The sequence below is a fragment of the Herpailurus yagouaroundi genome, unplaced genomic scaffold, assembly GCF_014898765.1.
Source record: "Herpailurus yagouaroundi ecotype Mexico unplaced genomic scaffold, PumYag 162, whole genome shotgun sequence".
NCBI lineage: Eukaryota > Metazoa > Chordata > Mammalia > Carnivora > Felidae > Herpailurus > Herpailurus yagouaroundi.
This window is the reverse complement of record NW_024412403.1, coordinates 47204099-47456217: the sequence shown is the minus strand read 5'-3', so window position 1 is coordinate 47456217 and position 252119 is coordinate 47204099. Positions and strand designations below refer to the sequence as shown.

Genomic DNA, 252119 nt, shown 5'->3' with positions numbered 1-252119 from the left:
AGAGAGAGAGAGAGAGAGGAGCAGCACAGCCCATCTAGCCAAGAGAGAGCATTTGAAAGTTCCTGTGGGCTCTGAGCAGAATGTAGGGTTTTAGATTAAAATGCTCTATAGAGAAAGCAAGATAATGTGCCTAACCAGGGTTTTGCAGTCTAGAGAAGAAGGTGCGTATCAGAAAGATGCAGGGTGGCTAGTCTACCACAAAAGTTTGGATTAAAACTTAGCTGTGTCTGCAGATTGTAAAGGCAGGGGCAGAGCACAAACTGGGATGGTGCCTACAGAGCCTTCATTTGCCAATAGGTAAGCGCACTTAATCACTCACGCCAAGTACCAAAGCAAAAGAGTTTCCTCTGGAGCGAAAGGCTAGGAAGGGATTGATCAAGACCTAAAGGCAGACACCTCCCTCCCCAGTGATGCCTTGAGGCAGTTGTATTATACACTCTCCCAATTACACTTCTTGCGTACCTGAGTTTTTCTGAACTATTGTGATTCTGTAAAAGTTTTCACTGCATAATTAAAGACCTCCCCCCCACACACACACTCCCTAAGTTTCCTAATACCACCTCTTTTTGTATGATAGTGTTCCTACATCCTCTAACCACCTTAAAGAGTTCAAGGGCACACCTACAATTGTATTGGAGTGAAAAGCACATATTATTTAACCACTTTAGATGAGGTAAAGTGCACAAAGACATTATGGTGTCCAGTTATACTGAAATGGCTTTAAACATTAAACAGTTCATATAAGCAATCCCTATGATTCTTCTCCTGTTAATGTAGTATAAACCACTGGCTCTCACACTTTGGTGGTCACTGTATCCATTCAGATACAATTGGTTAAAAGTAACAGAAAACCTTGTTCAAACTGGTTTAAATAATAACGTTTGTTAGTTACAGGAGAAAGTTCAGATGTAGGTCAGGCTTCAGGACATTGTTGAACCAGTGGCTCAAAGAATGTTATGAGGACTCTAGTTTTATTCATCTCTCTGTTCTTCCATCCACAGTGTCAGATTCATCCTGCCATGGTTGTAGGCTGGGTTCCGGGCTGGGCCATGTGCTTCTTCAGACATGTGCGTTTAGAGCAAGAGCAGGTTTTCTCTCAAGAGTCAGAGAAGAAGCTGAGCGACGGCTACATCAGGTTTATCTTTCTGTTCTTTCTAATTTCAGTTATTGCAAAGGGGTGTGGATTATCCTTAGATCAAGCACACCTCCCCAGAGAAGATACTAATTCCCAAACACTCGACTGCTGCTCCACAATGGGGGGAGCCACAGAATGAACTTTGGGGACTTGACGTCCACCGCCACTCCTGTTCCATCCAAAGAAAGCAATGGAGTCTGTTCTCAGAAAACACAAATATATGCCAAATTTTCCACGCAATTTCAGGGGGCTCACAGGGCGTCCTGAAGTACACTTACAGCTCCTCTAGGAGTTTATGGACCTCAGGGCTATGAACTTCTCATCTAAACACTGATCCATAGGGTGCAGTCATTTTAACAGTAGTCCTTCTTTTTATTATTCTGGGGCCAGAAATTGCCACAGTTCTCCCTTTGATCTCCAGAGAAGCAAGGGGATTGTGTACATGTCTGGACTGTCTTTGGTCTTAACTTCATATGGAATCAACTCCTCCAGGAGTGCCAGCTTCGTTCTTTCTCCTTCCTTCTTTTATGCTTTTTATGCTCTCCTTCCAACTCTCCACACACTCCTCAGACACCCATCTAGTGTTCAGGTCACACCGGCTCTTCTTTGTCTTTGCCTTAGCCTCTTCCTTAAAAATGATCTCCTTGGGGCGCATGGGTGGCTCAGTCAATTAAGCATCTGGCTCTTGATTTTGTCTCAGGTCATGATCTCATGGTGTGTGAGATCACAGTTCATGAGAGAGGTTAGTTAGCAAGGGGCAGAGTTCGATTTGAACCCAGATTTTCATTTGACTCTAAGGTCATATGCTTTTTCTGCAGCCCCACTACTTCCCTAGACTTTCTATGCTCCCCTATGGCTTTCCCAATCCCAGTTCTGGGCATGACATAAAAGACACCAACTCCCCAAAGTTCTTATCAAAGACATCTTCACATTTGAAATATTTCAGATCTCACGTTCATATTAAGTCACGAAAATACTTTGGATCTTGATCCAAAGCCAGTCCCTTCAATTCACAATTGCTATATGAGAGGGAGAACTTCATCCTGGTTTCATACTTGGTCCTCGCAAAAAAGGGAGAATGTTTTTCACCAATCACATTTTAATTTATTTTTTTTCTAATGCTTCTTGAAAGGTCTTCACTTGACCTGGTAATCTGAAATACTTGGCTTGTAAATTTTTTAAGAAAAAGACACAATCATTTTCTACCTTTTTTTATTTATTTATTTTTAAATTTTTTTAACGTTTATTTGTTATTGAGAGACAGAGAGGGACAGAGCGTGAGCAGGGGAGGGGCAGAGAGAGAGGGAGACACAGAATCCGAAGCAGGCTCCAGGCTCTGAGCTGTCAGCACAGAGCCCGATGCGGGGCTCAGGCTCACAAACCGCGAGATCATGACCCGAGCCGAAGTCGGTCACCCAACCAACTGAGCCACTCAGGCACCCCTACCCTTTTTTAGTCATAATGCTCTTTGACACTCTTCTTTAGTTTTCTAATCTGACTCATGGAGACCAGTTGCCTTCTCCACATTCCAGTCAGAGGAGGTGGCTCACAGACAGAAACAATCTTTCTGTAATGCTGTGATTATGAAGAAAGAGCTTTCCTTTCAAAGCTATTTGTTTAAGGCAATTATAATCACAATGAGGTTCTATGAAGCTGATAACAAAATCAAATACCTTTCTCTCCTTGAGCCAGAAGAAATATCTTACTATTTATGACATGTATATGAATAATGTCTAGAAAACTGAATGTAACACACAGGTATATAGGGATGAAACAGAAAACTGAAGCTTGGGAATGTTCGCAGGATTGGGACTGGACTCTGATAGAATGACAAGGTAAGAGAAAAAGCGACATTGTAGACAGATAGGGAAAAGGTTGGGGTATTATTATAAGTATTTAGCAATTCATATGGCACAGTTGTTATCATAGCAGATACCAACCTTAGACCTGGTACAGGATCGAGGCCTCCAGCCACTCCAAGGGTTAGCAGTTTAGATGCCAGAAAGTAGGGAGGTCTGGAGGGTACTGGGAGAAGTGACATGAAGGAGACGGTGCATTCAGGGACACTAGACAATGGCTACTTACTTACTGAATGTAAATATTCCAAACATAGCTTCTACCCTTAAAGGTGTGAGCCTGTTGCCTATCAGCTTACAGAAAGAGAAAAAGAGCAGGGCAGGTGATCAGACACCCCATGGTGCCCAGCACAGTCCAAGTTTATACCTGTTATTCCAGGTTCATTATCAATATCATCCTTGTATTAGGATGATCCTATGATATATCTTAAAGTGTCCCTGATTGAACAATCTATGATATAGATACTCTAATGAAAGGACACAAAGACAAAATGCCGTTCTCTCTAAAGCGAAAAGTCACAAGCAGGGGAAGACCTTGGTATCTGGAAGGAGGAAAAAAAAATAGTAACAAAGAAAAAACGTCTCCACTAATCATCCAACAAAGACTGTAGGTACATGGATATTAGTTTTCAGGGTAACATAGGGAGTCAAAGACACAGTCATAGACAGCCCAGGATAACACAGTGTTCAAAAGATCCGATTGCCAATGCTCCAGGAAAAGTAAGAGCTGGAGGAAAGGCAGAAAACACAGGGAAACTTGGCAAGGAAACCCCTTCAGCCACAATAAGGAAAACAAAGACCTAATTTTTGATGTATACACTTTTTATTAATTAAATTTCTTTTCTTCAACCATTTGAATGATTTGTTCAGGTTCTACGCAAACAATTCCATAGTATTAATTATTTGGCAACCTTAAAGAAGGGTAATCTCTCCGTCCTACCTTCAAGAAAGAATGCCATAGACTGCATGTTAAAAATAAGGGAGATAAAGTGATGATCAAAGATTCATTAGGGATTCTCCCACACTCCAGAGCAATTTACAAAGTGCACACTCTTATCTGTTCACAGGCTGTATCACTTCCTTTGTATAATTTCCTCTTGCTTGACAAGGAGTGCAATTAAAGAGCATCACACATTACACAGTGGGCAAGGATACTCAAGGTGATTGCATTTATTATAATCCTGATATCATTAAAATAGGCATCTTTCAAGTCATCATGGAAAATAAAGATGTATTAGTATATTCCAAGCTCTCTCACAGACCGTGGGTACAAATAAGGAATTCATTTGCATTAATACCCTCAGATTGTAGTATCTTCAAGTCCCACTTTCATTGCCGGAACGAAATGGAGAAATAAAATTTTTCTCTGACAAGAGTGTCAAAGGTGGCTAAATTAAAATGTAAATGAGGGATCTCAGTGATCTAAATGATATTTTGACAGTTTTCAGGAGCTGACAAAAATTAGCATAGCTTATACGGTAGGTAGTAACTCTTTAGATCATACTTTGCAGGTTCCTACCTTCATGCCTTTGTCTGTACCGTTTTCTTCTTTGATAGTGTCCTAACCTCTCAACCTGATGAGATCCTGTCCATCTCAAAGGACTTCTCTATGAAGCTTTCCAGATCCCTTCAACAAAATGCAATGTTTCTATTACATCTACATCTATTTCACAGTACACGCTGGACTGCACTTTGTATCATATATATTTGTGGTGCTTATCCAGTCATCTCTAACAAGCACTAATAGACCCTATTAGTGCTGATTATGGAGCCATTCCTAACTCATGTTTATATCTTGCTATAGTATTATGGACAATATCTTAGACACATTAGAAATTACTTAATATTTATTTAATCAGATTAGGGAATAGCAGGCTCATATAACTCAGCATTGACGAAAGGGACTTTTATACCAATTTGTAACAAAGTCTTTTTCGTTACCAATTCCTCTTAGAAAATGTTCAGTGCATTTATATCATATTTTGTTTCCTCAGGATTGTGGCACCTCCCTCCTACCACACATCAGTTATGTCAGCTAGAACTACATTCTGCTCTAAATAACAGAAACCTAAATATGAAGACTTAAGTAAATAAACGTTTATTTTTTCTTTTTGTCCTGTGACATGAGCCTTAGGACAGAAGCTAGTGGTAAGACCTGGAAATCAAAGGGTGATACCTGGAATCTAAACAATAAGAGAATTTTTCTGAGTCCAAAAGAGTCACAGTTCTTTCATCTATACATTATTCATTCATCAAACCTTTACTGTAAACTTACTATGGTGCTATCTATTGGAAAGAGACACTAAAATCATGTAAAATAGTCCATGCTCTCTAGCAGCAAAAAATTCGGTATAAGAGTGTATATAGGATGACCTTCACAGTTAAGGTAAGCTTGGATCTTAAGATCCCCATGATCTTAAAGCAATGGCCTATGGAGCCCTTCACAACAAGATTTAAAAAAGAAATCCAGCTCCTGGAGCAGATTCTCTAAAACCTTAAGCATATGCTAAGAGAATCCAACTGTGTAAAGAGATATTTGTGATTTCCAGCTAACTCTTCACAGTTTATAGCATGCCATTTGCTCACACTGTGGAGAAGTATGAGTGGACTTCATGCAATTGTAGGTAGCAAACCATGCATAAAGCACGAAGGAGGAAGGGAGGTGGGACAAAGTAGAGACACAAATATGACTTTTGACACAGTAACTGTCTCTTTTAGAGTTACGGTATTGAAAGGTTATTCTAAGATCTATGGATGGTTGAAACGAAAAGAGGACCTAGTTAATTTTGTTACAAAATTCTTGCATTCTTCGTTAAAAAACTTCATGTTTTTTATGTTGCCAAACTGGCTCAGTAGAAATTAGCTTACCATTTCTCAGGTTAGCTGGGCACCAGGTCAATACATGCTCTTGTCCAGTTGGTTAAGTAGCTGTTAGAATGCACACAGGGCCAGGAATATGGGATGAAAGTAACCATTGACCAAGCCTGCCATACTGTGACCCACAGCAGGCCCAAGACAAAATTGAAGCAGCATAGATAGTAATGGCAAGGCAGAATGTTCCAGAACCTCAGTAAAATCTCAGAACATTTCATTTAATTATTAGATACCACTGTGACCCAGTCTTTGGAACTGTGATATACAGGCGGTGAAAAACCACTAGAGCCCTTGAGTTCAGTATGTAGGCATGTACTTATGCAGCCCCCAACTCCATTTTTAGCTCTGGTTCTTTTTTTTTTTTTTTTTTTTAATATAATTTATTGTCAAGTTGGCTAACATACAGTGTGTAAAGTGTGCTCTTGGTTTTTGGGGTAGATTCCCATGGTTCATCATTTACATATAACACCTACTGCCTGTCCCAACAAGTGCCTCCTCAATGCCCATCACCCATTTTCCCTTTGCCCCCACCACCTTCCACCCTCAGTTTGTTTTATGTATTTAAGAGTCTCTTATGGCTTGCCTCCCTCCCTCTCTGTTTGTAACTATTTTTTCTCCCTTCCCTTCTCCCGTGGTCTTCTGTTAAGTTTCTCAAGATCCACATATGAGTGAAAACATAAGATATCTGTCCTTCTCTGACTGACTTATTTCACTCAGCATAATACCTTCCAGTTCCAATCACATTGCTGCAAATGGCATGATTTCATTCTTTCTCATTGCCAAGTAGTATTCCATTGTATATATAAACCACATCTTCTTTATCCATTCGTCAGTTGATGAACATTTAGGTTCTTTCCATAATTTGGCTATCATCGAAAGTGCTGCTATAAACATTGGGGTACATGTGCTCCTATGCATCAGCACTCCTGTAGCCTTTGGATAAATTCCTAGTAGTGCTATTGCTAGGTCATAGGATAGTTCTATTTTTAATTTTTTGAGGAACCACATTGTTTTCCAGAGCAGCTGCACCAGTTTGCATTCCCACCAACAGTGTGTGAGGGTTCCAGTTTCTCCATATCCTTGCCAGCATCTGTAGCTTCCTGATTTGTTCATTTTAGCCACACTGACCGGTGTGAGGTGGTATCTCAGTGTGGCTTTGAATTTTATTTCCCTGATGATGAGTGATGTTGAGCATCTTTTCATGTGTCTGTTGGCCATCTGGATGTCTTTCTTTGGAAAAGTGTCTATTCATGTCTTCTGCCCATCTCTTCACTGGATTATTTGTCTTCAGGTGTTGAGTTTGGTAAGTTCTTTATAGATTTTGGATACTAACCCCTTATCTGATATGTCATTTGCAAATATCTTTTCCCATTGCACCAGTTGCCTTTTGGTTTTGTTGATTGTTTCTTTTGCAGTGCAGAAGATTTTTATCTTGGTAAGATCCCAATAGTTCATTTTTGCTTTAAATTCCATTGTCTTTGGAGATGTGTCAAGCAAGAAATTGCTGCGGCTGAGGTCAAAGAGGTTTTTTTCCTGCTTTCTCCTCTAGGGTTTAGATGATTTCCTGCCTCACATTTAGGTCTTTCATCCATTTTGAGTTTATTTTTGTGTATGGTGTAAGAAAGTGGGCTAGTTTCATTCTTCTGCATGTTGCTGTCCAGTTCTCCCAGCACCATTTGCTAAAGAGACTGTCTTTTTTTCCACTGGATACTCTTTCCTGCTTTGTCAAAGATTAGTTGGTCATACATTTCTGGGTCCAATTCTGGGTTCTCTATTCTATTCCATCAGTCTATGTGTCTGTGTTTGTGCCAATACCATACTCTCTTGATTATTACAGCTTTGTAGTAGAGGCTAAAGTCTGGGATTGTGGTGCTTCCCACTTTGGTTTTCTTCTTCAATATTACTTTGGCTATTTGGGGTCTTTTGTGGTTCCATACAAATCTTAGGATTGTTCTAGCTTTGAGAAGAATGCCGGTGCAATTTTGATTGGGATTGCATTGAATGTGTAGATTGCTTTGGGTAGTATTGACATTTTAACAATATTTATTCTTCCAATCCATGTAGCTCTGGCTCTTAAATTCCAGTCCCCTGCCTGATGTTTCCTTGATCTAGAGAACTCTAGCCTTGTCCTTATTGATACATACCTTCTTAACTCTTCTAATGTCATTTTAACATCATTTTCAGAGTGGGAGGAAAGAGTAAACATTCGTGGTCAATCCACCATTTTTAACTGGAAATCAATCTCTCAGATTCTCCAAGGCTTCACGGGACTACATTAGGCAAAGATAAGGCATTCTCTGAACACTGAACTCAACCCTGTAAAACTCTAGAATCTAAGCTTGCACATATTTCAAAATATTCAGGATTTGAATTTTTTGATGAAATTTCAGAAAACACAAGAGATAAAGTGACCTTTTAGTAGCAGTTTCCAAAATAGCCATTTGTAGCAAATAACAATTTTGTGACCAACAAAATAATGTGCTTTTATTAGGTACTTTGTTGCCTGCTGGTAGAAGGCTTTGGAAGGAATCTAGGTCACTGAGTGATAGAAGGAAAATTCCCAGAATAACTATAGAGGCAGTGTGGTCAAGTGGAAAAAACATGAGCACTCACTCTTATTAGGCAGGCCTGGAGTCTCACTCCAGCTGAGGCCTCGCCTCATCACTGAATCAGTGTGCCCATATGTTAATAATTATACTTACCTCACTGAAATGCCACAAGACATCAATAATATGACATGTGTAAAATGCCAAGCAGAGGTAGAGGCTCACTAAACGTGAATCCCCTTCCCTTCCTCTTCTGATCACACTCCCTGAGCATGGGAGGTGGCCAGCTCTGAGGACACGATTCTTCAGCTGTGACAGCAGAGTACCTCATCCTGGTCACAAACAGCTTTCTGAGGAATCCTGGTGACAGGAAATTGTGTACAACTAATTCCTACAATGAGAAATTGTACCCACTGTGACAGGCGACCTGCTTGATCAAGACAGAGGGGCACGTTAAGCAAGCACCACATCTGACCTGTTGCTGAGATTTAGACACTGTCTGCATCTGGGCTTGCTGCCCATTGCTCTTTGTGGCTGTGAATCAACATTGTGACAGAGAGGGCACTGGGTCAACTACATTCCATTAATAGTTCAAAGTGTTTCATTTAGACTCTTACAGCAAAGGAGAAGGAATATGGAAGATATACAGCTTAGGATGCATGCAAGCTTGGCAGAAATAGACACATAAGGATTTTTAAATGTAACTCTGAAAAAGCCAAAGACCCTAATGAACTCACACAGCCTAGTTGTCAGAATTAAATCTTCTAACCCAGTGGTTCTCAATATTTTTCTTACCATTACTGAAAGGAGGCCCTGGGTTTCCGAAAGGGGCTCTCAGAAATTGGAAAGCGCCATCAGGTTGAGTGTGTTGGTGCTCACCATCTCAGCAGAGTAGCTCATTTTATTCCACAGCCCATAAAATTATGGCATAATTTTTACGCATCCTGCTTTTAAATCAATTTGGAAACCTAATGGGGAAAAATTAATGGTCTTTGGGTAGGGTGTAGAATTCTGAGTTTCGTTGCATTTTTTTAAAGCACATTTTTACATTCTCAAAATATTTCAGATTCTCTTCTCCTAAACACAGTTTTCATATTGTCCTGTCTTACACAGGTTTCTTATCATTTATTAGTTACATCAAGTCCATAAAAGCTGCTTTTAAAGAAAAATATTTAGGGGCGCCTGGGTGGCTCAGTTGGTTAAGCGGCCGACTTCGGCTCAGGTCATTATCTCGCGGTCCGTGAGTTCGAGCCCCGTGTCGGGCTCTGTGCTGACAGCTCAGAGCCTGGAGCCTATTTCAGATTCTGTGTCTCCCTCTCTCTGACCCTCCCCTGTTCATGCTCTGTCTCTCCCTGTCTCAAAAATAAATAAAATGTTAAAAAAAAAAGAAAAATATTTAAAGGCTACTCACTTTACTTTTCATGAATGTTAACTACCTCTTGTTTTCATTTAGTTTGGGAAAATAAAGGTGAGGGGTATTTCATATGATAGAATGGAATAAGACACACAGTTATGAAAATGATTGCAGGACCAGGAAAAAATAGGTAAAGAGAAACAAATTCTCTACATGCCAAATATATAGACATAAATGTTGAGAAACAACTTTCAAAAGAGAATGTGTGATTACAGATGGGATTTGAGTGTAATATTTTAACATATCTTCAAACATGGCTCATTTGTTTCATTTTGTTTTCCATTAGGGCACAGATGGTGTTTAAAAATTTATTCTGGGCCATGTATAACTATAATTTCTTTAAATGGATGGCTGCCATAAGTATGCATGAATGACTGTATGAGTTTGGAAATAATTTCAATTTAATTATACACATTGTTGCAGTTATTATTAAAATAAAATCCGGGTGCTGATTCAGCATGGCTTTCTGGTGGGGACATTATTTTGTAGGTGATTTGATTAACGCTAAGCGTATGGGACTGTCTAATGGTATCTAGAGTGGATATATTTCAGTTGTGATAATGAGGTACTTTCTCAACATTTGGAAGTATGAGAATAATAGCAAATGACAAAAAGACTAAGGTGAATCCTGAATTACCTTCTGTCTGGTTATTGATTTGGGGGAAATAAAACCACTTTTATTGTTTCAAATCAAACAGCTAAACAAATAGTTAAACTTTGTCATTAGATGGAGCTGTTACAATCTCAGGGTCTTCCAAATGAGTCTTAAGTAAATAAGAAATCCGTGAAATTTTGTTACCACATATATTTGTGACTCAATAATTTAGGTCTTTTACCAAGGCCTGCCCTCCCCCTCCACTTCATTGAAGTCAGTAGTGTTAAATATGTTGATTACATGCACCAAAAATGAATGCACATTCTTCAGATCTACAAATGGGAACTAAGCATTGATTTAAAGGGATAACCAGTAAATGATGCCAGATATGTGGTAAGAAAATAGTCTCATTTGTTCAAAACTCTATGAGTACAAGGCATATACAGTCCTTCAAGATTTTTTTAAAAAAATTAGCTAGGCCAGAGAAATTACATTCTCCTTTGTTCCCCTCCCAGGAGTCCTCTTGGTCTGCAATGAATCGTTTAGAAAAATCTCTGACATTTTCACTTTTGTGCAATATGTTAACTATGAACAAATGATAGTACAAATCAGTAATGCAAAGTATTACTTACATTGGAATTAAAACCTGATTGTTGATGCAGAATCTCATGGAAATTAAGGTTAATCTGAACAACATTTTATCCCCTTTTAGACCACAACCTGCCATTTTAAAATCATGGTTAATAGAATGCCCAAAATAAAAAGATCTGCTTAAATGAAAATATATATTCTGCATCTCATTTGTATCCTATTGTGTTAAAAGGCAGGCTAACAGCTAGTCTGTGAGTGTGATATAAGGAAGATGATATACTTCTTTGTTTCAAAAACCTTAGGTATTCCTTTCAAACACTGCATTTCCAAAGCCTTGCTATTATTTAAAATATTAGTCCCTATTTTATTGACTTATTAAATTTGAAGGATCTAAATTAAAATTTAATTAAAGGATTCGAAGAAATAATTGAAAGAAGTGACCTGTGTATTTTTAAAAAATTCCAATTGCTATTTCTATTCTCTTGGTTCTTAAAAAATAAAAAGTAGAATTATACTATTATTTGCTTGTCCTAGTGTAATAAATATGAGCTGTCTGGATGATTTCAAATTCTCTAGCTTGCTATGGTCACCTCATCCTTTTATATTTAAACAACATTGTTCAAGGGAGGTGGCTGGGAGGGGAGTTGGATTAAATAGATGATGGGATTTAAGGGGTGCACTTGTGATGAGTACCGAGTGACGGGTGACGTATGGAAGCACTGAATCACTATAGTGTACACCTGAAACTAAAATTTTACTTTATGTCAACGAACTGGAATTTATTTATTTATTTATTTACTTATTAAATTTTTTTTATAATTTGTTTTTAATGTTTATTTATTTCTGAGACAGAGACAGAGCATGAGTGGGGGAGGGGGGGGAGAGAGAGAGAGAGAGAGAGAATCAGAAGCAGGCTCCAGGCTCTGAGCTGTCAGCACAGAGCCTGACACGGGGCTCGAACTCACAAACCATGAGATCGTGACCTGAGCCGAAGTCGGTCGCTCAACTGACTGAGCCACCCAGGCGCCCCTGGAATTTAAATAAAAACTTAAGAGCAAACCACAAATTGTTCAAATATCCTGACTTAGGGATGGAACCTCTTTGTCAAGAGGATGGTGACCAGTGCGGAGGTTTAAGCTTCTCAAAACCTCTGGTTCTAGGAATCTCCTGCTATTTCTCGTTTTATCTTTGCTTTCATTTCACCTCCTGAGGACACTGCCCTTTTCCATGAAGAATCAATAAGTTGCACACCAACCTGTCACCTCTGTACTTCTAAGACCCATTTCCCAGAGTTTCATCCAATCAAGACTTAAACTGTAGTAAATTTAAGAGAGTTTGGGAGAAAGGCTGGGGGGGGGGTGTTACAACAGCACATAAAGCAAACAACTAAACACCTTTATTGGATATCTCTATCTTTGAAAGCATCTTTGCGTTCTCAGCACTGGGGAATTTTTACTATTTTTCACTTCTGAGCTCCAGCTTCTAGCCACATCATGGTCAGCTTCATGTCCTCTGCTTCCCCCATCTCCTTCCTGATAAGGTTACCCTCCCTGCTCCAAGGTCCTATTTGCTTCTTTCACCGAATGGAACTGGGGCTCTTCATGTAGCCTTAGTTCATAAAGGCATTGCTGGGCTGGGGGTTAGGGGCATGAGGGTCATCTTCCAAACTAAGCACACCCTTTAAGGTGCACACCTGGTCAGCACAGGCAATGCTCTCCTAGAGAAGAATTCTGCAGATATCAGCTTGTGTTTCCTCTCCCTCCTGCATTGGGTAGCTATTTAGGAAATGAGGACTTAGAATTTGTCTCGGAGATGAAAGCAAGCAGTGTGTAATGAGAATTTGGAAGAACCGTCAAACTTTAAACCTATTCTCAGAGCCATAAATAAGGCAACTGAGGCCTAAAGAGGTTAGGAGCCTTGCTGGAGATCATACAGCACTTTCAAGCGGAAGTTGGACACAAGAGTCTGGTCCAGAGCTGTTTCCATGATCTCATGAAACAACTCAATTTCTCAGAAGCCAAACAACATCTCAGCTCTGTGTATTTAATTTGCGACTGTGTTGCCAGCAAGGTCCCACAGGAAAGAACACTGGCGTAGAGAAGAGGAAGCAGGCATCTACTATATACCTAAATCACATTATCTCAGTTACTCTGCTCTGTTCCCTATTCATTTCTCAGTTTTCTGTTAACCATTCACGAATAATTTATTCTTTTGTTTCCAGGCATGATGTTGATGTTATGGAGAGCATTCTTACTAAAATCTTTGGCAGCTTCCATCAGAGATAAAACACCAAGCTGAAGCCTTCTTGTTTTGATCCACAAGAGAATGAATGAGTTAAATTTTTATGTTCCTAGAAAAACCAAAGGGGTGTTGGTGGGTGGGGGTGAGGAATAGAAGGAGAAAAAAAAGAGGTGGTCGTACAGGAGAAAAAGGCAAATGGAAAACAAGGAAAGTCAGTCATGTTGCTGAAATATGCCAAGAAAAAAAATTTAACCATTATCCACTAGGAGAAATTAAATATTTTCTATACTAAATCATGTCCCTACACTTCTGTCTTAAATTTGCTATACTACCTATATAGTTTACAAATGTTAAGAAAATATGAATAGCAAACCTGAGAGCTAGATTTGGATGAAATTACTAACTGAAAGAAGTAACAAGATAAAGAAAAAAAAAATGTATCCAAACCACTTTTGTTGACAAAAAGGAAGAAAGTCTCAGCAGAATTCAGACGTTTAGCAACAATGTTGGTTGCAAACATTTGTCCAAACAGTCAACAGGACAAAGAAAATGCTCCTGTGAGAAGAGTAACCAGATCTGAGGGCTCTGGTCTTTGAAGTTTAAAATATTTCCCCAGAACTGCCACATTCATCTTTCTCTACTATCCCACTGGAAGATCACAAAAGTAAATTCTTGTTTGTTCCCTCTTTCTGATATCCTGCCAAAAATACACACTCACTGATAAAGCCCACCAGTGATTCATTACATACCATCATCCCAAGTTTTCCAGTATAAATGCCATATTAAATGTCTCTTCTGTTTTATTAATGCTTAACAGACATTTAATAGCAATGATGGTGCCAATGATTCTTACTGTGTCATACCATTAAAACCCAGATGTTTCTGTATGAACAGAAGCAAAAAGGCACCGGCCTCCAGGTTCTTGCCCTCTATTCTCATTTCCTTAGCAGTGGCTGAGCTGGGATTCATTTGGAAGCAGAAAGAGCAGACTGTAACCATTCTTTCCATATTTTCATTTACTCTGCAGATCAATTCAATTTTCTCTATTCTTCCACTCATTAATGATTAAGAGAAGAAGGAAAGAAAGATAAAAAAGAGCAAAAGAGAGAAGACAAAAGGGGGAACGAGGTCTGGTGAATTAAAATTTAGGTTAAGAATCTCTATATATTTTTAAATTTCTTAACATGCAGAAATCAAACATAACTACATCCAAACAATACACATTTTAATTTCCTGGTATTTGATATGTAACTATTCTGTGTGGCCCTAGTCTTACCCAGAGCCTTCATCCAAAGCATTAATTCATTTACTAGGCAATGCACGGAGTTGACCATGGCTGCTACAAGTCCTAGCACGTGTCAGTGAAGGACTGTGCAATGTGCAATGAAGACACTACTCAGTTTGTGTTTTCTCTGTTGGACTTGTCACAAGGGAGGCTCTAAAACCCATATCTGTTTGAGACTGTAGGAAGGGCATGGGACCTGGGCTTGCCTTGTGGAAGCACTTTTGAGCTTCAGGAGGCCCCATAACAGAGGTTATATTATGATGACGGCCTCCTCTAGATCTGTTCACTTTGGGTCCTGGTTAGAATCGCCCTTTCTGGGGGCATCTGGTGGTTCAGTCGGTTAAGCATTGGACTTCGTTCGGCTCAGGTTATGATCTCACTGTTTGTGAGTTGGAGCCCGCATCAGGCTCAGTGCTGACAGCTCAGAGCCTGGAGCCTGCTCCAGATTCTATGTCTCCCTTTCTCTCTGCCCCTCACCCCCTAGTCTCTCTCTCAAAAAAAAATAAATAAATAAACATTAAAGGAAAAAAAAGAATCCCCATTTCTGACCTGACCCAGCTATCTGAGCCATGTGGGTAAAGTAGTCCTGGACAAGTTTTGCTCCTACTGCCTCGGCAGATGTTAACCCTCAATCACACCAAGTCCCAGAGGTGAGGAAGATGACAAAGTTGGCTAAAGCAGCATGAAGGGAGTGAGAAAGATAATACAAACTATAATTGCACTATATCCAGTCATCGTTCTAGAAATGAATCCCTGTTATGTTACATTGGCGTGAGGTCCCACAAGGAGATTTTTGTCATTACAGAGCAATATTCTTTCATTGTTTTTGCAACTCAGTAGAGTGACAATGCTCAGAAGTGGGATAAATAGGGACAGAAATAGCATCAACCATCTTCCACATCCGTGCTATACCTGTAATCCCCCTGCACTACAGCAGTACGATCTCCAGAGACGTTCTCTAGCCAGAGTTCCATACTCTATAGTTCCAAAGCAAAACCCAAGAAGCTGAAGCATAGAAATATGGAATTGTCTTATAGTATCAGTCACCAAGAGCTTTTTGATTTCACCTCCTTAAATATGACTCCAGTTTGCCCCTTTCTCCTTCATCTCTTTCCTCCTACTGACCTTATTCAGAATCTCTTCGCCACCTATTCTCCACTATTAATAGCCCTTTAAAATACCAGACAGTCAGTAAAACAGGGATGAAAAAATGTAAGTGCTCCTACTTCTTACTTTAGGCATTTATAGTTGGCATCTTTTCATGCTGTATCAACAAGGAGTAGAGAGGTCAATAGCCCAGGTTTGCCTGTTCTGGCAAGGCTTCTATAATGTTGACAGTTCACAGGTGAATCCTCTGCCTCCGGGCAGTTCTATGTCATCAGGAGAATGCCAGCCTGAGACTCACAATACCTTGCTCTGTCACCATCTCTGTGGCCTTAAAGTCACCATTCAGTGCTCTCTGAAAGGAGTTGTCCAACAAACGAGAGTTTTCTCAGAGAATGATTACTAGAAGTCTTAGTACGTGACTGACTGCTTGCCACATTAGCACATCATGTTTGGTATGTCCAATACTGAACTCATGATCTTGTCTCCTACCTTTACATCCAACCAAAACAGTTCCCCTTATCATATTCCCTTGCTGTGTGAAAGGCAATGCTTTCTACCTAGAAGCCTGAGCATCTTCCTTGACTCTTCCTTTACCCCACATGTAATCAGTCCCTACATTCATATATATCTGTCATGTCAGTCTCCCCTCTCCAAGCCCACTGACACTGCAGATCAAATTCACTGTCACTCCCTGTAACTGTACAAATCACCAGACTAGTCTCCAGATGGGCTCTTCCTGGCTTCTAGTCTTGCTCTCACTCCAATCTATTCCTCACCTTCCTGTCTGGTGGAGCTTTCTAAAATAAAAATTGGATAATGTAACTCTTTCTTAGAACCCTTTAGCTGTTTATCAGTGTTATAAAAATAAAATCCTGACTCCTTAGCCTGTCTTAGATCTTGCCCCTGTCAACTTTTCCGGATTGGTCTTCAGTTCCTCCTATTAAATCAGCAATAGTTAACCCCACTCAGCTCCCTTAACATGATTCATCATGATGTCTGTGAGTCAGCCTACTTTGCCTTTGGCTTCAGATCACCTTCCCCAGTTTGTCTTTTTGTTCAAGATGCAGCTGGAGTTTCATACTCACCATAAAGGGGTCTTTGAACTCCTTCTACTGTGGTATTGTGACACTAGTCTATAATTCCAAAATGGTGCTGACAGCAATGAATTTGTTCACTTCCCCCACAGAATGTAGGCTCCTCTGAACTTTTTATGTCCACTGTCTACATTAGTCCTAAAGCATCTTAGGGTCCAACAGACATCCAATAAATGCTTATTGAATAAATTTGGTAGAAGGGTTTAACGCATGAGGGATCTATAGGGGAACTGAACAAGATGATCTCCAGAGTCCTTTCCAACTCTTAGCTTTTCACTTGAAGATATCAGTCGCTTCCAAGATTTTGAATATCACATCCACTTGTGACTTTTACCTATGACTCGAAGGCACTCCTCAACCTGAGTTTTAGACCCAAATGTCCCCCTGCCTGTTATATAACTTCAAATACTAGCTGCTGAGTATCTCAAATTCACTATGTCCAAAATCAACTCACCTGCCTACACAACCTGATCCACCTTTCCAGTTTTCTGTATTTGTTAATGACACCATCCTCCTCTTAGGAGCCCATGTTAATGACATCCAGGATGGCACCTTTCTCCTAAAAGCAATCAACTGCCTAGTCCTGTGGATTCGTCTTTCCAAAAGACCAGTTCTTTTTGTCACTGCATTTACTTACAGTCTCCATCAAATTGCTTGTGACGCTAATTGGCATTTGTTGCATTCTGACTTTCATGATGTGTTTCCATCTCTGTACCAACACTAGATCCTAGAAGATTTCTGTATTATGGCTGCAAATCCCACAAGTCTTTGCGTAGGGTTTGAAAGTAGATAGCAGGTGGTCAACGACTCTTGGTAGAATGGCTGAATGAATGTTAGGATGTTAGGTTTAAACTGCTTTGGGGGCATGGATCTTGTTATACGCTTTTTTTTTGTCCCGCCCCCAATATAGTAAATATAGTAAAAGGCATAGGAAACAAGAAATACATATTTTTTTTAATATCCAACACTGCACCTTTTAAGTCTGAGTTGTTGCAACAACTGGCTGTAATTAAAAAATCAAAACAAAGCAAAACAAAACAAAAACACGCTCTGCTTTCTTAGACTCAGCTCTCAGCTAAAACCATCCAGGATCCTGGTTTCCCACCCCTTCCAGTGGCCTGATGCGCGGCAGGGGAGGAGCAATGAACAAGCTGGGCTTGAGGAGCCAGGAGAGCGAGATGGGGGAAGTCCCGGAAGTCATTGACCAGTGCGAGCAGCCGCCCCAGCGAGATCAGCTTGGGCTGCTGTCCCAACAATAACAGGCGCCCGGGCCGGGCAGGGCTGCCGGGGGCCCGAGCTTGGGGGCGGAACCCCGATTGGGGGAAGCGGGGTGGGACGCTTTCCTAAGGCTGCAGGGGATTGGAGGAGAGAGAAGAGGGGCGGTTGAGTTCAAGGAGTGGGCCGGGGACCTAACGGGCCGACTGAGGAGAGAGCGTGTTGATTGGGTGGCTCGGAGGGAGACGGACCGGAGCCAACTGCAGATTGGCCTTGGCGGGCCGAGGAGGCGTGGTCAGTGCGCGCCAGAGGGAGCGCGAGGGAGCGGGCGGCCCGCCTGCCAGCTAGCTAGCCGGAGCCCCGGGCGTGTGCCGCGAGTCGGGGTTGGGTTGAGGGACGCGGCGCGGGAGGCGCGTCCTCCGGCTCTGCCGCAGCGGCCCTCCGCGGCTCGAGTACCCCGCTTCCTTCCCTCTCTTCCCCAGCGCTCTGGTCTGGGGTCTCCGGGTAGGGAGCGGAGGGAAGGAACTAGAGAAGAGGAGGCGAAAGCGGAGCAAGGGGCAGAGACGGTCCCGGCGCGGGGCGTAGCGCGCGGTGCCTCTGGCTCTCCCGCCGCAGCCGCCGCCTCCTTTCCCAGGGCTCCCGCACTATGCAGGCGGACAGCCGGCCGCCGAGATGGGGAGCCGGGCGGCGGTGAGAGCCGGGCGCAGCCCTCCCCGTCTCCGAGTCCGGGCCGCGGCCGCCGCCCCCGCCCGGGCCGCGCTCCCCTTCTCCCGCCCTCGCCCTCCCCGCCCCAACTCCTCCTCCTCCTCCTCCTCCTCCCCCATGCCTCTGTTCCTCCTGCTCTTACTTATCCTGCTCCTGTTGCTCGAGGACACCGGAGCCCAGCAAGGTGAGTGGTTCCCGGGGAGCGCGCGGCGCGCGGAGCCCCAGGGGCGGCGGGGTCGCAGGGGAACCTCCGGGATGCCGGGTCTCTAGACGCGCGGGGGAGGTACAGTGCGCTTGGGTGCGTGACCAGACCAGGCCCTCTCCGGGATGAGTTGCAAAGGTGGGCTCTGCCCCTTGTCCCCCAAGTTGGCGCGTCTTTACTTTTTGACCAGGCCTTTGGTGCTGCTGAAAAGAGAGAAGTGAGACTCTGCTGTGAAGGCCTCCTTTTCGGTATTGGATTCTTCTTGGAAAAATATTTGGGAGGAAAAAAGTTTTGGAGATGTGACCCCTAAAGTTAAGCTAAAATGATGGACAGAGTAGGAAGACAAGATAATTAAATAGCATCTTAAACCAGTTAAAGGCAAGTGGCGCTAATTATCTTTTGTGAAAGTGCTCAGGTTCAAAAGCGAAGGATACTGATTCTGGTTAGCTTTGAGTTTTGGATTCAGTACAAGTCCTTTACGATCCCTTCCTATTATTCCTGCTGGTGGTCTAGATTGCCTGGGTCAGACACTCATTCTGACCCAAGGCAACGTGCTATGAGCATTCCGAGTTAAAAGGGTAAGCCCTTCCAGAAAGTGACAGAACTTTTTTTCCGTCTACCGTCCTTGAAATACCTGTTTCAGAATTGAGCAAAACTGTTTATTGAATAATCATCATAATGGAAAGAGAATGCAGGGCTGATTCCTCCTCCGCCCTTTAGTACTATTTTCAGGCAGCGAACTGCAATTTTTCAATCAGTTTGGCATCAGTTATTGAACACATTTTCCCATTGTATTTCCTTTTTTATTGCAGTGAAAAGAATATGGATTGGATTGTTATTTATTGCTGGGAAGATTTTTTTTTTAAGTTGATCTCCATGTTTAAGTCCAGCTTAAATGTTCTCATATGGTTCTCAGTAAAGTGTGGAATCATGGCCACAGCCTGTCGTTATGAAAATGCCGAAGCTTGGGGCGCCTGGGTGGCGCAGTCGGTTAAGCGTCCGACTTCAGCCAGGTCACGATCTCGCGGTCCGGGAGTTCGAGCCCCGCGTCAGGCTCTGGGCTGATGGCTCAGAGCCTGGAGCCTGTTTCCGATTCTGTGTCTCCCTCTCTGCCCCTCCCCCGTTCATGCTCTGTCTCTCTCTGTCCCAAAAATAAATAAACGTTGAAAAAAAAGAAAATGCCGAAACTTTGACAGGCATGTGGAAATAGAATCTCACTATGAAGAAAAATGTATTTGGTAAAGTGACCTCTTTTAGTTCTAGGCACGTTTCTACGCCGTGTAACTTAAAATTTAGATGCTTAGCATTCAGGTTTTTAGTTAGTTCATCTTAAATAAATTCTTGAATCAGCATTTAATAAAATAAAGTGTGATATCTCCTCCTTCCCACCCCCCTATTGAAGTTTTAGAGCCTGTGCATGTATTTTCCTTCTAGTAGGAGAGAGAAAAAACGAGAAGGCTTGCATAGTGCTACAACTAGTTGGGACTTACTTTGTGGCAGGCATAGTACTCAGTGGTGTATGTGTATTAAGTCATTTAATCCTCACCACAACCATCTGAGATAGGGATGCTTATCCCATTTCAAACATAAGGGAACGGAGACACAAATAAAAGGTACCTTGATACAGAAAGGAATGTAACTGTATAAGCAGAATGCTCAGTTTTGCTTATTTCTAGATCTGAAGTGTTCATATCATGTTTTTAAAAATCATCTTTGAGCAGTATAGAATCAGTTCTGTGTCTCCTCACCAAATGAGACAGTTTCCTTAGTTTTTGGAATTTCTCGAAACTGGCCTAATTAACACACAACATTAACTTATTTGCTTTCAAGGTTTAATTTCAGGGTTTGTATTTTCTTAAGTTTATTTATTTGAGAGAGAGAGAGAGGCAGCAAGCAGGGGAGGGGCAGAGAGAGAAGGAGAAAGAGAATCCCGAGCAAGATCTGCGCTCCCAGTGCAGGGCCAAGACACGGGGCTAGAATTCACGAATCCTGAGATCGTGACTTGAGTGAGCTGAGGTCAAGAGTCTGACGCTTAACCAACTGAGCCACCCAGGTGCCCCCATTCAACTTCGGTTTTTTGCACGGCGTTTTAACAAACACATGGTTCTCTTTCACAGCGATGTCTTATATAAGCAGTGTAGATTAGCACAAATAGAAAGGATGGTGTTAATTTAAAAGACCTGATTTCTAGTTCTGCTAAGTTGATAGGGTAAATTTTGTGAGGTCACTTAATTTCTTTGTACCACAGTTTTCTACATCTGTGATAAGAGAATAACCTATTCCATAGCCTAAAAAAAATGAAATGATAGTACATAGGAATTTTGCAAAGGGAAAAGTATAATATAGCTATAAGTGATTATCATTATTAATTGAGTGTATTAAGTTGATAAATAAGAACCAGTTAGGTATACATCACTGGAAACAGGAATTGTGTGAGATTTCAGTTCCCCTAATTCTTAAAAATTATATTTTTTATCCAAAGGACCCTGATGCAGTCGGTGGTAGAATTGCTTTTAAACCAGTCTTAACTAATCTAACAGACAAGCTTTGGGATCCAACTGGTATTCCCTCACATAACCTGAAAAGAAATCTAATTTAAAAATGAAGAAAGTGTTTTAAAACTCCATTCGAATTTGTAATGATGGGAATGTCTATATTTTGTAGTGTTAAGTGACAAACTGGAGTTTTTACTCTATAAGTCTTTGGAAGAAGACTGAAAAGAAATAAAATAGTAGTTGTCTTCTGGGTATTTCTTTATGCTTTTCCATATTTTCTGCAATTAACATATAGTCAAAATATAAGCTGTGAAAAAAATGTTTTATGATATTTCAGTTTTTTTCCGCCCTTTGGCCAGTCTAGGTAGAAATGCATTTAATGTATATGTTGAGGTAGAACTGTGCTTCAAATTTTTTTTTAAATCTTCCAGATATCATTTGAAGTAGCAGAAGGTATTACTCTCATTACAGTTACAGTCGACCCTTGAGCTACACAGGTCAAACTGTGCGCCGATTTTTTTTTTAATAAGTGTGTTAGAAAATTTTTTGGAGATTCACAAACATTTGAAAAAACTCAGGAACTTAATAGCCCAAAAATATTTAAAAATTAAGAAAAAGTTATGTATTGTTATAAAAATATAGCATATAACACCAGTAGCATACAGAATATGTGTCAATCATCTGTTTATGTTATATGGAAGGCTGGTAGGGCTTCTGGTCAACAGTAAGCTACTAGTAATGTTTTGGGGAGTCAAAAGTTATAGGCGGATTTTTGACTATGCACGGGGAGGTCAGCGTGTTTAACCTCTGCGTTTTTCAAGGGTGAGCTGTAATGTCATGTAATACTCAGCATATATTCTGCTGGCAGTGATTTTTCTTTTCATTTGGCTCAGAATAAAATTTATCAGTGGTCTGAAAATCCATCAGCCCTTCACAGCAGAGATGTCTTTTAACCAGTCTTATTTCATTAATATACTTATACATAGATTGTATTTATTCACATCTAATTGTACTATGATGGGTTTTTTGTTGTTGAAAGTCTATTTTACTGTAACACGTCTTTCTAAAAAACTTAAATTGGTTAAATTTATTATTTGCGTATTTGATTGCATATTTACTGTAATAAGTATATTTAATAGGAAGTTGAGAGTCTATGAATGACTCTGTGTCCCTGATTTACTTTATGACTAGCAATTTGTGTCCCCTCATCTCAGGATTTCAGCTTCCTCATTTGTGTCCTTGAGGACTTGCCTCCCTTCTTGGGTTAGATGTTTATTTGAATGTGGTAAAATATCAGGACATTAATTTAAAAAAAATTTTTTTTAATGTTTGTTTTTGAGAGAGAGAGGCAGAGAGAGACACACACACACAGAGTTCGAGCAGGGGAGGGTCAGAGAGAAAGGGAGACACAGAATCTGAAGCCGGCTCCAGGCAGTGAGCTGTCAGCACAGTGCCCAGAGTGGGGCTCAAACTCACTAACTGTGAGATAATGACTTGAGCCGAAGTCAGACAACTAAGCCACCCATTATTCACACTGTGTATTAAATATTTGTTCTGACAGAGATTTTTAAGATTTCTTCTTATTGTCTTCTCATTGTCTTCTTATATCTACTAAATTGTCATTCAAAAATATGAATTGGGAACCCATTTCTGGAGTGAATCTGCTGCCCCATGTACGTTATTCGACGTTAGTGTCTGGGCATCTGCGTGCCCTTCATGTTACTCTTCTTGTCTAATCCCCACAGTTAGCTGTCAGAGCCCGGGCTTCTCAGTCTCATGGTACTAGAGCCCTCTCTTGGACCTTACTGCGTACTTGCTCAGGGCCTAGCATGTCCCAGCCAACCTCTTTCTGGGAGCTAGACCTCTTTGCTCCCTCGGTGAGAGAAGTCCTTCAGCTAGAGCCAGAGCCATGTCTACTTAGAAAACAGTCGTGCCCGTCTTGTCAGTAACAGCCTAAATCAGTGTCAGCAAGTTGGGTCTCTCCTTTGCCGGGTCTTTCAAACTCTGATTTCAGTGCTGACTGCTGGCCATCTCCAACATTACCAAAGAGTCGCACTAATTTTGGTTCTCACAGTTGCCTGCCTCCTTTTTCTTTGGCAGCTGCAATTCCTGGAGAACAATAGTTTCAGTAATCTGGTGTCAGAGGAAAGTAATGAGAAATGAAGGCTGGAAAGGTCAGTGGGAACAAAATTGTGGAGGACTTTGCACTGAGGGGCAGACTGAGGTATTAGCAAGACATCAGACTTAGGTTCCTCTGCCTTCATCCGGTACATTTGTCCATCTCTAGGTTCACTTCCTCAATGCGGCCTCCCAGGTCTTTCATTCTGTCATGCCCTTCCTCTTGTCCTTGACAGATCCCCAACCTGGCTCACATGCCAGTCCCCACTGCCTTTCTCTGGTTCTGGATAGCCCAGGGTCACTGGAGAAAGTCATGTGTCCCACTGTGACTAGTCCTACCACCAGCGAGGACTACTGATCAAATCTCCCATGGGGCTTACTGCTCAGCAGGAGCACAGTGGTCCCTCCACTTTGTAGAGCTCAACTCCTACACAGCATACCTGCCTCACCTTTCCTTCTTCCCGAAACCATCTCTTCCACTTACCCGAGCACTGCTTTATCAGGGAATGTAAGTTGTGTTTAAGTAGAATTTAAACTTGAATGGGCTTCTTACTCTGTACCTGGAAACATGCTCAAAACCCCGCTGGCTTGTACACATCTTTCCTCTTTGCTGTTTGCTTGCCCGGTACCTTGCATCTGGTTTTTTCAGGGACAAACTTACTAACCGATTGACTCTGTCTGTACATTTTCTGAGTAGCTGGTGCACAACAAATATTAGTTAAATGCTGATTTCCTTGCAGTCTAGTCTCTGCTCTACTGAAAGTATCATTTAAACTGTCAGATTTTTTTCTTTTTGGTTTTGGCTTGTGTTTACTGTGAACAGCCTGAGCGCTTTCTTGGTCTGTCTTCACCGTTTTGTGCTTTGGTGGACTTTGAAAGTATAGAGAAGAGACTTTGGAGTCAGACACCTGGATTTAAATATTAGGCATATCGACCATGGCATCTACTTAATGCTCTTATGTGTTTAAATACATAATTCACCTCACTTTCTAGAATGTTTGAGGGCTGGGATCAAATCTGTTTGGGAAGTCAGTAAATTTTTATTCAGTGAGTGAATAATATGAGCAGAGGTGCTTAATATATAAGTAGATGACAGGTTTGAGGATTAGGGGAAGGGTTGGAGACTTCGTGGTAACTGAGGGAAGTAGGGAGATACCCCTGGTAGAATACCCAGAATGGGGGAGGAACTGAACAGCATCAGTGGTTGGCAGTAAGAAGCCCAGGAACATGCTAGAGAAGTTGCAGTTGGTTCAAAAAACTGAGCCAGGGAAGGAGAATTTTAAGGAGGGAGGGAAGATACAAAGGAAGGAAGGAAGATGGGAGGGAAGGAAGGGCCAGCGATGCCAGATAATATGGAAAGGTCACACATGATAAGGATGGAAAAGTATCCATTTGACGTGGTTTGGAGTGGGGTTCGGAGCCAACGGCCAAGGGAGAATTCTTGGGACGTTTTCAGTGCAAAAAGGTGTTTTTATTACAGCACGGGACAGTACCCGTGAGCAGAAAGAGCTGCGCTGGGGTTGTGTGAAGAGTGGCTGATTATATAAGATTTTCTATGCTGTGGAGGGGAGGATGACATTAGGTCCCCAGGAGGTTGAGTCTGTAGGTTTCTGGAGATTGCTTTTTTCTTGTAAATCATTAAGACAGTTGCAAACTGATGGGAGACTCCTGCATCACTGTGCTATCAGATAACCGTTGTTTCTCCCCTTTCTTTGTTCTTGGGCAGCCAGGAGTGCCCGGGGAAGGTCACATCTGGGAGGTGGAAGGGGTTGTGTGTATGTGCTTGTGCTTTGCCCTCAGCTTGCCTTTTGCTCCCTCATCACGTTAACTTTTGGCAGCTTGGAAACTGGCTGCATTAGTGAATAGTTTCATTGGTGAGTAGGCCTGCATTTCCTAGGGCTGCCGTAACAAATTACCACAAATTTAGATAGCTTAAAGCAACAGAACTTTATTGGCTTAGTGTTTTGGAGGCTAGAATTCTGAAATTGGGGTGTCAGCACAGCTATATACTCTGTTGAAGATTCTGGGGGAGGGTCTTTCCTTGCCTCCCTAGCTTCTGGAGTTTTAATCTTCGGAGTTCCTTTGCATCATTCCAATCTCTGCCTCTGTAATGTAGTATTCTTCCTGTGTCTGTAACCATGTCCACATTTTTCTCTTTATCTAAGGACACCTGTCATTGAATGAGGGTCCACCTTAACCAGTATGACCTCATTTTAACTTGATGACATCTGTTAAGACCCTGTTTCCAAATAAGGTTATATTCATTGGTACCAAAAATTAGGACTTAAACTTTTCTTTTTGGAAGCTGAATTGCAGTGCATTGGAACTTAGAACAGGAAGCAAAGAAGTAAGACGTCAACTATGGAGACTAGAAGAAACTTCTTTGTAAAAGAAAGGAAAAGTGAGTGAGAAGGTGGTAGAGGTCAGGGTACACTGGGTGGAAAGAGTTTTTTGTGGGTTTTGTTGTTGTTGCCGTTATTGTTAGTGTCTTATGATTTGTTAAATTGCAAAACCTAGCTCCCACTGACCAGCTGTTTTACAGGTTAGAATTTGCAAAAGAGGCAAAATCATGCCATGCAAATATAAAATGAACACGTGTCAAAGATTTTATTCAGTTCATTCATTAATGAGGGAATCAGTAAGGTGTTAAAACCTGTCCTAAGAGTATTTGAGAAACCAGGTGTTACAGGATGTGATTGCCAGATTAGATGTGATTGCTAAATTGCTAAATCTGGGTAATGGGCCAATAGGGTCATAAACTAACCTTTGGGATTATCTTTTCAGCTGCACAGAAATGATTTGCATCTCTACCAGATAAGAAACTATGTACATTAACATGTAATGAAAACTGGGACCTTTAAGCAGTGATAAATATAGCAAATCCAAATAACTATTTTGCCCTATATTCCTTGGGCAGCTTTTAGCTTCTGTGACATTTAGAAGATATGCTGTTGACCATTTTTTTTTAACCAATGTCTAAGTTTAAGATAATTTTTCTGACATACTTAGTAGAATCTATGGAGATGGGGGGAGCCTGAGAACCTTTAATTTAATTAGCCCTGAGGTGATTTTAATGTTGATTTTGAGAACCACTGAATAAGAGAATACTGAGTGGCTGTGAGTGCCCTTCTGAGATTGGAACTCATCACTCTAATGACACCTATCCCCCTGGAGTGTGTGTGTGTGTGTGTGTGTTTTCACACAAAGTGCTCAGCTCTTTGGCAGAAAGAGGTTATGTGAACCAGGGTTGAGGGTTTGACAGGTAGATACTCAAGGAGGACACAATGGCTAGGAATTGAGAGTACCAGGAAGGGGTAGTTAACATACTGGACATGAAGCCTAGGCTGTGTAGGGAAAGACATGAGGCCAGGACAAGATTAATAGACTGGGAGAAAAGAGAGAAGTCAAGTTCACGGAAAGTATGTGGGTATAAGAAGACTGACTAGTTGAGACTTTAAAGTGTTTGAGTTTTCACAGGTGGGTGAGAGTATCTCTAATAATGGCAAAAACAAAGCCCGGCTTGTGATTCGGAGAGTTACTGAAGAGAAGTAGAGGTCATCCCTGAGAAGTTCAGTGAGAGTTACTTTCTCTTGGGTTTATACTTTTCACAAGAACACTACACTTGAAACTTTAAAGCTGCTGTACATTTCCTAAAGTAATGGACAGTTGCTCTGTTATTTTAGCTAGATTGTAGCCAAATGCCCTGTATCTACGTATGACGGGCAAAAGCCTTTCCGGTCTTTTATGACTGGAATGGTACCCTCAAACAAAAGAGTGTTTATTGATATAATATTGAGCGCATTATTATAGGTTAGGCCCTCAGCACTAGGTGTTTTCATACTATGTCTCATTTAATTTGTGCCCTTTGTGTTTGAATTGTTTGTATCCCCATTTTAGGGAGCTGAGATTTAGCAGCAATAAATAACCTTCTGAAAGTTACAGTGAGTGCTGGATAGGGCATTTAAAATCATGCCAGGACTCCAGAGCTCATTTGCCTAACCATTATGTTCTAAGTAGGATGTGTGCTTAGTGGGGGTTAAAGAGGATTTATACTTCTCACGTTCCTTCATGTAATTCAATTTTGTAAATTATCACACATGCAGAGAATAGTTTGGACTTAAAAAAGAATGAAGCTGGGAGCTATTTCTTTTTCTAAAAATTGTCACAGTGACCTTCTTTAGGCTCTCCGAGCATATCCATCTTATGTAGTATTTTTAAAAAATGAGTGGAATTGAAGTAGTACCTTGAATTATTTATTTGAGATATGTAGTGATGCAATTTTAAAAATCTTATAGTAATAGGACTCATAGAGTACTTCAGTCCAAAAATTCACAATGCTAAATATTACACTAAAAATCTTCATCGTATCCAAATGAAATAGGATGTTTTAGTTAACTCTTGCAAGTTACTCCTTTGAATGCTTTTCTACTCTAAATGCCTCTTTTTCCAGCTTATAAGATCTCACAGATGCATTAGAAGATGTGACAGAAATGACACACTTATTTAGAGCAAGTGTAGTCAGACTCACCTGTTCATAATGATTAAAAAAGAAAAAATCCTTGAAAGCTTGCTGGAAAAGTCTGAACCTTTCCCAGTTCATGATGGTCATCATGAAAGTTACATTGCTCTACATTTGTGGCATTATTTGTGCAAGCATCCTGCATTTGTGTTTGGTGTTGAAGAAGGTATTTTTAGAAGTCATGCAGTGTTTGTGTTAATACGATTCAGTCATTAGTATGATTTATATTCTGTATTAGTGTGACTAAAATATGGGGGTGGCTGCAAGGTCACATGTAATCAGTATCATGAGCATGTATGCAAAAAAACCACATTTGATTTGAAGTTTAGAGAAGCCTGAAATAAGCATATCTTCTTTATTGTATTAATACGTTATTATTTAAATATGTTTAATGTTCTTTCTGTTTTCTCTAGGGATACGTAGTTTAAAAAAATACTCAGTTATTTTCCTGGAACAATACCAAAACTTGTATCTGGCTTAACACATCTGACCTTAGACTCTTCAGAGGAAGTGAACACATGTTCTATGAGTAATTCCCTAGATAAATCTGCAGCCAAACAAAGGAGCAGTGAGATCAAATTCCAGTGTCTCTTCTTCACTGAAATAAAATTGAAATTCAAAAATTACATTGACAGGCTTCTATCCTGGATGGTCAGTTATACTTTCGTGGAGACCATCTAGAGGAGGAGGGGGAGGAGGAGAAGCTGGCAGCGATGGTGGTGGTGATGGAGTTGAGAAGGAGAAAGATTTGGTGATGTTGGAGTTAATGGGTGATAGTGTATGGATTGGTCCTAGGAAAACCATGTGAAAGTTTTTTTTTCCCCATAGTAGTTATGCTGTCTTTGTCAATTCTGCCTCGTGAAAATGAATAACAAGAGGCAGTGTAGCTTGGTCACAGATCATTATTCTTTCCAACATACAAAGCTAAGCAGAAAATTAGGAGACTTACTCCTGACCCTATTCGCACCCTTTTTTAAACCCTAATTTTAAGAGCTCCTGACCCAGAAAAAAAGTTATTCCAGGGATGTAGGCTAATAAAAAGGACGTTTTCTCTCCTTTAACCTCCATTGACTTATAAAAATTGGGAAGTGGGACTGTAAAACTCTTTAGTGTAACTACTGACCACAGCAGGGAGAGTATGCCCTAGGTTGTACCCTTAGTGGACAGAACAGCATTATCCTTTGGGCCAAAGGAAACCCAGCCAAGAACTCACTCAGATCTTCTGTCTGAGTTGTCCTAGCCTTTGCTCCAAGTCAGTCTTCTCAACCCCAGTACTCCTGACATGTAACATCAACCCTTTATTCTGGGAGCTGTCCTGTGCACACTGTAGGATCTTTAGCAGCATTCTTGACTTCTACCCCCAGATGCCAGTAGGATCCCACCCCCTCAGTTGTGGCAACCAAAAATATCTCCAGACATTGCCAAATGGGAGGTAAAATTGCTCCCGTGGGAGCCTCCCCCTCACCCCCCATTTGAGCACCACTGCTCTGAGTGTATTAGGTGATTAGTTGATAAATAATATTTTCCAGATTTTAGTTTTACTTTTAAATACTTTGTTATTTTAAGTATTGTGCAGAATAGGATTTGCTTTTAAGAACTGTGAAAATGAACGGCAAGCACATTTTCTAATTTGGGGGTAAAAGTGAGGACAGGGTCTTTCTTTGAGAATTCAACATTATGACCTTTGGATGCCTAGTACAGTGGTTTTCTGAGTGCTGGTGGGGACCAGAGTAGGTCAGGATTGTATATGTATGGGTGTAGGCATACAATGTAAAATGTATTTCTTATTTGGGAATAACTGAGAAAAACATTTGAGAACTGCTGGCCTAGTGATAATGTATAAGCCCAGCTTCCCCTTTCAAACTGGAATATTCTCAACGTATACTTCATAGCAATAAGTGTTTATCCAGACCAGCTAAGCTATTTATCTTGTCAGGTAAATTTATCAAAGTCTTGGGCATATGAAACATTCAAACTCGTTCACTGTAGTAGTAGATTTGAGACTCTCTTAACTTTGGTTTCTGGTGCATATCATCTTTTTGCTGGAGGAGGAAGCTCTGAACTCCATCACATATTTTAGAACATTCTTGGCACGTTACTTGTGGACTGTTCATGCCCTCCCCCTACACAAGATACTGAAAAAAGACCTCTCCATTTTAATTGTTTTCTTCATCAGCATGCATGTAAAAGTCCTGTTTTTCATCAGTTATATTTATTTTGTTGACTTGTAGAAATTGTGCTTTATAGAGGAAAGGGCAAGAAACATTTTGTGTATTACTTATTGAGAATCAAACATAAATATGAGCATAAAGACATAAAAATTACTAACACTGCTTGTACTTTTGTAAAATTCATCTTAAAATGGCAACCTTAAGTTAAATAATAGCCTATGGGGAATTCGTTAGTTGGGACAATCTGCCATTACTAAGTCATGAATTCAGCTGTTAATAGGAAATTCTTGGCTTCCTGAAATCCATCAACACTTCCAGACACTTAAAAAGCTGCTTTAGTTCTATTCACTAAAGAAAATACATTTATATTTTGAGTTATTTCATTTGTTCAGCGGCTGCTTTTCAAAGATTTAAGCATTCCAGAAAGCACATTTTCATCTTTTCAGTATTAAGAAAACATTTCAAACTAGTTTCATAACGTTAGAAACTTTGTCTTAGGGGATAGTGTTTTTTTTTTCTCTAAGGAAAAATGTTAATGATTATTCAAAAGTTATTTATATTACAATTCATTTATTTTTACAGAGACAGTTTTTATATCCCTGTGTTTCTAATTTGGATGATACTCAGAGATATTCAAGGTATTTTCTTGATGGTTTCAGGGAAAATTTGTGGGTTTTTTTTCTTCTAAGTTGTCTAACATTTACATTTTATATTTGCAAAATATCAGTGAATATATCACAAAAACTCACATGTTTATTTCATGGTGCCTTTATATATCATTGAGTGGCTATGCCTAGTTTTTGTGTGTAGAATGAAAGCAGGTGTAGAGAGAGCTGAAGTTTTAACATTGCTCAAAAGCTGAGCTTTATGTGAGATATTCGTTTAGGAAGCCAGATTGCTAGTATCGGCCTTTAAAATAGGCTAGGGGCGCCTGGGTGGCTCAGTCAGTTAAGTATCCAGAGCTTGGCTCAGGTCATAATCTCAAGGTTCATGAGTTTGAGTTCCGTGTCGGACTCTGCTGTTAGCATGGAGCCCACTTTGGATCCTTTGTCAAATGCCTCCTCTGTGTATGCACTGTCTTTCTCTGTCTCTCAAAATTAAACATTTAAAAGTAGGCTAACAATACTAGGACGGATTTGAGAATTGCTTGATCAGGAAAGGATATAAAGTATTGTCATCATAAGCTTATACAGAGTGTTCTTTTATTAAAGTTAGTTTTGAGGGGTGCCTGGGTAGCTCAGTCGGTTAAGTGTCCCAACTCTTGATATTGGCTCAGGTCATGATCTCAGTTTTGTGATTTCAAGCCTCACATCTGGCTCTGCTCTGACCCTACGGAGTCTGCTTGGGATTCCCTCTCTCCCTCTGCCCCACCCCTGCTCACACTCTCTCTGTCTTCCTCAAATAAACTTAAAAAAAAAAAAAAAAAAAAAAACTTTTCAAAAAATTTAGTTTTGAGACTGGTTTGAAATTACTTTTTCATTGGTTCATGTACAATTTCCTTATACATCCAATTAATAAACATTTATTTTGCAACTACTTGCTAGATACTGTATTAACTTCTTACAGGCCTTTAAAGCTTTTATTCTAGCAAATGATATCAGCACTGCATTGTTCTTAAAAATAATAAATCAACATAATAGAAAATTCTGTTACAGCCATCTATATCTATATTGACTTTAAAACTCAGCACTGGGGCGCCTGGGTGGCTCAGTTGGCTAAGCGTCCGACTTCAGCTCAGGTCATGATCTCAGTTTGTGAGTTCAAGCCCCGCATCAGGCTCTGTGCTGACAGGTCAGAGCCTGGGGCCTGCTTCAGATTCTGTCTCTCTCTCTCTCTCTCTCTCTCTCTCAATCTCTCTCTCTCTCTCGCTCCCTCCCCTGATCATTCTCTCTCTCAAAAATAAACATTTAAAAAATAAATAAAACTGGGCACTGTCACTTTTAGTATAGTTTTTTTGTGTAAGTACTGAATTATTCCAAAGGTGATTATAGGTGGCTATTTTTGAACGAAAAAATACTATCGTTTTAGTACAGTGTACCCATCTTCCTTTTAGAGATTTAAAAGAGATTCATCATTGAATCCCATCATTAAGGAATGCTGACTGGTACAAGTGGAGCAGCACCTGAAACTTCTTACCACTGCATGCCTCTTCTAGGTGCCCAAATACCACTTTTTATGAGAAAGGGAAGGGTGCAAATAATAGTACTATGTTAAGTTACCTGAGTCTCCGTATCCAGTTGCAGAACGAATTGCTGGAGCAAATCCTGCTGCTACCAAGATAGGAAGGTTATTTTTCCTAATGTTTCATGATGTACAAATGCCATTTTTTCCTCCTCATTTGGTAGGAAAAAGTGAGGTTTTAGGAGGGGGAGTACTCCAAAGTCCAATTTCAGTAGAATGTAAAATTAAATTTCATTAAATATTGCTTTAATGCCTTCAAGGATGAATGCCTTGTAATACTGTGATCAGTAATCTGCATAACCTTTAGTCTTCTCACAGATTTTAGAAAGGTTTATATTTATAAATAAATGGATGAAGCTGATCACATACTTTTATTTTTATAGTTTATGTTGTCTTTGAACAGTTACTATGAATTAATACTCTTTTAAAGATGGGAATTGTGATATGTGTATAAATCTATTGTTAAGCTAATAAATCTGTTTATTCAGATTGGAAAGTTCTTTGAATAAGGATAATCATTGATCATTTTGATCTTACCTGGCTTCTCTCTTGGCTCCTGTGAGTAGATATATTAAGAACTCTATCATCCCTTTTATCTTGTGTAAGGAAAGTATTGGTGGCATAAAATATCTGTCATACATATTTTTAAATTTTCACAAAAAATCCTGATTATTTATAGTATAAGTTAAAGATGTAATAATAATTTATCGTTCTTTTAACTCTTTTTTTTTTTTAAAGGTGATGGATGTGGACATACTGTACTAGGCCCTGAAAGTGGGACCCTCATGTCCATAAACTACCCACAGACCTATCCCAACAGCACCGTTTGTGAATGGGAGATCCGTGTAAAGATGGGAGAGAGAGTGCGCATCAAATTTGGTGACTTTGACATTGAAGATTCTGATTCTTGTCATTTTAATTACTTGAGAATTTATAATGGCATTGGAGTTAGCAGAACTGAAATAGGTAGGAATTTTTCTTGTAAATGTACATCACTGCCCTGAGTTTTAAAGCTAAAGCAATGTTTGATACTTGACATTGAATAACTAGGTTGTATAGGATGATATGTAAGAAATTATTTGTGTGGACCATGTGTGGAAATCTCAATTTGAACCTTTTGGGAAGAGAAGATTCTTGTCTGTTTATTTACTCTCCAAGTAAGCTTGTTGGTACTTTTGCAACAGGATGTACTTTTGCAAGCAGGATGTACTGCTTCCAAGAAGGAGGACATTAATTATCTCATTTTTTTGTTTTGTTTTTTTCCTGATCACTTTATTTGCAACTAAAGAATACAGGTATAATTCACGCATAATTCACACTTAGGAGGCAGTATATTATGGTGATTAAAGCATGGGTTTTGGATCCAAACTGCCTGGTATTAAACCCTCTCTCTGCTGTTAGCGTATGTGTGACTTTGGGTGAGTTACCTGACCTGTTTTTTCATTTGTAAAATAGAGAATGAATTAGTAACATGTAAAGTGCTAAGAAGAGTACCTAACACATAATATATGCTTAGTAAATATTAGCTACTATAGTTGTTATACTTAGCTAAGATCAGTGGTTTTCAATTATGCCTGCATATTAGAGTCACATGGAAAGACTTTAAATAATACTGTATACCTGGTCCCCATCCTGGACCAGTTGAATCAGAATTCATTGGGTGGGACCCACGCCCCTGTATTTTAAAAGCTTCCCAGGAGAATCTACTCTGTCGTTAAGGTAAGAACCTTTGGCTTTTAGAGATCAGTCCCTTTGTTTCAGGAAAGGCAGAAAAAATCTAAGACTCTTTGGGTGAGCTAACATCATAAAGAAATCTTGAATTCTTTCTGAGTTAATTTGGAAACATTGATTGGTACAAATGTATAAAATGTCTTTTAGAAGTATAATTGGAACCCAGTATCTTTAAGTGTGATGTTCATCCTCTCGCCTCTTCCCCATCTCTGGTCTAATCCTTCATGTCTTCTCTATTTTTTGGCCTCTTACCTGAGAGGCCTGGGAGCAAGGCCTGGTGCTTTTTTTTTTTTTTTTTTTTTTTTTTTTTTTTTTTTTTTTTGGGGGGGGTTTTTTTTTTTTTTTTTTTTTTTTTTCCGTTTTTTTTTTTTTTTTTTTAAGTTTACTTACTTATTTTAAGAGAGAGCATGCGAGCAGAGGGAGGAGCAGAGAGAGAAAGAATCCCAAGTAATTAATCTCCACACTGACAGTGCAGAGTCTGATGCAGGACTCGAATTCAAAACTGTGAGATTATGACCTGAGCCAAAACCTAGACTCAGATGCTTAACTGAGTCACCTAGGTGCCCCTTCTTTATTTTTTCTAAGTATTATCTGTTTCGGATTTTATCTTTAAGTAATTCAGTTTTAGTAAGTTGTTTGCCTGGTAAATTACCCAGTTCACCTGAGTCTTCAAATTCATTTGCAATGATGTCTGCAAAATAGAATCCTATGGCTTTTTTTCTAATGGTTATTTCAGTGGTTTTGTCAATGGTTATTTTCTTCATGACATTTTTTGTTTGTTTGTTTTCTTTATTTGTACTCTTTTTTTTTTCCATGTCAGCTAGTGGTTTGCCTATTTTGTTTCTTCAAAAAATGGAATTTGATTTATTAACTGTATTTAGATCTGTTCTTTTTTCTCTCCCTTATTAATCTTTGTTTCTAGTTCCGTTATTTCATTTTCTTCATTATACTCTTTGAGTTTATTTTGCCATTTATTTCTGAGCTTTTAGAAAAGAATTTTAATTCATTTACATTCTTTCATTTTTATTGATAAGTATGTCTAAAGCTGTGGGGTTTAATTTGATATGCCACAGATTGATTTATAGTGTTATCAATACTTTTTTGGAATTCTGTAATTTGTTTTGTATTTCCCTTTTACCCACTAACTGTTTACTATTGGGTAAATAATACATAAGTAGATTTATTTCCTGTTGGAAGTACCTTTCTTTGCTGCTGTTAATAATTTTTATTTTTACTGCATTGTGGTCATAAATATTTCTGAGTGTGGTTGGAAGGGATATCACTATTTCATGGAGCTTGTTAATATTTTCTGCATAACCTAATATATACAACCTTTATTATGAATGTCCTGTGTATGCTTGAGAAGGTTTATTTGCTAATATCAAGATGCAAAGTTTGATATACATTCAGAAGATTTGTCTTATTTATTGTTTAGATTTTCTTTTTTTTTTTTTTTTAACTTTTTTTAATGTTTATTTATTTTTGAGAGAGAGACATAGCACAAACAGGGGAGGGGCAGAGAGAGAGGGAGACACAGAATCTGAAGGAGGCTTCAGGCTCTGAGCTGTCATCTCAGAGCCTGACGCAGGGCTCAAACTCACAAACCATGAAATCATGACCTGAGCTGAAGTCGGACACTTAACCAACTAAGCCACCCACGCGCCCTTCTGTTTAGATTTTCTACACATATCTTTATTTTTACCTACTTGATTGGTATGTCTCTTTTTTCCTGTTTTTCCTTGGGATTTTGCTTTTACGGGAGTTGCAGTGTTGCATAAATATTCTTGATTATAATATCTTTATTTGAAATTGTGACCTCCAGCATTAGACGTTTCCTTTGTCATGTCTAATAATACTTTTAGTTTGAATTCTTTGTCTCTCAATATCTGCATATCCTCCTTCTTGTCTCTTACTGTTTTCATTTGCCTGGTATACCTGCTTTGCTATTTTTAGCCTTTCTATATCATTTTGTTTTGTATGTGTTTCTTGTATGTAGCACATTTTTCACAGTTTATTTTGTGAAGTAAATTGAAAAAAAAATTTTTTTGATAGTTAAGCCCATTTGCACGTATTTATAAAATTAGAATGTTTTATCTCAAGTTTATCGTATTTTAAGCTATAATTATATGTATTTGTTGTGCTTATTTCTTTTGTTTTGTTTTTTTTTTTTTTTTTGGTTTGAGAGAGAGAGTGAAAGTGGGGGAGCGAAACAGGAGGGGGGAGAGAGAGAGAGAGAGAGAGAGAGAGAGAGAGAGAGAATATGAGTCTTAGGCAGGCTCCATGCTTAGCTCAGAGCCTGACATGGGGCTTGATCCCATGACCCTGGGATCATGACCTGAGCTGAAATTAAGAGTCAGACACTTCAACTGACTGAGTCACCCAGGCACACCTTGTTCGTATTTCTTTACATTGTTTTCTTTCCTTTTTATTTTAAAACTGCTTTTGGAGTTTAATAAGTTTTGTAATTTTGTTCTAAGTGTTATCTTTCAATTTATACTATTTTTTAAAACAATTTTTTTAATGTTTATTTATTTTTGAGACAGAGAGAGACAGAGCATGAATGGGGGTGGGTCAGAGAGAGGGACACACAGAATCTGAAGCAGGCTCCAGGCTCTGAGCTGTCAGCACAGAGCCCGACATGGGGCTCGAGCTCACAGACTGTGAGATCATGATCTGAGCTGAAGTCGGGTGCTTAACCGGCTGAGCCACCCAGGCGCCGCGGATTTGTCTTTTTTTGATGGTGTTCTTTAACTCCTACCAATTGTCTGTGCTACCTGCTACATAACATTCAATGAACTATTCTACCTCCTCTTTTCCTCTCTTCTTTCCCCTACTTTTACTCTGTTAGAACATAAATTCATAACATGCAGCCTACATTATATAACCTCTTATTCTTCAACCCCTCTCTAACTTTTCTGGATCTGTTTTGTTTTAATTTTTTAAGGTTTATTTATTTATTTTGAGAGAGAGTGCAAGTTGGGGAGGGGCAGGGAGAGGTTGAGAGGGAGAGAGACAGAATCGCAAGCAGGCTCCACACCGTCAATATGGAGCCCAATGTGGGGCTCAAAGTCATGAACTTCAAGATCATGACCTGACCTCAAATCAGACATTTACCTAACTGAGCAACCCAGGCGCTTCTCTACTTCTGTATTTAAAAATAACAAATGGGGACGCCTGGGTGGCTCAGTCAGGTGAGCGTCCGGCTTCGGCTCAGGGCATGATCTCACAGTCTGTGAGCTCGAGCCCCGTGTCAGGCTCTGTGCTGACAGCTCAGAGCCTGGAGCCTGCTTCGAATTCTGTGTCCCCCTCTCTCTGCCCCTCCCCTGCTCATGCTCTGTCTCTGTCTCAGAAATAAATAAACATTAAAAAAAATTTTTTTAAATAAGCAAATAAAAAAAATAAAAATAACAAATGTTCATTTTCAGCCTTTTGCGCAAGTTCTCCCAGTCATACTGTGAATGGGTAAAATTCATCTTAGACTAGATTGATTCTTGAAGCAGAACTTATGGGTGCAGAATTTCTTGCATGTTTAAAATTGCTTTTTAGGGGCATCTGGGTGGCTCAGTTAAGCCTCCAGCTTTGGCTCAGGTCATGGTCTCATGATTCGTGGGTTCAAGCTCCATGTCACGCTCTGTGCTGACAGCTCAGAGTCTGGAGCCTGCTTCGGATTCTGTGTCTCCGTCTCTCTCTGCCCCTCCCCTGCTCGTGCTCTGTCTCTCTCTCTCAAAAATAAACCTTTAAAAAAACTGCTTATTTTTAAATTTGTATTACATGAAGACTTGAGGATCAATTTGATTTTATGTAAATATGTCCTTGATTCACATGTTCTTTCTTTGAGTTTATTGATTTATTTTTAAATACTCTTCTGGGGGCGCCTGGGTGGCGCAGTCAGTTAAGCGTCCGACTTCAGCCAGGTCACGATCTCGCGGTCCGGGAGTTCGAGCCCCACGTCGGGCTCTGGGCTGATGGCTCAGAGCCTGGAGCCTGTTTCCGATTCTGTGTCTCCCTCTCTCTCTGCCCCTCCCCCATTCATGCTCTGTCTCTCTCTGTCCCAAAAATAAATAAACGTTGAAAAAAAATTAAAAAAAAAAAATAAAAAATAAATAAATAAATAAATAAATAAATACTCTTCTGGAGTGCCTCAGTAGCTCAGACAAGTGTCCAACTCTTGATTTTGGCTCAAGTCATGATCTGGGATTGAGCCCTGCGTTGGGCTCCCTATGGACAGCACAGAGCCTGCTCTCTGTCAAAAATAAATAAGTAAACATTTTAAAAAATTAAAAAAATAAATACTCTTCCATTATCGCCAGACTTTTTGTATTGATTTTTGAGAAGTTTATTTACCTTTAAAGTCTTAATAGTGTTACAAGGATATGTGTTGAAGGTGATCATTGTGGGCTGGTTTTCATTGATATCCAGTGACCTGTTTCAATATATAGATACAGATCTTTCACTTCGGGAAAGTTTTGTGGGATGATACTTTTAATATTCTGTTCCATTGTCTTGTGGATCTTTTTTTGATTTTAAGTATAAGAAAATTAGATCTTCCTTGCCCTTTCAGCCACATTCTCACCAGTCCTTTTAGTTTTTTTATTTCCTTTTCAGTCTATTTTTATTCTTTTTTTCAATATTCATTATCATGTTTTCATTAGAATCCATTATTCCTTGTGCACTTTGTACATAAATATGGTCTTTATTTTTTATGTAATTTTGTCATTTCTTTGTTTTGTGAGACCAGCTCTTAGTTCTTTAAGATTTTGTCCATCTCTGTTTTTAGTTTTTGATTTTGTGTTTCAAGTGTTTTTATCATATCTCCAATTGTTTGAGGACGTAACATTAAGTTTGGAATGTTCAGTTTCCTTCTGCTTTACCACTGTTTTTTTAGTGGGAGGAGGTTTCCATAAACTGAATTGTTGGGATTCTCGTATTTTGTTTGTATACTGTATATTTTTTTAAGTAGATAAAGGCTGCAGCTAGGTATTTGTGTGGACAAGGGTGGTAGTTTGCAGTGCTTTGTTTACTTTATAGTTTGTGATAGGTTCATGATAGCCCTCTTCTGCCAGTGTAGTAGGTACTTTCTTTTTCTAGAAAAGAGGTTGAGGTGGAGGAGGAGTTGTGTTCTGTTCTTTCTTTCTTTCTTTCTTTCTTTCTTTCTTTCATCTTGCAGGATTCTAAATTTTGCCCTCTTGCTTTGCTTTTTCTCTCCTTTACAATGTATGTTCCAAAGAATTCCTCTCTATTGCTTTTAACCTACTTCTCCCCTGAAGTGTTTCCTTTCCAAAATTGCACTACTGAGGATTTCTGCGCTCTTAACTTCCTTCCCTGAAGTCAGTATTCTCATTTACCAGTGGATTGTTTTTCCCAGTATTTTCTGGCTCTGCATGGGATACCTTGATCATCTTTGGCTTCCCCAATGGGTCTTTCCTTGACTTCTACCACTTAGGTTATTCTTAGACTCCCTGAAATCTGTTGCTATGCTTTACTGGTCTGTGACCCTTTGAGTTTCTTCCTCCTTCTTTTAAAGTTGTCTTTGTACCCCTCCCCCGTTCATGCTCTGTCTCTCTCTCTGTCCCAAAAATAAATAAAAAACGTTGAAAAAAAAATTTAAAAAAAAAATAAATAAATAAAGTTGTCTTTGTAAAAAATAATTATTTTATGTCAAAATAAAGTGATAAGTACTCTTTCATTTGAAAGCAGTAAAAGTATTACAATATAGTCATCATTGCTAACATTTTCCATTTAGAGCAGTTTTCCATAAGCAGGAATTGAAGAAATGGTGAGTAATCTTAACGAGTGTAGGTATCTTGAATGATACATGTAAGAGCCACACAGTTTTATGTGAGATAAAGTCCTAGCCTATGAAAACAAGTCGTCAGAAAGGCAAAAGGCATCTCATATCTGTTCATCATGAAAATACATGGATTCCTGTGGATAGTTTTCATGAGAAGGCTCAGTGGAAATTTAAATTTAAGCTGGATTTGTCCCTAATGCCGAGGTGTATCATATGAGGTTGTTTGTAGCATTGCAAAGTACAGAAGCCATACACAATTCAAAATACTGTAGTGAATCTTTGTGCCCTGGAATGGTCAAGCTAGCTTAGTGACCTAGAAGAGAAAAAAAAAATACACTTTGTCTGTATAAATGATGTTATCACTTCAAAATGTTTCCTCTAATGTTTGAGGCATGTCAGTGAAGAATTGACAACTGTCTCATTTTTTGGCAGGATTCAACTGGATAAAACTTAAGCTACTGTGCAGTCCTACCCACAAATTCCTATTTGTGGGCCTTTACAGGAAATACTATAAAAAGCCTTTGACATCTCCTAAGTGGTGACAATTTTATTTTTCTATAAAAGCTTTGAAAGAAATTTCATGGTATGCTATGTATGTCTCACCTGTGATGCTTTGACGACACATCTGGTTTTTACTGAAGTCTGTACGTTGTTGTGACTCATCATTTTTATATTAATTATACTTAGTATGAGAAATTCTGCCAGCTATCAAGAAAGAAACTATCAACTTAATAAAAGCCAAAGCATTGAGTCACTACATTTATAGGAGCTTTTATTAATAAAATAGAAACAGATTAATGATTTTCTCTTCTGTCCAGAGGTTTGATTGCTTTCCAGAAGATAAGTCTTACCCTCAAAGTGTAAGTTTCCTAAGAGAAAGAAAACCTACTAAGAAAAATTTGATGGGGAAGATTGGTATTCCTTTGTAAATATTTTGGTCCACATGAATGCTATTAAATTTTCCATCGAGGCCCTTTGGTTACCATCATAGATAGTTATAAAAAGTTATGTGCTCCTCCCATTCTTTAAGAGGTTATTATTAGAGGCACCTGTACTTAAAGAAATGCAAATTTTTAAAACTCAATATATTCCCTCCTTGAATTTTTAATTAGTAAAAAATATATAAAAATTTTATGTTCACATGGATATAGTGAAATTGGTACTTTTTTTAATGTTGCAATCTCTTAGTAGTTATAGCTCACTCGGCTAGCCGTCTTGAAATACATATTAAGAATCCTTCTTAAGGAAATATTTCAAAAACTAAAGAAGATGTCTATTCCAACATTTTTCACTATATAGAAATTGGAAGCAATCTAAATTTCTAACAATTAGGAGATTAAGTTATATCGACCATATAACCAGTTCTCCTCTATCACGGATTGTTTGCTATGAGCATTTTCTTACCCATCTTTTGGTGAATGTGAGTGTCCAGTTCGACATCTAGAAGAGGAGTTGCTGGTTCACTAGATATGCATGTGTTCATCTTTAGTAGATATTGCCGAATGCATTTGTGGTTGTGGTGGTTTAGACACATCAGTTGTGTATGAGAATTCCAGTTCTTATCTCTCCTTTTGCCATTTTAACCATTCTTGTGTGTGTGTGTGCTGATACCACATTGTAGCTTTGCTTTACATGTCCCTGATGGCTAATCATATTATTCTCTTTTCATGTGTTTATTAGCCATTTGACTATCTTTTCTGAAAAGTGTTGAAATATTTTATGCATTTTTTTTTCTTTTGGGTGATCATTTTCTTATTTGTAGTAGTTCTTTCTATATACTGGCATGAGTTCTTTGGGGTATGTGTATTAATTTTTTTTTAATGTTTATCCATTTACTTTTTTTTTTAAAACTTTTTAATGTTTTATTTATTTTTGAGAGAGAGACAGAGAGACAGAGCATGAGCAGGGGAGGGGCAAAGAGAGAGGGAGGCACAGAATCCGAAGCAGGCTCCAGGCTCCAAGCTGTCAGCACAGAGCCTGACGCAGGGCTCGAACTCACAAATGTGAGAGATCATGACCTGAGCCGAAGTCGGTTGCTCAACTGACTGAGCCACCCAGGCACCCCATATCCATTTACTTTTGAGGGAGAGAGAGAAAGGGAGACAGAGAATCCCAGGCAGGCTCTTCACTGCCAGCTCAGAGTCCAACATGAAGCCCAAACCAACAAACTAAAAACCATGACCCACGCCAAAACCAAGAGTCAGACACCCAACTGACTGAGCCACTGAGGCACCCCGTATGTACAAAATATATATTCTTCTGGGGTGCTTCGGTGGCTCAGTTGATTAAGCATCTCACTCTGGATTTCAGCTCAGATCGTGATCTCACAGTTCATAAGATCAAACCCATGTGGGGCTCTGTGCTGACAGTGCAGAGACAACTTGGGATTCTCTCTCTCCCTCTCTCTGCTCCTCCCCCACTCATGTTCTCCTTCTCTCTCTCTCTCTCTCAGAAATAAGTAAACTTTAAAATGTGTGTGTGTATGTATATATATATATGTGTGTGTATATATGTACACATATGTGTGTATATATACACATATATGTTCCCTTTTTCTATGGCCTTTCTTTTTATCTCCCTATTGATATCTTTTGGTAGACTTTAATTTTAACCATTTTAATGTTCAGTTATTAATTTTTTAAGTTTATGGTTACCATTTTTTGTGTTCTCTTTTAAAATCCTTGCCCCTCATAGCTCATGAAGTTGTTCCCAACATTTTCCTCTAAAAAAAGCTTTATTGTTTTCCTTTCTACACATATTATCTTCAATCGGTCCATAATTGATTTTTGTATAATTGATTTTTGTACATGGCATGGGAAGTAGGAGTAAAAGTGTCAAGGTACATTTTCCCATGTGGACTTTATTTTTATCTTATTTAAAAAACTTTTTTTAAAGTTTTGAGAGAGAGTTAAAGAGTTTTGAGAGAGAGTTAAAATTTTGAGAGAGAGTGCAGGGGAGGGGTGGAGAGAATCCCAGGCAGGCTCCACACTGTCAGTGCAGGGCTTGAACTTGAACCGTGAGATCATGACCTGAGCCAAGATCAAGAGTCAGACACTTAACTGGCTGAGCCAACCAGGAGCCCCTGGACTTTATTTTTAAATGTACAAATACTGGGTCTGTCATTTATTCATGAAAAAATAACACTAAAATTACCATCTTCTCCTGAAATCAAAATCCACAATGATTTTTTTTGAAATACAAAAAATACCCTCTTATTTTATATCTTTTTTTAGAGAGGGCAGGAGAGAAGGGGGAGAGGGAGAGAGAGAGAGACAAAATCTCAAGCAGGCTCCACACTCAGCATGGAGCCCAACAACATGGGGCTTGATCTCATGAGTGCGAGATCATGACCTGAGCCAAAATCAAGAGTCAGGACACTTAACTGACTGAGCCAGTCAGGTGCTCTGAAAAATACACTTTTATTTTATTATTTTTTAAAATTAATTTATTTACAGAGAGAGAGAGAGAGAGAATGAGCATGAATGGGGAGGGGCAGAGAGAGAGGATCCCAAGCTGGCTCTTTTCTGGTCAGTGGAGCCCAATGCAGGGCTCGAACTCACAAACCATGAGATCATGACCTAAGCTGAAATCAAGAGTCAGATACTTAACAGACTGAACCACCCAGGTGCCCCATCTGAAAAATATACTTTTAAGGTAGTCACCACTGTCTTTTAGAAGTAAAGGCAAATCCATTATTGGTGTTACTGCTATTGCTTTTAAAAATGGTAAATATTTGTTACTTGTTCTTTTAAATATATGCTAAAAAAATATACTCAATATTGTTTAAAAGGAAATTAGATCTGTACCTTCCCATGATTGTCTTCTCCATGTAAGTCTTTGTTGAAACAGTTAAAGGTAATGCTAAGTCCAGCCAAAAGCAACTTATTGTTAGTCACCATATAATCGAAATCATTATGGGAAGACAGTCATTCAAAAGAAGAACATGACTCAAAGCAATCTACACATTTAATGCAATTCTATCAAAATACTGCTGACATTTTTCACAGAGCTAGAACAAACAATTCTAAAATGTATATGGAACCACAAAAGACGCCAAAACAATCCTGAAAAAGAAAAGCAAAGCTGGAGGCATCCTGATTCTGGACTTGAAACTGGATTACAAGCTGTAGTCATTAAGACACTATGGGACTGACACAAAAACAGACACTGTATCAGTGGAACAGAATAGAAAACCCAGAAATGGATCCACAACTATATGGTCAACTCATCTTCAATAAGGTAGGAAAGAATACCGCATGGAAAGAAGACTGTCTCTTCAACAAATGGTGCTGAGAAAACTGGACATCTTCTGCAACATGCAGAACAATGAAATTGGACCACTTTCTTACACCATATACAAAAATTCAAAATGGACGAAAGACCTAAATTTGAGACAGGGAAAACTATCAAAATCCTAGAGGAGAGCACAGGCAGCAACCTGTTTGACCTAGGCTAGAGTAACTTGTTACTAGACACATCTCCCGAGGCAAGGGAAACAAAAGCAAAAGTGAACTATTGGGACCTCAAGATAAAAAGCTTCTGCATAGAGAAGGAAACAATCAAAACTAAAAGGCAACTGATGGAATGGGAAATGATATTTGCAAATGACATATAAGATAAAGGGTTAGTATTCAAAATCTATACAGAACTTATCAAACTCACCACCCTAAAAACAACTGATCTAGTTAAGGGTGAGAAGACATGAATAGACATTTTTCTAAAGAAGACATCCAGATGGCCAACAGGTGAAAAGATGTTCAATGTCACTCATCATTAGGGAAATACAAATCGACCACGATGAGATACCACCTCGTACCTGTCAGAATGGCTAAAATTAACATAAGAACAGATGTTGGCGAGAATGTGGAGAAAGGGGAACCTTTTGTACTTTTGGTGGGAATGCAAACTGGTGCAGCCACTCTTGAACACAGTATGGAAGTTCCTCAAAAAGTTAAAAATAGAACTACTGTATGACCCAGCAATTGCACTACTAGGTATTTACCCAAAGGATACAAAAATACAAGTTCAAAAGGGTACATGCACCCCAGTGTTCATAGTGGCATTATCAGCAATAGCCACACTGGGGAAAGAACCAAAGGGTCCATCGACTGATGAATGGATAAAAAAGATGTGCTATTGTATATACAACGAGTTATTATTCAGCCATCAAAAAGAATAAAATCTTGCCATTTGCAACAGCATGGATGGAGCTAGGAGCTAGAGCTAAGCAAAATAAGAGATAAATATATGGTTACATTCATATATGGAACTTAAAACAGATGAATATATAAGGCGGGAGAGAAAAAAGGGAAACAAACCATAAGAGGCTCTCAAAGATGGAGATCAGTGGCACCTGGGTGACTCAATTGTGCGTCCAGCTTCATCTCAGGTCATGATCTCAGTGTTCATGAGTTCAAACCCTGCATCGGGCTCACTGGGCTCACTGCTGTCAGCACGGCCTCCTCTGGATCCTCTGTCCCGTCCCCCCGCCACACACACACATGCACACGAGCACGCGCGTGTTCTCTCTCTCTCTCTCTCTCTCTCTCTCTCTCTCTCAAAAACATTTAAACAGAACAGAGGGTTGATGGAGGGAGGTGGGTGGGGGATGGGCTAAATGGGTGATGGTTATTGAGAAGGGCACTTGCTATAATGAGCACTGGGTGTTGTATGTAAGTGATGAGTCACTGAATTCTGTTCCTGAAACCAATATTGCACTGTATGTTAACTAACTAGAAATTAAATAAAAAATTTAAAAAGGTGGGGGAAGAAAAGTATGTGAAATCACTCTGTCAGATGGCTAATTTTATACCTCCATCTCACTCTGGCCCACCAAGCACAAGGCAGTGATCCTTATTGGTGGACGTTACTTACTGATAGCATCTTTTCTAAACATTTTCTGGGTATTAAAATGCCCTCTTATGCATTTTAGGGGCTTCAGCTGTGCATTTGCCCTGTTCTGCTACACTAAGCTTTCCAAGGGCAACAGTGTGCACAGTCTACTTTCATCGCTAAATTCCTAGTGCATACCTCTCTCAGTGCCTGGATATTCGGAGGCTCAGTTCATTGATGAATTACTTTGAAAGTTCCAAATTTGGAATTGTTTTTGTGATTAGAAGTGCTTCTGGACATAAGCACTAAAATCACATGCCTAAATCAGTTTGTAAATTAGGAGTGATATTCTCTAAGCAAACTCCATTTCCATCTATTCCATCTATTGGAGGTGGACAGATTTGATGTGCTTTTGCTCTAACAAGTAACTCCCACCCTCTACCTTCTCTTTCTAAGTTGCAAGTTTGTAAGGAGAGTGTTGTTCTGTGACAGACTTCTTGGGTAAGTTAAATGATCTTCCATTTAGTCGAGAACATAAATCGGATTTCTTAAGTTTATGGCAGTAATAATAGCACCTCTAATCTATTTCACATCAGAGGGATTGCTTCCCTCTTTTGAATATAGAATATTTTCATTTAACAACTTCCAGAGTTTATTGCTGTTCACTATCTACCAAAAGTATAGTTAATACAGACTTTGAAAGACATCTGATAACCTTAAGACCTCTAAGCTCTATGCAAGAGGATGCAAACTCATTGCAAACAGAGGGTGGGGTGAGTGTAGTAACAGCATTGCACTGATAAATGCTAACTGAGCTTCGGGATTGAGGACTTTATGGAGTGGTGGGGACTGTAACAAACCAATGTATCACTTTCTCTCTTTAAAGGGGACAGCCATTACTTAGGTACAGTCATGTGGAGGACTGGCCCGGGTGTCTTTTATTTATTTTATTTTTATTTATTTTTATTTTTTGAGAGAAGCCAGAAATTCAGAATTTATGTGAAGTTTAAAGATTTTTTAAATTGTTTTTAATGTTTATTATTTATTTTTGAGAGAGAGAGCATGAGTGGGGAGGGGCAGAGAGAGAGGGAGACACAATCTGAAGCACACTCCAGGCTCTGAGCTGTCAGCGCAAGCCCGATTCAGGGCTTGAATGCACAAACTGTGAGGTCATGACCTGAGCCAAAGTCGGATGCTTAACCGACTGAGCCAGCCAGGTGCCCCGAAGTTTAAAGATTTTTAAATCTTGGCAGCTAATCATTATTGAAATAGTGTAAACCCCAAATTGTATAGGCCAAGAGGACCTGAGTCATGGGTAGATTCCAACCTCTGCACTTTATTTCTCTTGGATTTGATCATCCAAAGGCAAGGTATCCTTACTATACAAGCATCCCTCAGAGGTATGGTGGGTTCAGTTTCATATCCCGGCAGTAAAGCGGGCATTGGAATAAAGCAAGTCAAATGAATTTTTTGGTTTCCCCATGCATATAAAAGTTACATTTACACTATACTATAGTAAGCGTGCAGTAGCACAAGATATGTGCTATACATAACTTACATATACATAACTTAAAAATACTTGATTGTTGAGGCATCTAGGTGGCTCAGTTGCTTAAGCGTCCAACTTTTGACTTCAGCTCAGGTCATTATCACATGGTTGTGAGATCAAGCTCCGTGTCAGGTCAGCATGGAACGCAGAGCCTGCTTAGAATTCTCTTACCTCTCTCTCTCTCTAAAAATAAATAAATTTAAAAAATACTTTCTCAAAAAAAAAAATACTTGATTGCTAAAAATTGCTAACCATCACCTGCACTTTCAGTCTTTTCAGTCAATCTTTTTGTTGGTGGAGGATCTGGGGTCAGTGTTGATGGCTGTTGACTGATCAGAGTGGTGGTTGCTGAAGGCTGGGGTGACTGTGGCAGTTTCTTTAAGACCGCAACAAACTTTGCAGCATCGGTTGACTCTTCCTTTCAGAAAAGATTACTCTATAGCATGTGATGCTGTTTGATAGCATTTTACCTGCAGTAGAACTCATTTCAAAGTTGGGGTCCATCTTCTCAAACCCTGCCACTGCCTTGTCAACTAAGTTTATATACTGTTCTAAATCCTTTGTTGTCATTTCAGCCATCTTTATGGCATCTTCACCAGGAGTGGTTTCCATCTCCAGCAACCACTCTCTGCTCATCCATAAGAAGCAGCTACTCATACATTCAAATTTTATCATGAGATTGCAGCATTTCAGTTGCATCTTCAGGTTCCAGTTCTAATTCTCTTGCTATTTCCACCACATCTGCAGCTACTTCCTTCATGGAAGTCTTGAACCCTTCACAGTCATCCATGAGGGTTGGAATCAACTTCTTCCAAACCCATTAAGGTTGATAATTTAACCATATCCCATGAATCATGAATGTTGTTAATGGTATCTGGAATGCTATATCTTTTCCAGGAGGTTTTCAGTTTACTTTGCCCAGATCTGTCAGAGGAATCGCTATCCATGGCACCTGTAGCCTAATGAAATGTATTTCTTAAATAATAAGACTTGAAAATCAAAATCACTTCTTCATCCATGGGCTGCAGAAGCAATATTATGTTAGCAGGCATGAAAACAACATTAATTTCATTGTATATCTCCATCAGGGCTGTTGAATGACCAGGTACATTGTCAACGAGCAGTCATATTTTGAAAGCAGCCTTTTTTTCTGATCAGTAGGTCTTAACAGTGGTCTTAAAATACTTAGCAAACCATGTTTCATACAGATGTGCTATCATCTAAGCTTTGTTGCTCCATTTCTAGAGCACAGGCAGAATAGATTAAGCATAATTCTTAAGGGTTCTAGGATTTTTGAAATGATAAATGGACATCGGCTTCAACTTAAAGTCCCCAGCTGCCATAGCCCCTAATAGGAGAGTCAGCGTGTTCTTTGAAGCTTTGAAGCCCGGTATTGACTTCTCTCTAGCTATGAAAGTCCTAGATGGCATCTTCTTCCAATTGGGGACTGTTTGTCTACACCAAAAATGTGTTGTTCAGTGTAGCCACCTTCATGAATTATCTTAGCTAGATCTTCTGGATGATTTGCTGCAGCTTTTTCAGCATTTGCTGCTTCACCTTTCACTTTTATGTACTAGAGATTGGTTTCTTAAATCTTACAAATCCATTGCTGCTAGCTTCCAGCTTTTCTTCTGCAGCATTGTCACCTCTCTCAGCCTTCACAGATTTAGGGCCTTGCTCTGGATTAGGCTCTGCTTAAGGGGATGCTGTGTCTGGCTTGATCTTTTCTTTTAAATTTTTTTTTTTCAACGTTTATTTATTTTGGGGACAGAGAGAGACAGAGCATGAACGGGGCAGGGGCAGAGAGAGAGGGAGACACAGAATCGGAAACAGGCTCCAGGCTCTGAGCCATCAGCCCAGAGCCCGACGCGGGGCTCGAACTCACGGACCGCGAGATCGTGACCTGGCTGAAGTCGGACGCTTAACCGACTGCGCCACCCAGGCGCCCCATGGCTTGATCTTTTCTTAAGAAGACTAAAACTTTCTTCACATCAGTAGTAGGACTGTTCCATTTTCTTATTCATGTGTTCACTGGAGGAGCACTTTTAATTTCATTCAAGAATTTTTCCTTTGCTTTCACAGTTTGGCTATTTGGCACAAGAGGCCTAGTTTTCAGGCTGTTTCAGCTCTTGACATGCATTTCTTACTAAGCTCAATGATTTCTAGCTTTTGATTTAAAGTGAGAGATGTGCGACTTTTTCACCTGAATGTTTAGGGGCCACTGAAGGGTTATTAATTGGACTAATTTCAATAGTGTTGGGTCTCACGGTAAAGGGAGGCCTAAGAAGAGGAAGAGAGATGGGAATGACTGGTTGGAGGAGCAGTCAGAACACACACATTGATTAAGTCTGTCAGTCCTACGGGTTTCATGGCACCCCAAAACAGTCATGACAGTAACATCAAATCACAGGTCGCAGAGTACCCTAACAACTCTAACGATAATGAAAAAGCCTGAAATATTGTAAGAATTACTAAGATGTGACACAGAGACACAAAGTGAGCAAATGTTTGTTGGAAAAATAGTGCCGACAGACTTGCTAGGTGCAGGATTGTCACATACCTTCAGCCTGTAAGAAAAAAGGCACAATCTGCAAAGCACAATAAGGCAAAGTGCAATAAAATGAAGTATGCTTGTACACCAAAGTAGATTTCTGGTTGGATTCGTTTTGTGTTGTTTTGTAATGTTACCACAAACCTAGCAGCTTAAAATAGCATAATTGATTATCTCAGTTTCTGTAGATCAGAAGTCTGGGTTTGGCATGACTGGCTTCCCTGTTCAGGATCTTGCCTGGTTGAAATCAAGGTAATCATCTAGGGATGTGGTTCCTTTCTGAAGCTGGAGGTTCTCTTCAAGCTCTTTGCTTGTTGGCAGAATTCACTTGTAATTGTAAAACTGGGGTCTTATTTTCTTGCTCCCTATTGCCCAGGGACTGTTTTCAGTTCCAAAGACCACCTGCAGTGTTCAGCACATAGATGTTCTTTTTCTTTTAGGCCAGCAGGCATTTCTCTCTAATTTCCAGTTAATAGACTAACCAGAGGAAACACTTTGCTTTTAAAGGGCCTGGTTAGGTCAGGCAAACCCAGGAAAATCTCCCTCTTACCATATATGTAATATACAGATAGTTAAAAAAAATTTTTAAGGCAGGAATCTGGTTAAGAGAATACTCTAGAAGCATAGGAATGTCACATACCAGAGGAATTTTTTTTAAGTTTATTTATTTTGACAGAGAGAGAGAAGGGGGCAGGGGGAGAGAGAGTCCCAAGCAGGCCCCACACTGTCAGCACAGAGCCTGGTGTGGGGCTTGATATCACGAACCTGCGCTGAAATTGAGTCAGATGCTTAACTGACTGAGCCACCGAGGTGCCCCAGTAATCGTTTTAAATATGGAAATAAGTTATACTTAACAACTCTATGTGCCATTATCTAAAGTATGGAAAAATTGGAAACCTGAGTTTCCATGGTAGAGGAAATAGTTACATTTACTACTGCTTATGCACTTAGAATTGGTTCTTGCCCCACCACATTTTCCTGAGGCCCTTAAGTCCATTTCCTTTGGAGCATACTTGGGAGTCCTTAGCCACTTTCTCCGCTGAGGCTTCCTTGTATCATACTGAGACTCAAGTTTCCTATGCATCCAAACTGTCTCCACACAGATGACCAACTTACATCTTGCATGTCTTCCCCTTGAGTTACATCCCTTCCTTCTCCCAAAAGGCAAGACCACAGTAGGTTCAACTAACATCCATCATCTCATATACCCCCTACCCCCACTCACCCCCTGTCTCTGGTGCCCATAAACCCGATATTATTTTCTGTGCATTTGGTGAGTTTTTTTAGATTACACATATAAGTGAGATCATAAAGTATTTGTCTTTCTCTGACTTAATTCACTTAGCATAATGCCTTTAAGGTCTGTCAGTGTTATTGCAAATGGTAAGGTGCCCGCATGTTTTATGGCTGAATGATATTTGTTGTATAATATTTTGTTGTATGTATATGTATCCATCCATCCATCCATCCATGGACACTTAAGTGGTTTCCGTATCTTGGGTATTGTAAATAATGCTGCTGTGAATGTCGGAGTACAGATATCTTTTTCAGTCAGTTTTTGCTTGCTTTGGATATATTACCAAAAGTAGAATTGCCAGATCTTATGGTGGTTGTATTTTTTTATTTTTTTGAGAATCCTCTGTTCTGTTTTCTGTAGTGACTACTCATTTACAGTCCCACAGTGCACAGGGTTCTCTGTTTTCTCCACATCCACACCAGCATTTGGTATCTCTTACCTTTTTGATGATGGCCATTCTAAGACGAGATGATATTTTATTGTGGTTTTCATTTGTAATTCCCTAATGACTAGTGATGTTGGCATCTTTTCATGTACTTGTTGGCCTTTCATGTATCTTCATTGGAGAAATGTCTGTTTAGGTCCTTTGCCCATTTTTTTATTGGGTTATTTTATTTATTTTGTTTTTTGCTTTGAGTTGTATAAGTTCTTTATATATTTTCAGTACTAACCCCTCACAAATACATGGTTTGCAAATATTTTTATTTCCCTTCCATAGCTTGTGTTTGTACTTTATTGATGGTTTCTTTTGCTGTATAGCTTTATTTTATTTTTTGAATTTACATCCAGATTTGTTAGTGTATAGTGCAAGAGTGATTTCAGAAGTAGATTCCTTACTGCCCCTTACCCATTTAGCCCATTCCCCCTCCCACTACCCCTTCCATAACCCTCTGTTTGTTCTCTGTATTCATGAGTCTCTTACGTTTTGTCCTTCTCCATGTTTTTATATTATTTTTGCTTCCCTTCCCTTATGTTCATCTGTTCTGTGTCTTAAAGTCTTCATATGAGTGAGGTCATATGATATTTGTCTTTCCCTGACTAATTTCGCTTAGCATAATACCCTCTAGTTCCATCCATGTAGTTGCAAATGGAAGGTTTCATTCTTTTTGATTGCTGAGTAATACTCCAGTGTGTGTGTGTGTGTGTGTGTGTGTGTGTGTGTGTACACACACATACACACCGTATCTTCTTTATCCGTTCATCCATTGATGGACGTTTGGGCTCTTTCCATAATTTGGCTATTGTTGATAGTGCTGCTATAAACATTGGGGTGCATGTGCCCCTTTGAAATAGCATACCTGTATCCCTTGGATAAATACCTAGTAGTGCAATTGTTGGGTCGTAGGGTAGTTCTATTTTTAGTTTTTTTAAGGAACCTCCATACTGTTTTCCAGAGTGGCTGCACCAGTTTGCATCCCCACCAGCAGTGCAAAAGAGATCCTCTTTCTCCACATCCTTTCCAACATCTGTTGTCTGAATTGTTAATGTTAGCCATTCTGACAGATGTAAGGTGGTATCACATTGTGGTTTTGATTTGTATTTCCCTGATGATGAGTGATGTTGAGCATTTTTTCATTGGTCAGTTGGCACTCTGGATGTCTTCATTGAAGAATTGTCTATTTCATGTCTTTTGTCCATTTCTTCACTGCATTATTTTGTTTTTGGGTGTCGAGTTTGATAAGTTCTTTATAGATTTTGGATACTAACCCTTTATCTGATATGTCATTTGCAAATATCTTCTTCCATTCCATTGCTTGCCTTTTAGTTTTGCTGATTATTTCCTTTGCTGTGAAGAAGCTTTTTATTTTTATGAGGTCCCAATAGTTCATTTTTGCTTTTGTTTCCCTTGCCTCTGGAGACGTGTTGAGTAAGAAGTTGCTGCAGCCAAGATCAAAGAGGTTTTTATCTGCTTTCTCTTCGAAGATTTTGATGGCTTCCTGTCTTATGTTTAGGTGTTTCATCCATTTTGAGTTTAGTTTTGTGTATGGTGTAAGAAAGTGGTCCAGGTTCATTTTTCTGCATGTCGCTGTCCAGTTTTCCCAGCACCACTTGCTGAAGAGACTGTCTTTATTCCATTGGCTATTCTTTCCTGCTTTGTCAAAGATTAGTTTGCCATATGTTTGTGGGTCCATTTCTGGGTTCTCTATTCTGTTCCACTGATCTGAGTGTCTGTTTTTGTGCCATTGCTGTATAGCTTTTTAGTTTGATATAGTCCTTCTTATTTATCTTTTATTGTGATGCTGTGCTTTAGTTGTCATATTCAAAAAATCATTACGAAGACCCATGTCAAGGAACTTTATTCCTATGTTTTCTTCTAGAGATTTCATGATTTCAGGTTTTACATTTAAGTCTTTAATCCATTTTGAGTTAATATTTGTGAGTGGTATGAGATAGGAGTCCAATTTCATTCCTTTACGTGCAAATATCCAATTATCCCAGCTTGCTAGGATTTTGATTGGGATCAGATTGAATCTTATAAAGTTGGCAAGAACTGACATCTTGACAAAATTTAGTCTCCCTATCCATGAATGGGAAACATCTCTCCATTTATTTCACTCTTGGAGTTTTGTAGTTTTCTTCATATAGATCTTACACATATTTTATTAGATTTATACCTAACTATTTCATTTTGGAGGCTGCTCATGTAAGATGTAAATTTTGCGTTTTTATTTCCAAATTCCCCTTGTTTATTGTTGATATATAAGAAAGCAATTGACTTTTGTCTATTAATCTTGTTATTCTACAACCTTGTATAATCGCTTATTAGTTACAAGAGTTTTTTGTTCACTTCTTTTTGATTTACTACATAGATAATCATATCATCTGTGAACAAACACAATTTTATTTCTTCCTTTACAGTCTGTGTACTTTTTTCCCCCTTGTCTTACTGTGTTAACTAATACTTCCAGTATGATGTTTGACAGGAGTGGTGAGAGGGGACATTCTTGCCTTGTTTCTGATCTTACTGGAAAAGCTTTGAATTTCTCACTGTCAAGTATGATGTTAGCTTAGGTTTTTTGTAAGTATTCTTTAAAAAAATTTTTCTTTAACATTTATTTATTTTTGAGAGACAGAGATCTAGAGGGACAGAGACAGAGAGAGAGGGAAACACAGAACCTGAAGCAGGCTCCAGGCTCTGAGCTGTCAGCACAGAGCCGATGCGGGCTCTAACCTACAAACTTCGAGGTCATGACCTGAGCTGAAGTCAGACGCTTAACCGACTGAGCCACCCAGGTGCCCCTGTAAATATTCCTTACTAACCTAAGGAAGTTCCCCTCTATTCCTAGTTCACTGAGAGTTTATATCATTAGTGGATGTTGGATTTTGTCAAATGCTTTTTCTGCATCTGCTGATTTGATCATGATACTTTTGCATGCTGATGTGATAGATTGCATTAATTGATTTTAAAATGTTGAACCTACCTTGCATACCTGAGATAAATCACACTTGATCATGGTGTATAATTCTTTTTAATACATTGTTGGATTTGATTTTTTAAATATTTTGTTAAGGATTTTTATGTGTATCCTGTGATAAATAACCTGGATGGCCTATTCCATGACCTGTAGTTTTCTTTTCATGTAATGGGTTTGATTTTGGTTTTATGGTAGTGCTAGCTTCATAGAATAAGTTAGAAAGTATTCCCTCTGCTTCTTTCCTTGGAAAGATATTATAGAGAATTGGTATAGTTTTTTTTTTTTAAATGTTTGGTAACATGTATCAGTGAACACATTTGTGCCTGGTGCTTTGTCTTTTGAAAGTTTATTAATTATTGATTGAATTTCTTAAATAGATATAGGCCTATTCAGGTTATCAGTTTCTTCTTGCTAGTGTTTTGGCAAATTGTGTTTCAAGGAACCAGTTCATTTGATCTAGGTTATCAAATTTGTGGACATAGATTTTTTCATGCTATTCTTTTATTATCTTTTCATGACCATGGTGTCATTAGTGGCATTTGCACTTTTATTTCTAATATTAGTGATTTGCGTCCTCTCTTTTTCTTAATTAGCCTTATTAGAGCCTTACTGACTTTTGTTTCAGAGAACCAGCTTTTGGCTTTTTAATTTTCTCTATTAATTTACTGTTTTCAATTTCACTGGTTTCTGCTCTAATTCTTAAATCTTTTCTTTTTCTCACTTTGAAATTAATTTGTTTCTCTAGTTTCTTGAGGGTAATGATTTTTTAAACATTTTCATTTGCCTGGAGCATGAAATCTTTTTTTTTTTTTTTAAGTTTAATTATTTAGAGAGCACAAGCGGTGGGGGGTGGGGGAGGGGAGCAGAGAAAGGGAGAGACAGAATCCCAAGCAAGCTCTGAACTGTCAGTGCAGAGGCCAATGTGGGGCTTGAACTTATGAAACGTGAGATCCTGACCTGAGCCAAAACCAAAAGTCAGATGCTTAACTGAGTGAGCCACCCAGGTGCCCCAAGGAGCATGAGTTTTTCTAAACTATAAACCAGTGTTTTTAGGTTTTATGGTTATTAACATACTTAATTAACTTTTGTATTTAGAATTTTCTGTATATATCCATATAATGTTGTTTGAAATACTTCTCTTATTTATCCAGGAGAAACTTTTAGAGATGTTGGCTGAATTTGAAAGCCATTTGCAGGACCTATAATTGGTAGCAGTTAAATGATTTATGTTAATTTAGGAGTGTCTTTGAATGGCCAAACTAAGAAGATGAAATTAAAGAATTAACTAGTATATTGCCCAGATTAGGAATGAATTTTTTCTTTCTTTCCCAGAGTATTTTGCTAAGTGCTTGCATTACTTGTGTGATGGGTAAATCACATTCTTTAGGTGGGAATAAGAGGTGAAGGCAGGTGTTTATCTAGTATATCTTGAACTCACTTGAGCACCTACAAAGTCCTTTTCTTCCTTTTTTTTTAAACTGAGATTATCTGTTCTTTAGTACCTACTACCTTTTGAGTTTTGCAGAAGAGTAGTTTTTTTTAAAGTTTAGTTTCTACCACATTTTGAATTCATTCACATTTCAGAGGACAAGGTAACCCCAATGATGAAGCAGGAGGTAAAGCTGCAGTGCTAACAGGAAATACTTGTACTATTCTGTCCACATGATCATGTTTTAGTATACATGACAAAATTTTTATAAAGACACCTCTGCATGGCATCATAATATTCTTAATTTTTTTTTTTAACATTCATTTTTGAAAGAGAGAGAGCATGAATGGGGGGAGGGCAGAGAGAGACACACAGAAACAGAAACAGGCTCCAGGCTCTCAGCTGTCAGCACAGAGCCCAACGCGGGGCTCGAACTCACAGACTGAGAGATCATGACCTGAGCCGAAGTCGGCCGCTTAACTGAATGAGCCACCCAGGCACCCCCATAATATTCTTTAAGTATGATCTTTTTCATTTTTACCTAAGAGTATCTGAAAAGTTATTATTTGTACTGAGGGCCTTGATCAGCCTTGTAATAAAATCACACATATATAGATTCTTAAGTGGCAAAGAACAGTTAGTGCTGATGAGCCCAGATGAAACTTGATCACATTTTCAAGTGTTAACTGACTGGTGTAGAGATCCTAGGTATGCAATTTCTCTTGCCTCTACCTGTTCCCGTTTGGCCTTAAGATTTAATGTGGGGGCAGCCGGGTGGCTCAGTTAGTTGAGCGTCCTACTCTTGATTTCAATTTAGGTCATGATCTCAGGGTCTTGGGATCAAGCCCCAAGTCAGGCTCCACACTGAGCATGGAGCCTCCTTGAGATTCTCCCTTTCCCGCTCCCGTTCCCTCTCCCTCTATCGTTTCCTCTGCCCCTCTCCCCTGCTTGCATGTGTTCTCTCTCTCAAATAAAAAATAAATTAAAAAAAAATGAAAAGATGTAATGTGATGGACACCAGCTCTGCACACATTTGGCCTTGCTAACAAATTTTATAGGTTCTGATATTTTTAACATTTGAGATAAGATGTGGAATAACATTTGTACTTTACTGCTTATAATATTAGATCATTATTTGAAGATCTTTAGTATTTAAAAATAATATAGTATTTAATATTCTATTTACTAGTCTATTTTTGAGTTATTTAGTATTGAAGTTTGAAGATCTAATCATCTTTTTTGTATATGCAGATAATAACTTGTAGAACTTGTTGAGTGTCATTTTGCTTGAATGTTAAAAATATTGATAGCTTTTGGGCGCCTCGGTGGCTCAGTTGGTTGAGCGTTGGACTTCGGCTCAGGTCATGATCTCGTGGTTCTTGTGTTGGAGTCCCACATCAGGCTCCCTGCTGTCAGCACTGAAACAGCAGAGACTGCTTTGGATCCTGTGTCCTCCTCTCTCTCTGCCCCTCTCCACTTGTGCTCTCTCTCAAAAATAAACATTAAAAAAATATTGCTAGCTTTATTTAAGTTGCATGCCATATTTAGGAATAGAAAGGTTTTTTTTCTCCCCCACAGTAGGTGTTTTTAAAGAAATAAAGGATGAGCAAAGACTATATAAATAGATGCAGGTATAGATATAGATATTGAACACCCTATTACCTAAGGCCAAGTGTGTGTGTTAATGCACATGCACATTGAAGTTTGGTCTTTTGTAATGCTAAATAAATCAAGAAGTTAGAGAGTGAATGTTCTTGGCTTTCAAATTCAGGTGTTTTTTTTAACTTTGTAAATGTAGTATATTCCTTGTTATTTTTAGAGTAGTTCTTTTGGTTGTTGTTTCTTTGTTGGCACCTTTTTCGTAAAAGTTCTGTACAATGACCAGAGAGTCATACGGCCACTTTAAAACCAGTTGTGATAAGGTTGTGGATGTGGTTCACTGTAAGACATAATAGCAACTTTTCTGTGCCTCAAGGGGAGGAAATTTGTTGGAATGGCTTTTCTTTGTCATTTTCTGTCAGGCTAATCTGACTGCAGAACAGAAAAATTGAATTTACCTTTCCAAGTTGAGGGGTAAAAATAATGTAAAACACAGTGATACATAGAATAAAATATGATTTCTGTCTCTGATATGTTACTCTGTTCAGATGTGGGCCTGAAATTATTCTTAGGTACAACTACTCTGTTCATCCTAAAAGTTTTTACAGAATTATCACATGTATAAGCTTATTTTATAAAAATAATTCAGAAGTTGTAAAGCTTTGGAGAATTATGTCTTGAAAGAAAAGTTATATGTATAAAAGCTGTAGACAGTGTTAGATGTTTTAGAATTTGGGGTTTTCGTTTTAACTGACAACTGTCAGTCTGGCTTTAGGGTTAAATTGTTCTCATTTTCTGGAAAAAAAATGAAATGTAGTACTTTTGTAGTACAAGTGTAGTACTTTTTCATTGACAGGGAAAAACAGTTGTAAAGAAGAACTCATTTTAAAAAATACGGCTGAATTTCACAATTCTACTTGTATGTGATCTTTTGGAAAGTTAAAAATGGCTTTAGAGTGAAGTGGAAGGAGTAGGCTGTGCCTCTGCAGTTAATCTCAAAATGAAGGTGGTATAGATTTACATAATTCAATTAAGGGTGAAAGCAGTATTGCGAGATATTTAGGTGGCTTACGTCAGAAGACAAGCTGAAGCATTTACTAACTTAGTTAAGGAGTGAGGCTGTTGCTGGGATGCGGAAGGAAAAAGCGAAAGGGTGTTACTGCTGTGGGTGGGAAGGAGAGAGCAGCGACTGCCCCAGATCCCTCACAGGGGAGAAGATCGTGCTGTATTAAATGTTCCTCTCTGCAGCCCCTGGGAAGGTGTCAGCACCAGTAGTGGAGAGTAGTGTGCAGAAGAATAAGGTACGGGACAAGGCGGAGGACCCAGGCTCCGGACTGATTTCACCTCTGACGGACGAGTAGTGTTATTTTGAGCAATCCACTGATGTATTAGAGTTCAAGTTTTTTCAGCTGCTATGTGGCCGCTTGGAATAAATCTTTGAAAGCCTCTTTCTGCTGTGTCTGATTTTGTGTACTTTTTTTTTTTTTGTATGAAACACCTGTTGGTTTCTGACAATACAAATTGTTTCATTGTGTGTATTTCTTCTGAAAAACTTCATTACTGAGCTATAATTTACATACCATAAAATTCACCTATTTTAAATGCATGGTTTGATGAATTTTAGTAAATTTATATAGTGTGCAACATCACTGAAGTCTAGATTTAGAAATTTCTGTCACACCAAAAAGTTCCCTTGTGCCCATTTGTAGTCCATTTCTACGTTACTCCCAGTCCCAGGTAGCCACTGATCTGCTACCTCTAATTTTTTTTTTTTTGTCTTTTCTAGAAATATAAATAGCTTTTGTATAGCATAATGGTTTTGAGGTTCATTAATGTTTTTGTGTGCATCATTAGTTTGTTCCTATCTTGGTGAGTTGTAGTTCTTTGTATGGATATATACCACATTTTTAATCCATTTATTAGTTGATGGACAATTAAGTTATTTGGGGCAAATATGAGAAATACTGCTGTGACCAATTTGCATAGTCTTTCTGTGGACATATGGTTGCTTTCCTCTTGGGTGGATAATAGAAGTGTACTTGCTGGATTATATATGTACATATGCTTATTTAACATCTTCAGAAACTGCCAAATTGTTGTCCAAAAATGGCTCTGCCATTTTACAGTTCTGCCATCAGCGTTTGAAGGTTCCAGTTTCTCCACATCCTCACCGATGTTTGGTATTGTCAGTCTTTTTGATTATTATTAGTCAGTCTTTTATTCCAATGGGGTGCCGTGGTCTGTCATTGTAGCTTTAATATTCATTTCTCTGATGACTAGCTCTCTTGACCATCTTATGTGCCTATTTGCCATGTAGTAGGTCGTCTTTATAGATTGGCTTTATAAATCTTTTGCCCATTTTACAAGATTAAATTGAGTTGTAAGAATTGTTTACACATTTCAGATAATAGTTCTTGATCAGATTAATGTTCTGTAAACATTTTCTCCCAGTATGTATTTTGCCTTTAAATTTTCTTAATGGTATCTTTTCAAAAGGAAACATTTTAAATTTTGATGAAGTGCAAATTACTCATTTTTTCCTTTAATGGATTTCCCTTTTGGGGTTGGATCTAAGAAATCTTGGCCTAACCCGAAGTCACAAAGATTTCTCTTGTGTTTTCTTGTAAGTTTTATAAGTACAGCTCTTAGAATTAGGTCTGTGATCCATTTTGACTTGAAGTGAAGTTCTAAGTTCATTTGTTTTTGCATTTTGATATCCACCTGGTTTAATACACTTGTTGAAAGCATTGTCCTTTATCTACTGAGTTACCTTCACACCTTTGTCAGGAACCAGTTGACCACATATGTGGGCTTATTTCTGAACTCTTTTCTGTTCCATTGAAATACATAGAGATATACATATAGGTGTAGATATAGATACAAATAAAGATTTAGATATAGAAAGAGATTTGCTATTAGTGTATCACACTGTTTCGATTACTACAGTATTATAGTTTACTGTAGTATTATATAAGTTTAAAGTCGGGTTATATTAGTCTTCCAACTTTTTCACTACGTTCTGCCTGGTCTATGTCCTTTGCATTTCCATATGCATTTTAGCCTTACTAATTTTTGAAAAAGGAAAATTCTATGGGAATGCAGGCTGGTTCAGCCACTCTGGAAAACAGTATGGAGGTTCCTTAAAAAACTAAAAATAGAACGACCCAGCAATTGCACTACTAAGCATTTATCCACGGGATACAGGTGTGCTGTTTTGAAGGGACATAGGCACCCCCATATTTATAGCAGCAGTATCAACAATAGCCAAATTATGGAAAGAGCCCAAAGAGTCCATCGATGGATGAATGGATAAAGAAGATGTGGTATACATATACAATGGAGTATTAATAGGCAATCAAAAAGAATGAAATCTTGCCATTTGCAACTATGTGGATGGAACTGGAGGGTATTATGCTAAACGAAAGTCAGAGAAAGACAAATATCATATGACTTCACTCATATGAGGACTTTAAGAGACAAAACATATGAACATAAGGGAAGGGAAACAAAAATAATATAAAAACAGGGAGGGGGACAAAACAGAAGAGACTCATAAATATGAAGAACAAACAGAGGGTTACAGGAGGGGTTGTGTGTGGGGGGAATGGGCCAAATGGGTAAGCACTAAGGAATCTACTCCTGAAGTCATTGTTGCACTATATGCTAACCAATTTGGATGTAAATTAAAAAATAATAAAATTAAAAAAAATCTTTGCTTAATAAAACACATCAAAAAAAAAAAAAAAGGAAAAGGAAAACTCTAGTTTTGGTAGAGATTGATTGACTCAGTAGATCAGTGTTGGGAGAACTGACACCTTAACAACATTGAGTCTTCCAGTCCATGAACTTGGTCTGTCTCCCAGTTCGTTTAGCTTTCCTTTAAATTTTATCAGTGTTTTCTATTTTTTAGTGTAATGATTTTGAATTTTTAACAAAAAAAATGATCCTTAAGTATTTTAGTCTTTAGATGCTATTACAAAGTTTTTAAAATTTCATTTCAGATTATTTGTGACCAGTATGTGGAAATATAATTGATTTTTGTATCCTATGATATTGTTAAACTTTCTTACAAGTTCTGGTGGGCTTTTCTTGTTGATTCCTTGGAATATGTTACTCACAAAATCATGTGTAGTCCTTGAAAATGGTGTTTGTGGAAGCACACATTACTCTCGTTCTAGAATGATGTTGCCACAGCCCCAAATATGTTTGGAATGTTATTCTTTATTCAGAATCTTTTAGGTTAGCAAGCACATAAGAAAATGCATTTTTATTAGTTGTTGGTGTATATCTTGCTCTAATTTTTTTCTTAAACTTTTATTAATCTGTACTGAGGATATGTTATTTTCATGTGTCTATTAGGTATTAAAGGATAAAAGTTGGCATTTAATTTTTTTTAATGTTTTTATTTTCATGAGAAAGAAACAACATCACTACCTGAGATGAAGTCAGACATATAACTGTCTGAGCCACCCAGGCACCCCTAAAAGTTGGCATTTAGATATAAATACTTGAAGTTCAAGGGAAAAGCTCTGGGAAGAGGTGTAAATGTGAATTATCAGAGCATAGTTAAAGCTGTAGGACTGGGCATGATCACCTCAAGGGATTGACTAGAACTTCAGTAATCTTGGAAGAGAAATTTAGGGAGTCTGAAAAAGTTTAAGGGTGCTCTAAGCCCAGGAATCTAGGGGCACTCTGGGGAGTATGTTAAGAATATTACTGGGGCGCCTGGGTGGCGCAGTCGGTTAAGCGGCCGACTTCAGCCAGGTCACGATCTCGCGGTCCGTGAGTTCGAGCCCCGCGTCAGGCTCTGGGCTGATGGCTCAGAGCCTGGAGCCTGTTTCCGATTCTGTGTCTCCCTCTCTCTCTGCCCCTGCCCCGTTCATGCTCTGTCTCTCTCTGTCCCCAAAATAAATAAACGTTGAAAAAAAAATTTAAAAAAGAATATTACTGATTGGGGCACCTGGGTGGCTCAGTCGGTTGAGCGTCTGACTTCAGCTCAGGTCATGATCTCACAGTCTGTGAGTTCGAGCCCCGCATGGGCTTTGTGCTCATGGCTCAGAGCTTGGAGCCTGCTTCCGATTCTGTGTCTCCCTCTCTCTCTGCCCCTTCCCTGCTCATGCTCTGTCTCTCTCTGTCTCAAAAATAAATAAAAACATTAAGAAAAAAAATTAAAAAAAAAAAGAATATTACTGATTGACTGTTAATGTGTTTATGAGCCACCTGCCTGCATGAAGTGCTTTAAGTTAATTTTAATTCCTCACTACTATTTTTTTAATGATTTTTATTATTTTGAGAGAGAGAGACAGTGTGAGTTGGGGAGGGGCAGACAGAGAAGGAGACACAGAATCCGAAGCAGGCTCCAGGCTCTGAGCTGTCAGCACACAGCCCTATGTGGGGCTCGAACTCAGGGACCATGAAATCATGACCTGAACTGAAGTCAGAAGTTGGGCGCTTACCCAACTGAGCTACCCTGGTGCCCCTCTTCACTACTATTTTAAAGAGTAATGTCTTTCACAAGAAATTGAATCTTTGTAAGATCACTGATGCCTGTACCATTTTTTTCTTTTGAATTATTTAGTTATTTGACATATTTTCATTTTTTCTTTCTTCAGAGTGATGTGATTTTAAATCACTAAACATCCTAGTCATTTTCTATTTAATGTCCGGTTTGGTATATTATATTGATGTTCTTACCTATGTTGTAAATATTATCGACTTTTATATATGAGTCATACCAAATCTCTTTTTTTCCTTATTCCTAGGCAAATACTGTGGTCTCGGGTTGCAGATGAACCATTCAATTGAGTCAAAAAGCAATGAAATTACAGTGCTGTTCATGAGTGGAATCCATGTTTCTGGACGAGGATTTTTGGCCTCATATTCAGTTATAGATAAACAAGGTAATTTTCAACTTTATACCATGACTTCCATATTTTACAATTTCTGAAAACAAAAATGAAATATTTCTTTTAGTACTTGTTATCTGAGATTAGAATAGAGTAGAAAGACTGAACTTAAAAACAGATTAATTTTACAAATAAAATTAGATTAGTTTCAGAATTCTAAAGTTTAAAGTATACTAACATTTATGTTAATTCTGTATACTTCCCTTTCCATAGTAGAGGAAATACTGATTTTTCACATTTATAGGATTAGAACACAAATGACCTAGCTTTTGAAAAATCTGTCAGTTATTGAAATGCGTGATATAAATTTAAAGCTTTGTTATCTACAGTTTACCATTTCATAGTACTGTATTAAAGACTACATTACCATTCTTCTCAAAAGCATAGATTCTCATACCACCAGGAGTATGCTGGGGCGTGCTGTCTGAGATGCTATAAGATAAACCTGAGATATTTTTCTGGATGGTTAATGTTTATAATCTAAAGGGGGAAAAATTAAAACCAAGACTGTTAGATGGAATAGAATGCAAAGTATACTTGAATTTCTAAGGTAAAATCCAAGACTTGAACAAAATCTCCCATGAGTTTTGGCTTCTGTGGCATGTATTTGTTTCCTCTGCTATTAGGGTCACTGTGGTAAGAAAGTTCTAAGAACTGCTACCAATGCAAAGATATGTCGAACAAATCAACCATTTAAATTTAAAAAATAGATGATTATTTTGATATTCAACAATGATTTAACTAAGTTGATAATTAAAAGTTTTTAAAAAGCTGTTACTTCAGGGTTCCTGAGTGGCTCGGTCCGTTGAGCATCTGACTTTGGCTCAGGTCGTGATCTCACAGTTTGTGGGTAGGAGTCCTGCGTCAGGCTCTCTGCCATCAGCACAGAGCCTGCTTTGGATCCTCTGTCTCTTTCCCTCTCTCTCCCTCTCTCTCCCTCTCCCTCTCCTTCTCTCTCTCCCTCTCCCTCTCTCCTTCTCTCCCTCCCTCCCTCTCTCCCTACCCCTCCCTCTCTCCCTACCCCTCCCTCTCTCTCCCCCTCCCCCTCTCTCTCCTCCCTCTCTCTCTCCCCGCTCCCTCTCTCTCCCCTTCCCTCTCTCTCCCTCCCCCATCTCTCTCTCTCTTTCTCTCTCTCTCTCAAAAATGATAAACATTAAAAAAAAAAAACAGCTGTTACCTAATATTGTGTAAATGGGAAAATCGAGAAGCTCCTAGGTGTGAGGGTGTTGGGCAATGAGAATGACTGAGGGCAGTGCAAGCTGTTCCCTTCTCAGCTCTGGTGGGTTTGAGATAAACACTACAGGTCTCATTAAAAGTGTCATTTGGAATGTGAGAGAGAAGGCCTCTTTGGGAAGAAAGGTCTACTTTTTCCCCATTTCTAAGCTATGGCAGAAGGTGGGAAAGCTAATAAAACTCTTCTGACAGAGTGAGAAAGAAAACTCATTTGGATGGAATAATGAAAAGAAAAAAACCGGAAACATCACGCTAAACGAACCAGACAGAAGTAAGACAGAACCAGAGCAAGTAAGGCAGTGTGTCGTTGTAGGAGGAGCACGCCTGCCAGTGTCACGTGCCGACTAGGGGATTTCTGACCAGTCATTTCACATCTTTAGCCTCCATGGCTTGGTTATGAGTACTCAATCTAGTAATTTACGTGTAAGTAAATTACGTGTAAGTAAATTACGTCTGTAAGCACATGGCATAGTAGGGCGCAAAACACATGTTCCCCCTTTCACCACCGTACCCACACACACATACTCATTTCCTCCACCATCAAAAGAGTGAGCTAGAAAACACAGAGATGATGGTCCATTTCCATCCTTCCAATTATACTTCTTGAAAGTCTTGAGTTGATAGGTAAGAGGATAGAAAATACTCAATTCATTTGCTCCTTAACTCTCCTTGAGTTTCCTCCTCTCAATATCAGCTTAAATCGTTTTTCTTATATTTTCCCCTCTCTCTGTTATTTATTGACTTGAAGGTTTCTTGAAAATACATATCCCTCTCTATAAAAAAAAATGTTTTTTAATTGGGTATTTACATTACGGAGCTTTTTGTTCTACAGACACCTAAATGCTCTGTGTTAAAGTTTAAGAATTGAAAGTGCTTTCACATAACAGACTCTCTATGTTGTAGACTTACATATGTTTATGGAATTTCAAATGGTTACATCACTATTTTAGGTGAATCTCAGCTTCCAAAGTTTTTGAAATATCTCCCATAATCAGGAACTTCTTTATAGTAACACTTTCCCGAGGCATAATCATGGGAAATCCTCATTTCACAGCTCTCTCCTGAGTTGTTGCTTCTGTTTCTCCATTTCCTTGCATCTTCCATGAAGCATTTGTTTGATTTGAAGTTAGAAGTGAACTGGCTAACTCCAAGAGAACCCTGGTTGAATTTCTCACCATTTCTTCTTGGGTGGCCTTTCAGACACAGTTTTAATGACTCGTTCATTTGAACACTGATTCGCTTTGATTGAGAGCCTCGGTTTGTTTCCATCCAGGAAACTTGCTGCCACACTAAATTCTGTGAATATTTTCAAGGAACATCACTGCACGTCCCCAGCTTAGCATCCTAGCTAGAAATTTAGACTATTTGGGATTGAAAAGATCATGAAAAATTTTTCTTCAACAGCTTCATTTGTTAAGCTCTCACAAACACTTGTTGATGTTATACTATGTGTTGTTGATAGAGCCATAATTTTGTGTGAATTTTCTTTATGCAAGAGCACATTGCGAAATTATATTCCCTTCAGTGCCTTATGTCCTGCAGTATGCCTGGCACTGGGAAAACAGCAGTAAATAAGACATAGTTATACTTCCATGGCGTTTACAATACAGGTTGGGAAAAGGTATTAAACACGTGGTAATTCGGGGCACCTTGGTAGCTCAGTCAGTTAAGCATCCGACGTTGGCTCAGGTCATGATCTTGCTGTTTGTGGGTTTCAGCCCTGCATCAGGCTCTGGGCTGACAGCTTGGAGCCTGCTTCAGATCCCGTGTCTCCCTCTTTCTCTGTCCCTCCCCCACTCACACTCTGTCTCTGTCTCTCTCTCTCTCAAAACTAAACACTAAAAAAAATTTAAACACATGGTAACTCAATTGCAGTTATGATAAGTATGATGAAGGAAACATTCCGACAACAGGAGGCCAGAAATGGGGCGCCTGGATGGCTCAGTTGGTTGAGCGTCCGACTTCAGCTCAGGTCATGATCTCATGGTTCATGTGTTGGAGCCCTGCATCGGGCTCTGTGTTGACAGCTCGCTCAGAGCCTGGAACCTGCTTCGGATTCTGTCTCCTTCTGTCTCTGCCCCTCATGCACTGTCTCACTCTGTCTCTCAAAAATAAATTAAAAAAAAAAAAAAAAAAAAAGAGGCCAGAAGGGTTGGAGGAGTGGAATTGGTAAAAAGACAAACTCTTCTGAGGAAGTCACTTTTAAGTGGGAACCCAAGGATTAATTGGGAGGTTCTAGACAGAAGAACATTCTAGGGAGGAGAACAGCAAATGCAAAGGCCCTGTGGAAGGAGCTTCAGAGAAGCCAGAAAAGAATCTGGCGCAGCTAACGTGGAGTTGACTGAGTGGTGAGTAGGCTCTTATTCAGGGCCTTAGAGAAAATGTCACGATTGGAGCTTTTTCCTAAGAGGACATGAAAGCTGTTAGAGCAGGGTAGTAGCGATATGACTGGATTTGTGTTTTTGTTTGTTTTTATGACCTTCCCTGCTCTGTGAATGAGTTGAAGACAGGGAAGAATAATAGTAGGGAGTCCAGTTAAGAGGCTATTGGAGGACACTGGGTCAGAAATGACTGAATTAAGAGTTCTTGTTATAAATGTGACTCTACAGTTAAGCCAGATTCTAATTCTTCTTAAAGACTTGAGAATCAGACCTGTGTTCTCCAAGGAAACATTTCAAAGAATTAAGGTTCTTCCTACATGAGTTTAAGTGGTAGTAAGAGGCTTTGGACATAAAGAAGCCCTCTTGTATGAATCTTGAACTGCTGCAATGCTGGGGTTGTATCTAGGACACTGTACCTTTGTCCTCCTCACTTTTGTGTCCAGTTAAGGTTTCATTACTCTGTTATTTTTAATGGTTTTTGATCAGTAGTTTCCAATCTTTTCCATTGCCGGTTATCTCTTCTCTTTCTTACCTGTAAACCTCGTTTTTGAAAGATTGTAAACACCAGTGAAAAGTTTTTGTGTGTCCCCGCTGGGTAGCAAGGAAAGGCAAAAATATTAACACGTGCAGTAATTATTAGAGGACGGGTGTTTCTACTCTGAGTTGGTGTAATTCCATCAAATTCCAACTAGACTTTCTGCAATTGAAGAAGTATGTAGACCCTAGAGCCATCTTAGACATGCTAGCAACCGCTGGTGAGAAGGTCCATAGAGGGAAACTCCTGAGTTACAGCTGGTCCTACTGCGAGACGCAAAACCAGCTGCTCAGAGGTCCAGAGTCAGTAAGTCAGATCTTTTTATCCATTATCGTAATAAGTGATACCGACATTTTTATTCTAAAACGTAAAATTAAAAATAGCATTTACCGGAGAAGGAGGGAAGATGGCGGTGTAGGAGGATGCTGGGCTCACCGCGCGTCCTGCTGATCACTTAGATTCCACCTACACCTGCCTAAATAACCCAGAAAACCACCAGAGGATTAGCAGAACGGAGTCGCCAGAGCCAAGCGCAGACGAGAGGCCCAGGGAAGAGGGTAGGAAGGGCGGCGAGGCGGTGCGCGCTCCACGGACTGGCGGGAGGGAGCCGGGGCGGAGGGGCGGCTCGCCGGCCAAGCAGAGCCCCCAAGTCTGGCTTGCAAAAAGCGGAGGGGCCTGACGGACTGTGTTCCCACAGCAAGCGCGACTTAGCAGCTGGGAGGTCATAAGTTAACAGCTCTGCTCAAAAAGCGGGAAGGCTGGAGGACAAAGGGAAGGAGAGCTGCTGAGCCCCCGGACGACAGAGCTCAGTTTGGTGGGGAACAAAGGGGCTCGCCAGCGCCATCTTCCCCGCCCATCCCCCAGCCAAAATCCCAAAGAGAACCAGTTCCTGCCAGAGAACTTGCTCGCTCCGCGCAAACACCCAACTCTGCGCTTCTGCGGAGCCAAACCTCCGGCAGCGGATCTGACTCCCTCCTGCTGCCACAGGGCCCCTCCTGAAGTGGATCACCTAAGGAGAAGCAAGCTAAGCCTGCCCCTCCTGCCCCTGTGCACCTTGCCTACCCACCCCAGCTAAGACGCCAGATCCCCAGCATCACAAGCCTGGCAGTGTGCAAGTAGCCCAGACAAGCCACCCCACCCCACAGTGAATCCCGCCCCTAGGAGAGGGGAAGAGAAGGCACGCACCAGTCTGACTGTGGCCCCAGCGGTGGGCTGGGGCAGACATCAGGTCTGACTGCGGCTCCGCCCACCAACTCCAGTTATACACCACAGCACAGGGGAAGTGCCCTGCAGGTCCTCACCACGCCAGGGACTATCCAAAATGACCAAGCGGAAGAATTCCCCTCAGAAGAATCTCCAGGAAATAACAACAGCTAATGAGCTGATCAAAAAGGACTTAAATAATATAACAGAAAGTGAATTTAGAATAATAGTCATAAAATTAATCGCTGGGCTTGAAAACAGTATAGCTGACAGCAGAGAATCTCTTGCTACAGAGATCAAGGGACTAAGGAACAGTCACGAGGAGCTGAAAAACGCTTTAAATGAAATGCCTAACAAAATGGAAACCACCACAGCTCGGATTGAAGAGGCAGAGGAGAGAATAGGTGAACTAGAAGATAAAGTTATGGAAAAAGAGGAAGCTGAGAAAAAGATAAAAAAATCCAGGAGTATGAGGGGAAAATTAGAGAACTAAGTGATACACTAAAAAGAAATAATATACGCATAATTGGTATCCCAGAGGAGGAAGAGAGAGGGAAAGGTGCTGAAGGGGTACTTGAAGAAATCATAGCTGAGAACTTCCCTGAAGTGGGGAAGGAAAAAGGCATTGAAATCCAAGAGGCACAGAGAACTCCCTTCAGACGTAACTTGAATCGATCTTCTGCACGACATATCATAGTGAAACTGGCAAAATACAAGGATAAAGAGAAAATTGTGAAAGCAGCAAGGGGTAAACGTGCCCTCACATATAAAGGGAGACCTATAAGACTCGTGACTGATCTCTCTTTTGAAACTTGGCAGGCCAGAAAGAGTTGGCACGAGATTTTCAGTGTGCTAGACCGAAAAAATATGCAGCCGAGAATCCTTTATCCAGCAAGCCTGTCATTTAGAATAGAAGGAGAGATAAAGGTCTTCCCAAACAAACAAAAACTGAAGGAATTTGTCACCACTAAACCAGCCCTACAAGAGATCCTAAGGGGGACCCTGTGAGACAAAGTGCCAGAGACATCGCTACAAGCATAAAACATACAGACATCACAATGACTCTAAACCCATATCTTTCTATAATCACACTGAATGTAAATGGATTAAATGCACCAACCAAAAGACATAGGGTATCAGAATGGATAAAAAAACAAGACCCATCTATTTGCTGTCTACAAGAGACTCATTTTAGACCTGAGGACACCTTTAGATTGAGAGTGAGGGGATGGAGAACTATTTATCATGCTACTGGAAGCCAAAAGAAAGCTGGAGTAGCCATACTTCTATCAGACAAACTAGACTTTAAATTAAAGGCTGTAACAAGAGATGAAGAAGGACATTATATAATAGTGACAGGGTCTATCCATCAGGAAGAGCTAACAATTATAAATGTCTATGCGCCGAATACCGGAGCGCCCAAATATATAAAACAATTACTCATAAACACAAGCAACCTTATTGATAAGAATGTGGTAATTGCAGGGGACTTTAACACCCCACTTACAGAAATGGATAGATCATCTAGACACACGGTCAATAAAGAAACAAGGGCCCTGAATGAGACATTGGATCAGATGGACTTGACAGATATATTTAGAACTCTGCATCCCAAAGCAACAGAATATACTTTCTTCTCGAGTACACATGGAACATTCTCCAAGATAGATCATATACTGGGTCACAAAACAGCCCTGCATAAGTTTACAAGAATTGAAATCATACCATGCATACTTTCAGACCACAATGCTATGAAGCTTGAAATCAACCACAGAAAAAAGTCTGGAAAACCTCCAAAAGCATGGAGGTTAAAGAACACCCTACTAACGAATGAGTGGGTCAACCAGGCAATTCGAGAAGAAATTAAAAAATATATGGAAACAAACGAAAATGAAAATACAACAATCCAAACGCTTTGGGACGCAGCGAAGGCAGTCCTGAGAGGAAAATACATTGCAATCCAGGCCTATCTCAAGAAACAAGAAAAATCCCAAATACAAAATCTAACAGCACACCTAAAGGAAATAGAAGCAGAACAGCAAAGGCAGCCTAAACCCAGCAGAAGAAGAGAAATAATAAAGATCAGAGCAGAAATAAACAATATAGAATCTCAAAAAACTGTAGAGCAGATCAACGAAACCAAGAGTTGGTTTTTTGAAAAAATAAACAAAATTGACAAACCTCTAGCCAGGCTTCTCAAAAAGAAACGGGAGATGACCCAAATAGATAAAATCATGAATGAAAATGGAATTATTACAACCAATCCCTCAGAGATACAAACAATTATCAGGGAATACTATGAAAAATTATATGCCAAGAAATGGGACAACCTGGAAGAAATGGACAAATTCCTGAACACCCACACTCTTCCAAAACTCAATCAGGAGGAAATAGAAAGCTTGAACAGACCCATCACCAGCGAAGAAATTGAATCGGTTATCAAATATCTCCCAACAAATAAGAGTCCAGGACCAGATGGCTTCCCAGGAGAGTTCTACCAGACGTTTAAAGCAGAGATAATACCTATCCTTCTCAAGCTATTCCAGGAAATAGAAAGGGAAGAAAAACTTCCAGAATTATTCTATGAAGCCAGTATTACTTTGATTCCTAAACCAGACAGAGACCCAGTAAAAAAAGAGAACTACAGGCCAATATCCCTGATGAATATGGATGCCAAAGTTCTCAATAAGATACTAGCAAATCGAATTCAACGGCATATAAAAAGAATTATTCACCATGATCAAGTGGGATTCATTCCTGGGATGCAGGGCTGGTTCAACATTCGCAAATCAATCAACGTGATACATCACATTAACAAAAAAAAGAAAAACCATATGATCCTGTCAATCGATGCAGAAAAGGCCTTTGACAAAATCCAGCACCCTTTCTTAATAAAAACCCTTGAGAAAGTTGGGATAGAAGGAACATACTTAAAGATCATAAAAGCCATTTATGAAAAGCCCACAGCTAACATCATCCTCAACGGGGAAAAACTGAGAGCTTTTTCCCTGAGATCAGGAACACGACAGGGATGCCCGCTCTCACCGCTGTTGTTTAACATAGTGCTGGAAGTTCTAGCATCAGCAATCAGACAACAAAAGGAAATCAAAGGCATCAAAATTGGCAAAGATGAAGTCAAGCTTTCGCTTTTTGCAGATGACATGATATTATACATGGAAAATCCGACAGACTCCACCAAAAGTCTGCTAGAACTGATACACGAATTCAGCAAAGTTGCAGGATACAAAATCAATGTACAGAAATCAGTTGCATTCTTATACACTAACAATGAAGCAACAGAAAGACAAATAAGGAAACTGATCCCATTCACAATTGCACCAAGAAGCATAAAATACCTAGGAATAAATCTAACCAAAGATGTAAAGGATCTGTATGCTGAAAACTATAGAAAGCTTATGAAGGTAATTGAAGAAGATTTAAAGAAATGGAAAGACATTCCCTGCTCATGGATTGGAAGAATAAATGTTGTCAAAATGTCAATACTACCCAAAGCTATCTACACATTCAATGCAATCCCAATCAAAATTGCACCAGCATTCTTCTCGAAACTAGAACAAGCAATCCTAAAATTCATATGGAACCACAAAAGGCCCCGAATAGCCAAAGTAATTTTGAAGAAGAAGACCAAAGCAGGAAGCATCACAATCCCAGACTTTAGCCTCTACTACAAAGCTGTCATCATCAAGACAGCATGGTATTGGCACAAAAACAGACACATAGACCAATGGAATAGAATAGAAACCCCAGAACTAGACCCACAAACGTATGGCCAACTCATCTTTGACAAAGCAGGAAAGAACATCCAATGGAAAAAAGACAGTCTCTTTAACAAATGGTGCTGGGAGAACCTGACAGCAACATGCAGAAGGTTGAAACTAGACCACTTTCTCACACCATTCACAAAAATAAACTCAAAATGGATAAAGGACCTGAATGTGAGACAGGAAACCATCAAAACCCTAGAGGAGAAAGCAGGAAAAGACCTCTCTGACCTCAGCCGTAGCAATCTCTTACTCGACACATCCCCAAAGGCAAGGGAATTAAAAGCAAAAGTGAATTACTGGGACCTTATGAAGATAAAAAGCTTCTGCACAGCAAAGGAAACAACCAACAAAACTAAAAGGCAACCAACGGAATGGGAAAAGATATTTGCAAATGACATATCGGACAAAGGGCTAGTCTCCAAAATCTATAAAGAGCTCACCAAACTCCACACCCGAAAAGCAAATAACCCAGTGAAGAAATGGGCAGAAAACATGAATAGACACTTCTCTAAAGAAGACATCCGGATGGCCAACAGGCACATGAAAAGATGTTCAGCGTCGCTCCTTATCAGGGAAATACAAATCAAAACCACACTCAGGTATCACCTCACGCCAGTCAGAGTGGCCAAAATGAACAAATCAGGAGACTCTAGATGCTGGAGAGGATGTGGAGAAACGGGAACCCTCTTGCACTGTTGGTGGGAATGCAAATTGGTGCAGCCACTCTGGAAAGCAGTGTGGAGGTTCCTCAGAAAATTAAAAATAGACCTACCCTATGACCCAGCAATAGCACTGCTAGGAATTTATCCATGGGACACAGGAATACTGATGCATAGGGGCACTTGTACCCCAATGTTCATAGCAGCACTCTCAACAATAGCCAAATTATGGAAAGAGCCTAAATGTCCATCAACTGATGAATGGATAAAGAAATTGTGGTTTATATACACTATGGAATACTACGTGGCAATGAGAAAAAATGAAATATGGCCTTTTGTAGCAACGTGGATGGAACTGGAGAGTGTGATGCTAAGTGAAATAAGCCATACAGAGAAAGACAGATACCATATGGTTTCACTCTTATGTGGATCCTGAGAAACTTAACAGGAACCCATGGGGGAGGGGAAGGAAAAAAAAAAAAAAAGAGGTTAGAGTGGGAGAGAGCCAAAGCATAAGAGACTGTTGAGAACTGAGAGCAAACTGAGGGTTGATGGGGGGTGGGAGGGAGGAGAGGGTGGGTGATGGGTATTGAGGAGGGCACCTTTTGGGATGAGCACTGGGTGTTGTATGGAAACCAGTTTGACAATAAATTTCATATATAAATAAAAAAAAATAGCATTTACCTCTGGACTTGAAAATAAAATAAATTTTATAGGTGAGTGATCCAAATTCCTGGTGTTTGAATCTGTTCAACATTAGCCAGCTTCCAGGACAAACTCAACATTTCTGGGATGACTCTGGGCCATAATTTTTTTTTTAAGTTATTTAAGTTGTAGGACAGTGAGCTCAGAAAATACATCTGCATTTGCATGGAAGACTTCAGGTCCTTTAAGGCAGTCTGTGTTTGTTATGTGTCATCAGTGAGAGGAGCAGGCATGTGTGTCTGTGAGTGCACGCTCAGCGGGGAATTGATAGATTCTCCTTCTGTAGAATGTGAATGCATCACTTAAAAACTAATGTTAAACCTGTTTGTTTTAGATTTCACCAGTCCAGAATTTTGTGGTGGTCATATTAAAGTTTGTACTTTTTTTGTTGGGAAAAACAGTAAATAGCTTAAAATTTCATGCGAAATAAAACGAACCAATGTAGTTATTAATGTACTTTCTAGTTGGAATTCATAAACACTTGTTTATTTATTGCTTGCTGACCCCTTACCATCTGATAACAGTCTGCTTACAAGTTACCAACAGATGGGCCTAGGAAATATTCCCATTTGACAGGATCATTGTTGCTACATGTTAGATTATTCCTTGAATTAACACCAATAGTTTAAAAGTTTTCTGATTGCTACCTTCTTTAACCACCTTTTTTTTCTTTGCAAATATTTTCCATTTTTTTCTGTCTTACATTAGGTTATATCAACTTGTAAATGAAATGGGGCAGAATAGAGGACTACTTTGTAACAGAGTGCAGATTTCTGTAACGGGTTGTTTTGTGTTTTCTTGTTTTGCTTTGTATGTTTTTGTTTTGTTTTTTTTCATGGGATGCTTTTGGTTTTAAAAATAGAGCATGGGTTGCTTAAGATTGTTTGCTACCTTAATTGTACAGTAATTTTTATATAAACTTTTGTATTTTGAGTACTAAGCTAGTTTTCTGTTTTTGGTGTTTCTGATATGTCCCTAATTTTTGTTATTGTCATATCTGGCAAACATTTTAAAACTTTTAAACTATTAAGTAAGATTTTATTAAAGAAGTCTCAGTTTATATGCATATTTTAGATGTATCTTTATGTACACACAAATGTATATGTGTTGTGTTTGTGTACATTACGCAATGTATATGCATGCAGAAAAATATCTGTATTTTGGTGTCAATTTGTAGAAGAAAGGTGCTGACCAGTAAATTTAACAATTTTGCAGAGAAAGAGCATTTAAAAACAATCTAGGAGATTGTTAACCCAAAGAGGTGATTCCATTTATGGGATAGAATTTATTCCAAGTTGACAGATAACCTGAAGAGCCTTAATGATTTTAGTGTTTTGTATGTGTTTCATTTTTTTAGTGAGTTAGTAATGCTTTGAAGGGAATAAGTACGTGTTTGTGTGGTGTCTTCCATTACCCAATGACATAATTTTTCACTGCTGCTCTTACTGATGGTATTTATTAGTGCCCTAGATACCGTGTAGTTCACAGAAGAATTTTAATGTTATATAATCTTTTAATCTTAATATCTTGTGTATATTAATAATGTAATATTTTATATCTTAATGCCGTATATTTTATATTTATATATTTTTAATATTCTTGTATTTGTTTTTTAATATACATGTATAAGAATTTAGGTATGAAGAGGGTTTGATTCACCACGTGTAGGTACACCTTATAGCCTAAGTTGTTAATTACTTAACTCAGTCATGCCTGCTTCGTCCCTAAGGAAGCATGGACTATTTTCACCTAAGCTCCTACTGTAGACTCAGCTTCCATAGATGGCAGTGTAATATTTCTAAGAGAAACATAAGATTTCATCTCTACTCTTAGTACATAAAAGAAGATGTAAAATACCTCATTTAATATCTGCCACTGAGTAAATGTTATTTGATTCTGAATCACAGTAAATTCTGTTCTATTACATATGTAAGTTTTCCTTCACTAAATTGCAGATGGTACAGATTAATGCCAGGTTCCTATCACAGAAACAAAGACTTAGGCCCAAGGTCACATAGTAATATTGGCGGGAGAACTTAGCAACAAGAAGAGTCTTGTCCTGCATCCTGTAGCACTTGAACAAAGTACCTACACACCTACAGTGCAAGATTACTGACAAAGTGTGAATTAGAAGGCATGACTTCGTGTTCCTTCAGGCTCTGGGAAATTTGTTAAAGAACATTAGAGCAAATAAAGGAGAGGAATATACGTCGTCGTCTTCATATATTTTCTTCTTTCTGTCAAATAGAGTAACTTAGTTATGATACATTATGCTTTCTTGAGTTAGAATGAATATAGGTACTCAAGCTACCTTTCCTTCACTGGACAAAAATTATACCCTGCAGTTAATATAGTTGGTGTTCTGTTGTTAGTCACAGTGCTAACACTGCTGAGAGTGTTTTCAATTCATTCAGTAACACAAAACCGAGTATTAATTGGGGGAAAATCTAAATCTGTGTCATAATTTTGCATTCACAGAAATGGCCAGTGCCGTGAATGGAAAATATTCCTAAGATAGTAACCAGTATGCTATTTTTTAATTGATTTTTGAACTTCTAAAATATTTCATATTTCTATGGTGTTATGTATGGGTTAACATTAGATTCATGTTTAAATAAATTTTTCATGGGGCAATTATAAGGTACCCCAGCCTGTGTAGTTTTTATGTACTGGAAAAATGTTTAATTGTACTTAAATTAAAAGCGAACTTGTGCATAGGTTATCAGTTATGGCTGACAGTAACATTGCTAAGTTGGGAGCTATCTTAGAAAGTCTGATGTTGGTGTTTTCATTAAGAAAACTGAAATCTGTCATCCTGTTGTTGACCGTTGGCTTGCCTTTGTTCTTGCATTTTCTCCTGTTCTTCCTCACAATTACATGATTCTGCCTTCAAAACCCTACCTGAGGCCTTTGTCTTCTAGAGAGCCTTCCAGGGTTAAGGAAGGTGGCAGATATTAGGGGAATTCTGTTTCTAGGAATCATGATGACACTCACTCTGGGTTGGACTGTACTGCTCAGACTAGCATCTACACTGCAGATGCCAGGTCTCCCTTGGGCTGCATAAGGAAAAGAGAATAGAATGCCAGTCAGCTTCCGCAGAACCGCTGAGGGTATTCTGCACACCACTGCTGCCACTCTCTATGGCCCAGAACCTATAACTTCTGTTTAGTGTTTTGTTAATAATATGTATATTATAAATACTCTCTTGTATGTATTTAATATAGGATTTTTTTTAATCCCATGCAGAAGCTCCTAGTTAAGAACGGAGCAAATTATATACTGTCTCGCACTTTGAAAGTGGATCTAGCATGACAGTTGAGTTCGCGATGAGTACTTTATCATTATTAAAATCACTGCCTAAGCACTTTACATATAGTAAGTTCAGCTTTCACTTTGCTCAGGCCAGAAACCTTAGAGTTGTCTTTGACTCTCTCAAACTTTATATCCTTTGGCCACTTCTCAGAATATATTTGAACAAATATCAGCATCGGACTACATCTCAACACCTCCACTCCTGCCACTCCAATTCAAGTTACCTCAATTATGGCAGGAGATTTTTTGCTGACCTTTGTTTCTTCCCCATCTCCCCTTCAACCTACTCTCAGCCCAGTGGTGAGCATGAGAATGAAAGTCTCCTCTCTCTTTGTTCAACGTCCTTACCTCCAAGACCCTATAGGATTTGGCTTCTCTTTCCTCGTCTGACTTCATCGCTTACTTTTCTTCCCAGTGTTCACTCTGGCAGCCACCATGCTGAGCGTGCTCCCTCCTCAGGGCCTTTGTGATTCCTCTGCCTATTCTCCGTTACCCACGTACCTCATGCCTCACTCCCTCACCTCGTGCCACCTTCTCAGTAAGGTCTTTCCTGACCATGCTACTTAAAATTGGAACCCCTTAACTTTTCGTAACTGCCTTCCTTTCTTTATTTTTCTAACGCACTTATCACCTAATAATAGTATGTCCATTTCATACTCATGTCTATTTTCTCTTATCACCCCACAAAAGGTACATACACTCCCTATATGCAGAGATTTTTGTCTGAGTGTTCTTTGCTTTATTTCTAGTACCTAGAACAACACCTGGTCATCATACATACTTACCTAAGTATTTGTTGAGTGAACAAATGAATAAATAAGTAAACTGCCAGTCCTGACTGTTTTACTACGCTTTATTTCATCCCTCAATGCAGATGTGCTCTATATAAAGGAAAACTGTTACTGCTTCTATAATAGCATCTTTTTCTTCACTTTAAAATTTTTTTATTATCATTTTATTATGCCATATGATTCACCTACTCACTACACTTGACTGATTTTCAGTATATTCAGAGTTGTGTAGCCACCACTATAGTCCATTTTAGAACATTTTTATCACCCCAAAAGAAACCCCATAGTCAGTAGTGGTGATCTCCCATTAACCCTCTCCCTCTCCAGTCCTCAGTAACCACGAATCTGATTTTTTCTCTGTAGATTTACCTATTTTGGACATTTCATATAAATGGAGTCAGACAGTATGGTCTTTTTTGACTTGCATCTTCACTTAGTGTATTTGAGTTCATGTTGTAGCATATATGAGTACTTTATTCCCTTTGATGGCTGAATAATATTTCATTGTGTAGATATATCCCATTTTGTTTCTCCATTCATTAGTTGATGACCATTTGTGAAGTGTTTGTATGGACATATTTTCAGTTTTCTTGTGTATATACTAATAGTGGAATTGCTGGATCATATGGAATCTCTTTTTAAGAAACTGCTAAACTGTTTTCTAAAGCAGCTACACCATTTAAAAATCCCTCAGGAAGTGCATGAGGGTTCTAGTTTCTCCAAGTCCTATTTGTCCTTCTGATTCTAGACATCCCAGTGGGTATAAAGCGGTATCTCATTGTGACTTTGATTTGCATTTTCCTGATGGTTAATGATGTTGAATATCTTCATGTGCTTATTGGCCATTCGTATGTCTTTTTCGGAGTAATGTCTTTTCAGATCCTTTGCTCATTTTTAAATTGGGTTGATTGTCTTTTTTAAAATCAAGTTGAAATAATTCTTTATTTATTCTGGATACTAGGTCCTTATCAGATTATATGATTTTCATATATTTTCCCCCGTTGTGTGGATTATCTTTGTCTTTCATGATAGCATTCTTTGAAGTACAGAAGTTTTTAATTTTGATAGAATTCAATTAACATATTTTTGTGTGACTATAATGCTTTTGGTATCTTATCTAAGAAAACATTGCTTAATCCAAGATCAAGATTTATACCTCTGGTTTCTTCTAAGAGTTTTATAGTGCTAGCTCTTAAATTTAGATCCCCTTTAATTTTTGTATGGGATCTGAGGTAGGGGTCCAGTTTCATTCTTATGCATGTGGGTATCCTCTTTTCACAGCACCGTTTGTTAAAAAGACCTTTCTTCCTCCCCACTGAGTTGTTTTGGCATCCTTGTCAAAATCAGCTGACTTTAAATTTAGAACTTATTTCTGGATTCTTCTGTTCCATTTATATAATTTCTTATACATTGCTATCAGAAGTCTCTTAGGCAGATGGTTTCTTTTGAGTTCTATTTATCTTGCCTCAGCTGTGTTCTTATTAGCTAGAAGGTTTGTAGTAATAGTGGTTTTCTGAAAGATTGTTTACTTGGGAAAAGCTTTCAGGAAAGACATTTTAAAGCTTCTTAATTGCCTGCTCCATGTTTTCTTTCTTTGCCTTTGTGGAGTTGTAAAGCTCAATATTTGTAGTCATGATTTCCTTTCTCTGTCTTTAGTCTTCTTGGCTCTCCTCATAGCTGTCCATTTTGAATTCCTATTTTCCTCCTAGGGACCTCTTTTGAGCCTCCATGGAATTTGAAAGCAAGGTCAAGTGAGCTGCATACATATGCATGGCATAATCTGGAATTTCAGTTCTGCACGGACTTATAATAAAACCCTGTTCTGATCAAGTATATCCATAGTTGACCATCATTCTGGCATGTGGCCTGAAGGTAATGAGGCCAGCTGGCAGTCTTCTGTGGCTTGAATGCCATCTTGGACCACACAGGTACCTTTGCATCCCAGGCTGTTAATTTTAGAAGTTGAACCTCTAATCTTAGAAGCTAGAAACTCTTTTGGTAGAGCAGAAAAGCAGAAAATCAGTTCTCATTGATACAGTGTGGAGTAATTAGGAATAATCAGGGTATAGGCAATTCAGTGTGTCTGCTTTTCCCAGTCATTCAGCCAGGTCTTAGTGAACCCCTATCCAGGCATGTATTCTCTTAAACTCCTAAAACACAGATTTAATTATCATTCAAGTGTCTATGGTGTGTAGATATGAATCCATGTAATCACTCTCAAAATAATCACTTTTCTGTTGAACAGTTACTAGCTCTAGGTCTTTCAGATTTCGTTTGGGTGATAATTTCTTCAGAATTGTAAGCTAGAATAATCAGTGATGCTATGCTTGCTGTGGTGCCCATTAATTTAACAAACATTTGTATCCGTCAGCATGCTAGGATGCATGTGGGGTGTTCTCTCATCAGTGTATTGTCACCCTCAGCTCAGTTGTTTGGCCAAGAATTTATATGTAAATCACTTACTTTTGTGATTGCCTTAAGGCCTAGGTTTTCCTCTATACAGGCTATCCAAGAATGGACTTAGCCAAACATGCCAACAGTCACAGACTTTTATTCATCCCTTTATTCATTAATGTTGATTGAAAGCTTCCTGTTAGGCCATATGCTGTGATTGCTGACAATAGATACAAAGATGAGGACTAAAAGCCTTTTCTGTCCATAGACTAGGCATAGTAAAATGATGTTGCTTATAGCTCCGTGATTATGTCAATGGATTGTTCTTACATAACACGTAGTACTTTGACAACATGTAATAGTCACCTGTTCATTAAAACAAACAAAAAGCCTTAGGTGCCTACCATGTGCTAAAGGTGTTTGACTTGTGAAAGTGAGGAACAGCTTCTGTGAGGATGCAGCAGTTAAGCCAGCAAGGCTAAAGGACAGTAGAAAATCATTCTCGGTCAAGAGAGCAATATGTGCCCAAGGAACCAAAGAGGGCGAATGTGGCAAGAAACCTGTGCACAGGTACAAAACAAGACTTAGGCGGGACGAGGCACCTCAAGACCTGTGGGCCATGTTGACAGCTCTGCCCTCTGTGCTAAGAGCAGAAGGAAGCCATTGACATCTTTGAACCTAAAGCCACGTTTTACCTAGTCTGTGAGCTAAGTCTTAACGAAACAAGTTACCTCTTGCTCGGATTTGGTTTCTAGATAGAAATGTTAAATTTTTGAAGTTTCGTCTTATTTAGGTTAGGGCTTCTTCAGCTTTAGTGTGCTTAAGAATTCCCTGGAGGATTTGTTAAAGCAGATTTTTGAGTATCCACATCCAGAGATTCTGTAAGTCTGGAAGGTATCCAAGAGTTTGCCTTGCTGTTAAGTTCCCAGAAGATGCTGGTGCTGCTGGCCCTGGCCATGGACTAGATTTTAGTTACTTAGAGCAACAAAATTAATTCACCTCTCTTTTGTCACTGTTTTCCTTGTGTGTACCTAGCAAAGGATCGTTTTTTAAGCTATACAATAATGAAAAAGTTTTTATTTTTTCAGGAGCTATATTTTGTAGAAGTCATTTTATGTCTGTAAATTACACTCATCTGTGTAACTTCTATATATATGATACAGGACTCAATGAGGTGATGTGGTAGCAAACAGTATTGGAGAGGCAGAGCTCTAGAAATCAAGATACTTTATATCAAGGAAATCATGATCAACAAAAATTTGTAAAAAGTTATTAGTACTACCTTGACAGCTGTTGAGATTTAAAATTTAGAACAATATGATTTGGGATTTGGAAACAGTTGGTGTTCAGTAAAAGTATGTATTATTGAATCTGTTTTTTGTTTTTGTTTTTCTAGATCTAATTACTTGTTTAGACACTGCATCCAGTTTTTTGGAACCTGAGTTCAGGTATGACTATATTTGTAACCTTTTTTCCCTTCACTGTTATTCTTCATCTACTTCATCATTATTCTTTATACACTAAAGATAATGCACATTAATGTATGTGTCACACACATGACACATAATCATTGCTCTAAGATGTCAGCAAATTAGAGCTTATTTAAAGCCATTGAGTAGCCATGTTTAAATTTTGCTTTAATTGTAGCATTTGGATTTTCTCTACAATGAAAGTATAATTTAATATACTTTAAAAGTAGAACTAGTTGCTTTTCAAAGCCTGGCAAAACTGCTAATGAAGCTAGAGGCGTTACTTATCTTTTCTCAAAAAGGAGAAGAGAATGATTTCGGCTGGGACTGAATTCTTCAGTGTTCTTGCCCAGGCAGCATTTCTACTACTGTTTCGCTGCTTTCTTTGTCTCTTGTCTCGGCTGGGACTAACCTTTGCTGGCTTCTATTCCACCACTCACGTTGCTGCCAAATTACATCCTAAAATACATGTCTGATCATTCCCCTACTTTAAAATCTTCATGAGTTCCTTCTTAGGGCAGATGTCATCCAAATTCCTTAGCCTGGTTTCGGGATCCTTCACAAGTAGCTCTTGGGCCAATTTTCCAATGTCATCTTACGTACTTATATTGAAACGGCTCTGGATTCTTTACACTGCTCTGAGCTGTCTGAACTTTTGCCTAGAATCGCTTTACTCTCTGCCTGGCAAATTTATTCCCATCTTGTAAGAGCTGTGTCACTAACCTCCCCCCAGCTTGCTGCCACTTCCCAAAGAACTCCCCAAAGAACAAGCTTTATTTTGTCTTCCAGAATAGTTCTGTGAGGGATGGGTACTCTATTCAGCACTCAGGGAGGATCCCGATCAGCAGAGGTGGCTCTGTCATCAGTGTGTGGCACCCAGCCCTGCCTGAGGGTCTTGTAGCCTCTCCTCTCCGCTCCGTCATCACCACCCAAATGCAAATTGCCGTTCTCTCTTGCCTGGACTATGGCACTACCAGCCTAACGATGTCTCAGCCTCCACTCGTAGTTCCTTACAGTCTCTTTCTTCTCAGGAGTCAGAATAATCCTTTTTGGAAATATGAATCAGATTGTGTGTATAAGCTGTCAAAATCCTTAATTGACTTCCCATTTTTACTTAGAAATATATTCCAGACTCTTCACCATAGCTCCCAAGGCTTCTGCATGATCTGGCCCCTGCCTACCTCTCCAGCTTCTCTCAAACTAATGTTACCCTTTTAGTTTTACAGTGCTCACTGTACTCTACCTCAATGGTCGTCCTCCATTGATGACACACACACAGGCCCCCTTGCTTCATGGCCTGCTGTTCCTGTCCATGAGGGTGCATTGCCCTCCCTTTGATGAGGCTTCACTTCCTCAGAGCCTTGTTTCCTGACTGAGGCAGTGCAGAGCCTAGTGTAAAAACTTAGACCCGGGAGCCCATCTGGCAGTTCCCAGTTGCGGGACCTGGGCACACTGTTTCTCAGTTTCTTCATCTGTAAAATGAGGAAAATAATGATATCTACCATTAGGGTTCTTGTGTGGGTTACCTGAGGTACTCAGAAGGCTGCTCGGCACATAGTAAATTTACTGCATGTTTGTATTACTTTTTACTTCTATTAACTTTGCTTTCTCCTACTTATTTCAGGGAGCACCTTTTCTTCGTAGCAAAATCATAATCTAATTAATTACTCATTTAGGTATCAGTTTAACGTCCTTCCCCCGACTTCTGGAGCATAGACATAGTGAAAACGGGGGCATATTTATTTGGCTGATGTTTGTAAACCCAGTACCTAGCACAGACCAGCACTTAACAGACAACAAAATAGACATTCGGATAAATGTGTTGAGTGGGTAGATGGGTGGGTGAATGAGTAAATAAATGAATAAATGCCAAACATTTTTAAGTCAACTTAAATTTGATCCGTAGAAGGTTGGTAAAATAAATTGTGGTTCATTCACAAAATAGAATAGCTTGTAGCTATTAAATTCATATTAAATATGAATAGATCATATAGCAAAAATGTCTACCATTCATTATGAACTAAAAAAAAAAGGGCTTTTTAGAAGTGGTGCTTCTCTTAGGGCAGTGAGATTATACTTTTTAAATGAGCTGAAAAATGAATATGTGGTTTTTGTTCTTTTCCCCCAGAAAGTACACTGTATATACCCTTGAACTTGTTTTCATTTCACAGTAAGTACTGCCCAGCTGGTTGTTTGCTTCCTTTTGCTGAGATCTCTGGAACAATCCCTCATGGATACAGAGATGTAAGTCGCAGTAACATAGACTTATGTTAACGTTGTGATTTAACTTTATTTTTTTTAAACTCCAGAGTAGGTTGATGTGTACCGATTGTATATCTTTAATCTTAATTTATTTTCAAGGGATTATTATTATTATTATTTTTTTTTTTGTATTATGTAATGTTTCATTCTTGTGCTACAAGTCTGTTCTTTGTTATCCCATCACTAATCCTATATTTACTGAGAATACTGCCCGGGTCAACTCCTTTCTTGAGGAAAGGAGTGTCTTGTGTATAAATTACCCAAAGAAAATTAAATACTAATCTTTTATTTCTCCTTTCTTCAAGTCCTCACCATTGTGCATGGCTGGTGTGCACGCAGGAGTAGTGTCAAACATTTTGGGTGGCCAAATCAGTGTTGTAATTAGTAAAGGTATCCCGTATTATGAGAGTTCTTTGGCTAACAACGTCACATCTGTGGTGTAAGTATATGTGTTATTGACGATAAGCGGGTTGGGCAGGGGTGGGATAGTGACTAGTTAGACCTGAACAACATCACTGTTAATGGTGTTCATGGAATCACAACGGTGGGGTGAGCACTCCCATCTTTGTGTGCTGATTGTCTGAATATCCTGAAGAATATAGGCCAGGTCTCACTACCTTGGCATGTTCTCAATCAGAAAGGTAGTCATTTAGGAGGATGATTTGTTCTTCCTGAGTGCTTAAACAGTCTCGAGAGTAAGGGTCTAAAAGTCTGTGGCCAAGTTTTTATTTCATTTTAAAGATCAGGAGGCATAAGTGCTCTGTTTCTTACAGCCTGTGTGACCTAGGATGGATTGAGATAACTGAAATACTTTTGAGTATAAATTAAATTTTGACATAAATCAGAAGTAGTAGTGTTATGAATCCTCCTCTAATCCAAAGAGAATATTTTAAGAATGTATTTTTATGGTCACTACAGTGATCAGTTTTATGAAACTGAATAGGCATCACAAGCAAGAAAAGTTGAAACATTAAATAGAAATGTAATACTTGGGATCTGTTTTTGTAAATCTTGCCTCTTAGATGGGCTTAGTCCTGTAGGTAATACTAAGCCTAATGGAAAGCAGGCCAGTTTCTCTTCAGAGGTCCTAGGGCAGTTTTCATTCAGAAGATGAGAGCATAATCTGTGTCCGTGATGGTATAATACAGGAGCCAGCAGACTTCTTCTGCAAAGGACCAGCTCGCACATATATTGGGCTTTATGTGCCACATGTCCCTGGTCACTTACTCTTTTTCGGTTCATTTAAAGCTTCTTAACCATGCAGAAACCATTTTTGGCTCCCTGGCCATACAAAATAGGCCCTGTATGAAATATCATTTGCCCATCCCTGGTATAGACATAGCTACCTTTCCATCTTTTGGTTTCTTCTAGATGATTTTACGCAGACTCTTTCATTCCTTTCCCCTCTTCTACCTTTAGAAAGAATTTTTTTCATCAGTTCTCTTCCTTTCATACCTTAAGAAAAAAATAAGGGTGGGTCACATCCATTTGGAATAATGGTTTGAATGTTGTGCTGAAGTCAGGAGCATACACTGATGATTTTATCCCCCCAGGTTCTTTAGAGTCCTTGGTAAACTAGTGATGTGTTCCCCTCCTCCTCCATTCTTCCCACTGCGCTTAACTTGCCTGTTACTTTGAAATCCAGATGCGGTGCTGGGTTGCAGCTTTAACTTGTTCTGAGCTGTGCTTATTCCTGTAACAAGTGCGAGCTCTCTTATTTGTAGCCAGCTTTTTTTCTGTTTACCCCAGGAAACTTGAGCCTCATTCTCTGAGAGTTACAATGTAATGTACTTGCAACAAAAGCAAATGACACATAAAAGTTTGAGGAATCCGTTCATTTCCATGAAAGATAAATAAAATAAGTACATATTAAAGGTTACATGGGCATACTTGCACATTTCATGTGTGATACAGGCACTAGATACTTGTAGAGAAAGTTGTTTATGCTGAGTTCAGAAGTTGTTATTCTGATTTCCGAAGTTGTTTTGAAATCAGACTTTTTTTTGGGGGGGGGGGGAGGCTGAGAACAGTATCAGTTGTTTAATGGCCATAGAATATCCTTAGTTCTTTATATAGTAAAATAAAAACAAAAGAAAAAGTTTTACTAAGACAAATATGGGGAAGTCAATATATGAGTGTCACCAAGAAAAACCTTTCTCTCTTTCAGGGGACACTTATCTACAAGTCTTTTTACATTTAAGACAAGTGGTAAGCCTTTCATGGACTTTGTAACTTACTATAATTGTGTAATTGTTAATATTTTTTAAACACTGTCATGCAGTATGCTAATTGCTGTTGTTTTGCACTTTTTCATATGTCACACTAATACAATAGATGGAATAACTGAAGGTTTTATATTATTGGGAAGTTCCTTAGGAAAGGTGATTTTTTCACTATGTCTGAAGAAGTAATTAATTCAACAGAATATATTTATGAGCATCTTTGATTTTTCAGGCACTGTTCTGGTGCTAGTGAAACAAAAGTGAGCAGAATAGACAAAATCCTCCTTTCCTGGTGCTTAAATACTGGTATTGAGAGATTGACAGGAAACAGTGGATAAATTATAAATAAATAATAAATTATAAATAAATTATAAATAACTCTTTATAATATTATAGAAAATGTAGAAAAGTAAGTCAAGAAAAGAGGATAGGCAGTGCAGGAGGGACTGGTCTGGAGTTTTAAGTGGAGTCAGGGAAGGCCTCGTGGAGAAAGTGACACCTGAGCAAACACCTGAAGGCAGTAGGGAGTGAGTCATCCACTGGTCTGAAGACAGTGTCCCAGGAAGAGGATAATGCATTGCTGCTAAACTAATGGCTATTGCTTGTGAATAAATATGTCTGTCCATTTCCTGACAAGACACAAAGACATAGAACCAAGAACAACGCCTACTTTTGAAATTTCTGTATTACAGTGTTATTAGCATAGTATATATTAATTACATGTACAACAGAAAGTTTCCAATGAGCACATTTATACAGATTTTGAATTTATTTCTGGAAACCACATTACTGTCTCTGTCGTTTCAGGCTGTTACGGCACACTGGGGATGGAATCCGGGGTGATTGCCGATGCGCAGATAACAGCATCGTCTGTGCTGGAGTGGACTGACCACACAGGGCGGGAGAACAGCTGGAAACCCGAGAAAGCCAGGCTGAAGCAACCCGGACCTCCTTGGGCTGCTTTTGCCGCTGATGAGTATCAGTGGTTACAAATAGATCTGAATAAAGAAAAGAAGATAACAGGTTGGGAGACATACTTTTCTAGAATGATTCCTGGTTCTGATTTTATTCAGAAACCTGATAACATCGAAGATTTTCATAGAAAATTAGGTCACTGCAAATGTAATTGTATGGTGTTAAATATTACTGTAGGTGGTTTTATGAAACATGGCAGAGGAGAGGGGTTGGTATTTGATTTTTATTAACTTTGCTTTTTCATTGTAATAAGATTCTTTTAAGGTACTGTTTCAGTTAAGTGATCTTGACATCTCTTATAGTCGTTAAAAGAAATTTATGTTCAAGGAGTTCATTTTAAGTGCTATAAATAATACTCTTCATGTGCTGAATACAAATTTATTTGGAGCAGTTCATCAGATGGTTAGAATAATTGATTAGAATTGGGTTAAGTAATTTTTGTTAAAGATTTATGTCAATTTGGTTCTGAAAAAAAAGAATCGTTTTAATCTGTACCTTCCCAGGGGGTCGTTGTTACTTGGTAGGTAAGATATATTTTACAGTGATGTGAACACAAGCTGTCAAAACAGAGTAGTCCTTTCCTTATGTACACCCATAATTCATGTGTCTCTACAAGGGAACAGAGCCAAAGATTTATTTACTATTATAATGAAACCTGGCCCTTAGAGACGGTAATGTGCTACTGGCAAAAATGTCTGGACGGTGCACTTTAGGTATTTGGGCTTCAATGCTGAACAAGGATCAGACCGTGCACCCTAATGAAAGCCACTCTGCGTTCCTTAGGCATCGTAACCACTGGCTCCACCATGGTGGAACACAATTACTATGTGTCAGCCTACAGAATTCTATACAGCGATGATGGACAGAGATGGACGGTGTACAGAGAGCCTGGCGTGGAGCAGGATAAGGTAAAATGATTATCAAGGTTTTATTTTGAAAATGGGCCTTTACCAAAAATCAAGGAAGCTCTCCTGTGTGATGTTAACATTGGTTATCATTTGGCCTTTGCTTTCTTCTGGTTATTTTACCTTGTGTTGGTTTTTAGCTTTCTTTACTCTTCTAACTGTGGTTAGGAAATTCTTAGTGGTTCCAGGTCCTTTTTAATTATTTTAAGGGTAAGTACTTTCCTGATGTTTTTCACTACATTTTTAACTCAATTGTTTAGATACTTTATGAAGAAGTTCTAAAAAGGAGGACTGCCTGGCTGGCTCAGTGGTAGAGCATGTGACTCTTGGTCTCAGGATCATGAATTCAAACCCCACGTTGGGCGTAGAATCTACATGAATGAGTGAATTTGGGCGTAGAGCCTACATGAATGACTTTGAGTAAGTAGTGGTAACTTACAAAAAAAAAAAAAAAAAAAAAAGAAATCCTAAAAATGAACTTGTAATTTCTTAAGATTTTCTTATTAATCCAAAGAATGATGGAGAGCCTAATTTTGTTCCCAGATTTCTTTTCTGTAGGCCAGGGGGGACAAAAGACAAAAGCTAAAGGCAAAAGTACATTATAGTGTAGGATATAGATTTGAAAGTTTATTTCAAGATTACCTCCCCAAATTTTGTCTTAGGAAACTTCTATTTTTTTTTCCTACCTGAAGAATTTTCTTAATTTCTGTGGTAATTATGAAATTGTTGTTTCAGTTAGTAGACTGTGATAATGCAGAAATGGTCCAGAGCAGATGATAAGGGATGGGGGGGAGTAGGCAGAAGTATGTCTGGCTCGTGATCCACCACAAAGATCTTATAACTGGGCGAATCCTTGTGCTCAAGGAGGGTAGATTTCTTATCACCTAGAATTGAAATTGTAAGCACAATTTTTTTTAGTGAAACTTCCCTGAGTTTAATTTCAATTATATGATGCTGTCTGTTCTCTATCATATGTATGATTTGCTAATATATCTTCAGTTACCACTTTTCTTATCTCTCTAGTCAGAAAACTCCAGGGGCTTCCTATAATCTGTCATATGTATCTAAACTCTTTCGTTGTTATTCAAGGTCGTCTTCCCTCTTTTCTGTTTGATATCACATGACCTTCATCTTTGGTGAGGCTCTACCCATTGAGTATATAACAGTATTGTCTTTAGACTTATCTTCTGCTTAACCCCAAACTTGGCTACTTTTTACTCTGAGCACATCTGTACTTATTTGTAGAATATTTGTTATACTTGTGGAATATAGTTAATTTTTTGAAATTATAAGAATTATCCATGCTCCTATTATAAAAACATCTAGCACTATTGAATTACATTTCTGAAAAAGACTTTCTTTTTTGCTTCATTTTTGAAAGATAATTTCATTAAATATAGAAACCTAGGTTGATGTAGTTTTTCCCTCCATTGTTTTCTGGTATGCGTTGTTTCTGGTGAGAATTCCTTTGTTCCTCAATAGGTAATGCGGCTTTTTATTCCTTAGCTGCTTTTAAGATTTTCTTTTTATCATCTGTTTTAGGCAGTTTGATTATGATGTCCCTTTGTGTAGTTGTCTTCGTGTTTCTTCTGCTTGGGCTTTTTCGAGCTTCTTGGATCTGTTGGTTATAATTTGCATCAAATTTGGAAAATTGTGGGCCATTTTTTCTCAAATATGTTGCTTCTCTAATTCTAACTACATGAATATTATGACTCTTGCAGATGTCTCACAATTCACTGGTGCTCTACACATTTTTTTTTTTTTTAATCTCCTTGTTCTAGTTAGGAAAATTCTATTGTTTTACCTTCAAGTTCACTAATCTGTTCTGTAACATCTAATCTATTAATCCTGTCCAGTGTATTTTTATCTTCTGTGTTTTATTTTTACCTCAAAATTTTCAGTTTTGGGCTTTTAAAAATTTCTTTCAAGTCTCTCCTGAACATTCTCATGCTTTTTTCCACCTGTAAAACATATGGAGTATATAATAACTCTTTTAATGCCCTTATCTGCTAATTCTGTCTACTAATGTGTCACATGTGGGTCTTTTTCTTTTTTAAGTTTATTTATTTTGAGAGAGAGGGGAGAGCGGGAGCAAGCAGGGAGGATGCAAGGGAGAGGGAGGGAGAACCCCAAGCAGGCTTCACGCTGTCCGCGCAGAGTCTGACATGGACTTGATCCCACAAACTGTGAGATCAAAATCAAAAGTTGGACCCTTAACTGTGCCACCTAGGTGCTCCCATGTGGGTCTTTTTGTGTTGATGGGTATTATGTAAAATATTTACATGCCTGGTAATTTTTGATTGGTTGCCAGACATTGTGAACTTTTACATTGTTTGGTGCTAGTGTTTTTTATTACTCAAATATTTTTAGCTTTATCCTGGTATGCAGTTAGGTTACTTGGGAATTGTTTGGTCTTTTTAAGGTTTACATCTTAGCTTTGTTAGGCAGGACCTGAGCAGCTTTTAGTTCAGATTTTTTTTCTACTACAGAGACAATAGTGTTCCAAGTACTCAACCCAAAGTCCCATGTATAAATGAGTTTTCTTCACACTGTCTGTTGGTAACATGTGCTGTTCCCAACCCTGAAAAGGACTCCTTTTCAGTGGTTCTTTTCCCATCCATAGATAGTTTCCTTACATGGAACTGAAGAGTTCAGGAGAAACTCCCTACAGATCCTAGAAGTCTCTCTTTCTCTGCAGTTCTTTTCTCTCCTATACCCTGTCTTGCGAATTCTAGCTGGCTTGGCCTCTCCATCTCTGAGCTTTGTGTTCTCAATTCACTGAGACACGAAGGCTCTCTCCAGACAGTATTGGGGCAATAGAAGGGTTCACCTCCTGTGTTTCTCTTCTCTCAGGGAATATTGCCCTGTACTGCCTTTGGTCCCACGTTTAAAAACCATTGTTTTATATATTGTATCTAATTTTTTCAGATGTTCAGGTCAAAGAATAAATTTAGTCTCTATTAGTGTCCTGGATAGAAGTAGAAGTCTTTACATTGAATTATATAAAATACCAATCTCTTGGCTCACTTACATTAGCCCATCTGCTCCCTCATCTACCTCCAACTCCAGAGTAATTGGTATATTCTGTTTTCACACCCTTTCTAAATAAGCATGCACACATGCATGATGAGCACATACAGACTGAGACAGCTTTTGGTTTTCTTTTCAGTAGATGGGAATGTACCTAAAGAACAATAGAATGTTGTCCTTCCTTTCAAAGCCCAGAGCCCCCTGATGAAAGCTTCAGCTCTGAAATGCTGCCAACCCAGTGGTGAGGGTTGAACGAGTCACTGTCCCTTGGCATGGTATCTGCATCAGAGCAAATGACTTCTCAGAGGGGAAGAACCAAGCCTCAGGCTAGGAGTGCTCCTGGCCCCTGAAATAAACCAGGAGACACACAGGCCACTGGCATAGAAATCCTGATTGGCCGCTGTGTGGGTGGCTCTTCCGGAAATCTGGTGTTAGAAGCTCAGATTCATGGCTCTGAAGTGAATCTCTGCACATAGGAGGTGCTCATAGTACTAACTTGAAGCCCTTGACCAAGTCCTGGTGAATCACACCTACTCAGAGAATAATAACATCCCCAGCTCTTCTTTAAGCATTGGTTTGTATTACTCTGTCCGTATGTATGACATTGTGTCTTATTGTGGTTTTTCAGAGCTTAAAGAAATGATAAAAAGTAGAAGATACTGGCTCATTTTCTGTTTATCATCTAATCACCAAATGAATTTTCAAAATAAATGTTTAACCAGCAAAAAAAAAAAAAAAAAAGATGGGAATGTATATACAACTTGATAACATGTTGCTTTTGAATAGCTGCCATATTTGTGTGTGGTAATATCCAGTAAAATTTAAGTTTCTTGAGAGTAGGGACTTTGACTTCCATTTCCATTTTTATCCTCATGACACCTTACAGACCTCTTTACACACAGGGTCTTATAATAAATGGTCAAAGATCAGAGCAAGTCTTTTTTACTTAGTTTATATAAAATCTTTATCCTTTAAGGTTTTCTGTAAAAATGAAACTCCAGTGTGGAGTAAGATCTCAGGGTTAGTTTTTATGTCTAAACTATTGTTCCTGTTCCACTAATACAGTAGACAACAAATAATTGCTTTTATTTTATTTCTGAGGAAATAAAGAAGAGAACTGCAGAGAGAGAGAGACTTCTAGGATCTGTCGAGAGTTTCCCCTTAAATCTTCAGTTGCATGTAAAGAAACTATCTGTGGTGGAGACCGTTACAACTTCAGCCCTTGTAGAAAATGAAGGCTATTAACACATCTTAGAAGTTTACAGTCTAATGCTATGTGAACCAGCCAAAATAAAACAGCCATAATATCCAGACATGACTTGATGGAAGAGCTAAACATTTATCTGCTGCAACATGAACTGATAAGATAGAAAGTACTTTGGTTTTAGGCAGATACCGATTTAGTAATAGTCTTTAGAAACTAGCCAGGTGAGTTAGCCTGAAGGAGCAAGGATTTTTTGCTTAGTGGAGCCCTGTAATTAAGTCAGAAGACAGAGACTCAAGTCACTGCTCGTATCATTGACTGGTTATGCAGTCCATTTACATTCTGTGAGCTTCAGCTTTCTGAGTTCTGCCTGTTACATCGGGCTGTCATGAAGAACATTTGAGTTAATTAAATGACAATGCTTTGTAAATAAGAGCTCTTGCAGTGTTCCATACTAGCATTATTTCCTTGAAATGGTTGAGGGAATGGGATAGTCCGTTGAAATAGTATTTTTATCTAAAGACTATTCATATGATACCTATAATACATTTGTTGCTGTTTACCTAAGATCATTATATTCGGCAGGGAGCAGTGTTTCAGAATCACTTTTCTGGTTCAGAATGCAACACAAGATGAAAATGGTTAATGTGGGAAGTGTCTTTATGTAGTTTATCCAGTAGGTGGAGGTATATAACTTATGTATTCCTTAGTGTGTGTTCACTTTCTCTCTTCTGAAAGAAAAATTATGAAAAGTACACAGTAAAGCATTTCCTCTAAGATAGTGTATGTTCACTTATGCTTTACTTTGAAAAGAAAATTAATATATTTAAATAGTTGGTAATTACACTAGAATTACTGATTTATTAATGGAATTAAACTGACTCATTGAAATTAAAGCCCTCTTCCCAAATTGCCAAGTTAACATTTTTGTTATGTTTGAATCATCTTAAAATCATTTTCGTATTCAATGTTTTTTTAAGTTTTTGATGAAGAATGTGCAGTTTCTTAGTAGTTTGTCCAAATTATGATTCATTTATCTGGTGAGAAATTAATTCTTACTGTCATACCTTACAGATCTCATTTAAGGCCCAGAGCAAAAAAAAAATAAAAACATGTTTCAGTGGAACAATTTAGCCCTGACCTCTGCTGATGTAAAGTACCATTTTTTTTTGTTGTTTTTTAAAGATATTTCAAGGAAACAAAGATTATCACCAGGATGTGCGTAATAACTTTTTGCCACCAATTATTGCACGTTTTATTAGAGTGAATCCTACCCAATGGCAGCAGAAAATTGCCATGAAAATGGAACTTCTTGGATGTCAGTTTATTCCTAAAGGTAAAGTGATAGTATGTTTTAAGATAGGTTATTTTTACTGGATTCATTTAAAATGGCTTTGCTGTTCTCAGAGAAAATAAGAAATGACAATGTGAGTGTTTAGCTTTTAATTATAATATCTTCTTAAAGAAATTTTACAAAGAAATAATTATTCTATTAAAAACTTAGTTATCAGAATGGTTTCAAAGGCTACAGGTGGAAGAAGAGAGAATATCATCGATGAGATAATATCATGCGATTTTTTTCAGGCATAGTCTCAGTCTTAATTTTTAATCAGGACTCATGTAGCATAATATACTGTATCACAAACACTGATGATTATAACAGTAAGCTTAGTCCAAGTGCCTTTTCCTCTGAATAAATTAGAAGCGGAAATAACTTCCCTGCTATTACATAATATTTTAATACTTTGTTTCCTATTGTATCTCCAAAACCTACCAGAATGCCCCCACGCAGTGGGCCCTCAAATGTTTCTTAAGTGACTTGAATGAGTAGTGTGTCAGACTGTGATGATAATTCTGTAGCTTTAAACATTATTCACCGCCTCCGTTTTCTCCTCGCTGAGGAAATTATTTTAAGAGAATTATCTCAAAAAGTGAGAAATCCTAGTAAGTTTGTACATTTAATGCATAGTATATTTATCCTTCTGACATATTGCTCTCCGAGATTTAAAATCGCTGAGCAGAAATAACTACCCTAGGGAACGTTGAAGACATTTAAATGACTGTTTTTAACTATGACTTTCATAAGCAAAATATCTCAACTTTTCTAAACCGTTTTTCAAGGTCGTCCTCCAAAACTTACTCAAACTCCACCTCCTCGAAACAGCAATGACCTCAGAAACACCACAACCCCTCCAAAAATAGCCAAAGGTATGCCTGCTTCTTGTGTGAGAATGCGGTGGTCCCTGGATTGTGGTATAATTTTCCAAAAACATATTAAAAGCATGTAAAAGAACTTTGTTTTAATCAAGCTGTTGTAGACAAAAGAATAAAGAGTATTTGAAACTTTTTTCAAGGTCGAGCCCCCAAATTTACTCAGCCACTACAGCCTCGTAGTAGCAATGAGTTTCCTGCACAGACGGAGCAAACAACTGCCACTCCTGATATCCGAAACACCACCGTGACTCCGAACGTAACCAAAGGTACCAGGCCCCCACATTAGCACCCGTTACGTGGTCGCGTTTTATTTTGCTGTAATTTCAATTTTCAGAAACACGTCCGGCTTTCAGAAACACCCTCAGCTTCTTTTCCTCTTAACTGTGTTTTTTAAGAAGAGCCAAAAATGTTTACTCCTTACCTTAGAGAAGAGACTGATTGCATCGCTCTGATTTCTCTTCTCCAGTGCCATGTAGAATTGTTCTTTAAATATTTAGAGATGGCTGCTATATTCTGGGTCTTCTCTTGTGATTTTTTTCCCCACCACAGCCAAACACAAGTAGTCTCTATTTATAAAAATAACTAACGGGGCGCCTGGGTGGCTCAGTCGGTTAAGCGGCCGACTTCGGCTCAGGTCATGATCTCACGGTCCGTGAGTTCGAGCCCCACGTCGGGCTCTGTGCTGACAGCTCAGAGCCTGGAGCCCGTTTCAGATTCTGTGTCTCCCTCTCTCTGACCCTCCCCCATTCATGCTCTCTCTCTGTCTCAAAAATAAATAAACATTAAAAAAAAAAATAACTAAAACCATTGCAGGAAACAAACGTTTTTTCTTATATATATTAAGAAAATATATATAATTTTCGTTATATATTAATTTGTTGGAGAGAAAATTTGGTGGCAAAAAGGGAAGGGGGGGTGAAAAATAAGTTTTGGTGAAAACTAACACTTTTTAAAAAGTACTGTGAGTTAACATGTTCATTAAAAAACTTTGGTCTCTGTTTTAAAAATGTTTACCATCAGTTTTTTCTGGTTATAAATATAAATGTAGTAGGATTTACTTTCAGGTTTTATGAATGATAAACAAGGTAGTAACACGTATGAAACATAGTACTTTGATTTTACTAGTTGTTGAAAAACAAAATTTCAGTTGGACTCAGAAAAAACCATCAGTGTCAGGAATTAATTTCGGTGTTGGCAGATAAAGCATTTTCAGGACCATGCAGAGACGAGGAAGTAATTCATTCCAACTAACTTGTGCCACACAGAACTTTATTCATTCTCTGAAAATTTGCCCGATGCAGATAACTTTCTCCCAGCTTTCCACGTGTCACTTTCTTTCACTTCTTCTAAAGTATTTTCTAAACAGACCATTTTCTTTCTCATGCTGCTGGAGAGAAGCAAGACTTCTTAGAGATGAGATCTCAGTGTCCCACAAAGCTTCTCACCAGTCTGCAGAAGAAATCTGTTTGGGCAGAATTCCAGGCCACATGCCTGGATGGAAGAACAGCCATTTAAAGTATTGCTCGTCTTAAAATCTGATTATAGAATCTTAAAATCTCAAGACTAAAAGTATCCTTAAAGCATTTTCTTCCAGAGCTAGGATTCTTCAAAAGAATAAAAGAATGTAGAGGTCTTTCCAGTTAAAGATTCCTTGTCTCCTTTTCTGTGGGGTGGTACTGTGTAGATGTTTTATTATTTTGGGAACCTAAGCAGATTTTTTAAACCTCTGATTAAATCGACCTGTATCCACCTGTATCCACCTGATGGTTCTCTCTCCAGTTATACATTTTTAGGGATAAAGCACATTTATTTTTCTGAATTCTTAGTGCTTTCTAGCCTGAGTGATGATGCCTGTTTTATGCACTTCTTTTCCATTTTTACATCCAGGCTGAGAGTGATGCTGGAGAAAATCATATCATGGTCAGATTTGTGCCCCTGTGTCTTCGTGAATCCTCCCTCCGGGGGGCCCTCAGCACCAGCCCATGGTCATTTTGTTTCTCTGGTTAGCTCTTTCTGTTCTCAACAGTCGCTTTTCCATATTTTTCAAACCCTTGACCCAGAGATTCTTTAGTTACTCTCAGTTACCTCTTCAACTTTACGAAGAAAGTAGAAGCAATTAGAAGGACACTCCCAATCTGTGGAGCCTGCAAACTCACCTGTACCCTCTTTCCGCTGCGTTGAAGAACGGAGTTCCTAGTCCTGCCCAGGGCTGATCCACCTCTGCCCGTGTTCCTATCCACCCAGCCATCAGAGGCCTCAGGTTATGCGTTATCCTCTCCTGCTCCTGTATCAGCAGCCTCTTTTTCTCTTTTGGCTATATTTATAAGGGTACAATAGATACTGTGGGTCAGGCCCAACACAGTGTCTGGTGCTTAGCCCCCAGCAGGCATCAGCAGTTGCCGGGACAGGGTTGCCAGATTAGGGAAGAAACTGATGGCTCAAATGACCTGAGGTGGACCATTTTCTGTATCTGGGTCCAGACTTCCTTATCTGTGGAGGGAGATAAGGGGATTAAATGATCTCCTGGTCCCTGCAGGCTCAAGCATTGTCACTTTCTGCCCTGTTGATGCACATTGGCTTTTTTTATACTTAACACTACGCTGTTGCTTTCCCCTGTCTATAAATATTTTCCCCATCATGTTGCAATATCATTTCCAATTGCTGGATAATATTTTACTATGAGGACACCGTGATGTATTTATTCCCTTTCATTGTTGAGCATTTGGATTATTTCCAGTTTTTCATTCTTTTGCAGATACAGAAACAGACCATCTTAAAAATGCATCTTTGAATGTTGTCTTAATTTTTTTTCTAAGAATAAATTCTAGACATGGAATTGCTAAGTAATTGATTTTTATACGTATTGCCCCAAAATGATACAGAAAGTATCAATTAAAGTCCTATAAAAATAACTGTTTCCTAATAACTTTTCCTAGCAATTGTTATAAATGTTTGCCAATTCGATAAACAGAAATGGCATCTCATTCTTGCTTTAACTTCTGTTTCTCTGATTACTAGTAATGCTAACATGTTGAATGGCCACTTGTGTTTTTTCATTGTATTGCTCAATCATCTCTGATTTTTCTATTGTTTGTTTTTGACTTGGATGTTCTGTAATATATAAATGATAGTAATCCTTTACCACATATTCAGAAAGATATTTTCTGAGTTTTTTATTTGCCTTTCAGTTTGTCTTGGTGATTTAAAAAGTCACAATGAAAAATTTTAAGCGTGTACAAAGGTGAAGCAAATAGTGTGAGAGACTTCCACGTGTCTGTGAAGGCTTCTGCCATTACCAACACTTGCCCGGCCTCATTTCATAAATATTGTGAACGGTAGCTTTTGAGACACAAAAGCTTTGAGGGATGACCTGGGGAACCTTCCCGCTTTCCCTTCCCGAGTCTGCCTTTGTGTTTGCAGATGTCGCCTTGGCTGCGGTCCTGGTGCCGGTGCTCGTCATGGTGCTCAGCACCCTTATCCTCACGGTGGTGTGTGCCTGGCATTGGAGGAGCAGGTCAGTACGTAGCTAGCTCCCCTGACGGGGCCTTGGAGGGTTGTTTCCAAATGTGAAGTATACACTAAATCTAGAAGATAAACTACCATTCACCTTTTTGAGAAGGAAAGGTAAGGTAGTTATTAAAGTAAAAATACATTTGTTTCTCCTTTTCATAAAACAAGAGTATGTTCAATTGCACAGTCATTTACTGCGCATCTTTATTATAGCAAAATCTGCTTTACATGCTGGAATATACACATGAGTAAGAACAGCCTGACACACAGTAGGTGCTTAGTAATATCTCCTGAAAGAAAGAGACACCGTTCCTGTGTCCTGGGTGTTAGGCAGGGCTAACTCACAGAATAAAGAACTGGCACATGCCTTGAGGAGTTATTATGAAGGGCTGGAGACACAGGTGTGAGAACCGTGAGAGCTACCTGAAGTCTTCTCTGCGGGGAAGAGTGAGCCTCAAGTTTGTTTTGCCGTAAAGAGACCGCTGGATGTGCCCAGATGGAGGAAGGTAGGGAACAGGCCAGACTGTGTGCTTGAGCGAAGGCACAGAGTTGTGGAGTCCAGGCGGGATAGCCAGTCCTCACGTGCAGGCTTGGCACGGGAGAGCACCGAGGAGGAACTGTGGAGGTGCGGCCTGGGCCTGGATTGGGGACGGGAGCTTCGGGGAGACAAATTCAGGTCTCAGTCTGTGGATGAGGATGTCATCGAGGAGGGTGAAGCACATAGGTGAGATTATCAGATGATGCGCGACTGGCTGCCACAGAAGGAGGAGGGACTCGGGATGATCCGAGGTTTCAGGCTTGTGCACTTAGACGAGTAGGGATGTCATGAGTGGAGAGGACAGGAGGGACAGGTTTGGTGGAGCAAGAGAATGACTTCATTTGTTCGTTAAGCAAATATTTGAGCTCTTGCCGTGTGCTAAGTATTGACCGCTGGGAGTTGAGTGGTGAGCCCCAGAGTTTACAGGACGGAGAAGATAACGATGCAGAAACGGTCAGCGATAGTACTGACCACACAGTGTATGCCATGGGAGGAAGTTGAAGAAGCAGGTGGTCCTGGACTCATGGTTTTAAGAAGGCTGTCTGAGCAGAGACCCAACAAGTTATGAGGGAATCAGGGAAAGGAAGAGCAAGGGCTTTAGGAAAGTCCAGGGAAGAAAGTTCACAGTGCTCTTAGGGAACTGGACAGAAGCAACAGTAACAGTGAGAACAGCAGCAACAGCTAGTTTTTATAGAAAATTAAAGCTGGTTTTAGGCATTATTTTAAGTGCTTTATGTGTTTTAACTCCTTAATCCTCAAAACGACCAATGAAGCAGGTACTGTTATAAATCCCATTTTACAGAAGAAGAAAGTGAGACAGAGCATGAATAACTTGTCCGAGGTCACCCCGTGCATATGCAGCAGAGCGGAGTTTGGGCCCTGACAGCACAGAGCCCACACGCTGAACCACCTCTGCCCCTGGACGTATTATCAGGCAGTCAATTCCCGTCCCCAAGGGTTAAAGCACAGAGGGTAAGGATTGGGAGTCAGGTTTTTGGGGAGGCGGCAGTCAAGTCCTGAGATCAGCGGGCACATAAGGACCCTATGGATGTTCAGATTCTCAAGAGACAGATGCTTGTTCAGGACCAAAGGTGTGAGCTACAGAACTGAAGTTATTTCTAAGAATGTGGTTGAAATTGCTAATGACTGACTTCATGAGGAGTAAGAGATGCATGAAGGGGATGTGGAAAATAGCCAGGAGGAGAATAATAATAAACTCAGCTGCAACCTACTGAACCCTTAACTCATGGTAAGCACCCCTGTTCTAAGCACTTAACATGTAATAAATAACCTGAGGCTTTGCCACTTTAGATTATTATAAAATCTTTTCTAGCACAACCTTTGCCTAGTAATCAGACTTAATTTGTTGTCTTAGCTATATAAGGTATCTGACTTCCATTTAGAAAAGATTATTGGTTTCCTTTTACTTTTTAGTCTTAGGATAATTACAGGATTTTCAAGAAGAAAACTAATTATTAAGCCAGCCCTTTATTGTTTACTTTGCACTTCAGTTTTTAATTAACAGCTGTAGTGCCTACCACCTTTTCCACAAATTTTACATTATATTTTTAAAAAATGACATGTTTTAAATAATAGCCAGACTTTAAAGTGAGAAAGATTTTAACATCTCTAATACAAATAAAGTCTTATCCTGAAGAAGAATGTTTTCAAGTAAGAAAAGCACACAGCTTGGGCTCTTTGAGAAAGCCACATTTGTGTCTTGAGCAAATCACATAACTGTCTTGTCCTCATACACTAGAATAATTTCTGCATTTTCTTTAGCTTGCAGCGTGTTAATTTTAATTAGATTTACATTCTTGAATCAGAACACTTCCTTTTAAGGCTCTTTGTAGATAGTAATTTTTTTTTTTAAACATTTATTCATTTTTGAGAGAGCAAGACAGAGCATGAGCAGGGAAGGGGCAGAGGGAGAGGGAGACAAGAATCCAAAGCAGGCTCCAGGCTCTGAGCTGTCAGCACAGAGCCGGATGCGGGGCTTGAACTCACGAGCCACAAGATCGTGACCTGAGCCAAAGTCGGGACGCTCAACCAACTGAGCCACCCAGGCACCCCTGTAGATAGTAATTCTTAACGGGGAGGAGGGAGATTTCTCCTGGGGAAGATATGTCTGAATTCTGAAGGGTGGACTAGGGAGAATCTTCATTGCACGTATGGCTTTTGCCCCCCAGGCATGGAGCATCCTGTTCTGCCTCTGGCACTTATCACTGTTTAAGATAGCACTGACATAAACTGGGATGCTTATATAAGACACTAAAAACTTCTTGGGAACAAAGGACCACCGAAGGAAAACAGATAGTTGGAAAAAATAACAATGCAGAAGCAAATGTGGGGATGTTTCTTTCTATGAACTTTGTGAATCAGTTGATTTATAAAGTTTGTATTGGAAACCAAAATACACCTAACGTAATTTTCCCATAACAACCCACATCATCCCGAAGTCTTTAGTTTGACTCTTATCATCTGCGGACTCAGCTTTTCCATTTCATTCACCCCTTGAGTGGGAAATACCTTGGGTAACAAAATAACTATCTCAGGAGATAGTTGTTTAAAATTTATTGAGAGTCCAGTTTATGAGCCAGCAGTGGCGACTTTGAAAGGCAAATGAAATAGAGGATTCCCCCAGGTAGATTAGTAAATGGAAATGTATACTCCTAATTATTAACTTTAGTGTTTATCCTGCAGATTCAGAGCTGTCTTACTAGTGACTTCACTCTATTTGCTAACATGTTGTCTCTGTATTTTTCCAGAAAGAAAAAAACTGAAGGCACCTATGACTTACCTTACTGGGATCGGGCAGGTAACTCAGACTTTGCATCTCCTTCCATCAAGGAACTCCCACCTCCCTAGGTGGCAGTAGTAAAAGAGGAAAGTTCTTTTCAGGCCCACATAAACTCCCCAGCACTTGTTCCTCTAACAAGTGTGTTCCTCTAACAAAATGGTGTTCCTCTAACATTCTGATCATTTTTACTTTTCTGTGCAATCTCTTGTAGTCAATAAGTAACAGAATGAAAAGTAAGAATTTCCCGTAGCATGCACTCTCTTCCTTTTTTCTGGACAACCTGATTTGCCCCATGTGTCTGTTTTTTTGAGGAGACCAGCTTTCTTTAGGCCCTGTGTGAACACTGTATGAAAGACTGGTTTTGGTAACATGGTGTGTGTTTGTCCCTCTACTGTGGGTATTTCCCAGGCGGAGTCTCGCGGTTTCAGAATCATGAGGTCTGCCATCTCTGCCATGATGAGCTGCCATTTTCTTAATTCCTTCTGTGTGTGGCAGATTGCTGGAGGTGACATCAGAGGTCCCCTAAGGCTCTCCCCTCTTTCCAGTCTCACTATGGGAACAACTGTTAGAAGCCAAAAGAGTTCACTGCTGTGACTAAGGTAGAAAAGAGCAGTGGTAGGGGCAGGTCCTGTGTTGCTAACATCCCAAGGCAGATCTTGGGAAGTATTTTTTCAGAAAAACTTACCAAAAAACCACCCTACAACAGGCACATTATATCTGGCTGCAATTTAATAGCAATGATTTGCTTCTGTATATGCTTTGAATAGAAATTTCTACCATGTTCTGCTTTGCATTAGATATTCTATCAAAAAAAAAATAATTTAAGGAATTTCTTTGAACAAGAACAAACTAAACCAAAAGCTACCAGAAGGAAAGAATAATAAAGATTAGAGAAACAAAATAGAGAATGGAAAAGAGAAAATCAGTGAAACTAAATGTTAGTTCTTCAAAAAGATCAACACAATTGACAAACTTTTAGTTAGATGGAATAAGAAAAAAAAGAGTCAAACTACTAAAATCTGAAATGCAGGTAGAGACATCACTTCCAATTCTACAGAAATAAAAAGGATTATAAGAATACTATGAACAATTGTATGCCAAAAAATTGCATAACCTAGATGAAATGGACAAATTTCCAGAAATACAAAATCTACCAAGACTCACAAAGAAATAGAAGAGATTGAGTCAATAACCAAAAATCTCTCAAAAAAGAAAAATCCTACCAAAGATCACACACACACACACACACACACACGCACACGCACTCATGCACACAAAGCTATTAGCACCAATAACTGAGTAGAGTAGCAGGATATACTATACTAAATATACTAAAGGATATACTGAAATCAGTTGCATTTCTATATATAAACAATAATCTGAAAAGGAAATTCTAAAAACAGTTTCATTTACAAAATAACATCAAAAAGAATAAAATACTTGGGAGTTAATTTAACCAAGGAAGTGAAAGACTTGTGTAATGCAAATGATAAAACATTTCTAAAGAAATTTGAGAAGACATAAATAAATGGAAACATACCCAGTGTTCATGGATTGAAAATTTAATACTGTTAACATGTCAATACTAACCAAAGCCATCTATAGATTCATTAGCGATCCCTGTCAAAATCCCTATGACATTTTTTGTACAAATAGAAAAATCCATTCATAAATTCCAATGGAATTTCAAGGGACTCTGAATAGCCAAGACAGTCTTGAAAAAGAATAAAACTGAGATTCACACGTTCTGATTTCAAAACAGTGTGATATTGGCATAAACACACACATACACAACAGTGGAGTGGAGAGCCCAGAGATAAACTTTCACAAATCTGGACAAGTGATTTTTGGCAAGGATGCCAAGACCACTAGGGTAATGACAAATGGTGCTGGGAACATTGAATGTTCACATATGAAAGAATGAAGTTGGGCTCCTGCTGAACACCATTTGTAAAAATTAAATGAAACACCAAGACGTAATACCTTAAACAATAAAATTGATAGAAAAAAACACAGGACAAAAACTTGATGACAATGGACTTGGTATGACTTCTTAGCCATGTCACCAATGCACAAATAACAAAAGAAGAAGTAGATTGGACTTCGTGGAAATTTAAAAATTTTGTGCATCGAAATATACTATCCGTAGAGTAAAAAGGCAACATGCAGAATGGGAGAAAATATTTGCAAACCATGTATCTGCTAAAGGATTAATATCCAGAATAGAGAACTTCTAAAACTCAACACCAACAACAAAATTCAAAAATAGGCAAATGACTTGAATAGACATCTCTCCAAAGAATATATATAGATGGCCAATAAAGCACATGAAAAGATGCTCAACATTGCTAATCTTTAGGGAAAACCAAATGAAAACTATGAGATTACATCTCACACCCATTAGGATGTCTCCTGTCAAAAAACTGAAACTGGTGCACTGTGGTTGGAATTATAAAATGGTTCGGGCGCTGTGGAAAACACTATGGCAATTCCTCATAAAATGAAAAGTAACTAACAATATGAGCCAGCAGCTCCACTTCCAGGTATGCCGGAATTAAAGAATTAGAGGCAGGGTCTCAAAGACCTGATTGTACATCTGTTTTTATAGCAGAGTTATTCACAACAGTTAAAACATGGAAGCAACCCAAGTGTCCCATCAGCTGATGAGTGGAAAAGTGAAATGTGTATACAAGCAGTGGAATATTATTTCTCCTTAAAAATGATTTTCTGCAATATGCTAGAAGATGGGTGGCTCTTGAGGGCATTATGCTACGTGAAATAAGCCAGATACAAAAAGACAAATACTGTATGATTCCACTTAGATGAAGTACTTAAAGGAGTCAAAATCATAGAGACAGAAAATAGAATGGTGGTTGCCAGGGACCAGGGGGGATGGAGAATGGGAATGGGGAGTTACTGTTTCATGGAGATACGGTTGTAGTTTTTACAAGATTTAAAGTTAAGATAGAGATAGATGGTGGTGATAGTTGCACAAGAGTGTGAATGTATTTAAAACCAACTGACCCACACTTAAAAATGGTTAAGATGGTAAATTTTATGTAATACGTGTTTTACCACGACCACAACAACAAAAAGATTGAACATAGAGGCTAGTTTGTGTAGATGTGCTACAAAAATGGCTTAAATGCAACAGGATTTCTTCCGTAAACAGTATCATCCTTTCAGAGGTAGGTTTTTATTTAATGGTCTTTATTGCTTACAATCACAATGAAGGTTGGTGGAAAGGAATGAAGCAGTTTCTCCCTGCCAAATCAGTGGAACATGAAGAAACCCCAGTTCGCTACAGCAGCAGCGAAGTTAATCACTTGAGTCCAAGAGAAGTCACCACAGTGCTGCAGACGGACTCTGCAGGTAACTGCTTGCAGCCTTCGCCACAGAGTCAGGGAAGACGCTGCTCTGCTTAGCTGGAAAGTGCTTTGGGATTTATAGTATCTTTTATCTTTCTCATATGTAAGAGATGAGCTCTTTTCTTGAGGTAGAACTACTTTTTAATTTTTTTTTTTTTAATATTTATTTTTGAGAAAGAGAGGAAGACAGAGCATGAGGCAGGGAGGGGCAGAGAGAAAGAGAGACAGGATCCGAAGCAGGCTCCAAGCTCTAAGCTCTCCGCCCAGAGCCCAAGAGGGCTCGAACTCACAAACCCCACAAGATCATGACCTGAGCCAAAGTTGGACGCCTAACCTGCTGAGTCAGCCAGGAGCCCCTAGAACTGCTTTTTAAAAAGGTGACCTTGAGAGAATCATTTCTGTGTCTTAGCTGTGAGCATCCGTTTCTACAAGCTCTGGGCATGTTACCTGTTTACCTGGGGTTTTATTTGCGTATTAAGAGCAGGAAGGACATAGCGAGCCTTACAGTATTCTGTTAACATATTTATTTATTTTTCTTTTTAAAAAAGTTTTTTGTATTTATTTTTGAGAGAGCAAGCCAGCAGGGGAGGGGCAAATAGAGGGAGACAGGATCTGAAGCAGGCTGTGCACACACTGACAGCAGAGAGCCCGATCTGGGGCTGGAACTCATAAACCTGAGATCATGACCTGAGCCAAAGTCAGATGCTTAACCACCTGAGCCACCCAGGCGCCCCATATTTTAAACAGCGTCATATTTGAAAATATTACTCTAATAATGGAGTGGGTTTTTTTTTTTTTTTTCACCAGTGAAATACTGCCTATAAACCTGAAGAGCATATACAGTTTGGTAAAATTTCATGATTGAAGCTCTGTGGCATGTTAACTTCTTTTGAAACATAACGTGTTTAATTTTAATTTTTGAAGTTCTTGTAGAGAAATCCATAGGTCCGTGTTGATAATGAAGAAAGTGCCCTAAAGAAGTGTTTGTTTTTGGTGTAAGACTACTGCTGCCCCCCTAAATTGAACGATCCCTGTATGAATGAGGTGACTTTTCTCTGGTTTGTTCTGTGATACCCCAGAGTATGCACAGCCACTGGTGGGAGGAATTGTTGGCACCCTTCATCAGAGATCTACCTTTAAACCAGAAGAAGGAAAAGAAGCGAGTTATGCTGACTTAGATCCTTACAACTCCCCGGTGCAAGAAGTTTACCACGCCTACGCTGAACCACTGCCAATTACTGGGCCCGAATATGCAACCCCCATCATCATGGATATGTCTGGACACCCCACGGCTTCAGTTGGGCTGACCTCAACGTCTACTTTCAAAGCTGCAGGGAACCAAGCTCCCCCAGTAGTAGGAGCATATAACACTCTCCTCTCCAGGACTGACAGCTGCTCCTCCGCCCGCGCCCAGTATGACACCCCAAAAGGTGGGAAGCCAGGTCCAAGTGCGCCAGACGAACTGGTGTACCAGGTGCCACAGAGCACCCAGGAGGGATCAGGAGCCGGGAGGGATGGTGAATGTGATGTTTTTAAAGAAATTCTTTGAAGGTGATGCTGCTTTTCATAAAGCATCGTTTTAAAGCACATGGCCTTTTTTGTGTGTTAGTGGTAGTAATATATAGAATGTATTACGTATCTGTCACAGATGTGGTTGGGAAAATGTGATGACCGAGGTACAGGGAACTACTAATCTTGCCATCTTGCTTTAAAAGTGTTATCGTGGCAGTTACTGCTTGCCTGTTAAATTTCAAACATCCTCTTTGTTACTACTGTAAAACACTATTTTTAATACAGAAAAAGCTCCCTACTATGCACTTCAAAGAAATTTAAGAATCACTGAGAGTATTTATTACCAATGCTGCAGGTACATTGATGAACTCAAGAGATGGCTGTGTAAGCCGGACTGGCAATAACGCACGGTACTGTTCTTGAAATGTCTAATGGCTTGAAATTTTGCTTTGTGAAAGGTGGGTACTATCAGGATTTCTTTCTGTTCTATTTCTATATACCTTACGGTTTTTTGTGGGGTTTTTTCCAAAAATTAGTGATATAATCATTGTTTTGATGGTAGTCGTCCACTCCTCTTTCCTTTGGAGGATCTATAGGTGGGAAACTGACTTGTAATGGGCAAGGTGATTGATTCTTCACCTTCTGACACCTCAAGAGCTTTAACATTTCATGGTACGTGAGCTGGTTTCAGCCCTGCTTGCTCTGTCTGGGGCCAGCCCTATTCTTGTGTTTTAAAATGTTTGAGTTATTTTAGCGAGTGATGCTTGTTTCATCAACCTCATGAATCCTCTAATTTTACACAGCTGTAACAGATTCTCTCCCTCCCTCCAAATTTATCTGCAAAGGGCGAGTTGTGAAAACTTGAGAGCATCTAAGTGAACACCGTAAACGTGACCCCCTTATATTTATTTACCACACTGAAAGGCAAAAATCCTTTCTCAGAAAGGATTTACCTTAAAAAAAAAAAAACTATTTGCCCTCTTTGATTTAATATACAGGGATTTTTCTTTGAATCCAAAGGTATTTGGGGTCAGTATTTTTAATGATCCACAGTAAAATACTGAAAGAAATATAAAACCCACATGGATTCCTCAGCTGTGTGTGACTGTGCCCTCATCTGTATGGGGGAAGGTGTGAACAGTCCTTTCCAGCATACCTAGGGAACACAGGCTCTGGCATCCGAGCCAGCAAATATTACAGCTTGTTTGTGAAATTTTCAGGCAATTTCTTTGTCACCATTTGCCCAGGAGTCGTTTTAGATGGGTGAAATGAAAAGCATCTGTAATTTACCAGCCTCTAGTGTAAAAACCTTTCAGAGTCTTTGGCAAGAGAAGCTGGCCCTCAGGTTGAAACCTAATTTGGCATCTAGGCTTCTATAAATCCCAGTGTGTAGACTTAATCTTGACATGTAATTTCCCATCAGGATCTAGACCTTTCTGTTGGCTTGTGCCACCAGATTGTTTCCAGAATTTGCTAGAGTTGAGGACCGTGTTCATTCTGCTTGCTTCCTGAGGTAGATGAATATTCTAAAGCATTGCTTCAAAAATCCAACTACGCTGCAGCCTCTCTGCCCTCTGGTCTTATGATTTCTGTTGGTGTCATTTGCTTTTCCAGACAACTTTGCATAATTTCATTCATTGAAAAAAACCAGTTCATATTGTTTCAAATATTTTGAAACAAAAAGCACAGATGTTGAACTTTTTATTAAGACACAAATGTGTAAAGCACATGTATTACTGCAGTTATCCCCTTTCGGGGGGGAAAGAGTAAACCAATTTATTTGTTATTCACCCAATCATAGGCCTGTTCTAGAAGCTTTAAGAGAAACTGTTTCATCTTCCCAAAGATGCTTGTTCTTTTTATTTAATGTTGTGTACGGGATTTTCCCACAGAACTTTTGAGAGGCAAATGTTTTCTTAAATGATGCATGTTTTTTTTGCCACTGTGCTGTGCTTGAACTACCAGTGATTTTTACAAAAGTTTTTACTGCTTTTATAAATATATTTTACTTTCCAAATGAAGAGCTGAGCCTGACTCAAAGAGTTCTGATATTGTACTTTGAGTTCGTTTGTTTTCACATTAGAGTTTTGCTTTTGGGTTTTGTAACCCCATTTCTATGTCTGATACCTATCTATACAGCTTTGGAGACAATCAAGTAACAACTGAAAATGTGAAAGTAACCTTTTTTTTGTTTTTTCAAAATTCCCTTGAATTTTTATTCTTTGCTCGAAACATTTAAAAAAGACACGTAAGTCACTGTTCTTTTGGATGAATTTTTTTCCTGTTAGCACAATCGTCAGACAATGGTACAGCACGTGTGGCCCTTCCAGGTTTCCTAAAATCACACTGACTTCTGACACATGGTCTTCGGAACCAGCACTGTTCAAGATATTGTGAATGCTGATTTGTATTGTATTAAAAGCTGTAACACTAAATAGATCCTCTTGTATATGCGGGGTCTAGTTCAGTTATTTAAATTCATGTTTCACTATTTGCACTTTGCATTGAATGGGTTTATCCGCTGATGAAGTGGTTTGTGTAGAGAATTTATATAGCAGTTGGAATTACGGTGTCATGTATACTCTTGCCCTCTGATGCCCCAGCAGAAAATGCACTCATCTAAACATGAATGTGGCCATAATTCTTTGGAAAGTGAGAAAGCTTGGAACTTCCTTGCCTTGGCTCCACCTGGTCACCTGGAGAGTGAAAGGGCTATGGAAATGCCATGTCAGACGATAAGATGCATTGTGGGCCAAAAACTTGTCACACTCTTTTAAGAGAAATCAGTTAAGCTCTACCTTTAAAAAACTGCCTATTAGTTCTGCCTTTCTGTTCTGAACTTGAAGTCCCTAAACTGCAAAATCAATTAAGAGTTGGATGGTTATTAAAATACTTTCAACTGTGGCACCAATTCTTATTTGCTCCAATTTGTGACTTTTTTTTTTTTTTTTTTTGCACTGGGAAAGGTAGAAACCAAACAGAATACTGAAATACATATTGGAAAATAAAAATGGTTTGTCAGTGATTCTCCCAGAATGTACTTTTCTTACCTCGGCATGTACTGTAGTCACTCAGTATTTGTATATGTTGCTAGGATTTAGATTGTATAAATAGTGAAATTTTAATGTGTTCTTGTGTTTTTAATAAATTGTATATATATGTGTCTTGCTGAGAATTTTCTTCCTTGAGGTTTGTAGCCTTTTCTCATACTACACAAAATGCCAGATCCCTCAATTTTAGCATCAGACTGTACTGCCATTATTTTAGTCCGTACAGTAACATTTGAAAATGCTACCGGTGGTTTTTTTTACTGTCACTAGAGCCAGCACCATCCTTTTTTGAAGCCTAAATTAGGTTGCAAACTACGGCTGTGTGGTATGAGGGACAGGTCACACTAATACCTGTCTTTTCCACCTCAGAGTGTCCTCCCCCTTATACTCAAGTATTTACTCCTGCATCCCCTCTAACAGTTCACCCTTGACAGACTCCAGAGAGACAGGGTGGTCTCCATCGTCTCCCAGTGGTAATTCTTGTTCGAGACAGCAGTTCTTTCAACTCTTTCCCCTCCTGAGAACTTTTAATTCCAGCCCTCCTGTAACTTCTTTTTCCCTCACCCCCATACCCTTCCCTCCCCAAAACAAGAAGGGAGACTAGCTCACCACCTCCGCTGGACTGGTTTTTAACTTGTTTGCATCCAGTGGGATTCTTCTGATGCACCCTAGGTATCCAGATAAGCCTTCCCTTTGAAGATGTGATTTAATCGTGGACAGTTGAGATTTTTCATGAAAATACCATTTAAATCCAAAAACAGCTTGAATCTTCTAAAGGGTTTAACTTACTGTGTCGTCTTCATTTTTCCTAATTGAAATAGTAAACTTTCAAATTTTAATATATTAAACAAGGCAGAAAATGATGTTTAACAATGGTCTCCTGGAGCTTCTTTGTATAAACTTAAAAATAATGCAGTCACCAGACTTTAGTAATTGTATTCTTAGGCTATTTATCCAGAATTTCATATTCAGCCTATTTCCTTCACCTTAAAAACAAAAACACCACCTTCCTTCTATGAAATTACTCATTAATAATCCTGGTTTAGTTAAAAGCTTAATGAAACTAGTATGGTCTTAGATTTCCTTGACCATAACCCACTGTTGTGTTCAGGGCTGCTTTTAAGATTAAAATCGGTCTCCTCGGGGACAAAAAGGAACTAATCAACCATTTAGATACATGCCTAAAATGGTTCCATTTTGCCATATCAAGGCACAACCACATCTCCATTCCCCACCAATTTACAGTAGACTAGTACACCTCTCAAAATGTGTTCAAAATTTGTTGTGGTAAACTAAATCCCCTACTAAGAAGTCACATCCCTTCAAAAGTCTAACATGAAGTAACTACAAAAAGATGTTTAAAAACACTTCAGAAAACTAGGTTTTAAAAACAATGCATTCAAAACTTATTTCCCTGATAACTAAACATATCCTGGTTTTTATAAATTAAATATATTCACAGAAATTAAGCTGGTGGTTTTGACTCACCAGGCGACAACAGACTTTTATGTACACAATTTCTTGACAAGTGCATCCAACATATTTAAAAATAAACTAAAAATTGCAGTATAAAAATAAAACTAATACTGTTAGCATCGTCTTCTGAGTCTGTAGGGTCAATCTTCAGTCAAGTTGATTACAAAGTTTTTTTCTATAATGTCCTTCAAAAAGAGCTGCTCCGCTGTCACATTGTGATATGCATTCTAAAGAGGGAAAGTATAATAAAGTCACCACCCCAGTCAAAAAATATTAACAGCAGCAATGGAATGCACAGTATCTAAAAAGTTTCTGAATGAAAAACGCAAGTAGCAAGTATACAGGTAGACTTTTCAGTTACCTTATTCTTTGCTCATTCTTTTGCTACAGCCATCCCTACAGCCCACTCTTTTCCACTTAAACCATCACGTAAAGCCCCCCCCCCGCCCCATCATTTCCTGTCCTCCTAAAAGGGACTTAAGACTAGAGACCAAAATTTTAAGTCAAAGTGGGTTGATCATTTTAATAAAAGCACCTGAAACTCCTAAGAGACATCAGCCTAGAGATAAAAAGAGTTCCATACTCTTGATGGATATCCTAATTTTCCTCACAAAGTTGTTACGATGTTATTTAGGACTAAGGAGAAATGCATCCTAAAGTCTGCCCCAGGTACCTAACTCTTGAACTACTTAAGCATTTGTCTCACAAGGGGTGGGAGGTGAGGTAATACCAGTTCTCTAGCTTCTGTAGTATTTGGGGATGATGATGTAAGGGCACTGATTACATAGGATAGATCCATATCCATTACAGTGACCCATTCATACTTCCATATTAAAAATATACAGATAACATTTTAATCCTAACACTAGTGATATGCCACTAACCTCACTTAGACAACTCCTTCCCATTCTGTTAAAAAGGCTTACAGATCTTGGGGTGTCTGGTCCGTTGGTTGAGTATCTGACTCTTGATTTCAGTTTAGGTCACAATCCCATGGTCGTGGGTTGGGCCCCGTGTCAGGCCACATGCTGAGCATGAAACTGGCTTAGGATTTTCTCTCTTTCTCTCTCCAAAATAATAATAAAGTCTTAAAGGTACTATCTACCATCACTGATCTCTAATTCAAGAAAAGCATGATCTATAAAGCTTTGCAACCTTTTTGACCATGAATATTCTTTCAGGGAGCTAAAATGTTACAAACCTCGTCTACATAACTAAAAAAGAAAAAAAAAAAAAAAACCACCACAGAAAAGCACAACAAAAAGCTAGATCATCTTCCTAACTCCAAATGCACCTGCATCTTTACCCTTGTTTTCAGTGCTCGATCCTCTTACGTGGATGAGTGTCTCTGTTCCATGGCAATGCTAAGTGAATTTGAGATACTACAAATAGCAAGTTGCCCGTATGTGTATATAAATAGTGCAAACATCATCTAAGATAAGGCTGGGTGCCTATATGGGTTTGATGATACTTGAGAATAACTGTGTCATATTCCCAAGGGTCCGGGGCCCACAAATTGGAACAAGGGTGGTACTAACAACCCCGGATCCAAGTCCCAGTTTCAGCACTTGGGAGCTCTTGGTAGGGTTAAGCAGCTCTCAAACTCTCAAAGCCTGTTCCCTCACTAAAAATGACAGTGGAGAAAATGTGGGCTTTCCAACTCTAAGGATCAAAGATTACACCCAAGTAGGTATGTATTACCTTACTCATCAAAGACATGGTGGCATTCCCATAATAGTGCAAAGGACTCTTGAGGTCAGAAAAGTTATATTTAAATCCAGCAAGGTGAACTTCATGACATATGTGAAAAGCCAATGTGATGGCAATAATTCCTGTTGTTGGGTGCTTGGGTTTCTGGAAAAGGAAATTAAAGTTTTTTTAGAACCCAAACAAGATACTTGTTTCCAAAGCATATTTAGGTGACCTCACCCTATGAAACCAGGACTTCTGAACATTTAATCAGGTGAGAAATACTTAGGTTAAACCCTCATCATGTCTAAGACCCAACCCCCAGTTAATATCCTAACTCTGAAAAAGCATAGAAAGTGTGACTGGAATCTTAGAAAACCTTTCAAATAAAACTTAACTGCAATATTAGCCCAGAGGACAACTATCAAATGAAGAAACACCATGAGGCTCAAGGAAAAGGATGCCACTGCCGCCGTATTTTATAAAACATGCTGAATTTGGCTTCCTGTGGAAAAAGCATAGCCTGTGAATTTTGAACCCATTTATGAAATGTAAGGACAGGTTAATTTGCTAATGGATGATCATGGTGAAAGAATTCACAGAAGCCTTAAACTAAATCTATTTTATAATCCTAGTAATTTAGCTGTAGGGAAAGACTAAGTAACTTCAATGACAAATAGTTAAGACTCTGATTAGAAAATAAAAATGCCAGATATATACGTAGTAATGTCACAGTCTCAACTGGCTCATTATCAATTTAAAAACAAAAACCAAGCGTCCCCATCATATACACCTATATCCTGAAAATGCAGTCACATGTTTGACAGTAAGATCTTCAAAGTTTTAATTCTCACCAGGATGGCCTTCAAAGGCAAAAACAAAATACATCTTAAACTTTTTAACACAGCAATCTAAAGAGATTTTCTTTCGATTAAGTATTACAGATTCCATGGAAATTACATATTATGATTTTGAGGAGGAGAAGAAATCCAAGAAGCACAATAATAGCAAATAAACTCACAGAGGCAAGCCTGTCTGAAAGCCTAACTGCCTTTGAAATACGCTTTTCTTTACCCACTGCCCTACTGTGACCACCACAACCCTTCACCATCTGTTAGAAAAGGAAATTAGTGGGGCGCCTGGGTGGCGCAGTCGGTTAAGCGTCCGACTTCAGCCAGGTCACGATCTCACGGTCCGTGAGTTCGAGCCCCGCGTCGGGCTCTGGGCTGATGGCTCAGAGCCTGGAGCCTGTTTCCGATTCTGTGTCTCCCTCTCACTCTGCCCTCCCCCCCATTCATGCTCTGTCTCTCTCTGTCCCAAAAATAAATAAACGTTGAAAAAAAATTAAAAAAAAAAAAAAAAAAAGGAAATTAGTGACTGGGTTAAAAGCCTGGGTTTTTGGAGGTTTTTGGAGGTTAAAAGCCTCCAACCTCATTGATCCCATCACTTTCTCCCCCTTCTGTCCCTCCCCTTCATGTCCTCTACTTCCTTTCTTCATATCTTAGAGTACCTTCAGCCGTGATTATCACCATTCCCTTATGGAGACCTTCCATTTTCTGTACCTGTCACCCACAGAAATAGATGATCACCTGACAGAATCTTAACCCCGGCTCCACCCACACCCAAGCAGCAGAACAAGCTAAGAGAAAACAACGTATGTGCCTGGGCACACTTTACGTTTATGGCCAAAGCCTCAAGCGGCCGTTCAGTATTTCCCGAGTAAATTTCCACTCCTACTCTCCAAGGTGACACTTTTATACCTTTAAATCCAACAGCCCCAGGCTCCTTTCTACTTTAAACTGGTAACTGAATCCTTGTTTTACTAACAGAAACAGAGAAGAACTACACCATCTTCCCAATTCCCAATCTACCTTCATCTTCACCTGTATTTTCAGCGCTCACTCCTCTTAGGTGCACATGATGTCTGTTCCCACCTATGGCCAACCTCGCCAGTAGTGCACTCTTTCATCCAATCTCGTCTCTCTCAACAAGCCTGCTTCTACCATTACCCACTTTCTCATTATCTTCTTCTGTTGAATCATTCCCTTCAGCATATAATCATGGCCATCTGTCTTTGAAAAACCACAAAACCTTCCTTGATCCGATGTCTTTCAGCCATTTCTCTGCTCTCTTTTCTAGCAAAACTCTATTAAAGATTCACCTCCACTTGCTCATGTCCCATGTTCTGTTTAACCTAAGTCAAGCAGGCTTTCTCCCTCTTTTATTCTTGTCTGTATTACCAATAGGACTTCCATGTTTCCAGAACGAATGTTTATCATTTGTGCTCAACCTCTGGACAGCATCCCACATAACCTCTCTGAAATAGCGTTACGTCCTCATTTGGCTTCTGGCACACCATGTTCTACTGGAACTTCAATCTAGTTACAACTAGTTTTGGAGACCTAATTAAGATAAGGGTCATCCTATGCTTTTGGAGACACTACCTAAAACAGAAAACAAAAGTTGTATCTGATCTTACTTCACTTAGGAAAATTAGAGCTAAGAAGTCACAAAACGTACATTCAGAAGCGGTCTTTTCCCCTCAAAATTAAGAAATTATTAAGAAGCTGTCCCTTCAAAAATTACCAAGAAATACGGCTTAAATTTAAAATCTTTATGCTTTTTGACTTGGGAATCCCACTTGTAGGAGTCTATCCTACAGAAATCACACACATGGCCTGAAAATACCTAGAATCACATGCGTTCCTCCATAGTATATAGAGGAAGAAAGCTGGATGCAAATGGAAATGTCTATAAATAAGGAAATAGTTCATTAAATGGAGGGGGGAAATGGCAGAAAATAATTGAACAAAAAGTGTAAATGCATATAAAATAGTCTAGAAAGATATAAAAGGCAAAAAAAAAAAGGGATAGTGAGATAGAGAAGGATGATTTCCTTTATATATTATAACATATATATTAGAATATAAGTAGATATATTTGATATATATTCCTTTGTAAGTGGTTTCATTTTAAGCATGAGAATCTAACAATTCTAAACTTGAGAAATTTTTTTTTTAGCATACTAAAGAAAAGATAACATGATGTGTGTTTATTTCTTTGGATTTTCCCTGATTACCAAAAAGAAAAACCTCATTTCAGCTGAGATATTATGTTACACACTTGCTCAAGCTTCTGATGAGAACTGGTCTCTGCCACTGTATGGGTCTGGAGAGTATTGTTTTCTAGGGAACATAACCGAAGAACTACAAGAGTCACAATCGGTGAGACTCCCTTTACTTAATTAAAGAGTTTGGAGTTTCAACCACCCTTCCTCCAATTTCAGGACCAGTGTCTCCTCTGTGACCGCAGAAATATTTCTGAACTACCTTGTCCTTCCTTTGCCTTTCCTCTGGTTTACCGGTGCTATTTTTATCAGAGTGCTTCAGACAGTTCTTTTTAGCCTGAAAAGCCACGCACTTGTTCTGAATCCCTTCCTGCTACTCTGAGCACGGCTGGCCCATCAGCCCCCGACCCCGTCAGACTCTCCTCACTGCAGAATATTGAAGACAAGGTTATGAGAAATGAGCCATTCAGGCATACAGAAGGAGACCCCGGAAGGGCTCTGCAAGGACAGGAAAAAAACAAAACAAAACAACATTCCCCTTGAGACTCTTTCCTTGCAGTCCGAAGAACATAAAGATAATAGCCAGATATCTAAGTTCACTACCTCAGACGTGGCCTTCAGAAGCCACCTTGTGAGTCCTGGCTCTCATCCTTTCTGAAAACCGTCGGAACCCTCCACCCTACCCCAGCCAGATCTTTAGTTTGAAACTGCGCCAGGAAAAATACGTACCTGATTTTTGGGAAACACTTTTGGGAAGTGAAGCAGTTCATAAGCTGCCATTCTGATAATGAAAGGATCTAATATTCTGATTTGATAAGGTCTGTAGATTAAGTTCAAGGCTGGTTTCTTCCAAAAACCATTAGTGTTCTGAAATAAAATAAGAACCCAGAAAATAGAACATTGTGGTTGTCTTTTTCTTTTTTAATGGGAAAAAAAAAACTGAAGGTAATCAGAAGGCAGATCAATTTTGCCAACTTACTATTTTGCCACCTGTCAACAATTCCCACAGCCACTTTAAATCAAGTGGCTTAAAAGCAGTGAGAATCGCCGTAGTATTAGGATCATTGTGATTGGGATCTGAAAAAACAGATTCTGGATAAAAAAGTCGGAAGGTTGTCCTTCTCCCAACTTCCTCTTCATGTCCTAAAACAGGACCATTATTCATTCTGTGGGTAGTAAAACACAAAATAATGTAGACCAAGTTCAGTAGGAGCCAATTCCATCCCAGTTTCAGAGCTTACAGAGCAGGACAAACCAGAAACCATGGGTCTGGTGCTAAAAGCTACAAGGCGACTGCTTGATTTTTAAGGTAAAACAGCCAAGGAAATCATCCCCTTTCATGAGACAGCTGGCTGGATCAAAGGCAGAAATGTTGAAAATTAATTGTGGGGCCACAACTAATTCAGTCCGACCTCCAGAAAAACCAAAGACTAAATAAAACCAAATGAGAACAGAGAACCACAGAAAACTAGAGTTAAGAGAGACCTTGGAGGGCGTTCAGAACAAAACCCCTTGGGTGAGGGCCCTGAAGTCCAAAGTTACTTGCCCCACGTTACAGTCATGGAGCACACAGGCTGACAGGTAAGGATCACACTGAAGGTGACGTGAGGACCCATCAAAATTGTTGCACTCCATAATAAAGTAATAATATAAAATTTCTGTATTCTACCCAAGCACAAGCAAATAAATGTCACTGCTAGAGGGAACTAAAGAACCACAGAGGATCTACTGTTGGGCTTGTGCCTGCTCAATGCCACAGTTAGACATGCGCTATTTATGCATACACTAGGAAGGCATGCTATTAAAAGGGATGCTTTGTTTCCAAAACAGTGTCCCCTAGAGGATAAATACTGTTCTGCCCTTTGCCACGGACTCAATGTAATATGAGACAGTCTTAATAACACTTAAATGACTTTCATAAATGCTGTGCCCGTGGCATTCTCCCACAAGGGTTTGCTGTGGTTCTGGATGATCAAATGTTTAGACAATTATAGGTTAAAAAGATTGTTTTAAAATTGTTGTGTGGACAAACTTTCACAGCTTCCTCAAAATGGAGAGTGAACAGAAAATAAAGTGACCTCACAATGGCAGCTTGTAACCCAGCAAAACCCCCAAGCACTGCCAGGTCAGCCTAATGCACTGCGCCAGCGTGAAACCTTCCCACTCTTCAAAAGACTATTCATAGTCATTCCCAAGGCACACAACACATCACCCAGATGATGACCTTACTTTAATCTTTCAATGAGAAAGTAAGAGACGGAAATGTCCTCATTCTCCCACCCGTTCATCGGTGGGACTTTTGGTAGTCATAACCACAATTCCAGTTTTCCTTTCATCATAGAGGACCAACCACACTTGAACTCTGCAGCCATCCCCTCTCTCTACCACAGCAATCTCTTTGTTCATTTCTGTCCATTTACCAATATGCTCTAGAATCTCCTATCTTTAAACAGGAACAAAACAAAAGAGCCTCCTTTGAGTCTATAACCATCTCCAGCTACCATCTCGTAACTCAACACCACAGCAAAACTTCTCAAGAGAATTGCCTATGCTTGTTTCTTCACTTTCTTGCCAGTCACTCTCTCCTAAACCACCTGGGTAGGGCCACTCCCCATATCATATCTCCAAGTCTGCTTTTGTCAAGAGTATGAGTAAGCGTCGAGTTGCATGTCCAATGGTGAATTCGCTGTCCTTATCTTGCATGACCTCTCACCAACACTGGACATAGTTGACCTCCTCTGTTTTAAAACACTTCCTAACTTACTGGTAGATCCTCTTCCAACTCGTTTTTTTTTTTTTTTTTTTTTTTTTCTTTACTCAACATCTAAGTGTAGGGTACCTCAAGACTCTGTCCTGGGAACCTCTTCTCTCTCTGTTTTTCCCTGGGGAATCTTGCCCAATCCATGGTTTAAATACAGCTTACAAGCTGTTTACCAATGAGGCTTTAACCGTTTAACCAACGGCCTACTTGACTTACCACTGCAAATCTTACAAGCATCTCAAACCTAACATGTTCACACAGAAATCTTCCCTCTCCAGATCTAAACATGTTCCCACTCTAGTCTTCCCCCAACTCAATCTCTTCAGCGGAAATCCTAGAAGGAGGTATCTGGTTCCTTTATTCCCATCTCTCTTCACATCTAACACATCAACAAATCCTGATAACTCTACCTCTAAAATATGTCTCAGTCTTTACTTACCTCCTTTCTCTGTCATGGCAATCCTGTTCCAAGCCACCATTATCTGCCTTAATATAGCCACCTAACTGGCCTCTTCATTTCTACCCTTGTCCCTCATATTCCATTGTCCACATCACAGCCAGGGTATTTTAAAGGCATAATCAGGTGGAATTGCTGTCCTGCTTTAAAATCTTTAGGGGGCACCTGGGTGGCTCAGTCGGTTAAGCGTCTGACTTCAGCTCAGGTCATGATCTCGCAGTTCATGAGTCCAAGCCCCACTCGGGCTCTGTGCTGACAGCTTGGAGCCTGGAGCTTGCTTCGGATTCTCTGTCTCCCTCTCTCTCTCTGCCCCTTCCCCACTCACACTCTGTCTCTCTCAAAAATAAATAAACATTTTAAAAAATCTGCAAAAGTTTCCTGTTGTCCTTAAAGTAAAATCCAAGTTCTAGTCTCAGTTTACACAGTCCTACACAGCCTGCTCCTTCAGCCTCTGGTTATACCACTCTCCCCAGGCCTGCTGCCCTCCTACCTTGCTGATTTTCTTGGGGCTCCTCTCAAACCCAGGATCATATCCTCCCCCGGGACCTGCACGAAACGTTCTATTTGCCTGGATTGCTCTGATACAGTTGGTACTACAGACTCACTTGGGTCCATCTTAGAGGTCTTCTCCTCAAGATGGTCATCCATTCTAAAGCAGCCATTCAATCATTGCCTGTCATGTATGTTTTAATTGTTTGTATGGCATTTATTACCGCGCTCCCTTATTTATTTAATTATTGTTTTCTTCCCTTCATTAGAATATAAGTTCCACAGGGAGCAAGAACACTGCTCTCATTCACGGTTGTATCCCCTGTGGTGAAAACTGTGCCTGGCATATTAAGGAAACTTCATAAATATTTGTTGAGTCAACGACCTGAAATCTAGGCCTACTCTAGTCAACAACTGAGAGACCAGTTACATAATAAACTTATCTAAGCAATTCTTCTTCCTTTTAAAACACAGTCATACTAAAATAGGAAACCATGTTTTGTTTTTTTTTTTAAACAATTCCAGGTTAGCAAACAGGAAATATATTTACCTTATTATTACATCATAGGAGTCAATTTTTTCTCCTAATGTCTTATTCTTCAAAACTCCTCCATTACCAACCACCACGCACTTTTTACATGGCACACTGCTGGGCAAACAGACAAGTGAGAGGTTGAGACATCTTTCGTATAAGTGGGTGATTCCAAGCACTCGTTCCATACTTTCCAGAACCAACTTTCATTTGTTGCCCAAGTAGAAAAAGAACCAATTGTGACTTACAGGTCTAGAGATATATTAGAAAGATACAGGATTCAATAAATAACATTTCATAGGAAGCATATGATAGCTAGAAACTAAAGCTGCTTATGAGTCCATGCACGGTCCCTTGCTTGAATCTCATAACCACCTGCTCAGACAGGTAAGCCCGATACTCCCATTTTACAAATGAAGAAAGGACTTCAGAGAAGTGTTGGTTACATCTCAAAGTCATATTTCCAAGAGGCAGAATCGGGATTTGCATTCAGACCCTTGGACAACAAAAACACCACTTGGCCTGCAATGCTGCATGTTAATGTTGACACAAGTGTGCTTATGTTACACAGCCGTCCTTTTTTTCACCAGCATTGCCCACTCCCCTGAGTTCCTAGCTCTGGGTCACTGCTGCGTCTCATCAGTGTGGAGACAGTTGGCAATCTGGTGGGTAAGGGGTAGCTTCCTTGGACCCGACCATGAGCACTTCAATTCCCCAAACGTGTACTGCTCCTTGGAGCTTAACCAATGTAAACTCAAAGTTCACTGTGTTCCTGGCAGAGAGCTTTAAAGTAGATGATGAAGCGGGACTTCCTGTTGCTGGCTGGGACTAGCCTAGGACTTTGGATTGTGTGCCATTCGCTCTCAGCAACCCCGAACCCATCTCCAGGCTCTCACCACCTCCCAACGAAGTTTAGAGAAATGACAACTCGGATCATGTCCTTCTCCTTCAGGGGACAAGACTACAGAGGGGAAGCCTGTTGCAACTGTGCTTTCAGGACCCTCAAGACATGAAAGTATAAAGAAAAAAAAACTGTTTCTCTAAGAACCATGAAATAAAGCAAAACAGATGAACTCTAGACCACAAGGCTCTTAAGAAATTAATGAGTAGCAAAATTGCACAAATACTGTAGAATATTTAAACTTAAGAGGGGCACCTGGCTGGCTCAGAGGAGCCTGTGGCTCTTGATATCAAGGTCAGGAGTTCAAGCCCCATACTGGGTGTAGAGATTACTTAAACTTAAAAAAAATAATAAACATAGAGAATGCAGGAATACAGGAATAATTAAAAAGAGCCAAACATTGGCCCTGCCAAGAAGAGACAATGTACACCCTCGTATACATATGAATTGACCCTCTTTCCTTAGAATTTGTTTAGCTCACCTATTTGGTAAGTTTTTAATACTCGAAAACACTTTCACACATTTTAATTTGGGACTTTTAGCTCCCAAATTCAAGGGTCACGTCTAAATCAGTGTCTGCTTTGCTACAAAAACAAGAAAATCCAGTTTCACAGATGTCAGGGACGGGGGCGGGGCGGGGCGGGAGGGAGGGCAGCGGGGAAACAGGTCCAACAAGCGCTGAGGATATAACCCCGAAACTCCTATCATGGACAGATCGCAGTGTGCTCTAGAGCACATTTTTTAAATGCTTGTCTTAGGAAAGAAACATGTGTCTAGATGCTTTTATATTGCAAGTTTGACATTAATCCCACTTCCAGGAAGGCAACTTTATCCACGGTGCTCTGCCACCAGGTGGCACGGAGAAGATGGGAAGACTGGCAAACATTCAAAACCCTTTCCTCTCTGGGTATATTGTCATCAACCTCACCGGATCCATCTTATGAATACTCTATGTGACGAGGGTACTTCTCACATGCACAGCTTGTTTGACTTTTCCTTCCATAACCTCGGGGTCAGTTTAATACAAATCAGAGGCTGAAGCTGTGGAGCTGGCTCCATCTACCTGCTAAGCAAGGCTGGGCATAGGGGAGGGGGTGCCTAGGAACGGACAGGACCCAAATAACAGCTCTGCTCCTATGTAACCTATATGAGGAAGGAGGAGAGCTATCGGTAACTATGGCACCCAGATTAGCCCTTTCCCACCTCCCTATTCCCACGTGCCCCTGCAGCTACAGCATCCAGCCTGGCCTGGGATTTCCAGCCTGACACCAGGCTGACTGACTCTAACATCATCAAACATACCAGGCTAGACAGGAGTGCATACCACCGCCGTGTCTCCGGAGTTCCTACCCTGGAGCCTCATCGAAGGACCACCGACCCACAAGTCTGATCCCCGAAGTTGACCCGTAAAGAGGTAGCTCAACTCCGTCCCAGACACAACCAGTTCCATAATCACTGCTCAGCAATAAGCCAACAGGCTCAACCTTAGTGTTCACAGAAGTTTCTGCTCAGTGGTATGTTTATCAGACTGGACTGCAGTTGGTCATCAAGCCCTAGATCGTTGTGTGGCCAAAAGAGCATTGTGATAAGAGAAGCAACCATCTGCCATACTAATGTGTCACATTCCTGGTCCCCACGCAGGCTCCAGGTCCCGGACCTCCCCTCACAGATCCCATGAAGCCTTCCAGTCAAGAGAAAAGGGAGGAGAGGGCTAGGTGCAGAACTCCTACTACAGGAGCCCCAGGATTAGCTACAGAGAGAAGGCCATGGCTTGTACACAATTCTGTAGCCTCTTCCTGTCCATCGTCCCAGGAGGTTTAAGGGCTTGGGAAAAATGGAAAGAAATCTTAGAGACACTGCCTCACTCAAGAGAACTGTAATTCTAAAGACGGGTCACAGTTCGATGGTCACCACATTTTGAGAAATTTCACTTTCTATGTTCTCCTCTGTTAGCTTTGGAGGGGGCAGCTGGGAGGAGGGAAGGCCCTTTGTCATGAAAAAAAAAAAAAAGTTTGCCTAAGCCTCTGACAGGAAATCTTGTCAGTGAAATTTCACATTTCCTCCTTGGATATCGCAAAGACCCACATATTTTTCTGAGGATCATGTATAGCACTAGAAACTGTTTCAGGGGCATCCCTAGGACCACTCTGTAGCAATAGCAGCTTATCTACAGCTAGTATTCACGACACCCCTGTGACTGTGGGAAACACGTCGTGGTACAGGTACACAGTCTGAACCACACAACTCACCCCTCTCTCCCCAGCAGTCACCACATATTACCAAAAAGTTGATCCACCTGGTCTGGGCTCCTGGATCCCCTTGTTCCCTGAGGTGTAAAACGGTAATTTCCAGGGTCCCTTGGGTACATATAACTTTACCATATTTATTTAACACAACTTTCATGCACAAATAACTACAGGGAATTCTGAGTCCCTAGAGGGCGAGAATAGTACTGTTCATATTCCTGTATCCTCCGATCTAAAACTCCCTGGCTCATAGGCTGTGCACTTTAGGAATCAGTTTGGCTGTTACATGAAGGATGGTGACTGTTTCCTTACTCTGTGTCTGGAAAAGCAGCTATCCGTTCTTCTTTCCCCCACCCCAGGAACAGGTGGGGAAATGCACATGCCCCAAACTGCTCACCCAGAAAGCAAAATCACTCCAGAGTGCCTGAACCTGTTCATGGAAAATCTGGAAGCCTGCTCAAACAGCTACGGTGAGAAATTACTCTTCCCCCGGGTGAAAGGCATGCTTCTCATCAAGTCAGGCCAAACCCAGGAGAGTTCCTACGCTCTACAGAGGTAAACATCAACACCATCAATACAGAGAAAGTAGACGTGAATTGCCCATTTCAAGTGGCCTGTGGCCTGTCTTCTGAATGCTTTCTGACATCCACTCTTCCCTTCAGCAGTATCATACACATTAAAATAGATCACCTCATCTTCAGCCTAACAATCTCTGCAGATCTCACTGGTCATTCTCCCACACCCACTACCCTGTGTACCTGCCGGTAGAGCCCTACTTCCGTAAAGCCTGACAACGGTCGGTCTGGAGGTGGCCCCGTGACCCACCCTTGGGCAGAAAGACATTACAGAGTCTATTAGATGCTCCAGAAAAGATTTCGCCCCCCGCAAGAGCACAGTTTGAAAAGAAGGCTTTCTTTTGATCTACCCCTTCCTTTCCTCTTAGATGCTGATATGTGACAACATACGGTTAGAGCAGCGGCAGTCATCTTACAACAGGGAGAGACACAGAGAGCCACAGAGAAGCTGCCCTGACATCACTGAGCCACTAATTCAGTCACACAACCAGAGCGGCTCCACACAGATGCGCAAGTTGTACACTGTCCACCTACAAGGTGCACCAGTCAAGTAACTGTATGTGTGAACGGACACTCCCTGGAGCTGTGCCATCCAGTCTGTGCAGCTACACGCAGCCTGCAAGATGGAACCACAAGCCTGCAGACATGAACCCATGTATCTAGGCGATATGGGAGACAATAAAGGTCTGCTTTGTTTAAATCACTCTTAGGCTACTGTTACTTGCAGTCTGAAGACGCTGAAACACTGAGCAATGGGCTGTGGCTAGAGACCTGACTGCTGGTTCTGGCTCCCCCATTCAGCATCTTCAGGACCTTGGCCTAGAGACCTAACCTCTAGGAACTTAGTCTGCCCTTTTGTGAAGGGAATCACCGAGGTCTCAAATGTTGTTACTCTACATTGCAGGAGACCATGTCCTCTGGCACATGTACCCGGTTTCTGTATTTCCACTCAACATGTGACAACAATGGCTGTTATGAAACAGACTGTGGCTGCTCCTGCCTTTTCACCACCTGTGACTCACTCTGTTGACACAGAAACACAACTGCCCCAACCAACCTCCCCCCGGGCAACCCCCGGCCTCAAGTTCTCCTCCAGGCTGAAAATGCTACCATGTAAAGAAACCTTGCAAAACAGCAGGATGCCCAGAGTAGTGATGCAGACATTGAGAAACTTTCTAGAGCCTGGGCTCTTTTCCTTAAATAACTGAAGTCTCCATCTTTTTCCTCTTTTTAAGTTGTCTGAAGCCACGCTCCCGCCCCAGCTGGTTGCCAATCTGGCCCCGTTCTGCTGATGTAACATAATGGATCCCGCTTGGGTGAGCAACTAGGCAGCTGTCACAAACCCGTGTCCAATGAGCAGGCAACCGATTTAGCACCGGTGCTTCGGCTCAGTAAGGTATTTATGTAGAGTTACTCTGTAACCGCCTGTGCTGGCCTCGCACACTCTTCACAGAATCTGGCGGCCTCCCAGAATGCAATGGTGACAGGGGGAGGTGGAGAGCTGGTTCACGCATTTAAAATTTTTTTTTTAATGTTTATTTATTTTTGACAGAGAGAGAGAGAGACAGAGCATGAGCAGGGGAGGGGCAGACAGAGAGGGAGACACAGAATCTGAAACAGGCTCCAGGCTCCGAGCTGTCAGCACAGAGCCTGACGCGGGGCTCGAACTCACACACCGTTGAGTTCATGACCTGGGCCGAAGTTGGACGCTCAACTGACGGAGCCACCCAGGGGCCCCTGGTTCACGCATTTAAGTGGGAGCTGAGATTTTGTGATTCAGGGTTTCTGCCGCTCTGGCTGAGGGAGAATGTGTTCCCACTAAGGAGAAGGCAGCATGCCCCGGGGCTGGGGGGCAGACTGGTGCTAAAGGGATACATGCACAGCCAGCCAGAAAGGGTCAGGGCCTTGTAACACACGCACATTTTAAGTATTGCTTTTCTGTGATACGACTTCCTTAAATATCCTCAATCGTTAGTGAAGTGTGTAAACCATGGCCCCCTCATGTGAGCTGTGCTTTGGGGAATAAAGGGAGCAACCAGGGTCCCAAGAACGCAGCAGCAGCAGCATACAGAAAAGATGACAAAGAGAAACCATGGGTTCTAGGCACGGCTTCACAGTCCCTTCCGAACACAGTGCCACAGAGGCTAGAGAGGAAACGAGAGGTCACTGCCACCCCCAGTTCTTTTCAAAAACATTTTATTTTTTTAATGGGAATATCATTCACGTGTCGTAAAATTCATCCTTTTACCTAAAATTCACTAGCTTTTAGCATATTCACAAAGCTGTGCAACAATCACCACCACCCAATTCAGACCCACAGCCAGTAGCACTTGCTCTCCATTTCCCCTCCCCTACCCCTGACCGCCACAAATCTACTTTCTGTCTCCATAGCGCTGTCTATTCTGGCCACTCCCTGTAACTGGAATCATGCAGTAATTGCATGTGGTACGTGCGTTGTATCGTATGTAACTATACTTGTACTTGCTATTTCATGACTGGCTTCTTTTGCTGAGCGTGGTGTTTTCAAAGTTCGTCCATGTTGTGGCATGAATCAGTACCCCATTCCTTTTAATGGCCAAATAATTTCCTTTATACGGATATACCTTTAATTTATTCATTCGGCAGTTAGACATTTGGGTGTTTCCACTTTGGGGCTACTATGACTAATGCTCCTATGAACATTCATATAGAAGCTCGGTGGTCATGTTTTCAATGTAAGCTTTCTATTTCCAGATAATTCTAGATTCACAGGAAGTTGCAAAAACAGTACCGATGCTTACGTTGACTTAATGACTGTGCAACGGTTTCACTGACTTAACTATTAACTATTAAAACTGACCGTGGCATGGTGCATATGTAGCTCCATTACCCTCTTTTACAAGAAACTAAGGTTCAGAAATGCAGGAACTTGCCCAAGGACACAAAACTGTGCCGTTTTTCACAAGTACTGACTCATCTACTTAGCAGTCCCATGCCTGCCCACTTCCTTACTGCCCGCCCCTTTCCTCCCTCTACTTCCCCTCCCCCAAAACCCTGTTTTTCAAGCTCTCCTTGAAGACAAGAGTCTATGGAGGTCATGTATCTTTAAGAGAACAAAAGAAACCTATTTAACATATATGTGTTTTCAGTGAACTGACACATGTAACTTGGAGAGGATTTGGTTTAACCCTGCCGAAGTATTAAAGATCATCTGGTTAAAAATGGCTTGAGGTTAAGAATAAAGGCATAAGCTATATTCAATAATGCACAAGATTTATAGCCCTGGAAATCCTTAACAATATATCCAAAAGAATTCACAATTCCAGAATTCTCTTCCCCTTAGCTCTTCAGATGATGCTCAGTTTAAGACATTCGGTTGTGCGGTCTTTCCTGTCTTTTACTCTGTTAAAACGTGAAAGGAGGTACTGAAAACAGAAATTTGCAGACCTCCACATAACCTCTCTGGACCTCAACTCTCTCACCTTTCAAATGAGGGGGTTGGACTAGATCTCCACCCTTCCTGCCTCTGAGGATTCTCTACAATTCACCACTTTGCTTTTGAGTCTGGCCCTAAAGCAGCACAACACAGCACAGACAGGTAAGCTTAGGTAATCACGATTCTTTAGGCAACATACGGGTGCCTCGGTGGTTACCCTACCCCAACCTGGCGGGCCATTGCTCAGGAGAGAAACTAAACAATATAAAGGGAAAAGCCACAGAGTATACTTCTTGTTAAAAACAAAAAGATAAATAAAATCAAATGGGTAATAACATGCTAACCTGCAGACTTCGTTTATGTGACACCTGTGGGAAAGAGGAAGACTCCTCTCTTGTAAATGCATCTGTTATTTAGAACTTTCCCATTCACAGTGTAATCTGTCCCAATGGAGGGCATCACGTGAACTGAATAATGTAACTGAACAAAACTAGGACTTACATCTGGTAGGACTGTAAAGGATTCGGATTTGAAACAATGACCAAATGTCTGAACCTTCTGGAAGAAACCAAGAGGATAAAGGAAGAATAAAATCAGTGGAGAGCAGCCCAAGGGGGAAGGGGATGGAAAGAGTGGAGCTCCCCTCTCTCTGCTCATCCCAATCCCGACCCTACAGACCCACTGACCAACTGAGCAGCTCATGCCAACAAGGCTTCCTCCTGGTCCATGGGGCGCCCCCCTCACCCCCAACCCCGCTCCTGAATCCACAGCTGGGGGCAGTTCATTCTCTCTGCCTGAGAAAGAGACTGTTCTCAGACCTGTTTGTCCTAGAGCATTTTCCCCCAGGCTGAGAGGAGAAATGGGAGATGTTTAAGGTCACTTAGGGAACAGTTTACTCTGAGGCAACAAGAAGGCAGGTTAGTACATTCTGCCTTTCTGGAGTATATTCTGCCTTTAAAATACACTGCTCAGGGGTGCCTGGGTGGCTCAGCTGGTTGAGCATCCAACTCTTGATTTCAGGTCAGGTCATGATCTCACGGTTCATGAGTTCGAGTCCCATGTCAGGCTCTGCACTGACTGCACGGAGACTGCTTGGGATTCTCCCCCTCTCCTCTCTCTACCCCTCCCCTGTGTGCATGCATACATGTGTGGTCGCTCTCAAAATAAGTAAATATTTTTAAAATAAATAAATAAAATAAAATCCACTGCTCAGGCAAAGACTGGCCAGCGATTGTCTTTGTGTTATACAGTGCCATTCAGATAAATGTATAATGACTTGCTTAAAATACAGGTATAGTTTATTACATGTGAACCCATCCCAAAAGTTAATAGGAAATAGGAAATACTGTCCCAAGTATATTCTCATCTACTTTCAAAATACTTTGTCAAGTCCCTAGGAAAACAGGTTTGCACAAACAAGCAATTCAGCAAGGCTGATCATGTGACTGCTTCTTGGTGTGCACTCCGAAGAGATCCCACAAGGGGATTTTCCATTCCCTCTGTGCCTGAAAAGTCTCTGACTGCACATTCTATTCTACTTCTCTTGACAAACTCAGACTAAAGGATTCCTGTGCCATCAGCAAGATCTTCCAGCCCTCCTCACCACCCACACCCACCTCTCTTCCAACACGGGTGATGCTAAGAGCCTGACATGGGTTGATGTTGGGAGTGGGGTCCATGCTCAGTGACAAAGGAGGAAAGGAAACAGCAAGACCACGTCAGCAAGAAGAGAGAGACAAGCCTGGCTGAGGCACACGCAGATGATGAATTCCTGTGTGGGAAGGGCTTCTGAAAGCACCTACAGATGATACAGTCTAGTTCTAAGATCAAGACCAGGAAAGAGTGAAACTTCTAGTCATACACACCCAAGAATCCTGGCAGTAGCTCACATTTACAGTGACTAGGATCTTGTAGACACTTGCTCCAAATATTTAAGGTACAGTCACTATTACTCTTAAGTCACACATCCGGGCACTGGATGGAGCTCTCTAGGTTCACGTCCTGGCTGTAGCTTTTACCCACTGTAACAAACTATGTATGTTTGCCTAGTTTTAGTTTCTCCATTAAAAAAAAAAAAAAAAAAAGACTATCAAGCATTCTTTGCAGGGTAGTGGTAAAAACTAGAGAGCAGGACATAATGCACATATGCCAAAGATCTGCACAAAATTCAACCCATGAGCTACATAAAATTTAGGCTAGAAAAGTACATACATGGTTGCTGTTCGTATGCAATCAAAAACAAATTAAGTTGATGGCATAGTTTTAAATTGTAAGAAGTAAGTACAGCTGAAATGAGCCAACATTACATAATCCACACTTCGATCGTGTGGGCTCTCAGAGAAAAAAGGAGAGAATTTCAGACAAAATCTAGCATTGCTCTTCCAGCTCTGTTCTGTAAATTCTATCCCCATTTTCACATCTCTGTCCACTACTCTCATTTATTTATTTGCTAAATAGCACTTCTGTCCTCTTGGGCAAGAGGGAAAATTCTGTCATTTTGCTTTTTAATGGAGTGCCTATTCCATCCCCCCAATGGACCACTGGCCAAATCCTAAAGGGTAGATGAAGAATCTGTACAGAAAGTCTACCTTTGTAAAAATAAGTGTATCAGCTAAAGAGTCTATCTTTAGCAGTTTCATTCCTAAATGGTTCACTTGACACCAGAATTTTCTACAAATTAAGTTACCTTTTGTAGTCAGAACAAGCATTATCTCAACCAACTGTTCTCTTTCCTCCAGTATAATTCTGAATAGGAGGAAGAGAGCTGCTTCTGAAATCCGATATTCAAGTGAAACAAAACAGATCCTCATGAGCAATCAGAAGATACATAGGAAGGTACAGGAGACAGCCTATGGAGGGGCTGTGAGCTGATTAACAGGGGCTGCGAATTAATTCTCTAGTAACAACAACTTAGGAGAGGTGAACGTGGGTTAAAATGTCTTGACCTGGGACTAGGATTGCTCATCATAAGACTCTGCAAACTTTTGAGGCAACCAGTTTTGCAGTTTCTAAATTAATTTTGTAATGTGTTTATTTGAAGTGTCATGGAAATAACTAATAGACATTTTAGTCATGCACAACTACTATGGAATTTTCTTGACTGAAGACATTTTACATTGGGGTGCATATTTTGAACCACCTTAGCTAAAACTAAAAGTCAAACAAAAGCGAGGAAATAAACTCACTTGTCAGATTCATCAAAGAGATCACAACTCTGCAGTTTTGAAAGAGCAAGCCGAAAATATTCCGCTAGAAGACAAATGGCATATTATAAATAAAAGGAATTATGGCTTCTTAGATACCTAGTAAGCAACCCTAGGTATTCCCCCCCCCATCCCTCCCCCAACCCATTTCAAAGTTGTAAATCCATGTGGATTTATTCCTTGGTGGAAATTAACAATACAACTGCAGTTAGCAGGCACTACTCAATAGGTACGCTCAAAACTGCTCTAAGGACACTTCCTGAAAACTCCAGGGGGGTAAAAAAAAAATGCCTTATTTGACAACAATTCTGAAAAAGTAACCCCAAAAATACCAACATCTGGGGTGCCTGGGTGGCTCAGTCCGTTAAGTGTCTGACTTCAGCTCAGGTCATGATCTCATGGTTCGTGAGTTTGAGCCCCACATCGGGCTCTGTGCTAACAGCTCAGAGCCTGGAGCCTGCTTCAGATTCAGTGTCTCCCTCGCTCTCTCTGCCCCTCCCCTGATCATGCTGTGTCTGTCTCTCTCTCTCCCAAAAATAAGTAATAAGACATTTTTTAAAAAAATACCAACATCAGATGATATTAGTGTAGAATATAGCCTTTGAAACTGATATTAGTATAGAAACCAATATTCAGCAAATTTAAATGTATTATCAAATTCTCTGCAATATTTTTTTAAACCTATACACACATATACACACATACACACACACACACACACACAACACACACACACACCTAACAGGATCCACTGAATAAATAAAATCTGACTCAGAAAACTAAGCTTGTCACCTACTGGGCTTTTAGGGTCTCTCAAAAATCTACAACATAAAGCTGCTTAAGGCCAATCAGTTGTCAATAAGTGGAGAGAAAACGGTTTTGTCATTAGCAGATAGAGTAATTTCTCTCTCAATTTAGCAAAATACCTACTGGTTAAAAGGCTGATCAAGGAGTTAGAACTTACATTGATGGAATAAAACTCAGAGGTAAAAAGGCAAAAAGGGAGACAGGAAGGAAGTTAACCCACAGGTTTATCCTGCTCATTCTATACTAGAATAAAATACAGCATCAGAACTCATGAATAATACCATAGCTAGACAAAAGTAAAGAGCAGTTTCTCAAAAAACAACAAACTTCCCGTTTTATTTTAGAATTCCACACTGCCTCAAAAAGGAGTAGGGATTTCTGAATTAAAATTTAATTTCCTTCAACAAATTGCCGAATCATTTCCTTTAAGAATCCTCATGAAGCAGTAAGATGAAAAGGCCTTAAAATTATATAAACATGTGGTTCACATCAAAACACACTCCTATTAAGAGGGCTGGGTAAGAATAATATTACTGACCTGATGTTCTTATCCCATAGGGCAAATCAAACTTATCGCCACCATACAAGGAAGCAATCTTTTTAAAATCAGCTGCACACAGAAAAGGGTGAAACTGATGAAACCTGCAAGAAAAGGAAAAGAATCATTTCCCCCAAATGCCTACAATATATGCAGCCTTCTAAAATCACAACTGAAGACAACTGAAGTATAATACTCACGTTGATATACGGACTATATGCGATTGTGTAACTATTTTTAAAGTATTTTTTTATTCACTTCAATGCTTATTTATAGTATTACGTTTTAATATTAACATTATTTGGGGGGCCTGGGTGGCTCAGTTGGTTAAGCATCAGACTCGTGATTTCAGCTCAGGTCATGAACTCGCAGTCCATGAGATTGAGCCCCCGAGTTGGGCTCTGCACTGACAGCGCGGAGCCTGCTTGAGACTCTCTCTCTCTGCCCCCCCCATTTGCTCTCTTGCTCTTTCTCAAAATAAACAAACTTTAAAACGTAAAATTATTGAAAAGTCACCTTAAACGGAATTTAAATAGAATAGAGAATGGAATGTGCAATGGAACTACAAAACCAAGATGGAAACGCTACCCAGGCTGTGGAACCAAAGTTTTGTCACAACTCTAGAGGCTAGGGAGGGGGATCAAAATTTAAAAACAAATCAATACCATGTGAGGAAATGTTAGCCATATACAGGAAGAGACAAAGGAGGTAATAAGGGGAAATAAAGCACGGATGCTAAGCCACTCCCAAATTAAAAAGTACCATATGTGTGAAGTTTTGTCAGCTATGAAAAAAAAAAAGTAAAAATAAAAATGAAAGGGGCGCCTGGGTGGCGCAGTCGGTTAAGCGTCCGACTTCAGCCAGGTCACGATCTCGCGGTCCGTGAGTTCGAGCCCCGCGTCGGGCTGTGGGCTGATGGCTCAGAGCCTGGAGCCTGTTTCCGATTCTGTGTCTCCCTCTCTCTCTGCTCCTCCCCCGTTCATGCTCTGTCTCTCTCTGTCCCAAAAATAAATAAACGTTGAAAAAAAAATTTAAAAATAAAAATGAAAATAAAGAACAGTTAGATGCACCTAGGATTCTTGCCGGCATTAAGACTTACTGAAGAACAACAACTATGGACATGCTCTTCTTATTGCCTGCTCTGTGCTGAGCTATGCCCCACTGCCCCCACTCAGGTCCTCTCTCAGACAAGAGAGACCGTTCGATGAGGATAGGATGTGCCTCTGTTTTTTCCCCCTCACTTTTAGCAACCAGCACAGAGTAGGCAGGTTCCCTACGGTTAATAAATGATTGAATGAATTTCAACTCCGTATTACTTCTTTATGGAACCAGTATGAAGTAGAAAAAAAGAAAATCAAAGTGCTCTTAATGCAAGAGAAGGAACAAGTCAAACTCACCCTTACCCCAATCCCCCACACCTGGCCCCATTTTTCCTGTCATATCAGCTTTGCCTTTTGTTAGTCTAAAAACTGCAGGTGCAGATCAGAGTGCCCTGGGGTTTCAGTGGCTGTATGACAAAATGGAAATAAAGCACAGAATAGGGGTGAAATAGCTTCAGTTTCATTCTGGCTTCATTTGCATCCATAGTAGCCACTCAGGAGCCATTACACCTTGGGCAAGTCACACGAGCTTAAGGTCTTCAGAGCTGGGCTAAGAACTCACACCACATTCAGACTAAGGAAACAGGTGACGGTGGGCCCTTCCTGCATGACATATGATCTGTATCCCAGACTTAGTTTTGAGAGTGTCAGCATTCTCAGGGGTCCAGCTTTATTTATGTATGCCGGCTTCCAAAGTAAAATGTATTTATACCCAGTGTATACTGGGTTCCAAGGTAAAATTGATTTCTTACTATGGGGTCATGGTTAAAAAAGTTTAAAACCACTCTTCTAGTTTTGCAGTGGTCCTAACTAGAAAGATTTATCATCTTATAAAGTGCTTATAGTAGCCATGATATACCTGTAAACATATGCAGAAATATTTTATGTATCTCCAGTTTCCTAGAGAGTTGATTTTAAAAGGTTAAGAACCAGTCATGGAAACGTGTGGTATACTATGCAATGAAAAGAAAATTTACAAATATATAAACTTTTGATCCTTAATGGAGAACATATTGAAAAGCTTGGACCTGTTTTACACAATTAAACATGACCAGACTGTCATTTATTTCTATTTCTCTAGAAGAGTTTTGACCAGCAATCTGTCACAGTTGAGGTGAAAGAGGAAAAAAATATTTGTGGATATTCTGCAAGTCCTGACAACTATATAAAGATTTACATTTACATTCCAAGTAGTTCACTGAAAGTCATGGTGAGGAAAAATTTCTCATCATGAAGTTTAACCTAGAGACAAGGGGGAAAAAAGCTACAAAATAATAAGGGTAAAAAACAACATGGGAACAACAAGGGGAGAAATAAAGCCCTGGAGAACAGTTCACTTTATGATCAAATACAAACAGAGCTCTCTAATCTCACCTGTGTAAAAAGAGTAACTGGTCTGATTGAGTTCTTCAATGCCTTTTCTGAAAATATATGCAGAGCTCTGACCAAAAGCACAAAAAGAGACGGGATATTCAAGCTCTTCCTTAAATATAGTGTCTACTTTACGCTGCTAAAGTCTACTTTCATACTTTCCATACGGAAAAAAAGTAAACAAGCGTGAAAAGTGATTACAAACACATTTTAAACATGTTGTAGGTCACAATTTCTTTTATCTTTTTACCTCAGGAGAGAGGCAAAAGCTGGCTTCGATAAACAAGGCTGGATCTTATTTCTCCGCTTCATTTCCACAGGTGGCACCCTAGGAGACAAAAACAGGGTCACTCAGAAACCAGAACCAGGAAGCCCGCCCAAAGGAAAGCAAATGCCCTGGGAATCCACTTGGAGACAACCGCTGAAAGACTTCTCCGGCATGGAATTAAAAATCCTCACAGAAACCCTTGAGGGATGACCGTACTTTCTCCAGGACCTTTCACATATTTGAGGATGCACGGATACAAGGCGAGAGGGTGAAAAAGGCTGAGGTGACAAGCGACCCAGAAGGGATTCAACCAGCAGTGAACAAAGGGCCCTTCGAGAAGGGCTAGGGGTCACCACACTGTGGAAGCCACAAGCAGGCTGACTTCTTGGAAGTCTCCCCAAAGCCTGCCAAACCCAACACACTCCAGTGCACATGACTCTCTAGGTCCCCCATGCCACAACTGGGCACACCTACCATAGAAACACAGACCTGAAGCTCTACAGAGGCAGCCTTGTGATCCGGACTCCACAAATCATACCATTCAGAGTCCTATCTCACTCTCCTCTATTCTTGGCACAGGTTAGGACCTTCTGGGTCTCCTGAATAGAGTGCTTGTCTCCACAGTTTAAAAGGGTATTGTGAAACAAGACAGAGCATGACAACAAAAATAAATGAGGGGGACAGAGTGGCAGGATCCAGAGCTAGCCAGGTTCATAACGGCCTAACAGAAGACTTTATTAATGATCAATTATGTGAAGAATTCATCTAAAAAACTAATCCATGTTCTTCTATAATCACAGGACACAAACTAAAAGAAGTAGTCTCAATTTTTTAGAAATCCACATAGTTAGGACTTCTAGGTTTATGTTTTTGTTTTTGAGAGACACACACACACACACACACACACACACACACACACACACACAGAGTCTGAGCTGGGGAGGGGCTGCGAGAGAGGGAGACACAGAATCCAAAGCAGGCTCCAGGCTCTGAGCTGTCAGCCCAGAGAGCCTGATGAGGGGCTCAAACTCATGAACCATGAGATCATGACCGGAGCCGAAGTCAGACACTCAAATGACTGAGCCACCCAGACGCCCAAGAACTGCTAGATTTCTAAACTATGAAACTAGTAAAGTCCTTATTAGAGAAACATCTTTTGTGACTACCATACATGGCAAGAATCCCTTGATTTATATGTTAGGAAGGTACATAAATATGGTGGATCAGCACATTAGATCATAAAAACCAAATTACATTCTGAGGACAAAATGAAGTAAAAGATATTACTTGGTTTCTAAGGTTAGTCGAACAGAAAAACTTTTAGGATATTCTGAAGACAACCTTTGGGTGGCTTAAAAAAGTTACCTGTCTAGGGGCACCTGGGTGGCTTAATCGGTTGAGCCTCTGACTTCAGCTCAGGTCACGATCTCACGGTCTGTGGGTTCGAGCCCCGTGTTGGGCTCTGTGCTGACAGCTCAGAGCCTGGAGCCTGCTTCGGATTCTGTGTCTTCCTCTCTCTCTGACCCTCCCCCATTCATGCTCTGTCTTTGTCTCAAAAATAAATAAACATTAAAAAAGTAATAAAGGGGCGCCTGGGTGGCGCAGTCGGTTAAGCGGCCGACTTCAGCCAGGTCACGATCTCGCGGTCCGTGAGTTCGAGCCCAGCGTCAGGCTCTGGGCTGATGGCTCAGAGCCTGGAGCCTGTTTCCGATTCTGTGTCTCCCTCTCTCTCTGCCCCTCCCCCGTTCATGCTCTGTCTCTCTCTGTCCCAAAAATAAATAAATGTTGAAAAAAAAAATTAAAAAAAAAAAAAATAAAAAAGTAATAAAAATAAATTAAATAAAAATTAAAAAGTTACCTGTCTTAAATAATTTTTAAGGAAGTAAGTTCACAGCACAAAACCCACCTGAGGTAATTTCCCCCGGTATTTTCTGTGACTAGTATCACGGGTTAGCTTAGGAGGGTCATAAACACTCTCAAACCCGGATGACAAGACTGCAGAATTCAACACTCCTTGCATTGTCCTCTTTATCATTTCCCCTGTGACACAATAGGATTTGTTTACAAAGTAAACTCCTTGCTTTCTCTTCTGTTCTTACCTTCCGTTACTAAGAGTGGTACAGAGACAGGATGTGGCAAAGACGGAAGGAGAGAACACCGTGTATAACCTTCATGTGGTGTATAATCAGACTTCTAAGTCCTCTAGCTCAGTATTTAAGTCCAAGCCCTAGAAACTTTGGGCCACCCCCCACCCCCACCTGGCATTGGATTTTTCTAGTGACCATCTGCCTAACTTCCTTCCATGAAGAGCATTACAATAATTTTTCAATCAACAAGTGGTGAAGTAAATTCAGAAGCATCAACTTTTTTTTATCTAGACGGGGGTGGGGGGACACAACCAGAAACATGATCTAGAATTTCCTACTGAAAAACTGGCAAAGTATTTCGTCTAAATAGAAAATTGTCATATGACTTATTTTGATATCATATACTACCGTCCATTCAGGATTTAAAGGTCATCAAAACTTTACTCCTAGCCAAAGGACAATTAGGGAAAAGGATGAAAAGCTTATTTCATAAGTTTTCTCTGCCATAAAACTATCTGTGCTTCTTCAAAGTTTTATGAGACATTTCAAGTCAAAGTGGTTTCATAATGTGTGTCATCATGCACCGAATATTTTTAAACAAAGAAAACCATATGCAGTGTCTCTATTTTAATCATCACTATCTTATCCAAGCATTTTAGGCTCAATAGTCAAGAACCACCGAGTCCAAGAATTACTGCATCAATTCAAGGAGATGAAATATTATATAAAGAATATTATGTTCCAGAGATGGGCAACACCACTGCTTCACTGATGTCAATAAAAATAAGGTGCTGTTTTATCAGTTTGAAAGCTGTTAAAACTGCAATGTACAAGACACTAGAATGGTAAAACCCCAGTTTAGCATGGAAAGCTAAAAAAGGCTCAAAATTTTAAAAGTTTTTTTTTTTTTTTTTTTATAGGTCCTTCTAACATCATTTGTGTGACTGTGTCAAAGACTAGTTTAGGAATCATTTTTATTTATTTTTATTTTTTTATTTGAGAGAGAGCACGCGCATGCACATGAGTGGGGGAGAAGAGCACAGGAAGAGAGAGAGAATCTTAAGCAGTCTCGATGCTCAGTGCAGAGCCCAACGTGGGGCTTGATCCAATGACCCCAGGGTCATGACCTGAGCCAAAAATCAAGAGTCAGACATTCAACCAACTGAGCCACCTCGGTGCCCCGGGAATTATTTTTAAAGAGCAAAAATGAAACTTACCAATAGGCGTTTGTTCCCCATAATATACAATGCAGCACATAATAGAGAAAGACAGCACTCAGGAATATGGCCACAAGGTACCCTCTCATGGCTGGCCCACCTGAAACACAAAAATGAAGTCCAAAGAAAAAGCGTTATCGTTTGTTATGTAGATGGGGTCACACAAGAGCTCAAAATAAGCATTAGCGAATAAACATATAGACAAGGAAGAAAAGAAAATGATGTAGGCCTACTATTTTTGGAAATATTCACTAAATTTGTAGGAAAAGAGTGTTTTTTTTCTGTTTCTCCTCAGCCTGTTTAGTCAATACAACATGATGCATAAACCTATCAACAGTACCATGGTTTCAAAGCTAGCAGCTGCCATCCTACTTTCTCATGTTAGATAAGAAAAACATGCATTCAAAACAAAATTTTACACATGTATTTCAGACCCAAAACTTGTTTTCAGAAACAGTAAAAAATACCTATTTTCACTCTCTCAACAGAAAGTGAATATATGCCTTAAGATGTAAACAAACATTGCATTTCCTCAGTGCTCAAAATGATTTTTTTAACGTTTTTATTTATTTTTGAGAGAGACAGAGTGAGAGTGGGGGAGGGCAAGAGAGAGGGAGACACAGACTCCGAAGAAGGCTCCAGGCTCCGGGCTGTCAGCACAGAACCTGATCCAGGGCTCATGAGGTCATGACCTGAGCCAAAGACGGACGCTTAACCAACTGAGCCACCCAGGCGCCTCTCAGAATGATTTTTAAATGCCATGCATTGTAATTTTTACACGTCCTTTTTGCAATTTTTAAAAACTGGGGAAAAAAGGCTACTAAGAATATTTTCCACATCTTCAACTTTTATATACTTTTAGATGCATCCATTTGATTTTTCAGTATCCTAGCAGAGGTACATTTCAGCTAATTTCTTGCTTATTTTTGCACTATATCAACAGTGTGGTCCATTGTACATTTGTAGATTGACAAAAACCTGGACAAAATCTTTGCTAGAATATACAATTTAAAAACCCTTCATAGAATATAGATTTTTAAGAAACCTGAACACATTTTGTTTTCACTTTTACTTCATAGAAATAAGTTCTCGTTTCCACATGCAATTAAATGCAAAAGACAAATTTAATATATTATATGGTGCTTACAGTAGATTTCAATGCTTGGGACTTTAAACAAATATGCTAGCTTTTTGCCTGTCAAGTTTCTGGTTCATTTCGACAATTGCATGTACCTCTTGTTCACATCCATCAACCTTCATCGGGGCAATGCAGTGCAGACATGGGGAGTCTGGGTAGATGCATTTCCAGATAAGATCATGCTGTCTCCCTTTGAACAGTAAAGTAAGTCCAAATGGAACTCTTAAAATAAAGCACTCCTTTGCCTTCATAAACAGAATATGATAAATACAATTTAAGCTTTCCTCGATAATGTGGGGTCATCTTAACAAATGTCATAATTATGCTGGGCTCCTCTGGAGCTAATGAGGGTGTGGGACTGTTGCTACGCCGTCCTTATCCAGAGGAAATCGCTGGTTTCTCCTCCCTTGGTGTCAGCTGCTGCTTCTCACTTCTATTCAGGCAGCCGCCACCCCCACATGCCATTATTATAAGTTAGTGAGAAATGCCTATGTAAGGAGAAAGCAAATAGAGGAGTTAAATAACACACTTTACACATACTTCCTAGCCCACATGATTGCCATGAAGAGTCAAACTGGTTGGCAATCAGAACACATGAATTACCGCCAAATTCCACATAATTCCTGTCTTGGGGGACCTTAGGTAAATCAGTTTACCACTTCCAACCTGAGGATCCTCATCTGTTTACAGGTGAGAGCACAGAAACTACCTCTTTGAGCTATTAGGTAGATTACCCAAAATGAAGCGTGCCCGGCACAACCTAGGACACAAAATATGTGAATGTGGTTGTGTATTTAATGGTGGTTCATTTTCTAAAACTGTCAGCTGTGCTCTTTTTCTAAGTAGTAATATGCATGGATTTTGAGAAAGCCAATATGAGACCTGGCCTATCCTGATGCAGCCTACGTCGTCTTCTTTGTTTTTAATTGCTCTTAGTGTTTATTTATTTTTGAGACAGAGGGAGACAGAGCGCACGTGGGGGAGGGGCAGAGAGAGAAGGAGACACAGAATCCGAAACAGGCTCCAGGCTCCGAGCTGTCAGCACAGAGCCCGACGCGGGGCTCGAACCCCGGAACCGTGAGATCATAACCTGAGCCGAAGTCGGACGCTCAACCGACTGAGCCACCCAGGTGCCCCAACCTACACTGTCTTCTTACTGGCCTGACAGAAAGATGCAGTTGCATGTGGCTTTTGTACAAAGTCCCACATCCTCACATGGCAAAGGGAGTAAAGCAGTTTATAAAGCGCATAGAGATCTGCTGCTCCCATCCCCTCAGGCCTGCACCTCTCTTTCTGCTTTGTTCGGTCTTCCTCACCCACCTGAAATGTATGCTCTCTTGATGTAACTGTGGGTTATTTTAAAAATCATCTTAAATTCTCCTTGGTAAAAAGAAATAAATTGCAGGATCATTAGTAGGTTAAAAAAAGGAGCGGGGTATGGCTCTATGTTTCTTGAGGAATACTGGGTAAAATCCAAGTGATGGAGAGTGCTAAGGTTTGGGATTATCAGTAAAAGTCTCTACTTGGCCCGTATACTTGTTCAACAATATCAGCCTTCCTTCTTCCCCCTGTACTGGGAGAATTGAGAAAGGTCAAACTGGGGTCCAGCTGGGTGCTAAAAGGCAACTCGTCGTAAAGGTGAGAGGTAATCATATTAAACATTCACCGAAGGCCATGAGCAATGCTTCATGAAGACAAGATACAGGCCTATCAGTGCCGACAGGAAACTGATGTGGACTTGGCTTGTCTCATCCCTTTGATTGATGGGACCTCAGCAAAATGCTTTTTTCTTTCACCCATGCAGCTATTACCCAAACATGGATGTAGGACAAATCAAGACTCCAAAGAACACAATGGAATTGCAGTAAAACCTTAGATGGCAGAACAACCTGTTCTGTCAGTGTTGTTCAAGACAAGCAAACATTTCTGATAAATTTTAACTTGATAAACGAGGCATGTCTTGCAATACGAGTAGTACGTGATGGCAAATGTCACATGATCACAACAGAGCCAATGGTTCTTGAAATTCTCTTTGATATGCAAGTGCTTTGGATTACAAGCATGTTTCAGGAACAAATTATGCTCACAAACCAAGGTTTTACTATATTTACATATCCTGTGACTCCCTTAAATATACACTGTAATTAACCCTTTTTTGTTGTACATGCTGACGGTGTCAGACATCAGGGGTATTTGGCAACTCTGGGAGTTCTAGAATCCACCAGTTAAACTTGAACTGAAACAGTTTTAGAAACTACTAATGTTAGGCTTGAGACTATCCTGGAAGGTATTTTACCATGGGCCAATAAAGTCACCAATCTGCTTAACTGCTCAATTATTTAAGGCTCCACCTAAAATAACATCATTTATGCAAGCACCCAACATGGATGCCACTTACCAGTATCAGCAACTTTTTAAAAGCCTATTTACATGTAAGATAAAACAGTATAGGAAGATCTAGAGAAGAAACTCAGATTTACAATTCAATTTGCTTATCTGTTCCCCCAAAATGCATTCTTTGGGAAATTTATATATTATTTTGCAAAGCATGGAGATATCAATAAGCAAGATTTTGTTGTTTTTCATTCACTAATATGTGTTTTAGCTGGAAACCCAGAAGTGTAAGGGAACATGTTTTCCTTTAAAACGTAAAATTAAACTACTCTTGAAGAGCCATTGCATACACCAGCTGAGAAAAACTCTGTATTTCATGGGCAATTCAAAGCATATTCAAGTTGCAAAGTAGACTGAGCCAGCCAGGATATCCTTGTGATAAACATTTATAGTTCCTCTGCATACTTGTAGAAAAAAAGCTTCCATGAATAAACAAATTCCCCAATTGTAATGCTATAAATGGAATGACCATTTTGCTTTGAGCAAAAGATATTGACAAAAAACCAATCAGAACATATAAACATATTTAATATATAGCATTTAATATATAAATATGCCTGCTTTAAAGCAAAGAAGGAAAAAAAGAAAACCGCAACCCCTCAGGATAGCTTAAACTACCAAAACAAACAAGTCTCAAGATCTTGACATTAAACATGACAGACTCAGCTTCTTGGCTGCATCTGTTCCCAAGACCAGGGTCCCTATAACATTATTTACAAAATTTAAGTCATGAAGTAATTATTTATCTCAAGTGTAGGTAGAGGACATCAAGGAAGAACAGGAACTGTTGGCAGATATCAAATGTTTATCTCTTCTTAAATTATCATAAACCAATATATGAATAATCTACATGAATAATCTACATATGTCAAAAGTGAGCACCATCTTGGCAACAGTTTCCCCTTTTTAAAAAATTTTTTTAAATATTTATTTATCTTGAGACAGAGAGAGAGACATAGCATGAGTGGGGAGGGGTAGAGAGAGAGGAGAGAATCCCAGGCAGGCTGCACACTGTCAGCACAGAGCCCAATGTGGGGCTCGAACTCACAAAACCATGAGATCATGACCTGAGGTGAAATCAAGAGTTGGATGCTTAACCAACTGAGCCACCCAGGCGCCCCTCCCTTCTCTTTAACAATAAGTGTATCTTATCTGCGTGGATAGTCTGTCTTGTCTATCATTTTATTGCATTAAATGCTTTTATGTCCCTTCCTTCACTTAAGGCTCAAACCAAGCTTGACAAATGGTGCACAGGTATGATCCCCCTCATGAATGAGGAAACTGAAAGTTTCTGAAGTTGGTTGTCCTAGGTCACACAGTTTAAGCGACAGACATAGACTTAAGGTCTGACCATTTCTTCCTCCCAGTCCCATTCCTGGGGTCATCCTGTCTCTCAAGACAAAAAGCATGAGGAGAACCCAAAAGAGAATTGTAATCTATAACTTCCTGACAGTGCTACGTTGGCGGCTAGAGCTCCCCACGGGTAAATTCAGATATCCATGAAAGGGAAATGGCTCTAGGGCAGCGTGCCCCAAAGTGATGTGGCAGATCCAAGGGTCAGCCCCAGATGGGGGCTTGTTAACATACTCATTCCTGAGCTCCTACTTACTCTGAATCTCTGGATCTCGGGAATGTGCATTAAAATGAGCACCCTCCAATATAATTCTTATGCATACTGAAGTTTTAGAACCATTGCTCTAGTATGTGTACTCCAGAGAACCACAGAGGAAAACAATGATGGGTTTACAGAAATACAGAGACTCTAACAGATGTGACAAGAGTTATCCTGACTAGACTACGAGCTCCATAAGAGCAGGATAGTCTGTTTTGTCCATCATTTTATTTCCAGCATTTCTAACAATACCTGTCACACAGAAGATGTTAAGTAGATAGCTGTTGAATGTAGTTATACATCCTGTGACTAGATGCTTTGTTTGGGGGTGGGGGGCGGAGGGGTTGTTTTGTTTTGTTTTGTTTTCCAGAAGTGCCTAGCACATGGCAAATGCCCAATGAATAACGGTTCATTAGAATCATTAAGATAGGAGTGTTCAGCATGTGCTCATCATGTGCCAAAGCTGGTGATAAATGCTTTTGGCGCATCAGCTCATGTAATGCTCACAACCACCCTGTGAAGGAAGTGGCCAACTTACAACTGCCATTTTATGAAGAAAACTGAAGCTCTGGAGAGGCAGTAACTTCCCTGAGATGATAAGTAACAAAAATAGAACTCCAACCCTTATCTACCCGAACAGAGCCCATGCATTATGCCGCCTCTCTCCTGATGTGAGCTTCCATAAATGGGCACAAGCCCATCTTTTTGATACCAGACTAAACATTACAACACATTTCTCTAATTTGTCTATCCTACCAGCTCCTTGGGCAGTACAAATTCTAGGGATTGTTGAAATCAAGAGAAAGGTTATGGTCACACACTGGGCTGAAACAAAACCCTATTACTCCCATCCTCATTCTTGCCAACTCATTCTACTGGATTTCAGTCAACACATTAATTATTCCCCCTCCATGGTTCTGTTGAGTGTCCTAGAGCAGTGATTCTCCAACTTCAGTGTGTATGAGAAGCAAACAGGAGGGTGCTTGTTTTCAGGCACCTTCCTGAGCCCCAGAGCAAGCTTGATAGCATTACTTATAAAGACAGACAAACAAACGCTATGGAAGGACACTTGAAAATGGTCAGATTTTTAGTTTTAGAGTCTCCTAATGCTTTATCAAACCAAAAGGAGTTTGTTTGACCAACAGCCAGCTAGCATAAAGCATGTTCAACAATAATTCCGCAGTCATTCACCAAGCACACAAATACTGTGGGTATCTCAATATCAAACAACACAAAGGAAGAAACATCCTTCATGTCCACATTTCCAGATGCTGAGCACACAGACCCAGGGTGCCTCACCTCTCTGTGACATTTCCTCTACACCTGGCTACACACTCTTCCTAATGCCCCTCTGTCCATAGGCTCAGCACCCACCCCCAAGCTCTAGGACCAACCCGGGCTCAAGGCAAGGGAGCCTGAGGAGCCCCAGAGCAGCAGCTCAACAGTTTGGTCAGGTTCCGGCTGATCCCAAACTGACGTTGGCCATCTCCTTCACCAGGCCTGGGTTCTGTTGCTGGGAGAATGTGCATTGAAACGAGTCTTGTTTTTCAAAGTCTGCATTCTTCTCTCAGCCACTCTAGCAGCTCTGCAGCCAAACTTCCAGTTTTTTAGTAACTTGGATCTGAAACCATGTCCTCATCCACTGTATTCCCTTATGCTCTCCGCTATGTCAGTGACTGACGGATGCCCTGTCAAGGCTTGGTCTTGCCTCATACTCCACACACTGCTGCTCAACACAGAGGGGATATCCTTTTCTAGTATGTCCAAAGACTCAACAACCTATGTCTTTGGACATATGAGAAAAGGATATCCCCTCTGACTCCCCGTAGCCCTGTGGGCACAGAGCCTGGCACGGGCAGGATCTCAGCCACAGCTTTCCCCTTAGCCAGGTGCCCCTGTTCCTGGCTCACCTCCACAGCTTTACTAGGTGGCCCAGCTGGCAGCCTGTGTCCATTCAGCCCTCAGAGAGTTCCTTCTCCATTTAGGTCTCCACAGGTCCTTAGCTCACACTGACACACCCAAGACTGAACTTGGCCAACAGTTCATACATCCTGCCTGCCTTCCTCTTTGTATTTATTGCTCAGTTTAGGACCGTTCTCTGTAATCACGTGGCCATGTGAGCATTAGCTCCAGCTCTAGTTATGCGTTAATTCTAGAGTTTTTGTTCTGGCCCCATAGGTCCCCTTAAGCCTCCTAGACCTAGCCATCTCAATATAGCCCAAGCCTTAGCAGATACAAACAGGACCCTAAAGTGACCCATGTAAAGGGTTCAGTCCTCTTTAACTCATTTACTACCCCTTTAAGTATGGCCCTTTTTACTGATTGGATGATCCAAATGTGTCCAGCAGCCTCATGAACATACAAAAAACACGAACCTTTGGTGTTGATCATGTAAATAATAGCACAGTTTATTAAGTATTTCCTAAATGCCCAGCAGTAGACTCAGCCCTTTTCATACATGATGAAAGAAAGAAAGTATATTATCATCCCCATGCTAGAGATGCTCAATTACCAGAGCAGTGGCCAGAATTCAAACCCAGATCTGAGCTTAACTGTACATTATGGAAAGCTTTTAAACTGCACATTATGGGGAACTATAGCCACTGTTTTTTGGTTTTTTTTTAACTATAACATGATGAACTTTATATTCACTTACTACCTTTTTGAAAGTAAAATTAGGGAATGATACACATTAAATAGATGCATTTATTACAATACACTTACTTAGAAACATTACATGAAAAAATGTTCACTTCATAATTTAAAAAGATAAATCTTAAAGACTCAGTAGTCTGATTGATGGGATTTCTGTTAGAAGGACCTGCACATTCTCAATAAGCTATAATTAAAGAATAAAGAGTAGCATATCCAAAATTAATATGCCGTACTATACCTGAAAAAGCTAAGTTTAAATCTGAAATGTTGAGCTACTACTATTTAATACAAATTAAGGGGGAAAAATCTGACATTATTGAGTAAATAGAAAATTATGATTTTGTTTATGCACCCCCTCTCCCCCCCCCCCCAAATAACTGTCTAGTTTCAACAAATTGGATCACCTGTATACATTCTGGCTGATTTCTAAATTCATAGTTTTTTTCTTTCTGTATGGCAAAAGGAGAACATGCATAATTAACTTTCTCTCCTTTCCCCCCAATTCTTTGGCTAATAAAACAACAGGCAGACAGCTCCACACACGTAAACACACACACGCTCTTTCCTTTTAGTCTTTCAAGAAAGCTAGTGCTTTTGCCAGATTGCATCCTTACCATATGTAGACACATCTTTTTACCTAATTAAAGCTAAGCCATCACTGCCAAAGCAGATGACTGAATGCTCCCCTGATAATTGAGTGTGCTCACTGCAAAGAATATAAAAAAGCACAGAAATGACTTTTCAGCAGAATTTTGTTTTTTAATAGCACAGTGGGCACACTAAAATCATTCAGCAAATGGCATACTATACTGGATGCTAAAAATAAATGAACTGAAGTTCCTGTTTTCAAGATCTCTCCCTTCAGACTCAGCTACATTAAAAATACACAAAGAAGCTTTTAAGGGAACTTATGTTCCTACTGTTTATTCATAATTTCTCCCAGAGACCCATTTCTTCTCCCAGAGTGGAAATTTTCTCTATTTCCTTATATTAATATCCCACTGATAAGATACCTCCAAGGAATATTAGATCTTAACAGGTTAACGATTGTGGCTAATTGTTTAACTTCATGAGATAAAATTTTTTCTATAATAAAATTCACTTTTAGGTGTACAATGTGATGAGCTTTGACATACGTATACACCCAAGTAACAACCACCAAAATCATACCAAATGTTTCTATCACCCCACCCCTCCCCTGCAGGTTCCCAGGTTCCTCTTTACGGCCAACTCACTTTCCCCCATTTCCTGACCCCTGATTGGTTTATCACTATACTTTTGCTTTTTCTAAAAGTTCATTCAAATAGAATCATAAATAAGTATATTATTTCTAGCTTATTTCAATTCGTATAATGCTTTTGAAAGAATTGTCCACATGGTTTCTTGTGCCAGGAATTCATTCCTTTTTATAGGTAAGTAGTAACACATCATATGGCTATATGACAATTATTTATCAATTCACCAGGTAATAGACGTTTGGTTCTTTATAAGGTGTTGTTGTTGTTATTGTTAGTAAAGCTAACATTCAAGTACAACCATTCAAGTACATGCCTTTGGGTGAGCATATGTTCTCATGGGTCATACAGTAAATGCATGCTTAACTTTATATAAAATTTTTATATTGTATTCTGGCACCTATTCCTGAACAGATCTGCTTCAATTTCTCAGTTAAATGAAAAAAAAACCATCCACCCATAACAATTAAAGTTATTGATACCACTGAGTAATACAAACCACTGACAGAAGAATTGATTATAAATATCGAGCACTCATTATGGGTGTGTGCTGCAGGATATGGGAAATAGAGCTCAGTCTGATGAGAGAACCGTTACACGATTTCAAAATAAGTATGCTTACCTGTTGTGAAACCTAAAAAGTATTTTAGAGTCCTGCTATTCAGAGTGGGGTCCAGGGACCTGTAGTGTTGGCATCACCTGGGAACTTGGCAGAAATAGAGAATCACAGCCCCACACCCTTGATCCACTGAATCAAATCTGCAAGACCCTCAGGTGATCTGTGTTTGAGAAGTACTAATGGAAAAGGTCAGAGGAAAGAGAAGGTCAGGGATTCACAAAAAGGGTTTCTGAGAAGAACTGGAAGCTCATTCTAAGTTCCCTACTATTTCCTTTAAGTCTTTTAGACATGATCTTTTAAATTTTCCAACCAACAGAACTTCCTCTGAGAAAGCTAGTCAGATTCTCTCTGAAAGTAAGTGGCTTTGAGAAAAATGTCCCTCACATTCTAGGGAATATTTGCGGTTGCCTTGTAAATTCCCTACACATTTTCAGTCCCATACTGTTTCCAGTCTTAGCCTTCCACTTACTACCACGATCACTACGATACTACTGGCATTTCTGACAGGAAATATACACAACTCCTCTCATTATATCTACAGGACACACATTTCATTCTGCATTGCCTAAAACGGTCAACTGAATCACCACCCCAACCTTTACAACAGCATCTCCACTTACTGTTATTCACAACTTGAACCCCAAAAGAGACAGCCAGGATTTAGAACAATCGAAAAACTTGCCCAAGGGGACCTCACTCACAAGGAGCAGAGTTGGTAGCGCAGAACATTTTAATGTGGACTTTTCCCCGGCACAATTCCAGTCTCATGGGGGGTGCACAGTAATGGCCCACTAGTCTTTGTTTTGTTCCAATCCTCTCCGGCCTCCATGGTGTTCAACTTCGGAACCACCTCCTTCAGGTGGCACTCACTGGCCTGGGTCTCACCTCTCTGCTTATGTGTCTTGGCCTCTTCCCCTTTGGCACACCATTTATGGGCGTTCCCAAGCTCTTATCTTAATGCTGCTTCCAAAACCCACATGCTCATTACTTCTCAGCTTCTAGCAATGGTCTCTAATCTTCCTTCTCTTTAAACCAGCCCACCTGCTGTACCTCATGTAAAATCCTTACAGCCCAGCTCTCACTCTGTCACCCCGCCCTACAGGAAAACTTTCAGTGGCTTCCCATTGTCTGCCAAATAAACATAAAATCACTTAGCCTGGCATTTAAGACTTTTATAATTTGGTCCTTCCACCTTCTCATCTTCCTCTTCATGCAGTTTATTCTTTGCAGGCAGCAGCCTAATTAGGCATTAAGGTTGCCTGCGTGGCAATCAGACCCCTTGGGTTTGAGTCTCAGCTCTACATATCTGGCTAACCATAGGAGCCTGAGAAGTTGCTTAACCTCTTTACATCTCAGTGTCTTCAGCTGTAAAATGGGAATAATACCACCTAATAGAGCTACTGTAAGTAGTAAATATAAAGCACTCAGGTAAAAGTCTGGCACATGGGAAAGACTCTCCCAACCTTGTTCTAATTCTCCATTTAAAACTAATGAAATATCAGCTACCCATATACCAAGCCCTTACTAAAAAAAGGAACTTTGTGACAACCTGGCAAAGACCCTAAAGAACTAGTGACATTGTACTAATAATAGCCTCAAAAGATTAAGCTTCATTGCTATGCTAGCTGTTTCTGCACATTCATTTCAATATTTCAAAGCAGATAGGAAGCCTTATTCATCTCCTTCTGAATACAAAATGAAAGGCATTCAAGATAGTAGTAATTCATTAGCAAAACTCATGCTTGAATGAGACCCTATTTCTGGCTACAGAAGCTATACCTTTTTATGCTTGTCATAATAAAACTGCTCTTGAGTTTTAGCAAAAACAAACAATGCAGACTTGGAACCAGCATATCAAATTTATGTCTTGAAGCAAGAAATAAAATCAATAACTCTGCAAATAATTTGAATTGACAAATAGCTGTCTCTGACGCCGTTATACTGTTGAGAAGGATTCAAGCATTGTGTTCTGGATTCAGAAGGAAATACAGTACCAGGGCCAATCAGCAATGTCTAACAAGGTAAGGATGAAGAGCTGAGTATCTGTCAGCCCTAGAGGATGGGGGCAGAAATGAAACACTGCAGCAGATGGCAATTTTAAAAATAGCTTATATTCTGAACATTTACATAATAGAACTGTTTAAAATATTCTACAGATGCAATTATTTTAATCCTCAAAACTACCCTTTGAGAAAGGTACCATTGTCATCCCTATCACACAAATGATGACCCGAAAGCACAGAGAAATTCTAACGTCCTCAAGAATACCCAGGCAGTAAGGGGCAGAGCTGAATTTGAACGCAGGCACACACCAGAATCCATTATGATATAAAGACTCAAAAATATTTCCAGGTGATGCCAAGAGATGTACAGATTGGTGGGAAAGACAGTTCTACAAATACCCAAGATGATTACAGCTCGGATTCCATTAAATTAAGATATATCTGGAAGTAAGAAACCTGAAGATCCAGCCTTATGTCCAGGCTAAGTTTGTGGTACTCAATAGTTTTGCAAGCCCAGTGGCCCAGGACACTGGGGAAGGGCTTTGAAGCCACTCATGAATAATCTCGGTGTGAACAAAGAGCTCAAGAGAGTCCCAAGGACCAAATCCCAAAAGCATTGCAAATGACCAAATTTGCCAGGACCACTAAAGCATTATGTGCTCAGTCAGTGGGTGTCCTTCACAAAACTATTTTCAAACAAAACAGTAACGTAACAAATTTACTAGTGGAATAACTGCTTTCTGATGAACCTTAACAAATCGGAAATACTATACAGATGCATGGGGCTATACAGAAACATGGAGATAATTCCTGATGGACATTTGAGCTCCCAAGCTTTCTCAGAATAAATTTATGAAGTGAGTCTTAAATTTGTACATGGGTTCAGGAACGGTAAGGAGAATATGCATAAAAATTATATTAAGATACTTTAATAAAATTATTATTAATTGTAGCATTTAAGGACAGAGAGGGAACTAGAGTCCATTCTATTGAGAAAACAAGGCCCAGAGAGGGCAAGCATCTTGCCCATGGTTACACAGCTTAACAGCAGTTTCTATAATACATGTGCTGCATGTAATGTCCTAGTTTTAACTTCAGCATTTTATTACTCTTTAACTTCCATACTGATTTAGAACAGTCCCAAACAAGACAAATTCACACTGAGAATAAAAATATTTAAGAAGTGCCTGGCTGTCTCAGTCAGAAGAGCATGAGACTACTGAGCTTGGGGACGTGAGTTTGAACTCCACATTGGCGTAGAGATTACTTAAACAAACTTTAAAATAATAATTATATATATTTAGCATTATTATTATTACTTCCATAGCTTAACTTTGGGATGTGCTGACCAGTCACTGGTTACTTTAATAGTCTCATGGGCCCTCTGGCCACATGTTGAACTAATAAGAGATAAATTAACAGACAGCTGTATATAAAGAAGGAGAGGGTGGGGCGCCTGGGTGGCTCAGTCAGTTAAGCGTCTGACTTTGGCTCAGGTCATGATGTCACAACTCGTGGGTTCGAGTCCCACATCAGGCTCACTGCTGTCAGCCTGTCAGCACAGAGCCAGCTTCAGATCCTCTGTCCCCCTCTCTCTGACCCTCCCCTGCTTGTGCTCTCCCCAAAAAATAAATATTTTTTTAAAAATAATTAAAAAATAAAGTCACCTGCTAGAGGTGGCAACATTGTATACGAACACTTCAAATGTTCACACTCACATCTAAGAAGTCTGAGACAGTGGTAGTGTTCCCTTGGCTTACCTCCACTATTAGGAATCTGTTTCGCAAAGGCTCTCTGCTCCTGAATGTGAAGGACGTAGTACGGGTTCCAGAGGCCCGGGAGTCCGTCTGCAAAATTGTTGGAGCCTCTCTGCTAGGAATAATCCAAAACAAAGAGTTGTGCTGCTGCTTCACTTGCAAGTGCTGAAATAAAACACAAAGACAGCATGCTTCTTAAGAATAGGCTTAACTGCCCAAGGAAAACTTCAAGCTGTCAAAAAATCCTTAATGAACACATCTGGTAAACTCACTTCGGACCCTTCCCAAAATGCTTTACCGGATGATGAAATTCCCAAGAAGCAAAACAAAAAACCCAAGAGCAAAACCAGCAGCCTATGTTACATTACTATAGTTCATGACTGGTTATCCACAGGATCTGGCTCAGTGTCCTTGAAAAAAAAAATAACACATCCAGCTTAATTAATCCAAAACAACCTGGTAATGAAAGAACCATCTGTCTTATTTTTCAGCTTCTCTCCACACATACACACAGCTTTATTGTTAAATGCAGAGGTGAGGGAGGTGAGAGACGAGCTTGCTCCGAAAATTCTCTGAGGAGGAAGGGAAGGGAGACGGGAGAATGAGGAGGTCAAGACGAATTAAAATGTCTAGAAGAACGTGAGGGGAAAGGAAGCATGGAGAAATTTGTGTGAAGAGCAACCAGTTTAAGAATGTGCTGTGGGCTACTTTCTCAAAAAAAAAAAAAAAAAATTGAAAAAAAATCTCAAACTCCTCTTGCTACAGCTTTTCTTACACAAGACCAACCCTGATACAAAAACAAAACCAAGACTGCATGCTGTGCACTTGTGTTAGTAGAAAATATGTTATTTAAAAACAATTCTTAGGAAACAAATTAAAAACAAAACAAAACAAAAATATGGCAAATACTTTATTTCAGAAGCCACTATGAACTCTAATGTCCTGCAATAAGGAAATATTTGTGCTTAACTATTATGAAAATCATATAATAACATAAAAAATATTTAGATTCCACCAAGAAGGAAAACATTTAAATGCTGAGAACACTAAGATTATTTCTATGTGTGTGTGACCCATTACCAAAAGACACTGGAGAAAAATGAAATCCATTGATGTGCTGAGTTGTGGATTACAGGGAATTTTTTTCTTTGAAAATGAAAATTTATAGACAAAAAAATGCTAATTTTCACTTTTGAAATATCAAGTAGTTGATGCATTTAGAAGTTAGAAGAAAGGCAAAGTAGTGCTTTTTAGTAGCTATTATAATGGAAGTCTCTACCATGAAACGGAATTTTGAGCCTAAGGAAATTATGGATAATTGTACATTTGTGCCCCAGAGTCATTCTCCTTAAATGCAAATAAAGTGCAGCTCCTGGGTTTCTATCATCTTCTACCCAGTAGTACTTATCAGCAGCTGAAGTAAAAGAGCAATCACAATTTTAAAGTTGGAAAGATCCTTTAAAATGATCTACTCTGAAGAGTTGGTAAAGAAACCCCAAACAGTACCACACCAGGAACAGCTGAAGGGATGGGGACTTAGTTACACCTGGAGGAGCTTAAATCAAGGGAGGAAACAAGATGGCCCATTCTCATGTTTGAATGACCTTCATGAAGAAAAGGCATTAAGTTGGTTTGAAGGCTGGGGGGCCGCGCCCGCCCCCAAGTTGTTAAGCCAAAACCAGGGAATGCAATATTCAAGAAGTTAGTTCTGAGCTCAGTAGGAGGGAACTTGCTAATATTTGGGCTGCCTAAAGATGATACAGGTTGAGGGGCGCCTGGGTGGCGCAGTCGGTTAAGCATCCGACTTCAGCCAGGTCACGATCTCGCGGTCCGTGAGTTCGAGCCCCGCGTCGGGCTCTGGGCTGATGGCTCAGAGCCTGGAGCCTGTTTCCGATTCTGTGTCTCCCTCTCTCTCTGCCCCTCCCCCGTTCATGCTCTGTCTCTCTCTGTCCCAAAAATAAATAAAAACGTTGAAGAAAAAAAAAATTAAAAAAAAAAAAAAAAAAGATGATACAGGTTGACTGATTGGATAACGAAGTCACTTGTTACTGAAGGTATTTTGTCCTAAGAACCACTTGGGATACATTTGGACAGTAGTGCTTAACCAACTTGAATGTCCACTGGTATCACGTGAACATCTTGTTAAACTGTAGATGATGACTCAGTAGGTCTGGGGTGGGGCCTGAGAATCTGCATCTGAAGCAACCTGCCAGGTGAGGCAAAGGGTCAAGACTGTGGGTCTTGAGTGTCAAGGATATAACTTGATTACACACATTAGAATGTTATTTAAACCTGTGCCCCCCAAAGCACACAGAGTCTTCTAACCATATGACTTCAAAAGTATTCTCCAGTCTTGATCTGGGGGCAGATGACTATAAATAAATAGGTTAAAGGGTAATTAGGACTTTGTGAGTCCACACATCCAAAATTTTACAAAGTTTGTATCTTGGTATCTTGCAGTGACTGCCGCAATCATACTTTTGAGAGCAACTAATTTTGCGCAATTCTAAAGAAGAGATGTTTTACTTCCATTTAAAAAAAGTAAGGGGTGCCTGGGTGGCTCATTCGGTTAAGTGTCTGACTCTTGACTTCAGCTCAGGTCGTGCATGATCTCACAGTTCATGAGACCAAGTCCCAAGTCGGGCCCCGCACTGACAGCACAGAGCCTTGTTGGGATTCTCTCTCTCCCTCAAATAAAACAAACAAACAAATGATGCTCATGCCCCAAGTTTGGCAAATACTTGAAACCGAGTAACTGTGTTGTGATTGATGAATGACTGACTGAACAGACACTCAGCATTCAAAAATGCAGTTACTTATTATTTCTACTTACGATTCTACAGTTAACAGAGAAATAGAATGGAGAAAACATGGCTACAAATTTTTCCCAGTGACCTGTTATAAAATTGTGTGTCTCCAAAGGTGGGGAGGAGGTAAGTCTCCCAAGGCTACAATTTGTGGTCTTCTTTTTCAGTGTAGGGCTTTATATTATTTACCTGGCCCTGAATTTCACCTCTCTGCTATCCATCAGAGTCATAAAAATTCCTTCAGTGTTTTGCAAGTCCCCGTTTCTAGCTCTGCTCCCTGACTTATCTGATAAAACTGGACCTGAATCAGTTCAAAATCCTATGTGATGTCTTTCCTGGAGAAATATGCTAATATCTGAACACACAGACTTTCCTCAAACTTTAAAGTGTTCTCACGTTTCTCTCCCATAGTAAATAAACCAAGAACTGAGAGGAAACCCATTTCCTGCCCTTCTTCTGACTCTGAAAGTCCCCCTTCCAAAGGGTTTGCTGTTTTACTTTGCTTAAACGTTGTTTCTGATTTATGAAAATCAGATTTATGAAATCTGATTTATGAAAGCCCTTTTTTTCCAAACTGCTTATTTACTTTTCAGTTAATTCTGAATGAACTTAGCTTATTCTGTCCCTTGGGAAGTAGCATCTGTTTGTTAATTCCTCCTTTGCTAATTTTAAAAGAAAAAAAGTGAATTAGCTTGAGGGTAAGCAATCAAATGAACATACATAAAATCGAAATTTAAGTGTTGGAAATTCTTCTGCTCTCCACAGCACATAAAAATCTGTGCTTATATTATTATCCATCAGAGGATTCTCTAAAGCCAAGTTACAAACACGATGCAAATCTTAATTTGGGGTACTTTATAATATTATTACAAACAAACCAATGCATGTGATTTTTTTATGTAAGTAATTTTTTTTATGAAATCATATAATCCTAGATTTACTTCCTAATACCAGTAGGTTTAATCCTTTTGGCAAAGTGAGTCAAATTTATTTCCTGATAAAATTAACTCTGAAAGTTTCTACCTCCTACAATAAGTGTTGAAGTGATCAATAAAAAATTTCTCAATGCCTATTCTATACCAGACATTGTTCTAGGAACTAAAGATAAAGTAGTGAAGGGGGAAAAAAAAAGAAGTTTACAATCCAGGAGAGAGGCAGGTATTAGCAAGAAGTTCACAGCTAATTATTAAGTTACAATATTGGTATGGCTAAAAACTGACCCAGCTAGGGAAAGACAGGGAGCTTCTTCGAAGAATTTGGGGGAAATTCTCAGAGAACTCTACTCAAGAGTTAACCAGATGAAATAGGGTGAAAATGAAAAACATTCCGGGCAGAGGAAACGGCATTTGCAAAGATTCTGAGGTAAGAAGGAAAGCTTCACACGGAAGAACTGAAGCCGCCGATGGGAGTAATGATGAAAACAGTTAATAGCTAGTCTTGGCGGTGTGCCTACCCGACCGCAGGAACTCACAGATCGCACACAGCACTGGCATGGGCGCCGTTACTCTAACTCTGCACATAAGGACACAGAAAGGCTTGGAGAAGTCAGCTTGTCCAACGTCTCAAAGCAGGAAGGTGTTTGGTCTAGGGACTCTGCTGCCTGGGTCCTTATTCTGTACCTGAGAGCCATCAGAGCTCCCCACGAGCAGGTCAACATGAAACTTTCCTCCTGTTCATGCATGCGCATGTGGGTTCCACTTTTTATTCACATGCACGCACACACATTCATAAACATTATATAGGATGTGACCTTGTTTTAAGTAATGTTTAACATTTACATGACAATTATATAATACTCTGAAATTTGCATTTGTCACTCTACTTTGAGGTCCATCCATATCGATGTGATGCAGAAAGGTCTAGTTCATTCTTTTTAAGTTCTGTAGAATATTCTATCAACCAAATGCATCACCAAGTTATCAATTCCCTACTAGCGGACATTTAGGTTGCTCTCAGAGAATTGCCTATATAAATGTTATTTTGGAGCCAAAGCTGTTTTGTTTTTCAATCTAGATAATAGATAATTCAATAAAATAATAATCTAGATAATTCAATAAAATAGTTTACTGAGACAGTGAATCTTACAAATGGCTAGAAATACTTTAAAACTGAAATTTCCCTTTTAAATGGGGTTTTCTCTAAAAACATAAATCTTTGATAATTCAAGTCAGGTAAAAATAACTAAATAATTAAAATGCTATGGCTCTCTCAAAAGGGGAAGTTAATAGTATTTTAAATGAGAAAATAAATTTCCAGTTAAGTCGAACCTATACTAATCCTGTTGCAAACAGAACATACTGAAGAGAAAGTAGATGCAGAAGACAGTCTGTATCTTACAACCACTTTCGCCTCCTGGCCACACCACCCTGGACAGGAAAATCAGAGCGTTTGAGCAAGCAGACAAACAAAACAAATATTTCTCTGGAATGCCTTGTTCTGTGCTCTGGCCAGAAAATAATCCAAGGCACAACCACACAGAAAGATAAACAATTTTTTCTTTAGAATCAAGGGATTGGCAAGTGCCTACTATGTGTCAGAGTTAATGTTTGATAAAACAGACAATTAAGCAAAGCAATAAAATGATCGTGAAGTGGTCAGACCTATAAACAGTGTGACCAAAAACAACGATCTATTTACATTAATGGAACTTTTTGCTCAAGGACACTGTAACAAGTTTTATTTTGAAGTGTAAACTGAGGTCAAGTTCACAAATACGTGAAGCCCCATCTATTGGTTTCCTCCACCTTTAGTGTCATTTTCTATACGGAAGAATTCTGAGAAAACCTCAAAAGGCAAATGTTTCAAAATACGGATAACTTCACTATTGGCTGCATTCTTCACACTGTAAGATGACCTAGTCCAGAAAAGGCAAAACGGAATTTGAAGAAGGGCATTTCTCTTCAGAGGGAAAGGGAAGAGCAGTCTCTTGGCTGATTTCCAAAGAAGTGTACGCGGTCCCCAAGTCAGTAAATAGAAAAAAAAAAAAAAAATCTAGGTTTCCAATGAAAGAAGTAACTCTGTCATACTGAGGCCACAACGGAGTCAGACCTTGTGGCCCCATTTTCACACAACTAGCCAAATGTTTCAGCATGTTCCACAGACAAGCCAAGGAGATTTCACTTCTAGATCCCAGACTCTAGTCCAAGAAATCCTTCTGGGCTTAGGGAAATCCTTCCAGGCTACAGGATGCAGCCGTGAACCCAACTGAAATTTATCCTACCAGTAGTTCAATAAAATCACTGTTCAAGATGGACCAGTTTCATCATTCATTAATCCATCTGTCCGTCCATCCATCGGACACAGATATTTATTACTCATTTATCCCATGGCACAAGGTCGCAGAGCATAAGGAGTATCTGAACTGAGACAGCGAATCCATATAGTCACACATTTAAACATAGACAATTAAACATACCAAACATAACCTTCTGCCTCATTCTAACCTCTTAACTACAGATTCGAGGTGCACATTTTATTATTTTTATTGCATAATATGCATACTTTACTGAATATATGATTCGCCTAAAACCACATTTTTTTTTTGCATTCCCCCTCAGAGGGCAGAACAGAAATAGAAATAGATAGATAGATAGATAGATAGATAGATAGATAGATAGTAAAAACAGCAGGAACTAGCAGTTGAAAGAGACTTAGCATGAGAATAAGGAATGACAAATAGACCAGAAACCAAAAGTAGGATCACTTAAACTTTTGAAACTTCCCCGTGTCTGTGATTTTTAAAAATGTCCTGAAGATTTCCCCATAGTTAGTAGAAGTAAGTAATGGTTTCTGGACAGAAAGTAAGGGGCACATGCTATGGACATACGACATTAAGGGACAGAGTCTGTGCTAAGAGCATTTAAGTCAAAAGCCACCAGCGAAACCCTAGGTCCCAAAGCAAGGACACAAAAGAGCCCAGAGCACAGGAAGTGGCCTGAGTCTGTGGTGTCTCCCTGGGGATTTCACAACAGTACAATCCTTGTGGTTCCCCACACCAGACACTCAGCCCAGAATAAAAAACAGATAAGTTGTAAGGCGGACTAAAACTAATCCTTTGCTAAAGAAGGTGCTCTGTTATCTAATATGTTCTGCATAGTTCCTGATTACTTACTAAAGTCTAATTGTTGGGCTGCATTTCGATCTGAGGGCTTAATTTTCTCAGATGAGAATTGGTCTTTGATGTGCCTCTGTACAGCAAAATGAAACCTTTATTTTCAGCATGCCATACTAAAATAGAGTATGGCATTTAAAGAATAATGTTTGATTTGTTTTTTTTTCCTATCAAAGATGATTTGGACCAGAGGAACTGGAGAAACCAGATGGAGGATGTGGCCCCAGTCTGGATGCAGGAGGATAGGTAGGACCCCTCAGCAGAGACCCAAAAGGCTGATACGCAAGGCTTTCGTCTGAGGCATGTCAGGATACCAAACTGGCTGGGTCTGAAAACACTAGTGAAGAAATCAGGAAAAAGCCATATAACAGTAACAAAACCTCTGTCTTCCTACAGGGCACATCACAGGTGTGGAGCAACCAGGAGTGAGACAGAGCATCCTGGAAGCCCATCCAAACAGGAGCAGCTTGGACAGGGTGTAGCCAGGGCAATGGCCAGGTGCACCCTTGGGGGGGATGCAAAGAGGAGGACCCCCAGGCCCACCGCAAACCCTCTGTATTTGTTTCCCAGAGCTGCAAGAACAAAGTTCCACCGACAGGGTGGCTTCCAACAAGAAAGGTTTATTGTCTCATAGTTGTGGAGGCTAGAAGACCAAGATCAAGGTGTAGGGCCATGCTCCCTCTGAAAGCTGAAGGGAAGAATCCTTCCTTGCTTCTTTCTAGCTTCCTGAGGATTGCTCACACTCCTTGGCGTTCCTTGGCTTATATATGCATCGCTCCAATACAACATCTTCACATGGTATTACCCCCGTGTCTCTGTCCTCACAAGGATGCTTCTTATAAGGACGGAAGTCCTACTGGACTAATAGCCCACCCTATCCCAGCATGACTTCATCTTAACTAACTGCATCTGAAATGACCCTATTTCCAAATGAGGTCACAACCTGAGGTACTGGATAGGAGGGATAGGAGGACTTCAACTTGTCTTTTTTGAGGGGCACAATTCAACCCATAACATTCTTCTTGAAATGCCCAGGCCACGCCCTCAGCTAGAAGGACTAAATGCTCTAGAGCCATTTAGAATACCTGATGTTAATTCACGTTAAAGAGAAACAGAAAAAAAAAAATTACTCTATGGTGGTAAAAGTCAGAATAGTGGTTACATGTAAGGAGTGAAACAGTGACAGGAGGGGAGTCCATGGTGCACCCGTGAGGGCGAACAACGTTCTAGTTCTTCATCTTGAGGCAGGTTACAAGGTGTGCTCACTGGGAAGAAATGTAGCAAACTGCATGTACGTGGTTGTGTACTCCTCTGTATGTCTGATACATTTCCACTAAAACTTTACCTTTTTTTAATGTTTACTTATTTATTTGTTTATTTATGAGAGAGAAAGAGCATGCGTGCTGAAGCACAAGCAGGGCAGGAGCAGAGAGAGAGGGACAGAGAGAATTCCAAGCAGGTTCTGGGACTATCAGCGTGAAGGCCGATGCAGGGCTCAAACGCACGAACTATGAGATCATGACCTGAGCTGAAACCAAGAGTCGAGGCTTAACCGACTGAGCCACCCAGGCACCCCTCCATGAAAACTTCACTTTAGGAAAACATTAGAGAGGGGCGCCTGGGTGGTTCAGTCAGTGAAGCATCCAACTTCACAGCTCAGAGCCTGGAGCCTGCTTCCGATTCTGTGTCTCCCTCTCTCACTGCCCCTCCCCTGTTCATGCTCTGTCTCTGCCTCAAAAATAAATAAACATTAAGAAATTTTTTTTTTAATTAAACAAAAAAACATCAGAGAAGTTGGAGCTGTCCAAGAAATAGAGATCTTAGCAACCTAAGTACAACCTCAGAGAGGGGCACTGTCTTGAGAAAAGCCAAAGCCAAGAGTTAGCCACTCACATCTGCTGTTCAGACACTCAACTGGCCAGTTTACCTGAGCTGTTTACCTCTTAGGAGCTGGTGTGTAACTGCAAATGCTAAGGTGATTTACTTATAATGAGAAGAATGTGAAGGCCAAGGAATATGTATGTTTGAACTGGCAGATTGGAAACCTCCATAGGCAAATCCATGGATGATAAGTAAATAGCTGTTTGATAAGCAGGGACACATTATAAGTAATAAGGGTACTCCCTCCCCTCTCCAGTGTTGGAAACATGCTAGGACACTTTTTGCTTTGCTCTCTGTTTTCCTACCCTCCTTGCAGACCTCTCCCACACATTCCATTTTCAGGCTAAGTATAGTTCAAGTGTTTTTTTCTTTCACATCTAATTCCTCTCTGGGAATTTTAAACACTTGTGGTTAGAGTGTTCTGGGTCATGTTGCTTAATCTTCAAGCAAGAGAAACTAACACCAAAGGACTGGATTAAAATACTGGACACCACACAGACTTAGTAGAAAACATATTTTTGGAGTAAAAACAGAAGATTTTCTAGGATTAAACATAATTCAGACGGTGAACATTAGATGTTGCATAAGCTCCGAATAACATACTGATATATTCAAATCTGGATGATTCCTAAGAAAGGAGAGTGAAGACAAAACATAATTGCAATGCAAACAAAGAAATGAAGAGCAAGTATTGATCAAAATTTTACATATAAATTATCAAGCATGTAATTATAGAAAATAAAGCTAGGAAGAGAAAGAAGCACTTGGCCTTCTATTGTGTAAAATGTATTAAGGGGGCACTGAACATTTCAAGGCTATGGATTTGTAGTGACCCTCTTGACTATTCTCCCAGGATGTCTCTGCCCCATTGAAACCCATCCCTATTCTCAAATTTCAATTACAATCCCACACTTCAGAAGTCTCAAAAGATATTTAATAGCTCTATGTTTTAAATAGTTGGGTTATTAAAAATGAGAGCTCCAACATCAATTATACATTACCATTACTAATGTCTTCATCATTTTCTCATGAAAGCAGCAAATGGGAAAGATGTATTCCATGCCAAATGCTAACAAGCCTAATGTTAGAAGCAATGTGAAGAATTGGGTTGTTATAAATTGTCCATATAGAGCTACATCCCCAAAGGCATAACCTCATGGGGAGATGTAAACATCATAAGCCATACCCCTCTCAGTCTGACTGAGCTGATCCTGCATTCTCTCCTGTGGCATCTCCTCAAATGCTTGATTTTGAACATTATGGGCTAAGAACACTAAATTTCGCACAGCTCTTAACCATTCTCAACACTGTTTTACGCCTCAGCGCCTTTGATCATTCCATTTGTGCTTTCTGGAATATTCTCTTCACCTTCCAACTTCCCCCCTCTCCAGAATAACTTCCAAGTTATGGAACCCTCTGTTGGTATTCTCTTCAAGGAGGACTTCATTTTGCACCTTCACTCTGCATTTGGATGACAATAGAGGAGAGTCTAGGAAAGAAAGCATATGTAAAACTGTCTGAAGAATAAAGATAACTATAACTATCATAATCTTAAACCATTTTTAAAAAAGCTAAAAGATGTTAAGATTTTTAATGTGCATCTGAATAGAACAGTTTTTACTTCGTAACCCTAGTTTATTGTGAAAGACTCCTAGTGCCATTCAACCAATAGATTTTCATCCCAACTCTACCCAAAACCCATACGGGTGAATGCGCACACACACATATATACTTCATCCCTTCGTGTGCCCTTGGGTCCCTACAGACTAAATAGCACAGCACCTGGCACATCCTAGGTGCCCAAACATTTGTTCCTGCTCACTGAAGAATAAAGAAATGCAACAACATGAGTATACTAATAAAGTCCAAAGTGAAGCCAGGTGCTAAGATGAAACAGACTGAAGGGAAAATTAGAGCTCCATGAAATCAACCAGAAAGACTCTCTGGAGAAAGTTAATTTGTAACTATCCAAGGAAGAATAGAGTTATAATCATAGCTATGGTAATAGTTGTAGCAATAATAATGGCAAGTAATACAGATTAAATGATATTTGGCAGAACCTATGCTGAACTATTTATATGTTTTCTTTTATTGCAATAACTGTGACGTGGCCATTATGTCGAGTTTATAGATAAGGAAAGTGATGCTCAGAGTAACAGGCAACTTATGCAGAGTCGTGTAGTTAAAAGCCGTAAAGGTAGGGGCGCCTGGGTGGCTCAGTCGGTTAAGCGTCCGACTTCGGCTCAGGTCATGATTTCACGGTCTGTGGGGTCGAGCCCCGCGTCAGGCTCTGTGCTGACAGCTCAGAGCCTGGAGCCTGTTTCAGATTCTGTGTCTCCCTCTTTCTCTGACCCTCCCCTGTTCATGCTCTCTCTCTCTCTGTCTCAAAAATAAATAAACGTTAAAAAAAAAAAATAAAAGCCGTAAGGGTAGAAAATGAACACAGATTACCATCTGGTTTGGAATGGGCAGTGTGGAGTGAAAGGAGAAAAGCTCAGAACATCCTGAGCTAAAGCACCGGAAGCCTGCAGTAACACAGGTTCAAATGGGAGAGAAAAAGGAAAGGTAGCAACATGAGATGACAGAAAACTTCAAAGACCAGTTGGAGAAACTCTCTGGATTTTTGAGCAGAAAAAATTTCTGTAATGAAAACCAGGCTTAAAGAATGTTCTATAAAAGGTACATGGGCAGGAATATTGGTGGTCATAGGTAGAGAGCTCAGGTAGAAGATTTTGTATAAGAATATATCATTTTATGGCCCTATAAATTTTCTTAATGTTTGTTTATTTTTAGAGAGAGAGACAGAGACAGAGCATAAGAGGGGAGGGGCAGAGAGAGACGGAGACAAAGAATCTGAAGCAGGTTCCAGGCTCTGAGCTGTCAGCACAGAGCCCAATGCAGAGCTCAAACTCTGGAATGGTGAGATCATGACCTGAGCCAAAGGCAGTCAGACGCATAACCGACTGAGCCACCCAGGTACCCCTTATTTCACGGCTTTCTAGACAAGTCAGTTGAGGAGGAAGAAGGAGCAGTTGGGGGAAGGGGGATGGCTTGGCGTGCACTCGGCACTTCAGAAACATTATTGTGTGTTTAACAGCTGCTTTTGGAAGGCCTAAGCCCAGCAGAAAAGCTGTTTGGTTTTCGCACGCCAAAGATGTACTTAAGTGTAGAGGGCTGCTGTATTTGCTGAGCTAAGTCCTCCAGTTTTCGATTCATTGGCAGTAAATGCTATGAAAAGGACTTCCAGAGCTATTTTGGGTTGCATGAGACTCGTTCAGGAGATATCTGTAATGCCTGTGTCCTGCTTGTGAAAAGATGGAAGAAACTGCCAACAGGATCAAAAAAAAAAAAAAAAACCCAAAAAACCCTGGAATCATGTGGTAGACGCAAGGACAGGACCCAGTCTGAAGACTACATTGAAACCAAAGAAAGTGAAAACTCTATCTGGCAACAGGATAAAAAGCAACCAGATCAATAAACTGCACAAGGAATTTAAATGCCACAGTTCTGATGTTCACAGGCACCTCAAGTGCCTCCCCTGCTCAGTCTCCTTGTTATAGTAACCAGTCAGATGATGGCTCAGACACAGCGATGGCCTCTGGCTCTAACAGAATGCCAGATTTTTCCTTCTCAGATCTCACACACAGGAAGACCCAGAAAATATGTTGTGGGATTATCTTTAAAGGCCGTTTTGGGGAAGTCCTCATTGACACACATCTACTGAACCCTTGTCGCTTACTAAAAGAAACAAAGAGGGGCACCTGGGTGGCTCAGCCAGTTACACTTGCTTTTGGCTCAGGTCATGATCTCACCCATTTGTGAGTTCAAGCCCCACATCAGGCTCTGTGCTGACACTTCGGAGCCTGCTTGGGACTCTTTCTCCTCCCTCTGCCCCTCCCCTGTTCATTCTTTCTGTCTCCCTCTCAAAATAAATAAACTTTTTTTAAAAAATTAAAAAAAAAAATAAATGTACGTAATGTTTAAGATGCTGAGTATTTCATAAGAAAGCTGAATGCTGCTGTAAAGTACTCTTCAAGTTTTTGTTTTTTTTTTTAATCCCCTTTTAATGAACGAAACTAGGGGAATTTTAGGGGACAGAGATGGGATTTTTGTGTGAAAAAAGTATGTAGTTTTACTCTTTCTGCATTGAGAAGCAGTGGTTGGGGCATTTTTTTTTTTTTTTTTAAATTTTTTTTCAACGTTTATTTATTTTTGGGACAGAGAGAGACAGAGCATGAACGGGGGAGGGGCAGAGAGAGAGGGAGACACAGAATGGGAAACAGGCTCCAGGCTCTGAGCCATCAGCCCAGAGCCTGACGCGGGGCTCGAACTCACGGACTGCGAGATCGTGACCTGGCTGAAGTCGGTCGCTTAACTGACTGCGCCACCCAGGCGCCCCTGGTTGGGGCATTTTTTAAGATAGCTGGCTACACTTGTTTTACTTCATGATGATAAATTTGTCATAACTCAATTTTAAAAAAGGATATAATTATACCATTTCACGGTTAAAGCAGAAGACCCCTACCAAATCTGTAAAAACATTTTTAAATTTTTTTTTCTTTCTTTTTTTTTTGATGTTTTATTTATTTTGAGAGAGACAGAGAGAGTGTGCCAGCTGGGGAGGGACAGAGAGAGAGGGAGAGAGAGAAGCCCAAGCAGGCCCTGGGCCATCAGTGAAGCAGAGCAGACACAGGGCTCAATCTCACAAACTGTGAGATCATGACCTGAGCTGAAATCAAGAGTCGCAAGCTTAACTGACTGAGCCACCCAGGCACCCCAAAAACATGTTTTTAATTGGTAGCCTAGATTTGTCCTCCAAAATAGTTAGTGCCTGGAAAGCATATCCAGGTACTTCATGATCAGAAAGCATACTTCTCTCTTAATGTCCTGCTTATCAAAATATCCAATTATATTGAATTTATTTGCAGCATAGCTGGAATCAAACAAGAATAATTAGCTAACTTATTTTGACATTTATCTAAAATATTGGCCCAAATACCAAAAGTAATTTGAAAGAAGTGTCCTTTATCTCACAGATTATTTATATTTTCAACAGAAAGTTCTCTTAACTTTCAGAGTATATCAATTAAATAAAGTTATAAGTTAATTTAATTTCTGTTGCTAAAAAGCAGTTGAACATCCTCTTATGCCCTAGTTGAATGCCTCGATTATCATCTCATTGCTCTTATCTAAATGCAACTGGTCTATTTTCAACTGGTAAGTGCAGCTACAAATTATCCATAAAGAAGTCAGGGAATTTTTTTTTTTTAAATCTCTACCTTCTTTGGCCCTATGTTAAACACAGAAAGTGTACACATTCCCTTATCTTTGCCTCCTCCAACTCTAGGAATCTTACATACAAAAGGGTTGCACAAGATTTTAATAAAAGCATCTAATTTTGTTTCATATATTATATGTTTATGGTATTTATTAATTTATCTTTTATTTTATTATTTTTTAAATGTTTATTTTTGAGAGAGAGAGTGAGCGAGCATAGGGGAGGGGCAGAGAGAGAAAGAGAGAGAGAGAGACTCTCAAGCAGGCTCTGCACTATCAGGACAGAGCCTGATGTGGTTCTCGAACTCGAGAACTGTGAGCTCAAGACCTGAACCAAAACCAAGAGTCTGAACCAAAACCAAGAGTCTTACCCGACTGAGCAACCCAGGCACCCCTAGTTTATCTTTAAAAATTTTTATTTTTAACAAAAGTGGCACCTTCTGTGGTGCCAGCCTAAATATTTGCAATAGAATATTTCCTATGAAGAAAATTCCACCAACTGTCAGAAACAAAGGACTGATAACCTCTCTGAGGACTGAAATCTGATGGGGTCAGGGGAAAGGACTCCTCAGAAAGAGCTAAAAAACAAGAAGGCTGTGTTTATATAGCATCATGTGTTTGTGGGCCAGAAAAAAAAAATCTAAAAGGCAGAGCCTCTAAATATTTAGAATTTTTATTTTTATTATTTATTTTTTAATGGTTTTATATTTATTTTGAGAGAGAGAGAGAGAGAGCATGAGTCGGGGAGAGGGGCAGAGGGGCAGAGACAGAGAAAGAGAATCCCAAGCAGACTCCACGCTGTCAGTGCAGAGCCCAACACCAGGCTCGATCTCATGAACTGTGAGATCATAACCTGAGCCAAAATCAGATACTCAACTGACTGAACCACCAGGCACCCCTGAATATTTAGAATTTTTTTAAATATGAATATAGAATACCTCTATTAGCCAAGAGGATGCCCTCTGAAGACATTATTCTTTGTGAGAAACTTTGTCACTATAAGTCTCGGCAGGAACCCCCAGTCAGCTCCTCTCCTGCACCCCATCTCTCAGTTCTCGCCAGCCAGCCTCTTGTTCCCATTCCTCCTAGCTCTGGCAATCCTGACAAGGAGAACTTTTTATCCCCCAGAGCATTTGTTCGTGTCTCATACTACGTTAAATGACAGCTAATAGGAATCTAAGGAAGATATAATAAGTGTTGGAACTTCAGCAATGAGTGCATATCTCTACCTACTAAAGTGCCTAAAACCGTGGATATAAAAATGTACTATTATAGAGGGAAATAGCTTTGTAATTCACATCTTTGGCACACACATTTACTTCCCCAGTAGTATGACCACAAACCAAATCCAACTCAAATCAACATAATTATGAATTATGAAACTGTACTGAAGACTTCCTGGGGCACCTGGCTGGCTCAGTTGGTTGAACATGGGACTCTTCCTCTCGGGGTCATGAGTTCAAGCCCCGCGTTTGGCCTAGAAAGTTTACTGTACATGAAACAAATTTGAAAATATCCTTCTGATGACATTTACATCCTGGTCTCTTTCTTGTCAACACAAGTACACTAAAATATTTTCAAAGAGTTTTCAAACTTTTCAAAGCCAAAAGAGTTTTAATTAATATATGCAAATCCACAGCGATGAATTCATCTTTCACCTGTCTTCTCCAATGGGTAAAGTTTTCGAGATAACAAGTTGATAATCTTAATAGTTACAAAGATGAATCCTAATGGTTATAAAGATGTTACAACTGAGCTAATACATTAACACTGTGGGTTAATCCATGGACACTGATTGAGTCACTTGGCAAATGTTTGTTCTATCTGTAATGTTCTGGACACTGCACCAGGTACAGAGGACACAGGGGTGAACAAGACAAGATGTAATCACTGCCCTCTCAAACAGAAAGGTATTCCGGATTTTATGTCATCAACCAGATTTAAAAAAACAAAAAAACAGACACAAAAAGCTAAAAGTGAGTTGTTCAAGTGATGTACATTAGTGACATTAAGTATGTGAGTTACTAAACAAATCGGGCATCTAGCTAAAGAATCTTAAAAACAATTTTCTCTCTAGGGAGTGTACCAAGCTTCCCCAGAGGGTAACATACTGGTAATGAGGAGCTATCCTAGAGTCAAAGCATAATCGATAAAATGCTGGAAGCTTCTGTTCATTTCTTATAAACCAATGCTACTGAGAGACATCAGCTTGGACATAAACCTTCATGATTTAACTACTACTCTGAGATCATCTACAGAGACCAATAGAAATGAAATCTCTCACACATCAGTACATTCCCATGACAAATACTACAAGAATCCTGCACATTTCCACTGAAACTATAAAGAGAACATAAACCTCCTATAATAGACTGTGTAGATGTCAGTCTGGGAGAGAAGGAGCAGATATTCGGGAAAAGGCAAGGGTTTCTGGGTTACTTAAATTTTTGTCTCTTGTGACAATCATTGTCTTACATAAGATATCAATTGCAATTGATTTGCTTAATTAAGTTAATTTTCAGTATCTAGTTTCAGACATCACCAGCCAACCCAGGGACGTCTTAGAGATAATTAGAGGTTCAGTCTGCAGAGAGGTTGAGAAATCAGAACTAGTGATGGACAGTCTTACGCATAAAGGTGAAACTAAGTGAGTGTATGGATTTATCTCAGAGTATAAAAGGAACGGGGTCCAGGGTCCTTTGAACCTTGATTCTCCGGGTGGATGCCTGTGCCCTGGCATGGGGCAAGGAAGGAGAAATCAGTGATGGCCAATAAAGAGAGGGAAGTAAAGCTGGCTGAGGGTGAATGTGCATGTGCGAGTCTGTGTGGGGGGGGGGGGGCGGAGAGGGAGAGGGAGTAAGAGACACAAACAGGAAAGGCCATGCCCATTGGGTGAAGACTGACTTAATCTCTAATTAAAAATCTCTGGTGGCATCCCATTCTAATTAAAACACAATTCACGTTCCTTTACAAGACTTGAAGGCTTCACATAAACTGCCTCCCACCTTCCTGACTGCATCTCTTCCAAACTCCCCCTTTTTAATCCTCTGCTTCTACAAGTTCTCCAAACACCCCAAATCCATTCATGCCTCAGGGCCTTTGCAGATTCTGTTCCCTCTTCCTAGAATGCTTTTCCTTCTGCTCTTCACTTGATGGCTGCTTCTCATCATTCAGGTCTCAGTTCAAAAACTACTTCCTCAGAGAAGCTCCAATTGCTCTAAAGAAGCTTTCTCTCTAGCAAACCCTGAGGTGCACTGGCTTGTATCTGAAACATGTTTTTTCATTTATTTGTACCTTGTTTATTGACTCCATTTCCCACAGAAACATAAGGTCTCTAAGAGCAAGGGCTCTATCTTGTTCAACACTGGGTGCCCTACCCCCACCACCAGCACCTAGAGCATCTCCTATTATGTAGTGGATACTCTGTAAATATTAGTTAAATCTCAAGTCCCACCTTATGGATGACTGTGCAGAAAGTCACCCAAGATCCACTGCAAAACCACTCTCTGCTCTCTTGTCACCTCGACCTTCTACCACAGTGACCATAACCCACAACCATACCAATTCCGGACCTGCTTCCACAACCTGTGGAAGGTGGAGGTAACGCTGCTTCCCTTTCAAGAATCTCCAGCTTCCTTTCCTGTTCTCCTCTGGAGGCCCTATTCTCATCTCCTACAGATCTTTCCATTCCCAACCAGATAAAGGTAGCTCCAGATTTAAAGAATCCTTCAAAGACCAGCATTACACGCTACTAGGCACATTGTGTCTTAGGTATAAGGGCAAAAAGAGAGAATGGGGAAGAAGAGCACCCTTTCACTTGGCTTTTCAGTGTTTATGATAAAAAAAAAAACAAGAACAAAAACAAATTTCCTAAGGGTTGGGTACTTTCCTTCCTCTCTCTCCCAAGAAAAGGAAAGCCCTTCCCTGGTCGATGCAGAAGGCTGTGACAGCAAATGGGAAGCTGGCCACTCCCCCTTGGATGACAAAAAGTCTCCATGAAAAAGAAATATGGACATGGAAAGAGACCCACGTCCTACTGTTCCTTACTTTGTTTTATCCTCATAAACTCACCCCTAGAATCTCACCCCTTCTTAGCCTGGCTGTATGGCAGCCAAGTTCCTGACCAAGCCTAAGAGCCTACTGCTTGTTTGGTGCTGGCGAATCACCATCAGCAGAAAGAACTCCTGCTACCTCACCACGTTGAGGAAACAGTACTTCTGACATCCGAATATAGAACCAGAAATACAGTTTCCTCCTGACATGCCATAATATCCAATGCATCCATTGTCTGCCTTACATCAAGCTGACTCCCAATCAAATACATCTTTGTTGAAGTATAATTAACATGCAGTGTGATAACAAGTTAATTTACTTTTAACCCTTAAAGGGTTCACCTGGAAATTCTGATACGTACTGTTATCCATTGTAATCACGACAAATAGGAGAGGTTACTTTCAACTGTGAAAGTGGGGAGGTAGCCCTGGGAGGACTCCTTCCAGGAGAGAAGGCTGAGTAGGAACGTCAGTGAAAATATATTCAGAATGAAAAGAATGTTTGGAGCACAATCCATTAGAGATAACATATCCTCCTGAATTTGGCCAGACACAGCACACCAAAGTGACCTGTCAAAGATGCAGAGAAGATAGAAGATACCTAATTGAGGAAAGTCTGAAGCTCTCAGAAGGAAAGGCAGATAAAGTACTCAGACCACCTGTTCAAGAAGCTGAGCCTGGGGGTAATTAAGGAAGTATATTCAGAACAGGGGATATAGAACTTGAGTGTGCAAGGCAAAGGTGAACAATAGGTCTAAAAAACGGAAGAATTTGTGAGGAATGTATGCTGTGGAGGCTTCCTGGGATGGCGTAAAGCAGAGGTTAAGCAGACCTCCGTGTGATCCATTCTAAATCCTTTGAGCTAGAGCAATCTTAGTTTTTTTTAACTATAAAACGGGGCTAAATATTCCCGTCTCATAGAGTTGGTGGGAAGATCTAATAAAAAAAAAAAAACAAAAAACACATGTGAACACATCCTACTGGATGCCACATGAGTTGTGTGCTTTTCTCACCTCCTTGATAAGCATTACCTAGAATGCATATCAAACAGATATCTGGCCCCCAACCCTGGACGGAATCGTAAAACCCATGGAAGCCAACTGGTAATCTGCATGGGTAGCAAAGGAGATGTATCAGAGAAATATGGGAAATGCGCCACTACTTTACCTCTCTCCTAGAATATTCCACACGATGTGGAACACAGAAATATCTCCAACAGAAGAAAACAGCTGTCACTTCCCTCTGGATAACTTGAGAATTAAAGTTTTCACAAAAGGCAGACTTACGTTTTGGAGTTTGTTTGTTTGTTTGTTTGTTTGTTTTTAACAGTAAGTCTTTCAATGGTATTGTGCCAATACTGTCCATCCCTTTCTGGGCCCCAAAGATTTTTATTGATTTGGGGCAAATCATTGGGAAATATCTCCAACAAATGCACTGCAACGTGGTCTCATTTTATTGCCCCATTCTCCGGAGGCAGGCACTCTGGGACTGTGACATTCAGGGATTATGGTAAAAATATTGCTCCAGGGAAGCCCCACTGAGCAAGAAATGAACATCTCCTCTCCCCTCCACATGAACAATTAAGGACGCTTATGAAGCCAGATCAGGGTTAACGTAATCAGTTTCTGAAAAAGTTCTCGTAAACCAAAGTTGCCATTATCTGAAGTGTCTCTGAGGCAACTGGCCTTATTCAGACACAGGGGACTACAAGACAATCTGCCTCTTTTGCAGATTTGAATGTGAAGAGCCGTCCTGGGTGAGAAGACAAGGAAGCAACACAAACCAGTTTCCAAATGTCAAATCGGTGTGCTTTCAAAAGGAAACTAACTTGGCAGCCAACCGGATCTTCCCAAACACTTAATATCTCGCGGTAAACTAAAAGGGTCATCTTCGGTGGCTAGGAGAGTAAGTTTGAAGACCGGAAAGTCCAATATCCATGCTAGCATAGATAAAACAGCCAGCCATCAGAAACCTGAACATCCACGTGAAAATGGGGAGAACAGCCAAAGAGGAAAAGAAGCTTCTGACTGTCCTGCAGTGTCATTAACTCTCCACCATCATAGTACTCAGACGCCTGTGACTTTTTTGAGTTAGAACCTGCGGTTAATGTGGCTTCTGATGGCATCCACGATGTCATTCCTACCCCCACTCTCACATGCAGTTTTTAAATAGTACCTTTCTAACAGCAAGCACTCCCCCCTCCCCGCCCCTTCTGCTTAAGATCCTATAAGGTGTGTGGGGTTTCAGCTTCTGAAAATCGTTTCTAGAGGTTCTTTTAAGCCGAAATAACAGCACACAAGACGGAGGCTGAGATCTCCAGGAAACTCTAGAGCAAGCGGCCTCAAAATGACAAATCTCTTCTTTTTTTTAATCTTGAAAACTAACGGCGGCCAAACACTGCAATTTTCTCACCGCCGCTCTTTTCCCCAGACTGCCTCGGTGCTTGTTTTGTTAGGTCTAGTTCTACCGTGGCGGGAAGGAGGGTCTCTTGGAAATTTTTCTGAAAGACCAGAACCTTCCAGACCTCTAGTCCCTCCTGTTCGAGTACAGACCCTTCCCTTTTACAAAAACAAAAACAAAAACAAAAACAAAAACAAAAAACAGCCAGCAAAGAGCCCCCACCCTGGTCACACTCGAGTGCCCAAGCTCTCCTGAGATCACAGGAAAGAGGGTCCCAAAGCAGGTCCTCTACCCTCGCAGCACACCTCCTCCCGCCCTGGGGGTCCGAGCGCCCCCACGGCTCCACTACCGGGCCGGTTCCCCCACCCCCTAAACCCGGGGGCCAAGAGCCCGCAACGCTCTGGGGTCCGCAGGGCGCATGCAGGGGCTGTCGGTTCAGCGTGCCCCCCGCCCCCCGACGCTCAGCCCCTGGGGCCGCACAGACCCCAGGCCGCCCGGATCAGGGTCAGGAGCTCGGTCTCCCCGCGCCCCCCACCCAACCTCCCTCGCCCCGGCAATGCAAACCCGCAGGGAAGCCGGCGGGAGAGTTACCCGCCGAGGCCCAGGCGCGAAGACTGCAGAGGCGTGCGGGACTCTGCGGCGGGAGGCCTGCGGCTCTCCGGCCGCCCGCCGCCGCTCGCTCCAGCCGGCCGCTGCCTCTCCCGCGGCGCCTGCAGCATCGGGCCGCCGAAGCCCGCGGCCGGCGGAAACCGGAGGAAGGTGGCCCGGGTCAGGGGCAGCGCCGGCACGATTCCTCGTCCGCGGACCAGGCGGGGGAGCTGGGGAAGGCGCGGCGCCGAGCGGAGTCCGAGGCGCCCGGCCGCGCGCTGCCCTCCGCGCTGGGGTCCGGATCCCAGGCGACTGCGCCGAGCGCCTCCGGAGCCGCGGGGTCGCTCCTCCTGCTCGTCTGCTGGCGCCAGACGCGCGGTGACCACGGCCGCCCCCGAGTCCACGGAGGAAGGTGCACTGCAGAGTGAGGCTGTGGGGGCTCCGCGCCCCCCGGAGCAGGGAGGCAGGAAAGCAGCCGAGCCCCTACCTTTCGGGCTGGGCGGACACCAGCCGCGCGCCCTTGCCGGGCGTCAGGGACGGAAAATCACCACGACGGGAGGGCCCGGGTAAAGCAGCGGGTGGCTTCAGGACAAGGTAGGAGGATCAGGTTCCACAGCCAAGAAGACACTCCCATCCCGCCCTGGTGTTGTTTGGAGAGCTGCCGGGACGAAAGTGAGGGGCGGCCAGGGTACTCCCCTTCCCCGCCGGGCTGGCGGGCGGCTGGAGTAAACACATCTGCTTGGCGCACCGGGGACTTCTGTGACACCAGGCGAGGCAGGCGGCTTGGTCCCTAGCAGAAAGGGAGGGGTGTTCAGATCTCCAGAATTCCCGGGCTCTGCCTTTCAAGGACAAATGTGTTGGTGCTTTTTATCTTTTGGAGATGTTACTTTAGGGGGAAGAACGAAGGTGGGATGTGCATTTTCTTGTTAAAGTAGCGCTCTCGAGAAAAGCATTGTTAATAATGTCCTCATACTTGGATGGCTCTGAATACATTTTATATTTCAGTGTTTGTGAAATAATTCATTGTCTAGCAACATTCAGTTAATAGCTCCAGCCTTTGCATACTAAGCATCGTAATCACATGCCGTCAAATGACCCCAGAGAGAAGAGCCACAGACTTGGGTATAATTCAAAGCGGCAATGTGTCACCGCACTGAAACAAAGCCTTTCCTCTGTGATGGACCTTCTGGTATTTGTGTTAAGTTTAACAACAGCCCTAGGAGGCAGCACTTGTTATTTTCCCAGATTTACCAATCCAAAAAACGGGAGTATGTTCAGAACATTCCTAGCTCTTTCCCTGTCTGTGGATTGCCTTGGAAGAGGGCCACACAAATTGTGTAATTTTAAAGGTCGCTCCTGAGACACCAGAGTAGTGAATGATGTTTAGGGAATTTGCCCGTGTAGGTCCGTTTTCCTTGAGGTTGCTTTGCTCTTCTAGTTTCTCCTGAGTTCCATACTACCCTTCTCTTGCTCATGATCTTCAGAATTACACTAGTGTTACGCTTCACCCACTCTGCCCTTTTTAGGATTTGGGGATCTGCAAAGTCATGTGTTCAGGGGAGAGGCCATCTGCTATTCCTAGTTGGCCTTTGTGCTGCTTTGTAGTAGTGGCCAAGAAGGCAGAGGTCACCCTAACCTAGTTCAAATTCCACCTCTTCCACTGTCATGCCTTGTTACCTTAAGCAAGTGGCTTCATGTCAGTGTGCTTCCTTTTTGTCTCCTGTAAAAGTGGTATAATACAACCTATCTTCAGGGCTTGTTAGGATTCAAATAGATGATGATCTAAAGAATTCTTGGCACGTTGCTTGGCGCAAAAACCATCAGGTCAGGAAACAAGAATATTAACTACCAGTCACTGCCCACTATGAGTCAGTTACTGCCTACGTATCATCTATGTTCCTCCCATCCATTCTGTAAACCAGAATAATCTCATCTTAGAAATGAAGAAACAGAGTTGGGAGGTTAAGCAATGTGCCCAATGTCATAGTGCCTACATTGGAGCTGTGATGCAAATGAATGGCCACCAAAATCAAATTTTTAGGCAGTGCACATACAAGGCTGGCCATTTGCTAGGTTCTTATGGATGACGCAGTCTCTGAATTAAAATCACATTGTTTCATAGGATATGGCCTCTGTGGCCCTAGGGACAAGTTCAAGCCAGGTTGCCCACACTACCCTGGGGTGCCATTCAGTACAGTGTAGAGAGTAAGGTTAAAGACACTAGGACATCTTCCTCAATCCCAGTATAAGTCCTGTCTTCCAAATCCTCATGTTCCTCATGTCCTGTCCCAAGAACAGGCTTTTTGAGCATGATTGGTGTAGGACTGTCTACTTCATATAGGGGAGACCTACTCAAAATGCTGTGCCCTCAGCAGAACAGTCACGTCAAGTGACAAGAGGCCGTTTTTTTTTTTTTAACAATATCACCTTATACATTGATAATAAAAATTCTTTTTTCTAACATTTCTCAAGACTTAGGTTGTCCAGTTCTAAACAGTAATCTGGCTCAAGACCGATTTTGACCAAACTAAACTTTTTTATTTTTTACATACAATTGTGCCTCCTCCCACTCTAAATGAAGATCCTGCCAGCCTCTCCTGGCTGTCTTGGGGTTTTATCTACTGTAAGCAGTTATTTAAAGAACATGTGCATCTCAAAATGAGTAAGCCACAGGGAGTAGGCAGTCTAAATCCTAACTTAGAGCCGACTGCCTACAGCGTGGGAAAACTGTTACTTCAGCAAAAGGCAGTTTAGTTCTCCTAAGCAGTGCCATAACTTCTGCAACATCTCCATTTCAGAGCAGGATCTCAGCCCTATGTTTGTTTATGTAAATAACCATTGTGTTGATTTCCCCCGTATAGTGAGTGCTTGGAAAAGGAATGCGGGTCTATCAGAAAGCTTATTTGCAACTTCATAAACAGCAGTGTCTCCTTACTCTGCTAGTCCCTGCAAGGTTTCAGAGTTCTGAGTAGCCCAGTCTCAGGAACTGCATTTACTCTCCTTCCAGAAACTGGAGAATGAGGGGAGGTGGGAGAGTGGAACTAGGGTTCATCATGTTCTAAACACACGAACATATAAAATATCTGGTGGAAGCCAAAATTAAGATGATGGTCATAAGCAAGCATAATACAAATTTCACAGAAATTTGTATTTCATAGAAGAAATACAAATAGTCCATAAACAGGTGCAAAGATTTTAGTGTCTTTTTATAACAATGTTTATGAAAATGTAGACAATAAGGAGAAATCAGATTGGCAACAACTAAGGTTAATGAGCTTAATGAGTTTCATCAAGGTGTCAAGGAAACTATTCAAAGAAGGATGAAGTAGAACTTCCTCTTTAGAAGGCAATTTGGTGATTGCTATCAAATTTACAAGGTTGTTAATGGTTTTGAATTTCAAAACCCTAATTAAAGTTCCATAACTGTCTTCCTTAGAAGACAGTTTGGCCTCAAGCCAAGCAAAGTCGGAAAGAGGAGCAGGAAAGAGGAAAGGGTGGGGAAAGACACTGATCTCTTAGTTGACTCCTACTTATCCTGGTCCAGAAGAGGCAGCCATTCTGGTTACTGAGTAGCACCCGGAACAAACCCTGGTAAGGCGCCTCCTGCAGGTGGGTGGGCTCAGTCGGCAAAACTACTGCATCTCCAAGCAGCTTGCTCAGAGCTCTTAATTATGTTAGAAGTGTTAGAAGCCTGGGCCACTGTCCTAGCTGCTGGGCCCTGCTCCCAAGACAGGAGGGAGATGTCCCATCCTCCCCACCTGTCTGTGGAGATGCTCTCCTAACTTCTACTCCAGTCGCATGACTGATAATTCTGTCAAAGTATTATAGGTAACTTTCCTTGGGGGCACTCAGCCCACTAATTAACATCTTTAACCCCTTTGTCTCTCAGCTGGTTTACAGAGCGGAACCTACTGCTATTTCGCTTCATGAGAATGTTTTTACTGGATGGATCCTGAAAAGGGGAATCGCTGGGCAAAGCATACACGAAACTACAAATAGTTTTGTATTTTCTATTTTCATGTTCCGAAATTCACACTTGAAACAAACAAATGAACAACAACAACAACTAGTTTCGATAGCACTCCTGAAACAGAGTGCCAGCTGGAGTCATCACAGTGCGCTGTGAATGGCACAGAGTCTTCTCTACATTTCCCAAACTTCAATCTGCCATGAGTGTATATCACCTTCAAAGCAGCAATTCCATGTTTTTAGGACTCCATCTGTAGAAATGATCACATACAAATACAAAAATATGACTAGGGATGGTCACGGCAGCATTGTTTATAATGTTTAAAAACAGGAAAACAGTGCCCAAGAATAAATAGAGTGATTAATTAGACTGTGGTATCTCCTAATAATGAAGGCAGCCATTGCAAAGCTATTATAAATGTATATACGGATTCAGTTTGCTAACGGGATAACGGCTACAGTACGTTGGCTTTAGAAGTTCTACATTCAGAAAACTGTGGGACCCAAGGAATTTAACAAAAATCCCCTACCCCTGGACAAGCAGAGCAAGACTAACTCCATTTTGTGCTATACCCACCGTCTCATGTATAACCCCCACATGACCTACTTATTGCTTAAGACACTCCCCCACCCTAGTCAAGCCGCTGAGCACACCTTTACTGGAAACCGGCTCATATAGGAATGAGGAACCCCTAACCGCCAAAGAATGTAAACCCTGCCTTTTGCTCGCCAAACTTGCGCTCCAATTCTGGCCAGAGTGATAGGCTAGTTCAAACAGTTACTATAGGGTAAATTGTAATTCAATTGGCCACCTGCGTGTGGACTGACATGACTATGCAACTTTCTGTGTGTGTTACAATCTCATTGGCCACTGGCCCCTATAAAACTGCTATGCCTCTTAACCTAGGGGTCCAAATCCCTGCTCCGCTGTGTCGGGTATACTTGGGCCCAAGCTCGAGCTTGCAAATAAACCCTCGTGCCTTTGCATCGGTATCGGTTCCTTGGTGGTCTCTCAGATTCGAAATCGGGGCATTACAAAAACATATACTGAATATATGTGTAGCATATCATAGATGCGGTTATTTATTAATATCAAGCAGAGAAAGAACCACTCATATGTGTGTATTTGTGAATCCGTGGGGAGTGTTGACAGAGATTTCATCTAGAGAATGGAATTATAGAGGCAGAGAGAGAAAGTAAAGGAAGGTTTTTGCTTTTGATTCTAAATATTTCTGATAATTTGAACTTTTTACAATGTACATAAATAACATTTGTAATTTTTTTTTAAAGATGCTAACAAAGTTAGCATGTGTGTGGGAAGAGAGATTAAAATCCTGAAATAAAAATGCATCAGTGTTTAGGTACAAATTGGAACTCTCTACCTTGGTGATTCCCTGCCTGTGTACACTCTATATTCTATGCAATACATTTTTCCCCAATCAGTAGAGACTAAATAGAAGCATCAGGTGAAAACAAAATAAAATAAAACCCTCACAGCCACATTGAAGGGACAAGATGAAAACCTATGGAATCGTGTTTTTATTTTGCAGTGGGGGGAAAAAAAAAAACTAGGCATATCGGAAGCATGAAAAAAAAAGGTTCATATGTGTGATTTCATTAAAATGTAGAACTTCTGAGTGGCAAGATATATTGAGAAATAAAAACACAATCTGAGTAAAAATATTTGCAACACATAGAGAATGGTTAATTTTCTTAGTTTACCAAGAACTCATGGGGGAAAAAACCCAAGAATTTAATAGAAAAATAGGCAACTACAAGGACAAGCAGCACTCTGAAGGGAAAAATAAAACATATATTCATTAAACAAAATGTGTCTCCTATGCGCCAGGCACTAAGCTAAGCAGGTGTAGAGCAGTAAAGGAAACAAACGAATTCCTGTTCCTATGCAGCTTACATTCTAGTAAATTTTGGGGAGTCTTGACTTCACTGTTTGAATTTAAACTTAGGTATAATTTGCACTTATTGGGAAAAATTATGAGTATTAAAACAGGGTGGAGATACAGGCACTTTCCTGTGCTATTGGTGGGAGTATAAATCGGTGACCCCTTTTTGGAGGATATTTTAGCATAAACACTTGTAATTTTAAACATTTATATACTCCAATACAGAAATCCCACCAAGAGAAACTTTTGTTACAGATATCCTTGCACAGTTATATAAAGTTGTGTATAAGAATTGCCTATTAGGGGCGTGTGGGTGGCTCAGTCGGTGAAGCGTCCGACTTCAGCTCAGGTCACAATCTCATGGTCCATGAGTTTGAGCCCCGCGTCGGGCTCCGGGCTGATGGCTCAGAGCCTGGAGCCTGCTTCCGATTCTCTGTCTCCCTCTCTCTCTGCCCCTCCCCCATTCATGCTCTGTCTCTATCTCAAAAATAAATAAAACGTTAAAAAAAATAAAAAAAAAAGAATTGCCTATTAGATATTGCTTATAAATGGAGACCCTGGAATGACTCAAATAGCCTTTAGTAAGGGACTGGAATTGTAGGGTACACGTATACCATAGAATTTTATGTTGTCACTAAAAGAATGAACTAGTCTTCTATCTAATGACTTGGAATAATGTCCACGATACCATTAAATTTAAACATCATATTACAAAACAGATTGCCCAGTAGGATTCTGATGTTGTTTAATATTTTTTTAAATAGAAATAATGATAGTTATAATACAGCGGATGTTAGTACACACAGTATCTGGAGGAATACACACAAGCTGTGAATGTCAGCTGCATCTAGAGGGTACATTCATGGAGGACTTTTCTTTCTAAATTATACAGTTCGGAATGTTTGATTTTCACTATTTATTTTTAACTGAAAAAAGCGAGAATTTTCAAAACATTTTACAATTTAGGAATTTTTGCATGCAGTCTCTTAGAGACATAACAAATTGAGCTTTACTTCTTGGGGAGCCTGGGGCGGGGTGCAGTGGTTTTTCTGAGAAGTAATGACAAAAGCTTTGATATACAGGGGTGATTGTGTGCCATTTTCATCAAAATCTTGATAGTGACAGTTATTTTGGTTTCTGTTATTCTTAACCTCAGTGTTAAAGAAATTCATCTACTCCCAGACTTACAGGGGATGCATCACCAAAGGATATTATAAGACAGTGACTTGTCAAGCAGAGAGATACTACTGGGATACAAAGTTGCTTCTGGAGAGTCCACTAGGAACCACTGCCTATGGAACCACCTAGGAACCTCTCCCAACTTCCTGTCATTACACCTGGAGATAGACAGAGAGGCACCAAGTGTGAAATGGTGGAAAAGAAGGCAAGGTGGAGGCCACTCGATATACTCAAATGTGAGCTCGTATTAATTGTACTCCTGCCAGATGCTAGGTGATTTTATAGATTATATTGTTTACCACACACAGCAGCCCTGTGAGCTGAATATCATTATCCCCATTTTCCAGATGATGAATTGAAGACTCAGTGAAATTACCTAATTGGCCCAAGGGCCGGAACTTGTACGTGTCACACCTAGAATTTGCATCCAGGTTAAACTCCAAGGCTCTCTTTTCATACCCATGACATAGTGCCTTTCTAGTCAAGAGATGAAGGATGTGAGAGAATTAATGACGGTTATGCGAGTATGATGTTTCACAAAAACACTTAGAACCTGGTCAATTGAATGGGAATCCTGGGAAACCTTAGTTGGCTTTTTGTATGCGGGTATCAAGATGGTGGCTGCAATGGTATGGCCAACATTTCCAGTTCCCATTGTTCCAGTTCCTGTTCCCCCAAACCAGAATGTCTTCTCCAGGGATGTGCAGACTGTAGATTATGGAAATATTTCTTCAGGACCCCAGTCATCATTCTTCCTGGCTGAGTCTGCTCACTTTCACACCTGAGCTCACTTTGGGATAGATCCCATTTTAATGTAATTACGTTAGCAGAAGCACTAACCATAATGGCATCAGGGTCATCACAAGGGAAACATGTGTGGCAGCTCCCCAGGAGCATGCAAATGCAACACTTCAATTCTTCATTTTTATTGCACATCAGAACCGTTTATTACACTATAGGACATTATGAATACAAGAGAACCGATGTCAATAATAAAGAGCTGTAGAGATAGGAACCGCCATGAATATCTGAAGTAGAAGTAAAATGAAGGATTGAAACTGACCACTGTTCCCTAATGGGTTAGACTAGGAATCAGTTTTCATTTTACAATGTTTACAATTTTCGTTTTTACTGAATCTTCTGGTAAGCTTCCAAATTTACTTTTTTGCACTCAGGTGCCATATTGGAAGCAGTTTTTCCAAATCCTGCACATGACTGTTAACTATTACAAGTATATTAACCACATGGTGATATCCTGACCATCTGAGCAGCTCTCTTCAGTGCTTCAAAAGTGGTAAGTACAAAAAACAAATAACAAATAATTAACAAATACAAATAACTTTAATCTCTATCATCATTTAGTATTATCGCATAAAATTGAGGGGTTCTGAAGCTCTGCCTAAGGGACTAAAGAGAAACAATTTTGTTTTTGCTTAAAGAGAGAGATGGGAATAGGCAGGACTTAACTGTATGTCTCCGTGCTTATCAGTGTTAAATAAATGTATTTTAACCAAGTCAACTAAGTCCTAGACTCTGGATCCACAAAATTTTGTATAATTGATAAAACTTTTTTTACTGGCTATAGATTAAAAAGCTGAATACAGTTGAATTTTCCTGGGCCCTTTAGAGTTAAGAGTCCTGCCACTGAGAATCTGTCATGTTAATACAAATCAAAACCACACTCAGGTATCACCTCACGCCAGTCAGAGTGGCCAAAATGAACAAATCAGGAGACTATAGATGCTGGAGAGGATGTGGAGAAACGGGAACCCTCTTGCACTGTTGGTGGGAATGCAAATTGGTGCAGCCGCTCTGGAAAGCAGTGTGGAGGTTCCTCAGAAAATTAAAAATAGACCTACCCTATGACCCAGCAATAGCACTGCTAGGAACTTATCCAAGGGACACAGGAATACTGATGCATAGGGCACTTGTACCCCAATGTTCATAGCAGCACTCTCAACAATAGCCAAATTATGGAAAGAGCCTAAATGTCCATCAAGTGATGAATGGATAAAAAAATTGTGGTTTATATACATAATGGAATACTACGTGGCAATGAGAAAAAATGAAATATGGCCTTTTGTAGCAACGTGGATGGAACTGGAGAGTGTGATGCTAAGTGAAATAAGCCAAACAGAGAAAGACAGATACCATATGGTTTCACTCTTATGGGGATCCTGAGAAACTTAGCAGGAACCCATGGGGGAGGGGAAGAAAAAAAAAAAAAAAGAGGTTAGAGTGGGAGAGAGCCAAACCGTAAGAGACTCTTAAAAACTGAGAACAAACTGAGGGTTGATGGGGGGTGGGAGGGAGGGAAGGGTGGGTGATGGGTATTGAGGAGGGCACCTTTTGGGATGAGCACTGGGTGTTGTATGGAAACCAATTTGACAATAAATTTCATATATAAATAAAAAAAATGTTAATCCGTACGCTCGAAAACAATAAAACTCCAATACTAAATACCTGGAAGTTGTCCCTAAGTTTTCTTTTCTTTTATTTTTTTTTAATTTTTTTTAACGTTTATTTATTTTTGGGACAGAGAGAGACAGAGCATGAACGGGGGAGGGGTAGAGAGAGCAGGAGACACAGAATTGGAAGCAGGCTCCAGGCTCTGAGCCATCAGCCCAGAGCCGGACGACGCGGGGCTCGAACTCCCGGACCGCGAGATCGTGACCAGGCTGAAGTCGGACGCTCAACCGACTGTGCCACCCAGGCACCCCCCCTAAGTTTTCTTTAACTGAGGTGAGTAATAAGTTCATTTGTACATGATTTCAGAAAATGTGCATATCCCTTGCTGTTCAGCGCCCCCCCACCCCCACGCTTATTCTGTATCTGAGATCTCTCAAGGATTCACTCACCATTTCCATAGAGGGACTTGGGAGTCTTCTCTTGCGAGCTCTACTTTCTTCTCAGTCTTTGTACGTCCTGCTGCTCACTGAGCATTCAGTTCCACATGTATTTATCAGCACCTGCTGTATGCAAAGAATTGCACAAAAAGCAGAGTCAACAAATCCAAAGCCAAATTTTAAGTCTTCTACCCTGACCAGCTTTTTCTTTTCACTTACTCATTTTTATTACTGATAATGCTTTTCTCCCACCTTTCCACATTTAAAACCTTAGAATTATCTTTGATCTGTCCTTCTGTCTCTCCATCTCACCTGAACTTCCATCCTTCATGTCATTAGCACACTCCACATTCAGTCATTAAATGCACACTGCTTGCTATCTGCCAGGAACTGTTGCAGGTGCTAGGAGTAGTTTGCCAGTGGGGAAACAGGCAAAAATGTTTGCTTTCCTGGAGTTATATTTTAGTAATTCATCTTGATTTCCTTTGTGTTTCCCTCTTGCATAGTGTTTATTTCACTTACTCCAGACCTGCATTCCCTGAGTCACCCTATCACCCCCATCACCTGGAGCGGCTCTCTTGGAATAATATCCTAAGGACCCACAGCTCGCTTTTTTACTTCTCAGTCTTGAGCAAATCTCCCAAACTTGTTTTAGGCTTCTTTTCCGTAGAGCAGCCTGCCTGCCCACCCTTCACCCCACTGGAACAAAAGACAACATTGGATTCCACATCTCTGCCTGTCAGTCTTTTGAAAACAAAAGCAGCACCAGCAGAGATGTTCTAGAGATCTGTTAACTTGTTTCTTACCCTGTAACAGAAAAGTCACTGAGCCAACCAAACACCAAAACGTAGTTACCTTCTTGAGATGGAGGAGGGATAAATATTTACAGCTGGAGATCACAAGTCTGAAATCAACATGAGCAAGGCTGGGTTTCTTCCAGGGGAGGGGCGGGCACAATTTGTTTCCCTGCCTTTTCCAGCTTCTAGAGGCCACTCAAGCTCCTTGGCTTACAGCTCTTCCACCATTTTCAAGGCTTGCAGGGTAGGATCCTCACATGTCTTTGACTGTGACCCCTGCTTCTCTCAACCCATCTCCTGTTCTGACTCTGACCCTTCTGCCTCCCTCTTCTAGGGACCTTGTGACATTGGACCCACCTGGATAATCTCCCCATGTGAAGACCCTTAACTTAATCATGTTTAGGGGCGCCTGGGTGGCGCAGTCGGTTAAGCGTCCGACTTCAGCCAGGTCACGATCTCACGGTCCGTGAGTTCAGCCCCGCGTCAGGCTATGGGCTGATGGCTCAGAGCCTGGAGCCTGTTTCAGATTCTGTGTCTCCCTCTCTCTCTGCCCCTCCCCCGTTCATGCTCTGTCTCTCTCTGTCCCAAAAATAAATAAACGTTGGAAAAAAAATTAAAAAAAAAAAGTAGCACTTTCACAGATTTATGGGATTAGGATGTATACATCTTTTGGCAGGCATTATTTGACTTTCCACATATACCATTTAGTTTTTCTGGTCAAAAACACTTGTAGTGTTTTCAATGTGGGGAATTGTATTTTCAGGAAGAAATTAATAGATGGTGTTATATACAAGAGAAGAACCACGAATCACTCATTCACTCACCAAGTATTTGTGTTTACTATGTGTCAGGCACCGGACAAGGAGCATTCTGGGGATACAGATAAGAGCAGATAAGTCTGTAGAGTGTGGTGCTTATGAGACAAGACTCCAAAGTCTGATCATCTGACTTTGAATCTTGGCCTCACCATTTATACACTGTGTGATGTAAGCAAATTACTTAATTTCTCTGTGCCTCAATTTTGTCACTTATGAAATTAAGATAGAATTAGAACGGTCCCATAGGGTTCCGACGATAATTTGGTGAGATTCTAGGTAACCCCTTTGGCCCACTGGCTGGCATATAGGGTTCCATAAATGTTAGCTTTGAGGTGGAGAGTGAGGGAACAGAAAATAGAGATCACGGAGTATATAAGGGCTTTCCAAAGCTAGATCTTAAAAGTTCAGTTTCTTTTGGGGGAGAAATGAGGGATGTGCAGTGAGAAGACATAGTGAAGGATTTAGAAACCATGAGGAATGGCTGAGGAGACTGGAGGAATTTAGCTGGGGGAGGAAAAGGCTTAGGAGTTACATGAGAACTGTATTTCAATACCATCCTTGGGCAGTTGGCACAACAAAAGAGATTAGATTTATTTTACTTCTATCCAGAAAAAATATCCAAGCCCAAGTGGAAATGGCAAAAACATTGATGTCAGTATTTGAAAGAACTTGTGAATAATAAGGAGTTCCTTTTTTTTTTTTTTTTTTTTTTTTTTTTTTGAGGATGCTACAATCCCTTCTCTGTCTCCAAATATACTGCCTTCTTTATGGGGTGGTCTGTTGTACATCCATTTTCTTCTTTCCCCTTGTCAATTGAAACCCAAGTATTTTCAGGAACCAGTGGGCCATAAACTTTAAGGGAGGCTGGGCTTCTGCCCAGCCACAAGGGTGTAAAGCAGGATTGGTCTGAACCAAGCATGGTAACCATGGCCTTTATCATTATTTAGATCGGCAATGAGCATGTGAGACCCAATTCTTGCCAATGAGATAGGAGAGAAAGGCCTTTGGAAAAGCCTTCATCTCTTCAAAAGATACAGGAGGGAAGTAAGTGCTCTCTTTCCCTGTTCCAGGTGTGAGACATCTTTGTGTGAAGAGGTGATGCCTGGAGATGGGGCATCCATCTCGAAGTGGTAGAGAACACATCTGAGGTCAAGGCTAACATCTAAGGCAGGCGGAGCAAGAAGACAGAAAGGGCCTGGATCCCTGATGAGCTGGATGAGCTACTAAATTATCTACCCTGGAGTCATCATATAGTATGTCATTTATTATATCCATGTAATATATTAAAATATACTCAGTGTTAAAGCCAGTCACATTTTTCCTTCTTACTGCTCAGAAAGCACCCTGCCTATGCAACTAGCAGCACAGAACCTTGACCACCCAGGCTCCCAGCAGAAAGTAACTACGGCCTCTCTATTGGTGTTATCACAATACTGGCTTTGAGAATGGATTTTGAATGAAGATTTCTGACCTGCTTTTCAGGTAGGAGATTCCGTTAGACACATTTTTGGGTTCATTTTTATTCTCTGCATATCCTCAACTTTATCTTTTGGATCAACCCATTTCATTAACATGCTATGTACCTACCCAGCCAATTACAGTTAACACTAGAGGGTGTCTAATAGTCGAATAGGTTGCGTGCATTAACTAACTCCTTTCCGGAATTCCTGCATAGGCAAAAGATTAATTTTCTGAATCCTAAAATGGCTGTAATTCTGCGATACCAAAATTTGTAAGCACTGAACTAAACTCACTGTATATTGATAAATCGATTCATCTGCTTTTACAAAAACTGAATCAAGAGATAGGTGGGAAAATATGTTAGCAAGCAATTAATAGAAGCTGCAGCACAAAATTATTTAATAAATGTTCTTCCCTTGTGTGGAAGAGAGAGCCGTCTCTGATTTCTGCTAAGCGTCCTTTTTGGAACACATCCCCTTAATACCCTTACGGTCTTCTGAGGCTCCTCACTTCCTTTTCTCTTCTGCCCCCTGCATCTCATCCTCCTTTTGAATCAGGATGAGTTGAAACAGTTTTCTGGCCCACTTTAGGTTCTGGAGAGGGACAGCTCCTCAGAGATCACAGTGACATGCTTTTCTCTCCTCACACTGCTTCTCTCTGTAGATTTTACAGGACCTATGTCTGTCTTTATATCTGAAAAAGAAGTAGTTTCATTCCAAGCCACATCCTTGCCAACGTTTATTGAGAATATCAATAAAGGACAACACATTTGTAAGAAACCTTTCTTTAAAAACTGGACAGAGCGGGAAAAGGTGATGTGTAGTCCCCAAGTCTAGGGAAGAATGTCAGTCGAGTCAAACTTTAATTATAATGTCTGAGTCCATGAAAAGACCAAGTGTTTCCACTTCTAACAGACCCTCTTCCAGTTAGAAGGCAGTGGTTTCCACAAGTCTGCAGCTATGTTTCAGTCACCTTTATAGGGTTTATAGGACTAAAGTACATAACTCATATTTTCTTATTTTCTATATTGTGGATACCTTGGCATTTGGGCCCTCGCTGACTGGTGTAGTATTGTAATTTATAACAAATGCAGGTTTCCCCCACTATCTGAAGGAAGAACTCTCCTATGAAAGCTTTTATAAGCCGAAATTTATATGGAAAAATTTTTTGACTGTCCCCAAACCCCAAAAATAACCTCTCTTAGGCTTTTCAGATACCTTAGGACATATCATGTTAGCAGGTGCACAAAATAAATTTCGAGAAAGCACAGATGTTCACAGACACTGTTCAGAGCTGTGGTGGCTTCATGCTGAGATGCTGAATGTGGTTCCTGGGGAAGGAACCGGAGGTGCCCCTCTCACTGTTCAGCATATGCTGCCTCTGTAATGGCTCCATGCAAAACAAACACTATACGCTATTTTCACTGTTATGAAAGTGAAAGTCCTCTTCAGATTGCGTTCTGTTGGCAAAAACAGCTACTCAGGTACATAGCTCTTTCACAAAAATGAAGTGCCCTAACTCAAACTTTCAAAAAGTGGGAATACTTGTATATATTGGGTCTGAGTCCCATTTCTGGAACTGAGGTCCTAAAACCCTTGGAATTTCCTAAGTGTTGAGAGTGACAAAGGTGTCTTTTGTTATATTAATGAGGTAGCTTTAGGACTGAACCTGAGGAGGGGGCTGGTTGCCAGGGGAACCAACCACGTGATTAGAGGGTTGGAATTTTCAGACCTCTGAGGAGTGGGGAGGGGCTGGAAATTGAGTTCAGTCACCAATGGCCAATGATTTAATCAATCATGCCTATGTGAGGAAGCCTCCATAAATCCCCAAAGGATGGGGTTGTAAGAGACCTTCCAGGTTGGTGAAGGAGATTTGGAAGGGGAGTATATTTGGACTTGGAAGCTCCACACTCTTCTCCCATACTCTGGTCTATGCATTTGATGAAGTTTTGGGGTGATGGGGAGTTTGTGGGTTCTGGAGCCCACGGTCAAGGATGAATTCTTGGAGACGTCTTTCGTGCAAAAAGGTGATTTTATTAAAGCATGGGGACAGGAACCGTGGGCAGGAAGAGCTGCACTGTAAGTGTGGGAGTGACTGTTTATGGAGTTGGGCGAGAGGGAGTTTCCAAAGAGACTTTCACAAGCTAAAGACTTACTGGAGGCCTAGCTAATGTCAAGCTAAGGTTGTTCCCTCTAGTAAAGCATTAACATTAAGACTGTAGGGAGTTCCTGGATTTTTGGCCATGATGGGATTGCCTTTTTCTGGTAAACTGGTGGAGACTCTTGTCAGTTTAACCATTTGTTTTTTTTTTGTCCTTTCCTGTTCTTGGTAACCTGGAGTGTCCAAGGATTATTATACATGTCCCAGCTTGAGCGGGGTGGGGGGGTTGCTGTTAGTCTGCCTGCACTTTGCTCCCAGTTTGCTTCATGCTCCCTCATCATATCTCTTCTGTCTGTCTGTTCCTGAATTATATCCTTTGGAACAAGCTCGTAATCTACTAAGTAAAATGTTTCTCTGAGTTCCATGAGCTGCTCTAGCTAATTAATGGAACCCAAAGAGGGGGTCATTGGAACATCCAGTCTATAGCCAGTAGGTGAGAAGCACAGATGACCAAGCTGGACCTGTGATTGGTGTGTGCAATGGGGGTGGGGGGAGAAGTCTTGCTTAGCCCTTAGCCTGTGAAATCTGACTCCGTCTCCTCTTTATTGTGCTTTTTTTTAATTTTTTTTTTTTACCACTTCAAGATGGAACTAGGTAATAATACCTGCCCAATTGGTTTTCAAAATGTTTTTAGAAAGCAAAGATGTTAATAGACATATTAACATAGATTCCAGATTAAAAGCTTTAGAGACTCAAAGCCCCCAAATGTTTTGAAGCCCATTATCAATATATACCTCTATATAAAAATAATACTTGGTCATAATGTAAGTGGAACGGAGGCCATCAAGATCCTAATTTTATTTTCACATGCCTTCCATGGTTAAAAAAAAAATTTTTTTTAAAGGGGCGGGGGGACACCCGGGTGGCTCAGTCGGTTAAGTGTCTGACTTTAGCCCAAGTCACGATCTCACAGTTCATGAGTTCAAGCCCCATGTTGGGCTCTGTGCTGACAACGCAGAGCCTGGAGCCTGCTTCGGATTCTGTGTCTCCCTCTGTTTCTGCCCCTCCCCCCTACTCTCACTCTGTCTCTCAAAAATAAATAAAAGTTAAAAAAAAATGAAAAACTATATGCCAACCTGTTTAAAAAATGTTTGGTACCTCTGTTTTTCTGGTGCCCTAAGAATGTGCTTAATCTGCCTTTGGGTAATTGGGTTCTAACTGAGCACCTGTACTTTTTGCTACATCATGAAATCGGGTGACATGACAGTCAATGAGTGATGGGCTTCTTAATGAATTCGGCAGGTCCTCAGAAAAGGTTTCTCTGAGGAGGGAACTTTTAAGTGGAGGCCCAAATAGTAAGGAAAACCAAGCTGTGTACAGATCAATGGATAGAGCAATCCAGGAAGAGGAAGTGAAAGAGAAACAGGATCCTGGAAATCAAGTAATTTCCCAACTCGTCAGCGAGACGGACACAGCACCAGCTAATTTTAACACAGTGTGTTTGTTTCCTGTTGTACTAGCAGTGAGAACAGGGTGCTCTGAGAACCCAGAGGAAGGAGTGATTAATCAGAGCTAAGAAATGCGCCTGGGCTGTGCCAAGCAGCGTCTATAAAGATGTAGAGCAGCACCGGGAAGATTTAAATCCAGCCTTCACCACAGACGTGTCTTAAAAATAGATTGGGGCCCCACTCCACATTTGCTCAGTCAAGATCTCTGAGTTGGCTGCCTGGACATCTGTTCTTAACAAGCATGCAACTGACAGGAAGACATTTTGGAATCCTCGGTCTAGAGAACAGGCCTTGGAGTCAGATGACTTGGACACATGGCTAAGTGCCACTTTCTTCATCTGTAACGTGAAGGTAATAATACACCCTTCCTCACTGGGTAACTGTGAGGATGGAATGAGGAGGTAGTATTTGTACAGTGCCATAGATGGTTATTGTTATTGTAGGAAAACGATAGCCGCGGAGGTAACAGTGAAGAACTGACCCACTTGTCCCAGAGCTCACATAATGCAGCTCAGAATCTTAACCTTCTAAGAGCAATGACGGGACAAGGTTACAGCTATCTGGATAGGCCAGGGAGACACAAAAGCAGCAGAGAGGGCTAGGGTGGAAACCAGTTTCCACCGGGGCAAAAGGACAGTGAACAGCTGTGCGGCTGTCAAAGCTTCGTAGGAAACAGCTGGCTTTGCCTCTCCTGGTTTTTCTTTTCTTCTTTCCACTTCCTGTTTTCAAATGCAAATTGTTTAAAGTCTTTCCCACCCCAAGAGCAAGCCTAGCCCTTGGGTAAATCAAAGGGGAAAAAAAAAAAAAAAAAAGGAAAACCCCTGGGAAAATTAATGAGTTAGTTGGGCAGAGTTTGGCAGAGGGGAGGTCAGGACTGGGGAATCATGGATTGACTCAAAGCCCCTTCTACAGTCCATACAGACTGAAAAGTGCTGCCAGCAACCAGCAAGCTCACCCCTTCCCACTGGTCTGATGGGCCTGAGGAGAGAGGAAGGCAGTGGTGTCCACCCCCAACCCCCTTAACTATAAAACTGTTCATCCCATCCTAAACTAACTACCCAGAAACCAACACTTGACCAAACAAAACCACTCACTGTGGGATGGACACCAGAAGAATCACTTTCAGAAAATTGTTTATCAGGGTCAAGGTTATTTGTAGATGTACGAGAAGACACCTGCCTTTCTAAGCTCCAGTTAGTTCCAAATGTATAGGAGATGATGGAAATTCCTTTTGGAGGAGGATTTCTTTTTAGCCCTACCTCCCTTCTGTAGTTGTGGTCAAGCAGCAAATTCAGTGCTCATTATTGTAGTGTGAAGGGGAATGAATAGGTTTCAGATTCTATAATTTGTGAGATCAAGAATGGGGGCAGGATGACATGTAAGAAGGCACCACTCACACACTGCCTCCCGCTTTCCAGAGACAGTGAGGAGTAAGAGTAAAAGGGTCATGGCTTTGGGGTCAGCCAGGCCTGACTCCAAATTCCTGACGTGCTCCGTACTAGCTGGCTCCTGGAAGAAGATGCCTTTGCTCTTATAGTTACACGCCAGGCACTCTTCTCTGAGCCAGTAGCTACAATAAACAGTCATTCCCTAGCCATCCAGTTTTGGCCTGTGACCAGTTATCTGATCATCCTACCCACTGGAGGCCCAGATAATCTTTGTATTGTGAAAGCAGGTAAAGTTTAACAACCAAAGTGTTTTAACCAACGTATCTCAGTTCAAAGCAAAGAGACCACCTTTTATAACTGGGATGTCTGTGTGTGTCTTTATAAATATATAAATTTTATACATATATTTATTTATAAATATATATAAGTGCATATATATATATATATATATACACATATATATATATATATATAAAACATGCACTTCCATATTAATGCTAAGAACATTTAAGTTTTGGCATTTAACCAGTGCTTAAGGGCTGATTCTGAAAAGAGAGAATTCCCTGTATTTTGCAGTTTGCTTCTTTTATATGTATATAAAATAACTCGTAAAAGAACAAGCAAGTCTAAACAAGAATTCTGGACCAGGAAAGAAAAATAAAGAATAGGTACAATATGGAACCTAAAATGATCAATTGAATCCATATGTGTTGTAATGCATATTTTGGGGTCTTTTTGTCCCCATCTTGTATTTCAGTAACCCCTTATATGTATGTGTGTGTGTAAACATATATACATATATACATACATGTATATATGTATATATGTTTGTATGTGTGTGTGTGTATGTTATTTGTAGATGCACAAGAAACCACCTCCCTTTTGTAAATTCCAGTTAGCTCCAAATATATATGAGATGATAGAAATTCCTTTGTGGGAATGATTTAATTATTTAAGTTCTACCTTATAAGCCATATTATATATATATACACAACCAGACACACATACATATGTAGCAGACATATGTCCTAAGCTCTTTTTTTTTTTTAATTTTTTTTAATGTTTTATTTATTTTTGAGACAGGGAGAGACAGAGCATGAACAGGGGAGGATCAGAGAGAGGGAGACACAGAATCAGAAACAGGCTCCAGGCTCTGAGCTGTCAGCACAGAGCCCGACGTGAGGCTCGAACTCACAGACCCGCGAGATCATGACCTGAGCCGAAGTCGGCCACTTAACCAACTGAGCCACCCAGGCGCCCCTGTCCTAAGCTCTTTAAAACATCATCTGATGTAATTCTCACAACAGCCCTGATGCTTAGAAAAGTGAACTCTCCTCTCAGAGTTTGACAATATCAAGTTTTGGTGTAGTAGTAGAGAATAATATCCTCAATTAACTGAAAAGCATATTAAAATGCCTCTTTCATTCTCAATTACTCATCTGTATGAGGCTGGAGTTTCTTCATTTATTTCAACCAAAACAATATACAGCAACAGATTGAATGCATGGAAAGATGAGAATCTAGCTGCCTGTTAAGCTAAATATTAAAGAGATTTGCAAATATATAAAACAATGTTGCTCGTATCATGGCCTTTTGTTTGTTTGTTTTGAAAAGGATAATTATTTTTCGTAGTTTTACATTATGATAACATGCAGCGGGCTTATTTTTGTTGTTTTAAATGAGTAAATAAATAAATGCAAATATTTAAATTTTTCTCAGTTTTCTAATATGGTAAGTATTAAAAGTGTAAATAATGTATCAGTCTTAACTTCAAATAGAGTGGCTAGTTGGGAAATTTTCATATTCTTTAGTAAAGCTCACTTTCATTTTTTGTTTTTTTTTCTTAAATAGGCTTCACGACCAGCCCAGAGTCCAATGCAGGGCCCAACTCAGGGCCTGAACTCATGACCCTAAAACCACAACGTGAGCCAAGATCAAGAGTCAAATCCTTAACCTACTGAGCCACCCAGGGACTGCTAGTAAAGCTCATTTTTTGCAAGTGACTTTGGGAAAGTAATTTGAACTCTACGTGCTTCATCAGTAAATAAATATGTAAATAAATAAAACAAGAATGATGCAACATTATGTCTAGGACTCAGGAGATTAGACAAAATGATATTGTGAGCTTCCTTCTAGCTTGAAGTTTTCATGATTCTAAAATTCTTGTCTATTGATAATTCTGGTTAAACCTATTGAAGGCTTAGCCAGGACCAAAAAGCCCAAGTTAAGTCCAATATATTGGCTCGTTTTTCTCAAAGAGGACTGACTCTCACACCCCACCCACCTCTGCCCACTACAAAGCTTCCATTGAATGCGGTACTGTGTCAGCCAGTGTGAACTCCATCTGCTTATCTCAAAAGAATGGAGCTCTGTACAAACATAGTCATACTTTTGGGGGCATGTGAGAGTGTATCAGGGCAATTGATTATTTCTTTTATGCATTGAAAGCCGAAGCACAGGGATAGAATGCTGATGTAAAAAGCAACATGACCCATTAGAAGAAATTTAACCAGTAACATCAACTCAATTTTGAACATCTTATTTGATGTTTTATTTATTAGAAAAATATTTATTGAGTGACCTAGATGGGCCATGTATGAAATACATAATATTTACTAATCATAAGTTTAGAAGAATGCTTTCTTTCTCCCATGAAAAATAACCTTTAGCAGAGCACTAAATTAAATGTTTCATACTTAAGTTTCCTTTTCAGTTTTGTTCACATCCACTAGTATTTTATTTTAATAATATTATTTCACCAACATTTATTCTGTATATATGATTGCCAAGGACTGTGGTAATCTAATCCTTGGGGGAACCAAGCCATATAGATTTGGTCCATCTCTTTAAAAAGTTCACGATGTTGGGACACCTGGGTGGCTCAGCTGGTTGAATATCCAACTCTCTCAGGTCATGATCTCATGGTACGTGAGTTCGAGCCCTGCTTAGGGCCCTACGCTGACAGCGCAGAGCCTGCTTGGGATTCTCTCTCTCCCTCTCTCTCTGCCCACCCCCCCCCCCCCCCGCTCATATGCTCTCTGTCTCTCTCAAAATAAATAAACTTAAAAATAAAAAAAAATGTTTACAAGTTCATGACATAGATGGGCAATTATAAGATTTATACTAAGGAAATGCAGTCACTACAACAAAGGGGTAAATGAGTATTAAATGGTATAAACTGTGTATAGTGCAGGGACAAAAGCATCTCTTTGGCCTGAGGGGTGTATAGAGGGACCTTGAAGAAGAGGTTTTGAACAAAGAGGGAGGGACATGTGGGCTGATCCTGAGAGGAGAGAATAATCATGGGTGTGGGGACAATGTATATGCTGTTTGACTTGAGAGAATGGGTTGTAGATATCATTGTAGTCTTTTCCTTAACTTCAGATAGCCAGTCTCTTCTTTCTTTTTTCCACAAGTCTACTTGCTGCAAAGGTGAGTGTTCAAAGACCTACTACATAACTCTTTAAAGCCCCATGATTTGCACTTGCCGTTGCCTTGGTCTGGACTGTCCTTTTCTTGCCTTCTCTGGTGGATTATTTACTCCTATTTACTACTTATTTTTCAAGGCCCAGGTGAAATTTTACCTCTTCTGAGATATTTTCTTCCAGCAGAAGCCCCTCTTCTTGTGTTCCCATGGCATGATGCTCATCTTAAATAATTATATGCATTTTTTTGTCTCCTAGTTGTATCATATTCATCTTTGGGTCTCCAGTTTCTTCAAGAATCCTGGTGTGAAAGAATATTACGCTTGTTGAGGGAATGAATGAGCTGGTTCTAACACTCATAAAATCAACTTCACCTCTCCTAATTACCGATTTAATTCCAATTTGACATTACGTTTTATAGATTCTGAGCAAAGTGGGATACTCCCCCTTTTCCTAACATCAGAAAACCTTGGAGAAAAGCATTGTTATTTTCACAGTCAAGCATTTTATCCTAAACCTGGGCATCTGAATAAAAGACATTGGCACCTGTTTCTTGCTTTTTGCTCATATTCTTGTAGCACTCTATTTATATACTAGCACTACCATTTTAGACACTGGAAAACCAGACAGGAAAGCTGCACCCCCAACCCTCCTCCTCTATGTTTTTCTGATCACTATTGACATGTGAGGCTGGAGAATTCTTTCTTGTGGAGGGTTGTCCAATGCGCAGGTTGTTTAGCGACATGTTCACCATCTACTCACTAGATTCCATCCACTACTCATAGTAGATGTCAACGATGCAACCAAAACCATCTCCAGACATTGCCAGATAAACCCTGGAGGATGGAATCACCCCTGGCTGCAAACTACTGCATTAGGTCAAAATTGCTTCAGGTCCTCCTTTATAAACACACACGCATGCGCGCGCACACACACACACACACACACACACACACATTTTCTCTCACACACATTCTCTCTCACATGCACACTCACACACACACCTCTTTCACATACACCAGCTCTCTCACACACTACCTCTCTCACACACATTCTCTCTCTCACATGCACATTCTCTCATACACACACATTCTCTCTCTCTACACACACACACACACACACACACACACATTCTCTTTAACACACTGTCTCTCACCTACATTCTCTTTCTCTCACACTCACAACACATTCTCCCTCTCTCTCACACACATTCTCTTTAACACACAATCTCTCACCCACATTCTCTTTCACATTCTCTCTCACACACACATTCTCACACATACACACACTCTCTTACACACACATGCACACACACACTTCCTTTCAGCTTTCTTTTTCCCCTCCCTTTTTTCCTTCTTCCTTACCCTTTTCTTGGGTAAGTGTCATCATAGTTGTCTCTTCATCTTCAGCAACTACTCTCGGGAAAAACCAGTTTACTATTCTCTCAGGAAACAGAACATGTGAAGCCATTATTGGTCACTAATGACTTAGAGTAACCAAATATCCCAGTTTGACAAAGAGTGAAGAAGTTTCCAGGATGTGAACATTTTAGTGCTAAGATTGGAGAAATCCTGGGCAAACCAGAATGAGCTCATGTCCAACCCTTTTAACCTCTGAACCCTATGGTCCAGTCCGTGTATAACGTCTTACTCATACAAGCCCAGACCAAATATCTGTTAGTTATAAAAACAGGATTACAATCTAAATTTTGTGCTTTTATAAATGCATTGAAGTTGCTTCTTTAACACATTCCCACCTCCAGCATCTTTCTTACCTTTTCCTCCTTGTCCCTGATTATCTTATACCTACACTACACCAGCACCTTTCCTTCCTCCTACATTTCCAAAATTCTCTTATTTCTTTATTTTGAGGATTAACTTAACCTCTCTCCTTTCTCCTCTCACCTCTCAGTTCTCCCTTCATTGCCACCTTTCAAAACCAATTCCAGGAACTGACTTGGCAGTGATGGAGGAGACACTCCCTGGGGGGATAGATGGGTATTGGAGGAAAGAAACAGAGCAGTCTGAGTCATTATTGGCTTCTAGGGAGAAAGAACAATACCAGAATCATTTACATGTAATATCACATATGTATTACTTTATGAGCTACTACCTAATAAGAATAGCTAAAAGTGGAAGCAGAGGAATGAGAAAATCATAACAGCTGAGTTTTGATGGGATGTCCATATGGAAAATATAGATATACAGATTCTACCCTGAGTAGCTGTGGGGAGGATATAAGGCTGCCAGTGCTCAGTACTAGTTCCTGAGTACATAGCAAGGGGAAGAGGTTAAGGGTACGGGCATTAGAAGGGAATACAATTTGCTGTTTCATATCAATGGGTAAAGCCAATGTTATGTTCTCCTGATTACACCCTTATCTTCAACTCCTTTCTCCCCAACATTCAGTCCTTTTAAACCTGGTTACCATTTGGCCAACTAATTTGTCTTTGCCTCAAATGTTCTGAGGTCACTACATCACCACCACAAAATATTTTCGTTAGCAAAAGTGTTCTCAAACACAAGACATTAGCTCTGAAAGGAAAATATAAAATTATAAGATCACTGTAATATCAAATGCCCATCGAGTTAAAAGAAGATGAGAATACCCCTCACACAAGGAAGCAGTAACACTTTAGAACAAGAGACAGAAGGATTAGTGGGTTCTTACTCTGTGAACCTAAGGGTCTGTTGCATTTCCTACATGTAAAATGTTTCCCAAATAACCCTCATGATTCATGTTTTGAATATCATGAAGTTTGAATTATTTACTTCACTTACAAAAATCCATTTGGGGCAAAAGATAAAACCGTATGAAAGACAAGGAAGGAACCGATTGCAGACAAGGGCATTTATTTCTATTTATGGTATTTGAATTCTGCAGAATTCATGCAGACTTAAATCATTTTTGTGTTTCAGGCTCATAGTGACTCAGCTCTTCCTTTGCCAGTAAATGTAATTGTTAATGAACCTTGCCCTGCCTTTGCAGGGGCAGAAATCCTTTTATTTCATTAAATCCAATTCAATAAGCAAGAGCTTCTGTTGAACTCCTGAGTGGGTTGAGTGTGCTTCTGTGTTTCATTTTAACATTCATTTAACATTTATTATAGAAATTATTATATCATCTCTATAGCCATAGCCTTCCCTAACAATCCTGTACTGAAAATGTTCTGGAAGTATATTACCCCTTTGGGGGTCTGTATTACTGTTCTATTGCTGTTGTGACAAATTATCATGGACTTTGTGGCTAAAGACAGCACAGATGTATTGTCTTATTAGTTCTGGATGTGAGAGGTCTAAAATGAGTTTCGCTGGGCTAAGATCAAAGTGTCAGCAGAGTGGCATTGCTTCTAGAGGCTGAATGGGAGAATCCACTTTCTTGTCTTTTCCAGCATTTAGAGGCTGCATATATTCCTTGGCTTCTGGTCTTTTCCTCCATCTTCAAAGTTAACACCATAGAATCTTCAAATCTTTCTGTGACTCTGACCATCTTCCTTATTCCATATTTAAAAGGCCATTGTGATTACATTATATCCACTGGATATTCCAAAATAATCCACTTAATTTACACTTGGCTGATTGGCAACTCTCATTCCATCTGCAATCTTAGTCCCCCATTGCCATGTAACAACATACAGGTTCAGGGAATTAAGATGAGGACATCTTTGGGGGGCATTTTTTGCTTACCAAGGTTCCAGGTATGGAAGGGGGAGTCCTACCAGACTCTAATCTTTGGTGGTCTCTGAGCCTTATCTTCTGTCACCAGAATTGGGTGGTCATGAAATCAGAAACTCAGAGCCACCAGGGAACTTGAGATGCCCTCAGGCAAATGTTGGCTTTGGCTCTTGCTTACCTCTTAGGTTTCCCATTCTTTTTATTTATTTTTTAATTTTAATTCATGTGTAGTTAACATACAGTCCCATATTAGGTACAGGCGTACAATATAGTGATTCAACAATTGTATACATTGCTCAGTGTTCATCATGATAAGTGTATTCTTAATCTCCTTCACCTATTTTATGCACCCCTCCTTCCACCTCCCCTCTGGTAACCACCAGTTTGTTCTCTATAGTTCAGAGTCTGTTTTTGGCTTGGTCTCTTCTTTGTTTTGTTTCTTAAATTCCACATGAATGAAATCTTACAGTATTTGTCTCTGAACTATTTTTTTTAATGTTTATTTATTATTGAGAAACAGGGAGAGACAGCATGAGCATGGGAAGAGCAGAGAGAGGGGGAGACACAGAATCTGAAGCAGGCTCCAGGCTCCAAGCTGTCAGCATAGAACCCGACATGGGCTCAAACTCACAAACTGTGAGATCATGACCTGAGCCAGGGTTGGATGCTTAACTGGCTGAGCCACCCAGGTGCCCCTCTGACTGACCTATTTCACTTAGAATTATACTCTCTAGATCCATCCACGTTGTTGCAAATGGCAAGATTTCATTCTTTTTTATGAGTGAATAAGAGTCCAATGTATATGTATACATATATACATACACATATATGCCACCTCTTCTTTTTAAGTTTTTTTAACGTTTATTTATTTTTGAGAGAGACAGAGACAGAGACAGAGCATGAGTGGGGGAGGGGCAGAGAGAGGAGACACAGAATCCGAAGCAGGCTCCAGGCTCTGAGCCAGCAGCACAGAGCCCGATGAGGGGCTCGGACTCACAAGCTGTGAGAAGGAAGATTGAGCGGAAGTCAGATGCCCAACCGACTGAGCCACCAGGCACCCCTATACCAGCTCTTCTTTATCCATTCCTCTATCAATGGACAGACACTTGGGTTGTTCCTATAATTTTCCTATTGTAAATAATGCTGCAATAAACATAGAGGTGCATATATATTTCTGAATTAGTGTTTTTGTATTCTTTGGGTAAATACCCAGTAGAGGAACTACTGGATCATATGGTCATTCTATTTTAATTTTTTGAGGACCCTCCATACTGTCTTCCACTTCCCGCTTTTATATTGGTGTTGAGTTTGTGAGTATCTTAGTTTCCTTGCCATCTCAGAGAACCATTAAATGTGTTATAATTTTTTTAATGAAGCTTAAATTGTTTTCATTCATTGGGACATTTAAGATAAACAAATGTCCCACTGTACCAGAGATCATGCAGTTGCTCTTAGGAAATAAAAGTTTGGTCTGATCTAATAATATTTTACCCCCATTCCTGCAAGTGTAAGATTAAAACTACAAACTCTTATCTAAGTGGCTATTCCTTTCCCCTCTCAGTCTGCTTCAAACTTTCAATCTTTAGTGGAAGAAGGGGGCATTTTTGGCTTTGTTTCTTTTTCTTCTCTCTGTTTCTTCTTGTATTTTCAGCTGTTGCTTTGAACTCATCCAAGCATAAGGGGTAGAGAGAGAGCTATCTTGTCTAGATTATTGTCTAAATAAAAAATATTCAAATATACAAAAATCATTACAATTAATAAGTCATTTGCACTTTGATGCAGTCAAATTTTTATTTTTAATTTTTTAAAAAATTTTAATGTTTATTTTTGATAGAGAGAGAGAACGAGAGCAGGGGAGGGGCAGAGAGAGAGGGAGACACAGAATCTGAAGCAGACTTCAGGCTCTGAGCTGTCAGCACAGAGTCTGACGCAGGGCTTGAACTCATGGACCATGAGATCATGACCTGAGCTGAAGTCAGCTGCTTAACTGACTGGGCCACCCAGGAGCCCCAGGAAATTTTTTAAAAATCTGATTTATATTTATTTATTAAAACTATCTAAATATGATTAAGATTATTTATAAGTCTAATTTATATTCTTATATTATTTTCTATTAACAAAAATATAAAAGACTTATGAATAAATCTAAAGAAATATAACTAATATTTCTGTAGGAAATTATAAACATATATTAAAAGAGACCAAAGAACACTTAAATAATGAAGAGCTGTTTATGGATAGGAAGGGTCAATATTAAAAATATGTCAATTCTTCCCAATTTACCTATAGATTTAATAGAATTTCAAAGAAAAATCCCATAAGAGTGTCTTTTTTTTCCCCTATTGTTCTTGATAAACTCATTCAAAATGTACAGAGTTGAACAAAAGGCCAAGAATAGCCAATACTCTCCAGAAGAAGAAAAGGATGTGTTGAGGGACACTTGCGTCATCAGATGTCAAGCTACATTGAATAACATAGTGTTGAACTGATGCAGACACAGGCAAACAGACTACTGGAACAGACTACAGTGTCCCAAACAGACCCACTGCTATATGGACGCTTGATTTATGGCAGAGAGAGAATTAAAGAAAAGAGGAGAAAGGATGGGATAATAATAAATTGTTGTGTCGCATTTGGGTGTCTGTATCACTTATTTACGGCTACGTGACAACCTCTTCTGACTCTAATTTGTGTGCTTGAAATAGCAACCATTTGTTTATTTCATAATTCTTAGGTCAAAAATTTGGGCTGGGATCAATTGGATGCTTTTCTCAACAGGCTCATTTTTAGCTCACTCAGGTGTCTCTGAGCAGCTAAAAACTCAAGCAGCTCTGCTTCTGCCTCTGTTGGCTGGAGGGACAAGGGTGACTGGGCCACATACCTCTCATCAGGGCAGTGGCCAACACGAACAGAGAGAGCAAAGATGTCCTAGTCCTGGAATTGGTATGACATCACTTTTGGTGCATACTAACGGTGAAATAAGTCACAAGACCAGTTTAGATTCAAGGCAGAAATAGACATAGCTTGATGAAAGAAGCAATCAAGGATTATAGCCACCTTGCAACCTGGCACGGTCTATCCTTTGGACACAATAATGATCATTCCTTCCGCATGTTGGACTCCCAAAATCTCATCTAATTATGGTCATGCTTTTATGGGTCTTGTGATCTAAAGCAGATCAGGTGAGAATCCTCAGATGGGCTCCTCTACTATAAACTAAAAAAGACTAATTAACCCATTATCTGTCCCCAATATACCCAATAATATACAAAGACAAAGCAGAGACAGGATCATTACAGTACACACTGACATCAAAAAGGGGAGGGATGTGAAATACATAGCAGCCACTGGTCCATAATGATTCTGAAATCCAACTGGACATCTGTTGCCAAGTCTCCCCATTCTAGGGGCAAGAAATATTTCTTGATTAGGTCTAGTTTTATCTCCCTGCTCCATTGTTCTCCTAGGCTCTTAGCTCCTACCTTCTGAGTTTTTGACTCTATCTTCTGGGACATTGTTCCTTTTCTATAAGGAAAAATCCATGTTTACAGCCAAATAGCTTTCTCTGATTGCTTCCTGCTGGTAAAAAGCAAGGGTTCCTGAGGCTATTTTGTAATCTGAGCGATCTCAAATTTTCATCCCACGTGTGTGGTCCTTTCATCAATACAATTCTCAAAAGTTTGTGGTTTTGCTATGAATCTGACTTGAGAGTAGTTGGTTCAAGAAAAGCCACACCCACAACTTTTTTGAGATAGAATTTTTGTGGATGTGTCTGTTGTGGGATAACATTCTTATAATCCTTAGACTCAGCTCCTTTTTTTAAGCTGAGTGGGTCTACTAGATACAGCCTTAATTCTTTGAAATATCTTAATAAAGTTTTAATAGCCACATCTTGATATGATCTTCAGTCTCAGACTGCCTTCACTTGAAAGATTTTTACTGGCTAAAGGGATTAGAGATGAGAAGCGGTTTTATTTTCCGTAAATTCCCTCCAGATTCTTCCCTTAGCTCTTTTCTTTCTTTCTAGGCAGCTAAATAAAACCAATCAACACTTTCAACATTTTGCCAGGAAGCCATCTTGCAAGGTCTATAAATTCATTAGGAAAAAATATATCTATTTAATCTTCTAAGTTACTACGAGCAACCCTTTGCCAATTGCTTTTAACTACATGATACATGTTGCCATTTTTTTCCCGCCAGCTATAGCAATTTCCTCGCCTTTTTTTTTCAGCAACCACTAATAGTTTACTCACACTTTTCCTCATTTTTGCTACTGGATTCTTAATTTTTTTTTTTTCAGTCTCTGCCCAATTTAGGGACCCAAGGCCACATGTTTTAGGTGTTTTGGGTTTTTTTTTTTACAACAATAACCCACTTTTAGGTACTAATTTCTATATCAGTTTTTACTGTGGAACTAGCCACTCCAAATCTTAGTTGCTTAAAACAATATTTATTTATTTTTATTTATTTATTTATTTATTTATGTATTAGTTCTTGATCCCGTAGGTTGACATTTTGGACTCATTCTTCTGTTGCTCTCAGGTAACCTTAATTATGCTTTCCTCTTCAGCTGGCAGTCAGTGGCCTCACATATCTGGTGGGTTAGTTGGCTTTCATCTGGATACTGGGCCACATATCATCATCCAGCAGGCTACCACAGGCTTATTTATGTGCCAGTAGCTGAGGGTCCCTAAGAGCAGCAAGGGAACAAGCCCCAGTGTACAACTACTTTTGAAGCCTTTGCTTGTGTAATTTTTCCCACTATCCCTTTGTCCACATGGTCATGTCCAGATTCAAGGCACAGAAGAATAAACCTTACCTCTTCTTATGAGTAGCTGCCATAGTCACATTGCAAAGGGATGAATAGAATTTGTGGCCATTTTTTCAATCTTGCAATAAAATGAAATAAAAATTAAATATTTTTACAATGGTAGTGTTTTGTTTTTTATATTAACCATACATCATAATAATGCATATAAAGTTTATTGCAGCATTATTTATAATAGCAAAATTATGGAAGCAGCCCAAGGGTCCATGGATAGATGAATACATAATATATATATAATACATATAATGGAATATTATTCAGCCATAAAAATGAAATCTTGCCATTTGCAACAACATGGATGGAGCTAAAGAGTATAATTCTAAGTGAAGTAAGTTTGTCAGAGAAAGAGAAATGCCATATGATCTCATTCATATGTGGAATTTAAGAAACAAATGAACAAAAGGGAAAAAAAAGAGACAAACCAAGAAAGACTCTAACTATAAAGAACAAACTGATGTTACCAGAGGGAGGTGGATGGAAGGAGGTGCATGACACAGGTGATGGAGATTAAAGAGTACACTTATCATGGTGAGCAATGAGTAATGTATAGAATTGTTGATTCGCTGGGCACCCGGATGGCTCAATCAGTTAAGCCTCTGACTCTTGATTTTGGCTGTCATGATCTCATCATTCATAAGTTTGAGCACCCCCTTGGGCTCTGCACTGACAGTGGATTGTGCACTGCATTGACATTGGTCTTGGCAATATTTTTTGGATCTGACTCCACAGGCAAGGGAAACAAAAGCAAAAAATAAACAAATAGAGCTACATCAAACTAAAAAGCTTCTGTACAGTGAAGGAAACTATCAACAAAATGAAAAAGCAATCTACCGAATGGGAGAAGATATTCGAAAACAGTATGGAGCTTCCTCAAAAAGCTAAAAATAGAACTACCCTACGACCCAGCAATTGCATTACTAGGTATTTACCCAAAGAATACAAAAATACTGATTCAAAGTAATATATGCACCCCCAATGTTTATAGCAGCATTATCAACAATGGCCAAATTGTGGAAAGAGCCCAAATGTCCATAAACTGATGAATGGATAAAGAAGAGGTGGTATATATATATCCATTATACACACACACACACACACACGCACACACACACACAAACACACAATATATATAATATATGTAGATATGTAATGGAATGTTAGTCATCGAAAAGAATGAAATCTTGCCATTTGCAACAACATGGATGGAACTAGAGAGTAATATGCTAAGCAAAATAGGGCAGTCAGAGAAAATAAATACCATATGATATCACTCATATGTGGAAATTAAGGAACAAAACAAATGATCATAGGGGAAAAAAAGAGACAGGCAAACCAAGAAACAGACTCTTAATTATAGAGAACAAACCAATGGTTACCAGAGGGGAGGTGGGTGGGGGCATGGGTTAAATAGGTGCTGGGGATTAAAGAGTGTACATTTTGTGATGAGCACCAGGTGTTGTATGTAAGTGTTGAATCACTAAATTGTACACTGAAACTAATAATACACTGTGTATTAACTAACTGGAATTTTTTTTAATGTTTATTTATTTTTGAGAGACAGAGAGACAGAACATGAGTGGGGGAGGGGCAGAGAGAGAGGGAGACACAGAATCCGAAGCAGACTCCAGGCTCTGAGCTGTCAGCACAGAGCCCGACGTGGGGCTCGAACTCGCAAACCGCGAGATCATGACCTGAGCCGAAGCCGGACTCTTAATTGACTGAGCCACCCAGGCGCCCCTTAACTAACTGGAATTTAAATAAAAGCTAAAGGGGCGCCTGGGTGGCGCAGTCGGTTAAGCGTCTGACTTCAGCCAGGTCACGATCTCGTGGTCCGTGAGTTCGAGCCCCGCGTCAGGCTCTGGGCTGATGGCTCAGAGCCTGGAGCCTGTTTCGGATTCTGTGTCTCCCTCTCTCTGTGCCCCTCCCCCGTTCATGCTCTGTCTCTCTCTGTCCCCCCCCCCCAAAAAAAAATAAATAAATGTTGTAAATAAAAGCTAAAAACAAACCAGAAAAAGAAATAGCAATTTGGGTATATTGGCCAGTATCCAGTAGTCTTACTGCACTTATTGCACTCATTAATTTTAACAGTTCTCCTGTAGATTGTGGGTTTCTTTACATACGCTACCATTTATTTATCTCTTCCATTCCAATGCTTATTACTTTTTTCTTGATATGCTGTATAAGCTAGTACCTCAAGAATAATGTTTAACAGAAGTAATGGTAGCAGGGATTCTTATTTTATTTATGAACTTAGGGAAGATGTTTCAATATTTTACCATTAAGCATGATATTTGTTATAAGTTTCTTTAGAGATAAGTTTTATCACATAAAGTACATTTCCTTCTATTACTAGCTTATAAAGAATTTTTGTGAATAACATTGAATTTAATCTCTTGCATTGTTTGTCTCTATTAAAATGATTATATGATCTCCCTTCTCTATTCGGTTAATGTAGTGAAATCCATGGGTAGATTTTCTTTGTTGAACTAAACTTGAGTTCCTGGAATGCAGCTGTACCTATTCATGATGTATTGTCCTTTTATGCATCTTTTTGCTAATATTTTAAGATTTTTGCAACTAGGACCATAAGCAAGATTATCCTTTATTATTTTTGTAAGTCCTACTCAGTTTTGATATTAAAGTTCTACTGATCTTATAAAGTGAATCGGGAAGAGTTACCTCTTTTTTACTCTCCAGAAGAGTTTAAATGGTCTTATTTCTTCCTTATTGGGAAGAATTTCCTACTAAAGTCCTGTGGGCCTAGAATTTTATACTTTTCAGGAAGGATTTTAATCACAGATTCAAAGATCTCACTTTTAAATTTTTTTAATGTTTATTATTTTTGAGAGAGAGGTAGAAAGAGTGAGAGCAGATAGAGAGGGAGATCGAGAATCTGAAGCAGGCTTAGGCTCTGAGCTGTCTGCATAGAGCTCAATGCAGGGCTCAAACTTGCAAACCATGAGATCATGACTTGAGCTGAAGCCGGATGCTTAACCAACTGAGCCACCCAGGCGCCCCTCAAAGATCTAATTTTTTTACAATAGACATAGGATTATTTGTACTCTCTATTTCTTATTGTTTCCATTGCAATCAGTTTTGATTTTCTAGAAATTAATCTATTTTATTTAAGTTTTCAAATGTATTGGCTTAAAGTTGTATAAAATATCCTTTTATAATGTTTCTAATATTCATAGAATCTGTAGTGATGTCTTCTTTTTCATTGCAGATATTACCTATGCCTTCTTTGTTTTTTCTAGATCAGTCCATCAATGTATTAATTCTTTTCAAAGAACCAACCTTTGAGTTAATTGATCACTTCTATAAATTTGCAGCTTTATTTTTAACTTAAATTTTAGTTTTTTTATGTTAGAGAGAGAGAGCAAGCAGGAGAGAGGGACAGAGGGAGAGGGAGAGAGAGAAAGAGAGAGAGAGAGAATCTTAAGCACGCTGAGCACAGAACTTGATGTGGGGCTTAATCCCACGACCCTGGGATCATGACCTGAGCCAAAATAAAGAGTTGAATGCTAAATTGACTGAGCCACCCAGGTGCCCCTAATTTGCAGTTCTTTTCATAACCCCTTGAAATTAGAGATTTAGTTATCTAGGTATGTAAATAATTAATTTAGAGTCAGTTTAATATTTGCACTTAAGGCTATAAATTTCCTCTTTAAGCATGATTTTTGTTTGGTTAGCAAGTCTGGATATTCTGCATATTCACTATCAATTCACTTTAAATATTTGCTAATTTTTATTGTCATTTTTTTAGCCTGATTCATCATTTAGAACTATTCTGCTTAATTTCCAAACATTTGGAAATTTTCTACTTTATTTATATGTCTTTTAAGTCTCTTTTTTTTCTAAACTGACTTTATTGAATTATAATGTAAGTACTATTAAATTATACTTATTTATATAGTTCAGTATATCTTGACCAATGTATGCACCTGTGTAACGTCCAACAAATTCAAGAACGAATTCATGTCCCATAAAGTTTCCTCCTGCTCTTCAGTAGTCAATTTTCCCACATCCCTGACCTACGAAACCACTATTGTGCTTTATAGATTACGATTTTCCTATTGTATAACTTCATATAAATGGAATCATAGAGAATGTAATCTTCTATTGTCTGGCTTATTTTGTCAACGTAGTGGTTTTGTGGCATGCATTGGTAGTTTGTTCCCATTCACTGCTGAGAAGTATTTCATTGTATGAATACTACAGTTTATGAATCCGTTCACCTGTTGATGGCATTTGCATTTTTTCTGGTTTGGGGCTGTTTTGAGTAAAGCTGATGTAAGTATTGGGGCACCTGGTTGAGACTGACTTTGGCTCAGGTCATGATCTCACTGTTCTTGAGTTGAAGCCCCTCATTACGCTCACTGCCATCAGCGTAGGGCCCACCTCAGATCCTCAGTCCCCCTCTCTCTGCCCCTCCCCACTTATGCTCGCTCAAAAATAAATAAAACATTTTTTTAAAAAGCTGTTACAAGTATTTTTGAATATGTATGCACATATGTCCTCCTGTGTTTCCTAATGTGAAATTGCTGGGTAAAATGGTACTTGATAAGTAACTACCAAACCATGTTCTGAATGAGTTGTACCATTTTATATTCCCACTTTATGAGTTTCCGTTACTCTACATCCTCACCAACCCTTTGTATTGTCAACCGTTTTACTTTTAGTTGTTATAGATTTGTAGTGGTATCTCATTATGCTTCTAATTTATATTTCTTCTGATGACTAATGATGGTAAGCATTTTGTATGTACTTGTTTGTCATTTCTAGATCTATATTTGTTCAAATTTTGGGCTTATATTTTATTATTTGTTTTGATACTTAGGGAAAGAGCAAGAACAAGCATGGGATGGGCAGAGAGAGAGAGAGAGAGAGAGAGAGATCTTAAGCAGGCTCCATGCCCAGTGTGGAGCCTGACACAGGGCTCCATGTTACAACTGTGAGATCATGACCTGAGCCAAAATCCAGAGGTGGACGCTTAACCAACTGAGCCACCCAGGTGCCCCTGTGCTTGTATTTTAAAACTGGGTTTTTGTTCTCTCTTATTATTCAGTTGCAAATATACTTTTTTTTTTTTTTTTAATTTTTTTTTTCAACGTTTATTTATTTTTGGGACAGAGAGAGACAGAGCATGAACGGGGGAGAGGCAGAGAGAGAGGGAGACACAGAATCTGAAACAGGCTCCAGGCTCTGAGCCGTCAGCCAGAGCCCGACGCGGGGCTCGAACTCACGGACCGCAAGATCGTGACCTGGCTGAAGTCGGACGCCCAACCGACTGCGCCACCCAGGCGCCCCATCAAATATACTTTTTATATTGTCTTGCTTTCTTAATGGGGTATTTTTTTTTAAATTTTTTTTCAACATTTATTTATTTTTGGGACAGAGAGAGACACAGCATGAACGGGGGAGGGGCAGAGAGAGAGGGAGACACAGAATCGGAAACAGGCTCCAGGCTCCGAGCCATCAGCCCAGAGCCTGACGCGGGGCTCGAACTCACGGACCGCGAGATCGTGACCTGGCTGAAGTCGGACGCTTAACCGACTGTGCCACCCAGGCTCCCCTTAATGGGGTATTTTAAAGAGCAGAAATTTTTTATTTTTATCAAGCCCAATTCATTCATTCATATATATATACACATATATGTATATATACATATGTATATATACATGTATGCATATATACATATGTATACATATATGTATATGTACATACATGTATATATGTGTATATGTATATATATGTATATATGTATATGTATATATGTATATGTGTATATATGTATATGTATAGACATATATGTATACATATATGTATATACGTATACGTATATACATATATGTATATATATGGCTAGCACTTTTTGGGTTTTTTTGTGTGTGTGTCCCATTTTAGGGAATTTTGCCTACCAATGGTCACAAAGGATTTACGTGTTTTATGGGAGATTTGTATATTTTTTTCCTTTATATTTAGGTATATAGTCCATTCTGAGTTAATTTTTGTCTATGGAGTGAGGTAACTATTGAGGCTTTTTTTTTTAACCCTAATTATCTTTTGCTTATTGATCTCTTGATTAATTGAACTGTCATCATAGAATGACCGCATTTCAATCTTTTGGAATTTATTGACACTTTATTTGGGGCTCATCATATAATCAATTTTGGCAAATGTTGTATGTGTATCTAGAAAGAATGCACATGCAACAGTTGCTGATTACAATGATTTATATATATGTGAATTAGGTAAATGTTGTTAATTGTGCTGTTCAGATCTATTGAAGGTCTACTGATCTTTCTCCTCATCTTCCACCTCTCCCTCCTCCTCTTCCTCCCCCTTCCTCTTTTGGCTTGCTCCATCAGTTATTCAGAGATTTGTGTTAAAATTTTCCCACCGTGATTGCCTATTTCTTCTCTTGTGGTTTTGTATGTATGGTTTTGCTTTATATATTTCAAAAGTTTCTTGTTAAGTCATTTGAGTTTAGAATATTATATTTTCCTGATGAATTAAACTTTTTATCATTTGAAATGTCCTATTCATCCCTAAGTAAATGTTTATAACCTACACTATCTGATATTAGTGTATCAGCCCTGTATTGTTTTGTGTCTGTATGGTTTACACATTCTGTCCTTTTACTTTAATCTTTGTGCATTCTTATATTTAAGATGTATCTCTTGCAAGCAGAACATAATATTTTTTATTATCAAGTCTAATAACTATTGTCTTTTAATTAGAATATTAGCCTGTTTACATTTGACACAATTACTTATGTTTAGAAGTTCAAATTTAATGTTTGATTTTCTTGCTGTTTCTCTGCCATTCCCTCTCTTTTCCTCCCTCTTGTCTGCAGTGATTTGAATTAGGCTTTTATTTATTATATATTTCACCTGGATTGCTTGCTAATTATACATTTTCACTATTCTTTTAGCTTTTACTCTGGAAAATGCTACATGCATCCTTGACTTGTTAAAGTCTGACAAAAAGTAATATTTAAATTACTTCCCCGGGGGTGCCTGGATGGCTCAGTTGGTTAAGGCTTCAACTCTTGATTTCGGCTCAGGTCATGATCTCACAGTTCATTAGATCGAGCCCCTCCTAGGGCTTAGGACAGTGAGAAGCCTGCTTGGGATTCTCTCTCTACCCCTCCCTCACTCATGCTTTCTCTCTCGAAATTAATAAATAAATATTTTTAAAAAACTATAAATTACTTCACAAGCCACATGAGGCTCATGGAACAGTTTAACACCATTTACCCTTTCCCTACATTTTGTGCTATTGTTGTCATGGATTTTACTTCTGTATAGAACTCAAACACTTCCAGATATTATTATTATTCTATACATTACACATTCGTTTAGATTTACCCATGTATTTATCTTTTCTGTTGTTCTTTATTTCTTCCAATTTCATTATGCTTTCTGTCTGGAATAATTTACCTTCTGACTAAAGAACTCCCATTAGTATTTCCTTAGTATAAATTGGTGAATAATTCTCTGTCTTTTTATTTGAAAATCTTTATTTTGCTTTCACTTTAAAAAGACATTTTCTGTGGTTATCAAATTCTAGTATAGTTAGTTTCCTCTAGCTCTGATAGAAGATGTCATTTTATGTTTGTGGCCTACCTTCTTTTTTTGAGAATTGAAAATCTGTCTAATTGCTGCTATTTTGAAGATCAGATATCTTTTTCCTCTGGATTGTATTAATATTTTGCCTTTGTCTTTGTTCTTTTGAACACTTTTACTATGATATACCCATATTTGTTTTATCTGTACTTAATTTGAATGGTGTTTATAAGTTCCTGAATTTGTGGCTTGACATTTTGTAAAGTCCTGTCATTTTGATTTTCAAATTTTCTGTCTGCTTCATTTTCTCATCTGTTTATTCTTTTTTCTTTTTGGTAGATTTCAATTACATACATGTTAAATATTTCACCATTCCCATAGATCTTGTATGTTTCCTCTTTTTTGTGTGTGTATTTTCCATTTTCTTTTCTCTCTGTGCTTTGTAGTAGATATTTTCTCCCAGTCTGTGTTCCAATTTACTAATGCTCTCTTTTAATTATACCTAATCTGCATCAATCAATTTATAGATTTTAGTTCAATCAATTTATAGATTCTATAAATTTATAGAATTTATATTTGAAGAATTTTAATATTTTCCTGTTTTATGCTGAAATTTTATCCAATACTTGGATTTCCAGTGAGTATGTTTCTATAATATGGTTTTCTCTTGTTTTTCTGTCATATGTCATATGTCTGTCATCTGTCATATGTCTCATCTCCTGATAAACATAGTAATTGTTTATTTGCAGCCACACAAGACAATACATGTGATAAATTATACAGATATTTTAAGACTCTAGACAATACCATCTTCCAGAGAGAATTTATTTTTGTTTGGCAGTTGGATAAGAGACAGATTAATTTTCATTCCATCAAAGATTTAGTTGATTTAATTCCAGCTTCATTATTTTTGAGGTAATGTCTGTCCCTTCTGGAGTTACAAGCTAGAACTGGAGTGTTTGCCTGGGCCTCTCCTCCTTGGTCCTTAAGTCCATTTTTTTCTTACCAACACTGTAAGACTGTTGGAAACTCTGCTCAGCATCTCAGCCTCTTGCTTTCTGCTTACACATAGACAAATGTCTACAGAGCTAAATTGGGCTCACTTCTCTGTACTTTCATTCTGTCTTAGCCTACGTTCCCTAGAAAAAAATGGGAGGTATAACTCTGAGACACCAAAGTAAAGGGAAAAGAAAGTTGGGCAGAAAAGAAGGAAGGGCAAATACAAACTAGTGCAATATCGCAGATGACCACAGCTTCACAAAGAGACGCAGCTCACTGCTTGGATGCAGCCTGTCTTGGAATAGTCTGTTGGAGAAAGGAAGAGGAATTTATTCAGGGGCTTCCTCCACTGAATGACTTCTTTCATTGGTCAAAATTTACCCCACAAAATTTACTTCTCTGCATTTCCAAGTTTTTCAACTGCCCTCTTCAGACCTACTGTGGAAACAAAATTCTATAGCCTGCAGCATGTTGCTTCATCCAATTCCTGAACTAGTGACACAAATCAGATACTTGCTGGGTACAGTGGGGCCTCCTGCCATAGCTGCAGCAGCTCAGACCACATCAAGCACAAAGGTTTCCATGCTGGAGATTGGCCTCACCTGGGCAGAGGCTGAGGCAGTCTGTGGATCTATGGATGAAGTGGTGGTGACCTTAGATCCACAGTAAGTTTGAGGACCTGGAAGACAGTTAGGCCCTAGAAGATTTGGGAAGGTTCCTCAGTTTGTCCAATGCACTTTCTCCCAGGAATCGTGACCTACCTTGTGGCTTCAGAATTCCCCATTGCCTTCAGATTGATGGCTTTATCTATTGTCCAGCATGTCACATTCTCAAGGGAAGGTTTGATCTGTAACCAGCTACTCCGTGTTACTGGAAAAGAAAATAAAACAAAACAAAACACTATCTCTTCAAGATCTTATTATAGTGATATAAAATGTTTACCCCAAATATAGTTAAATAAATTAGTTGACACTAGACTTACAGTAAAATTAGTGGGACACCAAGATGTCAGGTCCTCACTTGTAGATATAAATCACCTCTCACTTATAAATTGAATTCTCTGACAAGTTCAGTCAATATTTTCAATGTCAAACTGCCCTTGATTTTCTCAGATTAATCCACTGACTGTATCACTCATCTAATGGAAATTCCCATCTTGACTTAAGCACTAATCATGGGTGGGGCCATAAAAGAAGGGCACAAAATTTGCCAGTTACATCATTCCCAAAGCGGAAGGTTCACAATTGGTTTAATCCTGATTACTTCAAGAATTCTCTCTCCTTCCTCTTTCCAGCTATAAACCTACCTCTGGTCTAACCTAGTCTGTGATTCAACTCCTTGTGACCTATTGTAAGAATTTCAGAATCTCCCTATGTTGTTATGCAACATTGCTGACCTAGGTGAACCCTGAAGTTTTAGGCCAAAGATACTAGTTCTTAGTGAAACCTCCTTATGGAAGCTTACTACTCTATCAGTTCTGTATTTTTATGTAATATGAAACACAAAGCATCAATGGAAGGAACTCTATTAGTTCTAAAGAAGAGACATATCTTCCACTTGCTATCTTCTCAGAACATCTGTGATGCCTCTCTTATAAAAATCACCTTTTAGAGAATGGTAATAGGTGCATGCTGATTGATAAAGATCATGGAGATCCAGAGATGCTTCACTAGCTTTCTCCAAGATAACAATAAGTTCCCACAGAGATTGTAGAGTAGTAACCTTTCTTTACTTCCTCCCAATCTGTCAGCAGTTTATTTACCACCTATGTTTTCTGCTAGGAATCTTATGGCTTCAAGTCTTGCATTCAAATCTTTAATCCATTTTTGAGTTAATTTTTGTGTATGGTGTAAAATAGTGGTCTAGTTTCATTCTTTTGCATGTGGTTCTCCAGTTTTCCTAACACCATTTAATGAAGAGACGGTCCTTTCCCCATTGTATATTCTTGCCTCCTTTGTCATAAACTAATTGTCCTTATACGTGTGGGTTTATTTCTGGATTGTCTATTTTATTCCATTGATCTATGCATCTGTTTTTATGCCAACACCATACTATTTTTTATTACAATGGCTTGGTAGTATACTTTGAAACCTGAGATTGTGATACCTCCAGGTTTATTCTTATTACTCAAGAGTGCTGTAGCTATTCAGTCTTTTGTGGTTCCATACAAATGTTAGAATTATTTTTTCTAGTTATGCAAAAAATACCACTGAAATTTTAATAGGCATTGCATCGAAACTGTAGATTTTGGGGGGGTAGTATGGACATTTTAACAATGTTAATTCTTCCAATTCATGAGCACAGAATATCTTTCCATTTATTTGTGCCTTCTTTGATTTCTTCTATCAGTGTCTTATAGTCTTCAGTGTACAGGTCTTTCAACTCCTCAGTTAAATTTATTTCTAGTTATTTTATTTTTTGATAGTAATTGTAAATGAGATTGTTTTTCTCTTTAAAATTTTTTTTTTATATTTATTTTTGAGAGAGAAAGACAGAGACAAAGTGCGAGCAGGGGAAGGGCAGAGAGAGAGAGGGAGACACAGAATCAGAGCCGGTTCCAGGCTCTGAGCTGTCAGGACAGAGCCTGACAAGAGGCTGGAACCCACGAACAGTGAGATCATGAAGTTGGGCACTTAGCCAACTGAGCCACCCAGGTGCCCCTTGAGATTGTTTTCCTTTTAATTTCTCTTTCTGATAGTTTATTATTAGTGTATAGAAATGCAGATTTCTGTAGATTGATTTTATATTCTGCAATTTTACTTGAATTCACTGATCAGTTCTAATAGCTTTTTGATAGTCTTCAGAGTTTTTCAGAGATAGCCTCTTGTCATCTGCAAATAGAGACAGTTTTACTCTCTCTTTCCAATTTGGATGCTTTTTTTTTTCCTCACCCAATTGCTGTGGCTGGGATTTCAACTATTAGGCACATCTTGTTTTTATTGTGTTTCACTTTATTGCATCTTGCAGATATTCTGTTTTATACAAATTGAATGTTTGTGGCAACCCTGTTTAACAGGTCTATGAGAGCCATTTTTTCCATCAGTATTTGCTCACTTCATGTCTCTGTGTCACATTTTGGCAATTCTCACAGTATTTCAAACTTTTCATTATTAATATTACATTTGCTATGGTGATCTGTGATCAGTAATTATGGCTCACTGAAAACTCAGATGATGGCTAGCATTTTTTAGCAATAAAGTATTTTTTTAAGTTTATTTATTTATTTTGAGAGAGATAGAGATAGTGTGAGTGGGGGAGAGTCAGAGAAAGTGGGAGAGAGAAAGAATCCCAAGCAAGTTCCATGCTACCAGCTGTGGAGCCTGAAGTAGGAATCGAACTCATGAACCGTGAGATCATGACCTGAGCCAAAGTCGGACGCTTAACCAAGTGAGCCATCCAGGTACCCCTGCATCATTTTTTAATTTGGGTATTATGTTGTTTTATTAGACATAATGCTATTGCACACTTAATAGATTATGGTGTAAATGTAAATTTCATATGCACTGGGAAACCAAAAAATTTATTTGAATCACTTTTTTGTGATCTTGATTTTATTGTGGTGGTCTGGAACCAAACCTGCAATATCTCTGAGGTATGCCTGTGCTATGCTGAATAAAAATGGAGACAGTGGGCATCCCTGTGTTGTTCCTGATCTTATAGGAAAAGCTTTCAACTTTTCACTGTTGAGTATGGTGTTTGGTATGGGTTTGTCATATATTGCCTTTATCGTATATTCAATTAATTTTTTAATGTTTATTTATTTTGAGAGAGAGACAGAGTGCAAGTGGTGGGGGGGGGGGGTGCAGAGAGAGAGGGAGACACAGAATCCAAATCAGGCTCCAGGCTCTGAGCTTTCAGCACAGAGCGTGAGGCAGGGCTTGAACCCATGAACCATGAGATCATGACCTGAGCTGAAGTCGGACGCTTAACCAACTGAGCCACCCAGATGGCCCTAGCCTTTATCGGACTGAGGTATGTTCCCTTTATACCCATCTTGTTGAGAGTTTTTATCATAAATGGATGTTGAATTTTGTCAAATGCTTTGTCTGCATCTATTGAAATGATCATATGATGTTCATCCTTCATTTAGTTAATGTGTTATGTCATTGATTGATTTGCATATGCAGACCCATCCTTGTATCCTTGGAGTAAATTCCAGTTGATTATGCTGTATGATCCCTTTAATGTATTATTGATTTTGATTAGCTAATATTTTCTTGGGAGTTGTTGCATTTATGTTCATTAGGGATATTAACCTGATACTTCCTTTTTTGTGTTGTGTCATTGTCTGGTTTTGGTGTCAGGGTAATGGAGGCTTCATAAAAGGACTCTAAAAGCATCTCCTCTTCAATTTTTTGTTCGTCTTACTTCTTAGTCTCCGATAGGTAAATAAGTGGATAGGTATTTATATGAAGAAATGTATCCTTTAGCTGGAACATCTCAATTAATTTGATTTTTGTTTGCCTTGCCCTCAGGCTTTAAGATGGAGACATTTATATTTACTCCATAGGACTGTTAGGAGAATTAAATGAGTTAATTATAAGATGTTTTGAACAGTGTCTGGCACATAGTAGGCAGAGTACATGCGAGTTACTTTATTCTTTTCTTTAATTTTGACTGAGTTTATTTGGTTCTTGTCCAGATAATACTTTTTGTCTTTCTCCCACACTTATTACTTTGTCTGATTCTTGAGAGCAAGAGCATATTTGTGTGGCAAAAGAATTGGCCAGAGATATATGGAAGAGTTGATTCTATAGACATTGTAAATAACATCCTGGGTTTACATTAGAAGGCCAAGAAGAAAGATGATGCATGAATCATATTAACGTCCTTTTACAAATGCAAATGTTTTTTATCAATTGCTTTAAAGGTAAAAGACGAAGATGAAAAGTCTAAAAGATGTATATTTTTCCCCACAGAGTTTTGATCCCAGGAACAGTTCCAAAGGGGGATTTGCATGTTTTTATATATAATTTTTGGTATTTGGTAGAGTATCTGCTTTTTTGGTGAAAGGGAGTAGAAGGGAGCTTGGGGATTCTTATTTCATCCATTTTTGATGGATTATTTTATTGAATACAAATAAGCATGGGAGAATTTACCTATATAAAATGTTTTTATTTTATAATCATCATGATAGGCACAAAGTGGCAGTAAAGCAGATTATAAGAGGGTCAGAAGGAGACGTTAATTTTAACATGGACTCTTAAGAGGATTTTTTCTGTTTTTGGAAGAGATTTTGGGCAAATCCTCAGAGGATTAATAGAACTTAGTCTGATGTGCCCCTATAAGTGTCATCAAGTATATCTGTCAGTCTATTTTTATATAGAAAAATAAAAATTAATGTTTATATATAATTAACTTTAACTCAGACTTATTTGTTACTCCACAGAATGTGTAGAAGATGCTAGAAGAGGGAAGGGCTACATGAAAGAAAACTTTAGTCCATTTTCATTTCATTTTTTCTTGACAACTACTGTTCAGTAATTGGAACCACATGTTACACAATTGATTACTTGATTAAATTGTGAACTTCTATTGTTCCCTTATTGTGACTTAAGATTATATCCCCACCTAGATTGGAAGTTCTTTGAAAGTCATAATGTTTTAATACTTCAGTGCATTTGGTGATTGATGGAAAAACTTAAAAAAAAATCTGTGTTCTCTTGGGCTGATGGGTTAAAGAGAGAGGAAAGGGAACTAATATTTCATTCTATGCCTTACACTCCATAAACATCCTCTCTCATAATTCTTAACATCCCTCTGAAGTAGATTCATCACCTTCATTTTAGTGATGAACAATTTGAGTGATGTTTGAAAAGTTAGCCAACTGGTCCTATGTTACTGTGCTTCGAATGAAAACCAGATCTGTATTTATCCAGTCTATTCTTTTTCTTTTTATAAACTTGTAAAATTTACTTATGAATCTTATACAATACATAATTATAAAATGTACTCATAATATATTCCAATAAGATTTATTTTTCATATATAAAAGTATATAGTGTATGATTATATATGATATATATATATACAATGTTATATGATACATATTATATATAATTATATAATATAATCTTAATATATACATATAGTATATCCCAATAAGATTTATTTTTCACACCTTTGTTTACTCACCATTTTTCTCTGGTCTCAAATAAAACCCAGAATTGTAGCACTGGATTATTAATAAGGTACCAGTGGGAATTTTAGTAATCTAGAATGGAGAAAAGGTAGGGAAAGCATTTTTTTCTTGGTTAGTCACTAAGATTAAACTGAAACAAATTTATGAATTCCCTTCTCTTTCCAGAGGCTTGTATCAGGGTGGGGCAAAGAACCACAATGAAGCCTACTTTCACAAATTATCTTGGTCTGGCCAGACAGACTGGGAACTTTCTGCTTTATTGGCCCTAGAGCAGCCCTGATAACTGGGGCAGAGGGTGAAGCAGGGAGGCTCTGAGTGTTTCCTGCTCTCTAAAGGACTGATTTCCCATCTGCCACGCCGTCAACATGTTTTAGTAAGTGTTTGGCCTCACAGGGAAAGCTGCCAGCATCGTTTCCTATCTGGCTCTGCTGTATCAAGTCCAGAGGAAACCTGTTTCAGTCACTGTTCTCCTGGAACCACCCACATCATTAGGCAGGAAGGGCAGGGGGAGCGTGGAAGTAAGATGTGAAGACGTGTCATTGAAAAGAGGTGGTGTTTGGGAAAACACTTTGGGGCGTGTCCTGGTTACGAAAACAAAGAAGGCTAGGCCCAAAACGCCTGGAACTGGGAGGGAGTTTGTTGTAATCAAGAGCCCAGTCTCCGGAGGAGGGTGGGAGGAGGGTATGTCCTCAGAGAAGGTAACCTGTCGGGATTCCATCAGTGACAGCAGTTGAGTTTGGCTTAGTCTCTGCTAGTCCTTTCGGCTGGCCAGAAACATTTGCTCTGTGCTCTTTTTCAGTCTGCCCTAGCATTTGTCCTATCACAGCAGAATTGACAGTAATTATAGCTCTGTCCATTTTTCCCTTCTCCTGCCCAAATATTCATTTTTTAAATTCCTTCTTTCCTTGCTTTACTATCAGATCTTCCTGGAGTATCAAATAAAAAGCCAAAATATCTTCCCCTTGTTTGATGTCCTCTATATTGTCATTATTTCCTATCAACTGTGAAAGCAAGGAGGTTTAATAAGGTTGAGAACAACTTAATATGAAGAGAAATGCTGAGCCCTAACATTAATACCATGTCCATATTTTTAAACTAAAAATGAAATCATTAACTTTGAGACACTATATTTGCAAATGTATTATATATAAAATTTTACTAAGGTATAAAGAGAAAAATCACAAAGCACTTTTTTTTTGAAAAGCACCAAATTAAATAAATCTGTTTGGCCCTAGAATTTTAATACTGTGACTATAATACCTGGCATCTGTGTCATCCCTCATTTAATAAGAAAATGTTTCACAAAAACAAAAAAAGCTAAATGGGAAAAGTAGCTACTGTGAAGTTTTTACTTTTTGTAATATTTGGCTAAAAACGTTCTCGGTCGGTAGTCACAGAGTATGGGTCATTAGGTTCCTGCTCGGTCAACTGTGCAATCTTTGCCACAGCCCCTAACTTCTCTGAGCCTTAGTTTTCTGGTCTATAAAATGAAGGCTTAGGTAATATGTTTGCAAAGATCCTATAACTGTGTAGCATATAAAAAATAAGGCAGGGAATTCTCCCATGATAAGAATTAGGTCATAGGAACTTTAAAATAAATATTTTAAGGTTTCTAATAACACTTTGCTGGAAAAAAAAAATCACATGTTAAATCATGATTGTTGACTTTTACTTGGTACCATAAATGATAAGAGACATAGTAATGGTAGGTGATTATACTGAACAAAAGAAACAAAATAGGGGTGCCTGACTGGCTCAGTTGGTAGAGAATGTCTCTTGATCTCAGGTTCATGTGTTGAAGCCCCACACTGGGTGTAGAGCTTTCATAAAAAAAAAAAAAAAAAAAAAAGCCATCCATAAATGCCAAGTTGGTGAATGCTATTCATCTTTATTACTTTGTAATATTTTGTATAATATATGTGAGAGCCAACAATTTGGTCAAAATGGAATAATCAAAAGAGACTTTCATGCATTCTTTTGATCTGCATGGTAGCAATTACTGGGGTGACATTTAAAGTATTTTGAGGAGTCAGGAGGGTGTGAAGGAAAGAGAGGAAATGGTTGGTTATTCAAGAGCTCTTAGAAACCATCCTTCAGTTAAGGTCAAATAACACCAATACATTACTATGTGAAGATCCAATAACTTGCTACCTAAGATACTTTTTCCTAATTTAAAGATTTAGAAATCTGGAAAAGTGAAAAAGTTGAGAAAAAAATTTTAGTTAAAAATTTAAATAGCTATATTTTCAAATCAGTTAGTGAATATTCATCTTCAAGTAACAGAACACACTGCTGAAAGACGCTTAAAAAATAGGGTTTTGTTACTTTACAACCAAAAACTCTGGAGGAAAATATTTCCAGATTTGCTAGAGCAACTCCACAATTTCATCAGGTGGCAGGACTCTGTCTGCCATACCTGCTATATTGACTTGATAACCGTCACGCTTGCAAGATGGCACTCCCATGCCAGGTACCATGTGTAAATATGACAATATTTGGGGCCCCCAAACGGGCTCCCATGTGTTGCTTTTTGTTAGAGAGGAAGACCCTTTCTCAGAAAACCCTTTCTTATATTTTCCACTGCCCAGAACTGGTGTCCCTGCCACAGGTGCATGCAAAGGGTCTAACGAAGCAGTGCCTGCTATTTCCATTTCATAAAAGCCATGCTTTGCCAACATGGAAAAGGGGGGACACAGCCAACGCACATACTTTTACATGTTGGTCTATGTCCTTCCAAACATTTCTTCTTTGCAGAATTTTTATTTGTACTGTTTAAATCATACCATGTGTCAGGTTTGGTGGCCCACCTTTATACTTTATATTTTACCATAAGCATTTGTCCCACAGTAATATAGTCTTTGGAAATTTTATTTTACATGATGACATAATAGTCCATGCAAAGAAACATTCATAATTTATTTAATTTGTCATAAGCAGTATTTCTTTCATTTAAAGAATACTTACTGGGTATTACCCACTATATACCAGAGGCTTTACATAAGTGCCTCTAATCTTTACAACATTCCTGCAATGTAGCTATTACCATCCCAAATTTGCAAATGAGGACACTGCTTACCAGCAGCTTACTGATATTCCTGCTGGTAAACTGCAGAAAAGGGAACTTGAGCTCAGGCCCAAACCAGCCAACACAATGATATTTATTCAACACTGTTGGTGGGAGAGAAAAGAAATTGAAGTCCAAATGAATGGGCCAATTCATAAATATAAATTAGGTAAGTTTACTATTGAGCAAAACCAAACAAACCAAACTAAACCAAACAAAACCCTGAATTCATGCTGGCAGCCAGCAAGTGGCTACAAAGCTATAATGGATATTGGGCTCTGTTAATATGGACTTGAAGTTACAATTCGTTGTCCTACTTTTCATAAACCATCAGTAGTTATTCAGTTTGCATCAGTAGTTCCATCAAGTGAACTCTGACATCCTGTTTTTCATAATTCTTGAGCAGGCTTATTCTCATTTTGTTCTTCATGATTCTTTATCAGTACTTCCTACAGTTGCCCCTGACAGTGTAACCAGCATATGCAATCAGTCACATTCTTCAACATTCCTCGGTAAGGTTAGATTAAGTTCAGTTCCTCAAAGCACCAGCAATAAAAAGCTCATGATTTAACTCCCATATGGCAAAATAATCCCATTAGCCAAAAGAACATTCTATAAACCATATAAACTACACACATGGTATTTGCTACAAATATGCTTTTGTCCATATCCTCAAACAAGTGACCATTAGTCTTTGTGTTCTGAAGATATTAAGAAAGCCATATAGTATGTATACGTGTCAGCAGTTAAATTTAATACATGAATAAAAACAAACAAACAAAATAATAGGGGGGAGTAAAGTTCTGCACCTGTTCGCATTCCCACTAACAGTGTAAGAAGGTTCCCGTTTCTCTGCATCCTCGCCAACACCTACTGTTTCCTGTGTTGTTAATTTTTAGCCATTCTGACAGGTGTGAGGTGATGTATAATTTACTGTAGGGTTTATTTTTTAAGATTTTATTTTTGAGTGATTTCTACATCCAACAGGGGGCTCAAACTCCTAATTCTGAGATCAAGAGTTGTACGCTCCACCAATTGAGCCAGCCAGGTGCCCTTCATTGCAGTTTTGATTCGTAGTTCCCTGATGATGAGTTATGCTGAGCATCTTTTCATGCGTCTGTTAGCCATCTGGATGTCTTCTTTGGAAAAAATGCCTTCATGTCTTCTGCCTATTTTTAAACGGGATAATTTGTTTTTTGGGTGTTGAATTTTAGAAGTTCTTTATATATTTTGGATACTAATTCTTTATCAGGTATGTCATTTGAAAATATCTTCTCCCATTCCGAAGGTTGCCTTTTAGTTTCATTGATTGTTTCCTTTGCTATGCAGGAGCTTTTTATTTCAATGAAGTCTCAATAGTTTATTTTTGCTTTTGTTTCCCTTGTCTCAGGAAATGTGTCTAGTAAGAAGTTGATACAGCAGATGTCAAAGAGGTTTTGTTTCCTCTCTCATGTTAGTTCCTTCACCCATTTTGAATTTATTTTTGTGTATGACGTAAGAAAATAGTCCAGTGTCATTCTTCTGCATGTTACTATCCAGCTTTCCCAACACCATTTGTCTTTTTTCCATTGGATATTCTTTCTTGCTTTGTCAAAAATTAATTGGCTTTGTAGTTGTGGGTTCATTTCTGGGTTTTCTATTCTGTTCTATTGATCTACTTCTCTATTTTTGTGCCAGTCCCATACTGTCTTAATCACCACAGCTTTGTAATATAACTTGCAGTCTGGAATTATGATGCCTACAAGCTTTGCTTCTCAAGGTTACTTCAGCTATTTGGGACTTTTCTGGTTCCATACACATTTTAGGATTGTTTTTTTTTTTTTTTTTCTGGCTCTGTGAAAAATACTGGTGGTATTTTGATAGGGATTGCCTTAAATGTGTAGATTACTTTGGGTAGTATAAACCAAATCTATGTTTCTTAATACTGATAACAAATAAAAACTTGAGAAGTTAAAATTTCCAAAAGCATCATAATAGTAAAATCTAGCTAAAAATAATGAAAGCTATAATCTCTCTATATAAAACTACAAAACATTATTGATAATAAAGAAGATACAAACAAATGGAAGAAATACAGTATTCATGGTTTGGAGACTCAACATACTAAATATGTAAAATACTGCCTAAACTAACCTATAGATATAATGCAATTCCAATGAAAGCCCAAGACATTTTGTGAAAAAATTGGCAGGCTAAAATGCATATGGCAGTGCAAGGGCCAAGAAGAGGTAAGATAATCCTGAAGAAAAGGAAAATAAGTGGAACACTTATAATACTTACTATAATATTAGAATAGTTAAGAATAGGCAGTTGACAACTGGAACAGACTTAGAGAATCCAGACACACACATGGCCAATAGATTGGTAAGAAAAGTGACTCTGCAGAGCAGTGAGAAAGAATATTTTTTTACAAATATATGGTGCTGACTCAATTGGATATATGTATGTAGGAAAAAAGTGAATCTTAATCTCTGTTTCACATCACAAAAAGAAAAACAGTTTCCAGGTAGCTTTAGACCAACATGAAAGTCACAAAAATAATAACACTTCTAAAAGAAAGCCTAGGAAAATATCTGCATAGTTTTTGGGGTAGGAAACAATTTCTTTAGCATGATGAAAGCATTGACTAGAAAGGATGAGACTGACATACATTAGGCTTTAAAACTTGTTTTCATCAGAGACACCATTAATACTGCAAATAGGCTAAAAGACTGTATGTAAAGAACTACTAAACAAATTTATGGGTAGAAAGACAACCCAATACAAAAATGCCCACAAAGACTTTTAAACAAGCACTTCACAAAAGAGGATAGCCAAATGGCCAGCAAATGTGTGAAAAGGTGTTCAGCTTCAGTAGCTGTCAGGGAGGTGTCCAGAGCAAGATAACAATCTGTCCCACACAGAATGGCTAAATTAAAAAAGAAGCAGCTGTCAATACCAAGTGCAGAGATGTAGAACAATGGGAAATCTCATACTGCTTTTGAGGTAGAAAATTGTCACAGTCTCTTTGGAAAACTGGCAGGATATTCACTTATTCAGATGCTGTTCATATAGATACCCTATGGCCCAACAATTTCACCCTTATGTATACTCCCAACAGAAATGCATGCCCGTCAATACAAATTACCACAACACTATTCACAATGACCTCAACCTGGAAACAACACAAACGCTCACCAGAATAAGAATAGATATGATGTGGTATATTCAAACAATGGAAAAACCCTGTAGCAATGAACAGGAAAAAACTTCCATTTAATGCAAACTATGAATGAATTTTATCAATGTAAGTGAAAGAATGCTGATACATACTCTATGGTTCAATATCTCTTACATTAAAAATCAGACCAAGCTAAGTGATGGTTTGTTTAATCAATAGGCAAAATGTGTCAGTTAAGCAAGATATGTAGGTTCCAGAGATCCACTACAGCATTGTATGTATAGCCAACAATGTCCACTTAAAATTTAAGAGGATATATCTCATGTTGTGTCCTTATCACAATAAAATCTAAGACAAACAAATGAGAAACTAAATGATAGCGTTCGAGGTAAGGTAGTAGTTATATTATGGGAGGAGTTAGAGGAAATAACAACTGGGATTGGACAGGAGAGGCTTCCCTGACCCTAGTTGTGTTCTATTTCTTAATCTCATGGTGATTTTATGCATGTGTTCCTGCTGTTATAATTCATCAAGCTCTATGCTTGTGGTGTACTTTTCTGTATATGTCAATAAACTTATTTAAAAATAAAGGCAATCATAAAGAAGCCAATTGTGGTTAGAGTAGAGGATAAATGAGCATTTATTTAAGGACTTGTGCTTTTAAGTGTGCATTCATTTTCTTTTTCACCATAACCAGATGGAAAATATTCTCAATATCATTATTTTATAGATCAAAATGCTGAGCCTGAGAGGAAGTAAGCAAATTGTCCATAGTCTCACAGCTTGTTTTTCTGCCTCCAAAGGTCTTGTTTTCTGCACTATGTTTATGTCGCCTCTTGTAATTTTTTTCAGAATTCACAAATTTCCTGGGTGGCTCAGTTAGTTAAGCATCCGACTTTGGCTCAGGTCAAGATCTCACCATTCATGGGTTTGAGCCCTGCGTAGGACTCTGTGCTGACAGCTCAGAGCCTGGAGCCTGCTTCAGATTCTGTGTCCCCGCCCCCTTTCTCTCTGTTCCTCCACTGCTCGCTCTCTTATTCTCTCTCTCTCTCAAAATAAATAAACATAAAAAAAATTTAGGGGCTCTTGGGTGGCTCAGTTCGTTAAGCATCTGACTTCAGCTCAGGTCATGATCTCTTGGTCCGTGAGTTCAAGCCCCGTGTTAGGCTCTGTGCTGACAGCTGGGGGCCTGGAGCCTGCATCAGATTCTGTGTCTCCCTCTCTCTCTGCCCCTACCCCCCCCACTCATACTCTGTCTCTCTCTCTCTCCTTCAAAAATAAATAAATATTAAAAAAATTTTAAATACAAATGTAAAAAGATAATCCATTGTATATAAATCTGTCTTTGCTTTCCAGATCATCCCTTTAGAATGTAACTTTTCAAGGTAGCAGAAGTTACCAGAACTTCTCAATAATTAGCCTAAGATAGTTGCTAGAGCCTTGAAAGTTAAATGTAGCTGAAATAGGAAAGTAACCATGATTTACTCCATTCATTCAAAGTGAAAGAAATGTAACTTTTAAACATTTTTTCTAAATTAAATCAATGTGTTCTCCCACACATCCATCAAATTTAGAAGAAAATCCAATTTTTGTCTGACAGAAAATCTAATTTTATTCATGGAGTGAGTGGGTGGGACCCCTTTTCTATTTCAGGGTTCCATAAGGAATCCTGGGGCCTAGTGGAAATTTGAGATGGGCCTCTGACCTTGATCTCACTGTCAAATGTTCTCTGTCCAAGTTGAACAATGGATTCTACACCAAACTTCATAGTTAGGAATCTCACTATTGCTTGATCATGCAGGGCCCCCATGAGACAACTGGGCAGCCCCTCCCACTTGCAAATTCTTTTCTGCCACCTGCTTCTCTCAAGTCCAGGCACCCTACTCTCTTTCCACTCTTAGAACTCTGACCTTTTCAGACAATTCAGTCCCTGGACTCCATTCTAGGAAAACTATGGATCTATAGCCAAAATGCCTTAGGCAGCACTTTGGAAACATCTCAAAAATGTCTGGGTAAATGCAAGCATAAGCAGGTGTGTGTGTGGAAATTTCCAGAAAAAAAATATTGATAGGGCTCCTGCCAAGGCAGTAGAAGTTTAACTTTATTCTATAGTCACAGACTTGTGTGCCTGGGTATTCCCCCAAGGAACAATACCAGCCTTTAGAATTTCCCAAAAGCTATGTTTTAGGAAAAGCAGAACCATATGCTTGGGATGAGGATGGAACTTTGTTGGGGCAGGTCGTCAGTGGTAGGGGAAGATTAGTATCTGTAGATGGAGATCAGCTCCAAGGATGTGCATGTACGCATGCATGTGCAGAAGGAGGAGGTGGTGGGGCTCCCCTCCTTTCTAGAATGTCAAACAGCCTGAGTGGTGGTGCAAGGAAGGTCCTCGGAAAATGGGGCATTGAAATGATTCCTTGGGAATAACTCATCCCCTTAATTGGTTTTCTCAGCATTGGTGTGGTCTGAGAAACAAGACTTGCATGTATATTGGTCTAAGCTAGCATAATAGGATTAATAATTATAATAATTACAGCAGTGAGTGAGCCTCATCAACATTCCACCTATAATGCTAAGTGCTTTAGATCCATCATGCTGGTTACCACCCTGAAAGTGAGTACTATTAGCCAAGTGAGCTTCCGAGTAGTTAACAAATAGCAGAGCTGGGATTCAAATCCAAAGTCTAGATCCAAAGGTTGTGTGTTTACCATTATTGCACATTTATTTTTGAGAATAAACCCAATGTATATGATGTTATTCCCTTCTTCTTACCAAAGCTCTGGGCCCCCAAATTGATAGCATACATGGTGTATTTGAACTGGTAGGCCCGGTTGGGAGAGAATACAAACCTTATGTGAGCTGGGAAATAAAGAGGTAAATTACTGCCAGCAATGAATTTGAATTTTGTTTTTTTTAGGTTAGTAGTGTTCTTTTTTCTTTTTAATTATATATTTGACATGTAATGATATATTAGTTTCAGGTGTACAACATAGTCATTCAACAAGTTTCTATATTATATTACACTCACAAATGTAACTACCATCTGTCACCATACTATGCTATTACAATATCACTGGCTATATCCCCTTTATGATATACCTTTTATTCCATAACTAGAAGCCTATATCTCCTATTCCCCTTCATCCGTTTTCCAATCTGCCCACCCACTTCTCTCTGGCAACCATCTGGATTTGGTTTTTTTTAAGTTTATTTATTTATTTTGAGAGATAGAAAGAGAGTAAATGGGGCAGGGGCAGAGGGAGGGAGACAGAATCCCAAGCAGGCTCTGTGCTGTCAGTGCAGAACTCAGTGTGGGGTTTGAACCCACAAACCGTGAGATCATGACCTGCATGGAGATCAAGATTTGGACACCTAACAGACTGAATCACCCACATGCACCTGGATTTGAATTTTTTAAAAATCTTGTTGGATGGACTGGACATCTATTTGGATACTAGGCAGAAATTATGTTCATTGCATGGATGGAATGGCAATGATATGAAATATTGTTCTTAACAAATTAGAGTGTGACTCCTTTTTTTTTTTATTGGTCCCAGGCAATTAGATCTACTGATCTCTTGCCTCATCTTTTTTTTTTTTTTAATTTTTTTTTTCAACGTTTATTTATTTTTGGGACAGAGAGAGACAGAGCATGAACAGGGGAGGGGCAGAGAGAGAGGGAGACACAGAATTGGAAACAGGCTCCAGGCTCTGAGCCATCAGCCCAGAGCCTGACGCGGGGCTCGAACTCACGGACCGCGAGATCGTGACCTGGCTGAAGTCGGGCGCTTAACCGACTGCGCCACCCAGGCGCCCCTCTTGCCTCATCTTAAAAGAAAAATAGGAAAAGCTCAGTGATTTTATATATATATATATATATATATATATATATATATATGTATATATATATATATACATAAAGTACTCTATAAATGAACTAAAAACCATTGTATTGTACACTTTAAACAGATGAGTTTTTTTTAAAGAGGAATAAAAATGTTTTAATTATTGAAATACACTGGTAAGTTGAGTAATCTACATTGCCGTACTAAATGGCTATACGTGGTCATCATCAAATTAAGAACTTTCTAGATACCCCATCCACAGGTCCTTGAAAATAGTATAGGATTAACTTGATGAGATGCTGTGATCACACAAAGCAGAATGGGAGAATCAATGGGTATGAAGGATTGCTGGTGATGTAATACTTTCAACTAAAGAAACTATAGAAAATTAATCAGAAATGTGCAGAGGGCATGCAAATTTCAGTGGCTTATTTTTAAATATTGTAATGTATACACAGTTCCTAACAAAAGAAATTCTCTGACACTTAAATAAATCCGTGTATCGTTTACCCAATTCCTTTCTAGCACCACAACATTCAACATGTTCCTATGGTTTCAACTACAGACTTAAGAATTTGGGTGGGGAGGGGAGGCAGACTAGTCAACTGTTTAGATGTGCATGCTACAATGTCCACAGAGTGAAATTCCTTCCCAATCTTAATGAACAAGATTTTGATTATTGAGGCATGATATTTTCTTTTTTTTTAATTTTTTTGAGTTTTTTAAATTTATTTTTGAGACAGAGAGAGACAGAGCATGAGCAGGGGAGGGGCAGAGAGACAGGCAGACACAGAATCTGAAGCGGGCTCCAGGCTCCGAGCTGTCAGCACGGAGCCCGACACGGGGCTCGAACTCACAGACCGTGAGATCATGACCTGAGCTGAAGTCGCACGCTTAACCGACTGAGACACCCAGGCGCCCGGAGGCATGCTATTTTCTTTTAATTTTTCTGTGCACTGTTTGATTGGATACCATGTTGACAGCTTCAGATATTAGACCTACATATAATCGTCCACAGTTTCTCCTCTTGTCCTCTACCCTTTATCGATTCTTCCATTAGCATCTTTAGCTGTTCCTGCGGGCCACTGTGGAGTTCCTGCAGCCCATAGAGCCACTGGCCGGGGAAGCTCAGCTCAGGAGCTGGCGGTAACAGAGAGGAGCGGGCAGGTGCAGCCCAGGGTGGAAAACCCTAAATAGAGGAGTTTTGTGGTAAGTAACTCATATCTCCCTACACTGTTAAACGTAAAAGTATACTTTTATATTAAAGAATTATTTATATCTGTAGGTAGCTTCTTCAGTTATATTTATGCATGCATTGACTTTATTGTGCCATAATTACCTTATGTTTGTTTGTACTAAGATAGTTTTGCATTCACTTTTCTCCAGTTGTGAATTTGTATTGTTAATAGTTGCATAGATTCCCTCATATCATTTGTCATTGTTCAGGTACCCATTGCATGCTGCTGCACAACTGGGCATTTCCAGGGCTTTGCTATTATAAATGCTACTGTTTTACAAAAGTATGTATACATAGCTTTTACTTTTTTTTTTTTTTAAGATAAATTCCTAATAGTGGAATCACTGGGTCAAAAGCTATGACTCTTTCAGGGTTCTTGTTATATGTTGCTAGAAATAGTGCAGTTTTAATGCCACTGCCAACTTGGAGTTCACACATATCTTGCTGGTCTTTCCAGCCTCTTCCTTGATTTGATATCTTTGAGTAGCTAATATCATGATGCACTTTATAATATTGGAAAAGTTCAACAAGTTTTCCTTATTTCTCCCCTGTCTGCTAAGAAATTTTTCTGTGAGTAAATATTTTAAGGATGAGGTATTGCTAACTCTCAATCAAACTAAAAATAAAATCCATTTTTATAAGCTTTCTAGTATTGAAAAAATGAATAAAAATAGTAAACATTTTTTTACTTTTCGTCCTTACTTGTTTTCCTGTGTCACTCTTTCCTTGTCATTATAAAGATGTGTATAGCATCTGCGAGCACTTAAGACAATACTGAAGACTTAAAAGGATAAGCATTCCCCACCTCCCCCCCAAAATAAACACTAAAAATAAAAGTATGAGCATCCCATTTCCTAAAGGAGGTTATAAATGATAGAGAATGTTGCTGTAAATGCCCATCTTTGTTGTTATTTAGCTATTATCTTCATCTTATGTATCTAAATCAGGATTAGGTTTTAAAAATGGGGAGTGGGAAAGAAGTTATTAATGTTTTTTTTTGCATTAGGTACTGAAGAATTTTAGACTCCAGGGTAAGTTGTGGCACTCATATTATGAGAAATTTAAAGGCTAAAATAATGTCTTATTCATATCTTGAATCTTTCCAAGTCTACAGTAAGTGCTTAATAGGTTCTCATTAAATAACATTAAATTTTCCCTTCTGAGAAATTTCCCATGATTCCAATCAGTAGGAAGAAATTTCAGGTGTGGCCTGAAGGTTGGTTTTATCTATATTAAGAATAAGCATCTGCTCTCGAGGTGCAAAATAATAGGGAATTGTCTAAATAGCATTTTACCATCCAATAACAATATATTTGTCATTAAGAAGTTACTAGCCCCTGTGTGAATTGAACAAAGCTGAAAAGCATTTACCTTTGTATTATAGTTTGCTGAACAAAGGTATAAAATAAAAATTTCAGAGGAAAATGAATAGTTTCCGTGTACATAAAAATACTTAAATGCTCATTAAAAATGAACCTTCTTTATTCATTAAATCAAAAATGCATTGTTAGAATTAAGAATTACTATTACCATGGTGCCTGGCTGGCTCAGTTGGTTAAGCATTCAACTCTTGATAGGGGCTCAGGTCATGATTTTGTAATCTCACAATCAAGCCCTGCATCAGGCTGCATACTGGGCATGGAGGTTGCTTGCGATTCTCTCTCTGCCCCTTGCCCTAGTCATGCTCTCCTCTCTCCCTCTCTCAAAATAAGTAAATAAACATTAAAAAAAAAAGACTCTTGACCTTAAAAAAAAAGAGAATTGCTATTACTGTATTTCTGTAATGAAATGACATTTCTTAAAAAAGAAAAAGTCACTAGCGCAACCCCTATCAAAATAACACCAGCATTCTTCACAGAGGTAGAACAAACAATCCTCAAATTTGTAAGGAACCTGAAAAGATCCCAAATAGCCCAAGAAATCTTGAAAAAGAAAACCAACGTTGGATGCATCACAATCCCAGAGTTGAAACTGTATTACAAAACTGTAATCATCAAGACAGTATGGTACTGGCACAAAAACAGACACTCAGATCAATGGAACAGAATAGAGAACCCAGAAAAGGACCCACAAATGTATGGCCAACTAATGTTTGACAAAGCAGGCAAGAATATCCAATGGAATAAGACAGTCTCTTTAGCAAAAGGTGCTGGGAAAACTGGACAACGACATGCAGAAACATGAACCTGGACCACTTTCTTATACCATAAACAAAAATAAACTCAAAATGGATGAAAGACCTAAATGTAAGACAGGAAGCCATCACAATCCTTGAGGAGAAAGCAAGCAAAAACCTCTTTGATCTTGACTGTAGCAACTTCTTACTCAACACGTCTCCGGAGGCAAGGGAAACAAAAGCAAAAATGAACTACTGGGACCTCATCAAAATAAAAACCTTTTGCACAGCGAACGAAACAATCAGCAAAACCAAAAGGCAACTGACAGAATGGGAGAAGATATTTGCAAATGACATATCAGATAAAGGGTTAGTATGCAAAATCTATAAAGAACTTATCAAACTCAACACCTAAAAACAAATAATCCAGTGAAGAAATGGGCAAAAGACATGAATAGACACTTCTCCAAAGAAGACATCCAGATGGCCAACAGACACATGAAAAAATGCTCAACATCACTCATCATCAGGGAAATACAAATCAAAACCACAGTGAGATACCACCTCACACCTGTCAGAATGACTAACATTAACAACTCAGGCAACAAAAGACGTTGGCGAGGATGTGGAGAGAGAGGATCTCTTTTGCACTGCTGGTGCAATTGCACCATTAGGTATTTATCTGAGGAATACAGGTGTGCTGTTTCTTTTTAAAAAAAATTTTTTTCAACGTTTATTTATTTTTGGGACAGAGAGAGACAGAGCATGAACGGGCGAGGGGCAGAGAGAGAGGGAGACACAGAATCGGAAACAGGCTCCAGGCTCTGAGCCATCAGCCCAGAGCCTGACGCGGGGCTCGAACTCACGGACCATGAGATCGTGACCTGGTTGAAGTCGGACGCTTAACCGACTGCGCCACCCAGGCGCCCCCAGGTGTGCTGTTTCGAAGGGGCACATGCACCCCAGTGTTTATAGCAGCACTATTGACAATAGCCAAAGTATAAAAAAGAGCCCAAATGTCCATCAATGGATGAATGAATAAAGAAGATGTGGCGCACACACACACACACACACACACACACACACACACACACACACACAATGGAGTATTACTCGGCATTCAAAAAGAATGAAATCTTTCCAATGGAACTAGAGGGTATTATGTTAAGTGAAATTAGTCAGGGAAAGACAAATATGACTTCACTCATATGAGGAATTTAAGAGACAAAACAGATGAACATAAGGGAAGGGAAGCAAAAATAATGTAAAAACAGGGAGGGGTACAAAACATAAGAGACTCTTAAATATAGAGAACAAACAGAGGGTTGCTGGAGGAGTTGTGGGAGGGGGGATAGGCTAAATGGGTAAGGGGCATTAAGGAATCTACTCCTAAAATCATTGTTGCACTGTATGCTAACTTGTATGTAAATTTAAAAAAAATAATAGATTATAAAAAAAGTCACTAGCTTTTTTTGTATCTACTGTATTTCTGAGACGTATAGCTGATTATTCATGATTATCATAAAATGAAGCTGAGACTTCAGAGATCCGGTGTCCTGCTTAGCTAAGGTCACACAGTGAGCTGCAGAATTAGGACTAAATCCCAGGTCTCCAACTCCAAATCTCAGATTCGCATCACACAAGCACACAAGCTTTTTTTAAACCACTGTCCCAGGAAACACTGCTTCAAGGAGAACAAACTGTTTGCACTATTACCCTTTTAGAAAGCCACATCAGAAGATTTTTTTATATCTTGGCATAAAGAAATCAGTTCAGTTTAGTTTACCTTGGAGTAAAGGACTTAAACATATCAAAATTTATTTTTTTAAAGAAAAATTTAAGAATTATTTCTATTTTTCCTTGTGAGATAAATGGCAATTACTTTACCCCATAAGCTTGTAAATAATTTCAGGAATGTCATGTCAAAACAGGCCCACATAAACCATAATTGGGTAGCTGCCCCCTGGCCCCTTATCCACAAAGGATATGTCCCAAGGCTCCCAGTGAATATGTGAAACTGGGAGTAGTACCAAATCCTATATATGCTCATTTTTTTTCTTTTACATCCACACCTATGATTAAGTTTAGTTTATAAATTAGGCACAGTAAGAGAACAACAATAACTAATAAAATAGAACAATTGTAACAATATACTATAATAAAACTTACATGAATACGGTCTCTCTCTTTCTAAAAATATTTTACTCACCCCTCTTCTTGTATTAACGTGAGATTATAAAATGCCTAGGTGATGAGATGAAGTGAGGTGAATGACGATGTAGGAAGGGTGACCCAGCGTTAAGGTCCAATTGGTCTTACCACACATCAGGAGCATCGTCCGCCTCAGGAGTCTGGTTGACCACAGGTAACAGAAACTGGGGAAAGCAAAAGTGTGGGTAAGGATGGGCTACTGTACTAGATACTCTACTAGATGCAAATAAAGCTCATTTTCTGACCTATTTGACTCTCAGTGGACTATATTATGGCCCCTCATGCTATGTTAAAAAAAAAAAACAACAGATATTAAATAAATAAATGAATGAATGAATAAACAAACAAACAAATAAATAAATAAATAAATAAATAAATAAATAAATAAATAAATCTGCTTGCTCTTTGCTGTATGTCTCTGAAAGTGTTTTTGATTTTCCTCATTTTTAAAAAATATATAAAATCTTGATTTTTTAAATAATAATAATACTTGCTATATAAACATTCTTGTTTTCAGTTTTAGTTTCTTTTTTTTAATTTTTACCTTTACTTTTATTTTTTATTTTTTTAAATTTACTTCCAAATTAGCATATAGTGCAACAATGATTTCAGGAGTAGATTCCTTAGTGCCCCTTACCCATTTAGCCCATCCCCCCTCCCACAACCCTTCCAGTAACCATCAGTTTGTTCTCCATATTTATGAGTCTCTTCTGTTTTGTCCCCCTCCCTGTTTTTATATTATTTTTGTTTCCCTTCCCTTATGTTCATCTGTTTTGTCTCTTAAAGTCCTCATATAGGTGAAGTCATATGATTTTTGTCTTTCTCTGACTAATTTCACTTAGCATAATACCCTCCAGTTCCATCCACGTAGTTGCAAATGGCAAGATTTCATTATTTTTGATTGCCGAGTAATACTCTATTTGTGTGTGTGTGTGTGTGTGTGTGTGTGTGTGTGTGTGTGTGTGTGTACACACACACATCTTTATCCATTCATCCATTGATGGACATTTGGGTTCTTTCCATACTTTGGCTATTGTTGATGGTGCTGCTATAAACATGGGGGTGCATGTGTCCCTTCGAAACAGCACACCTGTATCCCTTGGATAAATGCCTAGTAGTGCAATTGCTGGGTCGTAGGGTAGTTCTATTTTTAGTTTTTTGAGGAACCGCCATAATGTTTTCGAGTGGCTGCACCAGCTTGCATTCCCATATATAAACATTCTTAATAAAACCATTTTTTTTATGTGGACATAGTTAGTTTTCAGTTGGATATGTCTGTGAGCTAAGCCATTTTTTTTTCCTCAAATGAGATCATGAGATGATCATCTACTATGTGTGTCATGGTAGGAAAGGTGTACAGAATGGATGAGCCAGATCCCCTCCTTATTTTATAGGTAAGAACTCTGATCCTAGAAAGGTAACAAGCCTTGCTAAAATCATTGACAAAGATAGGCTTTTCACTGGGACTTTTGTTCTATGTGGTCCTTTTCTATTCTTTTAGGGAGGCTTTCACCCAACCCAAGATACAGCATCATTAACAAATTTAAGTTCTCGGAGGAAGCAAGTATATGAGTATCTTTTAAGAAAATATTTTGCTAAAAGGGAAACACAGAGAAATTTTAGAATGGCCAGTCCTAACCTACAAATTTCTACTTCTCTTTTTCCTATTTTCAGCCAGAATTGCAGTTTGCTCTCAAGGGCCTGAATATAATCAAGGGTAGGCAGATAATGCAGTTAATGGCAAAAAGTGGAAGCAAATTCTTTCTTCTTGCACCATGGCCAATTTGAAAAAAAAAACAGTCATATAATATCATGAAATCTTATATTTCATTTCTACTGGGTTTCTAATTCAGTTAGTACTGTAGAGATACGTTAAGTAAGATTTGGCCTTTTTTTCTTGAAATCATTTTTTTGTAAATTTTATTTTATTTTTTTAAACTTTTTTTTAATGTTTATTTACTTTTGACAGAGAGAGAGACAGAGCATGAGTGGGGGAGGGGCAGCGAGAGAGGGAGACACAGAATCTGAAGCAGGCTTCAGGCTCTGAGCTGTCAGCACAGAGCCCAACGCGGGGCTTGAACTCACAAACCGTGAGATCATGACCTGAGCCGAAGTCGGTTGCTCAACCGACTGAACCACCCAGGTGTCCCATTTTTGTAAATTTTAAATAAGAGAATTAGAAGTTGAAAAGTTCATGAGTAAAATTTAATAAGACTCTATCAGGATTAGATCTGCTGATAGTTTTCAAAACTAAATTGCTCGATTTTTATAAAATGGTGAGATAAATTATCTACCAACTAACTGATACTATCTCGGAACAAAAAACATGCCCCATTAGCAAATGTCTGGTTAATTCCAACCAAAAGGTGTTTTATAAAGCCAAATAAAATAATTGGAAATATTGCAAAAATACATGACACCAAAGTTATTTTCAAAAAGATAGAATATATTTAAAATGCTGTCAATATGGTATGCATGTGTCTATTCAACTATAACTTCTCTTGCTTTGGTATTATTTGAAAAAAAAATAGCCATTATGTTTTTTGTTATTATTGCTCCAATCCAAAAGGTAAGTAACTGATTTTATGTATGAACAGATTTTATTCCGATCTGGAGTTGACTATGCCAATTTATATGACCAGATATTATATGAAGTATCTATACGGAGTATTAAGTAGGAGAAAGGGATACTTTGTATTAGTCAGGGCTCTCCAGGCAAACAGAACTAATATATATGATAAAGTTTACTATGAGGAATTAATCTCACTTGACTATGGAGTCTGAGATGTTCCACAATCTGCTATCTGCAAACTGGAGACCCAGGAAAACTGGTGGTGTAGTTCAGTTCAAGTCCAAAGGTCTGAATTCCATGGAACTGGTGGCATAAGTCCTTTGGGGGCTGAAGATCAATGTCTGGTTCATGCAGTCGGGCAGACGGGGCAAAGTTTTGATTCCCCATGTTTTTTTATTTTATTCAGGCCTTCAATGGATTGAACGATGCCCACCCACTGAGGGGAGGGCGATCAACCTTACTGAGTCCACCAATTCAAATGATAATCCAATCAATAAGCACCCTCACAGATATACTCAGAAAAAATGTTAGCTGAATGTATGGGTACTGCATGACTCAGTCAAGTGGACACATAAAAGTAACCATCACAAATCCACCCCTTTTGAACTTGGCACCTATACACATCTCCTTAACTTATACTTAATCTCAAAATAAAGGCAATAACGATGTCATAATTCTGCTTAATGTGGTACAACTATCCTGCATACAACCAAAAATGCACTAATCTTTTCCCCACAAGAGGAGGTATAGTACTTGAGTGATGTTTACTCTTTACTCTGATATCCTGCAACTTAAATATTATTATGTCAAATTAACATTTATATACATCAATTGAAAATGGTGATACAAGGGGCGCCTGGGTGGCGCAGTCGGTTAAGCGTCCGACTTCAGCCAGGTCACGATCTCACGGTCCGTGAGTTCGAGCCCTGCGTCAGGCTCTGGGCTGATGGCTCAGAGCCTGGAGCCTGTTTCCGATTCTGTGTCTCCCTCTCTCTCTGCCCCTCCCCCATTCATGCTCTGTCTCTCTCCGTCCCAAAAATAAATAAATGTTGAAAAAAAAATTAAAAAAAAAAAAAGAAAATGGTGATACAAAGTTAATACAGCTTATGTTACATTATAGGGGAATAAGATAGGGGAAGAAACAAAGATACACACAGATATGTATACAGCTGTATTCATGATAAACAATAAGGAGGAAGTGCTCCATATTAATGCTCTTTAATAATAAGGAATAAGTACTCATGACCATTATAGTCTCTGTTTCTGACTGGTCATGCTGGTATTTATAACTACCTCCTTCTACTACCTATTCTGTGTTCCCTTTGCCTTCAGCAAACACCTAATCTGGTCATGATTCTTTACCTGGTAGGGTGACCCAAACCTTTATTACTGAAGGATGTGGGCCTCCTTAGTAGTCCTGCATGCACTGGATTGTTGCAGTTTTCCATTTCTTTGTTTTTGCAACAGAGGGCATTCTAATTGATTCCAGTTTTCGGTTCTTCCCGTTGTGGGCAATATTCTTGCCATGTGTAAGTACTTGATTCTATCACATGTGTCGTTTTTATCCATTCATTGTTCTAAGAAATTTACCTTTGTCATCTGTTGGCAGTCAATCCTTCTAGCAAATCACGAAGCACTATATTTTATGGAGTGCCTGCGGAATAGAGATTTCAGCTCACCTGTGCTGTATGAAGGACATAAACACAACAAATACATGGCAGTGAACCCCCAGGGCTGATAAAAATCACTTCTAGGTAAATTGGTAGCTCCAGTCTTACATAAACTCTTATATTGCTAATTCCACTAAAAGGAAATAACATTTAATTTACTATATTCTTATTTGGCTCCCAGATTACTACGTTATAGATCTTCATGGTATTTTAAAACAAGGAACAAATATTAAAAAGTATTCAGTCCAACTGAGCACCTCAGTTAGGAGTTGGCTCTCTGGGTCTGGGTAGAGGAGATGAGAAAAAAAAAAATGGCCATCTAGAAAAACCTGGTGGGGCACATGTTCCAAGAGAGCTCCTCGTTACTGAAATGTGGGGAACAGTGACTTTACGCCATGGCACAGCCAGTTCTGTTTCCTGCCATGGCTGCTCATACATCTTCATTATGATCCCTTTCTTTCTTTCCTTAGGGCTCTGTCCTGCTGTTTATTTTCCATGAAGATATTTACATAAGGAATCTGAAATCTTATCTGTCAGGTTCCTGAACCTTTTACTTAGCTCTCTCTAGGAGATGATATTTTACTTTTAAGAGAGAGAACACATGGACTTTCAGTGTCAGGCAGCTGCAGCTGGGTCTCATGTCAGTCGTTATCAAGGTGACCATGCACAGAGCACTGGACCAGCTGCTGAGGGCCGGGCTGTCTGCCTATCACTCATGGGAGAGATAACTCAGAAGAAAAACAGTACCAATACATACCAACTATAAAATGAGTTATTATTTGTGATATACTTAAAACAGTGCTCACCACATATCGTTTGGTAAAGGTAAAACAAGTCAATTTGGAGGGGACAAATGCGGCTCCTAGGGTCTTAGCCACAAAGAGGCATTATGGATGCTGGAGTGGGTCAGATAGTGCACACCCAAACTCATGTCCACCCAGAACCTCAAAATATAAACCTATTTGGAATAAGTGTCTTTACAGATGTAGTTAGGATAAAGATTGAGATGATAGCACACTGGATTAGGATGGACTCTAAATCCAGTGAAAATTCTAAGAGATAGAAGAAGAGAAATACAGGGAAGAAGGAATGTGAAGATGGGGGTAGAGATTAGAGTGACACATCTACAAGCCAAGGAATGCCAAGAATTGCAGGCAGCCACCAGAAGCTAAGGAGAGGCATAAAATGATTTCTGCCTCAGAGCTTCCAGAAAGACCAACCCTGATGACACTTTGAATTTGGATCTTTGGCCTACAGATTTGTGAGAGAATCACTTTCTGTTGTTTTAAGAACCCCAGTTGACGGGAGTTTGTTGTGGTGGCATCACAGAAAATGAATGCAGATTTCTATCTCAAGTCTATGCAAATTCTGCATTTGTTAGGTAATGGAAGAATACAAACAGGTTTTGTTCTGGAAGGGTAAACTGTCTGCAAATATTCCTACGATCTTAATCCAAACGCACCTGTACATGCAAAGAATAAGAATATCAATACAGTGAACACATACACCAGTCTAAAAATACAAGATTTTTTTTTCTAACCCATACACTTCTCTGAAAACTACTTTCTGTGAACCCTGGTAGCCCTTTTTATGATGTGTGACCTTGCCTTTCTTCTGTAGCCTAGCAGCTGTTTGTCACCAGGGGCAAGGGATTCCTGACTTCTCAGGCTAAGCAAAATCTTTTTCCTAGTACTTTGGAATTAGAACTTGGTCAGTTTTTACTGGCTTTCCAATGAAGGACACATCAAGTTGAGAGGACTCAGGTGACTGTGAGCCAACAATATGGAGAAACTGCAAAGAGAAAAAGAAAGAAGCAGACATATGGCTACAGTTTGGATAAAAGACCATACAGGGGAGCCTGGGTGGTTCAGTCTTGATTTTGGCTCACATCATGATCTCATGCTTGTGAGATCGAGCCCTGTGTTGGGTTCTGTGCTGGGTGTGGAGCCTGCTAGACATTATCTCTCTCCTTCTCCCTCTGTCCCTTCCCCACTTGCTCTTTCTCCCTGTTTCTCTAAAACAAAACAAAACAAAACAAAACAAAACAGAACAAAAACTATATAGCCCTAGAGAACAAGAGACCAAGAGGATCTTCATAACAGATTGATTACCACTGAGAGGCAGTTAGGGGATGGTGGTTAAGAATGGGGGCTCTGGAGCCAGATGGATTTGGGTGAGTTACTTGACCCTCTCGAGTTCCTCACTGTAGTTGGGACTAATAACAGTAGCTCCATGAAATAGTTGTTCCTTGGATTAAATGTAAAAAAACACTTTGGATGAGGTAAGGCAAATTAAGTGCATTAATATGAAACATTTAGAAGTGTACGTCATATGTACTCAGGAGATGTTGGCTGTAATTATTATTACCCTATCGCCCCCAAATGGCTTTTAAACCACCTCATGCTTCTTCTTTTTTTTTTTAATTTTTTTTTAACGTTTATTTATTTTTGAGACAGAGAGAGGCAGAGCATGAATGGGGGAGGGTCACAGAGAGAGAGGGAGACACAGAATCTGAAACAGGCTCCAGGCTCTGAGCTGTCAGCACAGAGCCCGACGCGGGACTTGAACTCATGAACCGTGAGATCATGACCTGAGCCGAAGTTGGACGCTTTACCGACTGAGCCACCCAGGCGCCCCACCCCCATGCTTCTTCTAACATTTTATGCTTATTGGTAAGTCGCACATTTAAGTGGCTTTTCTATGTATGTTTATACTTTTAGTTTTGCAGTACATTAACTTACCATAATAAAGACTAAAAATCAGTCACAGCACGGAAGTTTATCTCTCTGACAGTATTTTAAGTCAATAAGCATCATATAACACAAAGAAAATAGTAAAAAGCAACTTAGTTTCTGGGTATATTTACTGTGGACGTGTTTGTTTATACCTACTGGTTCTCTTTCAATGGGCATAGTTGGCACAATCTTATTTTATTACATCATTGTATAAAACAAGTCACAGTGCCTACTCTGGTTTAAACAGAAATACTGTGTAAGGAGGGGCATCTGGGTGGCTCAGTGGGTTAAGCATCTGACTCTTGATCTCGGCTCAGGTCATGATCTCACAGTTCACGAGATCAAGCACCTGTTATCCGGGAGGTAAGCAATAGCTTCAGCTTACTAGCTTGGGAGGGAGGCAGAACTCCTATTAGAGAGACAGTTGCACATCTGTTTAGGAAAATACATGAACAGATTTTGGTCTTCTAGGTCAGGTTCAGACAACGAAGAGTTTATGACTTTGTATATTAGAGAAACGACAATGTGTAGTTTCTTCCTGAGTGAGTCTTGGCGATCCAAATACTCAGATGTTGGAGGAATCCTGGAACAGAGAGGCCTGGCCCCACAATACCCTGGTTAGCCCCGAAGGGAATCTGCTAGAGGTGGCAGGACAGCTGAGATAGCTGTTACTCTTTTGTAAATTGGTGGCCTTTTGGGCTTTGCTGTAATTCCATTTCATCATCCCCAAATCTTCGGTAATATCTGTTACGCACTAGTATTCAGGCACAAGATAGAGCTGTTTAGAGCCAGAGATAGGAGCCGCATGGGCTACGCAGGAAGCCATCTTGACACAAATGGTATGTGAGAGCCTCTCAATTTGATGTAAAAGCTGGAGACATCAGGGAAATCTGTGTTCGAGCTGTTTTTTTAGGGCTTCTTTAGAAACCTGTTTATCTTTTTACAGAAACTAGGCAGAACACAACTACTCTGATAGTTAAATAATCCAGTAGCCCATTTACTGGTGGCAATCTGCACTGTGCTTTACTTAAGGAATACTACTCAGAGCTGAAAAAGAATGAAATCTTGCCATTTGCAACAATGTGGATGGACCTAGAGTGTATTATGCTAAGCAAAATAAGTTAGTCAGAGAAAGACAGATATCATGATCTCACTCATGTAGAATTTGAGAAACTCAACAGATGAACATTGGGGAAGGGAAGGAAAAATAAGATAAAAACAGAGAAGGAGGCAAACCATAAGAGACTCTTAAATACAGAGAACAAACTGAGGGTTGCTGGAGGGGAGGTGTGAGGGTGGGGATGGGTTAAATGGGTAACGAGCATTAAGGAGAGTACTTGTTGAGATGAGCCCTTGGTGTCATATGTAAGAGATGACTCACTAGGTTCTACTGAAGCCAAGACTACACTGTAGGTTAACTAACTTAAAATAAGAAACCAGACATCCTTGCAGTGATAATTGTAGCAACTTGAAAAGGGCTAATGACTAATTTCCAAACTCTGACACCTCTGCAAGCACAATGACATGAACACTGATGCAATGACTATTCCAATGAGCTCTGTGACAGAAAGATGGAGATATTGTCAATAAATGTAGGGTGCTAAAATCAGCGTTCAGAGGTTACAATAAATTGGCCTCCCCCCAATCCAGATATTAGGGAAATAAAATTACCCTTTAAAAGCAATAATGTTTTAAAAAGCTATTATTGAAACATACACAGAACAGTGAATAAATTCCCAAGGACCCCATCACCCAGTTTTATTACTAATCAAGTTCATTTCATCTTTATCCCATTCTCTACTCCTCTTCATAATTTTATCATTTCATTAATAAATATTTCATATCATTCCATTAATAAATATTTCAGACTGATTCTTATTTTATACATAATGATAATATAATCATCACATTGAAAAAAATGGTAATGTCTTAATATCATCAAATATTCACATTTTAAAAATTTGTTTCAGTTAGGATCATTGTTTCAATTAAGATTTCTTTTTTCCATGTTATTTATTTGTTGACAAACCTGGGACATTTGTCCTGTAGTTTCCCATATTCTGGATTTTGTTGAGTGCATTCCTGTTGTGTTGTTCAATAGATTCTTCTCTCCTGCATATCCTACAGAGGGTAGTTAAATCTTGAGACTGGTTATGATATAGTTTAACTCTTTCCTTTTTTTTTTTTCTTTTTAAAATTACTTCATGAGTAGTAGTGTATAATTTCATCAGGAGATACAAAATGCCTGACTGGCTTTATTTTTCTGTTAATAGCAGCCATGGGTGATCATTGCCTAGTTATTTTCTTTAATATTTATTTATTTATTTTGAGAGAGAGAGAGAGAGGGATAGAGAGAATCCCAAGCAGGCTCCGCACTGTCAGCACAGAGCCCAATGCAGGGCTCCAACTCATGAACCGTGAAATCATGAGTTGAGCTGAAATCAAGTCGGATGCTTAACGAACTGAGCTACCCAGGCACCCCATTGCCTAGGTTTTTTTGTTTGTTTGTTTTTATTTTTTTTTAGTGTTTATTTCTGAGAGACAGAGTGCAAGCAAGGGAGGGGCAGAGAGAGAAGGAGACACAGAGTCTGAAACAGGCTCCATGCTCTGAGCTGTCAGCACAGAGCCTGAGGCAGGGCTCCAACCGATAAACCGTGAGATCATGACCTGAACTGAAGTCAGACGCTTAAATGACTGAACCACTCAGACATCCCTTGTTTAGTTTTGTTGTTGTTTTTTTGTTTGTTTTTTGTTTTTTGGCTTTTTTTTTTTACCATTTATTTTTTTTTAATTTGGCAAAAAAAGTATTATGCACACTGTATTATTTTGTACAAAGATAAATTCCCCTTATTAATTATTAGGTTATTCCAAAGTAGTTCATATAGGAAAGATAAGTTAAATCCTTGTTACCAGTTTTCAGAGTTTGAGTATGAATTAGCTATTATCCTCCAAAGGTGACCACCTTTTTTTAGTGTTATTTATTATAATTAGTATATTATAATTATTTAACAATTACCTATTGTTATTAAGTATTTATTATTTAATATTTTACCAATAAATTTAAGCATATTTGGTATGGTTCAGTCCATTGTGGTTATTTTTCTCATGAAATTGGCTATCCTTACTGAAAGCAGGCCTCTTCAAGTTGGTTCTGAATTCTTTTTGACAACCTTGCTTTCTAATATGATAACATGTTTCAGGATTATTAGTATATATCCTGACTCAGAAGGACAAGCAGCCATTTCTCAAAGGAGCCTTAGCTCCGTCTAGTGACAAATCATATTTAGAGACCATACTGAGGGTGTCAGAGTGCTCATTGCTACTTATTTCCAGGTCTTTTCATTAGGACTTTTTTAAAAAGGTAAATATATCATGAGCTCATTCTGATATTCATAATTAAGCATCTATAGGATTTTTACTTAACCTCATTGATCCTACATTTATTTCTCCTTTATTCCAGACAAGAAATCCTAGTTCTCAAAAACACCAACATAATTACTTATTTGTTTTGTCACGTGATAGACACAGACAGGAGTGTCAAGAACAACACCCTTAGCTACTATGCTACAAGGTCATTGTTTTAAATTGCAAATCTGATTACATCACATCTACCTCTAAACTCCTTGTTGCTTTCCCATCCCCTGAAGAACAAAACCCAAGCATATTAACACGCCATAACAGACACTTTGTGATCTGACCCTGTTCCATTGACTTGGCCTGAAATACTCTGTTCTTCCTTCCCTCCTTCTGTTGAACTCTGAGTCATCTGTCCGAGTACAGATCAGAAGCTTTTGTATCCACATCCCTTCTAGTCTAGCACAAATGGTCGCTCTTTCTCTATGTTCTTCTGTGCCTCCTACAGGCTTTTATTCATGCTTTTACCAAACTGAATTCTCATTATTTACATTATAAGTGTATTCTCTTTGGATTGTGCATGTCTCAATAGCTAGGGCCCATTTAATTTTGTATTCCCAGGATCTAAGTTAAGTCCATGAAAAATAGAAGATGCTTAATAAATACTCGTTTAATTGATATGATTTAGTATGACTGAAGAGGTGCAAAATCTAGCAGTTTTGTTTTCTGATGTTTAAAAACTTGTCTATAGTGTTTTTAAAAAAATTTCTTTTCTGCTAGTAACAGCACATTGCTAGCAATTAAAAAGAGGCACAAGAAAATTATTCACAAAGTCATAATTACTCTTGTATCACTCAGGCTTAAGGTAAATGCAATGAGAATAGTAACAGTAATATCTGTGAGCATCGGCAAACCTCTAGTCAATGACCCCAGTAGCCATACCTCTAATGCTAACAAACAGGATACTGGAGGATCTTCAGTGTCTGCGTTTTGCCCATCAAATAGATTGCATTTGTATTACTTCTCTTTATCAGGCTCAGTTCTGCCTCTACAGAGAACCAAGGCAGACAGTAAATTTATTCTCCAATATTCTAACAGCTTTAAGCATTTGCTTTTCATAGTCATCAGGGAAATGCAAGTTAAAACTACCATAGGATGGAGGGGATTGTGAGGTTTAAATTCCCAGTTGTGGAATAAATAAGTCACAGAGATGGGGGTGCAGCATGGGGAATATAGTCAATAATATTGTGATAATGTGATATGGCACAGATGGTGACTACTCTTATCGTGGTGAGCATGAGTAACGTATAGAATTGTTGAATCAATGTGGTACATCTGAAACTGATATAACATCACATGTCAGTTATACTTCAGTAATAATAAGCTACAATAGGATACACTGTATACCCACTAGAATAGCTAACATTAAAAAGTTAATTCACAGTTTTCAACTGCCCACGTAAAAATATTCTTCATATGTTAATAAATTGTGTTTTATTGCCCCTTCTTTTTCTCTAAAAGCATCTATGTAGATGCCATGCCTCTTCGGCTCTCTCCCCACCTTCTTTCTTCTTTTGTATTTGTCATTGTTGTTTGAGTTGGAAATTTCTGGGTCATCTATTTTCCAGTTTCCTGTAGGTGAGAAGGTGCCAGAATAGCAGTCTAGGCTAAGTGACTCTCTTTTCGGTAGTCACAAAATCAGCTGCCTTCCTCCATCCTAATTTGTCTTTATGAAGGCTTGCCTTTTTGCATCTATGTACCTAATAGTTCCAGAAGGGCCTTCTACTAGCCCAGTCCTATTCCTGAACCATCTTTAGCAGAAAAAGGATATGGTTTTTGTGCTCAGGAGTTATTGCTCACATTTGGGAAGCAGACATTTTAGTATGTGTGCTTTTGGTATATATTAGTACTGGATTCGCTGTCTTCCACTTTCTTCCTTTATGTATCTTTATCATTTGAAGTCAGTAGGTTTAGTTCAGGAAACCACAACAGTGCTGTGTTTCTGAGAACAGGTGTGCAGAAGAGTTTTTTAGAAGTGCCAGATGTTAGACATCAATAGTAAATATTTGCTCTCAAAAGGATGGGGCCCCTCATCAGTGACAACTGCTGTGATCAAAGAGGGTGGGTGCGATGGGAGAACTGAAGACAGTAAGTTTAGAATGTGTTTGGGTGAGGATTCACACAGAGGTGGCAGATTCAAGAAAATAGCACTTCTTAAAAAAAGGGGAGCTAGAAAGTTGCAGTTAGAAGCAGGATTCCCTGGTGAAAGTGACTTCTTCACCAGAGGTGGTGAAGGTACCATAGATGTTTGCGGCTGATGATAGGAGCCTTTTTGAACCAAGTTAGGATCTGAAATTTAAGTGAGGCGTGGTCCCAGAAGTGGCATTTATCATAGTAATAGAGGAAGGAGCTCTTTAGCTGAGAAACTGGGAAAGCTACCCCTTCACTTACTTCAAAAGATTTTCTAACTGAGAAAATCCAACTCATTCAAATATGATTAGCAAAGTAATTGTGCAGCTAGAACTAGATGCAAAGAAAGCTACTCTAGGAAAACAAAAGAACAAAAAAGAACTAAAAATAAATACAAAACTTCTGTGCAGACTATAAACGCTCATTAGAAAAATACTGCTCCAAAGCCGAGAAATACTTCAACACAACATCCCAACATCCCAATATGATGTAATTGCAACCGGAAAGAAGATAATAAAAAATAAATAAATACAAGAAGTCAGGGAAGACAGAGCCAACAAAGAGAAGGTGATGGTAAGTCAATGAAGTATGTGAAATGATGAGTAAAATTTAGGAAAGAAGTAGAAGACACAGGCAAAATCACTTTGAAAAAATTTTTTTTAATGTTTATTTATTTTTGAGAGACAGAGCGCAAGTGGGGGAGGGGCAGAGAATGAGGGAGACAAAGAATCCAGAGCAGATTCCAGGCTCTGAGCTGTCAGCCCAGAATCCGACGGGGGCAATAGAACCCACGAATGGTGAAATCATGACCTGAACCAAAGTCAGACGCTTAACTCACTTAGCCACCCAGGTGCCCCCAAAATAACTTTATAAATAAAGACCAAATTATAAGGAACATAAGAGGAAATGGATACTATATAAAGTATAACACAAAACAGGGAATATATACACATGGGGGAAGTGAAGAAAGTGAAAGAGAAATAAGCAAAAATATTTTTTTACTTACATTTTAGTTACTTAACACACCGTGCAGTATTGGTTTCAGGAGCAGAATTCAGTAATCCATCACTTACATACAGCACACACTGCTCATCACAAAAAATGCCCTCCATAATACCCATCACCCATCTAGCCTGTCTCCCACCTACCTCCATCAGTCTTCAGTTTGATGATAGAGATATCATTAAGAGTCTTTTGTGGTTTGTTTCCCTCTTTTTCCTCCCCCTTCTCATATGTTCTTAAATTCCACAAATTTAAATTTTGTTTCTTAAATTCCACAAATGAATGAAATCATTCATTTTGTTTCTTAAATTCCACAAATGAATGAAATCATATGGTATTTCTTTCTCTGATTGACTTATTTCGCTTAGCATAATATATTCTAGCTCCATCCACATCATTGAAAATGTCAAGATTTCATTCTTCTTGGTGGCTGAGTAATATTCCACTGTATGTAAATATACCACATCTTCTTTATCCATTCATCAGTGGATGGACATTTGGGCTCTCTCCATAGTTTGGTTATTGTTTATAAAGCTTCTATAAACATTGGGGTGCATATACCTCTTCGAATCTGTATTTTTGTAACCTTCGGGTAAATTCCTGATAGTGCCATTGCTAGTCATAGGATATTTATATTTTTAGTTTCTTGAGGAACCTTCATGCTGTTCTCCAGAGTGACTGCACAAGTTTGCATTCCCACCAACAGTGCAAGAGGGATTTCTGCATCCTCTCCAACACCTGTTGTTTCTTGTGTTGTTAATTTTAGCCATTCTAACAGGTGGGAGGTGGTATCTTATTGTGGTTTTGGTTTGTATTTCCCTGATGATGAGCAATGTTGAGTATCATTTCATGTGTCAGTTGGCCATCTGGATGTCTTCTTTGCAAAAATGTCTATTCATGTCTTCTGCCCATTTACTAACTGGCTTATTTGGTTTTTGGGTGTTCAGTTTGGTAAGTTCTTTATAGATTTTGGATACTAAGCCTTTATCAGATTTGTCATTTGCAAATATCTTCTTCCATTCCATAGGCTGCTTTTAGTTTGGTTGATTGTTTCCTTCGCTGTGCAGAAGACTTTTATCTTGATGAAGTCCCAATAGTTCATGTTTGCTTTTGTTTCTCTTGCCTCCAGAGATGTATCTAGTAAGAAGCTGCTGTGGCCGAGGTCAAAGAGGTTGCTGCCTATGTTCTCCTCTAGGATTTTGATGGTTTCCTATTTCACATTTAGGTCTTTCATCCATTTTGAATTTGTTTTGTGTATGGTATAAGAACGTGGTCCAGTTTAATTTTTCTGCTTGTTGCTGTCCAGTTTTCCTAACACCATTTGTTGACGAGACTTTTTTCCATTGGATATTCTTTCCCACTTTGTCAAAGAGTAGTTGACCATACAGTTGTGGGTCTATTTCTGGGTTTTCTATTCTGTTCCATTGATCTATGTGTCTGTTTTTGTGCCAGTACCTTACTGTCTTGATGACTATAGCTTTGTAATCTAGCTTGAAGTCTGGAATCATGATGCCTCCAATTTTGTTTTTCCTTTTTCAGGATTTCTGTGGCTACTTGGGGTCTTTTGTGGTTCTATACACATTTTAGTATTTTTTTTCTAGCTCTGTGAAAAAATGCTGGTTTTATTTTGATAAGGATTGCATGAATTGTGATGGGGAGTACAGACATTTAACAGTTTGTTCTTCCAACCCAGGAGCATGGAATGCTTTTCCAGTTCTTTGTGTCCTCTTCAATTTCTTCCATAAGTGCTATATAGTTTTAAAAGTAAAGACCTTTTACTTCTTTAGTTAGGTTTGTTACTAGGTATCTTATTGTTTTTGGAGGAAAAAGATTTTTAAAAAGAGAAAGTGAAAGTTATAAAAGATTAGGCAAAACGATTAAAAATGAGATTAACAGTTGTTTCATTGGAGAAAAACCAAAAGAAGAGAGTGAAGCAAAAATTATAAAATGTTCTGAAATAAAACTTGTGTTTGTATATTAAAAGGCGCGTTGAAGATATAAGAAAACTGTCCCAGAATGACCACTACCAAGACTTCCTACTAACATATATCATACAAACATTAGATGTATCTTACTAACACTAGTAGCAAACTTTGGACATCTGGTAAAACCACTGTATAATTTTTCAAAGTTTATTTATTTTGAGAGAGACAGAGGCAGGGTGAGTAGGAGGAGGGGAAAAGAAAGAGAAAGGGGGAGATAAAGAGAGAGAGAGAGAACCTCAAGCAGGCTCCATACTGCCAGCACAGAGCCCACAAAGCCACAAGATCATGACCTGAGCCAAAACCAAGAGTCAGATGCTTAACCAACTGAGCCACCCAGTTGCCTCTCATTTCTTTTTTAATTCTTTAAAAAAAAATTTTAATGTGTATTTATTTTTGAGAGAGAGAGAGAGAGAGAATAAGTGGGGAAGGGGTAGAGAGACAGGGAAACACAGAATCCAAAAGAGGCTCCAGCTTCTGAGCTGTCAGCACAGAGCCCACTGCAGGGCTCAAATTCATGAACCTGAGATCATGGCCTGAGCTGAAGTTCGTCGCTCAACTGACAGAGCCACCCAGGTGCCCCAGGCACCTCTTATTTCGAAGTGAAAGAAAGCCACGTTGGCACAGCTATAGTCCATTCTAACAGAAATGAAACAATACCTATCAGATACCTAAGGAAAGGAAGTTTGAACCAACAATTTTAAATCCATTCAAGCTGTCCTTCAAGTGTCAAAGCTATAGGCAACAATTTCTGCAAATTCAAGGACTTGGGGAATACTGTCTACATTCGGTCTTACTGAAGCATCTCCCATAGAACAAAATTCATTCATTCAAAAGATGATCAGGGAAACTTCAGCAAAAAGACTCTGGGTGAACATTTGAACAAGGGCTAAAACAAGAGCTAACTTAAGGGGAACAAAATAAAATATACATATGAACATTTTATTTATATAAATTTTCAATATGGAGGCTATTATGTTAAAAATTGTAATTCTTAATATATTTTTATTCTAGTGCCTGCCTTTATAATTAGCCTTTTATATAATACTCTTAGAACCCTCTTTATTCAGACAATATCTGTTGATTCCTATTATGAGCATCAAGTGAGTTAACTTGAGTTAACTTCTTCCTCCTATCTTTTCTCTATAGCTTGCTGTGCCCAATTTTAGTCAATAATATCATTTGTTTTGGAATAAACTGTGTTCTCCAAAAATTCATGGGGTACATGTATGCTTAGTTTTACAAGGAAATATCCTACTGTTTTCCAAAGCAGTTGCCCCACTTGTTCTCACCAACAATGTTGAGAGTTTCAATTGTTTTATCATCTTGCCAGCACATGGGTGTTGACAGTTATTTTAATTTTAGCCACTCTGATGAGTAGGTAGTAAGTTAGTATCTCTTTCTGGTCTTTGTATGTCTCAATGATGTTAAGCAAGTTTTATGTATGTTCTCATGTTTTTCTCTGTGATGCTTATTTCTTAGTACTAAATTGTCTGAACCCTCAAAATACTGTTGGGATTATGATCCAAATTGCTTTAGTCCTATACATTGATTTGGAAGGTGTCACAAATTTAATCTTTCTCTCCTCTTTCCATTATACAAAGCTTTTATCTTTTTCAGGAAGCATTTTTATTTCATATAGTCTTCAAGTTACTTTTTAAGGATTATTCCTAGACCTAGGTACTTTATGTATTTGTGGATATTATAAGCAAGAAATATATTTTTAATGTTTCCCTGTTTATTGATCATGGGAAAGATTGGCTTGTAAATATTTTTCCTATATCCAGCAACATTATTAAACTTTCTTGTAAGTTATAATAGTTTTTCAGTTCTAGTTATAATCATACCACATTAACTAAGTCTTTTTAAGCAGATATAGCTTCTTTTCCTTTAGTTTTTCTATTGCATTGTTCGGAATAGTGGTTCTCAAGCAGAGAGACTTTGCCCCTCAGACATTTAGCAATGTCTGGAAACAGTTCTGATTGTCACGGCTATCTGGTAAGTGAAGGCCGAGGGTGCTGCTAGACATTTTGCAATGGGTAGGACCCTCCCCACAACAGAGTCATTTGGCTCAAAATGTCAACAGTGCTGAGATTGAGAAACCCTGCTCCAGAACCTCTAGTAACATACAAAGTAGTGTTGAAGTTAAAGCAATCTTGTCTTATTCCTGATTTTAATGTGAATGTCTATCATTATTAGGGATAAAATTTGACATAGTTAGAATTATAAAAGAAGGAATTTATTCAAGAATACTTTGTGAACTAGTAATTCTCCAGTGGTGATAAGTTAATCATGGCAGTGGTTCTCAAAAAGAGGAAGTTATAGAAGAGGTGTGAGAAGGTAGGTAAAGAAGTCCATTATGTGGTTGATGATTGCCAAGGGACATGCCCTTCCTCACTGGAATTACTAAAGCATAAAGTACTATGAAAGATTAGTTAGTATCACCTAGATTACATTGGACCTGCACCCCTTTCTATTTTGCCATTGAAACAATGATATCATTCGCAGTGAAGGTCCTCTTTAGGTTAGAAACTTCTGTGTACTTAATATTTTTATGTATGAATGGGTCAGACTCAACTCTTATTTTTCCTCATTAGCATATTGAAGACATTTTTCAATTGTCTCTTTTCATCTAATATTGATGAGAAAGCTGTTAATATGTCAGTTTTCATTCTTTATAATCTCTTTTATGGGGAGCTTTTTTATTCTTGATGCTGTAAAATTTCACTACAATGGATCTTTTTCCTCACTTTCTCTTTCCTCCCAGAACTCTAATTAGATCTTTTGTTCGAACTACATGTCTTAACATCTCAAGTACCATTTCTTTGTTCCTTTGGCTGAGAATTTCTTACCTTTAAATCACTTGCTTGATTAGCTGTGTTTGAATATTCAGTCCATTTGTTAACTTGATTTCTTTTTACCCTAAGATATCTAATTGGCCCTTATCACTTTTTCTTGCTTCAAAAAAATATTCCTTTTTTTCCCCCCAAGATTTTACCTCACTTTCAGTGACCTGTTTTCTTGTAATTGCTTCTGTCATATATTGACTTTCCTCAAGTTTAAGAATTTACACTATTTTGGGGTGCCTGGGTGGCTCAGTCAGTTAAGCATCTGACTTCAGCTCAGGTCATGATCTCGCAGTTTGTGGGTACGAGCCCCGTGTCAGGCTCTGTGCTGACATCTCAGAGCCTGGAGCCTGCTTCGGATTCTGTGTCTCCCTCTCTCTCTGCCCCTCCCCACTCACACTCTGTCTCTCTCTCACTCTCAAAAATACATAAACCTTAAAAAAAATTTAAAAAGAATGTACATTATTTTACAAACAGAATACATAATCTGAGTAGGTACTGTTCTACATATTTTACATATTAATTTGCTTAATCCTCTTATTAACTATAAACTAAATACTATTAACCCCACTCCATAGACAACTAAAGTGAGTCTATGATTGAAGTAAAAATTTTATTCAAGGCCTTGGAGCTAGTAAGTTTTGGAGTGACAACGTAATCCTATAGAGCGACCTTTCTTCCCAGGTTGTATACGAGTTACATGAGGCCCTTGGGTCTGACCCAAGCTTCCATACTCATTATTTCCTCCTAAGCAATTATGCTGGTAGCTGCCAGCTGGCCCACAGTGGAGAGGGTAAGGGCATCCCCATAGTCTTCAGTGCCTTCATTGCCTGTGTACCCTCCTATTTGCTACGCCTACCTTCAGCTGTGAAAGGACACTTTGGTTGCAGCTGCCTATCCCCTGTACACTTTCAGGTGGGAGTCACCATTTCTAGACCAAGAGCTCTTGTTAGCTTTGCATTCAATTAGGAGAAAACCCTCCTATTTTCTAGACTTAAAATAGGTATCCAAGCTAGAGGGGAGGGGAGCTATAGTAAGACCTAAGGAAATTACTACTTTCTATTATATCCACTTGGACTGGTTGAATTTATCAAATCCTGACTGTGCATCTGGGTGTTTGAACTATGAGGGAAGGCTTTTTTTTCAGTGGGAACGTACCCACTGTTCCAGGAAGCTTTCGCCAAACTCACATTGATGGAAATAACCCTTCTTGTACTCCAATAGCAATTTAACACATAATTATAATGCAAAACCAATTTATTTCCACGTGTAACAATGAAGATGGGATACTAGATA

The 252119-nt window shown here is 39.5% G+C and overlaps 2 protein-coding genes, 1 long non-coding RNA gene and 1 pseudogene across 12 annotated transcripts; 2 read left to right on the top strand and 2 right to left on the bottom strand.

Moving 5' to 3' along the window:
* Window positions 1–18276: 18276 nt before the first annotated feature.
* On the top strand, window positions 18277–109624 carry DCBLD2 (discoidin, CUB and LCCL domain containing 2). 4 transcript variants are annotated; one of them, XM_040484286.1, is made up of 17 exons: window positions 18278–18842; window positions 33083–33310; window positions 63302–63439; window positions 81840–81891; window positions 84084–84156; window positions 84480–84613; window positions 86342–86382; window positions 87204–87419; window positions 88155–88279; window positions 93696–93846; window positions 94632–94718; window positions 94865–94990; window positions 98145–98238; window positions 101541–101590; window positions 104807–104944; window positions 106020–106370; window positions 106808–109624. In XM_040484286.1, exons 1-17 carry the CDS (start codon window positions 18626–18628, stop codon window positions 106873–106875), a joined length of 2289 nt encoding a protein of 762 aa, XP_040340220.1. In that variant the 5' UTR covers window positions 18278–18625; the 3' UTR covers window positions 106876–109624. The 4 variants fall into 4 exon arrangements, with proteins under 4 accessions (XP_040340222.1, XP_040340220.1, XP_040340219.1 ...); XM_040484285.1 differs by having other exon boundaries at window positions 106020–109624; XM_040484288.1 differs by lacking the exon at window positions 104807–104944 and having other exon boundaries at window positions 18277–18842; window positions 106020–109624.
* On the bottom strand, window positions 87064–172824 carry ST3GAL6 (ST3 beta-galactoside alpha-2,3-sialyltransferase 6). 7 transcript variants are annotated; one of them, XM_040484290.1, is made up of 12 exons: window positions 172718–172824; window positions 151118–151279; window positions 137702–137801; window positions 134380–134457; window positions 131659–131762; window positions 130296–130359; window positions 119992–120090; window positions 116714–116900; window positions 116464–116601; window positions 112680–112832; window positions 110112–111205; window positions 87064–87394 (listed from the first exon to the last, which is right to left on the bottom strand). In XM_040484290.1, exons 3-11 carry the CDS (start codon window positions 137788–137790, stop codon window positions 111119–111121), a joined length of 999 nt encoding a protein of 332 aa, XP_040340224.1. In that variant the 5' UTR covers window positions 137791–137801; window positions 151118–151279; window positions 172718–172824; the 3' UTR covers window positions 87064–87394; window positions 110112–111118. The 7 variants fall into 7 exon arrangements, with proteins under 7 accessions (XP_040340224.1, XP_040340223.1, XP_040340227.1 ...); XM_040484289.1 differs by lacking the exon at window positions 172718–172824 and adding an exon at window positions 172234–172442; XM_040484293.1 differs by lacking the exons at window positions 110112–111205; window positions 172718–172824 and adding exons at window positions 101573–101636; window positions 172234–172442.
* Window positions 155236–166352, top strand: LOC121036503 (uncharacterized; annotated as a pseudogene).
* A 37681-nt stretch (window positions 172825–210505) lies between the features above and the next one.
* On the bottom strand, window positions 210506–211824 carry LOC121035797 (uncharacterized). Its single transcript, XR_005793074.1, has 3 exons — window positions 211459–211824; window positions 211300–211376; window positions 210506–211003 (listed from the first exon to the last, which is right to left on the bottom strand). It is a non-coding gene; the product is annotated as an uncharacterized LOC121035797 (long non-coding RNA).
* Between the last annotated feature and the right edge of the window lie 40295 nt (window positions 211825–252119).

What these genes read in the sequence shown, in the direction of transcription:
- DCBLD2 (XM_040484285.1), top strand. Translation starts at nt 18,626, where the DNA reads ATGGGGAGCCGGGCGGCGGTGAGAGCCGGGCGCAGCCCTCCCCGTCTC. An exon ending in CTGGCGTGGAGCAGGATAAG is followed by an intron (nt 88,280 to 93,695) that starts GTAAAATGATTA and finishes TGTTTTTTAAAG; the next exon opens with ATATTTCAAGGAAACAAAGA. An exon ending in GCTGCAGACGGACTCTGCAG is followed by an intron (nt 104,945 to 106,019) that starts GTAACTGCTTGC and finishes GTGATACCCCAG; the next exon opens with AGTATGCACAGCCACTGGTG.
- ST3GAL6 (XM_040484290.1), bottom strand. Translation starts at nt 137,790, where the DNA reads ATGAGAGGGTACCTTGTGGCCATATTCCTGAGTGCTGTCTTTCTCTAT. An exon ending in CTCTTTGATGAATCTGACAA is followed by an intron (nt 120,091 to 130,295) that starts GTGAGTTTATTT and finishes CTGTTTGCCCAG; the next exon opens with CAGTGTGCCATGTAAAAAGT. An exon ending in TCCTATGATGTAATAATAAG is followed by an intron (nt 116,901 to 119,991) that starts GTAAATATATTT and finishes TACTACCCACAG; the next exon opens with AATGAATAATGGTCCTGTTT.